Genomic DNA, 287,687 nt, shown 5'->3' on the forward strand with positions numbered 1-287,687 from the left:
TTTTTGAGATGGAGTTTTGCTCTTGTTGCTCAGGCTGGAGTGCAGTGGTGCAATCTTGGCTCACTGTAAGCGATTCTCCTGCCTCAGCCTCTCGAGCAGCTGGGATTACAGACATGTGCCACCGCACCTGGCTAATTTTGTATTTTTAGTAGAGACGGGGTTTCTCTATGTTGGTCAGGCTGGTCTTGAACTCCTGATCTCAGGTGATCTGCCTGCCTTGGCCTCCCAAAGCCCTGAGATTACAGGCATGAGTCACTGTGCCCGGCCAACATTTTCTTAAATTGAGCACTTATTAATCTTCCAGACACCACCTTTTGTCAGAACTCAGAGTTATGAATGGCCATCACCATACTAACGCTTTCTGACTGAGCTCCTCTCTACCCTGAATAAAAGAGACCCTAATAGTTAGGCAGAAATATCACCACCCCTATTCAGCCCAAAGAAGTTACTGATGATGGATCTTCATCCCTCTACAACACTTCATCCCCTTGTAAAAGGCAGGGGGAAGTGTGTCAGAGGTGTTAGAACCAGACCGACTCCATCTTGAACAGGGGCTGGGTAAGATAAGGTTGAGACCTGCTGGGCTGCATTCTCAGGAGGTTGTGGATTTTTAGTCACAGGATGAGATAGGAGGTTGACACAAGATACAGGTCACAAAGAACCCACTGATAAAACAGGATGCAGTAAAGAAACCAGCCCAAACCCATTAAATCCAAGATGGCAACAAAAGTGACCTCTGACCATCTTCACTGCTCATTATGCTAATATAATGCATTAGCATGCTAAAAGACACTCCCACCAGCACCATGACAGTATACAAATGCCATGGCAACATCCAGAAGTTACCCTATGTGGTCTAAAATGGGGAGGAACCATTAGTTCTGGGAACTCCTCGCCCCTTTCCCAGAAAATTTAGGAGTAATCAAACCCTTGTTTAGCATATGATCAAGAAATAACCTTAAAAATAGCCAACCAGCAGCCCTTAGGGCTGCTCTGCCTATGGAGTAGCCATTCTTTTGCTTCTTTACTTCTCTAATAAACTTGTGCTCACTCTACTCTGTGGACGCACCCTGAATTCTTTCTTGTGTGAGATCCAAGAACCCTTTCTTGGGGTCTGGATCAGAACCCCTTTCTGGAAACACTGTAGATAACATCACTATTGTAAAACCTACAATTGGTGTTTTGGAGATCTTTCGGACTGACCCCACCTGGACCCATGACTCATGAGTCAGCTGATCCTGTGGCTCCACGCAGAGGTGGACTCAGCTCAAGAAGACTGTTTTCTACACCCCTGTGATTTCATCCTCAACCAATCAGTAACACCCATTCCCGAGTCCCCTGCCCACCAAATTTTCCACAAAACCCTTAACATCATAGCCTTCAGGGACATTGATGAGAGTAATAAATTTCATTCCCCATGTGGTGTGGCTGATTGCATGCCAAGTAAACTCTCTTTTTGCAATGCTGTCATCTCAGTGAATTGATTTTTGTTTGTGCAGCAGGCAAGAAGAACTCATCAGGCAATTACACCTTCACCAGATGGTATTTATTAAAGTTTTATGGAAGAATAAAGTTAAACCAATGAATTAGATAATTTTTGTTATTGAGAACTATTAAATATATATATAAATAATATATAAAAATATCTATAAACATATAAAATCTCTATCTATATTATATATATATGGTGTATTAGTCCATTTTCACACTGCTATAAAGGACTACCTAAGACTGGGTAATATATAAAGAAAAGAGGTTTAGACTGGGCATGGTGGCTCACACTTGTAATCCCAGCACTTTGGGAGGCCAAGGTGGGGGGATCACCTGAGGTCAGGAGTTCAAGACCAGCCTCAGCCACATGATGAAACCCCATCACTACTAAAAATACAAAAATTAGCTGGGCATGGTGATGGGCACCTGTAATCCCAGCTGCTCAGGAGGCTGAGGCAGGAGAGTCACTTGAACCTGGGAGGTGGAGGTTGCAGTGAGCCAAGATCATGCCATTGCACTCCAGCCTGGGCAACAAGAGTGAAATTCTGTTTCAAAAAAAAAATACAAAAATTAGCTGGGCATTATGGTTGGCACCTGTAATCCCAGCTACTTGGGAGGCTGAGGCAGGAGAATTACTTGAACCTGAGAGGTAGAAGCTGCAGTGAGCCGAGATTGTGCCACTGTACTCAAGCCTGAGTGACAGAACAAGATTCCATCTCAAAAAAAAAAAAGACCCTGTTGTTGCAAGCCTGTGGGTTGCCTGAGCGCAAGTATGGGCTCCAGGTGGGTCTTTTGAGGAAAGGATCTTGTTTTTACCTTCCATGTAAAAGTTACTTTATGTTTCCCAATACCTCAGTGGTTTTGAACCCAAGCCTCTGGGAAATGTCCCAACCTCCTGTCCTCACTCAGTGCACCGTGCTGTCAGGCTTAGAGGAGGCTCTTTCTCCTTATGGAGGAAAAAGGAAACGTGTCAAGGTCTGCCATTATCCCATCTTTCCTCCTTCTCCATAATAAGAATATTAATGTGGAAAGAAATAATTGAAAGAGGAGCGGCCGGGCGCGGTGGCTCATGACTGTAATCCCAGCACTTTGGGAGGCCGAGGGCGGATCACCTGAGGTTAGGAGTTCGAGACCAGCCTGGCCAATGTGGTGACACCCCGTCTCTACTAAAAATACAAAATTTAGCCAGGCGTGGTGGCAGGCACCTGTAGTTACAGCTACTTGGGAAGCTGAGGCAGGAGAATTGCTTGAACCCGGGAGGTGGAGGTTGCAGTGAGCCAAGATCGTGCCATTGCACTCTAGCTTGGGGGACAAGAGCGAGACGTCGTCTCAAAAAAAAAAAAAAAAAAAAAAAGAAAGAGGAGCTAGAATAAGAAAATAAAAGCTGGTAAATTAGTTCAACCATTGTGGAAGACAGTGTGGCGATTCCTCAAAGATCTAGAACTAGAAATACCATTTGACCCAGCAATCCCATTACTGGGTATATACCCAAAGGATTATAAATCATGCTACTATAAAGATACATGCACATGTGTGTTTATTGTGGCACTATTCACAATAGCAAAGACTTGGAACCAACCCAAATGCCCATCAATCATAGACTGGATTAAGAAAATGTGGCACACACACACCATGGAATACTATGCAGTCATTAAAAAGGATGAGTCACGTCCTTTGCAGGGACATGGATGAAGCTGGAAACCACCATTCTCAGCAAACTATCACAAGGACAGAAAACCAAACACCGCATACCAAACACCACATGTTCTCACTCATCGGTGGGAATTGAACAATGAGATCACTTGGATACAGGGAGGGGAACATCACACACCAGGGCCTGTCAGGGGGTGGGGGGTTAGGGGAGGGATAGCATTAGGAGAAATACCTAATGTAGATGATGAGTTGATGGGTGCAGCAAACCAACAAGGCACGTGTATACCTATGTATCAAACCTGCACGTTGTGCACATGTACCCTAGAACTTAAAGTATAATAAAAAAAAAAGAAAATAAAAATATTCTACTCTCCAGATATAGCTATTGTTAACATTTTGAGAAAATATCCTTCCAGATAGTTTTTCTCTTTCTTTCTTCCTTTCCTTTCTTTTCCTTTTCTTTTTTAATTTAGAGACAAGGTCTCATTACATTGCTCAGGCTGGTCTCAAACGATCCACCTATCTTAGTCTCCCAAAGTGCTGGGAATACAGGCATGAGCCACTGTGCCTGGACTCCAGAGAGTTTTTCTATGAATATAAATCATGCACTTTCTTATTTAGAAAAATGATTTATGTTATTACAACTGTTAATAATAGCTTTTCTCTTTTCTTAAGTGTATTGTGGTTCTCTTACCACATCATGAAATGTTCTTCTATATCATCATTAAAAAAAAAATCTTTTCTTTTCTTTTTTGAGACGGAGTCTCGCTCTGTCGCCCAGGCTGGAGTGCAGTGGCACTCCCAAAGTGCTGGGATTACCAGTGAGCCACCACCCCTGGCTCCACATTTTAGTATAGACCCATGGAAATGGTTTCTCTATCAGATCCAGTACAAATTGCAGACACGTCTGGCAACGAAAAAAATATATATGTATATATTGGCAACTTCTAGTATTTTTAGACTTGAGTAATAGCTGCAGTAGCACGATCTCAGGCCACTGCAACCTCCGGTTCCCAGGTTCCCAAGTGGCTGAGATTACAGGCACTTGCCACCACACTCAGCTAATTTTTTAAATTTTTACTAGAGACAAGGTTTCGCCGTGTTGACCAGGCTGGTCTCAAATTCTTGATCTCAAGTGATCCACCCACCTCAGTCTCCCAAAGTGCTGGGATTACAGGCATGAGCCACTGCACTCGGCCTCACACATTCTATTTCAAAGGCTGATCTAAGTTTACTCCTACCTCAGTTCTCCTGGCACTGCAGAGCTCACCATAATAGCAAGACCCCAAGGCTCCCTTGATTCAGAACTGCACTTTTGAAAGACCCCATCTCAGAAAATAAATAAATAAATAAAAAGGGCCAGGCGCCGTGGCTCACACCTGTAATCCCAGCACTTTGGGAGGCCGAGGCGGGTGGATCATGAGGTTGGGAAATCGAGACCATCCTGGCTAACATGGTGAAACCCTGTCTCTACTAAAAATACAAAAAATTGGCCGGGCGTGGTGACACACACTTGTAATCCCAGTTACTTGGAAGGCCGAGGCAGGAGAATCCCTTGAACCCAGGAGGTGGAGGTTGCAGTGAGCCAAGATAGGGCCACTGCACTCCAGCCTGGGCAACAGAGAGAGACTCCATCTCAAAAAAAAAAAGAGAGAAAGAAAATGTGGATGCAGGGAATGATCCTATGGTTGTCTGCTCTTTTCCAGCTGGCCAGCAGTGGTAGCTGAAAAGTGACAGGATGCTGATGAAAAACATTGCAGATGTGAAGAAAAGAAAAAGTTGATGGAATTTTGCACATGTGTCTGACAGTTCACCCATGGAAACTTTTACAAAGTGCAGTAAAGCTGTTGTAGTAAGGGTTGGACATGGTGGCTCATGCCTGTAATCCCAGCATTTTGGGAGGCCACACGCACGAGGATCGCTTGAGCCCAGGAGTTCAAAACCAGCCTGGGCAATATAGTGAGACTTCGTCTCTACAAAAAAGTTAAAAACTTAGTAGTGTATGGTGGTTTGTGCCTGTGGTCCCACCTACTAGAGAGGCTGAGGTGGAAGGATAGTTTGATTCTGGGAAGTGGAGGTTGCAGTGAGCCAAGATGGTACCACTGCACTCCAGCTTGGGAGACAGAGCAAGACTCTGTCAAACCCCCTAGCTAGGTGACCCTAAGTCAATAAGGAGGGATTTGGTTACACCTTGGGAACTAAGGCACAGAGATGAATGTTCCAGCTCAAGGCCACCCCTGCCATTCAGCTCCTTGCTTCCTTTCTTGGTGGACCTGTCAATTCTTGCATGTGTCGACCAGCTGTCTTGCCCACCTAGCCCCATAGTCATACCTTTCTATCCTCTTGGTGATCTCCACTCCATCAAGAGTGGCTCTGCACATCCTATTTCAATTGACATTTTTTTTTTTTTGAGATGGAGTTTCACTCTATCACCCAGGCTGGAGTGCAGTGGTGCAATCTCGGCTCACTGCAACCTCCACCTCCTGGGTTCAAGCGATTCTCCTGCCTCAGCCCCCCAGGTAGCTGGGATTATAGGCACACGCCACCATGCCCAGCTAATTTTTTTGTATTTTTACTAGAGATGGGGTTTTGCGGTGTTGGCCAGGCTGGTCTCAAATTCCTAATCTCAGGTGATCCGTCCTCCTCGGCCTCCCGAAGTGCTAGGATTATAGGCATGAGCCACTGCACCTGGCCTGCATGTTTTATTTTAAAGGCTGATCTAAGTTAACTCCTACCTTAGATCTCCTGACACTGAAGGGCTCGCCGTAATAACAAGTCCCCAAGGCTCCCTTGATTCAGAAATCACTGAGGCAGCAGCATCTTGTACAAATATTTCTCAGACTTCACTGTGTGTAAGAATTGCTTGGGACCCTTGTTTTAAAAAAAAAAAAAAATCAGAGTCCCAGACTTCAAACCCGTTCAGTCTGGAGTGGGGTCTAGGAATCAATAGTTAATGAAAGCAGGCATTTTTGGCTAGGCACAGTAGCTCACACCTGTAATCCCAGCACTTCGGGAGGCAGAGGTGGGAGGATCACTTGAGCTCAGGAGTTTAACACCAGCCTGGGCAACTAGACCCCTGTCTCTACAAATAAAAATGATTAGCCAGGCATGGTGGTGCACACCTGTGGGCCCAGCTACTCAGGAGGCTGAAGTGGGAGGATCACCTGAGCCCAGGAGTTTGAAGCTGCAATGAGCTATGATCACAGCACTCCACTCCAATCTGGGTGACGGAGTGAGGCCAGTCTCAAAAAAAAAAAAAAAAAAGCAGGCATTTTTGATACAATATTTGTATTATCTGCTTAAGACAGTCAGTTTGCTTCCAAAGACTAAACCGAACTTCCACTAAACTCCTTTCGGCATAGACTGAGTCCAGAGCAAGGAGATCAGGTGGGTTTACATAGACAATGTAACAGTCAGATTTACCTCCTTTTCTCTTTCCCAGCCAGGGTGGGAATGGGTGGCAGGGGGTGTGGGGGGCGGGTGACAGTCTACCAAATATCTCTCTTCTTACGGGAACTCATAGAGGAAAACAGATTGGTCGAACGAACCAGTCATATTATGCAAAGCTCGTCCAAACCCTCTGATTTCCTTAACTTGGCCAAGAAAAAGAGGAAGTTCTCCGAGTGACTCACTACTGTGGTGCTACTATGCCTTCTGACCCCGTCTTGGACTTCATCTGGGAGAATGTGGAGACATTTGAACAGGCTCCTTCTCTGGAGCGTATTTGCTTCTGTCACATGTAAGCTCCCCTTATTATTTTGAGGCTCGAACCTCTAAGCCAACGCGTCATGTGGAAAGTGAGCTTAATCGTGTTCCTTTTCTCTCTTTCAGGTAGAAAAGCTGTATTGGATTGTGAGGCAATGAACACAAATGGTAAGTTTCACTTCTTTCTTACTGAAACCATTTTCGTTGAAGTGGTGAGACAGTCTGATTGCAACATGAGCGTCCATTCGAAAGTGTTTCTGAACTTTTATGAACAACCAAAGAATGGTCTTTTCAATTATCTATTACTTAAAATAAAATGATTTTAGGGAGGGGATTGCAGCGTTTTTTCCTGAGGCTCAGTGACAAAATATTGAAATCGTTTTCACAATGAAAGTTTTCTAACTTTCCTTGTTATTGTTTTATGGTTGTTGTGTTTTAACTAGAAAGCCAACACACAGACTGGGCGTGGTGCCTCAGGCCTGTAATCCCAGCACTTTGGGAGGCTAATGGGGTAGGATTGCTTGAGCTCAGGAGTTCGAAGCCAGCCTGAACAACATAGTGAGACCTCATTTCTTTTTTTTTTTTTTTTGAGACGGAGTGTCGCTCTGCCGCCCAGGCTGGAGTGCAGTGGCCGGATCTCAGCTCACTGCAAGCTCCGCCTCCTGGGTTCACGCCGTTCTCCTGTCTCAGCCTCCCGAGTAGCTGGTAGCTGGGACTACAGGCGCCCGCCACCTTGCCCGGCTAGTTTTCTGTATTTTTTTAGTAGAGACGGGGTTTCACCGTGTCGGCCAGGATGGTCTCGATCTCCTGACCTCGTGATCCGCCCGTCTCGGCCTCCCAAAGTGCTGGGATTACAGGCTTGAGCCACCGCGCCCGGCCGAGACCTCATTTCTTAAAAAAAAACAAAAAAACACAAAACCCACAGAATTATTGTGAAATAATTCAAGCAACACTAGAAATATACATTGGGAAGTGGTCTAACTCTGGTTCTACTAGTTACTAGCCAGCAGCCTGAGCTCATGACATACCGACTTTGACCTTAATTTCTATTTTTTTTTTTTTTTTTAGACGGAGTCTTGCTCTGTCGCCCAGGCTGGAGGCAGTGGCGCGATCTCAGCTCACTGCAACCTCTGCCTCCTGGGTTCAAGCGATTCTCCTGCCTCAGCCTCCCGAGTAGCTGGGACTATAGGCATATGTCACCAAGCCCGGCTACTTTTTTATATTTTTAGTAGAGATGGGGTTTCACCTTGTTAGCCAGGATGGTCTCGATCTCCTGACCTCATGATCTATCCTCCTCGGACTCCCAAAGTGCTAGGATTACAGGCGTGAGACACCGTAATTTCTTTCATCTGTGAAGTGGGCTAATAAAAGCACCTACCTGGTAGGCTAGTGTGCAGATCAAATGAGACAATCCTTGCTCCTCATCACAGTGCCAGACATATGGTAAACCATCCATAAGTGATAGTCAAAGTGGTTGTTGTTACTGTATAAAATGTAAAAGTTCCATTACAATCCTCCTCCAATCCTTCTCCCCCTCCTACTTCCAGAAGCAACTGCTATCAACAGTCATTTTGTATTCGGTATCATAGTAAATAAACTCGTCTGTGACTTTCTTTTAACTTAATATATTATAGACATCTTTTCTAAGTAGTAGATATCGATTTAGCTCATCTTTTTCTTTCTTTTTTTTTTTTTTTTTTGTTTGTTTGTTTGAGACAGAGTTTCATCTTGTTGCCCAGGCTGGAGTACAGTGGCGCCATCTCAGCTCACTGTGACCTCTGCCTCCTGGTTTCAAGGGATCCTCCTGCCTCAGCCTCTCGAGTAGCTGGGATTACAGGTGCCACCATGCCTGACTAATTTTTGTATTGTTTTTTTGGTAGAGGCGGGGTTTCACCATGTTGGCAAAGCTGTTCTTGAACTCTTGACCTCGTGATCCTCCCGCCTCGGCCTCCCAAAGTGCTGGGGTTACAGGCATGAGCTACTACACCCGGCCTCAGTTCCTCTTTTTCAACAGCTGCATGGTGTTTTAAGACTCAGCCATGATTCTTTCAGCCATCCTTATTTATTGTTCCACTTTTTGGGGGCAATATAAACAATGCTACAGTAAACATCCTTGTACAAAACATTCTTTATGGATGCTTGAGAGCTTGAAAGCATCTCTGTAGAATGAAATTCTAGAATTGAAATTGCGAGGTCAGAGGGCATACACATTTAAATTGTTACAGACCCTGCTAAGTTGCCCTCCCAACAAGGCTGATCGTATCCTATCTGTCACCAACGGTGACACCCACTCCCCAACGGTGGATATAATCACTTTTACTTTTTAATTTTATTTAGGGTTTTTTTTTTTTTCTTTCTTTCTCTGAGACAGAGTCTCTGCTCTGTCGCCCAGATTGGAGTGCAGTGGTGAGATCTCAGCTTTCTGCAGCCTTGAGCTTCCAAGCTCAATTGATCCTCCCGCTTTCGCTGCCTCCCAAGTAGTGCCATACAGGTGTGCGCCATCATGCCCAGCTAATTTTTGTATTTTTAGTAGAGGCAGGGTTTCACCATTTACCCAGGCTGGTCTCGAACTCCTGGACTCAAGAGATCTGCCTGCCTCGGCCTCCCAGATTGCTGGGATTACAGGCGTGAGCCACCGTGCCTGGCCAATCATTTTTAAAATTTATGCCAATCTGATGAGTGAAAAATGATATCTCAGTGTTGTTTTAATTTGTAGTTGCCTCATCACTTGTGAAGTTGAACATCTTTTTTCATGTTTACTGGCCACAAACACTGTAGCATTCCTATATTAGAAAAAACTTAGGGTTGGCTATTTGGTTGGAAAGGTAGTTTAAGTCTTGTCTTAAAGTTGAGTTTATATGGCGGGGCACAGTGACTCACACCTATAATCCCGGCACTGTGGGAGGCTGAGGCAGGCAGTCACTTGAGGTCAGGAGTTCAAGACCAGCCTGGCCAACATGGTGAAACACTGTCTCTACCAAAACTACAAAACTTAGCTGGGCATGATGACGTGTGCCTATCGTCCCAGCTGCTCAGGAGGCTGAGGCAGGAGGATCAGTTGAGCCTGAAAGTTCAAGGCTGTGGTAAGTCAAGATCATGCCACTGCACTGCAGCCTGGGCAACGGAGTGAGACTCTGTCTCCAAAAAAAAAAAAAGGTTGAGTTTATGTAAGACTGAGAAAATGTTAATTGTCCAGATCAAAGAGTGGGAGAAGAGTTTATTGCATTTTTAAAAGCATTTTTGAAGAGTCTAAATCTGTCTTCCACCCAAGCCATCCACTGGTCCCAGCTATGTTTTGTTTGTTCTGTTTTGCTTTCTAAAAATTAGAGATGAGGGCTCTCTATGTTGCCCAGGCTGTTCTCGAACTCCTGACCTCAAGCGATCCTCCCACCACAGCCTTCCAAAGTGCTAGGATTATAGGCGTGAACCACCACACCCAGCTTCAATAACTTTTTGTTTATTTTTTATTTTTATTTTTTGAAATAGTATTACTCTGTCGCCCAGGCTGGAGTGCAGTGGCATGATCTTGGCTCACTGCAACCTCCACCTTCCGGGTTTAAGCAATTCTCCTGCCTTGGCCTCCTGAGTAGCTGGGATTACAGGTGCCCGCCACCGTGCTGGCTAATTTTTGTATTTTTAGTAGAGACAGGGTTTTGCCATGTTGCCCAGGCTGGTCTCGAACTCATGGCCTCAAGTGATCCACCTGCCTTGGCCTCCCAAAGTGCTGGGATTACAGGCGTGAGCCACCTTGACCAGCCAGGATCTTAACAAGGACTTTTTCTTGTGTCATTTTGTTTTTCAGAATTCCCTTCTCCATGTTTGGACTCGAAGACTAATGTGGTTATGAAGGGTCAAAATGTATCTATGTTTTGCTCCCATAAGAACAAATCACTGCAGATCACCTATTCATTGTTTCGACATAAGACACACCTGGGAACCCAGAATGGAAAAGGTGAACCTGCAATTTTTAACCTAAGCATCACAGAAGCCCATGAATCAGGCCCCTACAAATGCAAAGCCCAAGTTTACAGCTGTTCAAAATACAGCCGTGACTTCAACTTCACAATTGTCGGTAAGTAGAGCACCTGTTCCTTGGAGCCCTATAATTTATAGGGTCTTTTCTGGTTCTATGAGGGGCTCTCCATGACCCTTGCGAACACTCAACAAACTGGAAAGTATGTTACTGCGATCTTTATTCTTTTTTTATTTTTTATTTATTTTTAGACCTGGTCAACAGGAAGTATTTTTAATTTTTTAATTTTTGAGATCTGTATTCTTTTTTTTTTTTTTGAAACAGAGTCTCACTCTGTTGCCCAGGCTGGAGTACAGTGGTACAATCTTGGTCCACTGCAAACTCCGCCTCCCGGGTTTAAGGCATTCTCCTGCCTCAGCCTCTCAAGTAGCTGGGATTATAGGCACCCATCACCACACCTGGCTAATTTTTGTATTTTTACTTGAGACGAGGTTTCACCGTGTTGGTCAGGCTGATCTCGAACTCCTGACATCAGGTGATCCGCCTGCCTCAGCCTCCCAAAGTGCTGGGATTACAGGGGTGAGCCACTGCGCCCAGTGAGTTCTCTATTCTTAATAATTCCATTTCACCTTCTCTTTCAAAGACTTTCGACCATGTCAGGTAATAGTCTTATATCTTTAGGCAAAAGTCTTATATCTCAACAATAATTGTTGAGGTCTTTTCTAGGAACTTTATTCTGTGATTCCCATTGTGTGGGCAAAAATCACTTTTTTTTTTTTTTTTCTGAAGCCTTGGGCCCCATGGAGAGGGTCTTCAAAGCCCCAGGCCTTTCCCACCGCTTCCTTAGTGTCCGGGGCCCCTCTGCTAGCACTCACTGCTATGTTTTTCTGTCCCATTTTCCCATCCCAAGCTTGTTACTGCCTAGCATTAAGGGCCTCATCTGTGAAGGTGACCTTGATAATGGACTCCTGGGAGAGGAGAAAGTCTTCTAGGAAACACATGTATGTTACACCTGGAGTCTTCAAAGCACAGGGACCCTGACTTCCTGAGAACTCTTGAGTGGTCCTCTATGTCTATGCTATCCAGTATGATACTGTTTAAATTTGTTTATTTTGTTTTATTTTCTTTCTTTCTTTCTTTCTTTTTTTTTTGAGATGGAATCTCGCCCTGTCACCCAGGCTGGAGTGCAGTGGCATGATCTCAGCTCACTGCAACCTCTGCCTTTCAGTTCAAGTAATTCTCCCACCTCAGCCTCCCAAGTGGCTGGGATTACAGGCACGTACCACCACGTCCAGCTAATTTTTGTATTTTTAATAGAGATGGGGTTTCACCATGTTGACCAGGCTGGTCTTGAACTCCTGACCTTAGGTGATTCACCCACCTCAGCCTCCCAAAGTGCTGGGATTACAGGCGTGTGCCACCGCTCCTGGCCAAAATTTATTAATTTAATAGCCTATGTCACCCAGGCTGGAGTGCAGAGGCTACTCACAGGAAATCAAAGTCCACCGCAGTCTCAAACTCCTGTTCTTAAGAGATCCTCCCACCTCAGCATCCTGAATAGCTGGGATTACAAGCACATGTCATAATTGAAATCAAGTTAATGAAAATTAGATGAAATAAAAAATTTCACTCCACAGTCTCATTAGTTACATTTCAAGGCTTTGGTAGCCACACCTGTAGCTGGTGGCCACCACATTGGACAACACAGATGTAGACCATTCCCATCATCACAGAAAGTTCTACTGGGTGACATTGCTGTAGCTCAGTGATTCTTAGTTTTTTAGGTTATAACTGTCTTAATAATCTAATGATAGCAATGAATACCTTCTCCAGAGAAATATTCATAAAGCTGCAGATACAAATTTCTGCATAAGGTTTTAGAGGATGCTACAGACTCCAGGTTAGAACCCATTATCTTGGCCAGGTGCAGTGGCTCACAGGTGTAATCTCAGCACTTTGGGAGACTGAGGCAGGAGGATCACCCGAGCCCAGGAGTTTGAGACCAGCCTGAGCATTATATGGAGACCATGTGTCTACAAAAAGTTAAAAAATATATATATATGTAGCTGAGCATGGTGGCGTGCCTATAGTGCCAACTACTCAGGAGGCTGAGTTGGGAGGATTGCCTCAGCTCAGGAGTTGAAGGCTGCAGTGAGCTGTGATTGCACCACCGCACACCAGCCTGGGTGACAGAGAGAGACCCTGTCTCAAGAAAAAAAAAAATCCCAATGATCTTTGGACATAAACTGAGTATATTCCTTGTGAAAGGAAAAGGAAGAAGGAGGGGGAAAATCCCTGCAAACATGGTACTGGAACACGATGGATTTGTGAGGGCAGGAACATAGCTGATGATATTCTCTAGAGGTCAGACTCCTGCTGCACTGGGCGATAAGCCCATCGGTTCATATGTTTTCTGTGCACGAGCTTCCTGCAATTTGTTAGGGTAATTACACAGTCCGGTAATAAAACTATCTTGGTAGATTATAAAACTGTATTATCTTCAGTTAGGGCAGATCAACAGGCACTACTGAGTACCTACTCTGTGCAAGCAATTGTGCTACTGGGTTTTTAATGAGGCCTAAAACACAGTGTTGTCCCCAACCCAGTCAAGGTTGAAACTATGAGCCATAAACACAAATTCATTAACCACTGATTCACTCATCAATTTTTTATTTTTATTTTTTTTTGAGACAGAGTCTTGCTCTGTCGCCCAGGCTGGAGTGCAGTGGCGCCATCTCAGCTCACTGCAAGCTCTGCCTCCCGAGTTCACGCCATTCTCCTGCCTCAGCCTCCCTAGTAGCTGGGACTATAGGCACCCGCTACCACGCCCGGCTAATTTTTTTTTTTTTGTATTTTTACTGGAGACGGGGTTTCACCATGTTAGCCAGGATGGTCTCAATCTCCTGACCTCATGAACCGCCCGCCTCGGCCTCCCAAAGTGCTCACTCATCAAATGTTTAAAGAGAACACAGGGCCGGCTGCGGTGGCTCACGCCTGTAATCCCAGCACTTTGGGAGGTTGAGTGGGGGCAGATCACTTGAGGTCAGTAGTTCAAGACCAGTCTGGCCAACATGGTGAAACCCTGTCTGTACTAAAAATACAAAAGTTAGCCAGGCATGGTGGTGGGCACCTGTAATCTCCAGCTACTTGGGAGGCTGAGGCAGGAGAGTTGCTTGAACCTGGGAGGTAGAGGTTGCAATGAGCCAAGATCGTGCCACTGCACTCCAGCCTGGACAACAGACTGAGACTGCGTCTCAAAAAAGAAAGTATATCTGGCCGGGCGCGGTGGCTCAAGCCTGTAATCCCAGCACTTTGGGAGGCCGAGGCGGGTGGATCACGAGGTCAGGAGATCGAGACCATCCTGGCTAACATGGTGAAACCCCGCCTCTACTAAAATACAAAAACTAGTCGGGCGGGTGGCGGGATGCCTGTAGTCCCAGCTACCGGAGGCTGAGGCAGGAGAATGGCGTGAACCTGAGAGGTGGAGCTTGCAGTGAGCCGAGATCGCCACTGCACTCCAGCCTGGGTGACAGATGAGACCTTGGTCTCAAAAAAAAAAAAAAAAAAAAAAGAACATTTTTTAAAAAAAATTGTTTTTAAGTATGGACTCTTGAAGTCAGTGCTGACTGAGCCATTTACTAGCTGTGTGACGTTGGGCAAATTTCTCAATCTCTCTGAAGCACAGTTGGTTCATCTGTGGAATGGGTATGATACTATCCACACTGCAGGACTGTCGTGAAGGTCAAATGAGATCATGTGAATGGCATGCCTGGCACACGATAGATACTTAACAACTTTTCTTCCTTTCCTATAATACTGTCTTATTAATACATATATAATAAAATGTATAGCTGGGTTTTTCTGTTAGGTTATAGAATAGGCTGTGATCTAACAGAGTGTAGCAGACCCATTTCCTGTTGAGAGTTTCTCTTGAATCTAGCTAGCAGGGTTACTCCTGCTCTTCGGAGGAAGTGAAAGATAATTGTGCAGCTGAGTTCTATAAATAAAAGTACCGTTAGAGAAAACGATATTTTTGGGGCTGGGCGTGGTGGCTCACACCTGAAATCCCAGCACTTTGGGAGGCTGAGGTGGGAAAATCACTTGAAGCCAAGAGTTTGAGACCAGCCCGGGCAACATAGCGAGACCCTGTCTCCACAAAACATTTAAAAATTAGCCAGCAGTGTGCACCTGTAGTCCCAGCTCCAGGGGAGGCTGAGGCAGGAGGATCACTTGAGCCCGGGAGTTTGAGGTTACAGTGAGCTATAATTGTGCCACTTCACTCCAGCATGGTTGACAGAGCAAGACCCTGTCTCCGAATAAATAAATACATTGAAAAGAAAATGATATTTTTGGATTAAAAAATCCCACTGTAAATTTACAAGGAATGAGAATAAAAGCACATCTTGGGCCGAGTGTGGTGGCTTCTGCCTATAACCCCAGCACTTTGGGAATTCAAGGTGGGAGGATCACTTGAGGCCAGGAGTTCAAGACCGACCTGGCCAACATGGTAAGACCCTATGTCTATGAAAAATAAACATAAAAAACCACTTCTCAACTTCATACTTAGAACTGGATCATTGACAAAATTATATTCATTATTAACAATAAATAGATTGTGAATTCTAGGAAGGGCAACCTTGTACCCCAGTTCCTCAAAGCAGAGAGATACCCTCCACTCTCTGGCTTTCTCAGCACTGGGCTGAGAACCTCGGCTAACCCCACACTGCACGGGGTTGGCCACATGCCCATTGGCCTTTCCCAGTGGGCCGTGAGCTTCTTGACTTCTTAGGAAGGGGATCATTCATCTTGGTTCCACAGCCTGGAATGGAGTAAGGGTTCCACCCATATTTGTGGTCTGAGTGAGCGTGCCCAGTCTGTTTATCCTTTTCATGTTCACTTTCATTCTTCCAGACCCGGTGACTGCCCCAGTGCTGAACATTATGGTCATTCAAACAGAAACACACCGACATATAACATTACATTGCCTCTCAGTCAATGGCTCGCTGCCCATCAATTACACTTTCTTTGAAAAGCATATTGCCATATCACCAGCTATTTCCAAGTACGACAGGGAGTCTGCTGAATTTAAGTTAACCAGGAAGAATCCTGGAGAAGAGGAAGAGTATAGGTGTGAAGCTAAAAACAGATTGCCTGACTATGCAGCCTACAGTCAAACTGTCACCATGCCCTCAACAGGTAAGAGCAACCTGAGTTCTTTCAGCCAGGTCTGAACTCGCTTCCAGAAACTGCAGCTGCTCCTCTGCCCGCCCATTTCCCACCGTGGTCACCTGCTTCCGCATGGAGGGTCCCTATGATAGAGTCCATGCAAACTCTCATGGGGTTGCTTTCTGCCATAAAGGAACCATAGAAAAGCCTAGAAGCTGGAGCAGGAGGGGGACTTGTGGTGAAACTTTCTGCCCTCCTCTTCCAATTTGCACCTCTCTTGGAACTGCCAGGTCGGTTTTCTTTTTTTTTTTTTTTTTGTCATGTTGTATGCATTTCCTTCCTCCCTTCCTCTCCTTCTCTCTCCCTTCCTCCCTTCCTCCCTTCCTCCCCCCTTCCTCCCTTCCTCCCCCCTTCCTCCCTCTCTCTCCCTTCCTCCCTTCCTCCTTTCTCTCTTTCTCCCTTTCTCTCTTTCTCTCTTTCTCTCTTTCTCCCTTTCTCTCTTTCTCTCTTTCTCTCTTTCTCTCTCTCTCTCTTCCTTCCTTCCTTCCTTCCTTCCTTCCTTTCTTTCTTTCTTTCTTTCTTTCTTTCTTTCTTTCTTTCTTTCTTTCTTTCTTTCTTTCTTTCTTTCTGTCTTGTCTTGTCTTGTCTTGTCTTGTCTTGTCTTGTCTTGTCTTGTCTTGACAGAGTGTCACTCTGTTGCCCAGGCTGGAGTGCAGTGCTGCAATCTCGGCTCATTGCAACCTCTGCCTCGCAGATTCTAGAGATTCTCGTGCCTCAGCCTCCTGAGTAGCTGGGACTACAGGCACCCGCCACCACGCTTGGTTAATTTCTGTATTTTCAGTAGAGATGGGTTTTCACCATGTTGGCCAGGCTGGTCTCAAACTCCTGGCCTCAAGTGATCTGCCCACCTCGGCCTCCCAAAGTGCTGGGATAACAGGCGTGAGCCACTGCGCCTGGCCGTCTTGTACTGATTTCTAATACCCATGCCTTCCTGCTTGGCTGTTTGTTGCTCCACTGCTAACAATGGTGAGTCCAGAGTCCTGCACCACCCTTGGCTCAGGGCTAGAGGCGCCCCTGGCCAAGCTCTGTGGAGGGCTCTGGTCTGGTACCTCCGGGCTATGTACCTTCCCCTAGGCTGAGAGGTTCAGGGAGCCATGGGGATGCGCCCACCTGGACCCTATACTCCCACTTTTCTGCTCCACACTCTGGATACCTGGACCTAGATCCCCTGCCCAATCAGATCAGAACCCATTTCCAGGGCCTGTACCAGTCTCTCCCCCAGCTCATCCTCCTGAGGGTGGCCCACAGTGAAGGTATGAGCATTCCTGGACCTGAGCCAAGGGAGCTGTTTATGGGAGGTGTGGATGGTGTTTGCACATGTGGGCTGGGGCGTCCACGCGCATGCAAAGCCCCTTAGGGTGCAGGTCAGAGCCCAGGTGGGAAGTGGGGCAGCCCGGGACTTCCGTGGGTTCGGTCCATGCTGCCACGTCCTGATGCCAAACTCTGGAAAGTCTGAGAATTCCAGATTCAAACCTGACCTTCCAGGTCCTTCTGAGGGTGCATTTGTCAAGGTAGAAGGATAGAAGGAAAACTAGATCGTGTGCAGTGACTCACACCTGTAATCCCAGCACTTTGGAAGGTTGTGACTGGCAGATCACTTGAGCCCAGGAGTTTGAGACCAGCCTGGGCAACATGGCAAAACCCCTGTCTCTACAGAAAATAAAAAAAATTAGCCGGGTGTGGTGGTGCATGCCTGTGGTCTCAGCTACTCAGAGGATGAGGTAGGAGGATTGCTTGAGCCTGAGAAGTGGAGGCTGCAGTGAGCTATGATCATTGTGCCCTGCACTCCAGCCTGCACAACAGAGCGAGACCCTGTCTGAAAGAAAAAAGAAAAAGAAAGAAAAGAAAAACTAGGTTAGCAAAGGCACAAGGCATGCTTGGACATTGACCACTCCAGCCAGCCACATCCTCAGAACAGAACCTACGCCCTGGTATTCAGTGAGGGTGGTCTAACAAGTGAGGCAGCCTGCTGGAGTCAGGCATTTGGCTATGAGTCACAGCCCTTCCATTCACTGGCTGTGTGACATTAGGAAAGTCATTTCACCTCCCTAAGCCTTACTTCATCTATAAAATGCGAATGATGCCAAGAGGATAAGTCAGACAACACAGGCTAAGTGCCTAACACAGTGCCTGGCCTGCAGCTAAAACTCAAAAACTGGCAGCTGTTTGGATGACACGAAACGTGCTGCCAGGGCTCAGGGCCTCGCCTAGTAAACACCCAGGCTTTTCTGGTGCTTATGACCCCAGAAACGTTGCTTTTCTTTTCTTTGGATGACCACTGTGGAAGATGTGCTTGCTCATGACTTTTTAAACTTTATTATTTTTACTTATTTTATTATGTATTTATTTATTTATTTTGAGATGGAGTCGCACCCAGTCTGGAGTGCAATGGCACGATCTCGGCTCACTGCAACCTCTGCCTCCCGGGTTCAAGTGATTCTCATGCCTCAGTCTCCCAAGTAGCTGGAACTACAGGCACATGCCACCAGGCCCAGCTAATTTTTGTATTTTGGGTAGAGACGGGGTTTCACCATGTTGGCCAGGCTGGTCTCAAACTCCTGACCTCGGGTGATCTACCCGCCTTGGCCTCCCAAAGTGCTAGGATTACAGGTGTGAGCCACTGCGCCCGGGCTATTTTTATTTATTTATTAACTTATTTATTTATTGAGACAGGGTCTGGTTTTGTCACTCAGGCTGGAGTACAGTGGCACAGTCGTAGCTCACCGCAGCCTCCACCTCCTGGGGTCAAGCGATTCCCCCTGCCTCAGCCTCCTGAGTAGCTGGGATCATAGGCACATGCCATCACACCTGGCTAATTTTTATGTATTTATTTATTTTGTAGAAACAAGGGCCTCACTATGTTGCCCAGGCTGGTCTCAAACTCCTGGACTCAGGCGATCCTCCGTCCTTGATCTCCGAAAGTGCTGGGATTACAGGTGTGAGCCACCACGCCCAGTCAATAACTTTATTGACTAGTAAGTCCCATAAGTGGCAGATGTCATGACCATTTGGGAACCTGGGTGCATAGTACATTGGTTAAATTGGGAGACATCACCTTTTCTAAAACACTTGCTGGCTTAACGTCATTGGCAAAGAAAATGCTATGGTCACCAGTGGATGCTGTCTTCTTCCAGGCGGAGACAGCTGTCCTTTCTGTCTGAAGCTACTGCTTCCGGGGTTATTACTGCTGCTGCTGGTGATAATCCTAATTCTGGCTTTTTGGATACTGCCCAAATACAAAGCAAGTAAGTTCTTTTAGTCGCTTTACCACCGTTTTCCCATGGGTTTGGGTTACAGACAGCAGGGCAGAGGGTGAGGAGAAAGAGAAAAGGGGATTGGAAATAGAATAGGGAGAAAATGAAAACAGGAGGAAAAGATGAGAAAGGGGAGTGGGAATGGAACAGACTTCCTGAACGGTTCATGCAGAGGGTAATTCTTTCTCCAGGGAAAGCCTTTTCTGATTGAGGGCGAGCAGAGCTGGCTTCACAGACGTGCAGCCTGTGCAGTCACACAGGGCCCTGTGCCGAGAAGAACTCCACATTTGGTATTTATTTATTTATTTGTTTGTTTGTTTATTTATTTTTGAGACAGAGTTTTGCTCTTGTTGCCCAGGCTGGAGTGCAGTGGTGCGATCTCAGCTCACTGCAGCTTCCGCCTCCTGGGTTCAAGCAATTCTCCTGCCTCAGCCTCCCAAGAAGCTGGGATTACAGGTATCTGCCACCACACCCAGCTAATTTTTTGTTTTTTTAGCAGAGACAGGGTTTCACCATGTGAGCCAGGCTGGTCTCGAGCTCCCGGCCTCAGGTGACCCGCCCGCCTCAGCTTCCCAAAGTGCTGGGATTACAGTCATGAGCCACTGCTCCCGGCCGCGTCTTGAAATTCTTAATGATTTTTTTGTACTCTTTTAAAAATTGTTAATGGTGGTAAAATATACATAACACTAAATTGGCCACTTTAAACCATGTTTAAATGTATAGTTCGGTGGCATTAAGCACGTTCCCATTGTCATGCACCCTTCTCCACCATCCACGCCCAGAACTTTTTCATCTTCCCAAACTGAAACTCTGTGCCCATTACGCACTAGCTCCCTATCCCTTCTTCCCCCAGGCTCTGACAACCACTATTCTGCTTTCTATCTCTATTAGTTTGACTCTTCCAGGCACCTCATAGAAGTGGAAGCATTTGTCCTTTCATAACTGGCTTATTTCACTTCGATTAATGTCCTCAAGGTTCATCCATGTTGTCGTATGTGTCAGAATTTCCTTCCTTGATAAGGCTGAAGAATGCCCCATTGTACATAAGTACGCCACACCTTGTTTATCCATTTATCCCTCATGGGTGCCCGTGTTGCTTCCACCTTTTGTCTATTGTTTAATAATGCTAGGAACGTGGGTGTGCAATTATTAATGTTTTTAAACAAGAGGCCCTTTTCTCTTCTTTGTATGACTTCTTGTGAAAGACGTACTTGGTCATGACTTTAAGAACTTGTGTTCCTTTCTCTCTCTCTCTCTCTCTCTCTCTCTCTTATTTTTTTATTCTATATTAAATAGAGACGGGGCCTCACTATGTTGCTCAGGCTGGTCTCGAACTCTTGGGCTCAAGCAATCCTCCCCCCTCGGCCTCCCAAAGTGTTGGGATTACAGGCGTCAGCCACTGTGCCGGGCCAAGAACTTGTGTTCTTAATTAAACACAAGTTTTAGGCATGTGAACAATGTTTGTTTCGCCCTGGGCGCTGCGAGTGGTGCGGCTGCTCCTGACTGCAAGTACCTCAAGCAAGAGCTTTGCCTCGTGCGACTCTAGATCTGCCACATACGTAGGGGAGGCTCAGTGCATGAGGACAAGCAAGCGTCATCCCACTAGCACAAAAGACACCTTCAAAAGGTTTACAATTGTTTGGGGCAGGAAGTATTAAAAATATTAGGTTGGTGCATAAGTAATTGCAATTTTTGCCATTACATTTATGGCAAAACCCGTAATTACTTTTTTTTCTTTTTTTTTTCAAATGGAGTCTTGCTCTGTTGCCCAGGCTGGAGTGCAGTGGTGCAGTCTCGGCTCACAGCAGCCTCTATCTCCCTGGTTCAAGCGATTCTCCTGCCTCAGCCTCCTGAGTAGCTGGGATTACAGGCGCCCATCACCATGTATTTTTAGTAAAGACGGGGTTTCACCATGTTGATCAGGTTGGTCTTGAACTCCTGACCTCAGGTGATCTGCCTGCCTCAGCCTCCCAGAGTGCTGGGATTACAGACGTGAGCCATTAGGCCCGGCCCATAATTACTTTTGCACCAACCTAATATATATATATATGTTTTCTTTCTACATTTCCATGCTTTCTAGATTTTCAATGTAAAAGTATAATCTATTCTACTATAAGATTTGTTTTTTTTTTTTTTAAAAAAAACCTTATTAAACACACCAGACTCAAAAAAAATAAAAACAGAAACAAAAAAGCATCATTTCTCTCTTCCCCACCTTAAGTGCTTCATCCAGCAGAAAACTTGTCAATGTTATTAGAAGAATCAGTTATAGCTTTTTTTTAAAAAAAATGTTTTTTAGAGACGGGGGTCTCACTGTGTTGCCTAGGCTGGTCTTGAACTCCTGGACTCAGGCGATCCTCCCACCTCAGCCTCCCAAAGTGCTGGGATTACAGGCATGAGCCACTGTACTCAGCCCACTTACTGCTTTTCATTCCTCACGTCTTATGGCCACCGCTGGTTAAGACTTCAAAGTGGTTTTTTCATTTGGCACATGAGTGCGGAAGAATATGAAGATTTACACAAAAGACAGTTTGTGTCTCAGCACTGGTGCCCATCAGCAAGCTGAGGGCTATTGGACAAGCCCCTCAGGCTGTTGCTTCTGAGCCTTGCTGTTCTGACTTGTGGAATGGGCCATGGAGATATTGTCAGAACTGGCAAGAGAACCAACTGGGAACCATCTCCAGAGAGTCACAACTCAGAGAAGTCAGGGACTCAGCTGACATAAAACTTGACCACAGAGGTCACGAGTTATACATCTGATGCATCTTTAAGATTTTATTTTATTTCATTTCATTTTTTAAGAGATGGGGCTTCACTCTGTTGCCCAGGCTAAAGTGCAGTGGCACAATCTCCGCTCACTGCAACCTCCACCTCCCGGGTTCAAGCGATTCTCCTGCCTCAGCATCCCAAGTAGCTGGGATTACAGGTGCCCACCACCATGCTCGGCTAATTTTTGTATTTTTAGTAGAGACGGGGTTTCACTATGTTGGCCAGGCTGGTCTTGAACTCCTGACCTCGTGATCTGCCTATCTCGGCCACCCAAAGTGCTGGAGCTGTATTACAGCCCCAGCTGTAATCCCATACATGTGTATATATATATGTATATGTGTATATATATGTGTGTGTATATGTGTGTGTGTGTTTATCTATCTATCTATCTATCTATCTATCTATATATATATATATATTTTTTGAGATAGGATCTCACTTCTATCACCCAAGGCTGGAGTGCAGTGGTGCAATCATGGCTCACTGCAACCTCGACCTCCCAGGCCCCCTCCTGCCTCAGCTACCTGAGTAGCTGGGACCACAGGCGCGCACCATTCCCGGCTAATTTTTTTTTTTTTTTTTTTTTTGTAGGTTTCACCATGTTGCCCAGGCTAGTCTTGAACTCCTGGACTCAAATCATCCTCCTGCCTCAGCCTCCCAAAGTGCTGGGATTACAGTATTTTTTTTTTTTTAAATTACAAAATTCTTTTTAGAGACAATGTCTCACTATGTTCCCCAGGCTGGTCTTAAATTCCTGGCCTCAAGTGATCCTTCCACCTCAGCTTCCCAAAGCACTGGAATTACAGGCGTGAGCCACTGCACCCTGGCCCACATCTCATATGTCTTAAAAACATGTTTCTCCTTCCTATAAAAAGTCCAGGTTATTGCAAAAGTGGCATTAATATTTTTGATTACTGGCTGGAGCTAACAATAGAATTCAGCGAGGCTGGCCGGGCACAGTGGCTCATGCCTATAATCCCAGCATTTTGATCACCTGAAGTCAGGAGTTTGAGACCAGCCTGGGCAACACAGTGAAGCCCCACCTCTACTAAAAATACAAAAAATTAGCTGGGCATGGTGGCACATGCCCGTAATCCCAGCTACTCGGGAGGCTGAGGCAGGAGAATTGCTCGAAACCAGAAGGCGGAGGTTGTGGTGAGTGGAGATTGCACCATGACACTCCAGCCTGGGCCACAAAGCGAGACTCTGTCTTAAAAAAAAAAAAAAAAGAATTCGGTAGGCCATTTACACTCTCTTGAAGATATTACAAAGCTTCCACAGAATATTCTCTTCAGCGAAGGAAAGAAAATAAGTCTGGCTAGTTCAGGCATAATCTGATAGGTAAAGCATGTTCCTCTGAAAGCCAGGAAAATAAATCAGAACAGCCCCTGGCTTGGTGAAGCCGTGTCTAGACTCCCTGCTGAGTCTATAGTATTCCTTTGTTAGACAACAGTTTGGGCCGTTGGAACAAGTCACTCCTTGTTTCAGAACTTTGGGGAGTTCTGCTCCTTGGCTGAGGAGATGAGAGAAATGTGGCTGAATTGGTTTAATTTAATGATTCTGTACTGATTTATGTAGGAAAAGCTATGAGAAATAATGTGCCCAGGGACTGTGGAGACACAGCTGTGGAAGTTGGAATCTATGCAAATATCCATGGAAAACAAGCAAGTAAGAGAACTTTGTTGTGTGTTTTGGGTGGTTTCAGGTTTTTGTCTTTTGATTTTGTTAAGGTTGACAGACATATGGGAGTGGGGGGTGGAGCAAAAGGGAGAGAGTTCAATGTCTATTGATGCCCAGTCCCACTTTCTTTTTTTTTTTTTTTTTGAGACGGAGTCTCGCTTTGTCGCCCAGGTTGGAGTGCAGTGGCGGGATCTCAGCTCACTGCAAGCTCCGCCTCCTGGGTTTACGCCATTCTCCTGCCTCAGCCTCCCGAGTAGCTGGGACTACAGGCGCCCGCCACCTCGCCCGGCTAGTTTTTTGTATTTTTTAGTAGAGACGGGGTTTCACTGTGTTAGCCAGGATGATCTCGATCTCCTGACCTCGTGATCCGCCCGTCTCGGCCTCCCAAAGTGCTGGGATTACAGGCTTGAGCCACCGCGCCCGGCCGCCCAGTCCCACTTTCTAGGGGTAAAAACTAGTTTTTTAAAAATCCTTCCACAGATATTCTATGTGTATAATAAACAAATGGTAGCAATTGTAGCATATTGTAGGTATGACTTTCTACACCGTGATTTTTTTTTTCCATGTAACAACATATCTTGAAGATTTTTCACATCTGTTCAGAATGATCCGCACTGTGTTTCACAGTCTTTCATGGTCACCTCTCAAAGCAGGCACTGCACATTGCTTTGCAGTAAACAAGACCCAACGCCTTGGCTGATGTATTAGTCCATTCTCTTGCTATTATAAGGACATACCTGAGATGGGGTAATTTATAAAGGAAAGAGGTTTAATTGACTCTCAGTTCTACAGGGCTTGGGAGGCCTCAGGAAACTTACAATCATGGTAGAAGGGGAAGCAAACACATCCTTCTTCACAAGGCAGCAGGAGAGAGAAGAATGAGAGCCAAGGGAAGGGGGAAAAACCTTATAAAACCATCAGATCTTGTGAGAACTAACTCACTATCACTAGAACAGTATGACAGAAACCACCCCCATGATTTAATTATCTCCACCTGGTCCCTCCCATGACACGTGGGGTTTGTGGGGACTACAATTCAAGATGTGATTTGGGTGAGGACACAGCCAAACCCTATCATCAGCTGACAATGGAACAATCTCAGCCAACATGACCACATTCCAGATGCAGTGCTGAGTAATTTACCCACCTTTTCTAACACAAATACTACCAACCCCCAATTTATGTCATTCTCATTTTACAGAGGAGGGATCTGTCCCAGAAGTGGGATCCAGACCATGTGTTTCCACAGCCCAAGATGGTGAGCATGTTCTGCAGAGTCTATCCCACTGCCCTCATGTGCTTAGAAATTCAGATAATTGGCCCAATAACTCCTATTTCTTATCTTTTGCCCAGAGGCCGAACATTCCCAGGAGCTACAGTATGCCACCCCCGTGTTCCAGGAGGTGGCACCAAGAGAGCAAGGTGAGCCACAGCTTGGGATAAGAGATAAGAGGTGCTGGTGACTAGAGACAGGTAGTCCCTGTGATATCACAATACTCAGGGGCTTCAGGAGCCTGAGAATGGGGTGGATGCGAGCAATGCAGGCACACCATAAGGAACCAATGGCAACCAGCACCCTAGCTCCTAAAAAATCTCATCAGCGGATGGAGGGTGGGGAAGAGGGAAAGATGTGGTGGGGGAATGTCATAGAAAAAATCCAGAGAAAAGGATACAGGATCATTACTCAAACATTTCCTTCCTTTCCTCCCTCCTTCCCTCCCCACTTCTTTCCTCCCTCCCTCCCTCCCTCCCTCCTTCCCTCCTTCCTTCCTTCCTTCCTGTCTTTCTTTTTCCTTCCTTTCTTCCTTCCTTCATTCCTTCCTTCCTGTCTTTCTTTTACCTCCCCTCCCCTCCCCTCCCTTTCCTTTCCTTTCCTTTCCTTTCCTCTCTCTCTCTTTCTTTCTTTCTTTCTTTCCTTTTTCTTTCTTTTCTTTCTTTCTTTCCTGCCTTTCTTCTTTTTTTTTGAGACTCTCACTCTGTCACCCAGGCCAGAGTTCAGTGGCACAATTTCAGCTCACTGCACCCTCTACCTCTTGGGCTGAAGCAATCAACCCACCTCAAGCTCCTGAGTAGTGGGACTACAGGTGTGCACCATCATGTCTGACTAATTTTTTTTTTTTTGGTAGAGACAGGTATCTTGCTATATTGCCCAAGCTGGTCTGGAACTCCTGGGCTTGACCAATCTTCCTGCTTCAGCCTCCCAAAGTGTTGGGATTACAAGCATGAGGCATTATGCCCAGCTAACATTTTCAAAAATAAATTATTTAACACAGTCCAGGAAAAAATTAGTTAATACCTGGTTCTGTCAGGCCACCCAGCTACTAGAAATAGGATTTTTAAAAACAGCCTCGCCTGTCACATATCCTAAGGAAATTATTTTCCCTCTTAAATTTCAGAAGCCTGTGATTCTTATAAACCTGGATATGTCTATTCCGAACTCAACTTCTGAAATTTACAGAAACAAACTACATCTCAGGGTAAGATGGTTTTTATGAAGCTGATTTCCATGAACAAAAAGCAAACTTGAGGCTGAGGCAGGTGGATTACTTGAGGTCAGGAGTTCGAGACGAGCCTGGCCAACATGGCAAAAACCTGGTCTCTACTAAAAATACAAAAATTAGTCAGGTGTGGTGGTGCGTGTGTGTAGTCCCAGCTACTCAGGAGGTTGAGGCAGGAGAATCACTTGAGCCTGGGAGGCAGAGGTTGCAGTGAGCCAAGATCGTGCCACTGCACTACAGCCTGGGCGACAAGATGAGACTCCATCTCAAAAAAAAAAAAAAATGATGTTCATTAATGTTCATGATTTAGCTCACCCTCCCGATTTAACTAATGCCAAAGGTGTGCCTTGATGTGCCTTTCCCGGTCACGTTCCAGGGAGAGAGTCCACGTTGTTGAGTTGTGGGGAGGGAGAATGTTTTAGTCCCCTAGGGCTGCTGCCACAAATGACCACAGATTGGTGGCTTAGAGCAACCATTTCACAGTTCTGGAGGCTAGAAGTCCAAAACCAAGGTGTCTGTAGAGCTGTGCTCCATCCAAAATTTCTCGGGGGGAGCCTCCTTGCCTCTTCCAGCTTCTGGGGCTCCGGACATTGCTTGTGGTTGGCTCACTTCAACTTCTGCCTCTGTCTTCACATGGCCTTTTATGTTCTCTCTTGTCTCTCTCTCTCTCTTCTTCTTCCTTTTTTTTTTTTTTTTTGAGAAGGATTCTCACTCTGTTGCCCAGGCTGGAGTTCAGTGGCACCATCTCAGCTCAATTCAATCTCCACTTTCCTGATTCAAGTGATTCTCATGCCTCGGCCTCCCAAGTAGCTGGGATTACAGGCACCCACCACCACACCTGGCTAATTTTTGTGTTTTTAGTAGAGATGGGGTTTCACCATAGTGGCCAGGCTGGTCTCGAACTCCTGACCTCAGATGATCCGCCTACCTCAGCCTCCCAAAGTGCTGGAATTACAAGTGTGAGCCAATGTGCCCGGCCCTGAATTGCTTTAGTAAAGAAAGGGTCTCCCAGAATAAATTCATCTGAACATGCATCCTTCTCTGAGCCTTCTGACTCTTCAGTATTCTCACACCTGTCTGGCATCTCCATGATATTTTCCACTGGTCACCACTGTCCAATAGAAATATAATGTCAGCCACATGGGCATACTTTTCACTCTTTCTAGTAGACACAATAAAAAAATGAAAAGATGGCCGGGCATGGTGGCTCACGCCTATAATCCCAGCACTTTGGGAGGCTGAGGTGGGTGGATCACTTGAGGTCAGGAGTTCAAGAGCAGCTTGGCCATCATGGTGAAACCCCGTCTCTACTAAAAATACAAAAAAATTAGCTGGGCATAGTGGTGGGTGCTTGTAATTCCATCTACTTAGGAGGCTGAAGCACAAGAATTGCTCAAACCTGGGAGGCGGAGGTTGCAGTGAGCCGAGATTGCACCACAGCACTCCAGCCTGGGCAACAGAGTGAGACCTATGTTAAAAAAAGAAATGAAAGAAAAGAAGAAAAAAAAAAAAAAAAAAGAAAGAAAAGGAAGGAAGGAAGGAAGAAAACGAGAAAAGAAGAGAAACAGGCAAAATGAATTGGAATAATATATTTTATTTAACCCAGCATATCCAAAAATCCTGTCATTTTAACAAGTACAACTACCCTATTTCCCTCAGAATGTAGTATTGCCTCTGGTTTGCTGTGGATCTTGTATTAAACCACTCAGCTGTGGAGTCCTGTGGGATCCAAGCTTCAAGGAGACCCATCATGCATGTTTAGGACCAGTTCCAGGTGTCCTTGACATGACGCTAAACCTCCATTTCCTTTTTCTTTTTTGGAGACGGAGTCTGACTCTGTCGCCCAGGCTGGAGTGCAATGGTGCGATCTTGGCTCACTGCGACCTCCGCCTCCCAGGTTCAAGCGATTCTCCTGCCTCAGCCTCTCAAGTAGCTGGCATTACAAGCATGTGCCACCGTCCCCGGCTAATTTTTTTTTTTTTTTTTGAGACGGAGTCTCGCTGTGTCGCCCAGGCTGGAGTGCAGTGGCGCGATCTCGGCTCACTGCAAGCTCCGCCTCCCGGGTTCACGCCATTCTCCCGCCTCAGCCTCCGAGTAGCTGGGACTACAGGCGCCCGCCACCACGCCCGGCTAGTTTTTTGTATTTTTAGTAGAGACGGGGTTTCACCATGTTAGCCAGGATGGTCTCGATCTCCTGACCTCGTGATCCACCCGCCTCGGCCTCCCAAAGTGCTGGGATTACAGGCTTGAGCCACCGCGCCCGGCCTAATTTTTATATTTTTAGTAGAGACAGGGTTTTGCCATGTTGGCCAGGCTGGTCTTCAACTCCTGACCTCAAGTGATCCGCCCACCTCGGCCTCCCAAAGTGCTGGGATTACAGGCGTGAGCCACCTTGCCTGGCCCTCCATTTCCTGATGTAGTCTTAAATCCACATTCACCGCCTTAGCGCGCTCAGACCCACGCTGCTGTAGGCTCCCCTGGCTCCTGGAGGAGTGCACCCGCAGACGCTGCAGTCTTTGTGTGGCCCAGCATCAGGAACTGCCCTTCCCCCGTCAGGCTCCGCTGAGACCTGACCCTGGTTATTAAGCTATAAGGGAGACAGGGGTGGATCTTAAAGAAGACAAGCAAAATATAGTGAAGCAAATAAAATGGTGGTTCCCAGGGGCTGGGGTCCGGGGACAATTAGGAGTGACTGGCTAACGGGTACAGCGTTTCAGTTTGGGAAGACAAAAAAGTTCTGGAAAAAAGATGGAAAGTGGTGATGGTTGCACAATAATATGAGTTTTGTTTTTGTTGTTTTTTGAGACAGAGTCTCTCTCTGTCCCCCAGGCTGGAGTGCAGTGGTATGACCTAGGCTCACTGCAACCTCTGCCTTCCAGGTTCAAGCGATTCTTGTGCCTCAGCCTCCCGAGTAGCTGGGATTACAGGCACCACCACCACACCCAGTTAATTTTTGTATTTTTAGTAGAAATGAGGTTTCACCATGTTGGCCAGGCTGGTCTCAAACTGCTGACCTCAAGTGATTTGCCTGCCTCGGTCTTCCAAAGTGCTGGGATTACAGGTGTGAGCCATTGTGCCGGTCAATATGAATGAATGTTTTTAATCCCATTGAATTACACACCTAAAATTGGTTAAAATGGTAAATTTTATGTTAGGTATAACTTACCACAATAATTTAAAAAATATTGTGAGGCGCCTGCCTCACGTGAGGTCTTCTAAGAAGAGGGGCTGTTCTCCTTCTCAAGAGAGCTTGCGGGCTTTGGGAGTTTCATATTCTCAAATGTCCACATCCCAAGGCCTACCCAGCCCCTGTCAGTGTCAGAAGTTAGCAGAACACAACTGCTAGACGTGCTCATTCCATCTCCTCCTTGGTTGCCCCACCATTTTGATCAGATCCTGGAACTGGCTTTCAGCACAGTCTTCCAGCTGGCTGTGATAAATGAGGGTGGCTTAAACCCTATCCTTGGGGTTTCACAGCTTGCCCTGAACTGGTAGCCTCTCATTTTCTCCTTGCAAAGCTTCTAAGGCAGCTAAGAGACGCCAACTAGCTTCACAATCCACATAATTAGCATTGCCCCAAACTTTTCAAGTGCTGGAATGCTGGCATTCACTGCCTCTTTTCTTTCTAAACCTCATTCCACATGGCAAGGGAAGGTCTTAGGAACTGTGGAGCTGTGGTGTGCTAAGGGTTCTCACTGCCTACCTATCACCAGCAAGGGAGTCCTTGTTGCCATCCATTTCTAGGGGTTCATTTGTTCCCTGAGGCTGCTTTCTAGGGCCTTCTGGTCCTGTCTTTTATCCTGGACTAGACCTGAAAGCAGAGCCTGAAATAAGGCCTTCTGTGCAAATCATTTACGTAGGAGGTGGCCCTAGGAAGCAGGCCCAGTGCGCCACAGGAAAAGCCAGTACAGGGTGTTTTGCTGAGTTGCGCACTGTGGTGGGCAGCTGGATGTGAGTCCACTGGAATCTTCTGAAGAGTCCAAGAGCCTCTTCTCAGTATTGTCCACTTGAGGATTGATAGTGAGAGGTATTTATCCATTGGTGTCCAGCCCTCATTGGTTGAGGATCATCCCAGGAAGTGACACCTCCCCCACTTCTAGACTAGCATGTGGGTATTCCAAGCAGGCTTCCCTCAGTGTCTCACCCCAGGCACTGCAAACACCCCAGGACAGAAAGTGAACATGTGTATTATGCAGTTGAAGCAAGAAGCTATCAGTGCGAAGTGAGTAGACACTCAGATGCAGCTGGGTCAGAGGGAAGGCCCAGGGATATGACGCAGGACACAGAGGTGGCTGATACACCACCTCCCAACATTTCCTCTATCACAACAACTACAACAATGGCAACAATAGGGCTGGGTGTGGTGGCTCACGCCTATAATCCCAATACCCTGGGAGGCCAAGGCAGAAGGATTGCTTGAGCCCAGGAATTCAAGACTAGCCTGGGCAATGTGGCAAAATCCTGTCTCTACAAACAATACAAAAATTAGCCAGGCATCACTGCCACTAAAATTAGCATGTCTGTAGGCCCAGCTACTCAGGAGGCTGAGCTGGGAGGACTGCTTGAGACTGGGAGGTCAAGGCTTCAGTGTACCACTGCACTCCAGCCTAGGCAAGAGAGTGAGGCCCTGTCTCAGTAGGTAAATAAATACATTAATTAATTAAAAATGACAACAATAATATATGTATTGAGCTTATAGCATGTTCCAGGTACTATTACTAAGTGCTTTGTGTGCCTGTCCTCGTATAGTCCCACAATACCTCTTTGGGGCAGGTACTTTTTTTCTTTTTCTTTTTTTTTTTGAGACGGAGTTTTGCTCTTGTTCCCCAGGCTGGAGTGAAATGGCGCAATCTTGGCTCACTGCAACCTCTGCCTCCCGAGTTCAAGTGATTCTCTTGCCTCAGCCTCCTGAGCAGCTGGGACATGACACCACACCTGGCTAATTTTGTATTTTTAGTAGAGATGGGGTTTCACCATGTTGGCCAGGCTGGTCTCGAACTCCTGATCTCAGGAGATCCACCTGCCTCAGCCTACCAAAGTGCTGGGATTACAGGTGTGAGCCACCGTGCCTGGCCTGGGGCAGGTACTCTTATTTCCCTCTTTTCATACAAAAAGAAACTGACTCACAAGTTCATTCAGCTAACACCTGTTGGAAACAGGAAAGGAACTCAGATCTGAGTGACACCAGAGCCCACACTTCTTTTCTTCTTCTTCTTCTTTTTTTTTTTGGTGGGGGGACAGGGGCTCACTCTCTTGCCCAGGCTGCAGTACAATGATGGGATCACAGCTCACTGCAGTCTTGACCTTCCTGGCTCAAGTAATTCTCCCACCTCAGCCTCCTGGGTACCGGGGGCCACAGATGCATGCCACTACGCCTGGCTAATTTTTGTATTTTTTTAGAGACGGGGTTTTGCCACGTTGGCCAGGCTGGGCTCAAGCAATCCTCCCACCTCAGCCTTAAGCCCAGGCTTAAGCTACTGGGCTCAAGTAATCCTCCCATCTCAGCCTCCCAAAGTGTTGAGATTATAGGTATGAGCCACCACACCGGGCCAAGCCCACACTTCCAACCACTACCTTGTTAACATTCCAGGGTGGACAACTGGATATTGAGGGCTTATCGGATCAGAAAAGTCATCAGATCAGAATTATCAAGATCAGCAAGGATGCAGGGACCTGGGGCCCACACATGCTCCCTGAAGATGCCCCTTTGTCAAGTGGCAAAGCCAATGGGAGGAAAGTGGGAGAGATCACCCAAACAGGCAGAAGGAAGCACCGTCATGCGTTGCTTAATGACAGAGATAGGTTCTGACAAATGCGTGTCATTAGGCAATTCCACTGTGTGCACACCAGTGTATTTACACAAACCCAGATGGTATCCACTACTCCACACCTGGCTATACGGTAACCTATTGCTTCTAGTCTACACACCTGAAGCCATGTTACTGTACTGAATACTGGAGGCAATTGCAGCACAATGGTATTTTTGTATCTAAACATAGAAAAGCTGCAGTAAAAATATGGTATGATTTTAGGGGCCACTGTCACATACGTGGTTCGTGGTTGACTGAAACGTTGCTAGGCAGTACGTGACTGCATCTGAAAAATGCATGCAGAGGAGGGCTGGGCATGGGCAATGGTTATGGACAAGGAGGTAGGTTGTGTGAGTGTTCAGGCCTGTGGGCAGGATTCATGATTGTGTGAGGCCAGGGGACATCCAGGTAGGCACAAGAACGCATGTTGGCACACACAGGCCCTGGCCAAGTGGTAGAATCTTTTTTTTTTTTTTGAGACAGAGTCTCGCTCTGTCGCCCAGGTTGGAGAGTGCAGTGGCGTGATCTCAGCTCACTGCAACCTCTGCCTCCCAGGTTCAAGCGATTCCCCTACGTCAGCCTCCCGAATAGCTGGGATTACAGGCATGCACCACCACACCCGGCTAATTTTTGTGTTTTTGATAGAGATGAGCTTTCACCATGTTGGCCAGACTGGTCTTGAAATCTTGACCTCAAGTGATCCACTCACCTTGGCCTCCCAAAGTGCTGGGATTACAGGTGTGAGCCACCGCACCCGGCCAGGTGGCAGAATCTTGACTCCAAGAGAGTTCTGACAAAAGAAATAAAATATCATAGCCTTGAAATAATATTTAACATTTTAAAGGTAAGCTTTCTCCATTCGCACTTCTGACACCAAATGTGTGGGTTTTTTTCCACACCGAAAACCAATTCTCCAACTCTCTGGACACCAATAATTCAATCCTGACATTAACTATCAGGAGTACTATCAGACCCCATAGGTTAAGGGCTCAGTCCTACAAGACTGCCCCCCAACTCAGATGCCAATCACAAGTCGAGAAGGCTGAGGTATGAGGATCACTTGAGCCTAGGAAGCAGAGGCTGCAGTGAGCCGAGACTGCACCACTGCAGTCCAGCTGGGGTGACAGAGCAAGACCCTGTGTCAAAAAAAAAAAAAAAAAAAAAAGCATAGTATTGGTATATGAGGTATTGGTACATAATTGAACAAGTAGAACAATGGAACAAAAAGTCCGGATGTAGTTCTAAATATATACAGTAACTTAGTATAGGATAAATATGGCATCTTAAATCAATGGGGAAAAGATGGATTATTCAATATATTGTAAAAACTTGAGAACCACATTAAAAAAATTGGTCCCCTACCTCATTCTTTACAACAAAATTAATTCAGATAGATGTGGTCACAGAAGTGCTAGAAGAATATGTGGGGGATTTAAAAATAATCTTGAGGTGGGGAAGACTTCTATGGGTATGACTCACAACCCAGAAGACATAAAAGATTGTTAAATTTAATTAGATAAAACATTTAATTAGATGAGACATTTAAAAATTACATTTAGAAATCATAAACTAAATCCAAAGAATAACTAGGGACCGGCCGCAGTGGCTTCCATCTGTAATCCCACGAGGCAGGTGATCACCTGAGGTCGGGAGTTTGAGACCAGCCTGGCCAACACGGTGAAATCCTGTCTCTACTAAAAATACAAAAATTAGCTGGGTGTGGTGGTGCACACCTGTAGTCCCTGCTACCGGGGAGACTGAAGCATGAGAATTGCTTGAACCTGGGAGGTGGAGGTTGCGGTGCGGCAAGATAGTGCCACTGCATTCCATCCTGGGCGACAGAGCAAGACTCCATCTCAAAAAAAAAAAAAAAGAAAGAATAGGGAGAAAACACATGATGTGTTGCATAATAACATTTCAGTCATTCATGGACCAAATATAAAACAGGGGTTCCATAAAACTATAATACCATGTTTTTACTGTACCTTTTCTATGTTTAGACACATTTAGATACACAAATATTTACCATTGTGCTACAATTGCCTAGTGTTCAGTAGCATGCTGTACAGGTTTATCCCTAGGAGGAACAGACTATCCCATACACCCTAGGCATGTAGCAGACTATGCCATCTAAGTTTGTGTGAGTACACGCTATGATGTTCAAACAGTGACCTCCACCGTTAAGCGATGCATGACTGTATTTTGAGCCCAGGTCTCAGATACTGTATGAAGTTTCATAATATTATGAGCTTTTACAAATCATTAAGAGAAAGACCAATAAACCAGTAGAAAACTGGGAAAAGGTGGCATCTGCAGGGTAACACCAGGGCAGCACAGAAATCTTGCTGGGATGAGGAGTTGCAAACATGTGTGGTCGACCTTTTGGCTTTCTGCCTCTTCTACTCTCAGGGATGGTGAATCATGACCTAAAGTAGTTGTCTTTTCTCAGTGTTGCTTCTTCCCAAGGGGAGACCTGACCAGAGGAATGATCAACAGTGGATTTGTGATGCCTGGAGCTCATTTCCTTCTTTCTCCTTAACTATCCTGGAAGGAAACGGACTAGTGCCTTATCTCTGACTCTTCCACAGCACACACCCGCCACCAGAGACAGTAACTGAGATCTGCAGTAGCACAGAAACTTAGAGGTTAGAAAAATTAGACACCTAAGGATTTCATGACTCCAGACCTGTTTCCTTAGCATAATACCACACCAGTAAGTGAAATACAACTTATGAAATTTTGTAAATAAATTCTATAAAATTTTTGGTAAAAATTTATCATTAAAAAATTATTAAAAGCAATTGGGTTGGAAGGAAGTTCTGTCAAAATACAATCCAGGTGTGCAGTTCTCTGCTAAATTTAGAAGTGGTTACCACTGAGGCAGTCTCAAAAAAAGCATAGGAGGACTTTATTGGGTGATGCAAATTTTCTACATTGCCTTTGTAGAGATGGTTATACATTTGTCAATACTCATTAATTTGTACATTTAAAAGAGGTAAATTTATTGTATGTAAATTGTATCTTAATGAAACTGATTAAAACACACATACAAACCCCAGACCCTCTGCAGTCCTGAATTTGAATGGAAAATATTGGTGTGAACTCATGATGAATTTTTTATTTTATTTATTATTATTTTGGAGATGGAGTCTCACTCTGTTGCCCAGGCTGGAGTGCAGTGGCGTGATCTCGGCTCACTGCAACCTCCGCCTCCCAGGTTCAAGCAATTCTCCTGCTTCAGCCTCCCAAGTAGCTGGGATTACAGGCACCTGCCACCACGCCTGGCTAATTTTTGCATTTGTAGTAGAAACGGGGTTTCACCATGTTGGCCAGGCTGGTCTCGAACTCCTGACCTCAAATGATCCACCTGCCTTGGTCTCCCAAAATGCTGGGATTACAGGCGTGAGCCACTGCGACTGGCCTTATTTTTTATTTTCTTTTGAGACAGGGTCTTGCTCTGTTGCCCAGGCAGGAGTACAGTGGAATGATCCAGGCTCCCTGCAGCTTCGATCCCCCGGGCTCAAGCCATCCACCCCCATCAGCTCCCCAAGTAGCTGGGACTACAGGCCTGAGCCACTATGCCTGGCTAATTTTCAAAGTTTTTTTTTAGAGATGTGGTCTATGTTGCCCAGGCTGGTCTCGAACTCTAGGGCTCAAGTGATCCTCCTGCCTCAGCCTCCCAAAGTATTGGGATTACAGGTATGAGCCACCACATCTGGCCAATTTTTTTTTTTTTTTTTTTTTTCAGGGAAGAAATACACACTCTCCTATATTTGCTAGCTGTTAATACTGGAAAGGCCTAGAAACAAAGATTGTCTTCTATCAATGAGCATTCCTAGTACCCAAAGTATGGTGTCCACTTTTTTCCAATTAAAAAAAACCCAGAGCTCCTTGGAATAACATGGAAATATACAATCTCTACAGTAGTTATTAGATAGCGAGGAAATTATCAAAGACTAGTAAGGTGTGTCAAAAAGACTTGAGGCTGGCCAGGCACAGTGGCTCACACTTGTAATCCCAGCACTTTCGGAGGCTGAGGTGGGCACATCACCCTGAGGTCAGGAGTTCGAGACCAGCATGGCCAATATGGTGAAACTTTACTAAAAATACAAAAAATTAACCGGGTGTGGTAGCGGGTGCCTGTAATCCCAGCTACTCAGGAGGCTGAGGCAAGGAGGCTTGAACCCGGGAGGCAGAGGTTGCAGTAGGCCAAGATCGCACCATTGCACTCCAGACCGTGTGACAGAGCAAGACTGTTTCCAAAAAAAAAAAAAAAAGACTTGAGGCCAACTTGAAGAGGCTCCCATTGGCCAAAGATGGGACAATCTGAGCATCAAAAGGAATAACTTTAAATAATCCAGCATTTATCCTACCTTTCCCATATCTCTACGTAAGCAAATACTCGGTGAGAAGCTTTTCTTCATAGAAGTACTCTAGCAAATGGCTGGGTGCGGTGACTCACGCCTGTAATCCCAGCACTTTGGGAGGCCGAGGCAGGCGGATCACCTGATGTTGGGAGTTTGAGACCAGCCTGACCAACATGAAGAAACCCTGTCTCTACAAAAAATACAAAATTAGCCAGGCATGGTGGTGCATGCCTGTAATCCCAGCTACTCAGAAGGCTGAGGCAGGAAAATCACTTGAACCTGGGAGGCGGAGGTTGCAATGAGCCGAGATCGCGCCATTGTACTCCAGCCTGGGCAACAAGAGCGAAACTCCATCTCAAAAAACAAAAAAACAAAAAAAACCCCAAAAAAGTACTCTAGCAAACAAGGAAGAGAGAAAATCACCATTTTGCAAGCTTTAATGAACTCACCACTTGAGGTATTATTAATCAGTGGTTGCTGGCAACTCCAAAAAAGAAATAACCACTCACTACTACCACTTCCTTTTTTTTTTTTTTTTTTTTTTTGAGACGGCGTCCCACTCTGTCACCCAGACTGGAGTACAATGGCGCAATCTCGGTTCACTGCAACCTCTGCCTCCTGGGTTGAAGCGATTCTCCTGCCTCAGCCTCCCAAGTAGCTGGGATTACAGGCGCCCACCACTACACCCAGCTAATTTTTTGTATTTTTAGTAGAGACAGCGTTTCACGGTGTTGGCCAGGCTGGTCTCGAACTCCTGACCTCAGGTAATCCACCTGCCTTAGCCTCCCAAAGGGCTGGGATTACAAGTGTGAGCCACCACGCCTGGCCAACTCAGTGCTATTATTTCATCTCTTACCACTTAAAGTTTTTTCTAAACAGGAGAATTATAAACCAAGTCTCAGATGCCATAAACTTATGTATCTGTCAGAGAAGGATTTTTTTAAAAAGAAAAATATAAACACCATTATCACACCCAAGAAAATTGTAAGTAACTCCTTGATATCATGTAGTGCTATTTTTTTAATGTGATAATGGTGTGGTTATTAACAAAAGATCCTTAAATATTTCCAGATTAAATGGTATCTGCTCTCTGCCTTGCAATAATATTCAAGGAGGCCAGGTGAGGTGGTTCATGCCTATAATCCCCATATTTTGGGAGGCTGAGACAGGAGGACCACTTGAGCCTGGGAGTTTGAGAGCAGCCTGGGCCACATAGTGAGACCCTGTCTCATATATTAATATATCAATTTAAATAAATAACTGAAATAATATGGAAGGGCAGTATTGGTGGATGAGGTGGGACTGGCCAAATTGTTGGTGCTAGATAATCAGTACACGGGATTAGTACTATTAATTATATGTCTGTTTTAAAAATTCTCCATAAAAAAAAAAAAAAAGGCATAAAATAACCAAAACGAGGCTGGGTGCAGTGGCTCACGATTGTTATCCTACCACTTTAGGAGGTCAAGGCGGGAGGACTGCTTGAGGCTTGGAGCGCAAGACCAGCTTAGCCAACATGGTGAGACTGTGTCTCTACAAAAAAATTAAAATTAAAGTTAAAAATAAAAAAGAGAAAAACCTACCAAGTAAAATCAATTAAGATAAGTTAGCCAAACTTTTGAAATATTTTACAGACACTGTCAGTTGGAATTTTTGTCAAGTTGGTAACAATGGGATATTTTACACAATCATATCAACACAGAAAAGATTTCTTATAAACATAGATATTAGACAGGAAACAAACCGCAATAGATGACATCTAACATATATTTTAGTTTGCTTTTCAAAAATCCATAAATACTCTAAGTTTTAAAAGTTTATTTTTAGGTTAATTTTTGATACCTGACAGTATAGATGTGGCAGATTCCATAAAGACCTTTTCCTTCCTGGTAACAAAGCCCATTTCTGAGAGAGGAAGATACTATCGCAGCCTCAAGGAATAAATTGTTTGATCTAAATCATTTTCATTCCCTTGGAGAGTAATTTGTCTAGAAATCATCATTTGACTTAGTTCTGACCAAAGAGATGTAAAGACATCTTCCAACTGGGATGTCTGGAAAAGTTTTTACTTTCCTAATTTAAAAAGGAAGAGTCTTGGCTGACTAGCTCTTGTCTCTTTAACTTTTCTCCTAACTAGATACACAGCCACCTATGATCCTGAAGCGACAATTCTAAAGATAAACACCAGCGTACGAAAAGATGGCAGAACAGAAAGTGCGTCCCTGGGTCCCTAACTATAGGAACAGTAATACTCGCTTTGGACAGTCTACCCTGTAGCGTTCTTGTATATGAGAAAAACAAACCCCAATTTGCTTAATCCAGTATAGATTTTTGTTTCTTGTAGCTGAACATATTCCTGATACAATGAAAGACATCAAAAATATAAACACTGAATGAAAGCAAGCACCACAAATGTCCACTTCATAAGTGCAAAGGGGCTAGAAATAAATCTGAGTGAACATAAGACAACCAAATTAGGAAAGAAGAATATTTATTATACAAATATAAAAATCTATACATTCTTAGCTGATGATATATACTTAATCAAAAAGTCTTTTAATTTGGATATATGCATCATTTCCTTCATTGTCGTGTCTCTGCTTCTCAGATGTATTAATCCATTCTCCAAAGTAGTTTCAGTGATCAAAACTGTGAAGAGGATACTCATTTCATCATACCTAAGAACAAAGTAGTTAAATAGACACATGAGCACAAATGTAAATGATAAATTCCTCCATGTTGCCAGCTGTCATGCCAGTGTCCATGCACTCTCAAGAGTCACAAACTCAGTCAGGGCTTGAGGGTGATCAAAAAAACCCAACATTTGTAAAGTTCTGAATCGTATTTAAAGTAAACTTTTCAGACAGTTTCTAACTTATTGCTAGAGCTGAAAAGTCATAAAATAAAATCAAATCTGAGAATAAACACTGGTACCTCAACACATCATTTGGGCATTTGGGGTGATATCACAGATGAACCTCATAATCTCCGCCTTTTGGTTCTTGGACGCAATCTGAGAACAATTATTTTAGATGGAAGTCTCTTACAATAAACAATATTATAATAAAGATGCAATTTGGTATAACAAATTATACGGAAGTCTCTTACAATAAACAATATTATAATAAAGATGCAATTTGGTATAACAAATTATACCAAAATCATGTTTCATTTATTACTGAGTATGTTAGCTTATAGCTTCTAGTTCAGTAATAACCAAACAGACAGACGCACAGCTGACCTTCTGTATGCTTACCAAGTCACACTATCTCATTACTGTTTCTTTCTTTTGTAGGACTCCATCAGAAACTTTTTATTTCTCTGTTTATTGTCTATTTTGTCCTCCTAGAACATAAGCCATAGTATGGCCAGGCGTGGTGGCTCATGCCTGTAATCTCAGCACTTTGGGAGGCCGAGGTGGGCGGATCACGAGGTCAGGAGTTCGAGACCAGCCTGGCCAACATAGTGAAACCCCATCTCTATTAAAACTACAAAAAATTAGCTGGGCATGGGGTGCCTGTAATCTCAGCTACTAGGGAGGCTGAGGCAGGAGAATCACTTGAACCCGGGAGGCAGAGGTTGCAGTGAGCCGAGATCACACCATTGCACTCCAACCCGGGAGACAGTGTGAGACTCTGTCTAAAAAAAAAAAAAAAAGAATAGTAAATTTTTCTATCTTGTTCACTACTATATCAAAGTGCATAAAATATAGTAGGTACCTAATAATATTTTCATAAAAATATCCTGGGACAACAAAACCTTTACCATATAAAGAACAACTGCAACTTGATAATGTCCACATGGCTCAAAGTATAAGATTTTAGAACCTGAGAGGACAAGAAAGTTCAAGTGCTGCCCCTTCATTTTATATGTAATAAAACCATTAGATGCTCTAATTATAGAAAACTACTTTTCTTTGGACATCATCTGAAAGGTGTATTTTTTTTTTTTTTTGAGAAGGAGTCTTGCTCTGTTGCATAGGATGGAGTGCAGTGGCTTGATCTCAGCTCACTGCAACCTCTGCCTCCTGGGTTCAAGCAATTCTCCTGCCTCAGCCTCCCAAATAGCTAGGACTACAGGCACAAGCCACCATTGTTGGGTAATTTTTTGTATTTTTAGTAGAGACGGTGTTTCGCTATGTTGGCCAGGTTGGTCTTGAACTCCTGACCTCAGGTGATCCGCCCACCTTGACCTCCCAAAGTGCTGGGATTACAGGTGTGAGCCACTATGCCTGGCCTGGAAGGTGTATTTTAACAAATTTTCAGAGAACTGAAGATCAAAACACAATGCTTCACAACTTTTCACCCAAAAGATACGCATTCAACGCAAAAAGTTTTAAAAAAATAACAAGAATGGATTATTTAAAAACAACAATTAATGAAATAGCATGGGGTGAGACTAGACACAGACAGCTCAATTAGGAGATGATTTCAATAATCCAGGCAAGAGATATTGTTGACTCTAGCTTGGGTAGTGGCAGCGAAGACAGAGATGGATTTGAGATACATTTAGAAGGCAAGCTTACAGCATTTGGTGATGGACTAGATATAGAGTATAAGGAAAAGGGAGGAGTTAAGGATGACAGCCAGTTTCTCTGTCTTGAGCAATTGGGTGAACAGAGGTGCCAATCCCTTAGAAGACTAGAATAGACTATCCCTCCAGAATAGAATTCCTTTCCACTCAGTCTCGGAATGGACCACAATGCCAGCAAAGACAGGCATTCCACTCATATTCCTTCAGTCTTGATTCAACACATGCTGTCTACATACATACTTTCATCCATAAGTGGATAAGCTGAGGTATACAAACTTCATGCCATTAAGTCTTGGAACTGCACATGGCATGTGCTCAAACACACTTTGCTGAATCCTGTTCCCTGCTGTAGCAATGAACTAAGTATACATAGTTCTGTAAAAGGGGAAGTGAGGAATAATTTAAAATTATATTTTATATATAAATTTAGAAAAGATTTGTTTCTGTAATTCATAAGGAGACATAATCAAAAACTGTTGAAGAAATACACTCTTTAATGATAATACAAGTCTTACTTTGAATAAAGTTGTTCCAATGAGGACTGCATAGTTTCCAAATAACCAGGCCACACAGAAATTCCATTTTCTAGTAACTCATTAAATAGCCCTTGACAAACCTAGAAAGAAATAGAAAAACTTCAAATATGAAAGAAATAATGATAGTTAAGAGTGATTATCCTATTTTTGTGAAGCCACAGATCACCCTCTTCAATCTCTAAAATGGGTATGTTTCTTTATGTGATGTTAATGTTTATAACTTCCATATCATATACTTCATAAATTGTATACTTCTGAAAATGAAGTAAGCATTGCAAAGCTGAGTACTAAATGCCAATCTTCTGAGAAATCTGTATGCCAAATAAGAATTTTTATTATCATCATTCAAAACACAAAATCAAAACAGATTCTGTCAGAAAAAAAACCAGGAGATGCAAAGGGCTGTATGAACTCAGAGCCCTCATCTGAGAGGTGAGACCTGAGCCCTAGGTTATACCACCAAGTCAGGAAGAGGAAGAAGAGCCAGGAAAGAAAAAGGATGAGGAAAAGGAGAGGAGTACTCCAGAAGCCAACCATGGAAATTGTTTCGAGACTGATCAACCAATTTCACTGGAATGCTGGAGACAAAAGCTTGACTGGAAATACAGAAGTAATGATGAATAAATGACATAGTAAACTTTACTGTTTTCTTAACAAGCAATAGGGAAACAAAACAAAGCATAATTTAAAACCCCCTTAACAGTCTAGCACCAACAGTCCAGAGCAGGGTTCCTTACCCTGGCACTGCTGACCCAGGGTGTTTAGCAGCATTCCTGGCCTCCAGGAGAGGCCCGCAGCACCCTCCCACTCTTAGGACAACCACAAATCTCTCCAGACGTTACTAAATGGTGACTGAGCTACATCACCCTAGGAGTTTCCTAGCTGTAAGTGTATTAGGGAGGCTGCCATACCCTCGGAGAAAATGTGGGACATAAGCCAGTATCTTCTTTGAGTTCACTATCTCCCATCTTCCCAGACCTCTCCACAGAAGCCAGGGTCAGAAAGCTGGGGGACTCTCAAAGTCTTTAAATCTTTTTAGTGTCCACGTTCACGTCTGGACTGGGTCTCAATTACCCAGACAGAAATGATGACTGCTGAAGGAGTCTCTGGAACGAAATGAAAGCCATCCCCCATGGCTTTTCTTAAGAGTATTTAATCATCAGAACAAATTAGAAAAATCAAATCATATATCTAGAATATTTGAATATAGTCAGTTATCAAAAGTGTTAAGTTCAAAGGGGAAAGGCTAGGCACGGTGGCTCACGCCTGTAATCCCAGCACATTGGGAGGCCGAGGTGGGTGGATCACTTGAAGTCAGGAGTTAGAGACCAGCTTGGCCAACATGATGAAACCCTGTCTCTACTAAAAATACTAAAAAATTAGCCAGGTGTGGTCACCTGTAATCCTATCTACTAGGGAGGCTGAGGCAGGAGAATTGCTTGAACCTGGGAGGCAGAGTTTGCAGTGAGCCGAGATCGTGCCACTGCACCCTGATTAGGGATGTTAGGTTGAGCATCCCTAATCAGAAAACCCAAAATCCAAAATGCTCCAAAACCTGAAACCTTGAGTTCAAAGGAAATGCTCATCAGAACATTTAAGATTTTGGATTTTTGGATTAGAGATGCAAATATACCAAAAAAATCCGAGATCCAAAACAGTCCTGGTCCAAAGTGTTTTGGACAATACTCAACCTGTAATTAAAATCATGACATTTAAACTCATTTAACTCACCTGTCTTAGTTCCAATGTGGGGCCTCTTCCTACATCCAAAGCAACCTTAATAGGGGCTAAACAAGGGTGAAGTTTAAGTACCTAAGGCAATTAAATGGGGGAAGGAGAAGACAGGAAAGGGGGAAAAAAGCATAGTTTGTTTAAATATAACAAAAGTTTAAATATAACACAAGTATTAACAAACACAGTTTCTTAACAGTTACAATTTTCTGTGTGAAAACAGAAGTTAGCTGAGGTCATAAAAACACCATGTAATAACATACTCAGCTGCCTCCAGATCTCTCCACTTAGATGTTTGACAGAAAGAAATTAAATTGGCCAGGCATGGTGGTGCATGCCTGTAATGCCAGCACTTTGGGAGGCTGAGGCAGGTGCATTCCTTGAGCTCAGGAGTTTGAGACCAGCCTGGGCAACACGGTGAAAACTTCTATCAAAAAAACAACAACAAAAAATTAGCTGGGTGTGGCACACACCAGTAGTCCCAGCAACTCAGGTGGCTAAGGTGGGAAGAATGCTTGACCTGGGAGGTCAAGGCTGCAGTGAGCCCAAGATCATGCCACTGCATTCCAGTCTGGGGGACAGAGTGAGATCCTGTCTCAAAAAAAAAAAAAAAAAAAAAAAAAAACAACAACAACAAAAAACAAATTAACCTGAGACCTTCCCATTTTCTGACAACTCCCTCAGTCAAAATGCTTCTTCCAAGCATCACTTTGGACCCTACCAGCCAGGGCCACGTGGCTTAGCATTTCAACTTTCTCTCTCTTGTCAAAAACTACTGTTCCTCTCTTTATATATATATATTTTTTAATTAAAAAATTAATTTTTTTTTTTTTTTTCCAGACAGGGTCTGGCTCTGTTGCCCAGGCTAGAATGCTCCACTCACTGCCTCACTGCAACCCCCGTCTCTGGGCTCAAGCCATCCTCCCCCTTCAGCCTCCTAAGTAGCAGGGACTACAGGTGCCCACCACCATGCCCAGCTAGTTTTTAGTATTTTTTTTTGTAAAGACAAAGTTTTGCCATGTTGCCCAGACAGACTGGTCTCCAACTCCTGACCTGAATGATCCACCCACCTTGGCTTCCCAAAGTGCTGGGATTACAGGCGTGAGCCATTCAGCCCAGCCTGCTCTTCTCATTCATTAATTCATCCAACAAACATTTTAATGCCTCTGATACCAGGAATAGTTCCAGGTGCTAGGGGCAAAAATCTCTGTCTCTCGTGGCAGGGAGAAACAGACAATAAAAATAAGTAAATAATATATGTGAAGGTGGTAGGTGCTAAAAAAGGAAGAAGATGGAACATGCTGGCAAGGGGCAGGCTGGGCGAGGTTTTCAGCAACTTTAAGGTGGTCAGAGAAGGTCCTTTCCCTATGGTGACACTTGAGAGGACACTTGAAAGGACACTTGAAAGGAGGTGGGGGGACAAGACGTGGATGATGGAGAAAGAGCACTCTAGGCAATGGGGAATACAAATGACGGCTCTGAGCTGGCAGCATCTCCGGCATGTTCTAGAAATAGCAAGGTCAGTGCTGTTGGAGCAGACTGAGTGAGGTGGAGAATAGCAGATCAAAAAGAGGGCTTCGGTTTTTCCTGAGTGAGATGAGCAGCTTTCCCGGAAGGCTCTGAGCAGAGGAGCAACACAACATGCACCTTTGAACAGAGCCACTCTATCGGGGGAGGAGGGGTGGCGGTGGCTTATAGCAGGGTGGTAGCAGGGGACAGGCTAGGAAGTGGTCAGACTCAGGATATGTTTTGAAGTTAGAGTCAAACAGGATTTGCTGACGGTTTGGAAGTGGAGTATAAGAAAAATAAAGGATTCCTTTCTTTATTAGCTACATACCATTTATAACCCCCATCCCCCAGAACAATTTCTATAATCAGACTTCTCCATGGCTATAGCAGGCTAAATGAACACTGTATAAATTACTTAACTAAGCAGAGTGGTTTCCTACAAACTCATGGTTTCCAATCCCAGCTGAACACTCAACTCAACATTACTTGTTAAAACTTTTGATTTGGGGCAGCTTCCTTTTATCTTCAAAGGGTATATGACTATTCCCCACTCGTGCCATTTAAACCCCCACTCTTCCACCTTTAAACTAATAGTGCCTCCTAAATCCCTGAGAAAACAGAGGGTATCAGTAAAATGTCCTTCAAAGGCCAAAAAGCCCAGTAGCCTTTTTATTATCTCACTATCCTTTTTTTCTTCCCTGCTGTTTCAAATAACTCCTTTTCAAGACACATTCCTCTACTTGGGCTCTTGATCCCATCCTGACCCCTCCTGTTTCCTTCATCTTGCCCCATTAGTCATTTATTTTCTCTCCTATAACTTCAACTTCTCCTCTCAATTTTCTTTGATCCATAAAAATAATCCAAGTGCACGTTCATGCACTAAAATCAGCCTTTCCAGGCCCACATCTAGCTCCTCTGATCCAGCGACCAGCCATGTGGCACGAGACCAGAAGCCAGATACCCGGGGGCAGAGAGGTCAACAGCACTGGTGTCCCTGATCCGGTCTTTCTTCCTCCTGTGTACCAATGCTTCAGCTTCTGATACAAATGGAAGCCACCAATGGAAAGGTTCAGGGGCTAGGAGTCACAGAGACAGCTGTCTGTTCACAATTAAACAGAAATGCCTTTGGGAATACTTATTAGGGATGCCTTGTTCTATTCTGTGAGAACCTGATTCTTATTCCTGTGGCCAGATTCTAAAAAAACTAAAAAATATTTAGACTACATGCACTAAATTTATTATTCACAGTTTATGTTAGAAACCAAGCACACTAACATTAAGAAAAAAATAACAACAACCCATATTTTTAGTTTCCCAAGCCTATCTCTAAAACACCAACAGCACCTTTCTATGAAGATTTTTCTTTCTTGTAAAGGAGTTCTCCGTCAGCTGAAGAGCATCATAGAGGTAGGCCAGCATGCCTCGGTCTAGATCCCCATTTACAGACAGAACACAAGGAACCACATTTTTTCGTCCATCTCGGCCCTTCACAGAAAAACAGAAGAAAAATAAAGAATCATTTCACGGAACTGTTTTTTTTTTTTTTTTTTTCCCCTGAGACGGAGTCTCACTCTGTTGCCTGGCCAGGCTGGAGTGCAGTGGTGTGATCTCAGCTCACTGCAACGTCCACCTCCCAGGTTCAAGTGATTTCTCCTGCCTCAGCCTCCCGAGTACATATTTTAGACTTACACAATCGGAATATAAAAGTAAAGTTTCATTTTACAAAGCACCCACTCTGTACCAGGCCCGTGGTAGGCACTGGGCCCAAGAAGACGATAAAGATGCATTCTCTGCTCTCAGTGAGTCCAGTGTTTCATCAGCGAGGCCCAAATGTGAATTTTAAAACTATGGTGCTTGGTTGGGCTCTATCCCAGAGATTCTGAACGAACTCAACTGAAGTGGGACCTAGGCATCAATTTTTTCAACAGCCCTACAAACTATTTATTTAATGCTTCTGAGCTAAGAGTTAGTATTCAGAAAGGTAACCCTTTTTTTTTTTTTTTTTTTTTTAAATACAGCCAGAGTCTCGCTCTGTCACCCAGGCTGGAGTGCAATGGCGTGATCTCACCTCACTGCCAACCTCCACCACCCGGGTTCAAGTGATTCTCTTGCCTCAGTCTCCTGAGTAGCTAGGACTACAGGCGCAAACCACCATGTCCGGCTAATTTTTTTTCTATTTTTAGTAGAGACAGGGTTTCACCATATTGGCCAGGTTGTTCTCAAACTCCTCAGCTCAGGTGATCCACCCACCTCAGCCTCCCAAAGTGCTGGGATTACAGGCGTGAACCACTGTGCCCGGCCTAGAAAGGTAACACTTTAAGTAAAAATTGTTCCCTGATTATTCATAAAGTTCAGAAGAGGCCTTAGGGAAAAAAATGGTGTGCTTTAGGGAAAGGGATTTGGAGTATGATTTTCTGAAATGTAAAGTTATTTTCATAAAAAAAAATCTTTTAAAAACTTACTTTTTGCATTAAAGCCATAATTATGAAAATAAACTACATCATAGTACATGATATGAATTAAGTATTGATAAACAGACTTACTTCTCTAAATTGAAGAGGAATCATTTCAAATTTCTTAAAAATTTCAATCCTAGAAATTTTTTAAGTTTTGGATAAAAACAGTTGCACTTTCATCTTTCTTTTTTTGTAAATCATTATTCACCTGGATATTCATGTAATTTTTAAAAATACTTAAATAACCACCTTTGGCTAGAGTCACAGAACAAAAAAAAAAAGAAAAAGAGAAAAGCCCACAAATTTAAATCCTCAGCTTCTGTTAATTATTCATGATCAACTAGTCTTCATTAATACATATATATACTGACATTTTAAACCTATTTGAATTGCATATGATACTTTAAAGATTCACAAGAATTTGCCCTCAAAGGCAATAAACTTTCTGATACCTGGGACTCTATTCTACCAGTTATATTTCACACAGTTACAGAACTGATAGTTAATAAGATAAACTGGGCTGGGAGCAGTGGCTCATGTCTGTAATCCCAGCACTTTGGGAGGCCACGGTGGACGAATCACTTGAGTTCAGGAGTTCGAGACCAGCCTGGCCAACATGGTGAAACCCTATCTCTACTAAAAAGACAAAAATTAGCTGGGCGTGGTGGTGCATGCTTGTAGTCCCAGCTACTCGGCAGGCTGAGGCATGAGAATCACTTGAACCCAGGAGGTAGAGGTTGCAGTGAGCAGATATTGTGCCACTATACTCCAGCCTGGGTGACAGAGTGAGACTCCATCTCAAAAAAAAAAAAAAAAAAAAAAAAGGACAAACTCAAGTATTGACAGATTCTGTGGTGTGATATGAATCAAACAAAATCTAAATCTGAATCTTTAAGTATGAAGAATGCTTTAGGCTGGGCACAGTGACTCACTCCTATAATCCCAGCACTTTGGGAGGCCAGGGCAGGAGGATCACTTGAGTCCAGGAGTTTGAGACCAGCCTGGGCAACATGGCAAGATCCCATCTCTATTTAAAACAAACAAACAAAAAACTGTTTAATGTTTTCTAATTTTTTGAAAATTGGATATCCAACAATGTCAGGATATCTGGTGGCAACTCTTCTAACAATATCTGATTTTTCACACCATCCAGAACAAATTATTTTCTATCCTAACTGTTTTTCAGCCTTTATTGGTCTGCTTCACTGTTCTCTAAAAAATATATTTGGACATTAACTATAAAATCAACTAAAAACATATACAAAACGGCCTAAGAGGCTGGGTGCAGTGGTTCACGCCTATAATCTCAGCACTTTGGGAGGCTGAGGCAGGAGGATCGCTTGAGCCCAGGAGTTCAAGACCAGCCTGAGCAACACAGTGAGACCCCGTCTCTATTAAATAATTTTTAGAAAGAAATGGCCTGAGAAACATTTCAAGAAAGCATACTAAATGACAGAAATTCTACTTAATATTTTATAACATGGTCAACTAATGATGAATAATTTTGTGAACTTTGGAAACAGAAAAGGAACAGTGTCATGGAAGAAAAAATTTCTGCAATAGGAAAACTCTTCATTAGTGAAAATGATACCAATAAAAGAACAAAATAATCTGGGCTTGGTGGCTACACATGTAATCTTAGCACTTAGAAAGGCAGAGGCAGGAGGACAGCTTGAGCCCAGGAGTTCAAGACCAGACTGGGTAACATAGTGAGACCCCATTCTTCATACAAAAGAAAGAAAAAAAAAAAGAACAAAATAAGAGACTAATAGTGACAATACAAAAATCATCTTTAAATCCCTAGGCACAAGGTTGAGCTGTTCTTTAACTATGATAATTAACCAATAAGTTTCATTTGAGAGCTGAATACCCCAAAATGAAGTGTGATGGTGGTGGAGTTAAAGGAAAATGTTCACCAGTTAAGCCTTCTAGTTTTTCATTAGTTATTCATATTTAAAAACTCCAGCCTGGTCAATATGGTGAAACCCTGTCTCTACTAAACATACAAAAATTACCCGGGCGTGGTGGCGCGTGCCTGTAGTCCCAGCTACTCAGGAGGCTGAGGCAGAAGAACCACTTGAACCTGGGAATTGCGACACTGCACTCTGGCCTGGGCAACAGAGTGAGACGCCGTCTCAAAAAACAAAAAAATTAAAATTAATCTACTTTCTACTCATTATATATAAACTCCTATGTTTTTGCTATGTATTTTTTCTTTTTTTTGTTGAGACATAGTCTCATCCTATTGTACAGGCTGGAGTGCAGTAGGCACAGTCTTGGCTCACTGATGATCCTGGAACAATATATTGCTACAAAAGGTAAGGAAGTGCTCGTCAAGACAATGATGGAGATATGTCAAAAGGACACTGGCCAAGTCTAGGACAATTTGACCATCAAAATAAATAATGACAGTAACACACTGTAACCTACTGAGAAAGTAATCTGTGAATCCATACCAATATAAAAAAAAATGGGGGAGAAGGAAAAGCTCTACTCTACAGTATATTGCTGACCAGTAAATCTAGAAGGAATGATGGAATTTGGTTTAAAAAAACAAAAAAAAAAAAACAAAAAAAAAAGGAAAGGGGAAAAAAACACCATTGGCAAATCTCATAGTACTAACTGATTTCAGCAAGAATCATCAAGGGATGCTGCAATCAGTAAGGCAAAATTTGGTGACATGGCCAAACATGGTGACTCATTCCTATAATCCAAGCATTTTGGGAGGCTGAGGCAGGAGGATTGCTTCATCCCAGGAGTTTGAGACCAGCCCAGGAAACAAAGTTAGACCCCGTCTCTACAAATATTAAACAATTAGTCAGGTGCGGTGATACATGCTTGTAGTCCTAGCTACTTGGGAGGCTGAGACAGGATTGCTTGAGCTCAAGAGTTTGAGGTTGCAGTGAGCTATCACCACACCACTGTGTTTCAGCCTGAGCGATAGAGTGAAATCCTGTCTCAAAAAAAACCCTTTAAAGAAAAAAAAAAAAAAAAATCACCATTTGGCAAACCTCACAGTAATAACTGATCTGGGCAAGAATCATCAATGGATGCTGCAACCAGTAAGGCAAAATTTGGTGACAAAGAAATTATCTGCATCATCTTAAAGTATCTGCCCACGACACTTAATTAATTACTAATTTTTTTTTTTTTTTAGATGGAGTCTCACTCTGTCGCCAGGCTGGAGTACAGTGGCACGATCTTGGCTCACTACAACCTCCACCTCCCGGGTTCAAGCGATTCTCCTATCTCAGCCTCCCAAGTAGCTGGGACTATAAGGGCATGCCACCACACCCAGCTAATTTTTGTATTTTCAGTAGAGACAGGGTTTCACCATGTTGGCCAGGATGGTCTCAATCTCTTGACCTTGTGATCCTCCCACTTCAGCCTCCCAAAGTGCTGGGATTACAGGCATGAGCCACCGCGCCTGGCCATTAGTTAATTCATAAGTACAAAATATTTATTAACTTTACATTGGAGAAATCTGGTAGACACAATCTTAACTAAATGATAAAAGTTAACATCACCAGTAACACTCCTCATGACACACTGAGAAGAGAGCAGCACCACTTCTGTAGTACTCCCGACAAAAATATATAAATCACGTGGAAACAGCAGACAGATCCCAGTCAAGGCATATTCTACAGACTAACTAGACTGTACTCTTCAAAAATGTCAAGGTCACGCAGGACAAGAGGAACTGTTCATTTGAAGGAGAGTAAAGGCATATGACAACTACATGAAAGATAAGATCTTGGACCTACAAAGGCCATTATTGAGATAATCAGTTCAATTTGTAGGGCTCGGTGGCAATAGTGGATTACTGTTAATTTCCTGATTTTGATGGTTGGATTGTAGTTATGTAGGTGAGTGTCTCTGCATCTGAAAAATACACAATGAAGTATTAAGGGGTCATGGAACACCATGTTTGCACCTTATTCTCAAATGGTTCAGAAATGATTATAGAGAATCTGGGTAAAAAATACATAGGAGCTCGAGGTAAAACATACATGCAATTTAGATACGTTGCCAGGATACATGTGTAAAAGTTCTTGATCTCCTAGGTTCCACAGGGTTTCTATTGGCTCCTTTCCCCAGGGAAAACTGTAGTAAAGTTTGTTTCCTTTCCTGCCTTCTTCATCCTGACAGTCACTGCTGCTGAAGTTAGATGGACTCATGGCAAACTGGAAAAGAAAATTTAAGTTTGTCTTAACATATAAATACATGCTAATTTAACTCTACTCCCATAATTATCTGTAAGAATTTAAATTGATACTTTTTAATTCAGCAAATGTGTGAAACTAGTCAAGTCCTGAAAACAAATTTTAAAATATATTCTAATTTAGTTTTTTTTTTTTTTTTTTGAGATGTGTCTCATTCTGTTGCCCAGGTTAGAGAGTGCAGTGGCTATTCACAGGTGCAATCATAGCTCACTGCTGCCTCCTACTGCTGGCCTCAAGCAATCCTCCTGCCTTAGGATTCAGAGTAGCTGGGACCACAGGTTGCTGAAATTTAATTTTTAAAAAGTGAAAATACTGGCTGGGCGCAGTGGCTCATGCCTGTTATCCCAGCTCTTTGGGAGGCCGAGGCAGGGGGATCACTTGAGCTTAGGACTTCGAGACCAGCCTGGGCAACAGAGCAAGACTTCATCTCTACAAATAATAAAAGAAGTTGCAGTGAGTTGTGACTGTGCAACTGCACTCCAGCCTGGGCCAAAGAGTGAGATTATGTCTCTAAAAAAACGAAGATGGCGTCAGTTGTACCAGTGAAGGACGAGACACTTCTGGAGGTCAAACTAGGGGAGCTGCCAAGGTGGATCTTGATGTGGGACTTCAGCCCTAGTGGCACTGCTAGAGCGTTTCGAAGAGGTTACTACTGGTACTACAACAAGTACATCAACATGAAGAAGGGGAGCATCTCAGGGTTTACCATGGTGCTGGCGGCCTACATGCTCTTCATCTACTGCCTTTCCTACAATGAGCTCAAGCACGAGTGGCTACGCAAGTACCCTGAAGAATACACACTCTGTACTCCCCCAACAACCTTCTTGGCCAGAGCCCCTCCATAAGGAACACAATCTCGATTGTTGCTGAATCCTTTCATATCCTAATGGGAATTAACCTCCAAATATAAGATGACTGGTACTTGTGGAAAAAAAAAACAATAACAAAAACAGACAACAAAAATAAAAGTGAAAATACTGAGTATATTGCTTAAAGTATTGTTTTTTAGTAGGAAAGAACTACAGAGAAAAAACTGTTGATGTTATCCAGCCTTTTCATGGCCAGTGAGGAAGAGGGGATGTTAACCATGAACTAAACTGGGATAAAGAAGAAAGTAACAGATAGTCCAGTCCTCATTCTTACCCTTCTGTGAAGTTCTTGATGACTCGTGATTATTCCATACAGTTTAAATGGGTATTTGGGGATGTCTGAGTCGGGAAATGGTAACATAACACATGGCGAGACAAAAATGCTTACTTCAACTCTTTTCTTCAGTGAGTACTAAAACTTGATTATCAATTACAGAGCCATTTTGACTAATATGGAAAGTTCATGGAGGTAGGTAGGAAAAGCTGAAGCTGTGACAATGGTCAAGGGTCAAACTCTACATCAGCCAGAAATGCTAGGTGAGGGCTTTGAATTTCACCTTATACAGAAAGGCTAATCAACAAACACATCTGAGTCCAACAAATGTTTTTACCAAAGTAACTTTGTAATCTGGAACAATGAAAACCATTACAAAGAGGTTATTTGTATAACATATTAATAGCTACATACATCAAATAAAATTTCATGTATGTCAGAAGAATTACCACTGATACATTATGACAGTTTATTAACTATTAAAGTTTATTGTTGCAGTACCTTTCTCCACCACTGGAGTCGATGACGTAACCAGAAATCAAGCCATTGGTTTGAAGTTCTCGCAGGAGTAAACCATACTAATGAAGCTTCAGTCTTCTCACCAATTCTTTAGATATAAAAAATATCACGAAGTTAGCTTATCTGAAAATTATATAATCTATCCCAAGTGGAAATGACTGGTTTTTGACTATTTAAATACAAGGCCAAGTTATTTGCCACTTTTTATACCTTTTAACACCATTTGGTATCTGCTTAGTGTCAAAAACAGGATGAAAACACACTCCAATCTGAGCAAGGCCATAAGGTAGCCTCTTGTTTACCAGATTCAGGCAATTAACATAGTGTTCCAAGGCACCTGTCAAAACATAAATCATTGTATACATCTAGTCCACAAACCCAAATCACTTTTGTCAATAGACACATCAATAGTAGTAATAATGTTAACACAGCAGTACAAGTATCATGGAGCTATAAAGACAGATCTTGGCCGGGCTCGGTGGCTCATGCCTATAATCCCAGCACTCTGGGAGGTCGAGGTGGGCAGATTGCTTGAGCTCAGGAGTTCTGAGACCAGACTGGGCAACACAGCAAAACCTCACCTCTAAAAATATACAAAAATAAGCCAGGCATGATGGTGTGTGCCTTGTAGTTCCAGCTACTTGGAAAGCTGGTAGGTGGATCACTTTAGCCTGGGAGGCCAAGGTTGCCGTGAGCTGGGATGGTGCCACTGTGCTCCAGCCTGAGTAACAGAGTGAGACCCTGTCGATCACCACTTAATTCTAGGTAGTTTCACCCCGACTTTTTAGTTTGAAGTTTTCTTTTCTTTTTTCTGAGATGGAGTCTCGCTCTGTCGCCCAGGCTGGAGTGCAGTGGCGTGGTCTCGGCTCATTGCAGCCTCCGCCTTCCGGGTTCATGCCATTCTCCTGCCTCAGCCTCCCTAGTAGCTGGGACTACAGGCGCCCGCCACCATGCCCAGCTAATTTTTTTTGTATTTTTAGTAGAGACGGGGTTTCACCGTGTTAGCCAGGATGGGCTCCATCTCCTGACCTCGTGATCTGCCCACCTCAGCCTCCCAAACTGTTGGGATTACAGGCATGAGCCACCTTGCCCAGCAAAGATTTTCAAATCTACAAGAAAGTTTAAAAAATAATAAACATCCATATAGAGTGAACACTTGTATACCCTTTACCTAGATTCATCAATTATCAATATTTTGCTACATTTTTTTTCTTGTTCACTCCCAAATACTGCAGCATGCATCTTCTAAAAATAAAAATATTTCCTATATACCATTATACCACCATAAAAAGTGAACCATAATACCACAATATAATCTAACATATGGCAGATATTTTATTTGTTCCAATTTTCACCCCAAATATCTTTCACTGTTCTCTTTCTTTCCAATTAAGATTCATGTATGGCATTCTGAGTAGGTTTCTTTCATCTCTTTGAATCTAGAACATTTCCCCTGACTCCTTTCCCCCTTAATTTTGCTATTAATGACACTAACTTTTGAGTCCAGTTTAGTCACAGATTATCCCACATTTGGAATTTGTCTGATTGTTTCCTTATGATTTAATTTCGGCTAATCATTTTTAGCAAAATACTACATAGTAGATGTGTGTATCTTATTGCATAATAACAGGAGGAACATGTTATCAAGTTATTCCACTACTGATGACACCAAATTTGATTACTTGGTTAAGGTAGTAAATATCCACTCCCCAATAATATCCTGCTCCCCAACAGTATTTCACCCAATATTTTAGAATCCATTGATGACTGTTGCTTGAATCAATTGTATCAGGGATTGCAATATTAAGAAATGGTGAATTTTCTTTTTTTTTTTTTTTTTTTTTTTTTTTTTTTTGAGACGGAGTCTGGCTCTGTCACCCGGGCTGGAGTGCAGTGGCCGGATCTCAGCTCACTGCAAGCTCCGCCTCCCGGGTTTACGCCATTCTCCTGCCTCAGCCTCCCGAGTAGCTGGGACTACAGGCGCCCGCCGCCTCGCCCGGCTAGTTTTTTGTATTTTTTTAGTAGAGACGGGGTTTCACCGTGTTCGCCAGGATGGTCTCGATCTCCTGACCTCGTGATCCGCCCGTCTCGGCCTCCCAAAGTGCTGGGATTACAGGCTTGAGCCACCGCGCCCGGCCGTGAATTTTCTAATGTATCTTTCCTTCTACATTTATTCCATAGATTCTGTAAAAACATAAGCTTTCTCTACCTCTTCCCCACACTCCCGACCTCTAGGCTCAATTATTTGTTTTTGATTAATACTATGGACTCTCAGATTTTATTTTTTTATTTTTTTTATTTTTTTAAATTTTTTTTATTTTTTTATTTTTTATTTTTTATTTTTTTTTTATTATTATACTTTAAGTTGTAGGGTACATGTGCATAATGTGCGGGTTTGTTACATATGTATACTTGTGCCATGTTGGTGTGCTGCACCCATCAACTCGTCATTTACATCAGGTATAACTCCCAATGCAATCCCTCCCCCCTGGACTCTTAGATTTTAATCAATGTGTTATGATCCATTATCATTAATATGTATCTTAATGTTCAATTTGTCCTAGACGTAGCCAGTGACAACCCTTCTCAAGTCAGCATCTGTGACCTTTTGATATGACCCATTAGTCTTCAAGCAATTCTTTGCTTTTTAGCACCATAAAGTGTTTCAAACTCACCTTGTACTTCCCCTAACCCCAGAACTGGAATCAGCCATTTCTCCCAGTACTGGTTCACCTTAGACAAGATCTGGGCACTAGGTGTGCTCATTGCTACGGAGGGACATTGCTTCTAGGAACATTCAATGAAGAAAGTTAGGAAATATATTTTTAAAAACCATAAGGTTAGGCAGTGTGGCTCACACTTGTAATCCCAGCACTTTGGGAGGCCAAGACGGGCAGATTGCTTGAGCTCAGGAGTTCAAGACCAGCCTGGACAACATGGCAAAACCTCATCTCTACGAAAAACACAAAAATTAGCTGGGTGTGGTGGCATGCGCCTGTAGTCCCAGCTACTTGGGAGGCTGAGGTGGGAGGTTCACCTGAGCCTCAGAGGTTGAGGCTGCAGTGAGCCATGATCACACCACTGCACTACTGCACTCAAGTCTGGGTGACAGAGTGAGACCCATATTCGATTTTAATTTACTCATATTCAATTTTAATTTACCAATTCATATTTAACATTAGTTTATACGTACCTTCTTTTACATATTATCTCTTTTTTTACAATGAAAATCTTGGTTCCTAATAACAACTAACCCAACTATTTGATTTTTTTTTTTGAGAGGGAGTTTTGCTCTTGTCACCCAAGCTGGAGTGCAGTGGTGTGATCTCGGCTCACTGCAACCTCTGCCTCCTGGGTTCAAGCGATTCTCCTGCCTCAGCTTCCCAAGTAGCTTGTTCACTCCCAATACTGCAGCATGCATCTTCTAAAAATAAAAATATTTTTATTTTTATTTAGTTCGCCATCACGGCCGGCTAATTTTTGTCTTTTTAGTAGAGATGGGGTTTCACCATGTTGGCCAGGCTGGTCTCCAACTCCTGACCTCAGGTGATCCACTCGGCTCAGCCTTCCAAAATGCTGGGATTACAGGCGTGAGCCACTGCGCCCGGCCTGGATTTATCCTGTGATACACATGAAATAGTTTCAGAATTATAATTTCAACATTTCTACTTGGAATAAATCTAAGAAAAGTTCAAAATGTCTTTGTAGTTCCTTATGCACTTAGACTACACTGCACTAAATGACAGCACTGTGTTCAAAAGTTGCCCCGTGAAATTGAGAGCGTTTCCAGGTCCTTCGGACAGATTCTTTAAGGAACAGCAATGATTCCAAGGACCAGTTTTCTCCAGGGTAGAGCACTGTTAATATACTTGATTACTTCAAAAAGATGAGAACTAGCTAACTTCTTTTGCATGGGAATAAAGGGCCAGTTGCAATCCCCAAAATCCAGCAAGACTGCCTCGCCTTTCCACCCCACACCTGTTTTGAAGCATGAAATCGTGAAGCATACCGTGAAGAAGGTTCTCCCGTAGTTTCCCAGAAGTTTTTAATACGTTCTCAAGAAATGCTACTAGCTGTTCCTTACTCAGCTCTTTGTCTTGCAAGATTTCGCGTAGAGTTTCTGCAGAAACTAACCTGAAGGCACTGTCCCCGGGTAGCAAAGGGCCTGGTTCGTGGTGGAGAGCGTCCACCGGGAATACCTGCTCCCTGAACACCACCACCGAGGTCCACCATTCTGCGGCGAGGTTCTTCCGCAACTCTACGCCCAAGGGTCCAAAGCCGGGGTGGCACCCACTCAGAAGAGAATCCCGGCTAAGCTGCTGCTTGCTTCCACTTAGGAAATGCCTTCTCTGACAGATCTCTAACAGCGCCTCGCTTCCCTCTCCAGACCCGGGGGCTTCTGGGTGCTCGCCGTTCCCCTCGAGCTCCGCGTGCGACCTCAGGTGTCCTCCTTGGGGGCTACTCCTTTGCGTCAACAGCTCCGGCTGCCCCGCATCTACTCGACCCCCAAATCCAGACAACAGGCACCTGCAGACCTTATTGCAGGCCCTGACGGCAACACGAGAGCGCATCTCCCTCCGAAGTTAAAGAGCACGCTCTCCCATCACTCAGCGTATCCCAACAAGCCGCCACCACCGTTAACAGAATCCGGGCAGGCCAGGGCGCAGGCGCAACGGAGGTGAGCGTGCTTGCGGGCGGCAGGCCCCACCCCGGAAGCGCATCTCTGCGTTCCGGCGGCTGCCTTCCCCCGCACACCATGGCGGACGCCGGCTAGGATGGTTCTTTACTAGCTTGCCGTTCGTCTCGCGCCCCTCCCCTCACATCCATCTTTTTCTTTTCTCGTAAGCACCTATAAAGATTATTCCCACCTATTTATAACCGTGCTATAGCCACTTGAGTCACTTCTTTCTGCCACTGTTTGGCAGCCCAGAAAATTAAAATACTTAAGTATTATCCAAATCACCTTCTATATACACCTCAAACACTTTTAGACTGAGGTGTAAATAGATGGTGATTTGGATAACACCAGATTTGTCATTTGGTTCCCATTTAAAGAGTTTTAGTCCTTTACGGTAGTTAAGCCCAGGCCTTAACTGTAGGCAAATGCTGCCGCCAGGTGGTCTAGGCCTAACCCCAGAGCCGTTGTCTTGACGCTTAAGCTCCCGGGGGTGCGATGGGACTTTGTGACTCAAGTAGTGGTACAGTCATTTTAAATATTGCAGTGGCTTCCAAAGGGCAGTCCTCAGCCAGTAGCATCTGCCTCACCTGGTAATGCCCTGACACGTCTTAAACCCTCCTGGTGAGACAGAAAACTACGTATGTGCGATTTCTTCTAGGGAACCCTTCTATGGGTTCATCAAAACGAGACTTGTGACTGTTTTAAGAGACTCATGTTCACATCGCAGGTTTCTGATTTTATAATTTCTATTTAAATAGGTCGACACCTTAAGAACCTCCCAGAAAGTGGAAAAGTGGTATACCCAGACTGAGGAAGTCTGATTCCAAAGTCCATGATTTCTTACACCAGCTTCACTCAGTTGAACAATCTGCATTTCACTGTGATACTACCAAACTACCACCTGATTAAGCGTGGGTAACAGCTTAGCAATTGAGTTAATGTAACTTAGAACTTTTTTTTATCATTAATAAAAGTGCTGTACCAGGTTCAGGAAATAGTTCTTTACAAGTGTGTACAAGTGTTTAAAAAAAGGCCAGCTAGAAGGTGCAACAGTATTGCTGAAAAGCAAATCTAGTCATTAACTGCAAAGCTGGGTATTACTACTGCCAGGTGTTTTCCACATTCAGGAATTCACACCAGGTAAGAGGCCTATACGCAAATAAATAAATAGAGAGAATGGGGAGAAAAATCACATTTATTAGTTAAAGACAACCACAGGCTGGACACAACACACATGCTAAAAAGTGGACTGTCTTTTAAAACTTCCAAGGTAAATAGGTAAATGTTTTCCACAGCCCCACAATCATTTCATTAAGTACAAATTAAAAGGCCCACGGTTAAGACATTAAACAGTAAAATACGTAATAAATGCTCCAACCTACCCTCTCCCCCGAAAGCTGCTTCTAAGTTTAAAACCATGAATTTGACTAACCATGCCACTGAAAACCATCCAGGTTACTAGAGGCTGAATGCGTTTTCAGTGTCTGAGTCCTAGAAATATCACTCCCTATCCCAGCCCTAGCAAATTCTAACTTTACATTTGACATAAGGCATTAACATTGATTAAAGCCTCAGTTTAATAATCAGAATTTAAATGAAGTCTCCTGAAGACTTTTCTGGCAAAATCATGTATCAAACTCTGGGAAAACATTCAGACCCACTTCTAGCTATTACTGAAATAAATGATTAGAAAGTTAGGTTGGTGAGCCAAAGTTAAACCTAAAGCCATCCCCTGGATCTTTCTAAGCAATAAACCCATGTTGAACCTACCATGAAAACTTTTATTCACTGTGCTTTTGGTTATGTTGCCTCCTGATTAGTCATTAATTTTAATGAGGTTTTTTCCTTGTGTTGAGTATGAATAGACCTTACAGTTTGAAGATCTCTAGAATTCCCTGAATTATTGGAAAGACATTCATGACTCCCAGCGTGACTACAGTTAAGAGCCCCAGGGAGCCTGCGAAGACTAGAATCTACAAGTAACCTGTACTGAGAACGTTGTGCAAATTCAATCAGTTAAGGAGACTCAAGTTTAGCTCCTGGCCATCTTAAAGAGCGAATGTATGTCTTTCACAGGTTTGTTCAACATTTCAGTAATTCACAGTATAGCCAAGAGCATGAGAATAAATCTCTTGAAAAAAACAGTTATTTGGAGCTTTTTAAATTATAAATTTTGCCAAAGTCATCCACATTCTCACATTACATAGATGACTTTGTATCTATTTTACTATTCTCTCATTTAACCATACTAGCAAATAAGGAAAAGGCTATTAAATGACTCCCCTGATGTTGGGAGCTGACAAAGCTTTTATGCAATGTAGCCTATAACTAAAAATTCACCTAAATCAGTTCATTGACTCCTGCAATATAATAGTTCATTGTAAAGGGCCTTCTGATTCCCCCTGCCTCCCAAATTAAATAAAAAGAAGCAGTCATTTGTTTTCATGATTAAAAACAAAACAAAACAAAAAAAACCCAGACCATCTAAGCAAAGTTTTACATGACATTATATATATAAAATAAAGTACAATTTCCACTTAATTCAGTCTTCAAATATTTTTTATTGGAAGGCCATGCATTGCCTTCATTTATTGTATTTCAAATCACTGTACATTTACTTTTGTGAAAACACTGCCTGCATTTTCTAGTACAAAAAAAACCTAAAAATTGTTTCAGGAATGTAGAGAAATATCCAACTTAAATAGCGAAAAAGTGCACCATAATTACTGCTGCACTGCAGTCATTTCTGCAATTCCCATGTTTCTTAAATAACTATCTTGTCAGATAACACACAATATAAAGAGCAATTATGAAAAACAGACATTTACATATACTTCTAAAGTCTTATTGAGAATATCCTGTTGGCATTGGATAACCAATCATAGGTGCGGCTGCAGTAGCAGGATACGCATATGCCTGTTGGTTCATACCATTGTGCATATTTGGAACATTACTTCCGTATTGCTGAGTGCTATCATAACCATTCTGGTAAGTCCCTGTTGGATTACCAGTCCTAAAACTGGTCTGTATACCAGCAGACACAAAATTACTTCCAAAGCTCCCATTAGTGTAATTTGCAGCACTGTAAACACCATTCTGAGTTTTTGCCCCAAAATCTCTTTTTAGCAGGCTAGAGTAACCTCTGTCATAATTTTCCCTGTCTCTAAAGGTATTAAATCCACCCCTTTTGCCCGCAGAGTATCTGTCCCGACGGTCATCCTTCATGCCTCCTCTACCCCTGGAACGACCTGTTAAAAAAAAAAAAAAAATTGCAAATTGATCAATTATGTCTATGACACAAATCATTGTGGACAGAAAGAATTAGATCTATTCATTGCAGGCGTGAAATGGTTTTACAGTTTTTCAACGTAAGTTTTCCGTTCAAGGTTTTACTCACCCTCCAATACCATTTAAATGGATTTGTAGACAACGATGTGACTCACAACTACCAACATTTCCTATCAGTCATCCTTACCTGAACCTCTGTCTTCGACCAACTGAAGCAACTTGGGATTAATTGCTTGATTAGCTTCACGAAGCACAGAGATAAGGTCGCTCACTTGCTTTATGTTATTAGGTGTAAAGAAAGTGTATGCTGTGCCTGTTTTGGTACTGCGAGCAGTTCTTCCAATTCGATGAATATAATCCTCTGAGGAGTTAGGGTAGTCATAATTGATGACAAATTTCACATCTTCCACATCTGTAAGGTGTTGCAGTGTGGCAAAATAGCAATGTACGGAGTTTTGCACACCACAACAGCCAGACCAAAAATAAAAAGTTAGACAATTGTATTCCCAAGAAGGTACGGGCTGCAAAAAATACAGTTAAAATGGTTATCCATTCCCTGTAGGAATACCATTGAGGTTGAAAAAAGAAAAAAAAGCACATGTCATCTGTATAAGTTATCACCCACCCAGTGACAGACCCTGTCAAAAGGAATGTGTATTCCCTAGCACATTCCCAAATCAGCAAGTTCCCTTACAGATCATCAAGTGACATCTGAATGCTTCTGCGCAGTAGGGCCACTTAAAGTTTCACAGCAACCTCTTCATGTGCTCATTTTGAGGACCTTGAAACAAAAAAATGTACAAGGTCCTTTGCATTACACATTCATCAGAAGTTCAAACTTCTGGCCACACTGCTTGTCTTGCCAAGACCTTACAACCGCAGCTGCAAGAAAACATACCTGTCCCCCAAAAGTTGTTTTTATGCACTGTGTCTCGTCTAGGCAAGCGCTTCCAAGAAGCCAGGATTCACTTGAGAATGTGTCTCTCTCTGGCAGGTCTCGACATGACGACTACTGTGTAGGTGAGGGAGGAACTTTCAAAGCACTTTCTTTTCCCACTGACTATGTGTGAGAAGTTGCTCCTGCTCTAGATCTCATGTGCCAGTACTCACCAATTTGTAAAAGGCTTAGTACCTTTTAAAGCTGCTCTCTCCATTTCAAACTTGAACAAAAATTTCATTGAACATTGAAGTTTGGAAATATTTCTTCGACATTTCAGCAAACTCACTGAAACTCAAAGACCCACAGATCACAGTGAACAGTTTGAAACAAGGCTGTACCATGGCAGTCATGCAAAGCATGGGACAGAAGAAATACCACGGCAGTGAACTGTGAGGATAACTTCCATTTTTTCCCTCGGAGAGAACAGTTTACGGGGCAGAGGTGATATGTTCTGCCTTTTGAAGATTACTGGCACACGTTCAGCTTTTTCACCTCTCTAATCGACTGGAAGCAGCCAGCCGATCACTAGTCCTCCATCCCCCTCGAGTCCTCCGATTGTCATGCCTAGGCCTTGCCACAAAGACAGCACCTTTATGTGAAAAAAACTTAGAAAAAATGCAGAGGTTAAAGAAAGCAATAAACTTTCTTTAAAAAAGTTAAATGGAGATCTTCTGGGAAACCAAGCCATGAATGCGAGTTTGTACTAACCTAGCCCTCTGGAGGCCACATCTGTAGCAATCAGAATAGGAGCTTTTCCATGTTTGAATTCTACAAAGGAAGGCATATACATGATCAATTATCTGAGCAGAATTCTAGCTAAGTAAGGGGGGGAAAAAACTTCATTTGAAATATTTACCATTTAGAACCCAGTCACGCTCTTGTTGACTCTTGTCACCATGGATACCCATGGCAGGCCACCTAAAAGACAAGTTGTATCATAAAACTCACATTGAAAACCTCAGACTCCAGTGCTTAACCACGTCTTGTCACAGATCTCTTTAATTTCACCAGAAATTAAAAAGAATTAAATTCACTTATATTATCAGATATCCACTGCTCCTGATCCAAGTTTGCCCTTTCCTAAGCTCAGTTACAAAAAAATCTGCTTCAATGGAGGAGCCCACACATACCCATCTCTCCTCATTTTTCTGGTAAGCTCATCACATCTTCTTTTGGTTTCCACAAAAACAATGGTTTTATTCTCCTTCTCACTCATGATCTCTTCCATTAAACGAATAAGTCTAATAATGGGAGAAAGAAAGGAAAAATCCTGAGTTTTAAAAGACCATTGGTAGGGCCCCACATTTATGGTCAGCAAAACATTAAGTTCAATTTACATGGCTGGAAGTCAAAGAGGAAACACCTGCCAACCCACTTATGTAGTAGTTCGACCCTTGGTCCTTAAGTCAACCAGGGGACACATGAATTCCTTCTATAGGAAAACTATAAACGGTGATAATCATTATTTGAAGAATTCAAGATATTTTCAGAAGGATTAATAGGCTAACTAAACGAAATCACACCAACTGAAATAACAATGATCCCTCAATTTTAGCAAGGTTAGGAAGCGAATATAACAGAGTTAATAAAACTTACTTTTCATCCTTTTCTACGTCATGACACACATCCACAATCTGAAGAATGTTGTGGTTTGCACTCAGTTCAAGTGCACCAATGTTTATATGGATATAGTCTTTCAAGAAATCTTCAGCAAGCTGTCTTACTTCTTTTGGCCAAGTTGCACTCCACATTAGAGTTTGCCTATCAGGCTAATGGATTTTGGGGGGAAAAATTAGTGTCAGACTAAAAGTGAAAATAGAATTGAATTTGATCACATATTTCAAAGGACACTTACTCTTATTTGATCCACAATCTTCCTTATTTGGGGTTCAAAACCCATATCAAGCATTCTGTCTGCTTCATCAAGGACAAGATAGGTTGTTCTTCTCAGATTGGTTTTCCCACACTCTAAAAAGTCAATCAGTCTTCCAGGAGTTGCAATACAGATTTCCACACCTTTAATTAAACACGTAAGTGTAACTATAATACCTAAAATATTTAGTACCAATAACAAATAAAACTCTCTTCATTACAGACCTCTCTCCAAATCACGTATTTGTGGTCCCTTGGGAGCACCACCATAGATACAAGTAGACTTCAAGCGACATGCTCTACAATATTCAGCAGCTACTTGCTGCACCTGTTGGGCCAGTTCCCGAGTTGGTGCCAGCACCAAACACTAAGGAAAGAGAAACAGCTTTCAGCACAAACCTGGATACAAGTTTTAAACTGTTAACTTATTAGTTATGATGGCAGATCCTTTCTTCATGTGTTGTCCAATACCCAAAGCAACTCCAGCTGAATAGAGCGAGCTAACCTCTGTATAAAACCACCACAAATGATTACATCTTTTGCTATGTAGTCTAAAAATCTATATATTACACTTCTAATAAAAAGTTAAAAATATATACTTACAATGGGCCCATCGCCTCTCTCTAGGAATGGCTGATGATTGATGTGGACAATGGCAGGAAGCAAATACTATTTGGGGTGAAGACGGGGACAAACAGAAATCACATTAAAATACTCTTGTTTTTAAATTACCATTCCGTTTTCTTGCATATATTACATCAAGAGTTCTCTCAAACTTACAGACAATGTTTTCCCAGATCCAGTCTGTGCCACTCCAACCATATCCAATCCACTTAGAGCAACTGGCCATCCCTGAGCTTGAATAGCAGTGGGTTCAGTGAAATTCTGTCTTGCAATGACATCCATGACATTTGCTATCATTAGTGACAGATATTTAACAAAAATTAGTGATGCCAAGGAAAGGAGGAGGTAGGTGGAAACAAAAACACAGGGGTAGGGTAGAACTGAAAAGTAGCACTCACCAGGGAAATTAGCTTCATAAAAATTTAGAACTGGCTTCGGGCAGTTGTGACCTCTAACTGTAATTTCCTTGCTTCTTCTGTATGTTTCCACCTCTTGCTGCAAAACAAATTATAACAGTCTTAAACCTCATGACAACCACCCCTAACTAAATACGTAATTGGCAAGCCCCTAACTTCATAATTTAGTAACTACTTTAAAGTAGCTTCATTTTAATCTGGAACCGCGTATGAAAACCCTATATGACAAAAAAACCGTTTATTCTGCTATACTCAACCTAAAAAAAAAAATTCCCAAAGCCACCTATTTGCAAAAGTGAGTCACACCTTTCCCAATTATGAAGTCAGAAAACGTAACTCTACCAAAATTGAGTTATTTGCAAAACACCTGTCAGAATTTCATTTACTAGACTCCATTGAGTTACAGCCTGATGAAGCCACATGAATTTACTCACTGCTGTCCGCCTAGCCAAATCAGGGTGCTCTTGATAGAAATTCTTCTCAAACTTGGGCAGCTCATCAAGATTCCACTTCTTTTTAACTAGTTTCTCCCCAGGGTTTCCAAACTTCTTTCCAGATAAGGGCCCCGCCCTACTTCCTCCAAATCGAGGTGCACCAAACCTGGAATGAAGAAAAAAAGTTATTTACATTTTCAAATGGCTACACCTAGGTTTCTGGACAGATTTGTTTACCATCCCTTGGCACAAGCTAAAGATCACTGAAAGCCGACTTCGAGAGGTAAACCTAGCACTGTCCTTAGTGATAATCTCTCTCAACAGCCACAGTTAACGTTTCCCGTAGTCCCAAGTACACACAACTTAGGCCACGTAAACAGCCTGGGATTTACTATATCGAAAACTTGCCACCCAGATGCCAGAATTTAGGATTACGCACCACTTCTTGTGGCTACTATTATCTTTCTCACCAGTCTAGCAATTCATTATCAGTGATAACAAGCCTACATGAACCGAAGAGCATCACAACGATGTTACTCATATGGCCGTTTTCAAGCCAAAGAGCTTTGATGTCAACAATCTAGACAGCACAGACAACGAAAACGAAACAAGGGTTTAGAAACACTTCTGCTAGCAAACCGAGCTGGGGGGACGCCGCGGTAGAGCTCCGGATCAACGAATCAAAATTATATAACGCAGGAAAAAAGAAAAGGAGGAGCCGGCGACTACCGGGGGAGGAGTCCCGGCCCGGGCGGAGCCGGCCGGGCGGCGTTCCCGCTGGGGCGGCGCTTCCCCCTTTGTCTCGCATTTCTCTCTGCGCCACATTTTCTCGATGCTGCCATTTTGAGCTCCTCCGCCGGGCGGAGTAACAAAGGCGCCGCCGCCATGTCCGAGGCCGGCATTTTATACCCGCGACTCAGCCACATGGCTGATGCCGGCCGCCCTCCTACCCCCACAGCACCAGTGGCTTTGAAGGTGGTCCCTTCGCTCCCACAGAATGCCCGACCACCCCAAAAACACCTCCCGAAAGGCCGCACCTAACAGCTGTTCCTTCGTCTGCCTCGAAGCGTCGCGCTTTCATCCGAACAATGCGCTCCCTCTGAATTCCCTCAACAGCTACCAAATGGCAGCCGCCCCGACGGCTCCCCGACCCCCACACAGAAAGCGAGAATGAAGACACTAAACCGTCAAATCTCTCCCACTCACTGTTACGTGAATATCAAAATGGCGCAAGCCTTCGGGAAAAGAGGCCCCAAGATAGCCCGGAAAGGCCGAGTCCAAGCCGCAAAGCCCCCGCCCGCCGCCACCCTGACCCGCCCTCCCATCCCCCACCCGCCAGCCCTGACAACTCGGCTTCCACACTCACCCTCGATCCCGGCCGCGGTCTCGGTCACTCGAATAACCCGACATAGCGTCAATGGTTGCGGTTGGCGGGGAACGAAGTAGATTGAAAAGGGTGCGACGAGTCAGTCGCTGGAAATGGCTTCGGCGACGGCGAAGCCTTGCGGGGGCGGCAGCGGAGGAGTGACGGCGATGACACCAGTCAAAGCTGCACAACTAGAGACCGGTGGAAATGAATGAGGTGCCGGCCGCTTTCCGGCAGCCGCTTTTATAGTCTGGACCTCCTCCTACGCCGCAAGGCACGCTGGGAGCCGCTCTATGACCTAATCGCCCCGCCCCTCGCGCAGAGGCCGCAACGCCCGACGGCGTTCCGCGATCGCCGCGCTTCCACCCCACCCCGTGCCGCTCTCTCAGGTCAGGGCCCACCCACCATTGAAATGCCTCATTCTCCACTCTCTTGACCTCACCTTCTTCTCGTCTTTCCACACCTCAAGAAAGCCACCCTGCCCTTTCCCAAGCCCAGCCAGACGATAAAACAGCCAGCCCAAGCCCGCCCACCCTCCCCACTCGGAGGTGTTTACGTCTCCAAAGAGCCCTCACGCCCGTAACCAAATGAGAGGAAAGGCAGGGGGCCTGGCGTTGTCACGTGACTTTACCCCCCCCACCGCCCACCGGGACAGGGGGCCGCACTACTTCCCCGTTGACGTCGGCGGAGGGATACATAACGAAATAGCTCACCGGAAGTGCTCTGCCGACACCCGGGACCCGCCCCCAGCTGCCGGCTCACTTGGACCGTCCGACCCACGGGTCTGACAATCCTGTGACGGGTTTTGGCCGGCGGAGAATGGTCTCTAAACTTCCCAAACCGCTTCCGTGGCACGTGCTGTGAAAGGAAGTGCTCCTCTGATGACCAATCAGCGGCAAGAAGTTCTTTTAACGTCCCTCCCTCTTTCACGCCTTCTTCCCCGCGCTTTAGTTCGTGCGCCCGCCCCCCAGCGTCTGGTCTGCGTTCGGTCCTTGCAGGACACCGTCGCCGGTCTGGCCGCGTCGGAGTCCGGCGGCGACCTGCTTCCGAGGCATGGCCGGCTCGGAGGCTGGTGAGTGTTTCCCTGGGGTCGCGGTGTGTGTTTACTGAAACTGTCCACCTTCAGGGAGGCCTCGGGCTAGCCCGGACTGGGTCTGGGATGTCGGCGGGGCTCGTTACTGTCAGACGCTGCGTCGCGGTGGCGGGTTCTCTGGATAGGGTCTCTCAGCTTCATCCCCTCTTCGCTTTGAGGCCGTGGAACAGCAGTATGAGGTGAGAGAGAGGCACTGGGGCGAGGCCGGTAGGACGCTCGGGTCCTGGCTGCAAAAAGAGCAGTCAGAAGGGTCGTCCTCGGACTTGTCTTTCTGTGGGGGCGTCTAGCCGCTGTCCGTGTGCCCTCCTCCCTTGCACTGTGGGCCCTGAGGTCGTACCTCCTTTTGTAGTGGTCTTTAAAGGAACGGCACTCTTAAGGTTTATTCATGCCCCTGCCACAGAAGAATAGTGGTGCTTTTTTCTCTTCAGTGCCCTCTAGAGTCATGGGCTTTGTCTAGCACCGCTTTTGAAGAGCGAATTAATTTGGTTGTCTAGGACGCTTTCATCCTTTTCACAAGGACTGCGTACAAACCAGTTGTCATGGTTTGGCCAGTTGTGAGAAATGGGCTTGGAGAGGGGGATTATGTGCCTGGAAGATACACTCTCATTCGTTTCCAGAACGTCATGTGTTCAGAACATAGTGGAGATGTTTGTTTCTAATATCGATTGCAAGTGCTTTCCTACCAATCGTCAGGCATTTCAAGGAACAAGTATTTTAAGCTAAGTTGCTTTTGGTAGAGAAACTGTTAAACTTCGCAAATCCCAGCAATATCTAGGGGAGAAGAGAATGTGGTATGCAGGAAACGTCAACAGTATTGATAATTCTGAGCTTCATGTACTTCCAATACTTTGTTTCATGTAGATCAATATAATAAAAAAGAAAAACTAACAAATGCATTAGTGTTGATGTTGTCATTATGCCAGTTCTTAACAGCCTAAGTTTAATCACCACTTATTTGGGCACCAGAGAAATCCTGACTTGCACAAGATAATTGGGTAAACACATGACCAATACTGTTGGGAGTTTGAAGCAACATATTTTATTAATGACTGTCTAGTAACTTCAGATTATTATTAAACTGTTGCTTATGACATAATATTCCTGTTTACTTGTAAATATGTTTTAACTAAAAACACCCACGTAAGGCTTATATAAGTAACTTAAGATTTTAGGCTGCAACAGTAACAGTTGAATTTGCAGTATAGTTTTGACTGTATAGAAATTACAGCACTCTGGAAATCATCCCAAGAAATTAAATACATCTTTTTAAAAATCATGCCTAACGGGTCTTTGAAATTCTATAACAATCAAATTCCCTATCTTCTACAAAGTTCAGTGTCTTTTTTTTTTTCTGGGTGGGGAGGTTGTTGGATTTTTTGAATGGGTGTGTGATTTTTTTCCGGTGGTATTTAAGACTGATCTTTCCCCCTTTTTCCCAACAGAGTGGGTAACCATTGCCAATAGCCTTCTTTTTAAGTGTCATATACATCTGAGAATACATGAACTTCAAGATTGTGATGCTAATGTTTTTATTGCCCTTTATCAGTCTATTTTGGGAGAAAAGGTACCAGGTAAGACCACTAAAAGCAGGAGTAATTTTGCCTATATCTTAGGTCAGAAGTTTTTGGTCCTTTAGTTAGATGCTTTGGTATTTATAACATTTCATTTTCTCTTTGCCTATATATTTTTTAATATTGCATATTAAGTTATATATTAATATACAATATTTAAATATCGTATATTAAATGGTATTTAATATTGCGTATTGTCTAATTATAATACTATATTCCTTAAGGAATACCCTGTGGAATCCACTCAATAATGGCCTTGAGCAGATCAGTTTGAGGGCTCCTGATAATCACTGGTTAATCCAATCATGGCTAATGCCTTGTGAAAGTTGCATCCTTTCTGAAAATGTACCTTCAAAGGTTGTAAAATTGAGTGGAACTTGGGAATTTATTGGATCCTGTTACTTAACCAGTGTTAGGGGTAAGAATTGATATTTGTACTTGATGAACCTAATTTACCAAGACAGTTAATAAGCACATATGTCCTTTCATCTTGCTCCCCATCTCACTATGTTCAAGAACAGGGTGGTACCAACTCAGCTTAAGTGATTCTCCCCTGTCTGCCTCCCAAAGTGATAGGATTACAGGCATGAGCCACCATGCCCAGCCTGTACTGACATTTTAAATCTTTATACCAATAATTCCAGTTGGCTACTCAGAAGGACATATAAGGGCCGGGCGTGGTGGCTCACGCCTGTAATCCCAGCACTTTGGGAGGCTGATCATTTGAGGCAGGTGGATCACCTGAGGCTAGGAGTTCAAGACCAGCCTGGCCAACATGGCAAAACCCCGTCTCTGCTAAAAATACAAAGATTAGCCAGGCATAGTGGTGCACACCTATAATCCCAGCTACTTGGGAGGCTGAGGCAAGAGAATTGCTTGAGCCAGGGAGGTGGAGGTTGTAGTGGGCCAAGATCACGCCACTGCATTCCAGCCTGGGCAACAGAGCGAGACCCTGTCTCAATAAATAAATAAACAAACATACATATATATAAAATAATCTTCCAATGCCTGCTGTGTTGTTTTTTTTTTTCCTCTCGTAGAAAGCAGCCCATAGTTATGGGTTAAAGTATCATGTCTTGGCTCCCTTACTAGACTATTAGCTCTCTTTGAATGTAGGGACCACTTTATCTTCCTTAACATGGTGCTTCTTGTAAAGCATGTTCATATATATATGTATATATAAATGGTGTAATAAATATTCAGTCAATATCCAAAATTGATAAATCGGTTCAATCAATAAATAACCAATAAAGATTCTGCTGTGTAGAGTTCAGGATTCATTAATTTTAATCTGTACTTTACAGCATGTTCTGTTTGGGCAGAGCTTTCATAGCAGTTGAGCATATTCAGTAGCCTAGTGAGAGACAATGAGATGAAAACTTGGCCTCTCATGGATACAAAATTATGTGATTTTTTTTTCCCCCACAGACCTCATAGCTATTCCTAGGAGTCAAGAGGATGATGCACACAATGTACAAGCAGTAATTGATTCGCTGGCCTTGGATTACTTACAGGTCAGCTTGTCTCACATAACAGGTTGGTATATATTTAACTATCACATAATTATGCATTTTAGTAAAATAATTGTTAGAACCGTAGACATTGTTTACTTAACCAAATGATTGAGCTTATGGAGTAGACCAAATTGTAAGATTGAGCTAAGGCAGTCAACTGATTAGAGGTCAGGCCCATGCATGAGAACTTTTCCAGGAGAGCTGAACATCGATTTTGCGATTGATCTGGGTCTGAAACGTGAGTATCCTAGCTGGTAATTTGAGGTATGTTTTTTGTTTTTATGTTATGTTGTTTTGTTTATTTTTATTTTTTTTGATTCAGAGTCTCACTCTGTTGCCCAGGCTGGAGTGCAGTGGTGCAGTCACAGCTCACTGTAGCCTCAACCTCCTAAGCTCAGCTGATCCTCTCACTTCAGCCTCCCAGGTAGCTGGGACTACAGCTGTGCACCACCATGCCTGGCTAATTTTTTCTATTTTTTGTAAAGACAGAGTTTCGCCATTTGCCCAGGCTGATTTGGAATTCCTAGGCTCAGGCAATCCACCTGGCTCCACTTGTGAAATTGCTGGGATTACAGGCCTGAACCACTGTGCCTGGCCGTGTTGTTTTATTTTAAAGCATACTAATGCTTCTTGTTTGTGATAGCTAAAAATTAGAAACACCTAAATGTCCGTTAGTAGGGACTGGTTAAATAAATCATGATAGTTGCATACAGTGGACTGCTCTGTGGCTATAAAAGATGATTGAATATACTCTGTGCACAATGTTCTAGGTTAGGGGAACAATCTGTAGCATCTGTGATGTGAGAAAAATGTAGTACAATTATAATGGTAATGTGCAGAGTAGTATGCTAGTGTTTGTAAAAACAAAGGTGTGGAGAAGATATTTGCAGTTGTTTGCAATCAGAAGGACTGTCTAGAAGCATATACAAGAAACTCGTAATACTGATTGCCTCCAACAAAGGGAACCGTAGGGTTGCAGGAGAAAGGGACAAGAACTCTCACTGTATACTTTTTGCACTTTCTGAATTTTGAACCATATTATCTATTCAAAAATTTTTTACTGTAATTAAATCTCCAAAATAAAGTATATTATGCTGTATTCTAAAACCAAGCATACAAAATATATTTACAGATCACTATATTATGTATATTTCATTTATGTTTAGAAATGAAAGATTATTCCAGTAAGTTATTTCAAGCTTATGAATAGAGGGAATATTGACGATGTGAAACTATAATCACAAAAAGAGGATTTATACTGTTGATTTATTCTTTGATAGTTGTAAAAGGAGATAAATGTTAATCAGGATAAGTCCCGATTTACATCTCTTAATTTGGTACTGACAAGAACAAATTTTTTGCAAAGAGAATAAAATACTTCTCTGTCTTAAGTTTTTTAATGCACTTCTAGGTGAGTCAATGGGTAAATCAGTTTGGAGATAATTTGAGAGATAGTCCCATAGTTTCCTTCTTTTTTTGCTATTTGTAATTGCTTTATCACCCAAGTAGGACAAGTTCTGGTATTTGTGCTTGTTAAACATACTATAGCAGGGTTGTTAACATACGTGTTTGTAAAACTTTTTAATGCAGAGCTGTCTTTGACAGATTACACCCACCCCATGAAAAATTGTAAAACAGTTTCTCCTGCAGCATGAAGCACTGCATTCTGGCTGGCAGTCTTAGTTGCTAGGTTGTCAGTATACTCCCCATCCTAGAAACTGAAAAGTTTTGAGGATACTCTTGGGATATACTTAGGTATTTTTAAGCCAGAAAAACACATCCAAAACCAAGATTTCTGGTTCATTGTTTTAAACGAAAAAACTATCAAATATTGTCGTTACTAGTAGTAGTATAAAACGTCACATTTCTGGTTAAGGTTTGTTGTGCATCATGGCTGAGGTTACGATTGGCTAGATTCTCCCAAATATCAAGTTTCTACACTGCTTCTCCCATATTGGTGTGAACTCATGAGAATGCCAGGCACGATCTCCCAAAGGACAGAGTATCACAAGAGTTAAGTTCCATCTATACCTGAGGTTGACTTGGAGTCCATTTCAGGTGACATTAAATATGTCAGGTTTTCATGCTTTTTGCCAACCCATTTCTAGTCAACATTTCAACCTAAACATTCATGTTAAAAATCTGTTATGGAGCAGGTACTGTGCTAGGGACTGTGTTATAATCTGAGTGTGAAGTGGATATGGCAGGAGATGTAGCTGGAGATGCTGAAGATGGGGTGAGATTTTAAAAGGTTTTATATGCAGTGCTTATATTTCAGAAGGGAGTCAGGGAAAGGAATTTAATCAGAAAAGTAGTATGATATACACAAAATGAGGAGTTAACAAATATGGGGGGTTATGGTGGAGAACTCAGGAATTCACGATGAAAGTATCCCAACAAGTTTATTGTTTTTGTTGTTGTTGTTGTTTTGATGTTACTCTGCTGCTGTAATCTTCTGAACAAACCACCATTTAGAATAGGATACCACAGTCTGAAAGTGTTCTCTCCTGCCATTTTTTTCCACCAATCTGGTAAAGTCCTGTTTTGCTGCATTATATTTTGGTATAAATCTTACTAGAGATGTTTTCTTAAGTCCAATTATTTTGCTTCTCCAAAAAAGGAAGGAATATGCCAGTGAATTATTAGATACCATATTTAAATCTTCCCCCTTTTTTTCTTCAAACATAATCAGGCAGCAGGAAATTGGTGTTTTTAATATTTGTAATATAATTGTTTCGTGTGTATTTTTTTTATTTAATCTCCAAGGAACTGTAAGTTGCTATATCGCCTGTATTCTTAAGTGGCATTTTCACAATGTTATATCCAAGTTTCAAGATTATGAAGCTTTCAGATTTCATGGTTAAATTTTTTAATGGCTCTATATTCTGTCTCCAGGAGAAAATATAGTGAAAGGAGATAAAGAATCTATTAAGAATCTCCTGGAAATATTTGATGGTTTGTTGGAGTATCTTACAGAACGCATCAGTGAAACATCTCATGAGAAAAGTAAGTTGAAGAATGGAAATTTGGTTTGGTTTACCTTTTATGATATGTCCCTTTTGCCTTTTATCTTTTTGTATATTTTTCTTCATAGGAAGCAGATTCACTAATACAGTATACCTGATAACTTTAGTTGTAAATTTCAAATTCTTACTGTTCTAGCTGGTTGGAAACTCTCTTAGACTGTCATCATGTTCTTTATCAACTTGCATGTTGCTTATAAATTACTTTAAAACTAATTTATACTAGAAAGGTAAATTTCTGGCTAAATTATTTATTGTCCTATGATTGCATAAAATGTCCTACTCCAAAATTTTGTGTTTCTGAACTGCCATTTATGCTAAACATTTGGATGTTACTGAGGCATCAACAGGAAGAACTGGTGCATTTCTGTCTTTAGCTTGCACTTACATTTGTGACAGCCTAAATATTTCAAATGTTTATCATTGCAAAAAGTAAAAGAACTGTCTTAATAATTTGAGATTAAGTAAATAATGCTGTTGGTCATGAATGGAGTAATATATTACCTGTTCTTATATTGAAAAGTTACCCAAAATAAATTTTCAGCAGCAATCACAATTTACATAAATTCGAATACAAATTAAGACAAAAAATTGGGGTAGGCTCATCCTTCATTCTCACTTCATTCTCACTTAGTGAGACCTTTGATTATAACATTTGAAATTAATCTTAAAGTCTTTGGTTAGAGATAGTTTCCTACCTTTAATCATTGTTGCTAAACTATTTAAAAGCTGGGAGGGAAAATTGAAAAGTCTGCCACACTGGACCTTTCTTTGTTTCAAAAATTGAGTGTTTTATATGCGCCTGAGTACTCTGGGAGGATTCCAAGCTGCGTGTCATGTTGATGCTCTCAAACCTGTACTTGAGTCAGGGAGACAGCCATAAATACGTACATTAAAAGCATAAAGGGGGAATTAGAACTAGGGGAGAGTATTGACAGGTGGAACTCACCTAATTCAAGGCTACCAGTAGGTATTTGTATGGTGTTGTACCTTTTTAGTCTTTTTAGCAATAGGGTTAAGAGGTAGAAAATTATCTCTAAGTAAAGAGATAGAGATTAATTTGAAATGTAAAGAGAGCAGCAGTTTTTTACAGTTTAGTGCTTGCTCGCAGGAAGGGGAGGGATGGTAGTGTCTGGCTAATGATACGGCAGTGGGGATGAATAGAGGAGGGCACAGCTGAGGGATACTTTTATGTGAATCTGGTGGTGATGAAAGACTGAAGGATATTTCCAGGGGAGATCGGCAGTTATGTGGTGAGCTACTGGGGAAGTTGCTCAGATAGGCTTCCCTATATGACAGTACCTTAGCTGGACAGCATTTTCTTAGTCTGCTTCTCATCTTTGGAGGTCTAAAATATACTTACCTGGCAGTATTACCTAGAGCTGATTAGATTCTTCAAAATGCCTGTTAACAGTAATGGGGAACAAATCTTTATTATCACTAATCGTATCAGCTGTGCAGGGCAGCTTCTACCTGGGACCTGAGCTAGCATTATCATTTACCACTGAAGAAGGAGGGGTTGAAAGGAAGACCGTGGGTTCAGTGCTGGGTTCTGCCTCTCACTATATGACGGCAGCTCTCTAAGCCTGTTTTCTCAGCTGAAATTCTTTCATAGTAGTTGTGAAAGTTAAGTAAGTAGATATGTGTAAACAGTTGAGCACACAGCCTAGCTCAGAGTAAATGCATAATAAATGTTAATTGATGTTATGGAAATGTTGCTTGGTGAATATGGAAATAGAAAAAAAAGGTGGGTGTTTGAATAGTGAATCTCTAGACATGGACATGAAAATATCCAAAGGGGTAAATCTGAATCATGGGAGGTTTCACCTACCTATATTTTGAAATCATTTCCCTAGTGAGTTATAGCCACTGGTGAAAGTATGTATTCTTCAAGTATGGTGGGATGGAAAAAAGGACTGATTGTCTTAAGAAAAATTTCATCCAAGCCCTGATGCAGCCTGACTCAGCCTAAGGCATGATTATCTTGGAGCTTGCATTACGTTGACGCAATCATGTTTTGTGTTATCTTGATATACCTCAGGCATACCTTACAGATGGAGAGGTATAAGAATATTAAATGGACGTGCTACCAACTTAAGAAATAAAACATTGTTCATACAACTCTATGCCCTATTTTTAAAGCAACATTCTTGTTTCTTTGTTACTCGAATAATACATGCTCATTATAGGCGAAGATTTGGTTCTTTCTGATTGTACTTTCACAAGAACCCTATTTACCATGGCAAATTAGGGGTGCCTCACTGTCCTTACCTCTCCCTGCCTCTTACATAGAAAAAGTAGTATTCACTTAGGGGTTTTTTGGTATTGTTTTTATCTATTCTGAACAGGTGAAACTCAACAATATTTTAAAGAATCCGATCGAGGAGAACGTTTGGAAGAGCCAGAAAGTACTAAAGAATCTAAATCATCATGGAAAAGAGTTTCTTTTGGGAGGTAGCACTCAGTGTCTCTGAATTTAATGAATACAAGTTACACTTTTTGGACTAAGAATTTAAATTGCACATAATATACCAAGATGGCACGAAAAAAAGCTAATGTGAAACTTCTACTAGCTTCTCATATTTTAAACCTTCCTGAGGGAGTTTTAAGAACCTTGAGTTATATATAATACCTAAATCTCAGTATTAACTACCTACTCATTTTTAAATTTTTTTTTTTTTTTTTTTGAGACGGAGTCTCATTCTGTCTCCCAGGCTGGAGTGCAGTGGCATGATCTCGATTCACTGTAAACTCTGCTTCCCAGGTTCAAGCGATTCTCCTGCCTTAGCCTCCTGAGTAGCTGGGACTACAGGCATGCGCCACTATGCCTGGCTAATTTTTATGTTTTTAGTAGAGTTGGGGTTTCACCATGTTGGTCAGGCTGGTCTTGAACTCCTGACCTCAGGTGATCCACCTGCTTTGGCCTCCCAAGGTGTTGGGATTACAGGCGTGAGCCACTGCGCCCGGGCCCTGTTTTTCTCTTAATCGTCAAAGTAGGTCATCATCTTTGCAAAAAACTTGCAAAATAGAAAAAGCAGGAAAAAAAAATCTATTCCGAACTAAATAACTGCTGTTGACATTTTGTTAAATTTTTTAGTCCTTTTTACTATGTTTTTTTCTTTTTTGGATTTAGTCATATGTCTATATAATTTTGTTGCCTGCCCCTCACCCCTGCTTTTTTAATAAAGAGACAGAGTCTTGCTCTGACACCCAGGGTGGAGTACAGTGGCGTGGTCAGAGTTCACTGTAGCCTTGAACTCCTGGGCTTAAGCCCAAGTAGCTGGGACCACAGGTGTGCACCACCACACCTGGCTAATTTTTCTCATTTTTTTTTTAAAACAGAAATGGCGTCTTGCTATGTTGACCAGGCTGGTCTTGAATTCCTGGCCTCAAGCAATCCTCCTGCTGCAGCCTCCCAAAGTGCTGGGATTATAGGCATGACCCACCTCACCAGGCTCGTTTCCTGCATTTTTAAACTTCACATTAAGTGTTCTCAAATTGTTAAGTTCTTTTTTTTTTTTTTTTTGAGACAGAGTCTTGCTGTGTCACACAGGCTGGAGTGTGCTGTGGCGCGATCTCAGCTCACTGCAACCTCTGCCTACCGGTTTCAGGTGATTCTTGTGCCTCAGCCTCCTGAGTAGCTGGGACTACAGGCACATGCTGCCACAGCTGGCTAATGTTTGTATCTTTAGTAAAGACGAGGTTTCACCATGTTGGCAAGGCCGGTCTTGAACGCCTAACGTCAAGTGATGCGCCCGCCTCAGTCTCCCAAAGTGGGATTACAGGCATGAGCCGCTGCGCCTGGCCTCAAGTTGTTAAATTCTTTTTTTTTTTTTTGAGACAGAGTCTTGCTCAGTCGCCCAGGCTGGAGTGCAGTGGCGTGATCTCGGCTCACTGCAAGCTCTGCCTCCCGGATTCATGCCATTCTCCTGCCTCAGCCTCGCGAGTAGCTGGGACTACAGGCATCTGCCACTACGCCCGGCTAGTTTTTTTGTATTTTTAGTAGAGATGGGGTTTCACCATGTTAGCCAGGATGGTCTCGATCTCCTGACCTCGTGATCCGCCTGTCTCAGCCTCCCAAAGTGCTGGGATTACAGGCATGAGCCATCGCGCCCAGTCTAAATTCTGTATAATAATTTTTAATCACTGTATAACGTCATTCGTGTGGATACGTCATAAATTACTAAACCATTCTTCTGAAGTACAGGGTTTTTAAAAATATTATCAAAAACGTGATACTTAATGTTTATTCCTTTTTTCTCCTTATATTTTGAGGCTAGATTCAGAGTAAAACAGTATAGATGTTTTAAGGCTAATAACTAGTTGCCAGATTGTTTTCCAAAAAGGCCATGACTGTACATTTACCAACAGTATAGAAATGCTGGGTTACAGGACCCTCATGAGCCAATATCATTGATCATTTTCACAGTTTTTAAGCTTGTGCTTATTTCATAGACAAAAATATATTGTCATGACAGGTTTGATTGCACTTCTTGTTAATTAGAGGTTTAACATAATGCTATGTCTTTCTTTTAAATAACTGATTCTCATTTTTTTTTTTTTTTAATAGAGTTTGTCATGGTTCGAAGAGCACAGGCAATGCCTTCTTTTTTAGGTCTCGTACATTGTAAAAAACATGTCTCAAAGGAGACCATCATAAGATGAACATCTTTTCTTTTCTTTTTTTTTGAGACAGAGTTTCGCTCTAGTTGCCCAGGCTGGAGTGCAGTGGTGCAGTCTTGGCTCACTGCAACCTCTGCCTCCCAGGTTCAAGCAATTTCCTGCCTCAGTCTCCAGAGTAGCTGGGATTACTGGCGCCTACCGCCACGTCCAGCTAATTTTTTGTATTTTTAGTAGAGGTGGGGTTTCACTATGTTGGCTGGGCTGGTCGTGAACTCCTGACCTCAGGCGATCCACCTATGCCTGCCTCCCAAAGTGCTGGGATTACAGGTGTGAGCCACCACACCCGGCCTGATGAACTTTCCATAAGATTTTTAAAATAATAAAATAAGCGCAAAAGTGAAACAATTGAAGCATATTTAACGCAAAATTAGCATCCCACCCCCTTCACTCCCGCACCCTAGAGTCACCAGTATTTGCTGTTCTCCTATACATTTAATCATTGACACTTTATATACAGCTATTTCCATCATTCATGTATCAGTCAAAACAAAACATAAGCAGCAAGACATGCTAAGCAGCAAAAGGGAGAGTCTTTTCCTTTTTCTGCACCCAGCAGCTGTCCAGGTCCTCAGGGGAAGGGCCCTCTGGTCAGACTGGGCCCTGAGTGAAGGAGGGAACTTTTTCAGGTGCTCCTTGTCTTCTGAGACGTTGGGCCCCTCTTGGGATGGAGATGAAGCAGAATCCACTGGTGAAATCATTAGACTTGGAGACACAGCGCACACCTTTTCTCTAAGAAGTAATGGTGAGTAGTTAAACCTTGAGTATCAGTTATTATTCAACATACAACTATAAAAATGTAAATGGGGTTCGCACGCTCCTGCTCCTGACTCACCGCTGTTCGCTCTCGCCGAGGAACAAGTCGGTCAGGAAGCCGCGCAGCAGGCATGGCTTTTAAGGATACCGGAAAAACACCCGTGGAGCCGGAGGTGGCAATTCACCGAATTCGAATCACCCTAACGAGCCGCAATGTTAAATCCCTGGAAAAGGTGTGTGCTGACTTGATCAGAGGTGCAAAGGAAAAGAACCTGAAAGTGAAAGGACCAGTTCGAATGCCTACCAAGACTTTGAGAATCACTACAAGAAAAACTGCTTGTGGTGAAGGTTCTAAGACATGGGATCGTTTCCAGATGAGAATCCACAAGCGACTCATTGACTTGCACAGTCCTTCTGAGATTGTTAAGCAGATTACTTCCATCAGTATTGAGCCAGGAGTTGAGGTGGAAGTCACCATTGCAGATGCTTAAGTCAACTATTTTAATAAATTGATTACCAGTTTAAAAAAAAAAAAAAAATGTAAATGGTATGTAGGAGTGTTTAAAATTGAGAAGAATAGAGAGAGCCCTAACTGAGCATGGGATTTGAAATTCCAAATATCCCACTACCTATTAAATATGAACACTTATCTGAAGTCACAGGCATATGGGCAGATAAGTCCGAGGCAAGTAAGTGTATGCAAGGTTATCAGGCAATTTGTGGTTCCTGATAGCCTAGGAAGAGAATTATGGATACATCTTATAGTCTGGTCACGCTTTCAGGGTATTCCTTAATTGTAGTTTCCTGAACTGGTGGTTGATTCACTTTTTTCATTGTTTCAACCAAGAAGTTCGTACACACAGTGGCAGTTTTTTTTCTAGGCTTCAGGCAAGGTTTCCAATAGCCTATTGCTTGCACACAGTAGACCTGGATATCTTTCAAGCCCCAATTTTGAGCCTCCAACCTTTCCCTCCTCCAATCATCCTACTCCATCCTGCCCACCTTGGCTTCATAAATTACTAAACCAGTATATGGACCATAAGTCTTGGAATATTCTCCCTTCCTTTTGGTTCCTGGCAAACTCACCCTCCAGTAGACCAAAAAGCTATGCTTGCCATTGGGATAGGCACAGTAACAGAAGGACCAGAGTCAAGCGTGGATATTGCAAGAATGCTTCTTGAAGGAAGAGAATCAGATGGATTGACTGGGAGTGGAAGGGATGGTGATTGCAGAAGCAGGTTCTGTGATGTCAAGTGCTGTGTCAAAAAGATGTTACTATAAAATGAATTACTTATTTTAACATTATAAGTAGAGAGGGGAATTGTGTTTAAGAATAATGCAGTTAAGGCAAAGGAAAAAAGATTGAGAGAGATGCCTGGCCAAGGTGTTTGGGTTTGATGTGATAAAAGGACTTATGGCAGCTTCCTTTCATATTTAGATTTAAAGTGATGGCTATCATATACATTCACAGGCATCTAATTTAGGCTTCAATATATGGACCATAGTCTTTTTTTTTGACACCGCGTCTTGCTCTGTCACCCAGGGTGGAGTGCAGTGGTGCAGTCTCGGCCCCCTGCAACCTCTGCCTCAGCCTCCCAAGCAGCTGGGATTACAAGTATGTGCCACATGCCTGACTGATTTTTGAATTTTTAGTAGAGATGGGGTTTTGCCTTGTTGGCTAGGCTGGTCTTGAACTTCTAACCTCAAGTGATCTGCCTGCCTTGGCCTCCCAAAGTACTGAGATTACAGGTGTGAGCCACTGCGCCTGGCCTGGACCATGAGTCATTGTTTGTGGTACTAGCTAAGACCCTAACTGGTATCTGTTCATACCAAGACGTGCCCATAAAACAGCCAGCATTTCCATAACCCTGGCACCTATTTTTGTAAAGCAAAATAATAAAACATTATATAAAACTTTGCTTTTAAATTGCATAAATATTTCTGGACTACAAAAGGGCATCTTTCTGATAGCAATTAAAAATAATTGATATTATGGCCGGTCACAGTGGCTCATGCCTGTAATCCCAGTACTTTGGGAGGCTGAGGCGGGCGGATCACCTGAGGTCAGGAGTTCGAGACCAGCCTGGCCAACATAGTGAAACCCTATCACTACTAACAATACAAAAAAATAGGCAGGCATGGTAGCAGGTGCCTGTAGTCCCAGCTACTCCGGAGGCTGAGGCAGGAGAATTGCTTGAACCTGGAAGGCGGAGGTTGCAGTACGCCGAGATGGTGCCATTGTACTCCAGCCTGGCAACAAGAGGGAAACTCTGGTCTGAAGAAAATAATAACAATTGGTATTTTGAGCAATTGGACCAACATTACTTCTTTCAGCATTATTTAATATTTCTATTTCCTGAATACAAAACTCTTGGCTTTTAGTATAATGTTCAGTAAACTATTTTGATAGTTAAACATTTTACCTTTAATATTTTATTTCCTAGGTGCTCAATGTCCTAATGAAATGCTGTCTAAAAAAACCTCAGCCTCACCAAGTTTTAAATCACGTGAAGATGTGTTGTACTCTCCTAGTGTTTTGTCCAAAAATAGGACATCCTTTGTTGAAGACAGTGAGTTGTAATGGATGTTAGTTCTTTACTGCTGATGATCATTCTTGGGGCAGTTGTTGCTATTGACCTTTTTACTTTTATTGCTGCATGTGAGATCCTTTTTGGTCTTACATGATCTTACTTGTAAATGTTTGCTATTTATTATGATCTCTGAATTCTGCTTAAGATGGTCTTTGGTTGCATATTTTTGCATCCACTATTTTATTATCTAAATTCTCGACACTCACCTTTTCTTTTTTTTTTTTAAATGAGACAGAGTCTCTGATACATTAGTACATCTATTGGTGGTCTTCATATTATTGGTAAATAACAAAGTATAGTAACTGGAAAAACATTCTTTTTGTTGTTGTTGTTTTGAGACAGAGTCTAACTCTCTTGCCCAGGCTGGAGTGCAGTGGTACGATCTCGGCTCACTGCAACCTCCGCCTCCTGGGTTCAAGGGATTCCCCTGTCTCAGCCTCCCGAGTAGCTGGGATTATAGGCGCTTGCCACCACGCCCGGCTAATTTTTGTATTTTTAGTAGAGACAGGGTTTCGCCATGTTGGCCAGACTGGTCTCGAACTCTTGACCCTGTGTTCTGCCTGCCTCAGCCTCCCAAAGTGCTGGGATTACAAGCGTGAGCTACCGCACCTGGCCTGGAAAAATCATTCTTGTTTCTTATTGTCATCTCCAGGATTTTCATGTGGTAGTAATACATAAAAATATTACTGCCTAACGAGTTTTGTAACATGTGAATGAACCATAATTCACATAACATAACATTCTTCAAGCCACTTAAGTTGCTTCCAGTTTTTTATTATTTTAAAGTAACTTTCAGGAAACAGTTTTATGATAATAACATTAAAATTACATCCGGGGTCAGGCATGGTAGCTCACACTTGTAATACCAGCACTTTGGGAGTCTGAGGCAGGAGGATCACTTGAGCCCAGGAGTTCGAGACCAGCCTGGACAACATAGTGAGACCTCCTCTCTACTTCTTTTAAAACTAAAGCAATTACAAAAGAAAATTACATTCTAATTTAGTTAGATCCCTGTGTGCTGAGGCTACGTCTCTGGTTTAATTATTTTTTTATGTTCTTTGTCTTAAGTTTAAAAAATATTTCTAATGTGTTTGAACATGTTTATATACGTATGTATGTATTTATATAAAATGGTTTATTTCTTAGAATTGCATCGTAATATCCACTTTAATTTGTCTTACTAGCAGAAACCCTTTCTGTGAGTAGGATTCCAAATGCGAGGAAGCTAGGGGAGCCTATCCGAGCAGCTATTCCTTTACATCCACCCTACCACCCTTCAGAGCCTCGAGCACCCTGCCCCATAGGAAAAGAATACTTGCATTCAAGTCACTGCCCCCCAGCTGTAAATTCTACTCAAGAGCATATGGAATTTTCTGGGGTAAGTGGAAAAGCTTACTTTCAGTTGGCTAGAAGTACACGTGTATGTGTATCTCTGTGTTGGTAATTGATTAGAAGCCCGTGTGTGTGTGTGTGTATTGGTGAAGTCTTTATTCTTTGTCAGGGAAGCCCCTATATTTAAAGAAGTCTCTGCTAGAATTGTCAAGCATATTGCACTAGTCAAAGCATTGTACTCCTTAAAATTTGCCTCTGTATACACCTGCACATTCTTGTTCTAGGAAGATAGGAGAAAGATGAATGTATATAAAGGGAAATAATAAGAGCCAACACACAGTGAATGTTTATTTTGTGGCAGGCGCAGTTCTGGATACTTTAGGGGTGTTGAATAATTTACTGCCCATAACAACTCTGGAGTAGCTACGATATTTATTGTGGGGAAGCTGATATAGACAGGGTAAGGTTACACAGCAGTTACAGAGTCAGGATTTGAACTTGGGCATTCTGGCTTCAGAGTCCATATTGTGTCCATAATTTAATAATTTCAAATTTAGAAAACACAGAGTGGAAAAGAAAATAACCATCCATGCATATTCCCATTATCCAGCATGAACCACTGTTCATACCATACTGGCTTATTTGCTTCAATTGCAGTGAGCTGAGATTGTGCCACTGCACTCCAGCCAGGGTGACAGAGTGAGACTTCATCTCAAAGAAAGAAAGAAATAAAACCCTTTTTATTTAGTCATCCTGTCCCTATCTTTTTAAAAAGAACAGGACTGGGTTCGGTAGCTCACACCCGTAATCCCAGCACTTTGGGAGGCTCACGTGAGCACCAGAGTTTGAGACCATCCTGGGAAACATAGTGAGACCTTGTCTCTACTAAAAATAGAAAATTAGCCTGGAGTGGTGGTGCATGCCTGTGATTTTAGCTACTTGGTAGGCTGAGGCAGGAATTCCTTGAGCCCAGGAACTGCAGTGAGCTGTGACCACACCACTGCATTCTAGCCTGGGCAGCAGAGCAAGACGCTGTCTCAAAAAGAAAAAAATAAAATAAGAAAACAACAGGCAGGTATATACACAAGGTAGATATATAAACAGTGATACGTTCTCATTATTTAAACATTGAAGCAATGCATTAAAAGTGCAGAGATGAAATAAGCATTATTAACATTAGGTGACCACATTCTCAACATTCTATGCATCTAAAAAGCAGAGTGGATAAAAAGATGGGTTAAAATGGAGTCATAAGATAATGTTTACTTTTCGGAGAATCATAGTGGGAGTTTTGGAGATGGTTCTGAGCTGGTAATATTCTGTTTCTTGACCTGGGTGGCAGTTAAATAGGAGTATTTATTTTGAAATAATTAAGCTAGAAATACTTTATTTTAAAAGTTTCATAAAAATAAGATTATGTTGTTTGTTTTATTTTTTTTTGAGACAGAGTGTCGCTCTGTCGCCCAGGCTGGAGTGTAGTGGTGTAATCTGCACCCACTGCAACCTCTACTTCCCAGGTTCAAGCAATTCTCCTGCCTCAGCCTCCCGAGTAGCTGGGACTACAGGTGCACATGCCACCACACCTGGCTGATTTTTTTTTTTTTTTTTTTTTTTAAGTAGAGACAGGGTTTTGCCATGTTGGCCAGGCTGGTCTCAAACTCCTGGCCTCATCCGCCTGCCTGTGCCTCCCAGAGTGCTGAGATTATAGGCATGAACCACCACACCCAGCCTACTAAAAGGTATTTAATTTTACTCTAATAGAAAAAGATAATGAAGTGAAATTAAAGATATCATTAAACATTAAATAAGTGGCCAGGTGCAGTGGCTCACGCCTGTAATCCCAGCACTTTGGGAGGCTGAGGTGGGTGGATCACGAGGTCAGGAGTTCAAGACCAGCCTGGCCAAGATGGTGAAACCCTATCTCTACTGAAAATACAAAAATTAGCCAAGTACAGTGGCCGGCGCCTGTAATGCCAGCTACTGTGGAGGCTGAGGCAGGAGAATCGCTTGAACCCAGGAGGTGGAGGTTGCAGCGAGCCGAGATCGCACCACTGCACTCCAGCCTGGGTGACAGAGTGAGACTTCATCTCAAAAACAAACAAACCAAAAAAACATTAAATAAATGTTTCTTCATCACAAGAAGTATCTTCTAAAAGATGATCTCTAAGACTAAGAAATAAATTTAGCTGGACACGGTAGCTCATGCATGTAATCCCAGCACTTTGGAAGGCTGAGGCAGGTGGATCACCTGAGGTCGGGAGTTCGAGACCAGCCTGGCCAATATGCGAAACACTGTCTTTACTAAAAGTAAAAAAAAAATTAGCCGGGTGTTGTGGCACATGCCTGTAATCCCAGCTACTAGGGAGGCTGAGGCAGGAGAATCACTTGAACCTGGGAGGCAGATCGAGCCTTTGCACTCCAGCCTAGGCAACAGAACAAAACTCAAAAAAAAAAAAAAAAAAAAAAAAAAAAAAAGAAATTTAAAATGTTAAGGGTTTATATTCATATTTTGGGAGGTATTGTCTTTGTTTTAACTGTTTCAATTTTGGACAGCCTTTATTGACGTCAATACAAAAGATAACCACTTGAATACTCTGTACTAGTGGTAATTTTTTTGTTGCCCAGGCATAGTGGTAATCCCTGAAATTTCTTATTTAGAGAGCACCTGGCCTGTCTCTTTATTTGAATGGCATCCTGAGCCACACTTTTTCTCTGAGCCCAGATTTCTAGACATTGCTCCAGTTCTTTGGTGCATTGAGTGTCAATAGGGTCTTTTGACAAATGCACTTCAAAATGGAGGTTGAAGGCACGTAGCTTTGTGCCACAGTTCCTCCCTTCCTCACCCCCAGAAAGTTCATGTTTCTTATTTGTAGCTTTTTCAAATCAACTTTTTTTCTGTTTTTAATAGGATCTAGATGACAGAGTTTTCTTAACTTCCAAGTTGCCGAAAGACAGCAAAGAGGAAGTGTACCCAGCTCAGGTCCAAGGGCCTAGGACAAGGAAGCCTCCCAAAGGAAAAAGGTAACATTACTGCAGACTTAAGTGTTTACAGTCTGTTTGCAAAGAAATTTGAAAATGCAGGGGCATAATCTCCAAATTTAGCTGTGAAGACCAGAATGAAATATTTGTTAAAGTATGTATTATAGTTATTTTAAACTAAATAATAGACACCTAGCTATTTTAACTGTCAGATGGTCACTTAATTACAGAAATGAAAACAGAGCTACAGCCTCATCCTGTAATTCACCTTTTCCCCAGAGGCCAAGAAAGAGATTAACAGAACAAGAATTACATGATGTGTCAGAGAAACTCTCTCAGCGGCTCTCTGAACTAGATTGGGCAAGTCTTGTTTTTTCATCTATATTGAGATTCCCATGGCTTAAGTGAACATTTAAATAATCTCTCAGTTGAAAGTGAGGTATTAGAAATACAGTTGTGTCTTATTAATAGTTACTGTGAAAATGTTCTGTAAATCAAGCAGACGGAACAGGAAGTGATCTCTCAGCCTTTCATGATCTAACTAAATTTGGTGCAGATTTATCCAAATTTTACTGAATTTTGATGAAAACTAAATCATTTAACATAAATGATTGTGTTAAGCCATTTTTCTTTAGATATATCTATATAGTTCCCCTTTGCTGCAAAAGACAGATCTGGTATGAAATTGGATGGATCACTGATTCTCACAAAATACAATATTACAGTTTTAAGGTATCATTGAATGAATGTTTTAAATCCCTATGTGACTTAGTCAAAAGTTTATTGAAACTTGGTGATCCATAGCACTGATCTACACCTTTTTAAAACTAAACATGTATGCCAGGTGCGGTGGCTCACACCTGTAATTCCAGCACTTTGAGAGGCTGAGCAGGCGGATCGCTTAAGCCCAGGAGTTTGAGACCAGCCCGGGCAACATGGTGAAACCCTATCTCTACAAAAAGTAAAAAATTAGCTGGGCTTGGTGGCATATGCCTGTAATCCCAGCTACTCAAGTGGCTGAGATGGGGGATCACTTGAACCCAGCAGGCGGAGGTTGCAGTGAGCCCAGCTAGCACCACTGCACTCCAGCCTGGGTGACAGAACGGGATCCTGTCTCAAAAGTAAATAATTAAACATGCATAAGCGTCTGAAAACTTGTTATTAGTGACTGTCAAAGGAAGCTTTTTTAAAGGTCTGCCTACTCCTGCGAATTTACATTCTGGTGAAGTCAGTGAAAGATGTTGAAAAAAGTTTTCTCAATAGATGTTAAAAAGTGCCCTGGGTGATCGGATTAAAGAAAAGACTGACCATAAAGAAGAAGATACTGGAAATGAAGAGGTAGAGGATGGAACTGAGGAGACACTGTCTCAGCACAGTGATGGCATCGTGGAGTATGGGCCAAAGAAGACAAGGCCAGGTACCCCAGAGAGACTGAGAAAGGGGGACAGCCATGTGAACTACTTAGGCAGTTCCATCTGTTCTTAATAACTTAGATTCTAATTTTAAATAGTTGAGAAATATATAAAAGGATCAGAAGTAATATCAAACACCTGGATCTTCCCCGGCTAAAAGTAGCAGGTGTTAACAGTTATATTTGCTTTAGCCCCTTTGTGTTTAAGAAATAAAACAGTAGAAACCCCCTCTGCTCTCCCCACAGATCTCTTTTCCCCACCCTCAGTGCAACCACTATCTTAAAGTTGGCATCTTTTCTTCTGATCCTTGTTTTTATACTTTAACAGCTCTTACATTACTTGTCTAAACATACTATTGTTTTATGTCGTTTAGAAATTTACATACTGTATATATTATTCTGCAACTTGCATTTTTTTCTGACATTGTCTTAGAAATCTATTGCTGTTGATACTTATAGATCCAGCTCATTCATTTTAACTGCAGTGTAACTGAGTTCTTACAGTGTGTCACTTTTGTGAGTTCTTACAGTGTGTCACTTTTGTGTGGGTATGTGTGTATACATATATATGTATAGCACTATACATTTCCCCTATTGCTGGACATGTTGATTGTTTCCAGTTTTCATTACTATAAAAAATCTGCAATGAACAGCCTAGAATATGTGCAAGAGTTTCTGTGATATCTCCATCTAGTAGGATTGCTGGATCGTAAGGCCTACATTTCTTCACCACTGCCAGCTTGCCCACCAAAGTGATTGCACTGCTTTACACTCATACCAGCAGTTTCTGGTTTGCCACATCTTTGCAGACACTTCCTACTGTTTGATATGCCATTGTTCAAATCCAATTATCCTGTCTTCCACCAACTAAAATCCTGCATATTTTATATTTAGTTTTATCTACTTTGGTCATCCATTGTTTCTTTAGAAATAGCCTTTTTCTGACCCAACTTCCTTAACTTTTTCAGTTGTTTTTTACTCCTTCAAGAATGCTCTTTCCTTCTCTTGATTGTTTAATCTCTCTTCCCTTTAAAAGGACTCAGCCAATTTCTAGGCACCCTCATCCAGGAACCTCTTCCTTTCCCTTATTATGTACATACACATGGTATCCTGTTGTGAAAACAGGTTATAAATTAAAATATTATTTCAGGTGCGTCTTCAGTTTCTGGAGAAGAATACATCATGCATCATGAGCAGCTATCATTCAAAATAGATTATGCAAGTCAGTTTTTAAAAATACATCTTAGAATTTGAAATGTGAAAGATTTGAATTAAAAGCATGTGAAAAAAATAACAAGCTCAGGGAAAATTTATTTATAAAGGTACCAAAACTAGCTTCCTTGGTCTTAAGGCTCTCTTGAAGTGCTTTTCCCACTGGAGTCACCCTCTTCACAACTAGCAGATGCCCAGACACACCTATAGACAATGGGATAAAAAGGTTTGTAGAAAGAAATGGTTTGTTAGATCTCTTTGGCAGTGTGCAATTAGGAGGGCTAGATTGCTAAGTAGGGAAAAATTGGGACCGCTTAGACAATGCTTAACATGTTAACTTTGCCTGTAAGCATATATAATAAGATAGATATGTATGCTTACATCCCACCTCCTCAGGACCCAGACAGGTAAAAGGATAGCAGATGCGCAGCTCAGATAATTTACCTTTTCTCTTTTCCCATCTCCCCATCACCAAGAGCACTCTCCATAGTCCTTTGTGCATAGGAGGCATTCCACATGTTGAATATCCAAAGCTGAATATAGAAGCTAAGTGTTTGAGACAGTACACATTCGTATGCATTTGTCTGTTACTTGGTGTTACCATACCAATACAAGTTAGTTACAGAAGACAGTCCCTTTAGCACATTTCACTCATCAGTCTCTCTGGATTTAGTAAAAACCAACTTTGGTTTCCAGCATAACATTCTGGCTATCAGGAACTAATGTTGTGTGTCTTTTCTCTGTTGCAGGACTTTCCATGCATAGAAAGCCACCCTACAGATCCCATTCGCTCTCTCCATCTCCAGCTAACAAATGCAAACAGTTCCACACGGAGAGAAAAAGGCAGCGCAAACGAAGAGAAACAGATACCCACCAATTCCGAGCACAGGTGCTTCCCCATCTCTTGACTACCATTAAGCAGCAGCCAATACCATTTCCCCTCAGCCAGATGCTACCATGAACATGCTGTTGATTTAAGGCTTAAAATGCATTTAATATTCTTGAGCGGAATGGATGATAGAGAGCGACGTGGCATAGCTTATGTCCCCATTAGCATAAAATTATACTCAGGAAACTTAAGAAAAATAACCTGGTGTTCCAGTAGATTAAGAAGGAGGAGATCAGCGTGAGTGGTTATTTTCAGAGTGAGTGAGCTTCAGAGATGAGGGGAATTTGAGGTGGATTAAAGTGACAGGCCACTTGAGTTATAGAGAAGATGAGATCAAGTACCCAAGACAGGAATGAGAGGAGGTGGTTGGGATTCAACAACAACGAGACTGGTATGATTACCTAGGAAGACTTTCCCCTGTGGAATGTGGATTTTGAAATGTAGCATGGATTTAGAACACTTAAGTTGTTTACAGTAGTAGGTTTTATAATGCAGTAGGATTTATGATGGTGAAAAACTAAAACTAATTCAGACGTCTCACACTCATTTGTAACTCAGCATGTAACTTCCACTCAGGAGAGTATCAAAATAATTGCAAAAACTTGAGAACAGAAAAAATGCGTGATGTAAAATTTCATTTTATGTCCCCATTATATATGTTAAAGTAATGTAGATTTGTGAGCCAGGTGCAGTGGCCCAGCACATTGGGAGGCTGAGACAGGTGGATCACCTGAGGTCGGGAGTTTGAGACCAGCCCGGCCAACATGGTGAAACCCCATCTCTACTAAAAATACAAAAATTAGCTGGGCATGGCAGTGCACGCCTGTAGTCCCAGCTACTCGGGAGGCTGAGGCAGGAGAATCACTTGAACTCGGGAAGTGGAAGTTGCAGTGAGCCGAGTTTGTGCCACTGACTCCCGCCTAGGCAAGAGTGAGACTCTGCCTCATAAAACAAAACAAAAAAACCCATAGATTTTGTGATACAGAGTCTGAAAGGAATTTTTTAAAAAGTGAATGAGCGGCCGGGCACGGTGGCTCATGCCTGTAATCCCAACCCTTTGGGAGGCCAAGGTGGGCAGATCACAAGGTCAGGAGATTGAGATCACAGTGAAACACCGTCTCTACTAAAAATACAAAAAAAAAAGTTAGCTGGGCGCGGTGGCAGGATTTTTTTTTTTTTTTTTTTTTCTCAAGGCGGAGTTTCACTCTTGTTGCCCAGGCTGGAGTGCAGTGGCGTGATCTCGGCTTACCTCAACCTCTGCTTCTCGGGTACAAGCGATTCTCCTGCCTCAGCTTCCTGAGTAGCTGAGATTACAGGCATGCACCACCACGCCCAGCTAATTTTGTATTTTTAGTAGAGATGGGGTTTCTCCATGTTGGTCAGGCTGGTCTTGAACTCCCGACCTCAGGTGATCCACCTGGCTCAGCCTCACTGCATGCGACTAAGCTTGGATGCTCAGTTGAGGCACCGCTGGGATTCAAACCCTGGATCTCCTGTTTACTAGACGGGTGCTTTACCCAACTAAGCCATGGTGCTGCCCGTTATGTATGTTTTTAACAACTGTACTATCATATGACCTTTTCCCCTATAGGCATTTACTGAAGCATTTGAAAGGGAACTAAGAAGACATAAAGTTCAAGAGAATATTGGACCTCTAAGAATACATGAGAAGGAGGAGGAAACAGTGGGTAAAAGTCTACATTGTAATAAATGCCATTTGATCAGATGAGGGGGAAGTACAAAGATGATCTTTTTAAAAGAAGAAGGGGCCAACAGGGCCTTAATCATGAGCTCTTTAGGAAAGGGCAGGATTTCATGTCATGATACAGGACTTTTACTTCTTAATAAGGCATTCAGGTTGCTAAAATATGACAAGACGTGGTACCAAAGAAAACTAGCGTTTTTTTCCCCTACTTAAAACTTACCATCAGTTTTTATAAGGGTATTTGACTTAGCAGTTCAGGGTCTTAAAAACTAGTCTAGGCTGACAAAATTAAAGAAGAGTAAGAGAAGACAGAACATCCTAGTTGCTCTAGACCTGGTTGTAAGAAACCCAAAACTGAAGTTTTCATTGCCTTTCAAAAGAATGGTTACAGAAACAAAATGAAATCATGGGGAAAATGCTTATGCTAAAATATTAGTGAACAAAACAGGATATAAAGTTCAGTATGGTTACAACTAAGCATACTGCATAGTTGCTTGAGAATTTTTTTAAATCTACATGGAAAAAGAGGAGTACATCGAAACATTAATAGGTTAAAAAAAAAAAAGATTAATAGTGGTTGTATTTAGGGTGTGGGACTATGGTGACTGAAACTTGAAAAAGATTCAGTGCTTTTTCAAATTCCAAGGGATGCCAGAGGCCAAAAGATGCCTTTAGTTTAGAGTGAGTGAATTATTAACCAGATTTTACAAATTTGAAGTAAGGTGGGAAGTAGTTAGCTATTTTTGTCAATATGTAATATTTAAGATGATGCATGAAAGAACTATTAGACCTTTTATTTTTATTGTTTTGTATCTGCTTCTAAGGAAAAAATATACAGAGGAGAAGCTGTTCTTAAAGAAACTCCAGAATGTAGTCAGCCCTGGAAGATTTACTCTAGAAAAACCACAACTCAAAGTCCAAGAGGTGGCCTCCCAAAGCCAAACAAAGCAGTTCCAAGTAAGAACCACAGAATTGTACTTTATGGAAAACTGGCAGCCTTTGAAAGCGAGTGCAGCATTCCAGGGACACAGCACTGAAAGCTAACATCCACCAGTTAGCTGAAGAAAGTTGTTTTTTTTTTTTTCCACTGCCATGTGGCTGGTTTTCTGTAGAGGGCTAAAACTCTTCAATAAGGAAGTACCTTAGGGAGGCCTATATATTGGCACCCAAGGAATGCCAGGACTGCCACCTGCTGCGCCACCATTAGCCTCACTCCTGTGCTTACTCACTTTGGATGCCTTTTTGTCTGTTTCTGGGAAGTTGGTAGAATGAAGGGGATGCTCCAAGGCAAGCAGATGACCTGTCCACCTCCTGTATATTGACAGTGCCAATGAGTGTAGAGTCTTGTTACAAGGAAACAAAGCCATGAGAAATGCCAGGCTTCCTGTTATACCCCAAAGATTGCTGGCCCTCCTACTATATCCTTTAGACCAGAAACTTTTCTTCTAAGCACTTGCCTACCAGGAGGGTTGAGGAGTCTTCTATTTTACCATACGTAGAGAATCTACCCGCAGGCACTGAAGCAGCTGAGCAATTAGGATGGACTTCCCAGGACCAGCATGGCATCAGTCAGAACGTATTTTTATCCTTATCAGTAGTTGGCTTACTCCAATCAGAGGAGGAATGCAAATTATTATAAGTACATTTAGAATTGTTCTTTACAGAATCAAAACCACATCACTTACATAAGCTTTGATCTACCAGGGATGTTAGATGACAGTTCTTGTCCACAAGTCTCAGATTAAGAACATCTTCTTTTACCTTGCAGTGAAAGTAAGTGAACACAGTCTCCTGCCCCTTATGCTGGAGCAGTTTCCATTTCTCTATGTTTCTGGCCCAACACTAAGCAAAATGTGGAAACAGCAAATTGCACAGGTTGAACAGCTTAAGAAAGAGGCATGTAGAGAAAATCGATCAAAGAAGAAACTGCAAGATGAAGTAAGTTACTGTCAGTCTTAAGCATAGAAATTTAAATGAGAGAAGAGCTTATCCTTGAGAATTGAGTGAACAGCATTATTAACCTACTTGATTTTGTGTCCCCCTTCAAGATAGAAGAAGCCCTAAGAAGGCATGACCTCCTTACTACCCTTGTCAGGAAAGAGTATGAACATAACAAGAGACTGGTATGTCAAGAGCAAGTTGGATATTATAATTTTGAATTTGTTATATTCATTCCCTTTATGTGTGCTAGCTGGGCAACAGTCCCACAGACCCTTCACCTCTAACACCTGCATGTGGAAGTGTTGCTTAGGTCTTTAACCAAAATTGATAGCCCATGCCTGTAATCCCAGCACTTTGGGAGGCTGAGGTGAGAGGATCACTTGAGACCAGCCTCAGCAACATAGTGGGACCCTGTCTTAAAAAATATATATATGGGTATGGAAAAAATGAGCCTGGCATGGTGGCATTTGCCTGTGGTCCCAGCTACTTGGGAGGCAGAAGTGGGAAGCGTGGGAGGGCAAGGCTGCAGTGAGCTGTGATCTTGCCATTGCACTCCAGCCTGCGTGCCAAAGTGAGACCCTGTCTCAACAACAATAAAACAAACCCAGAATGGGCAGGGGAAGAGCTAGGTACTTTATGTACACAGTTGCAGTTAGTCTTTATAGTAATATGTTAGAGATGTTTTCTATGAAATGAAAACCCTGAAGCTTTGAGATATTAAGTAACTTGCCCTGGGTCTCACTGATAAGCAAGGGACACAGCTGAGATTTTAATCCAGTTCTGTCTGTGGACCTCCATGGATCCGTCTAGGTGCCAAGTGGCTGAACTTAGTGCTCTTTGCCGTCTCCCATCCTCAGGTCCCAAGTAGAGAGCTCCGGGATTTATCAGCCTCCGTTACAATTTTGATGAGAAATTGTACTTAGAGAATTATGAAGGGAGAGGATGGAGGTCAGAAACAATCTGCCAAAGGAAGAGATTTGAAAATCTTTGCCTGAGTGTGGAGTAGAGATAAGCCATGAGAACTATAATACTAAACAGTTCCAGAAAGATCTCAGGAACTGCAGATGGTACTTTCCTATGGGGGGGGGGGGAAACACTAATATCTGACACACCTACATAAGAGTCTGTAGGTGACCCCATTTCATCTTCACTCCTTTGTCAGATATTGTCTAATTTCCTTAGTTTTTGCCTCATTAAATACTCCTGGCAGCCCAGGCTCTGCTTGAAAGTCTGGATGTGCCATTTTCCTACTCCTTGTGAGCTGGCATATGGGCCAGCCTTGTTAGCAGCCTCCTGGTGGCATGGGAAGTGAGCCCTCAGTTCCGCAGGAGTGCCCAGGATCACTGCTGCCCTCTGATGCGGCAGGGGGTCGTTGGAGCTGCTCTTCAGATTGAGGTGATGAAGCTGCCAAAGGCTGAAGGGCTTCTGGGGCCACTGGCCCCCCACACCTGGCATACTGCCTGAAGACATCGTGATGGGGAGTGGGGCAGATGAGAACGCTGGAGTCTGCATTCCTCTTGTCCTTACTCTTCTCTTCCCTCCCCTTTCCCTTTCTTAGCAAGACTTCAAGGACTGCATTCGTAGGCAAAGGTTGACCCAATCAAAGATAAAAGAAAATCGACAGCAAATCGTTCGTGCTCGAAAATATTATGATGATTATAGAGTTCAGTTGCATGCAAAAATGATGAGAATGAGGACCCGGGAAGAAATGGTAAGTCTGGCTTTTCTGTCCAGCCCTGTTAAGAAGGTGAACTTTGTTACCTTTCAGGACCACCTTCTTTGTTCGTGAGTCTTGTCCAAATTTGAATCTAAAATCTAAATCAAAGTCCTATAGTGCTGGCCCTGAGTTCTGCTTGGCCGCACTTCATTTTCTTACTCCATTGTGCATTCCCGTCCATTCTCAGTCTCTGTGTCTCTCATCTTAATGTGAAGTCTTACTTCCTTCCTGCTTCTTACACATAATAGGTACGTCTCCAGTATAACTACTTTAGAGGTTTTGGGAACATGTTGTGAGAGACAGGAATTTAAGGTGTGATAACATGACCTTGTATTCCACATAAAATCAGGGATAGTGTCAAAACAGCTGTACTGTGAGAGGTTTTCCACAAGGTATTTGCTATGTCATCCTTATCAGGCTGAAATGATTAACCTTTTGAGATCCCAGGCTAGCAAGAAATTTCATCTGTAAAATATTTTAGTAATTGTAGTTAACTACAATGGTAAAATGTAAAATGGTGCAGCTGCTTTGGAGAACAATCTAGCAGTTCTTCAGAAGGTTACCGAAAGGTCATATAGAGCTATCCTATGACCCAGCAATTTCACCCCTAGCTATATAATCACACAAAAAACACAAATGTTCATAGCTTTACTTGTAATAGCCTAAAAGGAGAAACAACCCAAAGTGCCCATCAGTTAATGAATGGATAAACAGTGTGCATTTTATTCATACAGTAGGATGTTACTTGGCAATAAAAATGAATGAAGAATTCATATATACTGCAGTATAGATGAACCTTGAAAACATGCGGAGTGAAAGAAACCAAATATGAAAGGCCACAAATTACATGATTCCATTTTTAGGAAGTGTCCAGAATATGCAAATCCATGGAGATAGAAAGTAGACTGGTGACTGTCAGGGGCTAAGGATGGGACGGGGGAATGAGCACTAATCAGTATAGGGTTTCTTTTTGGGGTGGTAAAAATGTTCTGTAGTGGTGATGGTTGCACAACTAAGTATAATAAGGCATACTGAGTTATTTACTTTAAAAGGGTAAGGCTGGGCTCAGTGGCTCACACCTGTAATCCCAGCACTTTGGGAAGCTAAGGTGCAAGGATTGCTTGGGACCAGCCTGGGCAACATAGTGAGACCTCATTTCTCCAAAAAATTAAAAATTTAGCCAGGTGTGGTGGCACATGCCTGTAGTCCCAGCTACTCAGGCAGCCAAGGTGGGAGAATTGCTTGAGCCTGGGAGGTCAAGGCTGCAGTGAGCTGTGACTGCACCACTACACTCCAGCCTGGGTGACAGAGCGATAACCTGTCTCAAAGAAAAGGAGGTAAATTTTTATGGTATGTCAGAATATCTGAATGAAACTAGTATTTCAAAAAAAAAAAAAAAACCTTTGTGAAATATAATCAGTATATACCTCTAGTTGGCCAAAATGATTATATTCCTCAGTGACTTTATTTTTATGATTAAATGACAGATATTTAAGAAACTGTTTGAAGAAGGTTTAAACATTCAAAAGCAAAGATTACGAGACCTAAGAAACTATGCCAAAGAAAAGCGAGATGAACAAAGGAGACGCCACCAGGATGAACTGGACTCCATGGAGAACTACTATAAGGACCAGGTGGGCTCCTGGCACTTGATTATGCTGTTGTGCTTAGTCCTGACCACTTGCCCTTGTGGAAAATTTGCTTAGTGTGTTGACAATAAACCTCCTTGTGTTAACTAAAGTTTGCACTCTACAGATTAGAGGACCCCATTTTCAAGATTGAAATTTAAGATCAAATAATACTTGACCATAGTACAGTATATTGTCCTATTTCCCTTAAAATTAAGTCTATGAACATTAAGAAATGTTACATTTGGACTACAAACATTAAATATAATATTTGGTTTTTTCTTCCTATAAACAGTTTTCATTGCTGGCAGAAGCCATATCACAGGAACATCAAGAACTTAAAGCCAGAGAGAAATCTCAGGCCCAGGTAATAATTAACAAGATAGAAGCAAAGTCATGCACTGCATGGCAACGTTTCCTTCAGCAAGGGACCTCGTACATTGGTGGTTGGAGCAATAGGCTATACCATATAGCCCCAGTGTGCAGTAGACAGTACCATGTGGGTTTGTGTAAGTACACTGACATTTTGCACAATAACAAAACACTTGCTGCATTTCTTGGAACATATCTCCATCATTAAGTGACACATTTATTTACATTTTATTTACATTTATTTACAGTTTAGGAAGTAGAAAACAAACGTAAAGGGAATGGAGAGAAGACTAATAAGGCACTCCATCTATGACCCAAGACATTTTTATCCTATGATTTTAACTTTAGTTAGGTCTCTGTAAGAGCTGCTGCTAGATTATTAAAAATTTTGGAGGAGTTTGATTAGCTGGAAGATGAAGAGGGAACAATAGATGAGGGCCTGGATAAATGCTGTGAACAGCAGGATGACATGCCTTCTTTTTTCAGACATTACATAAGGTGAAGAGGGAGCTGAGATCTAAGATGGAGAAGGAAATTCAACAGCTGCAGGACATGATAACACAGAATGATGATGATGTTTTCTTCCGGGAACTGGAAGCTGAGCGCTTCAGATCTCGGCTTCAGCTGGCTTCCTTTCAGTACAGTAAAAGTCCCTCCCTGTGAGGCCAGACTTGATCATAGGTGAAGGTTCTGGAGGCCTTTACCAGGACAGAGCTAGAATTGAGCCAGTAAACAGATAAGCCAGAAAAATCATTTTCAAATGCTTTACCTATATTTCCAGTACTTTTTATGAATTTTAAAATAAAAATTGTTTTCTAAAAGCTTATTACTTTTGAATTTATGACCTAACATCTGAAAAGGGGGGATCTTCATTAGTCGTATTTGTGCTAAAGCAATTAACAAGCCTTGTTTGAGCAGCCAGCTCCTGAAGTTTGTTGCTTTAAGTCAATAAAAATAATTAAGAATTAGCACTTAACGACAAAAAAATACATACGTTAGAGAAGAAAGGTGGGTGGTTATCAGAGGTGGGCCTTGGAGAACCTTGACAGTACCGTGTATGTGTAGACTTTTCATAACGTGGCTGGAAGATGAGGGAATATGCATCATGGCAGTTGGGCGCAGTGGCTCACGCCTGTAATCCCAGCACTTTGGGAGGCTGAGGCAGGTGGATCACTTGAGGTCAGGAGTTCGAGACCAGCCTGGCCAGCATGGTGAAACGCCATCTGTACTAAAAGTACAAAAATTAGCTAGGCATGGTGGCACCTGGCTGAGGCACAAGAATCGCTTGAACTTGGGAGGTGGAAGTTGCCGTGAGCTGAGATCGCACCACTGCACTCCAGCCTGGGCAACAAAAGTGAAACTCTTTCTCAAAAAAATAAAAAATAGGCCGGGCGCGGTAGCTCAAGCTTGTAATCCCAGCACTTGGGGAGGCCGAGACGGGCGGATCACGAGGTCAGGAGATCGAGACCATCCCAACATGGGCTAACATGAAACCCCGTCTCCACTAAAAAATACAAAAACTAGCCGGGCGTAGGTGGCGGGCTTCTGTAGTCCCAGCTACTCAGGAGGCTGAGGCAGGAGGATGGCGGACTCCAGGAGGCGGAGCTTGCGGTGAGCTGAGATCCCGCCACTGCACTCGCAGCCCAAGCATGAGCCGAGACCTCCCCAAAAAAAAAAAAAAAAAAAAAAAAAAAAAAAAAGGAAAACAAAAATAAAATGCATTATGGTTTCTGTTGGTTGGCAGAAGATAGCAGTGAGAAGAGATAAAGGGTGGAAATCCAGGCTGTCATTCAAAGATGCATTAGTGACTGCAGGTGGGAAGAAGGCATGATGGGCTTCAAGTGGGCAAGAGTGTACCAGCCTCATCTCTGGTATGGAGGAATATGAGGAAAAAAAACCACTTGGGGATGGTGTTTTCAATGGAGAAGAAAAGCTACACTTAAGCTAGAGGAAGCTTCAGAGCAGTTGAGGATATGGGGACTTGGATGGAAGCCCAGGAGTGGCAGAGAGAGTGCTGTGGGGATGAGTGTATGCATGATGAGAGGCCAGGAGGCATGAAGCAGTGAAACCTGACCTAGAGAGAAAAGACATCTGATCAACTGCTGTGGTTCTAAGTGCTGAGCTCTTGGAATGGAAACTGTCAGAAGGATGGGCCACCAGGCAGGCGAGAGCTTCCAGCAGGGAAAGGCTTAATGGACTGGGTGTGTTTGGAGCATGGTAAGTGACATGCGGACACCTGTGATGGGTTGTGACAATTCAGCAAGCACAGGTGAATGGAAAGGACAGGAAATGCACAAGATGAGGTGAAGGGGTGGCCTGCCCCTCCGCACCTGTGGGCTTTTCTAGTCAGGTGGGACGAGAGACTGGGAAAAGAAAGAAGACACAGAGACAAAGCAGCACTCAGCATATGGAGGACGTGCGCTGGCACTGGTCCCTGAGTTCCCTCACTATTGATCACTATCTCTACCATCTCGGAGAGGGGGATGTGGCAGGACTATAGGGTAATGGTGGGGAGAGGGTCAGCGGGAAAATGTGAGCAAAGATCTCTCATAAATAAGTTAAAGGAAAGGTGCTGTGCCTTAATGTGCACGTAGGCCAGATTTATGTTTGACTTTACACAAACATCTCGGTGCATTAAGGAGCAGTATTGCCACCAGCATGTCTCACCTCCAGCCATGAGGCAGTTTTCTCCTATCAGTAAATAGAACATACGATCGCGTTTTACACCGAGACATTCCATTCCCAGGGACGAGCAAGAGACAGAGGCCTTCCCCTTTTACTAATCCTCAGCACAGACCCTTTACGGGTGTCAGGCTGGGGGACGGTCAGGTCTTTCCCTTCCTACGAGGCCTTATCTTAGGCTATCACTGCGGAGAAACCTTGGACAATACCTGGCTTTCCTAGGCAGAGGTCCCTGCTGCCTTCCGCAGTGCATTGTGTCCCTGGGTACTCGAGATTAGAGAATGGTGATGACTTCTACCAAGCATACTGCCTTCAAGCACTTTTTTTTTTTAACAAAGCACATCTTGCACAGCCCTAAGTCTATTAAACCTTGAGTCAACACAGCACATGTCTCTGCAAGCACAGCGTTGGGGCTAGGGTTACAGATTAACAGCATCTCAAGGCAGAAGAATTTTTCTTAGTATAGAACAAAATGGAGTCTCATGTCTTCTACTTTCTACATAGACACAGTAACAGTTGATCTCTCTTTTCCCCACAATAAGGCTAGATATGCAAGAGCTGGAACGTAAGTTCTAAAAAGTGTTAGAGGATAAAGTAGATCTAGATAGCCATAAAATATTGAGTAAAAAAAATTTAGACTACAAAATATGCAGTTTTATAGAAAAAACCACGGTGTGAACGGGTATTATACATATGATGCAATATAATGTAAATACAATACAGAAAAGATCTAGAAGCATAGCACCCAGAAAAGATCCAGAAGCATAGCAGGTGTGACTCTGAGCGGTAGATTATGTAATACCATTAGATCTGTTAGCACAAGCCTAACAACGCTTTTATTATACTTTTTTTTAAAATGTAAAATATTTTAGGAAGATTAAGTTGCTAGTTCTGGTGATTGGTGGGAACTGGTGCTCTTTACCAAGCTAAAAAGTAACTAGGAATAACCAAAAAAAAAAAAAAAATTTATGAGAGAATTGGTCAGGGAAGGAATAGGATTGCTCAGCAAAGGTCAGAAAATAGGAGACAACATATTTTTGAAAAATGAAAAGCAAATAAAGATCACTTCACCAGACTAGCTTAACAAGCAGAGGACGGTGCGATTCAAGTGCTGTGGATCGTGTGCATCAAGCCAGTCAGCCTGGAGCAGCCCAGGAAAGGTTCATCACAATCGTGCATTTGGAAAGTCCTGTGGGGGATGTTACAGAGTGAGGTGCTTCATATTAGAACTAAATGCCTCATCTATCATAAGGGACTAACCAGACAATATTTACAGTTAATGAAAAGCCCAGCCTGGCCAACATAGTGAAACCCCATCTCTACTAAAAATACAAAAATTACCTGGGCATGGTGGTGCACACCCTGTAATCCCAGCTACTTGGGAGGCTGAGGTACGAGAATTGCTTGAACCTGAAGGTGGAGGTTGCAGTGAGCTATTCTACCACTGCACTCCAGCCTGGGCAACGGAGCAAGACTCTTACCAAAAAAAAAAAAAAAAAAAAGCATTAAGAATACTTAAGTGGGCAGGAGAAACATCTTAGGTTCCCCCGCCCATCCCATAGACTGCACCATGGCATGGTGGTACCCACCTGTAGTCCCAGCTACTTGGGAGACCAGTAGTTTGAGGCTACAGTGCACCATGACTGTGCCAGTGAAATAGCTACTGCACTCCAGCCTGGGCAACACAGTGAGACCACAAACAAATAGCCAAGTCTGGGATTCAGGGCCTTGCTGAGGTAGGCTATTGATTCATGTGCTCCCGTCATGACTGACTGCTTTGCTGTACATAAATTGAGTTTTGAACGCTTAAGTTTGAACTTAGCCTACAGTGAGACACAGGCTAGCATTACTTTGGAAGTTCATGCAAAGCTATATGGCTATCAGCTAGTACAGAGCCTGGCACATAGTAGGAGCACGGTAAATATTTGTTGAATGAGCAGCAGACAAGTCACATTTAGGGCAGATACCTTTTAAGTAAAATTTAAAATCTGGTCTGTCTAGTTTGCTACGAATGTTAACATAGGAATGTAAAGTAACACTTTTCCTGTGTAATTACCTTCTCTAACCTGTTACTAGGCTCTTGTTCTATTGCATATATCCTATTGTATATACATGTATTGTAAGCATGTGGTATGTGAAGTACAAATCAATAGTGGGTAACATGGTTAACCTTCATTACAATGAAGGGACAAACTTTTCAGGTTAAACTTCTGATCATTAGTCAAATCAAACTTTTGGATGATTTGTAGACTATTATAATACAAAAATAAATAAGTTGTTTTTGAGTCAGGGTCTCAAGTCTGTTGCCCAGGTTGGAGTACAGTGGCTCAATCACGGCTCACTGCAGCCTTGGCCTCCAGGGCTCAAACGATCCCCCCATCTCAGCCCCACCTCCAGCAGCTGGGACTATCAGGCATGTGCCCCTATGCCCAGCCGGTTTTTGTATTGTTTGTAGAGATGGGGTTTCGCCATGTTGCCCAGACTGGTCTCAAGCTAGGCTCAAGAGATTCACCTGCTTTGGCTTCCCAAAGTGCTGGGATTACAAGTGCAAGCCACAGCACCCGGCCTGAATTGTTTTTTTTCTGAGACGGAGTCTTGCTGTTGTCCAGGCTGGCGTGCAGTGGTGCAATTTCAGCTCACTGCAACCTCTGCCTCCTGGGTTCAAGCAATTCTCCTGCCTCAGCCTCCTGAGTAGCTGGGATTACAGGCGTCTGCTACCACACCTGGCTAATTTTTGTGTTTTTAGTAAAGAGGCGGGGTTTCACCATGTTGGCCAGGCTAGTCTCGAACTCCTGACCTCGTGATCTGCCCACCTCGGCCTCCCAGAGTGCTGGGATTATGGGTGTGAGCCACTGTGCCCAGCCAAAAATCTTTAATATACTAAAACTTTACAAATTTTAGATAAAACCAGTAAACACAGCAATGAGGGACAAAGCAAAATAAAAATATTCAAAAGAATATAAAAGTATATAAACAAAAGCATGCTCACCCTTTGAACTTTAATACACTGCTACTACTTACATGTTGCCCAGGTTTTCCCTTCTGTTGTACCCTATGCTGTGTAGACTTACACAGACCATATTCATTCCTTTTCTATCCATGGAGTTAGCTGGACTTTAGTCCACTATCATTATTAAAATCCACGGCTTCTAGAAAAAATACAATTGATTTCTCCTTTTCATTTTGAGAATTTTACTGCTCAACATACCAAGGTAGAGCTGGCAAATGTGAGTCCCTATCACAGGCCTGCCCTCCGGAGCAGAGATGTATTACAGCAAAGATGGATGCAGACTGGTGACAGGACCAAGATGCTCTTCCCCACTAACCCCTGACCCCCTCAGAAATCCACCTACGTGTAGACCCCAATAGGTACTGCCAACCGGGCAGTCACCACGGCCGGAGAAAATGGGCGCCTCCTCCGCTCTGCCGGGAGACAGAAAGGAGGCCTGAGCTCTGCAACATGACAGAGGCACCAACCCAGGATGGCATGTGTTCTTGAACTTTTCATTTTGTGACTCATGTTGTCACCCTCCATAGAGCCAATCATAAATGTTTTCAAAACAATTACAAACTCAATATTCTTTAAAAACGTTGATGCTGTGACAGTGCAAACAGCATTGATTTTATTGCTCGACTTCGGCATGGGCACATACATAGTTAATTTTTAAAAACCATTTATACAGATGTTATTGATAAAGCTCATGTAACAAATGAGTGAAAATACAAAGAATATCAAAGCTAAAACACTCTGTAATAAATACAAATACAATGAAAATGATAAAACTTTGTTTTTAAAGTCAGTTTTGAGAGAAGAATATTACATAAAGTGAACTAATTACATCTAGAAATAAAACAACTCAGCATTTGGAACAATCATCCTAACATGTTAAATACCACAAATGGCACCCGTTGACTGTACGCTTAGAAAACAAGCAGAAGGCGCTGCTCTACCAAACTAAGGATGGCTGGAACAGCCTCTAACTCCCAACAATGCAATCAGTCCTATGCGCTGGAAGTTCAAAGCCCAGATTAGTGTTGTAAAGCGAATTACACTGTATTTGAAAGAAGAGCATCTTGTGCTCCGGACTGTAAATACATGAAAGAAAAAAAGGCTTGGTAAAAAACCCATTCGGGGCAACAAACTATGTGCAAAACAAAATGTACACTATACACAGCACTATTTAAAAAGTACACCAAGATACAAGGCCCTCTGAGACAAGACTCACCTCTCTGTACTGCCTGTGAGCTCTACGAAGGAATCTCTGTTCATAACTAAGCATTCATGATGGAAAGGCAAGAGTATGAAAACAGGTATCACATATCTGAAATAACAATACAGCCAGGGGGAAGACAAGAAGAAACCAGTTAAGAGGGACACGGAAATAAAGATTCACATTAAACATGAGGTGCGAGTCCATGGTTCAGTAACACATTGGGGGTTTCTGCTTAGCACCTATTTGGAAGTAATTGGGTAATGTAACTTTGAAATGGAAATCTAAATCGTGTTTTTATAGATGATGGTGATAGCATAGACTCTTACAGAGAGTAATTTATTTATTTTTGGAGGGAGTAGGGGGGATGGAGTCTCACTCTTGTCGCCCAGGCTGGAGTGCAGTGGTGTGATCTTGGCTCACTGCAGTCTCTGCCTCCCAGATTCAAGCAATTCTCCTGCCTCAGCCTCCCAAGTAGCTGAGATTACAGGAGTGTGCCACCACGCCTGGCTAATTTTGTATTTTCAGTAGAGATGAGGTTTCACCATCTTGGCCAGGCTGCTCTTGAACTCCCGACCTCAGGTGATCCGCCTGCCTTGGCCTCCCAAAGTGCTGGGATTACAGGCGTGAGCTATGGTGCCCTGCCAATTTCTTTCTTTTAAAGCTCTATTAAGTCATTAGCATAAAGTTAAAAAGGCACTCAAAAAACAATGGTATTTGCCTGCTTTATATTGTATATTAAAATAAGTGATAGTAGCATTTCATTATTACTGCATCCCTGTCAGTTATGATTTATATATTCATTATGTACTTATTTTTTACTGAAAGTTTTTAAAAGTAGGCACAATTATAAACTGCACTAGTGCTTTAATATAAAAGAGAGATGGGCCTGCAACCAATAGGGTACTACCATGACAGCTGAACATTACTGATTATCAAATAGCATAGAAACCACCTTCCATACATTTCAAGATGCTCTTCAGTACTCAGAATGCAATGTAAAAAAACAAATTGTTTGAGAGGAAAAAGGCAGACATAAGCATATTACCACTGCACAGTTACAACTATGACTAGCTTACTTGTGGCAGTTGAATGTGGCCAAATGAAATACACTGAAGTACTTAAAAACTACACAAGTAGTTCTCAACTTTTTTCGAGCAGCAAAATCTCCACTTCTTTTATCCCATCCATTCCTCCCCGCCCCGCTGCACCCCATGAAAGCTTACTTGAAATTCCAATATACATAAGAGAAAAACAGGCTGTTCTGGGTAAAGGGGGTGGGGGTATGAAGCCTGAGGCCCCTGCTAAATACCAACTAGGCCTTCCCCCTCGCTCCCTCTCTTTGCCCCTCTTCTCTTAAACCATTACTCCTGAAGCACCTCTGAGGAACTCTTTGGCGCCAAGAACACAGACTGAAACCCACTCCATCACATGAAACAGAACAGAGGACCTATTTACTTCATAACTTTAAATTCTGCAGCTTAATTATCTCATGAAAATTTGCTTATTTCACATCAATGTAAAAAAAACCCTGAATAGTGCATATTTCTGATGGTTGAATTTAAAAATCCAATTGCGATTTCAGATTTTTTCAATCCCTCACCCCAGAGTTTTCATTGCTTCTGGATCATACAACACGCCACACACCTTGAAAGCTAAATCTGGACGTTTCAAAATCAAATGCAAATCTTCAACACGAAGGGAAGTGGGATTCCCTTACTTCCAAAATGAACTCTTTAGTTTCAAAGTAATTTATGCCATAGAGTTAGAATCACTGTTCATACTGCTGCCCCTCAACCCCACTTCATTCTGTTAGGTAAAAGCAGGATTTTCTAAGCTTATTAATAATCTTTAAGCAAAATTCTTCCTTTTTCATAATTTTACCCAATTAAAATTATGAGCAGTTAACACTTTAGGATAGTTTTGTTAATGGAAACTTATACTGTAGTCAAAATACAATATAAATTAGGTGCAGTTGTCAGAGACTTTGGTTTATAGGAATAGTACATATATTAAAGATAAGCTGACCCAGCAAAATAATGAAAATCCCATCCCATCCACATGCTGTGAGAAGCTATAAAAATGCAGTATTTTAAGATTAAAAGTAAATCCAAAATACTAATCTCATTGATTCAAGATAAAAACATTAGTTTTTTTTGTTTGTTTGTTTGTTTTTAAAGAGTCTCTTAAAAACAGGGAGCCCCTGAACACATTGTCGCAAATAAATGACTAAGTTTAGACTAAACGTTTGCATTAGGAATTTGACAACCAAAATTATATAGCTGTATTCCAGGAAATTCGTTCTTGAAAAATGTAAAAAAGACCCACTTAGACTAAGCTGAAACATATAATGCAAAATATAATGCTCTGCCATAGAAAAACACAAACATGTAAATGGCTTAATTTCTTAAAGATGATTCTTTTAGCCAATTGTTTACAAAGGTAGAATAATTCAAAATAATTTTTTATTTTTATTTTTTTACAAAGAGCAAGTACAGGAGCTGTTCAAAATTATGTATTGAATCAAAATGAAATGTGACTTGTACCGACTGCTGAAGTTGTCTTGATGTCTGAGAGACTTAAAATCTGTGAAGCAATTTGAATAGATTACCTTTTATAAAAATAGTAGTAGTCTTTAAGTGTAGAATACTGCCTAACTCTGGAAATGCAGGAAAAGTCAGCATTCTTTAGGTTCAAGATATTAAGTTTAAATAGCAGCTGAATGTGGCCTCATGGCAAAGCATAAAGACCTTTTTTTCCTTGAAAAGGAATTTCAAAATTGTCCTTTCCCCTCACAGTGTCCTAAAATGTAAAAAAAAAAAAAAAAAAAGGGGGGGGGGCTGTTTTCCTGTATTTCAGCATTCTTTGAAACTCTGCTGAAAGGAGACTGTCAGTCAGGGTTGTATAAATAGAGTCCTGGGCAAATCCTTGAAGCTCGTCATTCCACAGCAAATCCACATGTTTCTTCAATGGCTGTTAGCAGCTTTTCATATAGCTTTTCATAGCTTTCATAGGGCGGAATGTCTATTCGATTGAAGCTGTGAATAAGCAAATCAAATTTTACACAGTTCATTCATAATAAGTAAACTGGCCCAGCAAGTGTATACCAATATAGCCACAACACTCTGTCACACAGAAAACTAAAAGGTATTTCTCTAAAACAGAGGTGACCACTTTTGAGTTTTCCTACCAGTTTTCGAATAATCTTAACTTTAAATCGCTTAAGCTGCTTATCATTCCCTTTAAAGGCTCATTCAACACTAGTAAGTACAATAAAGAAAAAGTCCAATCTGTTCGGAACTAACACCTATGTACATGGAATGGGGAATAAAGCTACAAAAATACCTTACCAAGTGTGGGCTTTCGGCAGGTTGTTTGTGCAGGCATCAATCTGGTGTATGGTAAAGAGTCTCGGGCCTGCAGCACCTGCAAATGAAGGAAATGTGGGTGAAATCACTGCAGGTGCGTGCATTCGTCGCCAAAATCTTCTTAGAATAAAACTGGCACGTAAACCACAGGATCTGGGGATAGAGGAATGCTAATGAATCCGCACATACTACCAAAGGGCAGCAGGAAAAGCATCTGGGTTTTGAGAGCCAGAATTAACCTTGGATAAGGCTTAGATTCCATAATACCTTTGTATTTCCATTTGAGAAAAAACTCGAGATTGAAATCTCTTTCCCAATTTCTATATTTTAGAGAAAATCAATATCCCAAAAGCATGAGAAGAAAAGTAATCAGGAAAATCCAAGGTAAAATACATAGGCACACATTCAAAAAGATGACCTAATGCAAATTTAGATTTCATGACTCAAACTGGGCTGAGCGCAAAAGAGCCGTCTATAGAATCCATTTCAGTTCGCACAGACACCCCATATAAATACATGTAGCAGAAATACAACCTCACTTTATGCATCTGGGCAGTGTGATGCTGAGGAGCTCTCCTTACAGAGAAGGGCAGCACAACAGCTGAAAGCAGGTTCGCCCCAGGGATTTCAGAGCATGCGCTGTGGGCAGCACTGCCGAATTATGTACCAGTCTCGCTCTGTATGTCCTTAGTCATCACCAGCAGCTTTGACAATGAAGTGCTTAAGAGGTAAAGGAAGCAACTGCCACCCAGTGAAGCGCCACAATCATTAGCAATATTACAAGCTCATCCCAAAATTAACCAGCTGATTCCACGGAAAACCATTTTTAAAAAAGGAATATGGTTGTAAACAAATGGTCTGATGCCATGCAGTAATTAAAATGTTCTGACCGAACAGATGGTTTCCATGACCCATGCTGCTTCTGTCTAATAAAGAACTGAAAAGTAAGGGGAGAGGCATCCCAGGCAGGTAAACATTTTCACCAGGTCGAGATGTGAACATGAAAGTGAATGACTTCCCTTACAGGAATGTGCAAGAGAATTAAAAGTAAGGTGACCAGAAAACAAAAGGCAGAGCATCACTATGTACAGTCTCTAGCATGCGGCACTCACTACAATCAGAGAAGCCCACAGAAAAGGCTCTTGGGAGGGGAACAAGAGAGAGGAAGGAGAAGAAGGTATCACAATGTGAGAGTCACAGGTAAGAAGTGAAAAGAGAATCTCTAAGCACACGGTTTATAAAATATCTACACAGACCCCATACTGACAGACCTGGCCCCCACCCCTGGTCCACCTGCCGCCCAGCTTGCCTGCCCCTCAGGCTGTTACCTTGCAATGCTTTGAAGCCCTGCAGAGGCACTCGAGAGGACCCTGTCACAAACTGAAGCAATCGTGCTCGTCGCTCTTCATCAAAAAACTCCACAGCTTTCCAGAACCATTTGACAATGTTGCTGTCTGGTGTACAGTGTTTTAACCGGGTGTTTACCTTCCAGTCACTAACATCTATCTTTCCAAGTCCACAAATAATAAGCTGTGAAAATAGTACACAGTAATGAACCTGTGGAAACCATAGCCAGGTCAAAAATTCCTCAAAAGAGAACTTCAGATTTGTACTGCTGGCTCTCATTTGGTGGTTCCTAATCGAAGTTGCACATCAGAATCATCTGAAAAGCTTTTCAAATTGACATACCAGGTTCTAGGCTCAGAGATTTTAATTCTGTGCATCTGGGGTGACAGTTGGGATCTATATTTTTAAAAGTTCCAAAGGTATCTACTCATTGCAAACTCCCTCCCCAGGGTCTGAGAACCACAGCTGTGATAGACTTGACCAGGTAAAAAATTGTGACTGTTTTATAAGTTCATAATAAAATTATAAAACTTTAAGAAAATGGACAGCAATTGAGATCCAAAGAGTAAATACAGTTGATATGTGCCTTCTTTGGACCTGTATCATCTACTAGTTTCAATATCTATTAGCTTTGTTGATGGAGAGCAATTCAATCAATGTCCTCTGCTGTAATATGGCAGTAACATCCATTTCACTACATCCTGTGGAAGCAACCGATAATGCACAGAAACTTTAGAAATGGGTGTTGAATAAGTGATTCATACAATTTGCTTCATTTTTTTTTTTTTTTTAAAAGACAGAGTTTCACTCTGTCTCCTAGGCTGGTGTGCAATGGCATGATCTAGGCTCACTGCAACCTCTGCCTCCTGGGTTCAAGTGATTCTCCTGCCTCAACCTCCTGAGTAGCTGGGATTACAGGCATGCGCCACAATGCCCAGCTAATTTTTGTATTTTTCAGTAGAGACAGGATTCTGCCATGTTGGCCAGGCTGGTCTCCAACTCCTGGCCTCAAGTGATCCACCTGCCTCAGCCTCCCAAAGTGTTAGGATTACAGGCGTGAGCCACCACGCCTGGCCTACATTTGCTTAATAATCTTAAATTGATATTAAAGCACAAAATACATGAGCACATTGATACAGACCTCTGCTAAACACATCCTGATGGGAGGGTCACACAGATGAACTATATCCAAATCATTTTGATATTACTAATACATCTCCCTAGGGTCCAAGACTAACTCACCATACTAATCTAACATGTTTATAATAGCGAATTCCATGTGTACTATAAAACATAACTTGCAAATCCTAGATTTTATAGAATTAATTAAACCCAGGATTAATGTATACACCGCTAAAATAAATGTTATACATATCGTCTTTAAAAATGGGTAGGGTGTGGTGGCTCACGCCTGTAAGCCCAGCACTTTGGGGGGACAAGGCATGCAGATCACTTGAGGTCAGCAGTTCAAGACCAGCCTGGCCAACATGGTGAAACCCTGTATCTACTAAAAATACAAAAAGGTAGCCGGGCGTGGTGGTGAGCACCTGTAATCCCAAGGCATGAGAATCACTTGAACCTGGGAAGTGGAGGTTGTAGGGAGCTGAGATCCTGTCAGCCTGGGGGACAAAGTAAGACTGTCTCTCCAAAAAAAAAAAAAAAAAAAAAAAAACCCCAAAAAACTGTTAGCCAGGTGTGGTGGTGCACACCTGTAGTCCCAGTTACCGGGGAGGCTGAGGTGGGAGGATCACTTCAGCATAGGAGTTAACCGTGAGCTAGGATCATGCTACCGCACTCCAGCCTGGGCAACAGAGTGAGACTCTATCTCACAAATAAAAATACACAGTTTAATGATTCAGGCCCGGTGCGATGGCTCATGCCTGTAATCCTAACACTTTGGGAGGCAGAGGCAGGTGGACTGCCTGAGCTCAGGAGTTTGAGACCGGCCTGGGCAACATGGTGAAACCCCCTCTCTACTAAAACTACAAAAATTAGCCAGGCATGGTGGTGCACACCTGAAGTTCCAGTTACTCGGGAGACTGAGGCAGGAGAATCGCTTGAACCCGGGAGGCGGAGGTTGCGGTAAGCAGAGATTGCGCCACTGCACTCCAGCCTGGGCGACAGAGTGAGATTCTGTCTCCACAAAAAAAAAAAAAAAAAAAAAGAAAAAGAAAAAGTATAATGACTCATTAGCAGTAGAAACTATATTCAAAATCCTAACCCTACCAAATAAAGTCTCCAGTAAGGCTTCCATAGGGTTCTGAAATAAAATCTCCAACAAAGCTTCTACAGGGTTCACTGAGTTAACACCACACTGAACAGGGAGGAGGTTATCCAAAAAGGATTATGGGTGTGTTTAATGACATAAAAGACTCCTCCTAAATTCTTTTCCTCAGAGGAATGGCAGTTAGAAGGCCAAATCCTCGTTTATTGTGTAAAGAGATGAAAATGCATTATATTGCAACCTTATCGGCATTCCTGCTACGTTCTCCTCCAACTACTTCCTTCTGGCTATTTTACTATGAACAATTCAGTCACAAAAGGAATGGGGAGAGTATTAAGAAAGACCAACCTTTTTAGATTTGTTTGCTAACAGATCTATTAACAGATTTAGTTAGAAAGGACATTGAAGGCAGTGAATAAAATCATGTTTCAAATTATTAGTAGACTTCAAATATTTGTGTTATCCCTAACTACTAAATAAATGCGGGAGCCTGAATAGAATTAAACCTCATGTTTCTTAGTAGTTCAGTAGGAAATTCAGATGTATTTGTCAAAGGTCTTAATTACAAAACCAGACCTGAGGTGTTTAAGGGACAGCTTAGGAAACAAAAAACTATTAACTGTTTTGTATGGCTGTTAATCTAAAGACATTTAGAGGCCAGGTACGGTGGCTTACACCTGTAATCTGAGCACTTTGGAAGGCCAGGGTGGGTGGATCATTTGAGGTCAGGAGTCCCAGACCAGCCTGGCCAATGTGGTGAAACCCTGTTTCTACTAAAAATATAAAACTCAGCCAGGCGTGGTTGTGGGTGCCTGTAGTCCCAGCTACTTGGGAGGCTGAGGCAGGAGAATCACTTGAACCCAGGAGGTGGAGGTTGCAGTGAGCCTAGATCATGCCACTGCTCTCCAGCCTGGGCGATTCTGTCTCAAAAAAAAAAAAAAAAAAAAAAAAAAAGATACAATTTCTCCTAGGTGTTTTAGTTATTTTCTCAATGATCTTGTCTATCAAATGCTTTCTTGCAAGCTTAGTGTAAAACCAACTGAGAGTAGGCTCTTACCCAAATTAATTTCAATATGGTAGATTAATGAGGTTTTACTTAACTAAATCAGTAACTACTAAGTTAAGGAATAAATATATATTGGAAGAATGTACATATAAGTCATGAAATCTGTTTAAAATAAGAAAGTACAGGATAGAAAAATAAATTTTAAATGTTCACAATATAAGAGAGATTGCTCACAGCCGGGCATGGTGGCTCAAGCCTATAATCCTAGCACTTTGGGAGGCCAAGGCAGGCAGATCACTTGAGCTCAGGAGTTTGAGACCAGCCTGGGAAACACGGCAAAACCTTGTCTCTACCAAAAAAAAAAAAAACAAGAAAATTAGCCAGGCGTGCTGGTGCATGCTTGTAGTCCCAGCTACTTGGGGGGCTGAGGTGGAAGGATCATTTGAGCCCACAAGGCCAAGGCTGCAGTGAGCCATGACTGCACCACTGCACCCCAGCCTGGGTGACGGAGTGAGACCCTGTCTCAGAAAAAATGAGAGAGAGAGAGATTGTTCACTCACAGAAATTCCAAAGGATGAAAGGCCTTCAAAAGCATGAAAGACTTTTCCTGTGAATAAGAATTCTCAAGCATAGAACCATGAAACTTAGAAAGTACCAGAAATATGACTTTCCTATAAAATTAAGTAACAAAATAATTCCCAATCCTTTCTTGTTATACTAGTGATGTTATAATACTAATGCACTAACCTCTAACTCCTTCTCATCAAATGTCTTCAGCAAATGTTGTGGAATTACTTCATTAAATCCTTTCTGCAGAGCCAGGAATTGAGCCTCAATGCCTCGTAAAAATCTCCAGTTCACATAGAGCCTGTAAACATTAGGCAGGATTGTGTATAATCACATATATTTTCAGATCTGGTAATTATTATAAATCTCTACTTTAGCAACATTGCATTTTACAAGCATCTAACATTAACAATTTAGCCTAAAGTCTAAAAATAAATCTCAGACTAATGGGGATAAATGATCCCTGAGGTGTGACACAGTTCAGTGTTGATGAAAAGTGGTAAACTTCTACTAACAGCAGCAGCATCAGCAGAGCAACCCTTCAAATCAGAGAAGCTCCCAGGAAACAGGACGTCTACTTAAGTCTTGATGAAATTTCTTTCTAAACTTACAGCATACATGCCAATAACTAGAATAAAGAGCTCTTTCACTCAAAAATGACTATTTTTTCTGATTTTACTTGTAAATGTAATTTGAATGTGTTGGGTGTTTTGTTTCTATTTGAGGGAGGTCTGTGGGAGAAGAGGAGGTAGATAATCCTCAAACCAAAAATGAGAAGAAACAGTAAAAGCCAATAGCAAGTGCTTTTTGATTAATCATTGTTCTCTAGAGGATATAAAAATTCTGGAAGATGTAATTTTACCAATAAAAAATGCACTAAACTACATCTACTGTGTGACTGTATGATTTATAAGTGAATTGCTTTTATTTATCTACCTACCCAAGAAGACCTCTCCATCTCACACATCACAGAACTTACTCATCTGTCAAATTTGTTAACATTTCCAAATTTGGAGAAATGGTTCTCCACTTCAAGAAATAAGTTACTTAACAATACATCCTTTGGAGGACCATATTTTTGTTTGCTGGGCTAAGGGGACAGAAAAACTGTACAACTGTAAAAATTTTTCTTTGTAATTTTTAATCGCAAAACTGTAGCTGGCAAGAGATTAGTACCGTGTGCTGTAAACACGACTGAACCTTGGAGAGTGGGATCCAGGGACTGAGTAGGACACACGAGGTCTTGAAAAGGAGATACTGCTAAGACTTAGGAAATTCTCATTTGTTCTTTCTTTTTTTATTATTTTAAATTTATATTAGATAGAGTTTCGCTCTGTCGCCCAGGCTGGAGTGCAGTGGTGTGATCTCAGCTCACTGCAACCTCCACCTCCCAGGTTCAAGTGGTTCTCCTGCCTCAGCCTTCAAAGCAGCTAGGATTACAGGTGCCTGCCAACACACTTGGCTAATTTTTGTATTTTTAGTAGAGACAAGGTTTCACCATGTTAGCTAGGCTGGTCTCAAACTCTTGACCTCAGGTGATCCACCCACTCTGGCCTCCCAAAATGCTGGGATTACAGGCATGAGCCACCACACCCAGCCTGTTCTTTCATTTTTTAAAGTAGAAATATAATACATACTTTTTATGTATGTAACAAAAAAACAAACATTAACTATGGAGACAGTAAAATATGAAAGTCCATTCTTTTACCCTCTTTCTCCTCCCTATTTCCAGTCCCATCACCTCCACTCCCTCATCCTAGGCAAAAACTTTATTTGACTGCAGCCTCCTGAACATCTTCAGTATAATTATAAAAAAAAAAAAAACAGCCAGGCACGGTGGCTCACGCTGTAATCCCAACACTTTGGGAGGCCAAGGCAAGCAGATCATGAGGTCAGGAGTTTGAGAACAGCACGGTCAATATGGTGAAACCCCATCTCTGCCAATAATACAAAAATTCGCCGGGTGTGGTGGTGCGCACCTGTACTCCCAGCTACTCGGGAGGCTGAGGCAGGAGAATCACTTGAACCTGGGAGGCAGAGGTTGCAGTGAGCCAAGATTGTGCCGCTGCACTCCAGCCTGGGCAACAGAGTGAGACTCTGTCTCAAAGAAAAACAAAAGAAAACAAAAAACAAAACAACAAAAAAAACATAGACTTTGTTCCTACATAATTCTTGTAAGATTTAGTTTTAAAATTTGACAGCTTATGCAGTCTTTCTTTTAAATATCCACATAATATTCTGTTGAATGTATAATATAATCATTCTTCTCTAAAAAGATTTTAGTAGTGTAATTTTTACAAGTAGTATTTAATTGACCATCCTTTCCTGTACTTCTTCAATTACATGTGTGTTTCTGCAGAAGAGTCCTAAACACAGAGCTGCTAAAGGGCACGTACTGCTGGTATCAAACCGCTTTCCAGAAAAGCTATGCCAGTGTTCACTCCAATCAAGTGGACCTCATTTTTAAACTAGGAACAATGTTAGTAAGATTTGAGAACATGATCTATACAAAAAAAGTATAGCATGCAAGTTTCTGTGTACATACAGTAAAGTTCAAGTTCAAACTTCCAAAGCTGATTACCACAGTTTTGTTTGGTAGACTTTTTATTTCTCATAAGCCAAATTAGCCCAATACATAAAAATTCCTCAAATTTACTTTATGAAATCTGAAAAACATTTATTTACATTTATCCCTAAACTCACAATGTGCTTGTTTATAAACAGGCTAAATGTTAGTAATATACAGCACAAAAGCCCTTCTGAATTGCCACCTGTGATAGCTACACCACACATGGCCCCATTGCCCACATCTCCTGGTATTCACACCTTTGTACAGCTCCTCTTCCATGATGAAACTGGGCTGGCTGTCTCAGTTTAACCAGAAGTAGACAGCAGAAGTCATGTTGGCCAGGACCAGGCTTAGGCCTTAAAAAGATCTAGCAGCTTCTGCTTTTGAGCTTTGGAAAGCTGGCCACCCCATAAGAAGTCTATCAATACAGTGGGTAACATGATTAACCTTCATTACAATGAAGGGACAAACTTTTCAGGGAGAAAGAGTGGCTATGGGGAGAGGGAGTGGTCATGGAGAGAGGGAATGGCCTTTGATATCACAGAGGGAGAACCAAGGAACTCAGCCAACAATGAGAACTAGGACACAGCCAGTGACCCCAGTCGACAGCCATGCCAGCTAGCCCTCGGCCATTTGAGTTATCCTAGTTATGAGTGAAGAGGCCATCTTGGTGTTGCAGGCCTAGCTGACATCTTGTGGAACAGCAGTGTGGAACCATGTTGTTCTTTTGCCCAATTTCCTGACCCTTGGAATTGTGAGAAATAATAAAATGGCTGTTCTTAATAAGCCACTAAACTCTGCTGAAGCGGATTTTGTAACACTAAGTAATACTATCTAAATATTTAAGTTTGTTCATACTAACATCCTAGAACATTTAAAAAAAATTCAGCCTTGAGAACACAGGAGTGTTTACCTGACATATTCTTTTTTATTTTCTTCATTAACAGGGATACTTTTGCCATTTGGTTTAAGTTCATGCTGAATAATTTCACCATATGCATTATGTTCAACACAGAAGGTATGGTCCAAAACACCTGTAATATCATTCTCACTGGAAAGGAAAGAGGAAGAGATAGGTAACTGGGAAACCTAAAATACAGACCCTATAGATGTATTAACTGGTGAGATAAAACTAAGATCATTTTATAATATGACAAATGTGAGGTCAGATTCAGCTTATGAACTCTTAAACTACCACACTACCTAGTTCTTTCTGGACAGAAAAGTCAAAGAGCTTTAACCTTCATAAAAACAGGAAACATTTAACTTCCTGAGTGATGAGAAAGAGCCCTGGTCAAAGCTGGGACTTGCTAGAACCACCAATATAGGACAATTTCAGTTATATTTGGCATTCTGAAGAGCCCTACTCGGTACTGTACTCCAAGGGGCCAAGTGCCTGTGTATCCCTAGTTGAGAAAGCCACTGTATACTTTATAAAAAATAAACATTTCCAGTGTATCTTCATAAAAATAACGACCTCTTGCAAAACAGAATCAGTTCTTAGCTTAAATTCAACAATTAGTTCTTATCTAAAAGTATGGTTCCAACAATCGCCACTTCATTAAAAGCAATGGCAGCAAGAATTTGCTATTCTAACACATGCAGGTTTGGAACAGAATTTACATCACATTGAGGAAATAATCATATAAAGTACTTTTAAAAATAGAATATACTAGTTTTTTTTTTCTTTTTAAAGTAGTAACACTTGCTAAGTTTAAGGAATTTGAAATATATAAAGAAGCTACAGAAAGGGGGAAATCATATGAGATCCTATCACTCAACCACTCAATATTTTCTGTGTAATTTTTTTTAAGTACATCGGTTTTGAAACTTTTTTTTAAAAAGCTCAAGAGTTTAACTATAATGAAGAGACAGAAGACTCAATACATACAGTATCCACACTAAACTGTTATGAAGATCTGGATCTACTAACTCCATGTCATCCAAAGTAATCGACTTCCCAAGCAATTGCTTATAAAAAGGCAAAGTGAAACCACCATCAATATAATGTCCATGAAACACAGCCATTCCCATTATTCGTCCAACAAAGTGGAAATAGGATAAATGTTCCTGAAATTGAAAAGAGTGTATATACTCAAGTTAGAAACTACCCAGGAAAATTTTAATAAAAATGAAATATTTCAGCAGCATTAATTTTTTTGAGAATAAGCATAAAATTTGTACTCTTCAATATAGTCAGGAGGGAGTATTTCTCTAGGGCATGCTCAGGAGTCTCTAGATCACTCCGGAACAGCATATTACACAGGGTAATATGCCCTTCTCACAGGGGTCAGTCATTCTGTAAATTTTATCTTTTAGAAATTAAGTCCAAACTATAGTCCCAGAGCTTCATTCAACTACTTGCAGATTCTTTTCTCTTCCTTCTCTCACTTCCGTGCTGAGCCCTTTGTCATGAAAAAAAATCTTTCAATTCTAAATCTCCCCGCCTCCTTGACCTAACCAGAAATTAAACATCAAAACACCATAGATTTAAGAGCACAGACTTGGTGTCAGGCTTGAATTAGAATCATGATTCTGCTAGTCACTGGCGTATGGACAAATTAACCCCTGTAGGACTAACTGTCCACATCTGGAAATATGAGGATAATAACAGTATCTAAAAAGCATCTCTATGAGGAGTAAAATGAGGTGATGTTTGAAACCCATGGAACTGGACCTGGCATGCTGTAAGCCCTCAATGAATGTGGGCTATTGTTACTACAGGGGCAGCAGTGCGCCCTCCAAAAAGAACCTTTACCTCAAAATCCTCCCTAAATAATTTCCTGAAACAAATCTAACATTTCTACCCTTTTATATATATTTGGTCTTTCGTCACAGATTATTTTGTTAGATGTTTGTATTTTTAAATTCTTTTTTTTTTTTTTTGAGACAGAGTCTCGCTCTGTCACCCAGGCTGGAGTGCAGTGGTGCGATCTCGGCTCACTGCAAGCTCCGCCTCCCGGGTTCACGCCATTCTCCTGCCTCAGCCTCCCAAGTAGCTGGGACTACAGGCGCCCGCCACCATGCCCGGCTAATATTTTTTTGTATTTTTTTTTTTTTAAGTAGAGAAGGGGTTTCACTGTGTTAGCCAGGATGGTCTCAACCTCCTGACCTCGTGATCTGCCCGTCTCGGCCTCCCAAAGTGCTGGGATTATAGGCTTGAGCCACCGCGCCCAGCCAAAACTAAGTAATCTTTTAAGTTCGTCTTTAAACCTCTTTGTTTCTTTTTTAAAAGTAATAAAACACACACACACACACACACACGCACACACACATATATATTTACCAAAGTTGCATTATACTATTTGATAACCTTCTTTTCCCTTAACACATCATAAACACCAAATTTCCAAATCATTACCTATTATCCCACATGATCATTTTAGTGGCTGTATAGTATGCCCTTCTATGGAAAGACAATATAAGAATACATTAGTAATAACTGCTGACTTCTGTTGAGTGCTTAATAATGTAATTGATAAGAGTTGTACAGTTAATAACATACAGCACTGTGCTAAATGCTTAATGTGCCAGTCCCCATTTAATTCTCATAACCCCTCTTTGAGGTACACATTTATTTATTAGCAATGACAAAACTGAAGCTTAAGTCCATGAACTTGCCCTGAAAGGTCACAAAGCTAGAAAGTGATGAGACCACGACATGTCTTTCTAATTCCAGAACCTATGCCTTTAATCATTTGTGTGATTCTGCTTCATGTCATAATTTAATCAGTCCCCACTCTTGAAGACAACTATATTGTTCTCAGTTGAGTGCTACTATAAACAATAAACATCCCTGTTTCCAAATTGGTGCATGTATCTGTAATCATCTGCTTGGGAAAATTTTGTAGAAGAGGAATTGCTGAGTCAAAGGGTACAACTAAGACAAGGACAAATAATTTCTATATAATAAACTACATTAATATGTAAACATGAAAAGCATTACAGGTCACAATTCACATCATAACTTCAAATCATACCGGATTAACTGCAGAATCAGGATTGATCTGCAATGTATAGATATCATCTCTTGAATATTGGAAGAGGCCATAGTATGGATTCAGCATTTCATGTGACAAGAGATACAACCATTCCCTAGAAAACAGATATGACCAAGGAATTTTTTTGTTAATGTATACATTTTTATTAAGATATGCCATTAATTCATCATTTTAGCAAATAATTTTTTAAATTAATAAAAGGCAAAAAAGCATTAACTGTAGTTATATAAGATCACATTGGAAAAATCTACCATGCCCAAATAGCAAATAAAAATTCTCTTATATTGAAGTAACATCTCACTCAAAATTTAGGAAATTTTATTGTATTTTAGCATCAAAGAGTATAAAAGTATTATCCAACCGCTCAGCTACTCACGAGATGACATAGTCCAGTGGTCTGTTACTTTTAATTGCCAAATAAATTTGTAATCCATAATAAACATAAAACAAAAGGAAGAATACGGTTTTATTTCAAAATGTCCATGTGAGGCTGGGGACGGTGGCTCACACCTGTAATCCCAGCACTTTGGGAGGCCAAGACAGGTGGTTCGCTTGAGCTCAGGAGTTTGTGACCGGCCTGGGCAACAAGACAAAACCCCATCTCTACAAAAAATACAAAAATCAGCCAGGTTGATAGCACGTGCCCACAGTCCCAGCTACTTGGGAGGCAGAAGTGGGAGGACTGCTTGAGCCCCGGAGGTCGAGGCTGCAGTGAGCTGAGATCACACCACTGCACCCCAGCCTGGGTGACAGAGTGAGACCCTGTCTCAAAGGAGGAAAAAAAAAAAAAAGTCCACGTTATCTATACTATCCTGGTCTACTATCACGGCAGATTTATACCAGTTTATACAGACATATAATATAGTATTGATTTACTCTTCATTTTGGACAAGGGTATATTTTGTTGTAGTATTAGTAAGGACACTTCATTATCCATTTCATTATCTTTCACTGTATAAACCCTAAAACATACCATGATAAAAATATAAGTGGGCAAAGATTGAAGGCATTTGGTGTAGGTATGGACTCAAGGGCAAACCTGCATTCTTTGGGTATGTTCCATACCACTTCTTGACTTCAAATGTAAATCAATGTTTTTAAAACCTGGAATAAAAAGTACTACCACCTTGAATTTATTAAATCCTTCACATTTTTCAAAGTATAAAAGATAATTTGTTACTCACTTTGGAAATTCACTAGTCTAGGACTTAAGAGATGTAGTTCTAGTCTTAATTATTGTCATTCCTCGGCTAGGGAAGGTTACTTAAATGATATATTTTGGTATTATGGATTAAACAGATTGAATAATATTTTTGAGCAAATGCAGAATAGTATTAAAACTAGTTAAGGGAAAATGTTTCCAAAGTCTATGTGATGGAGTCTAAATCAAATTACTACCATTATGTAACATTTGAAAAACTACTCTAGAGATTAAAAAAAGAAGTGACATCTCCACATAAGCAGCCTTCCCAACATAACACTCATCTGATGTGTCTTGTGGTTTTGGTGTGTGTATGCTTTTTAAAAAGAAAATCTGAATTTTTGTTTTGTTTTACCAAGTATTTAGAACACAAATAAGAGCAGAACTCAACTACTTTGAGATTCTACTATGGAATAAATTTCAGAAAAACCAGATCACTGTCACATTCCATTTATTCTGCTCAAACCCTGACAGTAGTAAGGTTAAAAAACAAAAAACTGGGCTGGGTGCAGTGGCTCATGCCCATAATCCCAGCACTTTGGGAGGCCAAAGAGGGCAGATCACGAGGTCAGGAGATAGAGACTAGCACGGCCAACATGGTGAAACCCCGTCTCTATTAAAAATACAAAAATTAGCTGGGCGTGGTTGTACGCGCCTGTAGTCCCAGCTACTCGGGAGGCTGAGGTTGGAGAATCGCTTGAACCCGCGAGGCAGAGGTCGCAGGGAGCCAAGACTGTGCTGATTCCATCTCAAAAACAACAACAACAAAAACTGACTACTAGGCAGGCATGGTGGCTCACGCCTGTGATTCCAGCACTTGGGGAGGCTGAAGCAGGAGGATCACTTGAGGCCAGGAGTTTGAGACCAGCCTGGGCAACATAGATGCTGTTTCTACCAAAAAAAAAAAAAAGTTTGAGATGGAGTCACGCTCTGTCGCCAGGCTGGAGTGCAGTGGCATAATCTTGGCTCACTGCAACCTCTACCTTGTGGGTTCAAGTGATTCCCCTGCCTCAGCCTCCTAAATAGCTGGGACTACAGGTGTGCGCCACCACACCCAGCTAATTTTTTTTTTTTTTTTAAATTTTTAGTAGAGACGGGGTTTCATCATGTTGTCCAGGATGGTCTCGATCTCTTGACTTTGTGATCTGCCCACCTCGGCCTCCCAAAGTGCTGGGATTACAAGCATGAGCCACTGTACTTGGCCAAAAAAATTTTTTTTTTATTAGGCATGGAAGCATGTGCCTATAGTCCCAGCTCTTTAGGAGGCTGAGGCAGGAAGATCACTTGCACCTAGGAGTTCGAGGCTGCAGTGAGCCATGATCACACCACTGCAATCCATGGAGCCTGGGTGACAGAGCGAGACCTTGTCTCTAAAAAACTAACTAAATAAAATAAACTACTTAATTGATCTACACATATAATTACAGTACTCAGATGCCACCACTAGATGATGACGATGAAGTTTTCCCAATAAACGTTCACTCGAGTTATGAGTAAGCAATACAAATTCCACAGAAACTATCAAGTCCTAAGTATGATGTGGAAGGGATTATTTTTTAAAATCCACACTAAAGAAACTATCCATCCATAAGTTTAAGAGGTGACGAATGAAAATAAGTCTATAAATACATGTAATGCTAAATAACAACGGGAATTATTGAAAACATAATTTTGGTTGGATTTAAGATTAAGGAAAGCAGAATTATCATAATGATCCTTAGAACATTTCAATACAGAGCTACAGTGTTTCTCCTGTATTTATATAAAACAAATTTTCACACTTAGTAAAGAATTCTTGTAGTAAATATAGTATCAGAAACAAATCACTGGCTGGGTGTGGTGGCTCACACCTGTAATCCCAGCACTTTGGGAGGCTGGGGCAGACAGATTGCTTGAGCTCAGGAGTTCGAGACCAGACTGGGCAACATGGCAAAACCCCATCTCTACAAAAAAAATACAAAAATTAGCCGGGTGTGGTGGCTTGTACCTGTAGTCCTAGCTATTCAGGAGGCTGAGGTGGGAGGATCTCATGAGCCCAGGATGGGGAGGTTGCAGTGAGCCGAGATCGTGCCACTACACTCCAGCCTGGGTGACAGAGAGAGACCCTGTCTCCAAAAAACAAAAAGAAAATCAATTTGACTTGACCTGTGAGTTACAAATGTAGCAGAAGCATTATACTTTCTGTACTGAAGCATGCTGAGGACCATCATGATACGTACATGTGTATAAACACATGCATGCATACACATTCATTTAACAAGGTAAAAAGGCATATCAATGGAAGCAAAGAGAACCAGTATTCAGTTCAGGTTATATATCATTTAAATCTCAAAACTGTTCCTGACAATGTAAAGCAGAGGCAATAACATGCTGAAGGAGAGAGATAGAGAAAACACAGGGCCTGTAGTCTCACTGGACTCAGATGATCTATTGGGGAGTTGTAAAATACTTCTCCGGTAGCAGTACTACCCTAACCTCATTATGAATATATCTGTTAGGATATCCTCAGTAATACAAACATTAGGGAATATAATACCAAAAAATAAATGTCAATGAGAAAGTTACACCACAGGAAGTATCTTAAATTGGTAAGTACAAAGATCCATATGTCATAAGCTGGCAAGCAAGTCCTTACCTGGCAACCCCTCCATAGTCAAGGCCTTCTTCTCCACGAAATTTTATCATTAATCGCTTCCAGAGATCTTTTGGTCTCATTTTCATGACCTGTCGATATGATTCCTGAAAAAAAAAATTTTTTAATACAATATTACTATTAGGTCCTTTTAGCCTATTACTTAATCTCTCCCTGCCAATCCACTCAAAAAACTCAAGTCTAAATAAGGTGAAATTTGGCCAGGTGCAGTAGCTCATACCTGTAATCCCAACACTGTGGGAGGCTGAGGCAGGAGGATCACCTGAGGCTAGGAATTCTAGACCAGCCTGGGCAATACAGTGAAACTGTCTGCACACAAAAAAATTTTCTTAAATAGCTGGGCATGGTGGCACGCGCCTGTAGTCCTAGCTACTTGGGAGGCTAAGGTGGGAGGACTGCTTGAGCCCAGGAGTTCAAGGCTACAGTGAACTATGATCATGCCACTGCACTCCAGCCTGGGTGACAGAGCAAGACCTTGTCTCTTTTAAAAAAAGAAAAAGAGGCGGCCTGGCGCAGTGGCTCATGCCTGTAATCCCAGCACTTTGGGAGGCTGAGGCGGGCAGATTGCGAGCTCAACAGATTGAGACCATCCTGACCAACACGGTGAAACCCCATCTCTACTAAAAATACAAAAATTAGCTGGGCACAGTAAGCATGTGCCTGTAGTCCCAGCTACTCAGGAAGCTGAGGCAGGAGAATCGCTTGAACCTGGGAGGTGGAAGCTGCAGTGAGCTGAGATTGTGTCATTGCACTCCAGCCTGGCAACAGACTCTGTCTCAAAAAGAGAAAGAGAAATGAGAGAAAGAGAGAGAGAGAGAGAGGGGAGGAAAAGGGAGGAAAGGGAGGGAAGGAAGCGAACGGATGAACGTGATTTATGACGTGATGATGAATGGATGATGATGAACAAAGATGAACGGATGATGACGTGACGATGATGAACGATGGATGGAGGAATGACGACGTGATGATGCGAACGATGATTTATGATGATGCGGATGATGATGTGATTATCGCATTTGTCGATGAACGATTTGCAACGATGACGATGATGCGATGACAAAGATTTGATGATTTGATTTACCGTGATTTGATGATTGACGGATTTGATCGATGGCAACGCGATTGATTTTGCAACGATTTAACGCAAAGACGATTTTGAACGATTTGACGTGACGACGCGACGATGATTGATTTTGACGTGAGGAGGAGGAGAGGAGGAGGGAGGTGATGATGGTGATGATGATGTGGCCGGAGAGGAGTGGTAGCTGTGGCGAGTGATGTGGAAGATGATGGGTGATGGAGGACAAAGGAGGGATGACGGGGAGGGATGACGGGGAGGAGGATAACGGAGGAGGAGGGATGGGACGGGGAGGAGATGGGGCCGGAAGGAAGGGAAGGGAAGGGAAGGGAAGGGTAATTTCAGTATTCTTGGAAGAGCATAAAATAAATTTAATTTATTTGAGACGGAATTTATTCCCCAGCCTGTGGCTGGAGGATACAATGGAGACCCCGGAATCCTGGCCCCAGGAACTAGCTGGATGGACATAAAACTCCAGCTATTTCATTTTTAGTAGAGACGGGTTTTCCATGTCAGGCTGGTCTCAAACTCGAAAATTCAGGTGATCCACCCAACTCGGCCTCCCAAAGTGCTGGGATTACAGGCGTGAGCCACTGCGCCCGGACAATTTCTCTCTAATTTAAAATAAGGTTTGTATTAGCAAACAATGGGTTTCTGGAAAAAAAATAATAAAACAAAATAAGGCTGTAAATTTACCTCAAAAATCTCTTCCCTGGAAACCTCGATGCGGCAGTGACCTGCCTGAGGCTGTTGCTGGGAAAGTTCTTGCCGTAAAATTTTTAGTTTCTGAACCAGGTCTCGCTTGTACCTTGGGACTGTCAGGCATTCTGTGTCATCAGGACATAACGATACCACTTGCTGTTGCTGTTGGTCTTTCAATTGGTTCTGCCGACTAGAAGTAAACACAGATGTTACTATTAAAGTATTTCAAATTTTAAACATTGCAATTATAGATTTAAAATAGCATCATATTATAAAGCAAGTCTAGCTATACCATTTTCCAAGCCTTAGTAGAACATATACTTGGCTTGACATTTTTTGGCAGCAATAAACCAGCTACAAAGTTTATTTCTCATAGTCCACATAAACTGATAGAATTGGATAATGGAATTTTATCCATAAAGCTTTATATAGCTTCTGAAGACAAATTTTTCCAATATAGCTTCCATTTTCCCCTACAGAGTTAACCATCACCCACTTTAAAACTCAGGCATGTGCCAAACACGGCTTGTTATCTGGAAGCTGTCTTTCCGGAAGAGCCAAACAGAAGTCTGAATGGCAACTTGGCAGGGATCCCTTCTTTTTTATACACCAGGCCAAATATTATACCTAAAACATATGACCATACAGAGAAAATATAGCTTTGTTAAAAATGCCAAGTCAATATTACCTACCGTTACAAATACTATAATAAAGATTTTTAAAATATACACACAAAAGCAAAATAGATTATGTACATAAATGCATTCCATAAACTGTATAATCTTATTTTTTAAAATGAACTTGGGTATATTTCACATCGGATTCAAAAAGTAACTCAAAATGGATTGCAGACATCAATGTAAAATCTAAAGCCATAAAACTTCTAAACACAGGAGAAAATTTATTATGACATACATTAGTCAATTAATGATTTCTTAGAGATAACACCAAAAGCACAATCCATGAAAGAACAAATGGATAAACAGAACATCCATTTTTAATTTTTTTTTTTTTAAAGAGGCAGGGTCTTGCTATATTGCCTAGGCTGGCCCTGAACTCCTGGCTCAAGTGATCCTCCTGTCTCAGCCTCCTGGTAGCCAGAACTACAGGCACACAACACCACCCCTGGCTTAAAGAAAATTGCTGCTCTTCAAAAGACACTGTTTAGGAAAACTAAAAGACTAGTCAAGTCACAGACTAGGAGAAGACTTTTGGAAGCATACATCTGATATGTAAATACCTAAAGAAACTCAAAACTCAACAAAAATCTGAGCTGCTCGATTTGGGAGGGCTGGGGACATGGCAAAAGATTCCACCAAAGAAGCCATTCTACTCCTAGGTTATTTATTTAACCAAGAGAAATGACAGCATATGTCCACACAAAGACTTGCACATACGTGTTCATAATACTTTTATCTGTCAAAGTGAAACACTGGAAAACAACCCAAATGTCCATCAGTAGAGAAATGAATAAACTGTGGAATACCCATACAATGGAATACCAGCACCAATAAAAAGAAATGAACTATACATGCAACGACAGCGATGAATCTCAAGATTGTGTGCTGCACGATTCCATTTATCTAGAAAATGCAAACTAATACACTGACAGAAAGCAGGGCAGTAGTTGGCTGGAGATGGGGTGTTATGGGTTGAGCTGTGTGTCTCCCAAAAAGATATGCTGAAGTCTCAACATCTGGTCAACCTGTGGATTTGACCTTATTTGGAAATAAGGTCTCTGCAGATATAATCAAGGTAAGGTAAGATCATACTGGATTAGGATGGCCTTAAATCCAAAAACTGATGCCTTTATATAAGAAGAGGGAAATTAGGATACATACATACAGGAAAGAAGACTATGGGAAGACAGAAAACAAAGATTGGAGCAATTTGTCTATAAGCCAAGTAACACCAAAGTTTCCAGAAACCACTGGAAGTTAGGAGAGAGGCATGGAACAGATTCTCTCTCAAAGCCTCCGGAAGGAACTCATTATCACTTACTACAGAGTCAGCCCCTTACCCTGTAGTTCTGCCTCCAGAATTGTGAGAGAATGAATTTCTGTCGTTTTAAGCCACCCAGTTCATGGTATTTTGTTACAGCAGCCCTGGGAAACTAACACAGGGTGGAAGTCCCACAGGGGAGGACAGAAAAAGGAATCACAAAAGGGCAGGAGAAAACTTCTGGGGGTGGTGAGTATGTTCACCATCTTCACTGTGGTCATGGTTTCATGGTGTATGTCAAAACTTAAACTGTACACTTTAAATATTCAGTTTATTGTATGTCAATATATTTCAATGAGGCTGGTTTTCAAAAATCCAGTGGACATCAAGCCTCTTCACAAAGCCTCCTGTGAAAGACTAAGCCATGTAAATGGAAAGGTGGCTTAGAGCTGAAGGATAAAACTGACACAGAAGAAAATCCTTTTGGGATGAGGGCAGCTAGCCTGGAACTATTGTTCCTGATGCACTCAGGAAAAAAAAATTTAACTACTCAATAAAGCAGCCTGTCTCTTCAGGTGTACTAGGGTGCAAGGGCTGATGCGAGAGTGCAGGCCAGGAAACAGTGGGGGTGCTGGTCTGCTATCCTTTTGGGCCTCTGCCAATGTCTAAAGACTTTATCAAACAAGCAAATGATTTTCTTGAAATCAAGTAAATCTGATAAGCAGGGAAAAGACTCAAATTGTAATCCCCTTGCCCATAAGCCATCTTTTTCTTTAAAAAGAAAAGCTTCCTTTAAGGGTATAGGGCAGAATATCTTCATGCAATGCCAGTCAAAGGAAGGGAAATAAGTAATTAGTGTTACAGGAATCAAAATAGGAAGGGAAAAAAAAAACCCTCCATAGTCAGACTGGGTGATTCAAATCCCAGCTCCAGCACCTTTTATGCACCTCTGGACAAGTTTTATAACTGCTTGACACTCCATTTTTCTCACTGGTGAGAAGGAAGTAGCCCAGGATTGCAATGCAGATGACGTGGGCACTCAGAGCATGGTAGTGCAAAAAAAATGTCAGTTACTATAGCTACTATTAAGGCAGTTACTGAGTTAGAAAAACATGCTTTTCAAGCAATGAAAAAAAAAAAAAAAAAAAAACGGACTAAAATGCTTTCTAAGAAGAATATGCTTCCTTGGCAAAGTTATTTACTAAACTCCAATGACAATGTTTTGCAATAGTTTAACACCACTGTATCCTGTCACTGACAGATTAGATACTGAGGTTTCACAGAAACTACGCAATCTTTAGAACATGTAAAATGACCCCCTTGGAAGAGAATGATGGCAGTAATATTGCAGGAGGGATTTGTAAAAAAAAGGGGCTAAGGAAGATTAATGCGTCTGTATAAGAAAGGCTTTAAGTCAAACCAGATATCCTAAAAACGTACATTTATATATAATAGGACCAGGATACACTTCGAAGAGGTAACTTCTTTTGTTGCTTCCTCCTAAAATATTAATTCTCAATTCTTCTCAGCTTAAATACCACGTTCCTCTCTAAAACACGATTTGTCCCACAACATTTTTATCTGGCTCAGATAAGCAGGGTCACAATCTGTTGCCTAGGATGAAGTGAAGTGCAGTGTCACGATCATAGCTCACTGTAACTTCCAACTCTTGGGCTCAAAGGATCCTCCTACCCAGCCTCCCAAAGCACTGGGATTACAGGCGTGAGCAACTGTGCCCAGTTCCTCCTGATTATAATGCAGTACTGCCTTTCTCATTTCCTAAATGCTGAAACAGTAAAAACAAAACAAAACAAAACAAAACAAAAAACTAGCTAAAAAAAGTCATCTAAAAATATTTTAGGTTATATAACAATATAATCCAAACATCATAGCACCCTAAAATCCAAAATAAGGGTTAAACTAATTTAATCACTTCAGAATTAGCCTAATAACAATAATCTATATTCTAATGACATTTTTGCCAAAAAATTTCCAAGAGAGAAGAACAATAAAAACCATAATAGATCTACCAAATGAGGTAATAATATATTTGATGGCTCAGAGACCTAGATTCAAAACTCCGTTAACACTCATTTAAACAAAAACCCCAAAATTTAAAAATGTTTAAAAAATAGAAATAAAACATTAATAGAAAAAATGTTCTAACATATCCTGATATGTAAAGATTAATAAATTAACAGTTAGAATTTAAAATTAGCACCTTATGAATCTTTTTTTTTTTTTTTTTTGAGACGGAGTCTCGCTCTGTTGCCCAGGCTAGAGTGCAGTGGCGCGATCTCGGCTCACTGCAAGCTCCGCCTCCCAGGTTCACGCCATTCTCCTGCCTCAGCCTCCTGAGTAGCTGGGACTACAGGCGCCCACCACCGCACCCGGCTAATTTTTTGTATTTTTAGTAGAGATGGGGTTTCACTGTGTTAGCCAGGGTGGTCTTGATCTCCTGACCTTGTGATCCACCCGCCTCAGACTCCCAAAGTGCTGGGATTACAGGCGTGGGTCACTGCGCTTGGCCTAATTTTTGTATTTTTAGTAGAGATGCGGTTTCACCATGTTGGCCAGGCTGGTCTCGAACTCCTGACCTTAGGCAATCCGCCTGCCTCAGCCTACCAAAGTGCTGGGATTACAGGTGTTGAGCCACCACACCCAGCCCACATAATGGTTTTTAAGAAAGTTTACCAGTTTGTGTTGGGCTGCATTGAAAGCCGTCCTGGACCCAGCCTAAGGGCCGTGGGTTGGACAAGCTTGACCTAAAGGGATGATCTTGGAGGCAGGAGGTAAATAAAGCACAACCATCTCTTGGAGCTTTCCTGGGCCTCTGAGAGAGCCATACTGGCTCTTCATTATCATTGTATATTTGTCAAGTACTTTGGGTATGTTACATACTAAAGCAGCAAAAATAAATGGGATACGGGTCTTCTTAAGGAATTCAAAGTCCAGTAGGGGAAGCAGAAAGGTAACAAACAATTATGATACAAAAGTAAAACAAAAGCCCTCTGCAGAGTGCTCCAACATCTTTTATTCCTTATCATCTCCCCAAAATCCAATTTGTTGTCCCTATATGCCCTTTAAAAAAACCTAGGCCGGGCACGGAGGCTCACACCTGTAATCCCAGCACTTTGGGAGGCCGAGGCAGGAGGATCACTTAAGGTCAAGAGTTGGAGACCACACAGTGAAACCTCGTCTCTACTAAAAATACAAAAATTAGCCAGGTGTGGTGGTGGGTGCCTGTAAACCCAGCTACTTGGGAGGCTGAGGCAGAAGAATTGCTTGAACTCAGGACGTGAAGGGTGCAGTGAGTTGAGATCGTGCCATCGCACTCCAGCCTGGGTGTCAACAGGGAAACTCCATCTCAAAAAAAAAAAAAAATTCCATACACAAAAGTAAAGTCCACATGGATTAATGACTGTCACTGTAAAAGACAAAACTATAAATGTATTAAAAACATTTACTTATAGTTCAAATTTTAAAAGATAAAGATTACATTAGAAACATGGGCAAAAAGATACAAATTCACAAAACAGTTGATGCAGCTGGTCAACAGGTCAAAGAAAAACTGTCCAAGCTCAACAGACAATGGCAAAAAATTGTGAAGAGGACCTTCACAAAAACAGGAAATCCAAATAGTCAATAAACCTATAAAAAGGTGCGCAACCTCATCAGCAATTAGGCAAACTCAAGTTAAAGTTACAATGGGAAACCATTAAACATCATCAGAACGGCAAAAATTTCGAAGTCCAACAACAGTAAGTACCAGCAAGCTTCTGCAGCAACAGGAACTCACATATTGCTGGTAAAAGACTAAACTGGCATAGCCACTTTAGAAAAGTTGCCTTTATATATTAACGTTGAAGACAGAAATATTCTATGACATAGCAATTCCACCACCAGGCAAGCACCCTAGAGCAGTGTTACTCAAAGGGTGGACCGCAGATGACACTTATTTTGCTCTCTAGGCTATATAGATCCTAATGCACAAAAACAGTGCATACTTCTCTATTTCTTCAGATACTTTTACATTAGGGCTTTCAAATACCTGCGACCTTCATTTGTAAGCAAGGTTTTAGAATCTTCTATCTACAGTAAGGTAAGATCTACTGACATAATGAGACTGCCAGGATAATTATACATATTTCAAAGGAGGAACCAAAGATACACATTTTAAATGTTTTCTCCTATTATCCTAAAAAAATTGGTAGCCAGTTCTCGTTTAAATTTTTTGCTTTATTAACCTAACTCCAAAAATTAATGAAACAAGGACATTTTCGAAGTCATTTTAAAGAATATTATTGTTTTGTTGTGTTTTTAACATTTTAACACACATAATAAGAACTTTACAAAAGGTGAATGAGGAAGACCAACCAGGTAACGAACGTCACCATTCATTTAGAGAAGCTAAAATGAAGTATTCTTAGCCTAAAATCCTTGTTGCTATACCACTCTCAGTGTTTTTGCCAGAAGCGTTAAAAAAGACACTTTGCTACTTTGCTTAGTAATGAAGTTTCCTCTTCTCTCTTTTCCTCCTCTTGCCCCCATTCTTCAGAAAGAAGGCAATGCTAATAAACAGAATTAGAAGAAATGAGGCAGCTAGAGAGAAAAGAAAAGCAAAGGATGCAAATACACACACAATGTTCAGGAGAGTGCCTCACAGGCAGCTGAAGCCAGAGCATCTGGGTTTGACCCCAGACTTCACCACTGGCAACATATGTAGTCATGTAACCTCTATGCCTCAGTTTCCTCATCTGTAAAAACGGCAGTAGCTAACTCACGGAGTTTTTCTGAGGATGAAATTACTAATTTGTGGAGTTTTTTTGTTTGTTTGTTTGCTTTTTAAAGACAGAGTCTCACTCTGTTGCCCAAGCTGGAATGACTGGCGCAATCACAGCTCACTGCAGCCATGACCTCCTGAGCTCAAGAGATCCTCCCACCTAGGTGTCCTGAGTAGCTGGGACCACAGGTGCACACCATCATGACCAGCTAATTTTTAAATTTTCTTTTGAAAGAAGAGGACTCACTATGTTGCCCAGGTTGGTCTTGAACCCCTAGGCTCAAGTGATCCTCCAACCTCAGCCTCTCAAAGTGCCGGGATTACAACATGATCGACATGCCTGGCCTTACTAACACATGTAAAGTATAAAAAACAATGCTTGGCACACAATAAGTGCTACTGAAGTGTCAGCCATTAATATAAATTATTAATAATTTTGTTTTACAATGGCAACACAGAATTAGCCTGTTCAACCCCTACTTCTGCTGTCAAGATACTGCCTCTGTAAAAGACCACCTTGAGCACCTCTGATAACCCTTTTCCTAACATTCCAAGATAGGTTCCTACTTAAAAGCATAGTAGGTTTAAAATACTCATATCAGAGTAAACCTTGTCACACTCTTACATAAATTTTGCTCAACAAAAGTAATTTACAATTGATGAAAGAAGATGTTCTTTCTTTCTTTTTTTTTTTTTTTTTTAAAGAGACAGGGTCTCCATCTGTCACCCAGGCTGGAGTTGGAGTGGTGTGATCATAGTTCACTGCAGCCTCAAACTCCTGGGCTCAGGAGATTCTCCTGCCTCAGTTTCCCAAATAGCTAGGACTGCAGGCATGTACCACCACATCCAGCTAATTTTTTAATTTAAAAAACTTTTTTTTTTTTTTTTAATAGAGACGAGGTCTCACTATGTTGACCAGGCTAGTCTCAAACCCCTGGCCTCAAGTGGTCCTGCTGCCTCGGACTCCCAAAGCACTGGGATTAAAAGCATGAGCTACTGCACCCAGCCTCACATTTATTATTGAAAGCATCTATCTGTTTGATCTTCCCATTTTAACATGTATTGTTTCAAAAACTTACTTTAAAACTAAATGCAAGTTAGCAGAGAGCCGAGGATCTGTAAATTGTGTTGTTCTGTTGTTATGGTCAACGAAATAAACTCTGCCTGTTGCCGTATTACGGATCTCCCATCCAGGAGGCAATGGACCAAGCTCTTCACAATTGATGTTGCTAAGATCCCTGTAAAAACAAATATAAAATAAAAAATACCTCATTGCTGGCCCTCCTCAACCAAGCAAGTGTAAATGACACAGAACAATTCCACAAAGTCTGAGAAAATGTATTGTTTCAGAAACTTGAGATGCTCAACTGGAATCTTTAATTCCCAATGGTTTAACAAACTCGCATCTTCAAAGCCCAATCCATAAATGGCTCAGAAAAACTTATCACATAGCCTACATTTTTTAGTAAGTTCCTAGGCTTTAATGTAATACAGATTTAAACTAATATAAAATCAATCACAATATTTGCCAACATAAGCTGTATTTCAATACGTGTTTGACAGGAAATAATTTTACAAGTGTCAGTGATATCAAGAATTAAATGCTCTCTAAAATTTCCCTTCATTTCTTTACTATACCATAAAATTTGCATAAAATGTCCATCCCATGATTAATTTTAAGCTCTCCAACAAAGCAAAACTGGAAATGTTACTGAAATTATGATCCTGAAAAAAATCAAAGCATATTTTTAAAGAATAAGCTGCAATTCTAAAATCTGTAGTTAGTCAACGAAGAACCTGTTTAAGACACATTACCAAGAGTGCTCTAAGGGTTACCACTGCAATAAGAAAAGCTAAGATTTTTAATGGACCAAAGACTATTGTTATTATATTACACATTCTTAAAATACTAGTATATATAGACAAGGATTTATAGCGTCTTAAAGAATGAGTTAAACAGCTTCCAGGTTGGTGAACACACTGAGGTACCGGGGTGGTGGTCTGACCAGAGAGGGCATGGTAGCTCCTTGCCCTCCCCGCATACTGTGCCCTAAGCATTGCTTCCATTTGGCTGTTCCAGAGTTGTATTCTCTATAATAAACTGGCAATAGTACTGCAAATTCTTATCCTCTACACTGTTAGAAAAAAAATCTTTCAGTGAAGCTTCCAAAGTGTTGAAATTGCTGTTTGTCATCCACCAGAAAAGTCACTGCCTTTGGTGACATAACTGAGATTGCATGTAACAATGTAGGATATGCTCAGGTCATTTCCAGCCTTAAATGAATACTTTAGGCTACCAGAGCCATCTGTAAATACCAAAGAAATGACATACTCTAAAAGTGACCAAGCAAACTCAAGCATCTAGACAGCAAAACTGTTCCTGTGGTCCTCTTTTTATTATTAAAAAAAAAAAGAAGAAGAAAAAAGCAGCATGTTTAATGTAAATTGAAATTGTAACAGATAATTATAAGTAATGACAAATTTCATCAAAATCACATTTTAAAAGTTAAACTAGAAAAATGTTTTTCCTGAGATGACCTCTCCTTAGTCAGGGTGAAACCAGTGATGGGCACACAGGGACCTAGGTTTGCCGAAGCAATGATTCTGACTTCTACTATAGGTGCTCCAAGAGACTCTTGCTACAGAACAGCTAAAGTGTAGGAAAAAACACTATTTGAAACACTGCTAGTCTCAAAAGAGGCAAGGGAAAGTTCCAAGAATCCTCCTCAAATTAAAAAAAAAGGGGGGGAGTTTGGGGGACTGAGTGAAGCTGGTACCTGAGTGGCAGGTAGGCAGAGGGGCAGGCCAGCAGCAAGACTGCGATAGGAAACCTGAAGCTTCCTCCCCAAGCTGAGAATTCAAAGAGGGAGTTCAGCCTCCCAAATTCAGCCTCCCAAAGTGCTGGGATTATAGGCGTGAGCCACTGTGCCGGTCCCAGATAGATTTTTTAATAGTTTAGAAATGAAAAACAGGAGCTGGAGGCCATTATCCTTAGCAAACTAAAGCAGGAATAGAAAACCAAATACTGCATGTTCTCACTTATAAGTAGGAGCTAAATGAGGAGAACACACGGACACATAGAGAGGAACAACAGGTACTGTGGCCTACCATAAGGGAGAGGATCAGCAAAAATAACTAATGGGTACTACGCTTAGTATCTGGGTGACAAAATCATCTGTACAACAAACCCCCATGACACAAGTTTACCTATAACAAACCTGCACATGTACCCCTGAACTTAAAAGTTAAAAAAATAAAAAAATTTTAAAAATGAACAATTCTACTGATAAAATGCAGAATTTCATTTCATGTCATTTTATTTAGAATTTTATAAATCTACAGTCATACACGAGAGAGCGCTAAAGCACTGATTAAACGAGCAAAAAACTAGAAATAATCTTTGTGTCTCATTGGGAGCTGGTTAAAGAAAAATGGAATGTTACACAGTCATACAAAGTAATACAGATCTGTATTTCAGGACTACAGTCAGTCTGTATGCAATATAACAAATAACAAGGCATTAGTCATTGTTTTAAAGAGAAATGCAAAACATGATGAAACGAGATTTCTTGGATAAATCTAGGTATCCTGGATATCTTTAAATAAAGTTTGTTTTAAAGAGTCTGACTTTGTAATTTTATAAATATCTTTGAATAGTGATATTCTAATAGAATCTAAATATTTATAGTATACTTTCATAAAAGATCCTCCATACAAAAGGCATGTTTGCTAAAGGATCCTCCAAAACAAAAGACACAAGTTTTTAAGGCAATTTGGGGGATACAAAATAAGAAAAATAATCCCAAGTGTTATTTCATAAAATCATCATTCAAACTACATGTCGATACTGAACATGAGATATTCTTAAAGCTTTGCTGAAATCCTTTACTCATTAATAAAAAACTGACATGTTTCCTCTGAAATAAGAGCCTATTACCAACAGTAGTGCTGAAATCTGTCTCAATTTCAATTTCTGTTGCCAGATTACATACTATTCTTTCAACATATAACTCAAGGTCAACTTTCTCACTATTGTACATCATTTAGTTAAAAAAAAACATAATCGGCCAGGGGCGGTGGCTCACACCTGTAATCCCAGCACTTTGGGAGGCTGAGGCAGGTGGATCATGAGGTCAGGAGATTGAGACCATCCTGGCTAACAGAGTGAAACCCCGTCTCTACTAAAAATACATTAAAAAAAAAAAAAAAAAAGATTATTTTTATTCTATACATTTCCTACAAATAATTTCTAATTATTTTAAAGAAAAGCTTATTATTGACCTTCAACTAGATAAACCGAATCCAAAAAGCTTTTCATAATTTATATAATAAAACTGATTTTGAAAAGTTAGGCCCTTGGATTTTTTTTTTTAGTAAGCTTAAAAAAAAAAAAAAAAAAGTAAAATTTCCTCCCCACTACTTTTTATTTATTTAGATATGGAGTCTTGCTCTGTTGCCCAGGCTGGAGTGCCATCATGCGATCTCGGCTCACCACAACCTCCACCTCCCAGGTTCAAGCAATTCTTCTGTCTCAGCCTCCTGAGTAGCTGGGATTACAGGCACATGCCACCATGCCTGTCTAATTTTGTATTTTTAGTAGAGACAGGTTTTCACCATGTTGGCCAGGCTGGTCTTGAACTCCTGACCTCAAGTGATCCTCCCGCCTCAGCGTCCCAAAGTGCTGGGATTACAGGTGTGAGCCACCGTGCTCAGCCCCCACTACTTTTTAAAAACTAACAGCTTATATTGTCAAGACATGGAAATGGCAACCTTGATAAAGTAATGAGTAATAGCACATTCCCTTGGTTGCCACCCTCAAAGGATTCTGAGCTCTATAACACAAAGTAAGACATTTTCATAATTGTAGTTTTATTTATAAATAGAGAGCATCAAAGCAACTCAAGACAAGCTAGTCACATCTGTTTTTTTTTTTTCCTTTTTTTTTCTTTTGAGACGGAGTCTCGCTCTGTTGCCCAGGCTGGAATACAGTGGCGTGATCTCGGCTCACTGCAAGCTCTGCCTCCCGGGTTCGCACCATTCTCCTGCCTCAGCCTCCTGAGTAGCTGGGACTACAGGTGCCTGCCACCTCGCCGGGCTAGTTTTTTTGTATTTTTTTAGTACAGACGGGGTTTCATCGTGTTTGCCAGGATGGTCTCGATCTCCTGACCTCGTGATCCGCCCGTCTCGGCCTCCCAAAGTGCTGGGATTACAGGATTGAGCCACCGCACCCGGCCGTCACATCTGTTTTTGATTCAAATACACAATAGAGTCCTGAGTATAAGCTTTAGGCAGAAAAAAACCCTCTGTGGGTTGTTTTGGGAGGTTTGTTTTGTTTTGGAGGAGGGGGGCTGCTGTGCTTAACATAAAATACCCACAACCTACAAATCCTTTGTATGTGCAACATACAGAGTTGATTTCGAATTTAATTTAGAATTCAAGCTTTTTTCCAGTTTCAACTGGACTACTTGGTACTTTGCATCTATTCATTAAAAAACAACTCAAAATAGGGCCAAGTATGGTGGCTTATGCCTGTAATCCCAGCACTCTGGGAGGCTGAGGTGTGCAGATTGCTTGAGCTCAGGAGTTTTAGACTAGCCTGGGCAACATGGCGTAACCCCATTTCTAATAAAAATACAAAAATTAGTGGGGTATTGTGGCACATGCCTGTAGTCCCAGTTACTCAAGAGGCTGACGTGGGAGGATGGCTTGAACCCAGGAGGCAGAGGTTGCAGTGAGCCAGGACTGCACTACGGCTCTCCAGCCTGGACAGCAGAGCCAGATCCTGTCTCAAAAAAAGGGAGGGAAGAAGGGAGGGAGGAAGAAAACAATGTTCCAAAAATTATGGTAAATCACTAAATTTACTTGTGTGTCATTTCATCTTTTTGAAGTTAAAAGTAATTGACATTTTGGTTAGTAAATGCAGTATCTGCAGCTGAAATACAAAAGTCTGGATATTTAAATTAAATTAGGACCAGGCAGAGTGGCTCGTGCCTATAATCCCAGCACTTTGATAGGTCAAAGCGAGAGAATCACCTGAGGTCAGGTGTTCATGACAAGCCTGGACAACATGGCAAAACCCCATCTCTACTAAAAATACAAAAATTAGCTGGGTGTGGTGGCAGGTGTCTGTAATCCCAGCTACTCAGGAGGCTGAGGCAGGAGAATCACTTGAACCCGGGAGGCGGAGGTTGCAGTGAGCCAACATTGCACCACTGCACTCCAGCCTGGGCAACAGAATGAGACTCCGTCTCAAAAACATTAATTAAATTGTTTTCTAAAAATGAAATTTTAATAAGGAACACATAAAGGAACATTGAATACATTTATGAGGTTAAATTTTTTAAAGGTTTTTTTTTTTTTTTTAAGCTGAACCATATTAAGAGTATCAACCTACTATGCTTTTTTAAAGGGTATGTGTTCTATGTTTCTCCCCAGGTCAATTTTCTTTTTCTATCCGTTTTGTTTGTTTGTTTGTTTGTTTTTTTGAGAAAGGTCTCGCTCTGTCACCCAGACTAGAGTGCAGTGGTGTGATCTCGGCTCACTGCAACCTCCGCCTCCCACCTTAGCTTCGCAAGCAGCTGGGACTACACAAATTTTCTTTCTCTTTTTTTGAAATGGGGTCTTGCTCTGTCACCCAGGCTGGAGTACTATAGTGCGACCAAGGCTCACTGTCACTTCAACATCCACGGCTCAAGCAATCCTCTTGCCTCAGCCTCCCAAGCAACTGGGACCACAGATGTGCTCCACCACATATGGCTGATTTTTAATTTTTGGTAGAGACCGGGTGTATGTTGCTAGGACTGGTCTCAAACTCCTGGGGCTCAAGTGATCCTTATGCCTCAGCCTCCTGAAGTGTTGGGAATATAGGTGAGAGCCACTCTGCTCTGCTTGGTGCCCTAGGACAAGTTTCAAACTCCTAAAAGATCCATGTTTTTATTCCATTCTTTTTTTTTTTTGAGACAGAGTCTCGCTCTGTGACCAGGCTGGAGAGCTGTGACATGATCTCAGCTCGCTGCAACCTCCACCTCCCTGGGTTCAAGCAATTCTCCTGCCTCAGCCACCTGAGTAGCTGGGACTATAGGCACGCGCCACCATGCCCACCTAAGTTTTGTAGTTTTAGTAGAGATGGGGTTTCACCATGTTGGCCAGGATGGTTTCGATCTCTTGACCTCGTGATTTGCCCACCTCGGCCTCCCAGTGCTGGGATTACAGGTGTGAGCCACCACGCCTAGCCTATTCCACTTTTTTTAAGGGGAAGCAGGGGAGGATGGCTAGGAACTGGTGAGGGAGGGGAGAACTGAGGTGGGATTGCAGAGAAGTAGGCGAGACTTTCTGCTAAATGTCGAAACTGCAATAACTATCAGAAGAGTCAAACTTTTACATAAACTATTTTTAAAAGGTAAAAATTTCTTAAAAATCAAAGAAATCCTAGGTGAAATGGCTCTTTGATAGTCTAAAGAGTACTTAAAATATGTACTTACCTGGGCACTCTTGGATCATGCCATGTGCTCACACCAGTCTGCGTATGTAAGAAATACACCTGACCTTGTTGCGTTGTCCTCTGTTCTGTAAAATTAATAAACACTAATAACAAAAACATTCAGAATGTCCGGATCAAAGACAGTTATATACACTAAGATGATACACTACTAGGAAAAAATCTCCAAATTACCAATCTATTTTATTTATTATCAAAAAAGGGCTTTACAAATCATTTGTCCTGTTTCTTGGAAACAATTTTACAAATGATAAGGGCCATGGGTCAGCTATCTAAAAGCAAACTAAACTTAAAACGTGGCTCAAATACTAAATATGTTGCAATGGAAAACAAATCAAGATTGTCACAATACTAATAATTAAAAGATTTTAAATGAGGTATAAAAGGCTCTGAGAAAGAGGCTGGCCAACATTGGGAAGATCTGAGGAAGAACTTACGGAAATTTTCAAAGAGTCTGGAGGTTGATAATGCTTACTATGCCTAATTTTATACCAAAACTTACGTTTTCTCTTTGCTAGACAAAGGTGTATTCTCAAGATTACATTTGAGCTCAAAGAGAAGCAAAACAGTGAGATACTGGGAAGACATTCTATGTCATAAACAGATAGAGATGGAAAAATAGCCAAATTAGAAAGAGCAAGCATGCACACTGGGGAGAAAAAAGTCAAGGACAAAATGAACTCAAAGCCCTTGGAAAGACAGAGGAAAGGCCAGGGTGAAGAGAACAACCTATAAAAGCATTTCTTTATGGTGGGTTTTGTTTTGTCTTTTTTTTTAAAACAACAGAACCACTTTTCTTTAAATAAAATCTAATGAGAAACTTCAATACATAAAACAATAAAACTATTACTAATATTAGTATAAATCTAATTTGTTTATAAACATATAAAGTCAATAAACTTTAAACTTTCACAAATTATAAACAAAATCATATTATTATAGAGGACAGCCATAATAATTTCAGCCTTGGTATCTATTTTATTTTTATGTTGTGGTTGTACAATTTTTAAAATTCAAATCACAGAAATATTGTAAAAGTATAACCACTCCCACTCTAAAGAGCTTGCCTTCTAATCTCCAAGAGAAATGGCAGGAGAAAATTTCTTCTCAGGTCTGAACACTGATAATTACAGTTAAAATTTACCGTGCCAAACACTGTGCCAGTGTTTCACATGAGATTAGGTATCATTGATTTCTTGCAACAAACTTAGATGGTTGATGCTATTATTTTCCCCTATAGAGGATAAAACTGAGGCTCAAAGAGGTTAAATGATGTGTTCAGTGTTACATGGCAACACCAGGATATGAACCTAGGTCCTAGGTCTCTCAAGCCTGTAATTTAATGATTGTGCTAAAAGTTAACCTCTGAGTCATAGCACAGTTAATGGACAAATTTTTTCAAATTAAAGAGCTAAAATACATTTGAAACTAAAATGAGAATCATGCATTTGCAGAAGAGTTTTTAAAAATATCCTTGAGTAAAATAAAACTTAGGTGTGGCAATTCGCAATGTTGGTTATTAGGTGTCAACATCAATCCAAAGTGGTTTATCTACAGTCTGTTAAGAGGGCAAGGATGTAAGTAACCTTGGTGAGCTTTTGGCAAGCAAGGAGAGGAAGTCAAGTTCAGACTATATACAAGTATTCACAAGATGGTATTAATTTAGAAACTTCTGTATTCTATTAGGAGAAGACTCATGTTATCTTCCACATGAAATTTTATAATCTAGGATTTTATATAAGATTGTAATCATTTTATACAAACATAGAAGTGACTCAATCATTTATAACAATCCACTCAGATAATCCAAAATTATAGACAATACAAATATATGATCAGAAATATGCCTTTGAAATTATTTCTAAATATATGTCTAAAAAATTACATCGTAGGTTGAACTTCAGATTACTGTTATCAGTAACAATACCATCTTACCTTTCTATTCAGTGCCTATTTACAAAATAGTCTCACTTCATCTCGTATGCTTCTCACACTACTTTTGTTATAAACTAGTCATCTCACTTCATGATAAAAGAGCACAAACGCTGAGGCTGAATGACGAGTGCAAGGTCAAACTGTTGGCTGGGTAGTCATCTACCACTTCAAAGACTTTTCAAAGTTGGGAGGTTTTATATTTATTTTCATGCAGAATCCCTAAGCCCAGATTAATAACTTTTTCAAAATACATTTTCTGACTTCCTCAGCAAGCTGAAATCAGTAAACCACATTTTATTTTTCCTTTGCTAGTTGTCATACCATAGCCTTCTGGTAGGTCTGGAGGAGTATGTAAATGTGTCCTGCTCATGTAATTTCTATGTCGTTGTGACCTGACTCTCCTCTCTGCCAGCCTGGGATCTGAAGACTGTCCACACGTTGCACCATTTGTTCCACTAATTGGAGTGTTCTCATCAACAAAGCAGCTAAGAGGTCTGCCAGGGCTAGAATATTCGGATGCCGGTCTATTGAAAATTAACAAGGAAAAGACATTATCAATTTAGATATCGAAAGTAGAGTTCTCTAGACAATATATATACTGCAGTAACAATCACTTATCATATCTGAAAACACAATGACTAATACAAGTGTAACGACTTCAAGAACTGAGTAAAAGCAAATCTGAAGTCTCTAAGCACCAAAGAAACACAAATGATAAGCACGTCAACTATGTATTTAAATGACTTTATTTTAATGACATTTGATATAAAATCCACATATATCTGTGGATGTGAGACTGGTTTACAAACTACTGCTAGATCTAGCTACAGCCTCTCTCTCAGATCTGACTTCCCACCATTCTCCCTCCCACTCTGCTTCTGCCACACTCATATCGTTCTGTTCCTTGAACTTGCCGAGGTCATTCCACCTGAGAGCAGTTGCTCTTCCTTCCACCTGGCATATTCTTTTCTCCCACTCTCCCCAGGCCTGGCTCTTTTTTGTCATTCAAATCAGTTTATTATTGCCTCCTAAGAGGTCCCTCGGACCTCCCAATCTAAAAAAGTCACCCAGTCCTTTGACAACACATCACAAAAGGGAAGAAGACAGTTTGTCTCTTTAAGGAGCTTCCAGTCTACTACTGCAGATCTTCCAAAATAAAAAATAATCAAGAGTTCATTCTTAAATTAACATGAACGGGTATGGTGGCTCACACGTGTAATCCCAGCACTTTGGGAGACCGAGGCGAGCGGATCACTTGGGGTCAGGAGTTTGAGACCAGCCTGGCCAACATAGTGAAACCCCATCTCTGCTAAAAATACAAAAATTAGCCAGGCGTGGGGACGGGCGCCTGTAGTCCCAGCTACTTGGGAGGCTGAGGCACGAGAACTGCTTGAACCTGGGAGGCAGAGGTTGCAGTGGACAGAGGTTGCAGTAAGCTGAGATCACACCACTGCACTCCAGCCTAGGCAACAGAGCAGGACTGTCTCAAAAAAAAAAAAAAAAAAAAAAATTAGCATTTAAAACAACAATCATCCTTACATACACGTAGAAATTAAAGTTAATTTTACTGGTTAAATGAGTCGGAAGGAAATGGGTGTTCAAGTGAAACCCTGAACACTGACACAAGTACATACTCATTTGTGCTCACATATAATAAAAATGGGTACTTCAATAAATTCCTTGGCAGTTTAATACTAGAAATGCAGCTTGGCAACATGAGTTGGCTTTTACCTGAGAATCATAATGTTAACGAGAAAATTTTGTGATCCAATGAGTTAAGCAATTAGTTGTGTATAAATAAAAGTAGGTGCAGCTAATGAAAAGAATTTGGTATTTTATGTCTCGTGCCAGTCCTGCTCAAGAGGGGGAAAAACAGGCAAAACAAAACATTGCACAAGATGGCAAATTTTGTTCTCACTTAAAAGAGTGGGGAGAAGGGGATTCAGCCAAGTAGACTATTTGTTTTTGGTTACTTCAAAAGCATCTCTTTGCAGTTTCCAAAATTATCTTGCATCCCAATGTCTTTATACAGTAAGCTCCATGAAGTGACTATACTTGACATTCTTCAAGATTTAGTTCAGAGATTCCTCTGCTTATCAATTTAATTCATTCAATAATTTTATTTTATTTTATATTTTTGAGACTGAGTCTCGCTCTATTGCCCAGGCTGGAGTACAGTGGTACAATCTCGGCTCACTGCAACCTCCACCTCCTGGGTTCAAGCAATTCTCCTGCCTCAGCCTCCTGAGTAGCTGGGATTACAGGCGCCCACCAACACGCCCAGCTAATTTTTGTATTTTTAGTAGAGACAGGGTTTCTCCATGTTGGCCAGGCTGGTCTCAAACTCCTGACCTCAAGTGATCCGCCCACCCTGGACTCCCAAAGTGTTGGGATTACAGGCGTGAGCCACCATGCCCAGGCAATTTTTTTTTTTTTCTTTTTGAGATGGAGTCTCATTCTGTCACTCAGGCTACAGTACACTGGCACAGTCTTGGCTCACTGCAACCTCCACTACTTGTGTTCAAAAAATCCTCCCATCTCAACATCCCAAGTAGCTGGGACCACAAGTACATGCCACATGCCCAGCAAATTTTTTTTTTTTTTTTGAGACCAGAGTCTCGCTCTGTTGCTCAGCTCACTGCAAGCTCTGCCTCCTGGGTTCACGCCATTCTCCTGTCTCAGCCTCCCGAGTAGCTGGGACAAAAGGCGCCCACCACCACACCCGGCTAATTTCTTTTTTGTATTTTTTTTTTTTAGTAGAGATGGGGTTTCACCGTGTTGGCCAGGATGGTCTCGATCTCCTGACCTCAAGATCTGCCCACCTTGGCCTCCCAAATTGCTGGGATCACAGGTGTGAGCCACTGCACCCGGCCATGCCTGGCTAATTTTTTTGGTAGAGAGCGTCCCCCTTGCGGTCTCCCGCAGCTGGCCCCTTGGAGGTTCCTGGATGTCGTACGGCTTCCTCCTTTCCGGGACCCCTCTCCTTTCCTGAGTGGCCACGCTCCATCTCTTGAAGGGGTACCCACACTTTTAAGTGAGAACAAAATTTGCCATCTTGTGCAATGTTTTGTTTTGCCTGTTTTTCTCCCTCTTGAGTAGGTAGGTCTCAAATTCCTGAACTCAAGTGATCTGCTCGTCTCGGCCTCCCAAAGTGCAGGGATTACAGGCTTGAGCCACCACACCCAGCCTCATTCAATAAATATTTATTGAGTACCACTGCAGGCTCTGGAGCTACAATGACAGCATGACCTGTCAAACAAGCTGTTGAAGATCACTTTAAAAAAATAACAATGGCACCTGTTGTAAGATGTACTGATCTACAACAGCATAAACCGACAAAAAAAAATCTAGTAAAGCTGACAGATAAATAGAAAGGACTTCAGGAGGGTGGCCAGCATAGACTATGGGAAAATATTTGTACGTACTTACCGTGTTGGGCGCTCCCATTGTGTAGTTCTTGTTATATGGTTTAGATACTGGATTCTTCCAGAGGCGGTTCTCCTTTCTTCCCAGCTTAAATAAAAATATTGAGTGATAAGGCATTAACAGGAAACTTGGACACAGAATGTTTTCAGTGCAACAAGCAAGCCAGTAAGATATCTGTTACAAATCAGGAATGCCAACCTGAAGTATCAATTCACAGAATACAGAATTTTTTCAACTTATTTTAGAACTACATAATATATTTTATGGGATTCTGAAGCTTCTAAAGTATTTACGCTGAGGTGTATCAAATATTTTCCATCAGCCAAACTCTGAGAATTTTTAATGTCAACAATGCACAATTAAATTCATACTAATTACTCTAGAATATGGAAAATGGCTATACTAAAAATATATTTAGTCATAAAATCACGAGGTCTCTTGACTTCGTGATCCACCTGCCTGGCCTCCCAAAGTGCTAGGATTACAGGCATGAGTCAAAGCGCCCAGCCAAAAGCTTTTCAAAGCATTTAGCCTGCCCAAACTAATTTTTTAATAGTCGAGACTAAGACTGTTGGCCGGCACGGTGTCTCATGCCTGTAATTCCAGCATTTTGGGAGGCTAGCGTTTTGGGAGACCAAGGTAGGCGGATCACCTGAGGTTAGGAGTTCCAAACCAGCCTGGCCAACATGGTGAAACCCCGTCTCTATTAAAAATACAAAAATTAGCTGGGCGTGGTGGCGCGCGCCTGTAATCCCAGCTACTAGGGAGGCTGAGGCAGGAGAATTGCTTGAACCCGGGAGGCAGAGGTTGCAGTGAGCCAAGATGGTGCCACTTCACTCCAGCCAGGGTGACAAAAGCGAAACTCCTTCTCAAAAAAAAAAAAAAAAAAAAAAAAAAAAAATCAAAACAGCCTTTTTTTTTTTTTTTGAGATGGAGTGTTGCTCCTTCACCTGGCTGGAATGCAGTGGTGTGATCTCAGCTCACTGCAACCTCTGCCTCCCGGGTTCAAGCAATTCTCCTGCCTCAGCCTCCTGAGTAGCTGGGACTACAGGTGCACGCCACCACACCTGGCTACTTTTTGTATTTTTAGCAGAGATGGGGTTTCACCATGTTGGCCAGGATGGTCTCGATCTCTTCACCTCGTGATCCTCCCTCCTCAGCCTCCCGAAGTGCTGGGATTATAGGTGTAGCCACCATGCCCGGCCAAGACTGCTACTTTCTATCAACTCTTTATCATAATTCATTTAATGAAAAAGAGCCAAATGGCTATAGAAATGTGATAATTCTAATATTTCTACAAAGATATTGGCAGAGGTTGAAGGGCTCTAAAAGACAGAAAATGAAGAGATGCTAGGGTATTTTTCCCCCTCTGATTACAATTATAGTACATTAATGTAGGGCAACTTTAGAACAATAAGCCTTATTACTGCTGGTACTCTCTCAATACTGATTAGTTATTTCATCCTAAATTTCCTTTTCAAAAATATCATAATCTACCTCATATCTACAAAAGAGCTAACAGACATATCTGGAAGCTAAAGTGATCTATGAACAGTTAAGTATAGTGATTTTTAACAGTTTAAAAAATGAGCAAATACCGTAACCTGGGTATAAAATTTTGTATAAAACGTAATTGGAGTTAAAATTTAACCATTTATATACTTAAATGGATGCAATTTATTACATGTAAGTTATATCTCATTGAAGTTAATTAAAAATACTTTGAATGTTAAAAATAAAATCAGAAAAGAGTCAGAACTAGTATTAAAGAGACCAATGATAAAAATCATGACTTTAGAATCAAGACAGGTTTGTGTGTTTTGGCTCTGCCACTTACTATGTGGCCTTAAACAAATTACTTACCTAACTCTTAGTTTTTGAGGGTAACAACAGTAATAGCAATAGAAATAATAGTAGCTAATTATTTACTAAGCACTTATTTTATGCAAGACACTGTGCTAAAGTGCTTTACCTGAATTATTTCATTTAATCCTCTCAACATTTTATGGAGTATGCTATTATCACTCATACTCTTTTGTAAATAAATACAAACCAAAGCGCATGGAAGTTAAATAAAGTAAGGTCATAAAGCCAGTACACAGAAGAGTAAGGATTAGAATTCAGGTGGTCTGATTTCAGAAGCATGGCTATATACTACCTTCCAAGATGCTATGAGAATTAAATGATATGTACATAAAGCGCTTGTAACAGTATCTGACATATACATGCTCAAATAAATGTTACTATGTTATTTTAATTACTATCACACAAATTATCCATCCCATCCCTCTTAAATACAGCAATGTTTCTAATTTAGCACTTGCAGGGCCTGTTTTGAATAATTTAATCAAGTAACTTTTTTTAACTAGATAATATTTACAAGAGACTTATATTTGTCAATAAATTTCATTTGTCTCCTAGTCAAAACTCTCAATAACCAAATTTAACACATCTAATTTGTGGCTTATTTTATAAATTTGTTGTGACAAGATCTTCCATTAATTTTACCATTACAAGGAAAATCTACATTCAATATACAATAAACACTATTTAATATCAAATAAACACCAACTTATTTATATTCTTTTAAGAATATTATCTATATATTTCTCTAATGATTTCAGTGATGTTAGCTTACCCGTCTGGTAAATCATTATCAAATAAACGACTGCAGTCCACAACTTGTCCTCCTGTGCCTATTCGGTCTCTGGACTGAAGACTTACTATTAAATGACAGAAATATTACTAAGATTTGTACAACTAGAAAGAATTATTATAATCAAAAATTTCTATCTTTAGAAGACATCTGGCTTAGCTTATTTTAATACTTTAGAATGAATTCTTTGGTTTCTACTAAAATTTACAATTTCTTTTCCCATAGATTTTTCTCTTTAGGAGTAATATTAGACTTCTAAAGTTTTCTACACTTTAACATGTTCATGGAAGAAGCCTAATTCCTTTTTCACCATAGTAATGGTGCATAGCAGAGTTACTGCTGTACTTAAGAAGAGGCATAACATATTAAGGGTATATTCATGTACAAATGAGTTTGAAAAGTCCACATTAATGTGACTTTAATACTTGATCATCTGACCATCTAAAAAATACACTGGGCTGGGCAGAGTGGCTTACATCTGTAATCCCAGCACTTTGGGAGGCCAAGGCAGGTGGATCATGAGGTCAGGAGATCGAGACCAGCCTGGAAAACATGGTGAAACCCCGTCTCTACTAAAATACAAAAAATTAGCCAGGTGAGGAACTATGGGTATGGTGTGCACACCTGTAGTCCCAGCTGCTGGGGAGGCTGAGGCAGAGGAATCACGAACCTGGGAGGCAGAGGTTGCAGTGAGCCGTGATTGCACCACTGCACTCCAGTCTGGCGACAGAGTGAGACTCCGTTTCAAAAAAAAAAAAATACACTGTATTCTAGCAAGAGGGCCATCCTGGTATTCCAGTAAGAGAGCAATCCTTGGATTCCATGAGTTTTAACAGGACACCATTATCCAGTGTAGTATAAAACCATCACAAAAAACAAAGAAGCAAGAGCTGTGAATTCTAGAGCAGGCTCTAGTAACCAGTTTAGCACTGTAACCTAGAACAAAACACTTAATATACTTAAGGTTTAGATAATCCCCGTCTGAATAATGAAAAAGTTAGGTTAAATAATATCCCTGAAGTCCTTCTGTGCTACTCCAGTATTGTTCAATTCTAATTCTGGTAACTCTCCCAAAAGACAGAAGGCAATACGGTCAAACTTGACTATAATCCAACTTCTTAAATAATCGGTGAGCACAACAAGTATTACATCTAAGGACCCTTCATTCAAAGAAGGGTCTCAAAATTCTGAAATATTCCAGCTCTGTGAACATTTTGAAAGATCAGTGCAACACAGAGCTCCTTGATATGAAGTCCCATTTAGAGGAGAGAACACTATGAACACCTACTTGGCAAATGTAAATAAAACATTATATGAAAACTGTACTAGACAACTATATCAATCAGTTTTTAAATAGATAAAATAAGTGAAATGCTTACCAAAATACAATCACAGTAGAAACAATGTATTTTCTCATTAGTATTGTTTAGAATAATAGTAAGATTTAAAGTTAAAGAGTTTCATGGGCTTCAACTTACATCTCCAGAATGCTATGTTAATAGCACAGCTATTAACTGGTTAAATGAATTACATACCCACCATAGACTATCATACAACATTAAAAATGCTACAGATTTTGCAAGCCTTAATGCAAAGTAGGAAAAAAAAACAAAAAACAAAAAACAACAAGTAACAATGCTATAGAAATGTGTTTATGGTCCAAAAAAAAAAAAAAAAAGGTTTATGATAAATTTAAACTGGTTTTTAAAAATTCAGTATTATCTCATTTAAAGAAAAACATAAAAAAGGTATACATTCAAGTGATAACAATAATGATTCATTAGACTTTCCATGCTCAAACAATCCTCCCACCTCAGCCTCCCAATGTAGCTGGGGCATAACAGTTTCAAACAAGGAAAAAGGTTTGTACCCCTTGAATCAATTATCTAAATTTGGGAGATTCTTTTCTAAAAAAAATAAATCAAAGTGTACAAAAATGCTTGCAAGTTTCAATGTTATAATAGCAAAAAAATTAATTTTAATTAAGTTGTGATATATCTATATATTTCATCCTTTAAAAATCATTAATTACAAAGATTATAAATACTAGAAATGATTATCGTTAAGTGAAAGAAAGCAAAGTAAAAATTTAATGTTCACTGGAATTAAAGACATAAATATATACATTTTATATACATATTCACGTATATAAAAATACTAGAGGGGAATATAGTTTTTTTGTTTGTTTGTTTTTGTTTTTTTGAGATGGAGTCTCGCTCTGTTGCCCAGGCTGGAGTGCAGTGGTGAGATCTTGGCTCACGCCACCATGCCCAGCTAATTTTTGTATTTTTTTTAGTAGAGATGGGGTTTCACCATCTCTACAAAATTCACCAGGCTGATTTCGAACTCCTGACCTTATGATCTGCCCACCTTGGCCTCCCAAAGTACTGGGATTACAGGCATGAGCCACCGTGCCTGACCCGGGAATACAGTTTTTAAAGTTAGTCTTCTAGTGCCCTTTTCTCCATTTTCCAAAAAGTATATATACCTACTTACAATTATTTGTTAGAGGGCTCATTCTGAAAGAACTGGAACTCATTCTGTTTTTGAATGACAGAACTAAACAATCATAATGTCTGAGTCCAGCCTGCCTCTCTCTTTACTAATGGTCCTGTTATGAACACCAGATTCACACAAGAGCTTTAAATAAATACATATATACATGCATACACATATTTAAGAGTAAAACATTTGTTTTTTATGTGGTGTACCCCAGTAGGTATATTTCTAATGTCTAACAAAGTCTGCTATTTATACAAACGCAAATTCACACCTAGTAAAACTATTCTGTTACTACTAGACAGTAGTTAACGAGCATTATGTAACATATCAAATACAGAAGAAACACTTTTATGTGAAAATATTGTATGACTGAATTTATTTTTGAGATTTTTTTTTTTTGCTCCCTTCTCAATCTAAGAATGACAGGAATTATCAGTAATGCTGTAGTGCAGATCAGGAATCCCCAACCCCCAAGCCATGGATGGGTGGGGTATTGGTCCAGGGTCTGTTAGGAACCAGGCCGCACAGCAGGAGTGAGTAGCGCGTGAGTGAGCATTACCCCTGAGCTCTGCCTCCTGTCAGATCAGTGGCAACATCAGATTCTCATAGAAGCACAAACCCTATTGTGAACCACATACACAAGGCCCACTCCTTATGAGACTCTAATGCCTGATGATCTGTCACTGTCTCCCATCACCCACAGATGGAACCACCTAGTTGCAGGAAAACGAGCTCAGGGCTCCCACTGATTCTACCTGATGGTGAGTTGTAGAATTAGTTCATTATGTATTACAATGTAATAATAATAAAGTCCACAATAAAAGTAATGCACTTGAATCATCCTGAAATCACCCCAACCCCCAACCTGGTCTATGGAAAAACTGTATTCCATGAAACCGGTTCCTGGTGCCAAAAATGGTGGGGTGCACTGGTGTAGATACTTCCCTGGGATAACCACAATAGGGCTTTGCTATGTGGCTACTCTGGTGGTTCTCTAACTATGAACCCAATTCACTGCCTTGTAAAATGAAGTACCTTCAAGTACCTTGAGTAACTAAAACCTCTCTGATGGGTTCATAACAAAATAATCTAAGTTCTGCTCTATCATGAAGTGTGACATTCCTATTGGATTTTTCTTTTCTTTTCTTTTTTTTAAGACAGGGTCTTGCTCTTGTCACCCAGCTGGAGTGCAATGGTGTGATCTTGGCTCACTGAAACCTCCGCCTGCCAGGTTCAAGCGAGTCTCCTGCCTCAGTTTCCCGAGTAGCTGGGATTACAGGCACCCGCCACCATGCCCGGCTAATTTTTTGTATTTTTAGTACAGATAGGGCTTCACCATGTTTGCCAGGCTGGTCTCGAACTCCTGACCTCAGGTGATCCACCTGCCTCAGCCTCCTAAAGTGCTGGGATTACAGGTGTGAGCCACTGCGCCTGGCCACATTTTTCTTCTTTAATTTAAGAAGCCTCTAAGATGAACAGTGTCCTTCCATACTATGCATCTTGAGCAAATATCAATTCTGAAGAAAGGTCTCAGCAAATTTTGTATCAAGCCCTTCCCTCCAGGTCAATTCAAGACACCCTAAATACCATGTAAGACTACTAAGTACCTCATGAGTAAGGTAACAATTTCTCCCTTTTTCCAGTGCTACACTACCATCACTCATTTTTTTTTTCAATTAGCATAGATTTTAAAGCTGTAAAGCATTAAACATTAAAACAAGTTCAATAGAATGTTCTCTTCTTACTAAAAAAACTAATTTGAGAATTATTTTCAGTAAACTTCAATAACATCTATAAAGTCTGAACTTAGTGATCTACTATATTAGGATACTTTGAAAGAATTATTTCCTAAAGGATCAACGGTTCTTCACAAAACTTTTTTTTTACAATAAGTTTTTTAAATTAAGTTAACCTGGATCCTAGATTCACTGTAACATTTTACCTGGCTCATTTAATTCAGGCCAACACAATGAAGCTACAGTTATTATACTTTGATTTAAAAGGTATTTTACATTTTAAGGTCAGTTTGAATGAAACTAAAATTCATGTAACTTTAAATTCCACACTTACCTACTATCTGTCCTCTAACTGTATCATTGTCATTTGGCCCAAGTTTGCATAAATCCAACCTCTGATCTATTTGAAGTCAACAAAGAAAGCAATGAAAAAATTAGTTGATATCAGAGATTCTAATATCTATAGAGTGACAATAAATTTCCACAATCCATTAGAAATCAAACCTATCATTTAAAGAGTTCAGATTTCAAAAACCATGAAACACTGGTGTATTACATTGCCAACATGCAGTCACATTCTCTCCAAAACTTTTAGACCACTTTAGTCTGAGTCTTAATAGTTGTTGGTCTTAAGGAATTTATCCCTGAGCCTTGGTTTTCTCAAATATGATAATATGTGAATCTTCATATTTTTTGAGGATTAAATCAGATAATTATGCAAAACTCTCAGCATAGTGCCTAGAACATAAGTGGCCAACAAATGTTAGTTGTCATTATCATTTTTTACCTAACCATTTCAAATGACATGGACACAAAAACGTATTAAGAAGAAGCCAAGAATAAAGTAAAATCTGGGTTTGCATCAGTTCTGTCATTCATTTAGGAGTAACTCATTTATTCTCTCAGATGCCTCATCTGTAAACGAGAAATAACACTGGCCTGACCCTGAAAGTTACAGTAAGGAACAAGGTCACTTAAAGGATGCTGGTTTTACTTTGATTACCGCACTTATAGCTGAATGCTTTTACAACTGTATGCCATCTGTCTACTCATCTGTGAATTGATAAAAGGAGGAGACCATATCTTAGTCTTTGCATTTTCCACTCCAATCTGGCAGAACATTGCATCAGGTAGGTGCTCAATAAATATTTGATAAATTCAATACTACTGCACATCAAAAAGGTCAAATTAATACAAGGAAACAGTCACAAGAAACACAAAGAAAAATCCATGCCCCTAAACTACAGTCCCTAGTTATCCAACCAAAAATACAGAGACTTTTCTCTTTGCAAAATAAATGGGTGCTACTAAGTTGGCTATATAGTGGATTCTGCAGAGCAACTCCTCCTCTCCTATTCAGTCTTTCCAATGTAGCATGCTCCCTTTGCCAGGAGGCCTTTGCCCTTGCTTATCAGAGGACAGGATTCATGCCTTTTTCTCCTTTATACAGCCAGGGTTTAGAAGAGTAGCACATTAGGTGTTCAATAAAAGTTGGGTAAATTGAACATGGGATAATGTCAGACATTTGATCTATAACTTTTCAGTTTGCTGAGTAAAAAAACAGTTCATTTTTATATGCAATTCGTTTTTTCCAATCCCAATGTCTTTTCCCTACTGTTGTCACTGTCAGCCCAGAAATATAAGAATTTCTTAGATGCCTTTAAATACCTTGGACTAAGAACTTCTAGCTCAATTTTCTGCCTTTTTCTTTTTCACAAAGTCAATAGATACCTATGCTGTGGTATCATACTACACTAAAAGAGACAATCTCTTAATATATTTAACATTCAATGCTAAATTTACTCTGTTTTTTATTAGTTTCCTTAGATCTTATGTGAGTTTGTTTAGCACATGCATCTGGGCTAAAATCCCATGACAATGACTAACAGTATTTTTTACATTATATAAAAAAGAATTCTATAGAAACAAACACACAAAAAAACCTGTTGAAAAAGGAATTCTCATTTATGTTCCAATGGAAAGATCCATCCAAAAGATTCACCTGGTTATGCTAAGTCAACTTATAAATCCATTATGAAAACCACTTCTAATGTCTTGATCTTGGTCTAATCTTCTAAATCCCCAGGCTGGTGATAAACTGAGCTACAGTTAAGTCATTAATATAGCTGTCGTACACTCAAAATAACGTTTAATCTTTAACTTTTAATTTTGTCACAGCAGTTCTTATCCTTTTGTAATTGCCCTTTAACTGCCAGCTTAAACACTCCAATCACCTCAATAAAAACATTTCATCCACAAATCCACCAAAACCAGAAAAGGGTACTAGAAATTTTAAAAGGCATATACATCCTGACATCTTTCTTTCTGCCATTCTGGATATCAATCATTTCTTAATACTTGTAAATTAGCTGGAAATGAAGCATCAGCTCTGATTTGGCTGTAAGTTTCACATATTTAAAACTTTTTTTTTTTTTTTTTTTGAGACAGTCTTGCTCTGTCGCCCAGGCTGGAGTGCAGTGGTGCGATCTGGGCTCACTGCAAGCTCCGCCTCCCGGATTCACGTCATCCTCCTGCCTCAGCCTCCCGAGTAGCTGGGACTACAGGCGCACACCACCATGCCTGGCTAATTTTTTGTATTTTTAGTAGAGACGGGGTTTCACCGTGTTCGCCAGAATTGTCTCGATCTCCCGACCCTTGTGATCTGCCCACCTCGGCCTCCCAAAGTGCTGGGATTACAGGTGAGCCACTGCGCGCCCAGCCTCATTTTTTTTTTTTTTAAGTCTACAAAATAAATTTAGATCAGGAATTTTTTTTTTTTTTTTTTTTTGAGACGGAGTCTTGCTCTGTCGCCCAGGCTGGGGTGCAGTGGCCGGATCTCAGCTCACTGTAAGCTCCGCCTCCCGGGTTTACGCCATTCTCCTGCCTCAGCCTCCTGAGTAGCTGGGACTACAGGCACCCGCCACCTTGCCTGGCTAGTTTTTTGTATTTTTTAGTAGAGACGGGGTTTCACCGTGTTAGCCAGGATGGTCTCGATCTCCTGACCTTGTGATCCGCCTGTCTCGGCCTCCCAAAGTGCTGGGATTACAGGCTTGAGCCACCGCGTCCGGCCTAGATCAGGAATTTTCACCAGTGTTTCAGATGTACATAGGAAGTTGTGTTTGAAGCCCTACCAACATACTCAAATATATATATTTTTAAATATATATTTGAGAATACATATACAGTGCATGTATATATGTATATGCACACATACATATACACATACACACATATATATTTTTTAATTTGAAAAGCACTCGTATCTACTCACAACCAGTGTCTTTGAGGCGGTTGATGGCATTGGAAAGAAGACGAACACAACCAAGAAATCCAGCACCTTGTTTCTTATGGATCTTCTTGTGATTCCATACACTGATCGTAACTGAATCAGACTTTCCAATATACCTAAAAAACAAAACAGCTGCATGAGTAACTTGGTAGTTACAGGCAGTTGGCGTAAAATTTTTCTTTTGTTCTTTTTATACTCTAAAGTTACATACACACTTCAGAGTCTGGCTGGATTATGCAAAATACATCTTGAGTTAATCCACAGGATTGAATTTAAATTTCTAATAATCTTGAAAGTAAAATCTAAAAAGAAATTTTAGTATATTTTTATCACATCTGCCACTCTCAAGCTGGGCTATAATTCTAGTCAGTAAGAAGGCTGTTTTAGTAGCTAGTGTCTAATAACACTAAGGGAGTTTATTAAATAACTTCTTTCCAAGAAAAAGAATATTAAAAACTTTTATCACAGTCACATTTTAAATACATTTCGATGACATGACCTACTTTTCAAGCGATAGTGTCAAGGCTGACAGACCAAAAATCTGACCTACCTGTTATATTTTAAAATGCTGTAGAACAAAAGCTGTTTGTAACGCTTTTCCCCTGCTTCTTTCCTGTATGCAGGCCTTGAGCGAGCAGGACTCTTGCAGATTTCACTTCACTGCCTGCAGACAAGCAGAGCAGGGAAAAGCGTTACTGTACTTGTCTGTGCATACACCTGCAAGTATGTAAAAGCTCTACCACAGCCAATAGTTAACATGGCGTCAACCCATGCAAAAAGATAATAAAATAACATATCAGTAGAATCCTAGCTCTATTTCAATGACAATAAGAGGTCAAATTTTTGGTCCAGCAACCTTGATCTTAAAGTATCATTCAATAAATTAGCAATATCAGAAAAATTCACCTAGTATAGAGAAAAGCCTAAACCATTTAAATAAGGACTAAAGCTTTTAAATAAGTGACATGGAAGGTACACTTGAGCCCCGGGATCCAGCTGTGCCTAAAAAATGCCCACCCCTGGGCTTTTAATTACGCAAATCAGTACATTCCCTTTTAAAAAATTAAGACAACTTGAATTTGGTCTCTGTTACTTGCAAATGAAAAAATTTGAACTAAAATATTGTTCAGTATGCATGTACCAATTTTCAAATACACCTACCAGATCTGTCTTGGCATGTATCTACCGGCATGTAATTCCAGAGCCAGAATCAAGTACTAAGTAGCTGAATTACCCAAACTAAACATTTTTTTTTAAAAGTTACATTAGGCCGGGCGTGGTGGCTCACACCTGTAATTCCAGCACTTTGGGAGGCTGAGGCAGGCAGATCACCTGAGGCTGGGAGTTTGAGACCAGCCTGACCAACATGGAGAAACTTTGTCTCTACTAAAAATACAAAAAACTTAGCCGGGCATGGTGGCGTGCACCTGTAATCCCAGCCACTCGGGAGGCTGAGGCAGGAGAGTCGCTTGAACCCGGGAGGCAGACGTTGTGGTGAGCCGAGATCGCGTCATTGCACTCCAGCCCAGGCAACAAGAGCGAAACTCCGTCTCAAAAAAAGGAAAAAAAAAAAAAAAAGTTACATTAAACCAGTTGTCCAACTAGTAAGCCTGGTTTACAGGTATGCTGAAATACATATATTGATTACCTCAGTCCTCAGGGCAATGCATCACTGGCTTAAGCAACTTCATCTGTGTAGTCCAATGTGCCATATTTTTTATGTGCACCATGATTTGAAAAGGTTGGTAAATTCTACATTAAACCATAATAAGAAATTCCTAATTATAGACCTTCTGGAAGACAGCCTAACTCTGAATTACTAAAAATTATGAAATATATTGTATTACTTAAGGGTGTATGTCACAAACATTCTGTCCAAATTCCTGGGCCAGAAATGAATCTGAAATATTACCTTTTCTTATACACTGAGAAGTACATGCTCTCACTTTAATGAAACCTCATGTAATACACATGGCAACATACACAGTAAATCCTTTTACAATTGAAAGTTAGGGGGCTCTATTAGCTTCTATTAAAATTTTGACTAACACATGATTTATAAACAAGTTTCAGGATGTTTTGTTGAGAGGGGGAGAGGGACACCTCTATAGGTGAATATAATGTTACCATACAGACCAAAATATATACTCAGGATTTTGGGCTAAAATTTAATTATTAGACTTTTGTTTGTATAGTTAGCTAATTAAAGGCAAGGGTTTTGCAAAATGACTTTAGAAACAATCATGAGAGAAGCCTCTGGTAGCCAATTAATATTAATTGTAAGATAAACCCTAATAAGCACATGAAAAGCATGAAAAGATGTTCAACATCATCAGTCATGACAGAAATGCACCTCAAAACCATGACCGGATACAACTTCATACCCACTAGGGTGGCTACAATTTTTTTTTAAAGAAAATAACAAGTGACAGAGGAATAAAGAAACTTCCAGTGGAAAACAACAGTCAAGACAGATCAAAATCAGGATGCCATCAGCAATACTCTGAACCTACACTGTCCAAAATGGTACCCATCAACCACACGGGACCCTTGAGTACTTCAAACGTGGCTAGTCCACACTGAGGCAAGCAGCCAAAGAAACCACTGATTTTTTTTCTTAACATAAAATGAGAAAACTGCTGATTTTTTAAAGACATAGTAAATATGTATATATACATATATGTAAGTAGCTCAATATTTTTATATTGACATGTTTAAAGTATTTTTGATATATTGAATTTAAATAAATTATTATGCTTCATTTTAAGAAACAGGGTCTCGTTATGTTGTAGCTGGATTATAGGTGCAAGCCACCACGCCCAGTTTATCGGCTTAATGTCATCTGTTTCTTTTTACTTATCTTAATGTAGATGCTAGGAAATTTGAAATTATAGATGAGCTCCCATTTGTGCCTTGCATTATATTTCTACTCAACAGTACAGATCTAAACCTAGAAGATAATGGAGCAATGTATTCAACATTTGGAGGTAAAGTGATATTTCACCTAGAAGCCTATACTCAAACCATATCAAAAGAAGTCAAAATATATCTTCTGCTAAGATCTCAACTTTCTTCCCATCTTTGTATTATTTCTCAAAATGACAATGGAAGATAAAGTTCACCACAACAGGAGAGTAAACAATCAAACAAAAAAAAGAAGTCACTAAACCTAGAAGAGACAAAGGAAACTGCCAGGCAAGTCCCAGGAAAACTGCACAGCAGGTCTTAGAGAACCATCACACCAGACTGAAGAAAGAGAACAGAGACTCCCAGGAGAGGTATCTCCAAGAAGAAACAAAGCCAATGGAATACTGACAGAACTGAATATATGGAGAAAAGATCTTTAGTTCTGTAGGAGAGTTTGAGAATCATGACATATAATTTCGCATTTCTAGCTAGGAGATAAATAGAAAACTAAACAAAAGGGGAAAGTAGCTCCTAACTTCAGAAAAAAACAAAAGCTGTCAAGAAAGAAAATATAATTCTTCTACCCATGTGACCCAACTATGGATATTTACATAATCCTAATAATGTAAACATGGAACAATGGTTTAACCAAAAAGGTTCATACAACATATTGGAAGACTAAAAAAAGGAGGAGCTTGTGAGTGGCATGAGAATGGGGATGATGAATAACAATTTTAAAAGCTGAACCACTGGGCTGGGCGTCGCAGCCAATGCCTGTAACCCAAATACTTTGGGAGGCCGAGGAGGGAGAATCTCTTGAGCCCAGGAATTCAAGACCAGACTGGGCAATATAGCAAGACTCCATCTTTACAAAAAATTACAAAAAAAAAAAAAAAAAAAAATTAGTTGGGCATGGTGGCATGCACCTGTAGTTCCAGCTACTCAGGAGGGTGAGGTGGGAGGATCAGCTGAGTCCAGGAGTTTGAGGCTGCAGTGAGCTATGATTATGCCACTGCACTCTGGCCTGAGCAACAGAGTGGGACTGTCTCTAATTTTAAAAGAATTTTTAATAATAAAAAATAAAGCTGAATCATCTTCTAGGTAGGAAATTCAAAAATACCGAAAACTAGGCTTGGCGTGGTGGCTCATATCTGTTATCCTGGCACTTTGGGAGGCTGAGGCAGGCGTATCACTTGAGGTCAGGAGTTCGAGACCAGCCTGGCCAACATGGTGAAACCCCATCTCTAATAAAAATAAAAAATTTAGCTGGGTGTGGTGGCGGGCACCTGGAGTCCCAGTTACTCAGGAGGCTGAGACAGGAGAAATGCTTGAACCCAGGAGGCAGAGGTTGCAGTGAGCCGAGATGGTGCCACTGCACTCTAGCCTGGGTGACAGAGCAAGACTCTGTCTCCAAAAAAAAAAAAAAATTACCTAAAACTAAAAAAAGAAAACTGTGAGGCTATAAAATAAAAAGCATATCTAGAAACAGATGAAAATACCAGAACAAACAGCCAAAGTTATTAAAGCAGTTACCTTGAGGATGGGAATCAGGAATGAGAATGGAGCAGGGAACTTGTTGTTTTCCAGTAAAAGCTTTATAGTATCATTTGCCTTTTTAAAAAGGTGCATATGTTCCTATGGTTAAAATAAAATTTAAAAGAAAGAAACCATCCATATAAAGGCAGAGAGAATGCCTATTCAGTGCAACCCAAATTCTTATTTCTGGTTTTATAATTGGTCTAAAGTGGTGAATTAATACCTTTATTTAATTGAAAAAAGAGGTGGGGGACTGCTCTACTGTGAGCCAGTTTCATTTTGTTCTTCATAGAATTTAAGGGATACTTCATCTTTCAGAACCTGTCTATAAGCCGAAGCACATTCCCACTGGGCTTTTCTTTACGCCTTTTGTGAAGACCAAATTATACCACAGATGAAACTCAGATCATTTCCCATGATTCTTTTCAAAGACTACATTAAGTAACATTAAGTATATGTTTCATTTCAAACTAATTGTTTAAACCTACAGGTCATAATGCTGATTCCACTTTGGATCGAGTGTATTCTTCACAGTATCTGTAGAATGGCATTGCCCAGATCCATCAACCACCACCTTAGCAAATGGATCAGGAAGTCCTGTGAAAAAAAGATTTTTAAAAATTAATAATTTGACATTTAAGATAGAAGACTAATTATACAAACATTCCATTTGCTACAAAAGATTATTCCTTTCTTTTAAAAAAAAGCTTAACATTCAGCTATAAATGAAGAGTCCATTTTTTAAAAAAAAGACTAAAGTTACTTCTACATAAAACCCAAAACTATATTTTCCTCGTTTCTGTCTCAAAATATTCCCAGTTTAAACTAAAATCTAGAGGTTACCTCATAATGTGGAAGTTGTTATAGGTTGTTACCAGCCCTCTGACCCCAGGAAGGTGAATTCTTGTAACTATTCATGGATTTTTCTTTCCAAATGTCTCCCTCAGTAGCTCATTCAAAGAAAGAGCTTATTAAAGGTTTTTATACAGGAACGCAGGCTACAGAGAAATCAAATTAGCAAATGGGTTTTGCTGAATAACTACCAGGAAAAATGAGACTGAAACAAAAGATGTTAACACTCTGCCTTAAAAGAGCTTACTATCTAATTGGAAAAATAAAAATACTATACATGAAAAACAAAAAAAACAAAAATACCTGAGAATAAACAAGTGCTTAGTGATACTGATTATAATGCAAACACTTATATCATTACGTTAGGTACTACTCTAAATACACTCATCCTTAATCCTTACAGTAACCCTATGAGGTAGATACGGTTATTATCCCTATTTTACTGATGAGGAAACTAAGGCACAAGGCGGTCAATTAACTAGGCCAAGGTCACAGAGTAGTAAATGGCAGAGCCAGAATCTAAAAGTGTAGATTCTAAACCCATGTCTGGTTCTCGACTTCATGCTCTGAACCACTATGCTGTATTTTACCTCTTATTTACCACATGGTCCAACAGTGAGTACAAGTAAGAGCTCAGAAAAACAGGAGAACAATTTGAATCTGAACAGTAAAGAAAGGGCTTTGAGGAGAGGGGAACTCATCTGGGTTTTAAGGCAGGGGTCTCCAATCTCTGGGCCATGGGCCAGTACAGGTTCGTGGCCTGTTACAGCCGGAGGTGAGCAGCAAGAGAGCAAGCATCATGGCCTGAGCTCCACCTTCTGTCAGATCAGCGGCAGCATTAGATGCTCACAGGAGCTCGAACCCTATTGTGAACTGTGCGTGCAAGGGATCTAGATTGTGTGCTCCTTATGAGAATCTAATGCTTGATGATCTGAGATGGAATAGTTTCTACCCAACACATCCCCTGCTCCCCATGTACTTGGAAAAATTGTCTAGAACAAAACATGTCTCTGTGCCAAAGGTTGGGGGCTGCTGCTTTAAAGGACATACAGGAGAAGGAGGACTTTCCTAGCAATAAGAAGAGTGCCAAGGAGGGTATGACAATACAATATTTAAAAGACTTTGAAGAATCTAACCAAAGAGCTTGTGCTAAGGTGTAAAAGTAAGTACTGTTGGAAATATGACTGATCAAGTTAAGAGAGGCTTAAAAAGGCTGGCGCGGTGGCTCACGCTTGTAATCCCAGCACTTTGGGAGGCCGAGGCAGGTGGATCACCTGAGGTCGGGAGTTCAAGACCAGCCTGACCAACATGGAGAAACCCCGTCTCTACTAAAAATACAAAATTAGCCAGGGTGGTGGCGCATGCCTGTAATCCCAGCTACTCGGGAGGCTGAGGCAGGAGAATCGCTTGAACCCGGGAGGCAGAGGTTGCGGTGAGCCGAGATTGCGCCATTGCACTCTAGCCTGGGCAAAAAGAGCAAAACTCTGTCTCCAAAAAAAAAAAAAAAAAGAGGCTTAAAAGTTAGACAACAGGGCTTGGACTGACTGAGGTAGATAACAGGGAGTCATTTCAGATTCTTGAGCATGGCTGGAACTACAGTCGTATTTTTCTTTCAGTGGTATTCAGGGTCCACTAGAAGAAGGAAAGACTAGAGGCAGACCATACATGAAGCAGTTGTAATTATCCAACAGTAGGATGAAAAGACCCTGAATGAGGGAAGTCATATGGAAAGGGAAAGGAAATGACAATTAAGATAGCTATTTTGAAATATCTAATACAAATTAATAAGAAACTTGTATCAAAGATGACAATACAGTTTTCGGCCCAAAGCAATAACGGAAATGATTCTTTTGACAAAAATTTAAAAGGTGGAACTAAAAATGCTAGAGAGACAAAAATGACACTTCACGTGTTAGACATATTGGGATAGAGTAGATTTCCTGTGGACAGCTGAAAATACTAGAACAAAACAGCGTTAACTGTTGGTGACTGGAGAAATTTTGCATGTTGGTATCAATGCTAATTTTTTTAAGATACTAATCTGCCAAGTTTCAAGGACAGACAAATCACCTATCAGTTTCCCAATTCTATGACACTGTGATCTATCGCCTTCAAATATTAAAGGAGGACCAAAACCTAAGGGTTAAGTTTCAAAGAAACTGGGTAAGTTAGGGTATTAAATCTATTTAACTATATCATTCTTGAAGCTGAGTACTATGCACAATATTTCAATAACACCTAACCATTTATAAATGTGTTCAATGGAAGAAAGTTTTTACCTCCACCCTCAATACATGAAGTATTTCCTCCTAGGAAGAATTCACTCTATCTTGTTATTTTCACTCTACTATTTAAATAAATAAACATATAAATGTATGTTTATAAGCAAAAACAAAAAAAATCACATTTCTAAACTTTCCCTTTGAGTGTTATTAAACTAGTTGAAGAATTAAGTCTCTCTGCTGGTTTCTTGCTTTTTTAAAAAAATAAAATTAAAAAGAATTAAGGATTGGCCAGGCACAGTGGCTCACGCCTGTAATTCCAGCACTTTGGGAGGCTGAGGCAAAAGGATCACTTGAGCCCAGGAGTTTCCGAGACCAGCCTGGGCAACATAGTAAGACCGCCCCCGACGCTCCCCACAAAGTAATTTAAAACTTAGCCAAGCATGGTGGCATACATCTGTAGCCTCAGCTACTCAGGAGACTAAGGTGGGAGGATCACTTGAGCCTGGGAGGCCGAGGCTGCAGTGAGCCATGATCATGCCACTGCACTCCACCCTGGTTGACAGAGCAAGACCCTATCTCAGGGGAAAAAAAAAAATTAAGGATTAAGAAAAACAACATCTGACAAAGGACTAATATCCAGAATCTACAAAGTACTCAAACAAAGCAGCAAGAAAAAAACAATCCCATCAAAAAGTGGGTTAAGGACATGAATAGACAATTCTCAAAAAAAGATATACCAACAAGATAGGCCAACAAGCAGATCGAAAAATGCTCAACATCACTAAATATCAAGGAAATGCAAATCAAAACTACAATGCGATGCCACCTCACTCTTGCAAGAATGGCCATAATCAAAAAATTTAAAAATAACAGATGTTGGCATGGATGCAGTGAAAAGGGAACACTTTTACACTACTGGTGGCAATGTAAACTAGTACAACCACTACGGAAAACAGTATGGAGATTCCTTAAAGAACTAAAAGTAGATCTACCGTTTGATCCAGCAATCCCACTACTAGGTATTAACCCAGAAGAAAAGAAGTCATTATACGAAAAAGATACTTGCACACACGTTTGTAGCAGCACAATTCACAACTGCAAAAATATTGAAGCAGCTCAAATACCTATCAACTAATGAGTGGATAAAGATAATGTGGTGTGTGTATGTATATATACATATACACACACAAACACACATATACATATATACACCATGGAATACTACTTAGTCATTAAAAAGAAATAATTACATTCACAGCAACCTGGATAAAACTGGAGACTATTATTCTAAGTGAAGTAACTCAAGAATGGAAAACCTAACACCGTATGTTCTCAGTCACATGTGGGAGCTAAGCTATGAGAATGCAAAGGCATAAGAATGATACACTGGACTATGGGGACTGGGGGAAAGGGTTGGGGGTAGCGAGGGATAAAAGACTACACACTGGGTACAGTGTACACTGCTTGGGTGATGGGTCAACCAAAATTTCAGAAATCACCACTAAAGTCCTTATTCATGTAATCAAACACCATCTGTTCCCCCAAAACCTATTCAAATTAAAAAAATAATAAAAGAAAAACTTTTTCCATACAAAATGTGGCTTCCAGATCCTTAATTCAGTAGGAAAGTCACAGCTTTTTATGTTCTCTTTCTGTTAAATAAAACAATAAACAAAAATACAAGTTCAATACCTTAATTAAAAAATACATAGGTTTCAACTTAACCTGATTATATTATTCTACAAAAATTTAACTTGAGAGCCAAGTTACTCTAACATGGTCAAAAGCTATCAGGTTTTCTGAAGTTAGTGAGACATCTAGTGGTAAATACAAAGTGGCTAGAGAACTTTCTGCATTTTAAAAAATTTCTCGGCCAGGCCTGTAATGCCAGCACTTTGGGAGGCTGAAGTGGGCGGATCATGAGGTCAGGAGATCGAGACCATCCTGGCTAACACGCTGAAATCCCATCTCTACTTAAAATACAAAAAAATTAGCCGGGTGTGGTAGCACATGCCTGTATTCCCAGCTACTTGGGAGGCTGAGGCAGGAGAATCGCTTGAACATGGGAGGCGGAGGTTGCAGTGAGCCGAGATCGCGCCACTACACTCCAGCCTGGGTGTCAGAGACAGACTCTGTCTCAAGGGAAAAAAAATTTTTTTTCTCAATTCTCCATTATTTCTGAGGCATATAAAACAGCTAAAGCTCAAAAACCTCCTTACTACACAAATGCACTTGAAAAGCTGCAAATAATAATAAAATAACATTTTTAAGTCAAAAGTGTGTTACCTTCCAAAGAAAACAGCTTTATTTTCAATTGGGCCAAGAAAAAAAAAAAAAAAAAAATTTAGCCAACCCATCTTGGTTCTAAATGACTTCAATTTGGCCCCCTATAAAATACCTTAATACATTACCTTACACAGAAATCTTTTTTAAAATGTTGCAGAAGAACCAATCTGACAGTAATGAAAACACTCCTTTTCATATAAAAAGCACACGTAAAACAGATAACAAAGGCAGGGCACAGTGGCTCACGCCTGTAATCCCAACACTTTGGGGGGCTGAGGCAGGCGGATCACGAGGTCAGGAGTTTGAGACCAGCCTGGCCAACATGGTGAAACCCCGTCTCTATTAAAAATACAAAAATTACCTGGGTGTGGTGGCACATGCCTATAATCCCAGCTACTCAGGAGGCTGAGGCAGGAGACTTGCTTGAACCCAGGAGGCAGAGGCTGCAGTGAACCAAGATCGCCACTGCACTCCAGCCTGGGAACAGAGCAAGACTCCATCAGAAAAACAAAAAAACCAAAAAAACAAAAAACAGATAATGAATAAATGGGTAAATACGTGATAAAGTTAATGGTAGAATCTAGATGGTGGATCTTTACTATAAAATTCTTTTATCTGTTGCTTTATGTTTGAAATTTTTCCTGCTGAAATTCTGGGGGAAAGGGGAAGTGACTTATTTTTAAAAGCCAATAAGCTTGAAAACAGTTCAAAAACATGAGTTAATAAAACTTTTCTCAACAAGGATAGCACCCAATAAACAGTATTATCTCACATACAAATTACAAAAGACAACACATGGCAGTGTATTTTTTCCTGCAATGAAAAGTATATATCTATTTCATCACCCTATAGTCATACTTGGTATTAAAATTTGCTTTTCTCATTCAATACAATTTTAATTGAATCACAAGCAAAAATTTAACTATATTTTACTATTAATAACTGCACTGATCAACAAACGCACATTCATTTATATTTAATTGAAGAATTTAGGAATTACTGTCTCTGAAATTAACGTGGGCCACCCTTAACAGGTCAAAAATCTCTATAAGTATACATGTGAATCTACCACAGAATGGACCTGGGACCTTGGCCAGTGTGAACCTGGGAGGTAACTTCCATCCCTGGCTAACTCCCCTCTGAAGCCCTAAGGATTACCGTTCCTGTTTCCCTTTCCAGGCCATCAGGAGTCTCCCATTCTAAGTTTTAAAGATAATCACACTGTTTCCCCTAATCTTATCCCTAAAGCAAGTTCACACTCTTAGAATTTTTATCAATTTTTACTGCCTACACCAATGAAAACGAGAAAAGATTTCCTTCTTTCTTTCACTTACAATTTAAGGACAAAGATCACATAAAGGGTAACAATCAGCTCTCTAAGGTTTATAAAACATTAAAATATGATTCCTCTAGATTTCCTAGGAAAAATTAGGTAAGGATATCTGGATATTTTATTAGAGAAGCTGTGTCCTGGGACTCTAGAGGAAGGAAATTTGAAAAGGAAAGCTGGGAGACAAAACTGAAGATTTTATCTTCAAAACCGGAGCAGATGTCTTAGAGGCTACAGAAGCAGCTGTAAGAGTGCTCCTCTCAGCCGGGTGCGGTGGCTCACACCTATAATCCCAGCACTTTGGGAGGCCAAGGCAGGAGGATCACAAGGTCAGGAGTTCGAGACCAGCCTGACCAACATGGTGAAATCCCATCTCTACTAAAAATACAAAAATTAGCCAGGCGTGTTGGCGTGCACCTGTAATCCCAGCTACTCAGGAGGCTGAGGCAGGAGAATCGCTTGAATCTGAGAGGTGGAGTTTGCAGTGAGCCGAGATCACGCTACTGCACTCCAGCCTGGGTGACAGAGTGAGACTCCATCTTTAAAAAAAAAAAAAAAAAGTGCTCCTCTTACTTCCCTCCCTTTTCTCCTTGTCTAACCCTATGTGCCACTTTTCAGGCCCACTAGGACAAATCCTACCTTAGATTAACCTTATAGAAGGTTTAAAAAAAAAAAAAGTACACCTCAGTTAGTAGCAACAGGGATGAGGTAGGAAGTGAGCAGAAGCCTCAGAGACAACAGTGATTGGCGGCAACAGGGAGAGATGGGGAGTTCTGTGGCCACTGGGACCTTCTACTGTGACAAGCTGCTGGGGACAAGGCACATGGTACACAAATTTAAACTGCTTATAATTTTCATCCTATGTTCCAAATTATCCTATTTGCTTTCTTATGTAAGCAGAAAGATAACCATAAATATTCATAAATATATAGTTTTATAAGATGTTATTTTATAAACTTTAAGTTCTGCTCTAGAAAAACTCAAAATAATAAAATTTCAAGTGGAATGAATTAAGTGTAATTTTAAAATATACTGGCCGGGCACAGTGGCTTACACCTGTAATCCCAGCACTTTGTGAGGCTGAGGTAGGAGGAGGATCACTTGAGGCCAGGAGTTTGAGACCAGCCTGTGCAACACAGCAAGACCCTGTCTCTACAAAGAATAGTAAATAAATAAATAAATTAGCTGGGCGTGGTGAAGTGTGCCTGCAGTCCACCTACTCAGGAGGGTGAAGTAGGAGGATCCCTTGAGCCTAGGAGTTTGAGGCTGCAGTGAGCAATGACTATGCCACTGTACTATACCCTGGCTGACAGGGCAAGATTCTGTCTCTAAAAAGAAAAAATATATATATATAGCTCATTTCTTTTAATCAAACCCCCAAAAATCATCTACTATCACATGAAATCAAACAGTACAGATAGCCTGTGACTTGAATTTAAAAATTTAATGAATCGTCTCTATTCTAATTTCAAATATTTTACATACAAAGCGTTGTTGGCTGAAGTTGTGTTTTTTTGTTATTATTATTATTTTTTTTTTTACTAAAAATTGTATCATTTTTAACCAATAATTTAGATAACAGAACAATAACAGAATAAAGATTGTTAATATACATGCTGGGTACTTCCCAATCCCCTCTCACAAAACTTAGTACTAAATAAAGCCAGAAAAAAAAAAAATCACAACAGACTGGTAAATATAATGCACATATGGGAACCAAACATCTGCTTTGGAATCTGAGACGTAAGAGCATCTAGGATCAAGTGTGGCAGAGATTTCTTTACTACACTCTGGAAATTCCAAGCAGGCTCAACGACTTTTCCACCTTCCAATGAATCCTGAATGAATACAGCTTCCTATGAAATTTTCAAAAGGAAAAAAGTGTTCACAAAATAATCTCTTAAACCTTTCCTAGGATTCTAGTAGTATGCACACCTTCAATATACATTACACACATCTGCATCTACATACCTGCATATACACGCATTCTCATAAATACATGGGAGAGGTTAAAAGGCTAAGGCTAAAAAGCACAAAACCTTCTAAAAAAAAATATGATGCCAAATGTCTCTGAACCAAAGCATTCATAATAAAATAACACTGACGATATTTCTGAATAGAGAAACCCCTAACCAGAGAATTCTGAAAATCCTGTTCCCAAAGATCTACATACAATACACAAGATTTAAAGTTAATTTACTTACGGAAAAAATCCTTTTTCACCAGGTTTTTTGCACAGAGTACTGTAAAAAAAAAAAACAAAAAATACATGGGAAAAATTAAAATGTTAAGAGTTTACTGTTACATTTTAAAACACTGAAAACAGCAGTGAATAGTTAAACCCTAACTATAGCAAGGTATGAAACATGATCACAAACTTTCAAACTAGCAAACAAAGGACAGTTGAACCAGTGGTTGCAACTTTAGCAATGATCACCAGTAATAACTGAGAGCAAGAAAGTTTACAAATCTGATATTCTAATAATAAGACAGAAATTCAATTCCTATCTTCCATCAAGATCTATTCTCTGAGAAACTCAGTGGCAATGGGAAAAATAGTTCAAAGGAGATATGTAAAGTCAGGTTGTTATATCTATTTTAAGGATGAAATAATTGTATACTGAAGAGGAACATAAATAAAGATAAAGCTTTCCTGATATAGATGATTTTTTTTTAAAATAACATTCTGTTCTCCACCTAAATGCCACAGAAACTTCATAGGAGAAATCAAATTACCTTATCCTAAATAGTCAGTTAAATGACAAGATATGTCTACTATATCTTTGAAGAATTTAAAGTTAATATATTAAAACTAGATATCCCAAATCCACATTTTCCAAGTTACTATACATTAAATTACTTACATGGATGGATGCACAACCTTGTGAACATACTAAAAAATACTGAATTGCCCACTTTAAAAAGGATAAATTTTGGCCGGGCGCAGTGACTCACACCTGTAATCCCAGCACTTTGGGAGGCTGAGGTCAGCGGATCATGAGGTCAGGAGTTCAAGACTAGCCTAGCTAACATGGTGAAACTGTGTCTCTAGTAAAAATACAAAAATTAGCTGGGTGTGGTGGCGCACACTTGTAATCCCAGCTACTCAGGAGGCTGAGGTGCGAGAATCACTTGAACCTGGGAGGTGGAGGTTGCAGTGAGCCAAGATTGCACCACTGTACTCCAGCCTGGACGACAGAATAAGACTCTGTCTCAAATAAATAAATAAATAAATAAGCAAGCAAGCAAGCTTATAGAGTCATAAACTTAAAACTTCTTTAACTCAAACTTGATACAAGAGAAAGAAAAACACCAATTTTCATATATGTAAATTTTAGTTTATAAAATACCTATGAATGTAATGTTTGGTATTTCTATCCACTTCTACTAACAGTTTAAATGAATTACAGTTACTGGAAGTTTAGTGTATAAAAGCTCATTTGACATAAACTTGGGAATGAGTCTAAATAAATATAACTAATCACTGTAAGGGTTCACATAAAAAAACCTTTTGAAGACAGATGTCATCAGTAAATAAATAAAATTATTAAGTAAGCACAAGATACTGATATACTAGGCAGAGTCCCTTAGGCCTTGTCTTAGAGTTTTGTTTTTAAAAACATAAAAACTCAATTGATCATGAAAACTAGGGCCATAACTAAGAATAACAAATCACAAACTGGATTTAGAAGAACTCCTCCCAAACTTTTGTCATAATATAAATTGAATAGAATATTTAGGATCAATACACATGTAACACAAAAAAAATCTAAATTACAATCTTCCGTTTTAATGAGGTAATGATGATGTTTTTAAACAAACCACTATCCTATGATTCATGAAGTGAAATGATTTCACATCCGACTTCAGAGAAAGAGAAAACATGAGATCTCCTCCAACACACTGCCACCAAACCTACATTTTCATTCTTTTTTTCCTTCCTTCCACTGACAATGTCTACTCTCCTAAGACTATCCTCTATCTCATATCCAAAACACCATTTTCTTGGGGATCTTCAGAGCTGCTATACATATCCTCTATCTTGCCCCCTTTTCTAACTACTTTGTCAGCATTTAAACATACTCAAGTCTTACCCAAGCCTCCCTTCAGCCATCATCTACCTCTTCCCCCTCATAATGAAACTTCTTCAAAGAAAATAAATTTGCAAAAATCACAAGCTTTCCTATCCACCAATAACAGACAAACAGAGCCAATTGCTACAGAGACAATAAAATACCTAGGAATACAACTTACAAGAGATGTGAAGGACCTCTTCAAGGAGAACTACAAACCACTGCTCAAGGAAATAAAAGAGGACACAAATAAATGGAAAAACATTCCATGCTCATGGAGGCGAAGAATGAATATCGTGAAAATGGCCATATTGCCCAAAGTAATTTATAGATTCAGTGCCATCCCCATCAAGCTACCACTGACTCTCTTCACAGAATTGGGAAAAAACTACTTTAAATTTCATATGGAACCAAAAAAGAGCCCTCATAGCCAATACAATCCTAAGCAAAAAGAACAAAGCTGGAGGCATCACACCACCTGACTTCAAACTATACTACAAGGCTACAGTAACAAAAACACCATGGTACTGTATATATATATATATATAGACCAATGGAAAACAAATATATAGACCAATGGAACAGAACAGAGGCCTAAGAAATAACACCACACATCTACAACCATCTGATCTTTGACAAACCTGACAAAAACAAGCAATGGGGGAAAGATTCCCTATGTAATAAATGGTGTTGGTAAAACTGGCTAGCCATATGCAGAAAACTGAAACTGGACTCCTTCCTTACACCTTACACAAAAATTAACTCAAGATGGATTAAAGACTTAAATGTTAAGACCTAAAACCATAAAAACCCTAGAAGAAAACCTAGGCAATACCATTCAGGACATAGGCATGGGCAAAGACTTCATGACTAAAACAAAAGCAATGGCAACAAAAGCCAAAATAGACAAATGGGATCTAACTAAACTAAAGAGCTTCTGCACAGCAAAAGAAACTCATCAGAGTGAACAGGCAACCTACAGAATGGGAGAAAAAAAATTGCAATCTATCCATCTGACGAAGGGCTAATATCCAAAATCTACAAAGAACTTAAATTTACAAAAAAACAAACAAACAAAACAAACAAACAACCCCATCAAAAAGTGGGCAAAGGATATGAACAGACACATCTCAAAAGAAGACATTCATGCAGCCAACAAACATGAAAAAAAGCTCATCATCACTGGTCATTAGAGAAATGCAAATCAAAACCACAATGAGATACCATCTCACGCCAGTGAGAATGGCGATCATTAAAAAGTCAGGAAACAACAGATGCTGGAGAGGATGGGGAGAAACAGGAACACTTTTAGACTGTTGGTGAGAGTGTAAATTAGTTCAACCATTGTGGAAGACAGTGTGGTGATTCCTCAAGGATCTAGAACCAGAAATACCATTTGACCCAGTAATTCCATTACTGGGTATATACCCAAAGGATTATAAATCATTCTACTATAAAGACATACGCACACGTATGTTTACTATGGCACTATTCACAATAGCAAAGACTTGGAACCAACCCAAATGTCTATCAATGATAGACTGGATAAAGAAAATGTGGCACATATACACCATGGAATACTATGCAGCCATAAAAAAGGATGAGTTCATGTCCTTTGCAGGGACATGGATTAGGCTGGAAACCATCATTCTCAGCAAACTAACACAAGAACAGAAAACCAAACACTGCATGTTCTCACTCATAAGTGGGAGTTGAACAATGAGAACACATGGACACAGGGAGGGGAACATCACACACTGGGGCCTGTTGGCGGGTGGGGGGTTAGGGGAGGGATAGCATTAGGAGAAATACCTAATGTAGATGGCGGGTTGATGGGTGCAGCAAACCACCATGGTACGTGTATACCTATGTAACAAAACTGCACGTTCTGCACATGTACCCCAGAACTTAAAAGTATAATTTTAAAAAATTTTTAAAAAGAACTGCCTATACTTTTTGACTCTACTTCTTTACCTCCCACTAATGCCTTGATCCACTGCAATCTGGCTTCCTCCCTCACCACTGCCTCTGAATCGCTGCTATAAAGCCCTGGAGACCTAATTAACAAGTCCATACAATGGATATTTTTCCTTCTTTATGGCACTTGACCCCCTCATGGGCATTTGCCACTATTGATTATTCCCTCTTCCAGAATCTCTCTCTTCCAGTTCTGTTTAACACCACATTCACCAGGTTCTACATGGCATAAAACTCATTCTAAGTTCTCTTTGCCAGATCTTGCTATGCTAAAAACTTGAAGTTCTTCAGGGTTTTGCCCTAGGTTCTCTTATTTTACTCTGTAATCTGAGGATCATAGTGTCCATTTTTGTAAACCTTGCAATTATATGTAAACTATTACATATATGTTTATTTTCTGGGGAGAGAATCCACATTTTTCCTGGGAGAGAGTTCACAGCTTAACAGATTGACAGAACTCTTCCTCTCTCTCAAAAAATAAAATTCGAAGAGCCACTTTTCCATATATTCTCTCTGGTCTTTACCATTTACTCTATGGTTATCATGATACCTAAATTCATAAAACCTGATCCTTAGGTCTCTCCTAAACTCCAGGTCCACAAACCAAACAAGCGTTCCCCCCAAAAAATCATGTCTTCCCCGCAAATCTGCTCCTCCCTCCAGTTGACTTTCTTTCCAATAAATAGCCTTCCTTTCCACTCCACTACCCAAGTCAGAAATCTCCATAGCAACCTTCACTGTCTTCCCTCCCGAAAACCTGACAATTACAATTCTCGGCAATTCTACCCCGGAAATACCCTTCATCTGTCCACTTCTGTCTATTACCGATGCCAACACCTTAGTCCACCATCCACTATCTAGGTAATTACAACATTCCCCTGCCTCAAAACCTCACTTCCCTCCAGTTCTCCACGCTGGACCTGAAGTGATCTAAAAATCTAATTAAGTCTTTCCATCCACTTCCCCTTCTAAGATCCTTATAACATTTCAAAGGTCTTCTGGCCCAAACTTACATTGCCTTCAACGCCCTTCAAGCCCTGGCTCCTGCTCACCTCTCTGACCTCATTTTCATCACCACAGCTCCCTTCCAGGCCCTCAAGTCTAAGATCCGGCCATACTAACCTTTACTTTCTCAAATGTTTATCTCTCACCCACAGCCTTCATGTGCCATTCTCTCTGCCTGAAACATTCTTCCTAGGCTTCTTCACCTACTCATCTTCTGGTCTCAAAAGGGAAAGATGCCTTTTAGAACATGTTTCTCTCAAGTCTTCCCCACTTGTATTTTCACAGAAGCTCATACTTATCATAAACACTTATCACATTTTATTGTTCTCGTTTAAGTTTGGAATGTTGCCTATAATTGTGGAGGTGATAAACTCCATACAGCATGAATCATGCCTGCCTCATCTCTTCATATCCCCTGCACCAAACACATACTATGCCCGGCACTTGATAGGTACTCAATAAATATCTGTTGAATGAATGAAACAGACTCTAAAATAAATAACTTCATTGAAAAGAGGGCTTTTTACACTATGTAACAATGGCCAATCCTCACATAATCATAATTTTGATTTAAGAAATCTTATTTTAGGCCAGGTACTGCGGCTTATGCTGTAATTCCAGCACTTTGGGAGGCCAAGGTGGGCAGATCACTTGAGGCAGGAATTTGAGACTTGGGCAACATGGCAAAACCCCATCTCTACTAAAAATACAAAAAAAAAAAAAAAAAAAGCCAGGTGTGGTGGCACACACATGTAGTCTCAGCTACTCAGGAGGTTGAGGCATGAGAATCACTTGAGCCTGGGAGGCAGAGGTTGCAGTGAGCTGAGATCACGCCACTGCACTCCAGCCTGGGCAACAGAGTGAGACATTGGACCCCTCCACCCCTCAAAAAAATCTTATTTTTATCATTTCTCTTTACTTAAAACATACTTATCCGGTTGTGTTTAACCAATTCTTTAAAAAAATCACAAAATGTGTAACATTCAGTTTCAAAGAACAATTGAAAAATCAAAAGAACAAAGAACTTTAAAATCAGGTCCAAAGTTTATGAAGAGAAATTGCATTTTAGTAATCAAGAGATTAAGGAAAATAATATTAGCATTCTAGAAGAAACAAGATTAACTTAAAACAAAGAAATAATATCAGGATTAGTCAGACCGCTATGCTTCATGCTGGATCTAAGCAGTTTCAGCAAGTTCTTGTCTAAATGACTTTCTGCCCTGGAAGCAAAAACTCTCATCTGTAACTTTTAAAAGGAAGATTGTCAAAACACGACCTAAGAACTGGTAATGTTATTTATCTGTAAAAATAAATTATTTTCACATCCTGGAGCCTTTACTGCACTGTTCTTGTTTCTTAGGAATGTACCTTGGGGACTAGAACCACAGCCCATTGCTCTTTTCATTCTCTGTTCTAATCACAGAAGATTGGTAAATGCTCAAAGAATCCATGAATTTCAGTATGACAAACCCCTGATTTTGTCACCACAGCAAATTCTCAACTAAGGAGGTATCAGAATCTCCTGGAAAATGTATATACAATATTATAATTTTATGTTAGAAGAAAATCTCTCATCTTTTGTAATAGAAACTATGGAAAGTAGAGCTAAGATTAGGACTCATGGGACTAGGGAAGGGTGGCAATGTGGGAGAAGTTTCATTTTTGTTTTCTAAATGTTTCTTAAAGAAAATAGGTAAAAATAATGTTGAGAAATGCTGGGCAGGAAGGGAATAACAGGAGAGAAATCTTATTAGGTGGGTGAGGACAAAACAAAGGCTATGGGGTACAGACTTTCTCCTAGACCAGCAGTCCCCAACCTTTTTGGTACCAGGGACTGGTTTCATGGAAGACAAGTTTTCCATGAACCAGTGTGGGGGTTGGGGGGGTGGCAAAGGAGTTTTGGGAATGATTCAATCTCATTACATTTATTGTGCACTTATTTCTATTATTATTACATCGTAATATATATAGAATAATTATACAACTCATCATAATGTAACATGAGTGGGAGCCCTGAGTTTGTTTTCCTGCAACTAGACAGTCCCATCTGGGAGTGAAGAAAGACAGTGACAGATCATCAGGCATTAGATTCTCATAAGGAGGAGCAACCTAGATCCCTCGCATGCGCAGTTCACAGCAGGGTTAACACTCCTATGAGAATCTATTGCCACTGCTGATCTGAGAGGAGGCAGAGCTCAGGTGGTAATACACAATGGGAAGTGGTTGTAAATACAGATGATGCTTCATTGGCTCATCTCCTGCCGTGTGGGCCATGGCCCAGGGTTGAGGGCCCCTGTCCTAGACAGCTATCAATATTTCAATATCTTTAATGTTTACTAACCTTATATATATGGAATTGAAATTATATAGAGAAAGGCACAAAAATCTGAAGTATTTGAATTAATTCAATTACTTTTCACTAATTTTTGTGTTAAAACAAAACATTATACTAGACTACAGATATTTAGCAGGCAGAAGTCAATTTTTATTAATGCTAACTACAAATGTAGCATTATACCACCACAGTACCATGCTACAGAATCCACTAGGGACAATGTCTCAAACAGCCCATATATTTGTACTAGATTAAGTCTGCTTATAAAACTTTATCATGTTACTACCCTTCTCAAATTCCTTCAAAGCATTTCTCATTCTTAAGTCTATACTCCCAGAACCTAGCTTGTTCTAGCTATTGTATTCACTCCTTTTTCAGACAGATGGTTTGAAATGATTAGCAAAGATGATCAAAACAAGCTGACGTCAGTCATACTGGATAAAGCTTCTGTATTTCACATGGATGCAGGTGTGATCATCTTGAGATACTTATGGAGAAGGGAATACTTCTACATCATTCATTCTCTCATTCAACATTTCCTGAACACTCACTTTGTGCCAAGTGCTATGACAGTTTCTGCAGATACAAAGATAAACAAGACATGATCCTTTGCTCTCAGAGCTCACAGGTCAGGTAAAATTCAAATACCATGTCATAAATGCCTTTCATTGTTGTTTTCTCAAGATATGGTTTAAGCTTCATGGAAATCTTGTATTTCATTTGAGGCAGCGATTAGAGAAAACCATTTGCAGAAGTACAGATGGCAATAAATACTACCATTTTCATTTAGGTCAATAATTTATTTTTCTGATAGGAGAGGAGTTATCTATATGCAACAAACCAGGTAATAGTATCAGAGTAAATCTCAGTTGTAGAAAGAGAATGCTATGCTTGTTCTTACTAAGTTGTATTCATAATGAATGGCTATCTATGCTTAATGTGAATAAAGCTCCCAACTACTTAGTATATCCTTGCCAAAAATTCCCCTTCCTCCTCCAGATTAGAGTTGCATTCCAATTACACTGCTGATTGGAATGAGACTGCTTGAAAGAAAGAAAAAAAAAAATACTCAGACATCCCATCTTCCTTCACCCCACAAAAAGATTTTGTAATACTGTTTCTGCAACTCAAAAGTAGTGTAAATGCTTTTGAACACAGATTTCTCTGCATGTTCTTTAAACTTATGTTATCATTGTAAAATAAAACTGAAGTTCAGAATAACATTCCTATACAAATCCCAGCAGATGGCCCAGTGCTTCAGAAGTATCAACTGATGGACACCATTCCTGACCAGTGGCACATGACATCTTTCTGCTCCGAGAAACAGCCTCCATCTCAACCCCTAAACATGAGATGAAAATGAAATTTAAGTTCTACAGAAAACTTCTACACAATTTTTGTATGTGTTTTAGTTATTGTTGCTTGAAACAAGAGTATCACACAAAGATTCACATTCTAGGTGTTATTACAAAATGTTAAAATGAGCCAATATATCACATATAATTCTATATGCATAAAAAGGATCAGTTAAGCAAATGATACCAAACAGCATGTTGAAACATTACGCAGTCATTAAAGATCATGTAAATGTATTTATTGATGGATAAGAAAATATTTTCTTTTTCTTTTGAAAGTCTCGCTCTGTTGCCCAGGCTGGAGTGCAATGGCACGATCTCAGCTCACTGCAATCTCCGCCTTCCAGGTTCAAGCGATTCTCGTGCCTCAGCCTCTCAAGTAGCTGGGATTACAGGCATGCGCCACCACACCCAGCTAATTGTTGTATTTTTAGTATAGACAGGGTTTCATCATGTTGGCCAGGCTGGTCTCAAATTCCTGACCTCAAGTGATCCACCTGCCTCGGCCTCCCAAAGTGCTGGGATTACAGGCATCAGCCACCACATCCAGCTTAGAAAATATTTTCTTAATATACTTTTAAGAGTAAAAGTCCTTTTACATGTAGTACATTTAATAAAATATGTTTTTAGTAAAGAATATAAACATATTGGATAACATTTATCAAATATTTACTATGTGCAAGTATACACCAACCACCCTGTGAAATAAGTAGTAGTACTACCGTCATTTTAGAGATGAGGAAACTAAGATTCAGGCATAGAGACTTATCAATGATTATGCTTTTAAGAACTAGAGTTGGTTAGGCACGGTGGCTCACGCCTGTAATCCCAGCACTTTGGGAGGCTGAGGTGGGCTCATCATGAGGTCAGGAGTTTGAGACCTGCCTGGCCAACATAGTGAAACTCTGTCTCTTCTAAAAATACAAAAAATCAGCTGCATATGGTGGCAGGTGCCTGTAGTCCCAGCTACTCAGGAGGCTGAGACAGAAAAATCACTTGAACCCGGGAGGTGGAAGTTGCAGTGAGCTGAGATTGTGCCACTGTACTCCAGCCCAGACAACAGTGCGAGACTCTGTCTCAAAAAAAAAAAAAAAAGAACTAGGGCTGAGATTCCAACTCAAGTAGATTAATTCTAGAACCCAAACTCAACTACCACATAGAGTGAAACATACTCTCTCAGGCTAGTACTTCTTTTCAAAGAATCTTACTCTAGGCTGGCACAGTGGCTCATGCCTATAATCCCAACAGTTTGGGAGGTCTAGGTGGGCTGACGGTTTGAGCCTAGGAGTTCAAGACCAGTCTCAGCAACATGGCAAAACCCCATCTCTACAAAAAAAGAAAAAAAAAAATAGCCGGGCATGGTGGTATGTGCCTGTAGTCCCAGCTACCCAGTAGGCTAAGGTGGGAGAATCACCTGAGCCTGTGAGGCTGCAGTGAGCCATGTTCACACTACTGCACTCCAGCCTGGGAAACAGCGTGAGAGCTTATCTAAAAAAAATAAAATAAAAATAAAATCTTAGTCCAGTTAAAGCAGTTATTGGTGACACAGGTTCACAGAACGGTTAACTGAAAACTAGGTTACAGAAGGGTGTTCTACAAAAGATTAAGAATTCTCCTCTTTCAATAGATATAGTAATTTACCTCAACAATCATATTAGCCCTGCTTTTAACTAAATATCTTGTCTTTTAATCAAGGAATTTTAGGTAATTCATTTCATTCATGCTGCAAAACAAACTAGGCCCTTAAGTTTAACTTAATATATTCAGTATCTGGCAAGTAGTTAATCTAATTAGTATGTTTGATGATGTATTAAAAGATACAGGTTCTGAGGTAATTATCCTTACTAAGCACAGTATCAGCATTTAAACATTTCAACAAGGCAAAATTGGTTCTCAGTTAGAAAATTTATTATATTTTATTTTTTTGAGATGATCTCACTCTGTCACTTAGGCTGGAATAGAGTGAAGCAAACATGGCTCACTGCAGACTCTAGTTAAATTTTCTGGGCTCAAGTGATCCTCCCACCTCAACCTCTGAGTAGCTGGGACTACAGACGCACACCACCATGCTTGCTAATGTCTAAAATTTTTTTGCAGAGATGGCGTCTTGCCATGGTGCCCAGGCTCAAGCAATCCTCCTGCCTCAGTCTCCCAGACTGTTAGAATTACAGGCATGAGCCACCACGCCCAGCTTCAGTTAACAAATTTAAAATGATCTTTCTAGTCCACTCATATCAAACAACTTTTAAGTAACTACTTAAAAATTTTTTTCAACAAAGATGAAGATTTTGGTAAAAAAGTTCTCACAAACATGCGTGCTTTTTAAATTACTAAAACAAGATGAGCGTATACAAATAAGCTTTTTAGACACTGAGTGCAAGTTTATCAATAACAGATCTACTTTGATATAATAAATGCAGATTTTAAAGAAATCTAGTCAGAATTATAAATTTTATTCTAGTCACAATTATAATTTTTTTACTTATAGTGATCAGAGGTAATTTTAAAGTAAAGTTTATCTTAACAAGCATAATAATCAAGTTCTGGTGTAAGTTCACATGTTAAAAATAAAAAAGGGCTGGGTGCGGTGGCGTACGCCAATAATCCTAGCACTTTGGGAGGCTGAGGTGAGAGAATCACTTGAGCCCAAGAGTTAGAGACCAGTCTGGGCAATATAGTGAGACCACGCCTCTAAAATAAATAAATAAATAAATAATTTAAAAGCTCAGCTAAAGCCAAGCAGCACATTCAGTACGAGATAAAAGAAAAGCACTTGGTCTCGGTATCTGGTACACGGCAGGCACTCTGTGAAGGCTATTATTTTGAGAAACTATCTGAAAGGATTTCAGCTATATATCTTAAACCAGTATTTCTCTGAATTCTTTACTCCTATTTAAGGATGAAAATACATAAAAGTACCATTCTCCATTCAAAAATTCACCATGACTTAAAGACCTATGCTGTGTGCAGACCAAACATTATCCTGTCTGTTGCTGCTGGAGACTCAGTCTCCACCTTCTCTACTGGACTCCTTCATTCAAACAGACCCACTCACAACTGATGGCTGATCAAGAGATGAATATTGTATATTTAAATTAAACCACACATTTACTTTCTTCATAAGGATGCCGAGAGAAGGAGACCTTATTGTAAAGTTCAAGTACATACTTGCAATGAAGCCTGAACATTATTTTATATGTAGAAAAAGATTTGTATCACTTTTTGGCCACTCCCAAGTTTCCCTCCTTTACCTTCTTTTTCTAGAGACACTCATAGAGGCAGTGTAATACAGTGTGTTAAGCTATAAGCACTATAAAAGAGCTAAATAATTAGGGTCAGAATGCATGCGTGTGAACCTGGTGCTATCCCTTACGAACTTGTGACCCTAAAAACTACTTAACTTCTCTTTGCTTCAGATACCTCATCTGTAAAAATGAGGACAGGAGGATACTAAGAGCCACCTCATAGTGTTGTTTTAAAGATTAAACAAATTGAAACACAGAGAACACAAGAATAGTACCTGGTATACAGCAAGTGCTCAATAAACAATTGGCTATTATTACTCAATTCTAAAAACTCTAATAAAATTAACCAACCGGTTGCAAACACATTAAAAAAGAATACGGCTGGGCATGGTGGCTCACGCCTGTAATACTAGCACTTTGGGAGGCCGAGGCGGGTGGATCATGAGGTCAGCAGACTGAGACCATCCTGACTAACATGGTGAAACCCCATCTCTACTAAAAACACAAAAAATTAGCCGGGCGTCATGGTGGGCACCTGTAGTCCCAGCTAGTCGGAAGGCTGAGGCAGGAGAATTGCCTGAACCCAGCAGGCAGAGGTTGCAGTGAGCCGAGATCATGCCACTGCACTCCAGCCTGGGCAACACAGTGAGACTCTGTCTCAAAAAAAAAAAAGAGGAAGAATATAATTTGGCAAGACGTTTGCCTTAACCAAAACCAATACCATAGATTAGGTGGTTGAAATAGCAAACATTTGTTTCTCACAAATCAATGGAGGCTAAGTCCAAGATCAAGTTGCCAGCAGAGTCAATGTCTGGTGAGGGCCCTCTTCCTGGTTTGCATACTCCCACCTTCTCCCTGTATGCTTGCATGACCCCCATCATCTCTCCCATGTCTCTTGTTATAGGGGCACTAATCCTATTCATGAAGGCTCCACCCTCATGACCTCATTACCTCCCGAATGCCTCACCTTCAAATACCATCACATTGCGGGTTAGGCTTCAACATATGAATATTGGGGGGCACATTCCACTCATAGCAAACCTTATGTAACTAGCAAGCTTTCAGTAAATGCTGTTAAATGAGTCCCAATCTGTTTCTCTAGCCTCATTCCTTTCCCAAGCTCCAAACCCACATACCCGTTTAGATTCCTCACCAGCACTTCAAATTATATTTATTCAAAATGGAATTCATCATATTCCCTAGTGAACCTGCTCTTCTTCCTTTTGACCTCCCTAGTGCTGTGAACTGCACTCCAACCATTCAGAAAGCAAAGTCTTTATCTCTCTTCCTCTCTCTGACCACCTCACATATCTAAAGCAGTTGCCAGATTATATCAGGTTGTCACATACCTCTGCTTATCTCCATTTCCAGTGTTCACACTTAAATAATACATCTAGAGTACTTTACAATGTGCCAAAAACTTCTACACAGATTATTTTCTTTAATCCCTAAAGCTTGTGAGTTATCTAACATCCACAGAAAAACTGTAAGTGAATGTTGTGGCTCACCCCTAAGCACCACCTAGGAAGTGAGTTTAGGCATTGTGAATTCAGGCTCCATCCTATTTTTCTATAAATCCTTCACTCAGACAGTGCCAATGATTCCTGTTTTCTCACTCATTAACCCCTGGACTGACAAGCTCATCCTCTTCCCTCAAATAAGTCCAGGACTTTTCTGCCTTTGCCTTTATTCATAATGTTCTTCCCACCTTAAATGCTGTTATCCCAATCACTGGCCCTTAAAATCTTATCCATTCATCAAATGTCTGTGAAGCCTTTTCTGACTCTCTTTTTGAGTCTGATTTTGATCTCTTCCTTCCCGTGAACCTCCAACAACACTTGGATTCTGCTTGTTTTATTATAGTGCTTTCTCATTTTGCTTGTTATTCATGTGATGTCTTACCTCTGTCCCATTAAGCTATAAAGCTCTCCTACAGTTTATTATATAATATCTTAAACATAATATGCAAATACTTGTTGAATCAAAGAAAATTCTCAGAAAACCACTGATGAGTTATAAGGATAAGCAAACTAAAAGGTAAAGGATACATGCAGCTCACTCCTTGCTTCCCCTCACCTAGTAAGTCTTTATGTTCAAATCAGGATGGCTTCCTTCACTATTCATAAGTACTCTGCTTATCCATTCCTTAGTGCCCAACTACTCACCTAATAACAGATCTCACTGAGCCTTCTCTCTCATTCACAATAGAAAAGTACATTGTCCCACAATGTTCTAAAATTATATTTGCTTTGTTTCTGCAACAGTGTAAACAAAGATAAGTTTCCATATCTTCTGCATTCTTCCAGACTCTAAAACTGTAGTCAAATACCTGACGGTCTACTAAGAGAACAAAGTGCAAAGGTATTTAGCTTTCCAAATAGGCTCAATTTGAAAACACAGGCCACAAACACAAATAGGAAAGAAAACTGCAACTATAAAAAAGCACTGTAGGCTGGGAGCGGTGGCTCACGCCTGTAATTCCAGCACTTTCGGAGGCTGAGGTGGGTGGATCACCTGAGGTTAGGAGTTCGAGACCAGTCTGGCCAACACGGCAAAACCCTATCTCTACTAAAAATACAAAAATTAGCCAGGTGTGGTGGCATGCACCTGTAGTCCCAGCTACTTGAGAGGTTGAGGCAGGAGAATCGCTTGAATCTGGGAGTCAGAGGTTACAGTGAGCCGAGATCACACCACTGCACTCCAGCCTGGGTGAGAGAGCGAGACTCCATCTCAAAAAATAATAATAGGCTAGGCGTGGTGGCTCATGCCTGTAATCCCAGCACTTTGGGAGGCCGAGGTGGGTGGATCACAAGGTCAGGAGTTCAAGACCAGTCTGGCCAATATGGTGAAACCCCGTCTCTACTAAAAATACAAAAATTAGCTGGGCATAGTGGCGCATGCCTATAATCCCAGCTACTCGGTAGGCTGAGGCAGGAGAATTGCTTGAACCGGGACCTAGGAGGCAGAGGTAGCAGTGAGCGAGATCGCGCCACTACATTCCAGCCTGGGCTATAGAGTAAGACTCTCTCTCAAAAAATAAAAATAAATAATAATAATAATAATAAAAGGCACTGTAGTGAGCCATCATCACATCACTGCACTCCAGCCTGGGTGGCAGAGTGAGACCTTGTCCCCAAAATAAGTGATAAATAAAATATTATAATAATAAATTTTAAAAAATAAAAAGCACTGTAATGTATAAGAAAATACTTCTATATAACTACATATTTTTGAAATAATTCCTGGGTTAATATGGAATTCATAAATGTAATAAACTTTTTATTTTAGAATAGTTTCAGATTTACAGAAAAGTTACAAAGTAAGTACAGTGTTCCCATATATCCAAACTCATTTATTCTATTATGAACATCTAACATTAATATGGGACATTTGTCACAATTAAAGAACGAATACATTATTATACATTAATATTATACATTATTAAACAAAATTGATGTTTTATTCAGATTTCCTTACTTTTTACATACTGTAGAACACTGTAATACATTTAGTCACATCTCCTAAGGCTCCCTGTGGCTGTAACAGTTTCTCTGGCTTTCTTATTGTTTCTCAGACTTGTTATTTATGGCCTTGACGGTTTTGAGGAATAACATTGGTAAGGTATTTTGTGGAATGCTCCTCAACTGGGATTTGTCTAACTTCTTATGATTAGACGGGGTTTAGGAGTTGTTGGGAGGAAGACTACAAAGGTAAAGGTATCATTCTCATAACATCATATCAAGGGTACATACTATCAACATGATTTATCGCTGTTGATATTAACCTTGACCTAGCTAAAGTAGTGTTTGTCAAGTTTTTCCACTGTAAAATTCCTCTTTTTTCCCCCTTTCTATACTGTACTCTTTGGAAGGAAGTCACTATGCAAAACCCACACGTAAGGACTAGAGAGTTATACTATACCTCCTTAAGAGTGGGATAACTACATAAATTGTTTGGACTTATTCTGCATGGGAGATTTGTCTATTCTCTATCTAATAATTTATATCAGTATGGACTCATAAATATTTGTTTTGTACTTTGGGTTAAAATCCAATACTACTTTATTTTATTGCTCACATTTTTCCGGTTTTGGCCACTGGGAGCTCTTTCAATTGGTTCGTGTGCTCCTTTGACATACTTCCATCACTTAGGGGAAAGGGAGAGCTCTTTCTAACTTTCTAATATTGGAAAATGCTCTAGGATCATTTAAGTTCCCTACCCTGACCTCAGAATTAGTCATTTCTCCAAGCAACCCTAGGAATTATCAAATTTAAACATCCATAAAGACCCAAAATTTTCAAATATAAACAGTTAAGCCAGTGAACCCTTCAGTTCCTAAGGTCTTCCTTCACTAGATCATTATGTTCCATGACATCAAGAATATAACTTTGATCTCCACTGTATCCCCAGAGTCTAGAAAAAAATGCACAGTAGGTATTCAATAACTACTACAAACACTGAAACTATAAGACTCCAGAAGGTGGCTCCAGATTGAGTCATAACATAACTCACCATTCCAATGGAATCTGCCTAGATTTCTCATGTTTAGACTCCTGTTCTAACACCACTGTGTCTAATTCACTGCATTGTTTTACAGTAAACAAAAAGCTTCCTTTTTCCACTGCTCCTCCCTTTTACTCTATTGCAAGCCAGAAATTTTGTTAAGTATTCCCCGGTAAAATTTCCAGTGCAAAGGAATATACATCACATTTCCTAGGTTCTTTCTATAATGGCATATTGCCATTTACATCATCCTTTTCCGAGTTCTATTGAAATTACCATTTTTAACTTGCTATGAAGAGTTTAAATGAAAGGCATAATGCCAAATCCTTATCAACATTAGCAGCAGAAGAAAAATTATACTGACAAAAATCTACTGATACCAAATTGGACATAATGCCCTCAAAACACCTAGTTAGTATGTATGTAAAACAAAGCATCTAAAACCTACCAAAATCCTTGACAAATCTATATGTAGATAAGAAAAAGCTTAAGTTAAACATAAATTGTCTTGTCTCTATATATTTGATAATGTGAAGACATGGTTCCCTCCATAGTTTATCCATATATATGCAAAATAAACTAAAATTATAATGGGGTGGTTCTACTAAACAACTTTATGATACAATATTCACTAATTTGTGAAGGCTTGCTTTTCAGAGAAAGTTACCACATGCAAAAAGAAAGCTACAACAAATGACTCACTACTGACTAAAAAGCAAGTCTGATAATCCTACAATAGAGTTCTACTTCAATCTTAATAGGATATCAAAGTGCTATAAATTATACTGCCTTAGGTGAGGCGCAGAGGCCAATGCCTGTAATCCCAGCACTTTGGGAAGCTGAGGCGGGAGGACTGCTTGAGCCCAGGAGTTCAAGACCAGCCTGGGCAACATGGTGAGATCTCATCTGTACAAAAAAAAAATTTTTTTTTTTTGAGATGGAGTCTTGCTCTGTCATCCAAACTGGAGTGGAGTAGCGCAATCTCAGGTCACTGCAGCCTCCAGCCCCCAGGTCCCAGTCATTCTCCTGCCTCAGCCTCCCAAGTAGCTGGGATTACAGGCGCATGCCACCACACCAGGCCTCTACAAAAAAAAAAAAAAATTAAAAACTAGCAAAGTTTGGTGGCAAATGTCTGTAGTCCCAGCTACTCAAGAGGCTGAGGCTGGAGGACTGCTTGAGCCCAGGAGTTCAAGACCAGCCTGGGCAACATAGTGAGACCTCATCTCTACAAAAAACTTTCTAAAATTAGCAAGGTATGGTGGCAAATGCCTGTAGTCCCAGGCACTCAGGAGGCTGAGGTGGGAGGATCGTTTGAACACAGGCGGTTAAGGCTGCAGTGAGCTGTGTGTTCGTGCCACTGCACTCCAGCCAGGGCAAGGCAAGAAAGAAAGAAAAGGAAAGGAAACGAAGAAAGAAAATAATAATTGCCTCAATAAAATAGCATTTATAGAGAGTATGAGCCATAGAGGATAAGTGATCTGTGGCCACATGTGTAGTATGTGATCCTGACCCACTGGCCACTGCTAATTGGATAATAATAATATAAGCAGCTGCCACATCCAGTATGAGCCAGTCAGATCTTCTCTCTTGGCTAGCATTGACAGCCAGTGCCTCCACACAGAAGGAAGCATAAGCATTTAGAAAGAGGATGGTTCTCCTGACTCTAGGGGGCCACTGGAAATAATCTCAGTTCCTGAGGCTTTCCAGTTTCTGGATCCTGTCTCTCCAAAGCCAGGCCACACACCTTCCCCTTTGGGTACCAAAACTATATCCTCCCAATAATTTCTCTTTTTGCTTAAGTTAGTCTGAATGGGTCACTTTCCTGTTACTCGCAACCAAAAATGTCTGAAGATAAAGGGAATCCGCAGTGCTTACCAAAGCACTGTCATACGCCAAAAAGCACACTTAAGCAAAAATGCAAATGTGTTAAATCCCCAAATCATTAACATTTTACAAGTTAAAATGTTTTCAAATGTTAGTCCTAATCTTAAATATTAACAAAAATGACATGTGTTCAAAAAATTGCTATGCAGAGAAGAACACATGAACATGCTTCTAATATACAATTTTGTATTCAACAGAGATCTCTGTTTTATGACACCAGCAAATTACCACAGTGTAAATTATGGGCCCACATATGTAGAACTGGTATTCGTTGGTGTATATCTACTGTAGCACCTTAAAGTCATGTTTCTCAGGGTTCTCAAATTTTAGCATGTATCCTATCTCTTCCTAGAGGGCCTGTTAAAACACACTGCTGAGTCCTAACTCAAGTTCCTAATTCAGTAGGTCTAGAGGGGGGCCCCATGACTAAATTCCCAGTGATGCCAATGCTGCTGGTCTCAGCACCAGACTTTGAAAACCACAGCCTTAAATAATGGCTGTTTACTTTTAGGGGGATGAGTTTTTACTCAAAGGAGTGCTTTACCATCACCGTGATGGTAAAGCGCTCCTTTGAAAATCTAAGAAAAACTATGTACTTATACAATACACATACTTTAAAGGGTTTACAGAAACTCAAAAGCTCATCGACATACGCTTCCAAATTCATACATATGTTTAATAAATACTATGGCAAAATTATACCAAGGATAGTTTGTAAATTATGTAAATTAGTGGCCACCTTGGGGAACTTGCAATTTCAACGAGGGCTTACACCCCCACAATGCCTTAGAACCAAAGGAGGTAAAACCCCCAAAGCAATAGTCTACATTCTTGAACTCTCACACTAAGACAACTAATGGCTCAATAACTCTTAACTTCCTTGAAGAATTCCCTAGCAAGAGGTAAAGAAAGGGTAGCTCTTTCTCTGTGACTTCCTGCCTTGAAAGCTCAGCCTTTATCTTATCTGCTAGAATCCCAGTGTACTGACTCTTCAGATGAAGACCTCACACTACTCTCACAATTGATCATCACAAGGCTCCCTCACATCTTCCTGCCTTAGATATCATGGTCCTATCTCCTCCCCTGTTACTGAGCACCCATGCAGTATGGGACAGATAATCCCACAATTTCCATTAAGGACTTACCCCACCCTTCAAAAGAAAGCCAGGCTGCTGTTTTTAAACTCTAGCCTCAGGCAAAATCCCTACGCCCACTAAAAAGTTTTCTGAGGAGTTTAGAAAACTTTTACATATCTAATACTCCCATGCCCACCAGAACCTCACAAACTTACAGACTACTAGTTTCCCTAAGAAGGTCAAAGATGGTTCCAAAAAACAGGTTGGAACCCTAATGCAGATCAGGTATCACTAATCAGAGGGAAGTTTAAGAAAAGTGTCTGTACACCTATAATCCCAGCACTTTGGGAGGTCAGGGTGGGAGGATCCCTTGAACCCAGGAGTTTGAGACCAGCTTGAACAACATAGTGAGACCCTGTCTCTATAAAAACATTTTTTTTAATTAGCCAGGCGTGGTGGTGTGTGTCTGTAGTCCGAGCTACTGGAAGGCTAAGGCAAAAGGATAGCTTGAGCCCAGAAGTTTGAGGCTGCAGGGAGCTGCGATCACACCACTGCACTCCACCCTGGCAACAGACAGACCCTGTCTCTAAAACAAAACAAGTAGAAGGAAAAGTATCTGCTTCACACCATCCCCAAAGTCTTTCTTACCAAAGTAGATTACACCAAAATTCTAAATTGCAAGCAAAGTCATTTATAATCAGAAGATTTTAGAAACTTTTAGGCAATATTTTTATAGACCTAGAGGCAGACCTAAATGGCCTTTTCAGCCTCCTTTAATGGATTAAAACCAGAAATAGATTAGTGGGAAGAATGTCAGTGGACTGGCAAATAGATTATTTACATGAATTACAACAGAATATTGTACAAGAACTCTTAACAAATTTTTAAAAAATCATATGTCTCTTCAAATTAAACAACTCATTCGAAGTCTAACAATACCTCCTATGACTGGTAGAGAAAAGAACTGTCCTGGGGGGATGTGGAATCCATAAATCATTCAGGTACTAGAAAAGTAACCATCCTTTAAGAACTAAGAAAGGAGGCCAGGAGCAGTGGCTTACGCCTGTAATCCCAGTACTTCGGAGGTCAAGGTGGCAGATCACGAGGTCAGGAGTTCAAGACCAGCCTGGTCAACATAGTGAAACTCCACCTCTACTAAAAATACAAAAATTAGCCGGGCATGGTGGTGCACTCCTGTAGTCCCAGCTACTTGGCAGGCTGAGGCAGGAGAATCGTTTGAACCTGAGAGGCACAGGTTGTGGTGAGCTGAGATCGCACCACTGCACTCCAGCCTGGGCAACAGAGCAAGACTCCGTCTCAGAAAAAACGTTAATACAAATTAAGTGGCTAGCAAAAATCCTAGAAGAGATTTATTTATAAGAGGCTTCTGATTTTTAAAAATCTTCATGCCCTAATCAAGTAAAAAAACCACTTCATTTGAGATATTACCAGCTAACTGGGAATTTCTAAAAATATAAGGTCCTACTCAAATTAAATGCTACAAAAGAAAAAGAGCCTGTTACTCTACAAGCGTGCAGACAGCTAACTGGCCAAAACACAAGAAAGTAGTTCCTGCCATCACATCCAAACGGGTGCAACAGGTTAGGGGTAAGCAGTAAGGCAGAACTATAATATTGTGAAACCTAAAATTTAAAGGCTCTACTGGGGACAACTACTGGGGGCAAGGGGACAAATGACAGTGCACCCAGAGTTGAAACAAATTTGGCAGAAAAAGGTTTTAAAACTATCCTTAGAAAATTATAAGAATTTTGCCTCTCAGAATTTGCCTCTCATTAGTTGAACTGATAAGGATAAGAACAAGTTGCTATACAAACTTCTTGAAGGCTCCAGCTAAGCGCTGTCTTTTATATGACTGGGGAGCACTATACGATTGGGGAGAACTTAAAACATATCCTTGAAGGCCCTACTTTCAACCAGCACTCAATTATCTCTAAAGAGTCCTTAAAATGCAACTATTAGTCAAATGCAGTGGTGAGGTCAAGTCAGAAAAGTCTCCATTTCATCAGTTAGAGCACTGGTATCCTCCCTAAGAGCAGCTTCATAAGAGTACTGTGCAAAGGCTGGGTTAGTGCACAAATGAAAGGCGAAGGCCATGTGGAGTGGCTCATGCTGTAATCCCAGCACTCTGGGAGACCAATGCAGGAGGATCACTTGAGCCCAGGAGTTCAAGACCAGCCTGGGCAACATGGCAAGACCCCATCTCTACAAAAAATTTTAAAATTAGCTGGTGGCTCATGCCTGTAGCCCCGGCTACTTGGGTCAAAAAAAAAGGAGGGAGGGCCGGGGGTGGGAGGGTGGAGAGGGGCAAGGGGCAGTGGGGAGGGGGGTTTGGGGGGAGAGGGGGAGAGAGAGAGAGGGAGAGAGAGAGAGGAAAACAAGGATACACATGAGAGTAGGCTACTGTTTGTAAAAGTCAGACCTGAAATGAAGAAATGCATGGGTTAAAGAAAATGGGCTAAGGAAGGCCTTTAAAGATGAGAGACGCGTGTGGATTCTTTAAATTCTGAAAGAAGATAAAAAGAGTACTTAATAGGACAAAGTTCCAGAGTCCACAGAGGAAAATTAACTAACCTTCACAGATGAGGAACACATCTTGACTGGTCATCTTTGAAAACCAGCCCAGCTCCTAAAATCTCCTCTCTCAGAACACAAAATGCACTTAGACATGCCCTCCCAAAAAACAAAACACCATGAAACAAACAAAACACCATGAAACAAACAAAAACCGGAAATTTGACATGACCCTAATTCCACCTCTGCCCTCATTTTCACACTTTTTATTGGATGTAAGAAATATTTACACAATAATTAATATTCATTAAGCGTTTACTACTTCTCAGACGTAGTGCTTATGCACGTTATATAGATTAGCTCATTAAACACCAGAGAGGATCAGCAACACAGGGTCAGCAAAGCTGTACGTGGCTATCATATCTGCCTCTCAACATCTATTAACCACCCATCACCCTAGTATTATTCTAAAGACTGTCTTTTTTGTGTGTGGGGGGGTGGTGGGACAGAGGCTCACTCACCCAGGCTGGAGTACAATGTTGCAATCTCGCAATCTCGGCTCACTGCAACCTCTGCCTCCCAGGTTCAAGCGATTCTCCTGCCTCAGTCTCCCAAGTAGCTGGGATTACAGACGCCCACCACCACGCCCAGCTAATTTTCTTATTTTTAGTAGAGACGGGGTTTCACTATGTTGACCAGGCTGGTCTCGAACCCCTGACCTCAAATGATCTGCCCATTTCGGCCTCCCAAAGTGCTGGAATTACAGGCATAAGCCACCGCCTCTCTTTAAAAAGGGGTGGGTGGGAGGAAGCAAAGCTAAATTTTAATCTCCAGAAGTTTTGACTTGGCACATCAATCACTAATTTATCCATTAGCTCAGATGTCCAAAGCTAGACTGGCCAAAGTGTCGTGCAATCCACACCACATGGTTAATAACTGACCATGCCCCTACATACTCCTAATAGCAGCCCTCCCAGGAAATGTGTGCCGATTAAACCAAATCCATTTCCAATTGACTTATGTTCAGGGCAGCTGTGGGAAAGAGCGATTGGGGGGACTTCTCTTAATTCAAAACACATACTCAGCCTATTTGACATAAAACTTGGTCTTAAAGGAAGTTACAAATGCTTTCTATATCCTTTTTTCAGCTGAAGGGGAAAATGAGACAAGTAACCACTTGGGCAAAAAAAAAAAACTTGTTCAAAGGCCTCCAGACTTCTGTCAAGAGACCTAAACAATTTAGGAAGACCATGTAACACAGAGCTTAGAGACAGGAATAAAACACATCTGGCTTCAAATTCCAGCTTCCCACACTTAAGAGAAGGGCTGTGAGCCCTTGGACAAACGATTTAACCTCTCTGAGATCAGTGTTTTCTGATGACAATATAATATTTGTACTCGCCTACTTCAGAGTATTATTTTGAGGATTAAGTGAGATGACTTAGGTAAAGAGTTTCTTAAAACTTTGCAAATAGGGATACACAGTATTTATTGTTACAACAGAAGGTAGAGGCCGGGTATGGTGGCTCAAGTCTGTAAGCCTAGCACTTTGGGACGCCAAGGCAGGCAGATAGCTTGGGCCCAGAAGTTCAAGACCAACCTGGACAACCTGGGGAGACCCTGTCTCTACAAAAACACAAAAATTAGCCAGGCGTGGTGGCACGCACCTGTAGTCCCAGCTACTTGGGAGGCTGAAGTGGGAGGCTTGAGCCCAGGAGGCCGAGGCTGCAGGGAGCCATGATCATATCATTGTACTCCATCCTGGGTGACAAAGCAAGACCCTGTTTCAAAAACAAAACAAAACAAAAAAAAACCAGATAGATTCCTCTCTATATAAAAACCTATAGATTCCTCTATATCCAGGTACTGGGAGTCAATCAGGGTCCCTCAAAACCGAATAGAGGAAAGAACAACTTCAAAGAGAAAGCAAAATATAAAAACAAAAACAGAGAAAGAACACTCCCTTTCCACTAAACCCTCCCTACCCACCCCAGTATCATTCCATCCCAGGTGAAAATGTTTATTAGCTGGGTAAAAATAAATATTTACATAAATTCCTTTACCATATATTTACAATACAATATAGTAAGAATAACCATTAAATGTGTCATATTCACTTGGTTGCAAGTTTAAACTCCAGGATTCAACTAGCATCACTGGTTTGCTTTTCACATAACATGAATTATCTTACAGTAACTTCAGTTGATTAGAGGCACTAGAGACTCAGTAAAATTCTGGTCCCTATAATTCTGAGCCTTCAATAATATGCTGAAAACACCAAACAACTTTCAATTCTAAACTTTATTTAGAGGTAACTTATAAACACAGGCAACTACGATGAGATTAGCCTCCCACCCAAAAAAAAAAATGTTGTGAAGAGTTTTACACTCTCCATACGAAGTTACCGTAAAAACATAAAATTTAAATAGGCCGGGTGTGGTGGCTCATGCCTGTAATCCCAGTACTTTGGGAAGCCGAGGTGGGCAGATCACCTGAGGTCAGGAGCTTGAGACCAGCCTGGCCAACATGGCAAAACCCTGTCTCTACAAAAACTCAAAAATACAAAAATTCACCAGGTGTGGTGGTGCATGCCTGTAATCCCAGCTACTTGGGAGGCTGAGGCACGAAAATCACTTGAACCTGGAAGCTGGAGGGTGCAGCGAGCCGAGATTCCACCACTGCACTCCAGCCTGGGTGACAGTGAGACTCTTGTCTCAAAACAAAAAACAAAAACAAAACAAAAAAAGAATAACTGGCTGCTAGCGTTCTGGGAGCTAAGTAATACAAAGGGGCTGAGAGCTTCACCATTTAAAGATGTAGCCAATCCCCTCATTTTCAGGTGGGCATTTCTTTACCACCTTCCACAGCACCAGGTATTCCTGGGTCTGCAGGCAGTCTGGCTTTCTCCACAAGATAAATCTTTGACTTTTTGTGAGGTTGGGGAAGAATACTCATCTGCCTGCCTAGGATGAGGCATGCATAGAACTTTCCACTGACTTTAAACCATTTCCTGCTTTCAGCTTCACATCTTGCTTGCACCCTCAGAGATACCTGGTACCTTCAATTCCTGAGTCTTTCTAGAGATATGTGATATGAACTGGCTAGAATCATGCAAGGAATTGGTATCCGCCTCTGCAAATATTTTATATTCCACTTTCTCAGCTAATTAATCTACTCCAACTACTTTCCATTTCCCTGAAGTTTTTTTATACCACTTATTTGCTGTCTCCTGTTCTTTCTGCTCTTATAAATTTATGCTGTTTTTATTCCCTTACCCGCTGTGAACGGGGCTTGGGGACAGAGCAGAAATAAACATGTTTGTTCAATTCAAGCTTAAATTTTCATGCTTAAAAAGAAGACACAGTCCTTGAATGATTTTTATCTGATGCTAATATATATCCTGGGTGCATTCAGATTTCATGAAGCCTGGAGTTTACAGAGTCTGGAGGCTCCACTTTAAGAGCACAGAATTGGGTATTGACAGCCAATATTCAATTTAGAATGAGAAAATAAAATCATAAATTTTAACAAACTGCCAAAAGCTACAAATGTCATAACCTAATAATAATAATATTTGTTATGACAAGTTTTTTTCCAATTTGTTTCCAGATAAAAGTCACATAAGGCCAGGCATGGTGGCTCACACCTGTAATCTCAGCACTCTGGGACGCCAGGATGAGTGGATCGTTTGAGGCCAGAAGTCCAAGACCCACCGGGCCAACATGGTAAAATTCTCTCTCTATTAAAGATACAAAAATTAGCCAGGCGTGGTGGTGCACAGCTGTAATCCCAGGTATTAGGGAGGCTGAGGCACAAGAATCGCTTGAACCAGGGAGGCGGAGGTTGCGGTGAGCCGAGATCACACCACTGCACTCTGGCCTGGGCGACAGAGTGAGACTAGGTCTCAAAATAAATAAATAAAAAATAGAAGTCATATAACAGGAAAATCACTTTAAACTGTATAATTCAATAATTTTTAGCATAGTCACAGTGCTGTACAACCATCACCAATATCTAATTTCAGAACATTTCCATCACCCCAAAACAATGCCCATACCACCTGTTAGCAGTCACTCCCCATCTTCCCTTCCCGGTCTCCTAGCAACCTGAAAATCTACCTTTTGTCTCTCTATGGATTTGCAGAGTGGAATTATACAATATGGCTTTTTGTGTCTGGCTTCTTTCAATCAACCTAATTTTTTGAGCTTATCCATACTATAGCATACATCATCAGCACTTTATTCCCTTTTATGGCTGAATAATATTCCATTGTATAGATACGCCATATTTTGTTTATCCATTCAGTTGACAGACATCTGAGTTGTTCCCACCCAACTATTTTGGCTGTTACGAATAATGCTGCTATGTACAAGATTTTTTGTGAACATATATTTTCAGTTCTCTTATGTATGTACCTAGGAATGGAATTGCCAAGTCATACAGTAACTATGTTTAACTTTTTGAAAAACTGCCAAACTATTTAGCAGAGTGGTTGAACTACTTTACATTCCCACCAACAATGTATGAGGGTTCCAATTTCTCCACATCCTTGCTAACATCTGTCATCTTTCCATTATTACAGCCCTTCTAGTGGGCGTGAAGTAGTATCCCACTGTGGTTTTCATTTTCATTTCCCCAATGATTCATGATATTGGGCATCTTTTCATGAGTTTTTTGGCCACGCATTATGTCTTCTCTGGAGAACCGTCTATTCAAACCCTTTGCCCTTTTTTTTGAGATGTGGTCTCACTATGCTGCCCAGGCTGTTCTCAAGGGATCCTCCCACCTCAGCCTCTCAAGTAGCTCAGAGTACAGGCATGTGTCAACACACCTGGCTAGTTACCCATTTTTTAACTGGATTGTTTCTCCTTTTACTGTTGAGTTTTAAGAGTTCCTTATGGCTGGGTGTGGTGGCTCACACCTGTAATCCCAGTACTTTGGGAGGCCAAGGTTGGTGGATCACCTGAGATCAGGAGTTCGAGACCAGCCTGGCCAACATGGCGAAACTCCATCTCTACTAAAAATATAAACAGTAGCCGGACGTGGTGGCACACACCCGTAATCCCGGCTACTCGAGAGGCTGAGGCAGGAGAATTGCTTGAACCCAGGAGGTGGAGGTTGCAGTGAGACGAGACTGCATGCCACTGCACTCAGCCTGGACATCAGGGCCAGACTCCGCCTCAAAAAAAAAAAAATTAGCTGCGCATGGTGGCATGCGCCTGTTGTAGTCCCAGCTACTCGGGAGGCTGAGGCAGAAGAATCACTTGAACCCAGGAGGTGGAGGTTGCAGTGAGCTGAGATCACGCTGCCGCAGCACTCCTGCCTGGGCAATAGAGCAAGGCTCCATCTCAAACAAGAGAAAAAAAAAAAAGTTCTTTATATATTCTGTATACTAGACCCTTATCAGGTATAACTTACAAATATTTTCTCCCATTCTATGAGTTATCTTTTAGCTTTCTTGTTAGTGTCCTTTTAGACACAAACGTTTTTAATTTTGATAGAGTCTAGGCTAGGTGCAGCGACTAATACCTGAAATCCTGGCACTTTGGCAGGCTAAGACAGGAGGATCTCTTGAGCCCAAGAGTTCGAGACCAGTCTGGACAATAGAGTGAGACCTCATTTTTACAAAAATAAATAAATAAGATTTTTGTTTAAATTGACAGAATCCAATCCAAAGTCTTGTGTTTCTACCTTTTTTTTTTTTGAGACAGAGTCTTGCTCTGTCACCCAGGCTGGAGTGCAGTGGTACGATCTTGGCTCATAAAATCTCTGCCTTCCAAGTTCAAGAGATTCTCCTGCCTCAGCCCCCCAAGTAAGTGAAAGTACAGGTGCCCGCCACCATTCCTGCCTAGTTTTTGTATTTTTAGTAGAGACGGGGCTTTCATTCATGTTGGACAGACTGGTCTCAAATTCCTGGCCTCAAACAATCCACTCATCTCGACCTCCCAAAGTGCTGGGATTACAGGCGTTAGCCACCCAGTCATCCATCTAAGAGTCTTATGGCTTTCTTTCATTGTTACATTAGTCTTTAATCCATTTTGAGTTAATTTTTATATATGGTATGAGATAGAGGTTCAACTTCATTCTTTTGCATGTGGAAATCCAGTTGGTCCAACACCATTATTATTTTTTTCTTGAGATGGAGTCTCATTCTGTTGCCCAGGCTGGACTGCAATAGTGCGATCCTGGCTCACTGTAACCGCAGCCTCCCAGGTTGGCGATTCTCCTGCCTCTGCCTCCCTAGTAGCTGAGACTACAGGCACATGCCACCATGCCTAATTTTTGTATTTTTAGTAGTCAGAGTTTCGCCATGTTGGCCATGCTGGTCTCAAACTACTGACTTCAAATGATCCACCCACCTTGGCCTTCCAAAGTGCTGGGATTACAGGTGTGAGCCACAGCACTCGGCCCCAACACCATTTTTTAAAAAGACTAATCTTTCTCCATTTAATGGTTTTGGCGCCCTTGTCAAAAAAAAAAAAAAAAAAAAAATCAACTGACCACAAATCTGTAAGTTTCTTTCTGGACTTTCAATTCTATTCCATTGATCTATATATCTCAATCTTTATACCAGTACCACACTTTCCCATGAGTTTTTTTTCTTTATCTTTTTTTTGAGACGGAGTCTCATTCTGTTGCCCAGGCTGGAGTGCAATGGCATGATCTCAGCTCACTGCAACCTCCACCTCCTGGTTTCAAGTGATTGTCCTGCCTCCACCTCCCAAGTAGCTAGGATTACAGGAACACGCCACCATGTATTTTTATACTTTTAATAGAGATGGGGTTTTGCCATGCTGGCCAGGCTGGTCTCTAATTCCTGACCTCAAGTGATCTACCCACCTCGGCTTCTCAAAGTGTTGGGATTACAGGTGTGAGCCACTGCGCCTGACCAATTTTTGTATTTTTATTGGAGACAGGGTTTCATCATGTTGGGCAGGCTGGACTCAAACTCCTGACCTCAAGGGATCGCCCTGCTTCAGCCTCCCAAAGTGCTGGGATTACAGGCGTAAGCTACCATGCCCAGCCTGTTGTTGTTATTGATGGCTTAGAAGAGTTTTCTTTTAGCACAGGACCATTATCAATACTGTTATATAAACTTTTAGGACTACGGTCAAACCTGGGAAAATTCTTAACAAATCTCTTTCATATAAAGCTATAATAAAATCTTAAAGAATTTTCCCCAGACTGGCTTTTGACATCAAACCTTGTTTTTCCTCTATTAACCACACACTTTGGGTGCCAGATGCCACAGGGACACATTCATATTGCTAGACAACCTCTAGCTATGCAGGTTTATGTCACAATGCCCCATGAGTTAGCACAACAGAGTATTCCTAGAAACCATTCCCATACTGGGATGGCTAGTAATACCTCGACTATACACAAAGAGGCTGTGAATCAATAAACATATCTTGCAAAAATCCAACTAAATATATCTGCGAGTCAATTTCCCCATAGCCAGACCACAAAAGTGCCCACAGCCATTCCAACGCCACTCAACATAAGGAAAAGTATAACAAAGGGGAAGTCAGGTAAAAAGACAGCAATCTTAGCTGACTGTGGTTTAGACGACTTACATTTGCAAATTCTTCAAAGATATGTGACCACCTACTGGCAATATTCTGTTTCTTGATCTGGATGCTGGTTATATATGTGTGTTCAGTTTCTGAAAAAATCTTAAACTACACACTTATAAAATTTATGAATTTTCTCATTCATATGTTATATACCAATAAAACTTTTTAAAAATTAACCAAGTAAATAAATACATTGCTAAGGTCCCTTCCAGACCCTCAGATTGGGTCTTGAAAATTAAGCTTCAGGCTGGGCGTGGTGAGTCACACCTGTAATCCCAGCACTTTGGGAGGCCGAGGCAGGTGGATCACCTGAGGTCAAGAGTTAGAGACCAGCCTGACCAACATGGCAAAACCCCGTCTACTAAAAATACAAAAATGAGCCAGGCCTGGTGGTGCACATCTGTAATCCCAGCTACTTGGGAGGCTGAGGCAGGAGAATCACTTGAATCTGGAAGTGGAGGTTGCAGTAAGTTGAGATCGCACCATTGCACTCCAATCTGAGTGACAGAGTGAGACTCCGTCTCAAAAAAAAAAAAGAAAAGAAAAAATTAAGGTTCATTAGTTTCAAAGAGATAATAGCAACTAGATATCATAAGATGTGGTGTCTAATACGAGCTATTCCTTGAACTACCCATGGGAGTCCAAGAAGACACATATGCCTCCCTAAGCAATTTTCTCACCTAAAATGGGGAAGTTTAAGCTAGACTATAAACTCTAAGACCTCTTTCCAGCAGTCATTCAAGAAATACTTCCCAAGTACCCGTTAGTGTTTGGCATTACATTAGGTAAATGAAACATGCACACAATCCCTGCCTGCCCTGCGGGCGCTCCCCATCTAACAGGGATTAAAACACAATGAGCAGCATTAGGTAAAAACTAATCTGAATAAATATGGATTTCAGTTAATAAAAGTGTAACAATATTGGTTCATTAATTATAACAAATATACCATACTAACGTAAGATTAGTTAATAGGGAAAACTGGTCGCGGAAATACAGGAACTCTATACTATCTTCAGATTTACAGATCTTTAGATTTACAGGTTTTTCTATACATCTAAAACTATTCTAAAATCAAAAGCTTATTTTTAAAAAGACAATAAACAGGTAAATGAATATTAAAAGAAATTGTGTTCGGTTCTCAGAAGTTAACATGATATTATGGATGTAGAGACTACTTTAGAAAGACTAGTTATGAACACTGAGATAATACAACTGACACAGAAAAATAAGAAGAAACAAGAGAAAGAAAATCCCTTCAAAAGAAAGTATATATATGAAGACCCTGAGGTGGAAAAGAAATTGGCCTTTTCAAGAAATTAAAAGAAAATCCACGTGACCAAAGCATAATGAGCAAAGGAAAGCCCAGTCAACGGGGCTGATTATATAAGGTCTTGGGTAAATAGTGTCTACTTCATTCAAAGTATAATGGAAAGACACTGGAGGGTTAAAGCAAGGAAGTAAAATCATCCAGTTTACTTTTTTTTTTTTAATGCATGAAGCTACACTGTGGAGAATGGATTGTAGACGGGTTAAAGAAAAACAATGAGGCCGGACACAGTGGCTCACACCCGTAATCCCAGCACTTTGGGAGGCCAAGGCAGGCAGATCACAAGGTCAGGAGACCGAGACTATCTTGGCCAACATGGTGAAACCCCATCTGTACTAAAAATACAAAAATTAGCTGGGCATGGTGGCAGGTGCCTGTAATCCCAGCTACTCAGGAGGCTGAGGCAGGAGAATCATCTGAACCAGGGAGTCGGAGGTTGCAGTGAGCCGAGATCGTGCCACAGCACTCCAGCCTGGCAAAAGAGCGAGACTCCATCTCAAAAAAAAAAAAAAGAAAAAAGAAAAATAATGCAGACCCTACAGGGAAGCACTAACATCCTTTTATTCTTAACCTTGAATTATAATATTTTTTCAATACAAAAATCATTCCAAAAATAATTCCAGAAAATTAAAGAATCAAGTTCTATAAATTATTTTATTCAGATAGTGTCTGCTTTCTTTTTACCAATCTGCTTCTCTATGACCTTTCTAATCCTTTACAAAAATAATTTATGGAGTTTACACTTTAATAAGCTATCGTAACTCTTCTAGAGGCTGTTGAAAAGTTTTATGCCATTTGTTAAGGGCTCTGTAATAAAATTCCTGGAAATTCAAAGGTAGAACACAAAATAAATTATGAAAGCTGAAAATTTTTATCCATTAGATTAATATATCAAAGAATAAATAGTCCAACCTCCCCAAAAAAGACAAAAAGTAGCAGCACCTGCTGCCACTGCCAACACCTGTGACAATTTTTTAAATGACTGCAAATTCTTTGAAACTTCTTCTATCAAGATATGGGAGTTTATGTTCCCTCTCCTTGAATCTAGAATAGCCTGTAACTACCTTGTTTTGTAACCAATAGAATGCAGGTAGGACTTCCTAGGCTAAGTCAGAAAAGGACATGTAACTTTCACTTAGTTCCTTGGACAAGTCCTGTTGGTGCCCTGAGTCAGTCATGTTAGCAGTGTAGTTGCCCTAAAGCTGCCATAAACCAGTCCATGTAGAGACCACATGGAGGCTCTGACATGACCTGAAGCGAGAGATATGCCAAGTCACCCCCCAGCTATTCCAGTTCTAGCCACCATCTGAATAAACACACAACAGACTCTGGGCCAAAATGACCCAATTAAGCCCCTTGCCAAATCCCTGACCCACAGAAACCAGGAGATAATAAAACTATTAGAGTCTCACCCCAGCTGGAATGCAATAGCACAATCTCCGATCTCGGCTCACTGCAACCTCCACCTACCGGATTCAAGCAATTCTCCTGCCTCAGCCTCCTGAGTAGCTGGAATTATAGGTGCATGCCGCCACACCCGGCTAATTTTTTGTATTTTAGTAGAGACAGGGTTTCACCGTGCTGCACAGGCTGGTCTCGAACTCCTGAGCTCAGGCAATCCACCCGCCTCAGCCTCCCAAAGTGCTGCGATTGCAGGTGTGAGCCACCACACCCGGCCCTGGGGTCATTTTTTATGCAGCAATTCTAATAAGCCTTTTCTAGCAAATATATGATAATTCATGTAAATAATTGGGAGGAGGAGAAGAATTTGTTTGGTTAGCAATACAGGTCAATTTTCTAGCTTCCACGTACCTAAGGGATCTGGAAAAGCCATGTAATATAATAACTCACAGAAAGCAAACTACATTCTCCCTAAAGTCAACATAATTGGCCTTATAATCTCTACAGATTCTTTACCTGCATCATGATTCCTCTATAGCAAAAGAGAATGGATAAATATATTTATCAGGCCACTGAGTAGTCAAACCTGCATCATGATTCTTCCATAGCAAAAGAGAATGGATAAATACATTTATCAGGCCACTGAGTAGTCAACTGAGAGCCTTATACCATATAATCCCACTAAATACAGTAGTTATTTATTATGGCCTAAATTAATCCCTGGCTTCTCCTGAAACAAAATGAGCGAGTCATTTATTGCAGAAGCATCAAAACTACCAAACAAAGCAAAAATTAAGTTTATTCTCTTTTGAATCAAGAGTTATCACACATTACCACTAAGAAGGACAGACCTTTTAAATTATGTTTATCAGCCATCCCTTTCTAAAACTTTTATTCATTTAATTAACAGATCTATTAAGCACTGTGTGTATACAAATATTAGTATGAATGAGTCTACAGCTATAAAGAAGTTCACAGTGCTATGGGGAAAACCTTAACCAACCAATTTTAAGTTGAATTTTACTTATTTATTTATTTATTTATTGAGACAGGGCCTTCCTCTGTCGCCCTAGTTGGAGTACAGTGGCACACTCAGGACTTACTGCAGCTTCGCCTCCCAGGCTTAAGAGATCCTCCCACCTCAGCCTCCCTGGTGGCTGGGACTACAGGCATGCACCACCACGCCTGGCTAATTTTTTTGTATGTTTTGTAGAGATGGAGTTTCACCATGTTATCCAGGCTTAAGTTGAATTTTACCCTTTATTTTTTACTTTGAGATAGGTTCTCACTCTATCACCTGGGCTGGAGTACAGTGGCACCATCACAGTTCACTGCAGCCTCAACTTCCTGGGCTCCAGTGATCCTCCCATCTCAGCTTCCCAAGTAGCTGGGATCACAGGCACACCACCATGCCCAGCTAATTTTTGTTTTTTTGGTAGAGTCAGAGTTTCGCCAGGCTGGTCTCGAACTCCTGAGTTCAAGCAATCCACCTATGCTGGCCTCCCAAAGTGCTGAGATTACAGGCATGAGCCACTGCACCTGGCCTTAAATTGAATTTTAAATCGATATATTAAGTAATACAATGAGAAGTATGCTAAAGTAATATAGGAGAATAAATAAGGGTGTGCTAGATGTTTTGTTTTCTATTTACTCCTCCAGATCTATTCTCCATCCTTTACCCTATGCCCTAGGAGGCTGCTGTCATGTACTACATAAACTGGGCTCCTTTGTTCTCTGGCTTTAAATTGGGTTCAATAAATGAGAAGCAACAACCAGGGTCTCTCTGGACTCCTACAACTACCCTCTTACTTTGCCCTTGCTGGGCCAAATACGGTGCAACTTCCTAGCATTGCTAGTCCCTAGGTGCTGCACTATTCCTTGCTGGATTCCTGTAACCCTTCCCATACCATTGTAAATACTCCCTTCATTACACTCTTTGACCTAAAGTAAGAGTGTTACTTGTTTCCTATCAGGATACTAATAGAGAGGAACACCTAACTCAGCCTGGGGAAGCCCGGGAAGAATTCTCAGAGGAGATAATGCTTCAGCTACGTTTTTTGTTTGTTTGTTTTTTGAGACTGAATCTCAATCTGTGGCCCAGGCTGCAGTGCAGTGGTGTGATCTCAGCTCACTGCAGCCTCTGCCTCCTGGGTTCAGGCGATTCTCCTGCCTCAGCCTCCTGAGTTGCTGGATTATAGGGGCGCACCACCAAGCCTGGCTAATGTTTATATTTTTAGTGGAGATGGGGTTTCACCATATTGCCCAGGCTGGTCTCAAACTCCTGGAGTGCAGTGGTACAATCTCGGCACACTGCAACCTCTGCCTGCTGGGCTCAAGCCATCCTTCCGCCTCAGCCTCCCAAGTAGTTGGGACTACAAGTACGCACCACACACCAGGCTAATTTTTGTAGTTTTTGTAGAGATGGAGTTTCGCCACGTTGCTCAGGCAACCCACCTGCCTCAGCCTCCAAAGTGCTCGGATTTCAGGCATGAGCCACTGTGCCCAGTCTCAGCTATGTCTTAAAAGTGGAGGACCAAGCATGGTGGCTCACACCTGTACTCCCAACAATTTGGGAAGCTAAGGCAGGAAGATCAATTGAGCTCAGGATTTTGAGACCAGCCTTGGCAACACATCAGAACCTCATCTCTACTAAAAATAAAAATTAAAAAAAATTAGCCAAGTATGGTGGCACGTATCTATAGTCCCAACTACTCAGGAGGTTGAGGCAGGAGTAGTACTTGAGCCTGGGTGGTCCAGGCTGCAGTAAGCCCTGATCAAACCACTGCACTCTAGCCTGGGTGACAAGAGCAAGACTCTGTCTCAAAAAAAAGGAAAAAAAAAATGCTGAGTAGCCGGGCACGGTGGCTCACGCCTGTAATCACAGCACTTTGGGAGGCTGAGACAGATGGATCACCTGAGGTCAGGAGTTTGAGACCAGCCTGGCCAACGTGGTGAAACCCTGTCTCTACTGAAAATATATATACACACAAAAATTAGCCAGGCATGGTGGCAGGCGCCTGTAATCCCAGCTACTCAAGAGGCTGAGGCAGAAGAATTGCTTGAACCCAGGAGGCAGAGGTTGCAGTGAGCCAAGATCATGCCACTGCACTGCAGCCTGGACGGCAAGAGCAAGACTGTCTCATTTAAAAAAAAAAAAAAAAAAAAAAAAAGAGCTGAGTAGATTAGGCAGGAAAACTAGGTGGAGAAGGAGGAAGGAGGGTAACAGCATCTGAGGCCACAGCACTGTCAAAAACTTGGAGATACAAGAGATTATGAGATTTAAGAAAAGACAAGTTCAGAATGGTAGAACACAGCGGTATGATAGGAAGGCTAGGGCCAAACGATAAAGAGTTTTGAGATGCTGAGGTATTTAATAAATCTGTTTTCTATAATAAATAAATTTGAAGAAAAAGAAAATTCAGAGGAAGAAAAGAGGAGAAAGCTATAGTTTAAAAGATAATTAAGAGACACACCAACCCAATATAATGCGTAGACCTCTTCTGGATTCTGATTAAACAAATTATTCAAAAAGGGAGAGGGGAATCAGGTACAGTGGTATACAGCTGTAGTCCTAGCTCCTCTGGAGGTTGAAGCAGGAGGATAGGTTGAGGCAGGAGGACTGCTTGAGGCTGCAGTATGCTATGTTCACACCTGTGAACAGCTAGTACACATTAGTCTGGGCAACATAGTGAGACCTTGTCCCTAAAAAAATTATAATTAAGAAAAATAGAAAAGTGGTGAGGAAGACGAGGAAGAGAATAATTGGACATGCATGTCTTTTTTTGTTTTTATTTTTTTTAATTCAAGACAGGGCATCACTATGTTGCCAGGCTGGTCTCAAACTCCTAGGGTTAAACAATCCTCCTGCCTCAGCCTTCTGACTAGCTCGGATTACAGACATATGCCACCATACCCAGTTGGAAATGCATCTCTTAATGAGATGGATGGGGTTTTCTTACTTTCAATTACTTCGTGTGTTTATTAATGACTATTACTTATTGCTGGAATGAGGGTACAACATAAATTCGAATCCCATTTTTCATTTTATAAATATAAATGCTAAGAAAACCTATTCAAATAAGTAAGTAGATAAGAATGAAATAAATTTTGTTATAGTAATGCCATTAAATTTTCTGAGTTAAATGCCAAAAAAATTACCAAAATCTATGATTTTTAAAAATTTTCTGGGAAATGGCATTTGACTTCACTATTCCTTTTTTTTTTTTGAGATGGAGTCCCGCTCTGCTGCCTAGGCTGGAGTGCAGCAGCACGATCTCGGCTCACTGCAACCTCTGTCTCCAGGTTCAAGCAATTCTCATGTCTCAGCCTCCCGAGTAGCTGGGATTACAGGCACGCACCACCATGCCCAACTAATTTTTGTATTTTTAGTAGAGACAGGGTTTCACCATGTTGGCCAGGCTGGTATTGAACTCCTGACCTCAAGTGATCTGCCCGCCTCAGCCTCCCAAAGTGCTGGGATTACAGGCATGAGTCATTGAAATTTTTCTTTTTTTTTTTTTATTTTTTTAATTTTTATTTATTTATTTTTAATTGAGACAAGGTCTGGCTCTAACGCCCAGGCTGGAGTGCAGTGGCACAATCTTGGCTTACTGCAACCTCTGCCTGGTGGGCTCAAGCCATCCTCCCGCCTCAGCCTCCCAAGTAGTTGGGACTACAGGTATGCACCACACACCAGGCTAATTTTTGTAGTTTTTGTAGAGATGGAGTTTCACCATGTTGCCCAGGCTGGTCTCGAATTCATGAGCTCAAGCAATCCACTCCTTTAGCCTCCCAAAGTGCTGGGATTACAGGCATGAGCCACCACTCCTGGCCCTATAAAAATTATTTTTAATGATTAGCTAAAACTTGATCAAGTCCTTCAATTTTGTTGAAAACTAATGAAATATGACTTATGAAAAGATGCTACCCAGTCATTGATATTACCGCCTTCTCACCAACATTCTGATTTGTCTCTCTAGTGGTGTGGAAGGCCTCGCACCACAATGTACTATTTAGGATGTCTCGCCAATGTGCCTTTCTTTGTAAAGTGGAAAGTAGAAAATATGAAAGATTAATTGTAGAATCTAGAAAGCCCCCTTAGAAATACCTACAGGCTTTCATTATTTTATTTCAGCCTCATTGCATACCCATTAACTCTAGCACTGACTGTGGTTATTTCATCCATCAAGTCCTATCTGTTTGGTCACCTGCAAGTTCCCTGAAAGCAAGATAAAGGTCTTAACCTCTTCTTAAAATCCTAGAACCTACATCTCAGTGTTAGGTGCAGGTAAGACTCCCAGCAAATGTTTACTGAATGAATATGTAAATATAAGCATATTTCATCATTATTCTTAGTCTTCTTTCTTGCTAGAAAAAAACATAATTTTGGGTTAACTAAGCTAGAAATCAGAAGAAACTAAAAAAAAAAAAAAATCAGAAGAAACTGGGAAAGAGAAAACTAAAATACATGAACCTTCAAATTTTATCACAATGAACTTTCGGTACATCCATCCTCATTTTCAAAGAACTAGAATAGAGGTCGGGTGCGGTGGCTCACACCTATAATCCCAGCACTCAGGGAGGCTGAAGCAGGCAGATCACCTGAGGTCAGGAGTTTGAGAGCAGCCTGGCCAACATGGTGAAACTCTGTCTCTGCTAAAAATACAACAATTAGTCAAGCGTGATGGTGGCAGACACCTGTAATCCCAGTTACTCGGGAGGCTGATGAAGGCGAATCGCTTGAACCCAGGAAGGGGAGGTTGCGGTGAGCCAAGATCACGCCATTGCACTCCAGCCCAGATGAGAGTAAGACTCCATCTAAAAAAAAAAAAAAAGATTCAGGGAACAAATTTTGTCAGATAAAAGGTGCTCATTTCACTTTCACTGGTTCAGATTACCTACAAAGATACCTTGGCAGACACAGTGGCTCATGTCTGTAATTCCAGCTACCAGGGAGGCTGAAGTGAGACGACTGCTTGAAACCCAGAGTTCAAGACCATCCTGGGCAACAGTGAGACCCAGTCCTTAACAACTTTTTTTCTTAATTAGCCGGGCACAGTGGTGAGCGCCTGTTGTCCTAGCTACTCAGGAGGCTGAAGCAGGAAGACTGCTTGAGCCTAGGAGTTCCAGGCTGTAAGTGAGCTACGATCATGCCACTGTACTCCAGCCTGGGCAACACAGTGAGACCCTATCTCTCAAAAAAAAAAAAAAAAAAAACAGGATCTCATTAGTAATTAAATGACACAATAAATGAGAGTATCTTAAAACCACAGAGCTCTGGAAAAAAATGTTAAATTATCTTCCTAACATTGACAGACTACTTACATGTGACTTTCCTTAGATGATAATCCAGAAACAGATTTTATTCCAGTGAATGTTAGTGATCTTCATTTTGTTAAGAAGCAAAATTTGCAGAGCGTAGTAAAATAGTTCTATCCATCAAGTCAAATATTGACAAATGATACTTCAGTTCTATATCTTTATAACTTAATGTTGTTGAACTTACTAAGGTATAAATGTTAGTTAATTCAATAATGACATCACAAAGAGAGATCTTATTTGTTTCAACTGAGGTCCCTGGGATCACGAAAGCCTATTTTCAATTTCATCATTCTTTAATTCACAAGTGGCTCACACATGTAACTCCAGCATTCTAGGAGGTCAAGATGGGAGGACTGTTTGAAGCCAGGAATCTGAGACCAGCCTGGGCAACATAATGAGACTCCATTTCTACAAAAAATTTAAAAATTACACCAGCATGGTGCCACATACCTATAATATCAGCTACTCAGGAGGCTGAGGCAGGAGGATCACTTGAGCCCAGGTAGTCAAGGCTGTAGTGAGCCATAAGCCTGAACGACAGAGTGAGACCCTGTTTCAAACAAAAACAAAAACAAAAAACAAAAAACACACCCACACAATTTATTGAAGTACTACGTATCCAGTACTATGTTAGAGATGGTATTTTGAATGTATCAAATGCCGTTTTACTTTTAAGTTTTTTTTCCATCCTTCTTTCCTTACAAAAATTCCCCACGTTCAACTGTAAAAAATCTCTATCAACCTTATTTATGGTATTAGATTCACATAATTCTGAATACTCTTACCAACCAATCAGAAAAGAAGAACTTTTCTTCTTCACTGAAGGAAGAAAGTTACATGTAAAGCCTGATGACACAAAAATCACGAAAATAAAAACAGAACTAATTACTAATGTTTGCAGCTCTACTATCTACTCCTACAACATGTAGCATTTAAAGAGTTTACATAAGAAAGCTCACACTAAAGTATGATTTTTCATTAGACACTGGAGTCAAATTTTCAGTTTCTAACTCTTCAACACCATTTATTCCAAGTACACTCATTTAAACTTTGGGTTTCAGTTTTACAGGTTTTTACATACCCTGACATCTATCAGTGCAAAAATACCCCCATCTACTGGCAAGAGGTGACGCTACAGGCTACTTTTGAAAGTGCCAGCATGCTACAGGGGAATTTATCGAGTCATAAAGACTTCATCCAAACAGCTCCCCCATCTACAACCCAACTCCCAAAATCCTGGGCCATCCAAACGATTCCCCAAAGCTCTTCTACTTCTTACCAAACACTGGGGAATGGAAGGAACAGAGAAGTACAGTTAATCGGTTAAATGTCTGCCATATTAAGATAAAAATTGTTTATAAAAATATATTTTTAAATATTTAAAATATTGAGGCCAGGTGCAGTGGCTCATGCCTGTAATCCCAGCACTTCGGGAGGCTGGAACGGGCATATCACTTAAGATCAGGAGTTTGAGAAAACAACCTGGCCAACATGGTGAAACCCTGTCTCTACTAAAAATACAAAAAATTAGCCAAGCATGGTGGTGCATGCCTGTAGTCCCAGCTACTGGGAAGGCTGAGGCGGGAGAATTGCTTAAACCAGAGTGGCAGAAGTTGCCGTGAGCTGAGATTGCACCACTGCACTCCAGCCTGAGTGACAGAGCGAGACTCCGTCTCAAAAATAAAATATTGAAAACATTTGATTAAAATACTGAAATATAAATACCTAATTATATTTCATTATATGAATACTTCATGATATGCTGATATTCCAAGGTATACAAGACATTTATGCCTTTTTTTTTTCTTGCCTAGCTAGGATTTCAATCCAAAATGCTTACTTTAAAAGACATGTATCATTTAAACAAATACATATTAATCATTATTAATGCTGTACCTGCTCTTATAAAATATAATTGGTTTTGACCAATTTCTTTAAAACAAAATCTGTGGTCAAAAATGACAAAGTATGTCTACAAAAAACTTTACACCTTTAACAGTATCTTTCATGTACATTCTTCCATCATATTGCTAAAATAAATAAGACTTGCCTTTTTTTTTTTAAGACCATGTCTAGCTATGTTGCCCAGGCTGGTCTTGAATTCCTGGGCTCAAGCGATCCTCCAGTCTCAGCCTTCTAGATAGCTGGGATTACAGGCACACACCGTCACACTTGGGTTTTTGTTTTTTGGGTTTTTTGGGGGTATTTTCACACCTGGTTTTAACACTGTCATTTTAAGCATGCATTTATAACTAAAGGGACAAGCACAGAGAAAATAAGTGATTTGTTTAGACGCAAAAAGCTTATACGTGGCATAACTAGGATATGAACCCACATTTTCTGCCTCCAATTCTATACTCTCTACAACATTCTGACTACCTCTCATAAAACTACCTGTCATAAAATGACCAGGTACGGTGGCTCATGCCTGTAATCCCAGCACTTTGGGAGGCCAAGGTGGGTGGATCACTTGAGGTCAGGAGTTCGTGACCAGCCTGACCAACATGGTGAAACCTCGTCTCTACTCAAAATAAAAAATTAGCTGGGTGGAGTGACAGGCCCCTATAATCCCAGCTACTGGGGAGACTGAGACAGGAGAACTGCTTGAACCCGGGAGGCTGAGGTTGCAGTGAGCAGAGATCACGCCACAGAACTCCAGCGTGGGCAATAGAGTGAGACTGTGTCTCAAAAAAAAAAAAAATTACTAAGTATATCTTACATAGAAAATAAGAGCTACATTATGGATTTCTGCTTTGTGACGGTGTCCAGGAATGCATGGTGGTTAAAAAAAAAAAAAAAAAAATCTGCTGACTGGGCGCGGTGGCTCTTGCTTGTAATCCCAGCACTTTGGGAGGCCAACATGAGCTGATCACCTGAGGTCAGGAGTTCAAGAACAGCCTGGCCAACATAGCGAAACCCCGTCCCTACTAAAAATACAAAAATTAGCTGGGCGTAGTGGTGGGCACCTGTAATCCCAGCTACTTGGGAGGGTGAAGCAGGAGAATCACTTGAACCTGGGAAGTGAAGCAGGAAAATCGCTTGAACCTGGGAAGTGGAGGTTGCAGTGAGCTGAGATCGTACCATTGCACTCCAGCCTGGGTGACAGAGCAAGGCTCTGTCTCAGAAATATATATATTTTTGTGTGTGTATATATATATACACACACACACATATGCTTACATTTCAATAAAATTAAGTTTCTTCCTTTCTTTTGCCTTGTAGAAAAAAAATATACACATAAAGCTGGGTGTGGTGGCTCACGCCTGTAATCCCAGCACTTTGGGAGGCTGAGGCAGGTGGATCATTTGAGGTCAGGAGTTCAAGACCAGCCTGGCCAACATGGTGAAACCCTATCTCTACTAAAAATATAAAAATTACATGGGCATGGTGGCATGTGCCTGTAGTCCCAGCTACTTGCGGGGCTGAGGCAGGAGAACTGCTTGAACCTGGGAGGTGGAGGTTGCAGTGAGCCAAGATCTTGCTACTGCATTCCAGCCTGGGCGACGGCAAGACTCCATCTCAAAAAAAAAAAAAAAAAAAAAAAAAAAGAAAGAAAAGAAAAGAAAAGAAAAGAAAAGAAAAGATACACAAATAAAATAATGCAAGTAAAAACAGGCCAGGTGCAGCAATGACTCAGGCCTGTAATCCCAGCACTTTGGAAGGCCAAGGCAGGGGATCACTTGAGGCCAGGAGTTCAAGACCAGCCTGGACAACACAGTGAGGCCCCATGTCTACAAAAAAATTTTAAAAATAAAAAAATTAGTTGGGCGCAGTGGTGCATGTTTACAGACCCAGCTATTCAGAATGCTGAGGCAGGAGGATCATCTGAGCCCAGTTCAAGATTGCAGTGAGCTCTGATTATGCCACTACACTGCAGGCTGGGTGACAGAGACCCTGTCACAAAAATACTAATACAAGCAAAAATGATAAATACTCATAACCCAACCCACACTAACACACCAATCACCTCCCTTCTTTTCTGTGGCCACATTTTAGATATGTTTATTCTTTATATCCTACCTTTTCCAAAAATGATTTGAGGGGACTGCTGGTAAACAGGTAAATTTTGTTAAGTCCTGGTTGTTGCAATCCTCTTTCATCACATCAGTAAGAGATGAAAAAGACTAATAATTAAGAAATGTAAGGTTCATAACAGAAATTCTGAAAGGAAAACTACAGGGCCCAATCTAGGCTTTTTCTGATTTCTTGTATCTCCATTCATGGTACCACATAATAAAAATAATATCTGTCACAGATCAAAATTGATAAATACTTATTGGTTGAACAAATTAAACAATGGCTCCAAAGTATTACAAGATCCTAAATCAAAGACTCAATTTGTTTGAAAGCTACTTTATTTTAAAGCTATAGTAATCAAGACAGCATAGTGTTAAAAATAAACTTAAAGGGTAGAATCATAAAGAAAACAGAAGAGAGTCCAGAAATAGAATTCTATGTATACTGTTAACTGACTGTTTGTTTGTTTTGAGACAGAGTCATGCTCTGTCGCCCAGGCTGGAGTGCAGTGGCGTGATCTCGGCTCACTGCAACCTCCACATCCCGGGTTCAAGTGATTCTCTTGCCTCAGTCTCTCGAGTAGCTGGGATTACAGGCGACTGCCACATACCTGGCTAATTTTTTATTTTTAGTAGAGACGAGGTTTCACCATGTTGGCCCGGCTGGTCTAGAACTCCTGACCTCATGTGATCCTCCTGCCTCGGCTTCCCAAAGAATAGGCATGAGCGACTGCACCTGGCCTGTCAACTGATTTTCTACCAAGGTGCTAAGACAATTCAATGGAGGAAACAAAAGTATTTTCAACAAATAGTGCTACAAAAATGGAATATCCATATGAAAATCATGACCCTTACTTTTCACAGCATATTAAAAAATTAACTTGAAAATAAGTTTAAATGTATGAGTTAAAATTATAAATAATGCGGAAGAAAACACAGTTCTAAAATCTTTAGAACTCTGGGTTAGAAAAAGACTTAGGACTCAAAAAACATGAACCACAAAAGAAAAAAATTGATAAACAGGTTTCATCAGCATTCAAAACTTCTTCTCTTTGGGACATCTTTTAGGGGAGCAGGGGGAGCAATGGTCTAGGAGAAAATATTGCAAAGTATACATCTCATAAAAGGCTTACAACCAGAATTAAATAATTCTCAAAACTCAACAAGAAAACAATCCAATTTTAAAACATGAACAAAAGATTTGGATATTCACCCACGATTACATGGACAATAAATAAGTTAATTAAAATATGCTTAAAACTGTAGGTTATAAAGGAAGTAAAAATTAAAGTACAATGAAATATCTGTACCTACCAATTAGAATGGCTAAAATCAAAGACAGACAATACCAAGTGCTGACTAGGATGGGGTACTACTAAAACTCATACAAAGCTGGTTGGGGAACTACTGAAACTTATACAATGCTGGTAGAAATGCAAAATGGTACAACTTTGAAAAAAAAAATTTTTTTTTTTTTTTTTTTTGAGACAGGGTCACCCACGCTAGAATGCAGTGGTGTGAGCACAGGTCACTGCAGCCTTAACTTCCCAGGCCCAATCAGTCCTCCATCAGCTTCTCGGGTAGCTGATACTACAGGCACAGGCCACCACACCTGACCAATTTCTATATTTTTTGTAGAGACAGAGTTCTGCCATGTTGCCCAGGCTGGTCTCAAACTCCTGGGCTCAAGCAATCTGCCCAGAATTTTTAAAAGTTAAAATGCATACTTTCCGTATGATGCAACAATTCCACTCATTTACCCAAGGGCAAGAAAAACATGTTCACAAAGAGCCATGTACTCAAATGTTTATTAGTAATGGCCAAAAACTGGAAACAACAAATGTCTGCAGATATTTACAAACGGATAAACAAATTGATGTACAATGCAATATTCCTTAGGAATGAAAAGGAATGAAGTACTGATATTCAGCATGGATGGATCTCAAAAGCATCATGCTAAAAGAAGCCTCACCCAAAAGACTGCAGACAGTACGATTCCATTTACACAAAATCCTAGAAAAGGCAAAATTATAGTGACCGAAAACAGATCAGTGGTTGACAAGTTCCGGGTACTGAAGAAGACAACTGGAGATGAAGAGGTAAGAGAAAATTTTTGGGAAGAAATGGAAAGAGCACTGCATGATTGCAATCATGCATGCGGTAATTCCTCCCTAAAAATGAATCATCAAGGTTTATTTAAAAATTTAAACTTTATGTCTGCTATCAATTTTCGTGTAAAACCAAACCAAACTGCCAATCAAACTTAAGATTATCTTTTGACACATTTTAACATAATATCAAATGTGGTTTTAAAAAAAGGTAGTCAACGCCATCAGAAGCTATTCTGAAACAGTTGGTCTGAAACTAATCTTATCCAGAAGATTGCTCATATTTAAAAAAATTTTAATGAAATAAAATTGCTCACTTTCTTCAACTACTTATATGTTAGATAGAAATCCAAGAGAAAAGAAAAATTTTAAGTGTTAACATTCAACTGTAACAAGTACCAAACACTGATACCTAAAAAACTAGCCATCGGCTGGGCGCGGTGGCTCATGCCTGTAATCCCAGCACTTTGGGACGCCGAGGCAGGCGGGTCACCTAAGGTCAGGAGTTCGAGACCAGCCTGACCAACATGGAGAAACCCTGTCTCTACTAAAAATACAAAATTAGCTGGGTGTAGTGGCACATGTCTGTAATCCCAGGTGCTCGGGAGGCTGAGGCAGGAGAATCGCTTGAACCCAGGAGGTGGAGGTTACAGTGAGCCGAGATGGTGCCATTGCACTCCAGCCTAGGCAACAAAAGCAAAACTCAGTATCAAAAAATAATAATAATAAATTAATAAATATAGAGATGAGGTCTCACTATGTTGCCCTGGCTGGTCTCGAACTCCTGGGCTCAAGTGATTCTCCCACCCTGGCCTCCCAAAATGCTGGAATAACAGGCATGAGCCACCACGCCCAGCCATAATTGTTCTAATCAAGCAAAAATACATATAACTGCATTCCTAAATACAAGCAATAACAAGGATTAGAAAACACAATGTAAATCACACAAATATAAATTATCTGAAATTAAATTCAAACACAGGAAGAAAATTATAAAACTATCCTGAGCAATATGGGCCAAAGCTTAAATAAATGTAAAAACATAGCATGCTCCTGGGTGAGAAAACTACACAAACTTAGATATCTCTTTTTCCCAAAGTATAGCAATTCTAATGATAATCCCCATGAAATGTCTTTTTTTTTGAGAGACAGTTTCACTGTCGCCCAGGCTGGAGCGTAGTGGCATGCTCTCGCCTGCAACCTCCACCTCCTGGGTTCAAGCGATTCTCATGACTCAGCCCCCCCAGTAGCTGGGATTACAAATATGTGCCACCACGCCCAACTAATTTTTGTATTATTAGTAGAGACAGGGTTTCACCATGTTGGCCAGGCTGGTCTTGAACTCCTGACCTCAGATGATCCACCTTCCTCAGCCTCCCCAAAGTCCAAGGATTACAAGCGTGAGCCACCACGCCTGGCTCCAATGAAATTTCTTATTAAGCTTAACAAGTTTAATATTTATGTGGAAGAAAAAATAAAAATAGCAAAAAAAAAAAAAAAAAAAAAAAAAAACTGGGAGGCCAAGGCAGGCAGATCACTTGAGGTCAGGAGTTTGAGACCAATCTGATCAACATGGTGTAAGTCTGTCTCCACCCAAAAAAAAACCCAAAAAAAATTTAGCTGGGAGTGGTGGCATACACCTGTAATCCCAGCTACTAGGGAGGTTAAGGCAAGAGAATCACTTGGACCCAGGGGTCAGAGGCTCCAGTTAGCCAAGATCACACCAATATGCTCTAGGCTGAGTGACAGAACAAGATTCCATCTCTTAAAAAAACTGGCCTAGTGAGAATATTAAACGAAATTATAAAGCTACAATAATGAAAACAGTATGGCACTGAACAAGAGCTATATCTGACAATCATAATTAACATAACTGAAAAGATACTACATCACTGTGGTAAGGAAGAATTGGTTAATAAATAATGACAAGATGGCGAAATAGCAATTGAAGGGGAAATAGTTTATTAAACCATTTTTAAAAAACATTAAATATAAAGTACTTATTTATCAAACTTCTTGAAAAATAAGGCCTTCCAAGTATACAACAGGAAAAACAAAACAAAAGTTGGACAGATTTTGAATCCTAAGATAACACATTTCTACATATCCAAACAATGACCAAAATTAAAAGACAAATAATTCACCATGGAAATGTTTGCAGCAAATATGACAACAGATTAATATATTTGTAAGTCTCAGGTAGATCAATAAGAAAAGCACTAAGGCTCTAACATAACTAAGACAAGGCCAAACAAGTCAATGAAAATAAATATGATTAGTAAATAGGAAAATATTCTGCTTCATGAATGTTTAAATGGCACATGCCATAAAATTAGCAAAAAATTTAAAACGCAATTAGCTAATGCTTATAACAGAATAGTAAAAAGGGACATCTTTATTTACTGCTGCTCTAAATAGGCCCAACTCTTTTAAGAAGCAGTCTGAAGGAAAAATTAAACACGAAACCTTAAAAATATCCACACACTTGACCTCAGTAATACTATTTTTATGGAAGCATCCTAAAAAAAAAAAAAATCCTTTTAAAAAAATCAAAGTTACCTACACCAAGATGTTTACAGTAATTATTTGTAATTAAAAATATGGAAATAAATGTTCAAACAAGAAAAAAATCTGAACGACTGTTGCTGTTGAATCTTCTTAACCAGTTATCCTAAAACCAGTCTTCACGGCTCCCATTCCAGTCCAGCCTCCATACTGCTCCCAGATTGTGTCTAAACAGCATATATATCAAAGCTTAAAATCCTGCAATGGTTCCCACCACCTTAAAAAAAATAAACATCTTGGCAAACTACAATAAGGTCCTAACTAGGTTGGTCCCTGTCTAGAGCCTCACCTCTTGCCACTCACACCCAATGCATTAGCCATAAAGAACACATGCAGAACTATTCTGAACTCTTTATAAGCTCTCCAGCATTCATTAAATAAAATGCCAAAAAGGTCTTAATCCATGCTCACACAAGGATCCTAACTTCATGGCACTTAAGGCATAGGAACAATAAACGCCCATCAGTGGGTTAGGTCTGATACTAGAAGAAGAGTTTCTTAGAGTCACAGAGGACAGTTCAACTCAGGTAAGGGAAGGTTCTAGGGATAACAGTAATCTTTGAGTTGAGCCTTAAAAGATGGGCAAGTATTGCTAGGGGCAAGGGCGATTCCAAGTGAACAGAATGTGTCAATTTTATTTTTCCACACAAATTCTAATAAACTTGTAATAAGCTTTCTAGACAACTTTGGTTGTGACATGTACTTCTCCAACTTTCAGTTTCTCCTACTACTTAGAGCTACTATGAAAATTAAAAGTGGTAATAGATATGAACTTAACACAGCATCTGGCACTTAAACTTTCAATACATGTCAACCACACAGAAACATGTACAATGCTGATTACAATGGTGTATTTCAAGGGTTCAGCATTCTTAGACAAAGAAAGTATCAGTAAACAAAAGTGAAGACAAAGAGAAAAACTAGTAAGAACAAAGTTAAACAAACGACCTATCACCATTTAGCCAGGGTGAAATACTTCTCTCTACAAGCCCTAATGAGATCCTCACGTTACATATTACAACAAAACAATAATTTATATTCATTTTATATTGAATCATGAATAAAACATTAAGTTCTACTAAGTATGGTCTATTTGAAAAGAGGAGGACATACTACATCTTTAAGACTCTCACCAAAAAAGGCTAAAATAGGCCGGGCGTGGTGGCTCAAGCCTGTAATCCCAGCACTTTGGGAGGCCATCCTGGCTAACACAGTGAAACCCCGTCTCTACTAAAAAAAAAAAATACAAAAAACTAGCCGGGCGAGGGGGCGGGCGCCTGTAGTCCCAGCTACTTGGAAGGCTGAGGCAGAAGAATGGCGTAAACCCGGGAGGCGGAGCTTGCAGTGAGCTGAGATCCGGCCACTGCACTCCAGCCTGGGCAACAGAGCGAGACTCCCTCTCAACAACAACAACAAAAAAGGCTTAAAATAGGCCAGGCATGGTGGCTCACACCTGTAATCCCAGCCAGTTGGGAAGCCAAGGTGGGAAAATCACCAGAGCTGGGTGGTCAAGGCTGCAGTGAGCCAGGATCGCTCACCACACGCTGTTGCCACTCCACTCCAGCATGGGCAACAGAATGAGACTCTGCCTCAAAAAAAAAAGAAAAGGTGAAAATAAAAATCTTGTATGCCTAAGTATGACCCTTCATTAATCTTTAAAACTAAGTTATGTTAAATGAGATGTCAGTATGTTATGATAGTAATAGCTCAACCAACAAGAAAAAAGTGAAAGTGATGACTAAAATACACAGATTTTATTACGAATACCAAACTACAAAAAGGACCTTAGCATGTTCTACTGCCTGCCTGAAGAGGGTTAGACTAGAAGACAGAATTTAAGAGAAAAGGAAGGAGCTGAACTACATGGGCTCCCTCCTCAGAAACCAAGAAAATAAAATGAATTGGGGACATTCAAATCACTAACACCTGTAGTATATAAAAGTCATCATGGGCCGGGTGCAGTGCCTCACGCCTGTAATCCCAGCACTTTGGAAGGCCAAGACGGGTGGATCACCTGAGGTCAGGCATTTGAGACCAGCCTGGCCAACGTCGCAAAACCCTGTCTCTACTAAAACTACAAAAAAAATTAGCCGGGTGCGGTGGTGGGCGCCTGTAATCCCAGCTACTCGGGAGGCTGCGGCAGGATAATCATTTGAACCCAGGAGGTGGAGGTTGCAGTGAGCCGAGATCGAGCCACTGAACTCCAGTCAAGAGTGAAACTCCATCTCAAAAAATATGGTCATGGTGTATAGGCATCATGGTGTACAGGCACACTTAAAAACTTGTGAAACAGAACAAAGCTATAATTTTTAAAGCCTTGAATCGATCAAATATGTAGTGAAACAGGATTAAGATGCTAGCATATCTAAAGGGAAATTTTTAAAGTTAAATTTCCTTACATTATAGACAAGATTAACCTCCTTATTGCCAAGGACTTTGAAATTAATAACATGAGAAGCAGCATACAAAAACATTAAATGCATAAAAAGGTCTGAAATAAATGTTCTGGAGGAGTAATGTTATTCTACTTCTCCATACCCAAGAATTTAAAATACTAGAAATTACACTAAACTGCTTTTTCTAGCCTTTGGTTTTCAGAAACAATAATGGTGTAAAAAATTATCCCAAAGTTTTTACTGTAAAGAATATTTTTCTATCCAAACCATTGTAAGAAAAGCCTGTATCAGATAGTCATATAAGTATGATACAGAAATTATACATTTTGTAATAAATTTGTTATAGAAATAGTAGTTGAAGTTGACAGTGTTACCATACAGCCCATTTCAATGATCGTATGTTAATGTGTCATAAAGAACAGAAGTAGCTTGATGGATGAAATCGGATTCTAACCCCCAGTTGCCTGAGGAATCTAAAATTTGGGATCAAATTATTAAATTAGCCCCACCTTCTTAGCATTGACAAATACCAAACAGTTCACTGATTGTGGTTTTAAGAATAATATGTGGAAAGGTCTAATATCAATTGTGGGCAGAGATCTCATGGTTCAAATATTTCCTCTTGTTCAGAAAGAGAGTGTATGAGTGAGTGTGTGAGTGTGTGTATGTGTGAGTGTATGTGAGTGTGTGCGCGCGTCACCATGTAAGAAATGTTTATACCTTTCAGTAAAGGGGCAATTCCACAATAAGGTTATTATCAACTAACTAAAGTTTATACAACATCTTGAAATCAAAGGTACTCTATAAATTTAAAATACTAATATGGTATTAACTTAAAGCAAAGAATAATAATTTTAAAACACCTTATAGCCCAAGGGTATTGTAAACCAAATATAAATTCACTGTGAGATCTGTCTTTTTTTAAGTGATTTTTTTTCCTCTATTAGGGAACCCAGATCTAAATGAACTGTTAAACACTTAGTCTAAAGGTACGCCAAACATTTCTTAAGGTCTTAACAAAGAATCAACTTTTTTTTTAAACAAAATGAGGCCTAGGTTAAATATTTTATTTGGCTTCTCAAGATGGACTGAGAAGTTGGGCACCAGCTCCAGACCAATTCCTGGACGCACATCAAACACAGCCCCGTCATTTATCCAGTCAGTCAAAACAATCTTTTCCATCTAACCCTTTAATGTTTATGTCCTAAAAAGCTGCTAATTGAATCCAGCTCTTGAGATCTATTTGCTAAAATCTATACCATCTAATTTGTAAATGATGAACAAAAATGGAAAAAAAAAAATGTTAACTTTCCTGGCAAAACAGAAGAGACTCCACTGTAACCAAAGAAGGAAGGACAATGTTTTTAATATTTGTCAAATTTTGAGAGAAAACGATTCAGAGACAAACAGTTGTAAGAAACTCAGAGTACCTCAAACTGTTTTTACTATTAAGAGGACACAGGGTATTTAAAACTCCTCAGAAAAACCTGAAACAAAATCACTATAAATGTAGTTCAATATTCCCTCTTCCCCTAAAATATAAGCATAATCTTTCCTCTTAACAAACTTTAATTATAAATTTTTATAACGTATCATAGGTAGTACGGAAACCACAGATAAACACTTTAAGATCTACTGAGTCATACTAAAAACCTCAACTAACTTTATTTGAAGAAAATCAAAATCCCTATTTTTTCCCTCATCTATATAGCCCAGAGGAAAGTAAATGGAAACAGCCAATTTCTGATGCTTTCTGCACACCTGGGATCACATGTTCTTTCCACGATCACTGACTCCAGATAGCAACAGCAACAGATAAACTCGAAAGCAACAAAGATCCCCTATAAAGGTTTCCATTGTCTCCTCCCAATATAAGGACACTGAATGGGGGGGAGCGGGGGAGAAGGGAGAATACAAGTATCCTGCAATCCAGGTTTTCCATTAAGAACCACTCAGTTAATGATTCCTTGCAATTTTCCCTAGGGAAAGGAAAACTGTCATGAAGGTAATATATTATTTAAATTGCAGCCAACATACATTCAAGCTAAATTCTCAAATACCAAATTCACTGCAAGTTTTCACCCAGCAAGTTCAGCCAGTGGACTGAGATGTGACACACAAGCATTCAACTACAAAATTAGTCCAAATAAATCTCAAAGTCTAGTGTGGGCAAACATAATTACAGTTTATTCGTACACGTGCACGCACACACAAATCCTCTACGGAAAATTATCTTTCTCACCACTCACCCGAATATAAACGTGGACAATTTATCAGGGGTAAATGGTGAAGGTAGAATAACGACGTGATTTCAATTCCTTTTCAAACCAAATACAAGTGCTCCTAAAATGGGGGTGGCATGTCCATGTAAGAATACCAAAAATGGCACTGTAAGTAAAACGTACCTGTAATATTAAAGATTTCATGCACCTGGAATCATAAACACTTTGTAAGTGTAGTCTTCTATCTGACAACCCCTCCGGACATTCTTTTCCATTTAGAAAAAGGAAGGGGCAGGGTGGGGAGAGTAACAGAAAGTTTGCTCTAAAGTTTGTATGAGGACATACTTAGAAATGTACCCCCTCCCTCCCCCCAAAAAAGTGTGTTTTTAAAGCAGGTCGGGAGTTAGAAGTGAGACACGAGTTCTGCGGCCTACAAGGAACAACCCCAAACATGCCACCCTACAATCAGACACTTCCAAACCACAGTGTACAATGAGCCCGAGCCGTCGAATCAGACAGGCACACCGGAAAAGTCAACCTGTCTCCTCTCCTCAGAGAGACGTGAGTTCAAGGTGTGTGGCCCCGGCAGCGGTGGCCGGCGGCGGGGAGTAAAGGTTTTTCATGCGGGCATAAGTGGGTGTGCAAGGTAACAACCCGGGAACACACACGCACACCCTCCCGTTAAGCGCTCCATCTTTAAGGAGTGTTTACTGCGCGCAGCCAGCAACCGGATTCAATAATCCTCGCCACGGGAGCTCTTCATCCCCTTCACGATCCCACCTGGGCGGTAGCCCAGGGGCTGCTCCCCGAGACCCGGGAGGCAGCGTCGGGCTCCTTGACCAAGACTTTCCGACCTGAAATCCGCCTGCGATGCGAACCGGTGTATCCTCCCCTCCACAAAAGACCACCCCCACCCCCCGCCCCGAGTCATCCTCGGCTTTTTAAAGAATGTCCAAGCCGGAGCAAGTGGTTTTCCAATTACTCTCCCTGAACTAGGCCTTCCCACTCCTCCGACCCCCAACTCACCATTGATCGCGACCCTGGCCCTTCCTAAGGCCACAGGCACCCCCCGCCAGCTCGCCCACCCCGCGGCTGCCCAGCCCGGCCCGCCGCCCCTCCTCACCTGTCAGGCGCAGCTTGACGGGCCCGTTCCTCCGGCCTCCGGGGTTAGACATGTCCCCGGCGGCGGGGGCGGCGGGCGGGACGGGGACGGGGGCGACGGCGAGGCGCGGCGGAGTCACCACAGCGGCCGGGGCTGGGGCCCGAGCAGCCGGCGCCGCGGCCGCCACGGCCGGAGGGTCCCGGATGTGCCAAGCGTCGTCGCCATGAGCCGCGGAGGGAGCGGGACGCCGAGCTCCCCCCTCCTCCCACTTCTCCTTCCTCGGCCCGGGCCGCACAACAAAGCGGCAGCCGCGGCCGCCCGCGCCGCCTCCGCCCGCACCCCCGCCGCCTCCTCGCGGGCGCAGCGGCCTTTCCTTCCTCTCGTCTCGGCGAGGCCCAGTAGCCGACGGGGCTGGTCGGCTGAGGCGGGCGGTGCTCGGCGACGCCGGAGCAGGACTCTGGGCTCGGCCGCTTCCTCCTCCACCCGCCCTCTTGTCTGAGGGACCCGGGACCTCGGGCCGCCGCCGCCACTCGTCTGCTCCGGGGGGCGGGGAGGAGACGGGAGGCGGGGCCGGCAGGCGGGGCGGGGCCAGCGGGGCGGGGGGCGGGGCCAGGGCGGGGTCGGCGGGCGCGCGCAGGGTGCCCCGGGCGGGCACCGGCTGTCAGAAAGGGTGCGAGTTGCCACGGAGGGTCCCACGAGGAACACGGGGAGGGAGCAGGCAGGGAGCAAAGTGGCGGCGGGCGCGGCAGCTCTGTGACACCTGGAGGAATTTAGTGTCCGGTCCACTTAAGGGAGAGCTTTTGTCCCAACAGGGCCGACTGCATTTATTAGACGCCCACTGCGTGCAGGGCGCTCCTAGAGACTGGGGCGAGGAAGGTTAGAACCGAGTCCGCTGCCTCCCGGGAACTTAGCGTCTTTCGGACGAGGGAAGAGACCGCATTCCCACGCCGATGGTTTCAGCAAAACCCCAGGAGTGCTCCGCTCCTAGTCTTGTAGTTGACACCTCCATCCGGAACTCACCTGGTGGAGGAGATAGGGTTACCTGCCGACTCCCGCTCTTTTCAGGTGCAGCCAAGGATAGGGAGATGATACGTCTTAAAGGATTAACAAGGTAAACCTTGGAGAGTAATGTGTGAAGAGTTGTTAATACACTACTGTATTTCGTTATCTCAGGAGGAGAAATAAATTTTTTTTTAAAAATGTGTGCCTTATCCTTTGACCTTGTAACTGTACTGCTAGAAATATTTTTTCTTTTTTTGGACAGGGTCTCCCTCTGTCATCCAGGCTGGACTACAGTGATGCGATCACGGCTCCCCGCAGTCTCAACTTCCCGGGTTCAGGTGATCCTCCCACCTGAGCCTCTGGACTAGCTGGGACCAAAAGTGTGCACCGCTACGCCCCACTAATTTTTGTATTTTTAGTAGAGACATGTTTAGTAGAGACATTTAGGTTTTCCCATGTTGCCCAGGCTGGTCACGAACTCCTGACGTCAAGCGATCCGCCCGCCTCGGCCTCCCAAAGTGCTGGGATTACAGACCTGAGCCACCTCACTGGCCCTATTCTTGACAAATAATCGTACAGAAGATGTTCTTTGTTATATTCCATTAATACCAAAAGGGGAATGAGGGAACAGCATAATGGTCCAGCAACCGCATGATTTTTTATGCAGCCATATAACTATTTTTATGAAGATCATATACTATGGAAGAATGTATATGTAATGCAAAGTTTAAAAGCAGAATAGAAGTTGTATGCATATACATGTGAAAGTATCTAGCACAATGTAAACTACTGACAACAGCGTGGGGGATTTTTTATGTGATTCCTTAGTTTTGCTTTAGGCTATTATAACATTAATGCAATTTTAAATGTTTTGGATTAATATATTTTAATCCTTATTCCATGCCGGTTATTTCTTTTTGTTTTTTTTTTTTTTTTTTTTTTGAGACGGAGTCTTGCTCTGTCGCCCAGGCTGGAGTGCTGTGGCCGGATCTCAGCTCACTGCAAGCTCCGCCTCCCGGGTTCCCGCCATTCTCCTGCCTCAGCCTCCCGAGTAGCTGGGACTACAGGCGCCCGCCACCTCGCCCGGCTAGTTTTTTTTTGTATTTTTTAGTAGAGACGGGGTTTCACCGTGTTAGCCAGGATGGTCTCGATCTCCTGACCTCGTGATCCGCCCGTCTCGGCCTCCCAAAGTGCTGGGATTACAGGCTTGAGCCACCGCGCCCGGCCCGGTTATTTCTTTTAATGCATCAGTGAAGTCACTTCTCCAGATAGTTACCTCTAAGAGCATTTCATCAGTTTGGATACAGATATACAATTAAAAGTAATCCAAAAAAGTATATGAAGTTCTAGATATCACACTAAAAATACCACAGATAGACGGGTCACAGTGGCTCACGCCTGTAATTCCAACACTTTGGGAGGCCCAGGAGGGCGGATCATTTGAGGTCAGGAGTTCGAGACCAGCCTGGCCAACATGGTGAAACCCTGTCTGTACTAAAAAATATATATATATAAAATTAGCCAGGCGTGGTGGTGCATGCCTGTGGTCTCAGCAATTAGGAAGTCTGAGGCACAAGAATCGCTTGAACATGGGAGGTTGCAGTGAGCCGAGATCACACCACTGCACTTCAGCCTGGGTGACAGAGCGAGACTCCATATCAAAAATAAATACATAAATAAATAAAAATAAAAATACCAGAGATAGTGCCAGCAAATCATTCAACAAATATTAAGTGGTCATTTTGTGCAAAGCAATGAACAAGGTCCTTTAGAAATGCTTCCTTGTACTACAAACATATAGAAATCAACGTGAACAATAGCTGCTACCACAATTTAAGAGGCCAGTGACAAAAAACTTAGCAAACTGATGTACACATTCACATTTGCCTTATTTTTATGGCACACGCTTTGTTCCCAACCACCCAACGAACATAATTTGTAGCCTTGTATTAGGTAATAGAAGTTAGGATTTCAGAATGTGATGGGAGACCTGGGGAAGACTGCTTGTTTTGAAGTTGAAAGCAGTACATTCAAATATGTGACAGCATAGAAAAATGTGTATAGGGTTAATGTGCAGAGGTTTGTATTTAAGCTTTCCTGTATGGTTAAATCCTGTTGTTTACAACAAATATTCAGATAACAATAACACTGTAAAATCATTCAAGGCCTGGGCATGGTGACTCATGCCTGTAATCCTAGCACTTTGGGAGGCCAAGGCAGAGGAGTCACTTGAGCCCAGGAGTTTGAAACCAGCCAGGGCAATATGGCAACACCCCACATCTACAAAAATTAGCCAGGAGTGGTGGCATGCACCTATAGGCCCAGCTACTTGGAAGGCTGAGATAGGAGGATCACCTGAGTCCACGGAGGTCAAGGTTGCAGTGAGCTGTGATCACGCCACTGTTTTCCAGTGCCACTGCATTCCACCCTGGGCAGCAGACTGAGACTATCACAAAAATACAAAGAAAATCAATATACTGATAATGATTTTTTTAAGCAGGTACATGGATGTTCATTTTATTGTTTTCCTTGCCATGTTAAACATTGACATTGACTGTAAACATTTATTTTTTTAAAAGTAAACGTTTAAAATGAAGTAAAATAACTGAAAAAATAAAACGGAATAGGGGCTGAGCATGCTGGCTAACGCCTATAATCCCCACACTTTGGGACACCAAGGTGGGAGGATCACTGGAGCTCAGGAGGTCGAGACTGCAATGAGCCATGATTATGCCATTGCACTCCAGCCTGGGCAACAGAGTAAGACCCTACCTCAAAAAAACAAACACACACAAAAACAGAATACTCCTAATAGGAAAGTCATTTTGAAGGCCTCTCTTAAGTGAGTGGCCTTATCTAGTCCAGGCTCAGATTTCAGAGATGACTGGGTTAGAAAGCTTTAAAAAAAAGAAAAAAAAAGTTTATGTGTTTCTGTTCCCTTGGGGATATGTTTATGTCCCCAAAGGGGTATATATGTAAGTTATAATGACAACATGTAGGGAATCACCAAATTAATAGATGGAACTTGGGAAAGATAAGGCAGAACATTAAGGGATGGGAATCTTATGTAAAATCAGTTATATACATTCAGGTATAAAAGTATTTGAGGAAAATAGCACTGGACATGAAAACAGGACTTTTTTTTTTAGACGGAGTCTCACTCTGTTGCCCAGGCTGGAGTGCAGTGGTGCAATCTTGGCTCACTGCAACCTCCGCCCCCTGGGTTCAAGTGATTCCTGCCTCAGCCTTCTGAGTAGCTGAGATTACAGGCAGCCACCACCATACCTGGCTAATTTTTGTATTATTATTATTTTTTTTTTTTAGTAGAGATGGGGGTTTCACCATGTTGGTCAGGCTGGTCTCGAACTCCTGAGCTTGTGATCCACCCGCCTCAGCCTCCCAAAGTGGTGGGATTACAGGCATGAGCCACCATGCCCAGCAGTACCATTCTTTACACATCAAAGTATTACTATGAGATTCATTCAACCACCATTTTATGTTATGTTATGTTATGTTATGTTATGTTATGTTATGTTATGTTATTTTTTTGAGTTGGAGTCTCACTCTGTCACCCAGGCTGGAGTGCAGTGGTGCGATCTTGTCTCACTGCAACCTCTTCCTTCCAAGTTCACGTGATTCTCCTGCCTCAGCCTCTCGAGTAGCTGGGAGTATAGGCACCCACCACTACCCCCAGCTAATGTTTGTATTTTTAGTAGAGGCGAGGTTTCACCACGTTAGCCAGGCTGGTCTCAAACTCTTGACCTCACGTGATCCGCCCGCTTAGGCCTCCCAAAGTGCTAGGATAACAGACGTGAGCCACCATGCCCGGCCCTATTCTTGAAAAATAAATAATAGTACAGAAGATGTTCTTTGCTAAATTCCATTAATAACAAAAAAGAAATGAGGGAACAGCATAATGATCCATAAACTGCATGGTTTTTTGGGTTTGTTGTTGTTGTTTGTTTTTTGAAATGGCGTCTCCCTCTGTTGCCAGGCTGGAGTGCAGTGGCGTGTTCTCGGCTCACTGCAACCTCCGCCTCCCAGGTTCAAGTGATTCTCCTGCCTCAGCCTCTAAGCAGCTGGGACTACAGGCGCGTGCCACAAAGCCCAGCTAATTTTTTATATTTTTAGTAGAGGCAGGGTTTCACCATGTTGGCCAAGATGGTCTCAGTCTCTTGACCTCATGACCCGCCCGCCTCGGCCTCCCAAAGTGCTGGGATTACAGGCATGAGCCCCTGCACCCGGCCAACTGCATAGTTTTTTATGCAGCCATTTAACCAACAATTTTTATGAGGATCATATAATATGAAAGAATTTATATGTAATGCAAAGTTTAAAAACAGAAGAAAAATTGTGTGCATATTCATGCAAAAGTATGTAGCACAATGTAAACTACTAAGGAAAATAGTGTGAGAATTTTTTTATGTGATTTATTAGTTTTGCTTTAGTTTGTTAAAACATTAATGCAATTTTACATGTTTTGGATTAATATACTTTAATCCTTATTTCGTGCCAGTCACTGCTTTTACATCAGTGAAGTCGCTTCTCAGGATAGTTACCTCCAAGAGCATTTCATCAGTCTGGATACAACCTTACAATTAAAGTGATCCAAAAAATATATGAAGTTCTTGACACCATACTAAAAATACCAGATAGGCCAGGCACGGTGGCTCCTACCTGTAATTCCAGCACTTTTGGGAGGCTGAGGCGGGTGGATCATTTGAGGTCAGAGTTCGAGACCAGCCTGACCAACATGGTGAAACCATGTCTGTACTAAAAAATATATAAAAAAGTTAGCCAGGCGTGGTGGCGCATGCCTGTATCCCCAGCTACTCAGGAGGCTGAGGCAGGAGAATCTCTTGAACCCAGGAGGTAGAGGTTGAATGAGCCAAGATGGCGCCACTGCACTCCAGCCTGGGTGACAGAGTGAGACTCCATATCAAAAATAAATACATAAATAAATAAAAATTAAAACACCAGAGATAGTGCCAGCAATTCATTCAACAAATATTAAGTGGCTATTTTGTGCAAAGCAATGAACAAGGTCCTTTAGAAATGCTTCCTTGTACTAGAAATATATACGATATGAACAATATCAATATCAGTGTAATATATCAATGTGAACAATAGCTGCTACCACAATTTAAGAGGCCAGACAGTGGCAAAAAACTTAGCAAACTGATGTACACATTCACATTTACCTTATTTTTATGGGACACTCTTTGTTCTCAACCACCCAACGAACATAATTTGTAGCCTTTTATTAGGTAATAGAAGTTAGGATTTCAGAACATGATGGGAGACCTGGGGGAGACTGCTTCTTTTTTTTTTTTTTTTCAGACGGAGTCTTGCTCTGTTTCCCAGACTGGAGTGCAGTGGTGAAATCTCAGCTGACTATAACCTCCACCTTCCGGGTTCAAGCAATTCCCTGCCTTAGCCTCCCAAGTAGCTGGGATTACAGGCATCTACCACCATGCCCAACTAATTTTTGTATTTTTAGTAGAGACAGGGTTTCACCATCTTGGCCAGGCTGGTCTTGAACTCCTGACCTCATGATCCACCTGCCTCGTTCTCCCAAAGTGCTAGGATTACAGGCGTGAGCCAGCGCACCCAGACAGAGATTGCTTGTTTGGAAGTTTAAAGCAGTGCATTAAAAAATGTCAGTGACAGCATAGAAAAATGTATATAGGGTTAACATGCAGATGTTTGTATTTAGGCTTTCCTGTGAGTTTAAATCCTGTTGTTTAAAACAAATATTCAGATAAGAATAACACTGTAAAACCATTCAAGGCCTGGGCATGGTGACTCATCCTAGCACTTTGGGAGGCTGAGGCAGAGGAATCACTTGAGCCCAGGAGTTTGAAACCTGCCTGGGCAACATGGCAAAACCCCTATCTACAAAAAATTAGCCAGGAGTGGTGGCATGCACCTATAGGCCCAGCTACTCAGAAAGCTGAGATAGGAGGATCACCTGAGCCCACGGAGGTCAAGGTTTCAGTGAGCCGTGATCACGCCACTGCATTCCAATGCCACTGCAGTCCAGGGCAGCAGACTGAGACTGTCTCGAAAACCAAAAAAAAAAAAAAAAAAAAAAAAGAAAGAAGGCCAGGTGCAGTGGCTCACACCTGTAATCCCAGCACTTTATAGTTTTAACTATAATTTTTTGGCAGTTTTTTTAAATCAAATTGAGGAAATTCTCTCCATATGCCTATTTTATCTGAATTTTATTATGAATTGGTGTTGAATTTTGTCAAATGCTGTTTTTCTGCAATTAATTGACATGATTCTTTTTTTTTCTTTTTAGCCTCTTAGTATGGTAGACTACATTGATTAATTTTCAAATATCAATCAGCTATGCATCCTTGGAATAAACCCCACTTTGTCATTTGTGTAATTCTTATATATTGATTAATTATATTTGCTAATATTTTGTTAAGGATTTTGCATCTTTATGATGTGTATTGGTTGGCAGTTTTCTTCTGTTTTGTGTGTGTTTTCTTTGGTTTTGGTGTCATAGTAAATACTACTTAAAATAATTGAGCAATGTTCTTTTTTTTTTTTTTTTTTTGCCTTTGTGTGCGGTATTTATTTCAAATGTTTGTTAAAACAGCACTGTTATTTCTCAGGACAAGAGCAAAGATCACCCCCATCACCCCCTGCAGAAGTTTGGGAACTATGTACAGAACTTTATAGAACAGAGGCAACACTTTAGCTTAAGCCTGTCTCCTGACCAGAGAATGGAACTCTGCGTGGACTCAAGGACCAAAAGGAAACTAGGCAGGGAGAGGGAAGAAAAGTGCCCATCTGAATCAAACTTCAGCTGCCATCAGGGCACATCTTGTGGTGGTCACAGATTGTAGGCTGTTTTTTGGAAGATTCGGGTTCAGCACTGGATTCCATTTGTCTACTTGGCTACACCCCTGGCTGAGGTGCCATGAGGTCAATGTCACTCAAGTTCCTGGCCAGCCAAACTCCTGCAGCAAAGAGTCCCAAACTTAGTATCAAGTTCCTCCGGAAGTCATTCCTATCAGTGGCAAAGCGGTAGATGCCCCGAAGCCAATCTCCCACGTTGTCCAGTATTTCCAGAGTTTCATTAGCCCAGCCAGCAGCACTCACCGGGACCCCGCTGGAAGCCATAGCAGGCAGCTTCGCATGGGCCTGGGTGGAGGAACCCGAGCAATGTTCTCTTCTATTTTCTGAAAGAGTTTAGGTAGAATTGGTGTCAACAATAATAATTATTATTATTTTTTTAGATGGAGTCTCACTCTGTCGCCCAGGCTAGAGTGCAGTGGCATGATCTCAGCTCACTGAAACCTCTGCCTCCCAGGTTCAAGCCATTCTCCTGCCTCAGCCTCCCCTGCCTCAGCCTCCCAAGTAGCTGGGATTATAGGCGCGTGCCAGCATGCTCAGCTAATTTTTGTATTTTTAGTAGAGACGGGGTTTAACCATGTTGGCCAGGATGGTCTCGATCTGACCTTGTGATCCACCCGCCTTTGCCTCCCAAAGTTCTGGAATTACAGGCGTGAGCCACCATGCCCAGCAGTTTTAATTATTTTTATTTATTTATTTTTTTTGAGACAGAGTCTTACTCTGTCTCCAGGCTGGAGTACAGTGGCGCGATCTCAGGTCACTGCAACCTCCACCTCCCAGGTTCAAGCGATTCCCCTGCCTCAGCCTACCAAGTAGCTGGGATTACAGGCAAGTGTCACCACGCCCAGCTAATTTTTTGTATTTTAGTAGAGATGGGGTTTCACCATGTTAGCCGAGATAGTCTCGATCCCCTGACCTCATGATCCGCCCGCCTCGGACTCCCAAAGTGCTGGGATTACAGGCATAAGCCACTGTGCTCGGCTGGTGTTAATTATTTTGTAACTGGTAGAATTCTCTAGTGAAATCATCTGGGTCTGGAAACTTCTTGTTTGTGAATTTTTAAGTACAAATTTAATTTTCTTAATAGGCATAGGGCTGTTCTTATTATTCACTATATTTTGGATGAATCGTGGTAGGTTATTTTCATTTTTTTGAGGAATTGGTCCATTTCATCTAAGTTGTTGAATTTATGTAGAATTAGTTTTAGTATTTCCTAATTATCTCTTTAATGTCTGTAGAATATATATCTCCCATTTCTTCTTCTTCTTTTTTTTCTTTTGAGACGGTGTCTCACTCTCACCAGGGCTGGAGTATAGTGGCATAATCTCGGCTCACTGCAACCTCCACCTCCCAGGTTCAAGCGATTCTCCTGCCTTGGCCTCCTGAGTAGCTGGGATTACTGGTGCCCGCCACCATGCCCGGCTAATTTTTGTATTTTTAGTAGAGACAGGGTTTCACTCTGTTGACTAGGCTGGTTTCAAACTCCTAACCTCAAGTGATCCGCCCGCCTCACTCTCCCAAAGTTCTGGGATTACAGGCGTGAGCCACCGCACCAGTCCATTTCATTTTATTTTGTAACATTAGTAATTTGTGTCTTTTTTTCTCCCTGTGAGAGGTTTGCCAATTATTTTATCCTTTTAAAAAAATCAAATTTTTGTATTGATTTTATGAATTAGGTTCTATATTCAGTTTATTTGGTATATTCACTTGTCTTTACCATATTCTTTTTTCTTTTCCCCTTGAATTTATTTTTTTCTTCTTTTTCTAGGTTCTCAAGGCAGGAGCTTAGATTATTTATTATTAGATTATTTATTTCTAATATATACCTTAATGGCTATAAATTTCCCTCTCAGCTCCCCTTCAGCCATGTTCCACAAATTCTGTATTTTTGCTCTTCTTTGAAACTTCCTCCTTGACCATTGGATTATTTAGAAGTGTGTTGTTTAATTTCCAAGTGTTTTGATATTTTCCTATCTTTCTGTTACTGATTTCTAGTTTGATTCCATTGTGATCAGACAACACAGTCTGCATGATTTCAAATATTAAGCGGCTATTTTATGCAAAGCAATTAACAAGGTCCCTTAGAAATGCTTCCTTGTACTACAAATATATACGTGAGTGAGGGGTGCAGCCTCGGTTAGAAGCTCCCAGCTTCCTTCTGGGGGCAATAGGACTCACCTCTCTCCTGCCTCCTGGGCACTCACGCGCTCTCTGACTCTTTCTCTCTCTCTGTCTCTTTCTCCCTTTGCCTCCCTTTCTCTCTCTCCCAGACCCATACGATGTGAACAATATCAATATCAATGTACTATATCAATGTGAACGATAGCTGCTACCACAATTTAAGAGGCCAGACAGTGGCACAAAACTTAGCAAACGTACACATTCACATTTGCCTTATTTTTATGGCACACGCTTTGTTCCCAACCACCCAACGAACATAATTTGTAGCCTTGTATTAGGTAATAGAAGTTAGGATTTCAGAACGTGATGGGAGACCTGGGGGAGACTGCTTGTTTTGAAGTTGAAAGCAGTACATTCAAATATGTAAGTGACAGCATTGAAAAATGTATATAGGGTTAACGTGCAGAGGTTTATATTTAGGCTTTCCTGTAAGTTTAAATCCTGTTGTTTACAACAAATATTCAGATAAGAATAACACTTTAAAACCATTCAAGGGCCGGGCATGGTGACTCATGCCTGTAATCCTAGCAATTTGGGAGGCCGAGGCAGAGGAGTCACTTGAGCCCAGGAGTTTGAAACCAGCCTGGGCAACATGGCAAAACCCCATATCTACAAAAAATTAGCCAGGAGTGGTGGCATGCACCTATAGGCCCAGCTACTTGGAAAGCTGAGATAGGAGGATCACCTGAGTCCATGGAGGTCAAGGTTGCAGTGAGCCGTGATCATGCCACTGCATTCCATCCTAGGCAGCAGACTGAGACTCTGTCTCAAAACCAGAAAAAAAGAAAGAAGGGTGTAGTGGCTCACACCTGGAATCCCAGCACTTTGGAAAGCCGAGGCGGGCAGATCACTTGAGGTCAGGAGTTCAAGACCAGCCTGGCCAACATGGTGAAACCCTGTCTCTATTTTAAAAAATACAAAAATTAGCCAGGCATGGTGGCGTGCGCCTATAATCCCAGTTACTCCAGAGGCTGAGGCAGGAGAATTGCTTGAACCTGGGAGTCAGAGGTTGCAGTGAGCCGAGATCACACCAGTGCACCTCCAGCCTGGGCGACAGAGCAAGACTCCGTCTCAAAAAAAAAAAAAAAAGTAAGTTACTAAGATGCTACGCTGCTGACTTTGAAGGTGAAATAAGGGGCCATGAGTCAAGGAATGTAGGTGGCCTCTACACACTGGAAAAGGCAGAAAACAGATTGTACCCTAGAACCTCCAGAAGGAAGGCAGCCCTGCTGACACCTTGATGTTAGCCCATTGAAGCCCATTTTCAAACTTCTGACCTCCAGAACTGCAAAGGGAATAAAAGTGTGTTGTTCTAAGCCAACAACAACAACAACAAAATGAACTACACTCTTCTAAATTACAGTATTAAGGAAAGCTAAACTTTCAGCATTAAATGCACCCAATTGCTTTATCACAGCAACACTTGTAGATATATTTTTGAGAAAAAAAAAAAATGGGAGAGACACAATTCTTAGGGAATTCACCCTCTACTCTCCTCCTAAAATGGAAATCTACTTCGAAAGTAAATTGTGCATGCGCATGCCTTTGATGGGTATAAAAATTGCAGAAAATCTTTTCAAATCCTTTTTATTCCCTTATGACTTCTAATTTGTTTTCAGGAGACTTGTTCATGTTTTATCAAATCATTGTTTTAGGTATCTGTCTCAAATATGACACCACCTATTTTATATCAATACAATTAATCCTTTGCCATAAATGAAATGTAATAGAACTGTCCATTGAAATGCTATAACAGCAACTCATTCAATAGCATTTTCTAAGATAATAGTTTTTGTTTGGTTTTTGTTTTGTTTGTTGCCCAGGCTGGAGTGCAGTGGCGTGCTCATGGGTCACTGCAGCCTCAACCTCCCAGGCTCAAGCAATCCTACCTCCTCAGTTTCCTGAGTAGCTGACACTACAGGCATATGGCAACATACTCTGTTGATTTTTTTTTTTTTTTTTTTTTAGAGACAGAGCCTCACTATGTTGCCCAGGCTGGTCTCAAACTCCTGGGCTGAAGCAATCCTCCCGCCTTGGCCTCCCACAGTGCTGGGATTATAGGCATGAGCTACTGCACCCAGCCTACCAAAAAAACTTTTTCATTAATATATTTTACTAATCACTTAATGTTGTATTCTTTATGACAGTGTCAGAGACCATAAGTGAAAATCTACACATGGTTATCAGAATATGTCAAAGCTTTTGTTTAAAACATTTTTCTGTTTTCCAGGGCTAATGTCAAAATGTGATGTGACTCTGCAAGAAAATGCTTACCATCTGTGGTTGGTATTTTTTCTTCTGCTCCAGCCATTAATATATATTTTTACATACAAGAGTTGTCTCCAGTAATAATAAATCTATCTGAGGTAAGGTTATGTTAATAATTGAACTCCTGCAAAGCTATTTTTGTAGTGTAAATTTCAAATTTAATACAGCTTATCCACCATGGAAGAGGCTAACATCAAGTGCTCAGCAATTTATACCACTGCTTAAAAGTTAACTTTCTTTCATTTTGAAAATATCACTAATTTGGCCAGGCATGGTGGTGTGCGCCTGTAATCCCAGCATTTTGGGAGGCCGAGGTGGGTAGATTGCTTGAGGCCAGGAGTTCGAGACCAGCCTGGCCAACATGGTGAAATCCCATCTCTACTAAAAATACAAAAATTAGCCAGGTGTGGTGGCAGACACCTGTAATCCCAGCTACTCTGGAAACTGAGGCAGGAGAATCGCTTGAACCTGGGAGGCAGAAGTTGCAGTGAGCCAAGACTGTACCACTGCACTCCAGCCTGGGTGACAGATTGAGACTCCCAAAAAAAAAAAAAAGAAAGAAATGAAAAGACCTTATTGTAGTCTTTTTGTTTTTTTGTTTGTTTGTTTGTTTTGTTCTGTTTGAGACAGTCTCGGTATGTCGCCCAGGCTGGAGTGCAGGGGCGAGATCTCAGCTCCCTGCAACTTCTGACTCCCAGGTTCAAGCGATTCTCCTGCCTCAGCCTCCCAAGTAGCTGGGACTACAGGTGCCCGCCACCACACCGGCTAATTTTTTGTGTTTTTAGTAGAGATGGGGTTTCACTATGTTGGCCAGGCTGGTCTTGAATTCCTGGCCTCATGATCCACCCACCTCAGCCTCCCAAAGTGCTGGGATTACAGGCGTGAGCCACCACACCTGGCCTGTAGTCTTAAAGTGGCTTTCTCAGCTGCCAACTCTAGGACCTCTCAACTCAGCTCCTCGTGTCTAGTTCAGTCTCCCAGTGTCCCCATCTCATGTTTCAAGGAGAGAAAATTTCACTGGCTTCTTGGTCAGCCACACACCTTTGGCTCAGTCAGCGGAGGCCAAGCTCCCTTAGTACAAACACAGCTACCTGGGCTTATCCCTGCTGTAAGGCAGCGGTTCTCAAAGTGGGTTCTCTGCACCAGTGGCATTAGAAATGCACATTCATGGGCCCCACCCCAACCTATGGAATCAGCATCTCTAGGGATGGAGCCCGGGACACCGTATTAGAGCTATAAGCAAGGGCAGATTTCCTCAGGAAGGGATGTGTGTAGGGACTACCTGCTTTTTTTTTTTTTAGAGACTGTGTAAAAAAAAAAAAAAAAAAACAACAACAACAAAAAAAACAAAAAACAAAAAACAGCACCCTGAGAAGGCTGAAGGCAACTGGCAACTGGCACGGGGGAGCCCAGATCTGCAGAGACACAGGTAGTAAATGTGACCCTAGCTTCTGTGATTGGGTGATTGGATGATTTCATCATCTTGATTTTGGACTTCAACCCTTCACCGCACCTGGCCCAGGTCTTTCCAAGTAGATAAATAAATGATGAACTGAAGGCCAGGCATGGTGACTCACGCCTGTAATCCCAGCACTTTGGCAGGCCGAGGTGGGAAGATCACTTGACACCAGGAGTTCGACACCAGTCAGGGCAACATCACAGGAGCCTGTCTCCAAAAAAAAAAAAAAAAAAAGGAAATGAGTTCGTAGGAGACTGACAAAGCAGACAAACAGAGAGAAGCTAAGAGACTTCTCAAGAGGGAGACAAAGAGAGTGACTAACAGATTCCCTGCCAGTTCTCCTGGCTCAGGCATACTTCTCACACTCCATTTCCGAGAGGGCCCCCAGTGAATAACCATTCTGTCCCTTACTTAAGCAAGTTTAAGTGGACCCCTGTTCTTTGCATTTATTTTGTCTCCACTTGAAACCCCTTTTCCTTTTCAGATCTGTCCTAAGCTCATCCCCGAAGATCCTTGATTGTCTGTCTTGCTCCTGCCCATGTTCTTCCCCAGAACTGGACTGTCACCTGCAACCCAGCCCATGGCTTGGATCCCACCACCAAGGTGCGGCGCTTCTACAATCTAGAGCAGCCTAATACATATGACTAGTGTGCACTTGAAACCTGGCTAGTGATGGGCTGCAAGTGTAAAATACACAGTGGATTTCGAAGACTCAGTATGGAGAAAAAAGCAAAACATCTTATTAATATTTTTATATTGATGACACATTAAAATGATAATATTTTTGATATACCTGTATTGGGCTGAATAAAATACAATATTGGCCAGGCGCAGTGGCTCACACCTGTAATCTCAGCACTTTGGGAGGCCCAGGGTGGATCACCTGACGTCGGGAGTTTGAGACTAGCCTGGCCAACATGGTAAAATCCTGTCTCTACTAAAAATATAAAAAATTAGCCAGGTGTGGTGGCGAATGCCTGTCGTCCCAGCTACTCGGGAGGCTGAGGCATGAGAATCACTTGAACCTGAGAGGCAGAAGTTGCAGTGACCCAAGATCTCGCCACTGCACTCCAGCCTGGGCAACAGAGTACAGCGTGAGACTCCGTCTCAAAAAAAAAAAATATATATATATATATGTATATACACACACACACACACATATATACACACATATACATATAGTAATTAAAGCTCATTTCATCTATTTCTTTTACTTTTTTCAATATGGCTACAAAAAAATTTGAAATTACAAATGCGACTCTCATTATATGTCTTTTGGACTGTGGTGACCTAGAGGTAATGACCATTCACTTATGTACCTTCAGAATGTTTGACACAAGCTAGATTTGCCACTGGCGGGCTCTGCACTCTGCCCAACATCAGACTTTGCCTACCTCACCCCTCAGGCCTTACCTTACCCACCCAGCTCTCTAATTATTTTCTATGGCGAGGTCAGTTCAACAGCAACTATCTCACCCTGGTGAGAATGAAACGATCTAGTGTTAAGATTTTCTTTCAGCCCCTACCACACCTGCCTGGTTTTGCCTTACATTGACCATCATGTCCTGTGCCTAAGTCTTAAAACTAGACAGAGCTTGTACAGCAGATTCATGTGTGCAGTAGAGAGGTGGGCTAGATGACCTCTGTTATGGGTTAAATTGTGACCTCCAAAAAGATATGTGGAAGTCTTAATCCCTGGTACTTGTGAATGTGACATTATTTGGAAATGGGCCCTTTGGAGTTATAATCAAGTTAAGATGAGGCTTTTAGAGTGAGTCCTAATTCAATATGACTGTATTCTTTTTTTTTTTTGACAGAGTCTCACCCTGTTGCCCAGGCTGGAGTGCAATTGTGAGATCTTGGCTCATTGCAACCTCTGCCTCCCGGGTTCAAGCAATTCTCCTGCCACAGCCTCCCAAGTAGCGGGGATTACAAGTGCCCACCACCATGCCCAGCTCATTTTTGTATTTTTGGTAGAGATAGGGTTTCACCATGTTGGCCAGACTGGTCTCAAACTCTTGGCCTCAAGCAATCTGCCTGCCTTGGCCTCCCAAAGTGTTGGGATGACAGGCGTGAGCCACCGTGCCTGGCCCTGTGTCCTTTTAAGAAGAGAAAAATTCCATGTGAAGACAGAGAGACACAGAAGGAATGCCATATGATGACAGAGGCAGAGACTGGAGTGAAGCAGCTGCAAACTGAATATTAAGGATTGCCAGCCACCACCAGAAGCGAGGAAGAGTCAACCTAAGATTCTACTCAAAGTCTCAGAGGGAGCATGGCCTGGCCAACACCTTGATTTTGGACTTTTGTCCTTCAGAACCGTATTGTTTTATGTTTTAAACCACCCAATTTGTGGCGCTTTGTCTCAGGAGCCCTGGGAAATGAATACTTCTAAGTCTCTTCCAACTTTATTACATACGATACAGGTAACAAAACACATTGTGCAACTGGTTTTCATTTTTTGTTGCACTTACAATGCTGTACTTTTTTAAAAAAATAGAAAATCATGTAACTCTAGGCCATTTTATGCACCCATTTTAAGTATACACACCAGCCTGTTATATTGTGAATTCTGAGATAAAAGAGAATGTAATTTGAAGAGATTACATATTTTCCAAAGCCAATTTGATGATTTAAGCATGGAAGTATTACAATTAAATATTTGAAAAGTTATCTATGCATGTTTTGCTGTAAGACGATAGCATGAAGCAACACATCTTTTCAGGATGAGGTAGCAGCCCCGGCCCCGGGGGAAGGGAGCTCGGGCATCACTCGACTGCAACTACTTTGGACGACTGAGCAACATGAGCAGGCTCAAAAAAAAAAGTCATATCCAATCATCCTCAAAATACACACTGTAGTAGCTACAACACAATTCTCTAAGGGCGAGATGGGAGGAGAAGTGGAAATATTTGTACGATGCAGTCTTTATGGGTAATGCAGAGAATATGGGCCAGAATGAGATCAACATGACTCGTAAGCCCGTGGGTCAATGTCAAACCATTGCTTAAAATTCCTCAGTGGCTGCTCATTGCCCTCAGGACCCAGTCCAAAGAGCTTTGTGTGGCATTTCCAGCACTGCCGGGCCCCTGCCCACCTCCAGCCTTATTTCCTCCTTCTCCTCTGCTCTGCCTGTACCAAAGAACTCAAGACTCTCATCTTTCAGGTTCCTTTTGTCTCATCGAGGTCAGTTTCTCCTCTCACCCTCAGACAGTAAGTAGGCACCTGCTTTCCCATCTGTCTGGCCTATCCAAACAGGAAAGCATATAATATGAGTATTTTACATCATGTAATTGACTACTTAATTGATTCATAAATTATATTGTAGTGTGAATGTGTCTGATAATATATTACTTAGAGTTTTGTCATTTTTGTTAATTTAATTTTATTTTTTTTTGAGACAGAGTCTCACTGTGTTGCCCAGGATGGAGTGCAGTAGTGTGATCTTGGCTCACTGCAACCTCTGCTTCCTGGGCTCAAGGGATTCTCCTGCCTCAGCCTCCCAAGTAGCTGGGATTACAGGTACCTGCTGCCATGCCTGGCCGATTTTTGTGTTTTTTGTTTTGTTTTGCTTTTTCCAGTTGAGTCAGGGTTTCACCATATTGGCCAGGCTGGTCAAACTCTTGACCTCAGGTGATCCGCCTACCTCAGCCTCCCAAAGTGCTGTGATTACAGGCGTGAGCCACCGTGCCTGGCCTCATTCATTTTAATTAATGATAGCATTTTAAATGGGAGAACCATCAGAGATCATCTACCATGTTCACCTCCCTCTAGATGAAGAAAATTAGGCTTATTTTTTTTTTTTTTTACATCTTAAAAGACAGGACTGGAGCCGGGCGTGGTGGCAGGCGCCTGTAGTCCCAGCTACTTGGGAGGCTGAGGCAGGAGAATGGCGTGAACCCGGGAGGTGGAGCTTGCAGTGAGCCGAGATCGCGCCACTGCACTCCAGCCTGGGTGACAGAAGGAGACTCTGTCTCAAAAAAAAAAAAAAAAAAGACAGGGCCAGGCATGGTGGCTCACGCCTGTAATCCCAGCACTTTGGGAAGCTGAGGCGGCGGTCAGGAGTTTGAGACCAGCCTGGCTGAAATAGTGAAACCCCATCTCTACTAAAAGTACAAAAATTAGCTGGGCATGTTGGTGGGCACCTGTAATCCCAACTACTCTGGAGGCCGAGACATGAGAATCACTTGAACCTTGGAGGTGAAGGTTCCAGTGAGCAGAGATCGTGCCACTGCACTCCAGCCTGGGCAACAGAGTGAGACTCTGTCTCAAGAGAAAGAAAAAAGAAAAAAGAAAAGACACTCAGATGCCTCTTATAGTGTGTATAATTGTGATCACAGACTCTGACAATAAAGTCAATTATTGGAATACATCCTCTTCGTTAGTAGGGTCTTTAAGGTAGCACCCCACCAAATTCCAGATAAAAACTTCAGGCCTCCCCTGAGGTAGGGCTGGACTTCCCCGGGGCCTCTATCATGGGAGGCTTATCCCGGTAAGACCTACAGCATGGAGGAAGTAAAGAAAAGACAAAGAGCTCTGTAAGCAACTGGGTACCAAGAGAAACTCTAAAATCCACAGTGGGGAAAGTTGTTCTATCTTTCCAAGGCCTGAGTGAACTAAGGGGCAGTGAGAGGTCAGAAGTATTCCATTAACTAATATCCTTCCACATGTCAGGAAACTTCCAGAATTGAGTAAGAAGCAAACTCCCCCTGCTATTCACTAACAGCTGAGTCGATGAATGTCAAGATCATTAGAAAGCAATGTCATTTCATATTTTCCAAATGACAGAGGAGAATATTTAATTGCATCCATTATCTGGGAAAGCTGATACTGTAACTGTGGAGATATTTATGAAGCAAGAAGGGCCCTTTACCTACAGAGGTGCATAAACACACTCGGACTAGAATTTCTAGATTTCTAAGTAGTCGTTTTTGGTATTCGACCCCCAGTGGCCATTGCTTTATTAAAACTTGTCCTTGTGTGTTTAAAATCCTATCCACTGAGTTAGTTTCAACCTTACTGGAAAGGAATTTGTAAATAAATATCAAAGCACATGGTAAAGTTACATTCCTAGGAATCTATTCTAAGGAAATAATCAGAGATCTACACAAAGACATTGGTATGGTTTGGCTCTGTGTCCTCAACCAAATCTCATCTCCAATCATGATCCCCACATGTGGAGGGAGAGAGGTGATTGGATCATGGGAGCTGTTTCCCTCATGCTGTTCTCGTGATAGTGAGTGAATTCTCACGAGATCTGATGGTTTTATAAATGGCATTTTCACTCTCTCCTACCATCTTGTGAAGAAGGTGCCTGCTTCCCCTTCCACCATAACTGTAACTTTCCTGAGGCCTCCGCAGCCATGCAGACCTGTGAGTCAGTTAAAGTTCCTTTGTTTATAAACTACCCACTCTCGGATACTATCTTTATAGCAGTGTGAGAACAGACTAATACAGACATATATAAGGATATTCATCCAACACTGTTTATAAGCACAACAAAGTGAAAGCAATTTAGATGCACAAAAGGAGATTGGTTTTAAAATACATGGTATACTTGTATAAAAAATTATTTTTGTTTGTTTGTTTGTTTGTTTTTGAGATGGAGTTTCGCTGTTGTTGCTCAGGCTGGAGTGCAATGGTGTGATCTTGGCTGACTGCAACCTCCGCGCCCCGGGTTCAAGTGATTCTCCTGCCTCAGCCTCCTGAGTAGCTGGGATTATAGGTGCGTGCTGACACATCCAGCTAATTTTTGTATATTTAATAGAGACAGATTTTCACCATGTTGGCGAGGGTGGTCTTGAACTCTTGACTTCAGGTGATCTGCCCGCCTCGGCCTCCCAAAGTGCTAGGATGACAGGGGTGAGTCACTGCGCCCGGCCTGAAAAACTATTATGTAATCATTGAAAATAATGTTCCCAAAGACATTTTTTCTTCGTGTGTGTGTGTGAGATATATATATATGTGTTAATATATATGTATATGTATATAATTTGTATATGTATATAATTTATTTGTTTGTTTTTTAATAGAGACAAGATCTCACTCCATCACCCAGGCTGGACAACACTGGCATGGTCACAGGTCACTGTAACCTCGAACTCCTGGGCTCACGGAATCCTCCCGCCTGAGCCTCCCAAGTAGCTAGGACTCCCAGCATGTGCCACCAGGCCCAGCTAATTTTATTACTTTTCAAATGTTCTTTCTCACTATGTTGCCCAGGCTGGTCTCAGACTCCTGGCTGGAAGTGATCCTCCCACCTCAACCTCCCAAAGTGCTAGGATTACAGGCATGAGCCACTGCACCCGGCCTCTCAGATATTTTTATATTAAAAAAAGAAGAAGAGAATTCCCCTCCCTCTCTCTCTTCCTAGACTTCCTAGAGAAAAGAACCAACACAAATTTGGCATGTATTCTTTCTGCACAGGTTTTCATACTTCATTTATTTAGTGACATAAGGGAATGTTAATAATATACATATATAATTTTTTAAAAAGCAAAAAACTAAAATATATGTGAGGAATTACCCCAACTCCAATTTTAAAATAAATATACCTATACATTTATTCATTCAAAAATGATGTTTATTAAGGATGTACTAGGGGCGCTGGACTCCCACGGTGGGATTTCCAAGCCCCGCCATGGGAGACGCATGGGGACTGATGGGTTCCCAGATGCATATCGTGGCAGATGTCTCTGGCTCAGTATCTCTCATCGGCTGCCTGTCACCTTCAAGGGAGCTCTGGGATGGAAGCCCCCTCTCACATCCCACCACCCTCCCCAGGCTGGCCTTTTAGAGGTGACCCCAGGGGAACCGCGTTGAAGCTGCTTTCAAATCCTTCAGTGAGAGTTCCACCAGATGGCCTGGGTGGACCAGATGGGATGAGACTGGACCACCCCAGACAGTGATGTTCTTGCTGGGGGTGGGTCAGGTGTGGGTTGATGTACAGGGTAGACAGGCAGCCCCAGCATTATAAAACTGAGATGCAGCCGGCTGCAGTGGCTCACGCTTGTAATCCCAGCACTTTGGGAGGCCCAGGCAGGCAGATCACAAGGTGAAGAGATCGAGATCATCCTGGCCAACATGGTGAAACCCCGTCTCTACTAAAAATACAAAAACTAGGGGGTGTGGTGGTGGGCACCTGTAATCCTAGCTACTTGTGAGGCTGAGGCAGGAGAATCGCTTGAACCAGGAGGCAGAGGTTGCAGTGAGCTGAGATCGCACCACTGCACGCCAGCCTGGCGACAGAGTGAGACTCTGTCTAAAAAAAACTGAGATGCATTCCTAGGGTGCCAGGGTATGGGAGTGTCACACAGAAGGCCCTTCTTCCAGTCGGCCTGCCTTCAGCTTCCTCAGGCATGATGACAACTTCCCATCAGAGCCTCTTTTTCCCTTTTTCCACCACAGAGATAAGAAACATTAGAGGGAGAAAGAGCTCAATTAATACTGCTTATCCTCATTTGTGTAATCATCAGTGATCTACATACAGACAGATGACTAGACAGGGATGCAAATCAGAAAAAAAAAAAAAAGGAATATACTAGGGGCTGGGAACAGTGGCTCATGCCTGTAATCGAGCACTTTGGGAGACCAAGGTGGGTGGATCACCTGAGGTCAGCAGTTTGAGACTAGCCTGGACAACATGGCAAAACCCCATCTCTACTAAAAATACAAAAAAAATTAGCCAGATGTGGTGGGAGGTGCCTGTAATCCCAGGTGGGAGGCTGAGGCATGAGAATCACTTGAACCAGGAGGTGGAGGTTGCAGTGAACCAAGATTGCGCCATTGCACTCCAGCCTGGCTGGTCCAGAGTGAGACTCCATCTAAAAAAAAAAAAAAAAGGAATATACTAGTTGCTGAGCGCTGTTCTTAGAGCTTGAATTTAGTGGAGGAAGACAGATAACCAACAAAGAGACGATGCATAAAATACGAAAGGTAAGAGAATTTTCCATTGCTTTCTAGGATGCATTTTCAGTGCTGAGGTTGACAATCACAGTGATTCTCCAGCTTTACTGAAAATGTTGAAACAAAAAGAATTAAAAACAAAAAGAATATGTTGAGACAAAAATTATACCCCTTTCCTATTGGACATGGAAGAAGGAGGACAGACACTACTGGATCATTGCACTCAGTGGCGGACACTGTTTGAGATTGGCATCAACACAGACCAAGAGGGTCCAAGAGATAGAGTGAAATCTGATCTTGATTTTCCCATGGGAGGCCCTGTAGGAAGTCATTCATAAAACCTCCACCTAGTTTGGGTCAGGTTTTCAGTCACCAGCCCATAAGAGTTTCAACTAGGCTGGGCACAGCAGCTCACGCCTGTAATTGCCGTACTTTGGGAGGCCAAGACAGGAGGATCACTTAAGCCCGGGAGTTCAAGACCAGCCTGGGTAACATAGCAAGACCCTGTCTCTACAGGAAATAGAAAAAATTAGCCAGGCATGGTAGCACGTGTTTGTAGTCCCAGCTACTTGGGAGGCTGAGGCAAGAGGATCCCTTGAGGATGGGAAGTTGAAGCTGCAGTGAGCCTGATAGCACTGCTGCACTCCAGCCTGGGTGACAGAGCGAGACCCTGTCTAAAAAGAGAGAGAGAGAGAAGAACTAATTAATATATCCAGTGAAGCAGAATCTCTAGGTGGAAGCTGCAATCTGCATTGTTAACTAGATCCCCATGTGAATCTTTTTTTTTTTTTTTTTTTTTTTTTTTTTTTGAGACAGAGTCTCACTTTGTCACCCAGGCTGGAGTATAATGGTGCAATCTCAGCTCACTGCAAACTCCGCCTCCTGGGTTCAAGTGATTCTCCTGCCTCAGCCTCCCAAGTAGCTGGGATTACAGGCGCACACCACCACGCCCTGCTAATTTTTGTATTTTTAGTAGAGACAAGGTTTCACCATGTTGACTAGGCTGGTCTCAAACTCCTGACCTCAAGTGACCAGCCCACCTCGGCCTCCCAAAGTACTGGGATTACAGCCACGAGCCACTGTGCCCGGCCTCCCATGTGAATCTGCATTGAAGAGGTAAAGAATTTGCTCCAGAACGGGGGCAGCCAAAAAGCAAACTTTTTCTGTAAAGGGCCAGATAATAAATATTTTAGGCTTTGTATGCCATAGTCTCTGTGGCAACTACTCAACTCTGGTACTGAAATGCAGATGCAGCCATATATGAATGGGTGTGGCTGAGTTCTAGTAAAACTTTGTTTACAAAAGCAGGCAGTGGGCTAGATTTGGTTCACTGGCATGGTGCCTGCCCCTGCTCTAGAACTACAGCCATAAGCAAAGAGAAAACTACCAAATCTGGAAGGCTCAGTAAGATTCAATAAGTATTTTTCCAAAATCTATAAAATCTGAAACCATTTAATAGTTGAAAGAAAGAAGCCAATAAAATTATAAGAAGTGCTCGTATTTCTTGAGGGCTTACTATGTGCCGGAGGCTATGCCAAGGGATGTATCATTTAGAATGCTTTCATCTCATAGAACATCTCATATACCAAGTAGTTGGGTTTGTTTTTGTTTTTGTTTGTTTGTTTTTGTTTTTGTTTTGAGACAGAGTCTCATTCTGTCGCCCAGACCGGAGTGCAGTGGCCCGATCTTGGCTCACTGCAAGCTCTGCCTACTGGGTTCACGCCATTCTCCTGCCTCGGCCTCCCAAGTAACTGGGACTACAGGCACCTGCCACCACGCCCAGCTAACTTTTTTGCATTTTTAGTAAACATGGGGTTTCACCAGGTTGGCCAGGCTGGTCTCGAACTCCTGACCTCAGTTGATCCACCTGCTTTGGCCTCCCACAGTACTGGGATTACAGGCATGAGCCACCGTGCCCAGACCCAAGTAGTTTTAAGATAGGGTTGATTCCGTGGTTGAAGTGGCAGTGCTTTCCTGATTTGTTCAAGGACACAGGTTCTTTCCACCTCATGCCTCTTCCTTTCTTGGGGGGAGCTTTGCCCTCAATTCACTCCCCTCATGACCACAAAATGGTGACTACAATTCCAAGTCACACATCCAGACCAAACACTCTTCAGAGGAAACAGATCATCTCTTCCTCTGTCTTTTTAAGATGAAGAGATCATTCCCAGAAGCTCCTCCATACCACAATGTTTCCTTTCTGTTTTTTATTTTTTGAGACAGGGTCTCACTCTGTCACCTAGGCTGGAGTGCAGTGGCATAATCATAGCTCACTGCAGCCCTGATCTCCTGGGCTCAAGAGATCCTCTTTCCTCAGCCTCCCAAGTAGCTGGAACTACAGGCACGTGCCACCGTGCTCACCTAATTTTTTAAAATTGTTTTTAGAGACAGGGTTTCACTATGTTGACCAGGCTGGTCTTGAACTTTTGGGCTCAAATGATCCTTCCACCTCGGTTTCCCAAAGTGCTGGGATTACAGGCATGAGGCACCACACCCACCCACCTTTCATGTCTTAATGGTCAGAATTTGATCATGGGCTCACTCTCAATTATTAGAAAGGGGAATGGAATTTCCAAGATTAGTTGAGTAATCAGGAATCCTCTACTGATCTTGGCTATGTATAGGATGTGGGGGATGGAAGGGTGTGCCTGTAGAGGCTGTATGAATATCTGAAGAAAATCAGGGCTCTGGTAGGAAGAAAATATGGGGGTCAGAAATGGATATTGAATAAGCAACCAAGTGATATGACCATAACACAAGTACCATGACCAGGTGATACTAGTTTCCATGTTTTAGAGATAAGAAAATAAGTCAGAGAGGGGAAAGTGACTAGGTCAAGGTTACAAAGCTACTAAATGGAAGAGACTAGATTCAGGCAGGCCCAGGTCTGTGACTATAGCACCCACTCCCTCAACCGATGCACTAAAGTACTATGGTGGGAAAGCTGAGGTCAGGAAAGAAAAAAATAGCTCCAAAGCTTGCTCAAACTCAGCTAAACTTGAGCCACTTATAAAACCTGTGATGTTGCGGGACGTGGTGGCTTGCACCTGTAGTCCTAGCTACTCAGGAGACTGAGGAGGGAGGATCACATGAGCCCAGGAGTTTGAGGCTGCAGTGAGCTATGATCACACCACTACACTCTAGCTTGGGCAGCAGAGCCAAACCCCATCTCTAAAAACAGATAAGCAGGGCACAGTGGCTGACGCCTGTAATACCAGTACTTCTGCAGGCCAAGGCGCAAGGATGGCTTGAGCTCAAAAGTTAGAGACCAGCCCGGGCAACATAGTGAGACCTCGTCTCTATTAAAAATTAGCCAGATATAGTGATCTGCATCTGTAATCCCAGCTACTCAGGAGGCTGAAGCAGGAGGATTGCTTGAGCCAAGGAGGCCAAGTCTGCAGTGAGCTATAATCACCACTGCACTCCAGCCTGAGTGACAGGGTGAAACCCTGTCTCAAACAAATAAAAATAAAAGCAAACAAACAAACAAAAACCCTGTGATGTCACCAAGCCTCCCTAGAACAAGCAACCCCATAATGGAGCAAGTAAAAGCACAATAATTTATTTAGCTCACAATTATATGGGTCAGCAATTTGGGCTGGGCTTCTGGTCTCAGCTGGACTCACTCATGCATCTTTGGTCAGCTGGGGACTGGCTGGTCTAAGGTAGCCCCTGGTGGACACATGGGCTGGTTCCACATGGTCCCTCACCCTCCAGCAGGTTAGGCTGGGCTTGTGTGTGTGGAGGCTGGACAGAGTGCCAAGAGTGGAGGGAAATAACGAAGGTGGCCAGACATGGTGGTTCACACCTGTAATCCCAACACATTGGGAGGCCGAGGCAGGAGGATCATCTGAGGTCAGATGCTTGAGACCAGCCTGACCAACATGGTGAAACCCCATCTCTACCAAAAATACAAAAAATAGCCAGGCATGGTGGTGCGGGCCTGTAATCCCAGCTACTCAGAAGGCTGAGGCAGGAGAATCGCTTGAACCCGGGAGGCGGAGGTTGCAGTGAGCCGAGATCATGCCACTGCACTCCAGCCTGGGCGACAGAGCCAGACTCCACCTCAAAAGTGAAAAAAAAGAAGTGCTTAAGGCCTCTTAAGGCCTTGTTTGGATCTAGCAAAAATTACTTTTCGAATGAGGACTGAACTAAAAAGGAATTTTATTTTCTCATTCCACGGACAGATGCAACAACGTTAAATGCCCTGTTCCCATGTTTGCAGTTCAGGGAGGTATTCAATAGGTTGGTCTGTTTCCAGCCAACATCACCTAGGCTCCTAAGGGACAAGTACTCTTTTTTTTTTTTTTGAGACGGAGTCCGGCTCTGTAGCCCAGGCTGGAGTGCAGTGGCCGGATCTCAGCTCACTGCAAGCTCCGCCTCCCGGGTTCACGCCATTCTCCGGCCTCAGCCTCCCGAGTAGCTGGGACTATAGGCGCCCGCCACCTCGCCTGGCTAGTTTTTTGTATTTCTTAGTAGAGATGGGGTTTCACCGTGTTAGCCAGGATGGTCTCGATCTCCTGACCTCGTGATCTGCCCATCTCGGCCTCCCAAAGTGCTGGGATTACAGGCTTGAGCCACCACACCCGGCCGGGACAAGTACTCTTAACCAGAGCTAGAAGATGAGGCTAAGAGATAGGACATGGATCCAGTACAGAGAGGTAGAAAGCAGCACCATGGTCAATGGATTGAGACTGGGATAGGGCTGCACAAAGAGGGCATCTGAAAGCCAAATATTTAAACCCTAAGACAAGATTCCAACAAGTCTATTTGTGCCTGCCCCAAAACCAAAAAACACATTCCATATGGCAATCAAGAGACCAAAGCATATATATACAAACATATACATATATCATATATACATATATATATGTGTGTGTGTGTGTTTTGTTTTGTTTTGAGGTGGAGACTTACTCTGTTGCCCAGGCTGGAGTGCAGTGACACGATCTCGGCTCACTGCAACTTCTGCCTCCTGATTCAAGTGATTCTCATGCCTCAGCCTCCTGAGTAGCTAGGATTACAGGCCCACGCCACCACGCCTGGCTAATTTTTGTATTTTTAGTAGAGAGGGCGTTTCGTCATGTTGCCCAGGCTGGTCTTGAACTCTTGACCTCAGGTGATCCACCCGCCTCAGCTTCCCAAAGTGCTGAGATCACAGGCGTGAGCCACCGCTTCTGGCCAGCGCCATATTTTCTACTATCCTGGTAAAGTAAATATTTGTACCAAACCCCATCAAACTTGAAACGAATAGAATGTTCTTAATTTTCAAGGTGCTATCTTTAAAGATCTTCTCCGGAATGACTTGTGATATCTTTATAGGGGCCAGGGGGTTTCCCCTCAGTATAAGCATTTCTTTACTTACAAGATTATAATCTCGTAAGATTATAATCTTACAATTACTTACAAGATTCCATAATTACTTAAAAGATTAGCATCTTGTAAGTAAAGAAAGTACCAGGATAGTAGAAAATATAGCACTGACGGGACGCGGTGGCTCACTTTTGTGATCTCAGCACCTTGGGAGGCCAAGGCGGACAGATCATGAGGTCAGGAGCTCGAGACCAGCCTGGCCAAGATGGTGAAACCCCATCTTTACTAAAAATACAAAAATTAGCCAGGCGTGGTGGTGGGGGCCTGTAATTCCAGCTACTCAGGAGGCTGAGGCAGAGACTTGCTTGAACCCAGGAGGCAGAGGTTGCAGTAAGCTGAGATTGCGGTCACTGCACTCCAGCCTGGGCGACAGAGTCAGACTCCGTCTCAAAACAAAAACAAAAACACTGTGGTCTAATCTACATGTCATTTTTCTGAATTCATTTGAACTCATTCACTGCTATCACTAACAGTTTAAAGACTGGGTGTGGTGACTCACGCCTATAATGCTAGCACTTTGGGAGGCCGAGGCAACATGGCGAAATCCCATCTCTACAAAAAATACAAAAAATTAGCCGAGTGTGGTGGTGCACACCTGTGGTCCCAGCTACTCCAGGAGGCGGAGGTGGGAGATCACCAGAGCTCAGGAAGTGGAGCCTGCAGTGAGCTGAGATTGGGCCACCAGGAGTACGACCCTGTCTCAAAAAATCAAAACAAAATAAAACACAGTTTAAATACTGTATGTAGGCATTTAAAACACTTTGGAGTTAATTTCTTTTCTTTTCTTTTTTTTTTCATTCGGAGTTTAGCTTAGTCGCCCAGGCTGGAATGAAGTGTCACCATCTTGGCTCGCTGAAACCTCTGCCTCCCAGGTTCAAGCAATTCTCCTGCCTCAGCCTCCTGAGTAGCTGTGATTACAGGCACGCACTACCATGCCAGGCTAATTTTTGTATTTTTAGTAGAGATGGAGTGTTACCATGTTGGCCAGGCTGGTCTCGAACTCCTGACCTCAGGTGATCCACCCGCCTCAGCCTCCCAAAGTGCTGGGATTACAGGCATGAGCCACCGCGCCTGGCCTTTGGAGTTAATTTCTAAGAAAAGGCAGTGGACACAAGCAAGTTGTATTTCATCTTATGAACTTAATCAGAAATTTACAGCATTTAAAAAAAATAGAGAGTGGGGCCTTGCTCTATTGCCAAGGCTGAGGTGCAATTACACAATCATAGGTCACTGCAGCCTCGATCTCCTGGGTTCAAGCCGTCCTCCCCACCTCACGCTTCCTAGTAGCTAGGATTACAGGCACATGCCACCACCGTAATTTATTTATTTATTTATTTTTAGAAGAGAAGACGGAGGGAATCTAGCTGTGCTACCCAGGCTGGTCTCTAATTCCTAGCCTCAAATGATCCTCCTTCCTCAGCCTCCTGAGTAGCTATTATTGGCATGAGCCATTGCCCCCGGCTGAAATTTATGGTCTTTATGTATGAATTCATGAACAGCAGGAAGCTTGGCCCATAGCATTTCTGAAAGTGGAACTTGGCTCATGTGAATACTTATAACAAAAGAGAGATTGCCAAAACAAGGAACTTTCTCTAAATAGAGGCGAAATAATAGTCTTATAGAGTAAATCTTCACAATATAAAAACATATAGAGTCAGTTCACTAAACGTTCTCTAAAACATGCTTCCAACATGCTGTTAAGTGGAAAAAAACCTTCATGATATAGTATTACTGTATAAATTCATCTCTTAACAGAAAAATATACTATATATGCAGATTTAAACTCTTTTTTTGGAGACGGAGTCTCACTCTGTCGCCCAGGCTAGAGTACAGTGGTGTGATCTTGGCTCCCTGCAACCTCTGTCTCCCAGGTTCAAGCGATTCTCCTGCCTCAGGCTCTCCTAAGTAACTGGGATTACAAGCGCCCACCACCATGCCCTAATTTTTGTATTTTTAGTAGAAACAGGATTTCACCATATTGGTCAGACTGGTCTCCTGACCTCAGGTGATCCACCTGCCTTGGCCTCCCGAAGTGCTGGGATTACAGGCGTGAGCCACTGCACCCAGCCGATTTAAACATCTTAAAGGAAACACATCAAAATTTAATTAGAAGTTGTTTCTAGATAATGGGACCATGGGGATTTCTATTTCTTCGTTGGCATATTTGTATTTTCCACTTTTTTCTATAATGAACATCTATTGTTAAAACAGGTAAGATACTGAGTTTTAGCAAGATAAAATATGCAAATATAAAATAAATAAAAGAAATGTACCAAATGTCAACAGTGGTTACCACTAGATGATAGCATCATATGAGATTTTCCTTTTCAACTTTCTTTTGTTGTTGTTGTTGTTTGTTTGTTTGTTTGTTTTTTTGAGACAGAGTCTCGCCCTGTCGACCAGGCTGGAGTGCAATGGCATAATCTTGGTTCATTGCAACCTCCGCCTCCTGGGTTCAAGTGATTCTCCTGACTCAGCCTTCCAAGTAGCTGGGACTACAGGTGTGCACCACCACGCCAGGCTAAGTTTTGTATTTTTAGTAGAGATGGGATTTTGCCATGTTGGCCAGGCTGGTCTCAAACTCCTGGCCTCAAGTGATCTGCCTGCCTTGGCCTCCAAAGTGCTGGAATTACAGAGGTGAGCCACCTTCCCTGGCAAATTTTCACGTTTAGCTTTGATGTTTTCTGAATTTTCCACAAAAAGCATATATTAGAATTATATTGATAATATCACATATTATATCACCCCATATTAGATGAATAGGAAGAGGAAGATAAGTGATTACAGAGTTAGAAGGGTCACTTCAATAAACTAAGACTAAAAACTTCTGCGTTATCATCAACTGCTAGAGAGTCTTTCTTTTTAAGATGTCTAATTGTCGGCTGGGCATGGTGGCTCATGCCTGTAATCCCAGCACTTTGGGAGGCTGAGGTGGGTAGATCATGATGTCAGGAGTTCAAGACCAGCCTGGCCAAGAAGGTGAAATCTCGTCTCTACTGAAAATACAAAAATTAGCTGGGTGTGGTGGTGGGTGCCTGTAATCCCAGCTACTCGGGAGGCTGAGACAGGAGAATTGCTTGAACCCTAGGGGCGGAGGTTGCGGTGAGCCGAGACTGTGCCACTGCACTCCAGCCTGGGCAACAGAGCAAGACTCCATCTCAAAAAATAAAACAAAACAACAAACAAACAAACAAACAAAAAAGATGTCTAATTGTCAATAGCAGGATCCCTAAATGAAGCAGATAAAGATGTGATTTGCAAGTAGCAATGACACCTTCATACCGGTCCTAATGGTAGAGGGGTTCCTTAACTCAACACTGCCCCCTTCCTGTGGTCAGAGCACCTCTCTCCGATGTCGTCAGGAACAACCCCAGGCCAAATTCAAGTGAGAAAACTGGAGTTTAACAGAGTTTCCTAGGGTTACTTGGATCCAAAGAATCAGTTGCTGAAGTAGAAGTTGAGGGAGGTCTGAGTCAAGAACAGCCTCTGTGGAAACGACTTCAGGCTTTTAGTTGACAATGGGCTTGGTATGAGTCATTCTAGTGACATGCGCTCTTGGCCAAAGAATTGCACTGAGGATGAAGGACATGATGGTGACCTGCTGCCAGCAGCCCAGCAGCCCACGCCACAAGCAATACTTTCAGTTCTGGGTGCTTTACTGTAAATGGGACAAGGAGGAGAGGAATCAAAGCGTTTAGGGACTTCGAGTCATGCACCACAAGGAATGTTTGGAGAAGCTGAGAAAGAAAACTCGGGGGCGGGGAGCGGTGGCTCACGCTTGTAATCCCAGCACTTTGGGAGGCTTTGGTGGGCAGATCACTTGAGGTTGGGAGTTTGAGACCACCCTGGCCAACATCCAAAACCCCATCTCTACTAAAAAATACAAAAATTAGCCAGCCGTGGTGGCACGCACCTGTAATCCCAGTTACTGGGGAGACTGAGGCATTAGAATCGCTTGAACCTGGCAGCCAAAATTGTGCCACTGCACTCCTGCCTGGGTGACAGAGCGAGACACTGTCAAAAAAAGAAAGAAAAAGAAAAGAAAACTCGGGGACCCTAACAGCTAGCTGCCTTAACATACCTGGTAGGCTATCAAGTTCCGGTCAATTAAATTTGTTCCATGTGGTTCTATAGGAAGTAGCCAGGACCAGTGTGGTCGAGCTGTAATTGGAATTATACTGAGACAGACCTTGAGGTAGGAGAAAGGATTTTTGAGTAGTTTGAAATGGCAGAAGATACATTGGTCTTGAACCTGCTCCTCAGAGTGTGGTGCAGAATTGCAGCCTGGCGTCAGAGGAAGCCCATTAGACAAGTGCTAGGTCTTAGCCCCCAGCTCAGACCTACTGAATCAGTGCCTGCAGTTTAAAAAGATGCCCAGGGCCAGGCGTGGTGGCTCACACCTGTAATCCCAGCACTGTGGGAGGCTGAGGCAGGCAGATCACTTGAGGTCCAGAGTTCAAGACCAACCTGGCCAACATTGTGAAACCCCACCTCTACTAAAAGTACAAAAATTAGCTGACATGGTGGCAGGTACCTGCAATCCCAGCTACTAGGGAAGCTGAGGCAGGAGAACTGCTTGAACCTGGGAAAGCAGAGGTTGCAGTGTGCTGAGGTCACATCATTGCACTCCAGCCTGGTCAACAAGAGAAAGACTCTGTCTTTAAAAAAAAAAAAAAAAAAATTAATTTAATTAAAAAAAAAGATTTTAGATAATTTTTTGTGCCTATTCTGCTTATGTAGATAAAAACATTTTTGAGACATGATCTCACTTTGTCATCCAGGCTGGTGTGCAGTGATGCCATCTCAAGTGATTCTCCAACCTCAGCCTCCCGAGTAGCTGGGATTACAGGGGCCTGTGACCATGCCTGGCTAATTTTTGTCTTTTTAGTAGAGACAGGGTTTCACCAAGTTGGCCAGGCTGGTCTTGAATTCCTGACCTCAAGTGATACACTTGCCTCAGCCTCCCAAAGTGCTGGGATTACAGATGTGAGTCACTGCATCTGGCCTCATGTACAAGTTTTCATATGGAAGAACTCATCATCTTTTACATTTCTGAAAATATATTAATGTTATGCAACTCTTTGGAAAAGTCACACATAAAATTTCTTAAAATTTTTTAAATTTTTATTTTTTTGAGATGGAATCTTGCTCTGTCGCCAGGCTGGAGTGCAATGGCACCATCTTGGCTCACTGCAACCTCCGCCTCCTGGGTTTAAGCAATCCTCCTGCCGCAGCCTCCCGAGTAGCTGGGACTACAGGCATGTGCCACCACACACAGCTAATTTTTCACCATGTTGGCCAGGATGGTCTCCATCTCTTGACCTCATGATCCACCCACCTCAGCCTCCCAAAGTGCTGGGATGACCGGCATGAGCCACTGCGCCCAGCCTAAAATGTCTATATTTTTAAGTTCCACTATCCCATTTCTCAGAACCTGACTCAAATAAATAACATACACGTAGAAGGTACTAGGTAGGAAGTTTCTAAGCACGATATTATTTAAGCATCACTGTTTTTTCCTTCTTCTCCAGTAAAAGGTACAAAAATCAGGGCCCATCTCCTTAATAACTGAAATATGACTCAGGGGACGTCTTCCTTTTATCCCAAGAGGCTTCTCCAAAAAGAAAATTGGTCCATCTCCAAAGGGGCCTGACTAGTGGGTGTTGCTGGGTTGCTCTCCCACAGGGTCACAGTTGAGAAGAGGCTGTCAGTGACTTGGGCACAGGACGGCACCCCTGCTCATTTCCACACAATGGCAAGTCCCAGGAGTTGCAGCCTCAGTCCCTCCCAGGTGCACCCTGATGAGTCTCCCCTCCAGGCCCCTATGTCCTTCAGATGACCTCAGTGAGGATCAGCTCAGTCTACCAGAGAGACTCTAATACCATTAAGCCTCATAAGGGCAGATTTTCCCACCCCCTCCCCAACAACTTTTGTGTGGTATGCTCCAAGGACAATGGGTGGTGTAGCCTCACCCTTCTCCACAACATGGGGTAACCCTTGCCTTGCGTCTACCTAACCACAAAGAACCACTCAAGGGCATCTTCTCAAAGATCAGTACCACTGTTGGCAGTCTCTATTTTGAATTTGCAAAACATAAATATGATTTGCTTTTTTATGCATAGGCAATATATTTCACTGAATAATCAAAAAAATGCAAAGGAGTAACAGTGAAAAGACATCCTCTCAATCCTGTCTCAGTTTCCTGCTTAGAGACAATTTTAGCAACTAGCCAGTATTACTGCATGGAAACCCTTTTTTGCATGTTGCTTTCTTATTCCATTTCTGTGCACAATCAGCTTCTGCAAATTGTTTGGATGCATCATAACTTGCTTAACCAATCCCTTAGTAGGTTGTTTCCAGTCTTTTGCTAACCAATCAACAATGCAACAAATACCCTTAATAGGCATCGCTGCGCATGACAAAATGAATTAAATGTATCTGTAGTATACTTTGAATTTGCGTAGATAACACCAGTTAATTTGGTCTCCATAGAGATTTAGTAACTCACCTAACTCATAGCAGGTGGAGCTGGGATTCAGACTCACATTCTCTATGCCAGAGTTCAGGCTAATAACCACCAAGGTAAACTGCCTTTTTGATGTTTTTTTTTGTTTGTTTGTTTTGAGACAGGGTCTTACTCTGTTGCCCAGGCTAGAGTACAGTGGTGTGATCATAGCTCACTGCAGCCTCAAACTCCTGGGCTCAAGCAATCCTCCCACCTCAGCCTCCCAAGTGGCTGGAACTACAGGCATGCTACCATGCCCCACTAATTTTTTTTTTTTTTTTTTTTTTTACAGACAAAGGTCTTACTATATTTCCCAGGCTGGTCTTGAACTCCTGAGCTCAAGTATCTACCCACCTTGGCCCCCCAAAGTGCTGGGATTGCAGGTGTGAGTCACTGCACCCGGCCACCTTTTTGAAATTTGCCAATCTGAGATCTAAAGACTGGTACTTTTCCGTCATTTTAATGTGAATTTCTCTTTCTATGAAAGAGGGTAAACGCTGTATCATAGCTTAGTTTGTTTCTTTTTCTGTGAATTGTCTATACCTAGTATTTGCCCATTTTTCCATTACATTATTGGCTTGTTTCCATATCAATTTGTAAGAATTCTTTATATACTAGGGAAATTAGTCCTTTCTGTATTCAGAATTGAAAATACTGTTCCCAGGACGGGTGCGGTGTCTCATGCCTGTAATCCCAGCACTTTGGGAGGCCGAGTCCGGAAGATCACTTGAGGTCAGGAGTTCGAGACCAGCCTGGCCAACATGGTGAAACCCCATCTCTACTAAAAATACAAAAATTAGCTGGGCGTGGTGGCACGCACCTATAATCCTAGCTATTCAGGAGGCTGAGGCAGGAGAATCGCTTGAACCCGGGAGGCGGGGGGTTGCAGTGAGCCGAGATGGTGCCATTGCACTCCAGCCTAGGCAACAAGAGCTAAACTCCGTCTTAAAAAAAAAAAAAAAAAGAAAATACTGTTCCCAGTTTGTCTTTTGACTTATAGTGGTTACTGCCATGAAGAAAATAGATTTTTATATAATCATATTTATCCATTTTTTATTTTATGGATTCTGAACTTAGTTTTATAGTTGAACAAAATTTTCATTTATGAGATAATGAAAAAAACTCTCCAATGAATTTTTCAAGTATTTTCACAGGTTTTCTTTTTCTTTTTTTGACATCTAAATATTGGGTACATTTGGAATTTGTCCCAGTGAAATATATGTATCCAGTTTTCCCCCCAGATGGCCACTCAGTTGTCTCCACACTGTTTTTTAATTACCTATCAGTTCCATTGATTTATACCACCCTTATCATACATTAAATCCCACTGGCAATATTCAAGTGATAGCTTCTTTCAAAAAATGAACAAAACGTCCTGGGCGTAGGCACCCTATTTCACTCCCTTTCTCCACTACATTTATCAATCCATATCAGGAATACCTTAAATATTTGATAACAGAGCCCAACCATAGAATTTTGGTTGAAGTATATTCTTTTACATCTCCCTGATGGAATACTATGCAACTTTTAAAGCAAATATTATAAAGATTATGTTAAAACATGAGGGAAATACTTCTGATGAAAATGTCAAGTGAAAAAGAAAGAATATGAACATTATGCAAACCAAGAATATGACCACATTGTGAAAAAATGCACAGAAAAGAATCACATGAGCAAAATACCAGAAGGATGATAGCGATGTTATTGGGATATGAGATGAGAGATTTTCCCCCACCTTTTTCTCTTCAAATCTTTTGTAAAGTGATGATATCAGCATAAATTTTCAAATTTTCACTTTTTTTTTTTTTTTTTTTTGAGATGGAGTCTTGCTCTGTTGTCCAGGCTAGAATGCAGTGGCATGATCTCGGCTCACTGCAACCTCCACCTCCCAGGTTCAAGCGATTCTGTTGCCTCAGCCTCCCAAGTAGCTGGGACTATAGGTGCGTGCCACCACACCTGACTAATTTTTTGTACTTTTAGTAGAGACAGGTTTTCGCTGTGTTAGCCAGGATGGTCTCGATCTCCTGACCTCGTGATCCGCGCACCTTGGCTTCCCAAAGTACTGGAATTACAGGCATGAGCCACCGCGCACCTTGGCTTCCCAAAGTACTGGAATTACAGGCATGAGCCACCGCGCCCAGCCTATTTTTGCTTTTTAATAATGGCATTTTGTCCATTTGTGTTTTTCTCCTTTGCCTCAAGAGACTTCATGAAAATGATGATAAAGAAATAAAAAGATGGCCAGGTGCAGTGGCTCATGCCTGTAATCCCAGCACTTTGGGAGGCTGAGGCAGGTGAATCACGAGGTCAGGAGTTTGAGACCAGCCTGGCCAATATGGTGAAACCCTGTGTCTACTAAAAATACAAAAATTAGCCTGGTGTGGTGGCAGGCGCCTGTAGTCCCAGCTACTCGGGAGGCTGAGGCAGGAGAATCGCTTGAATCTGGGAGGCGGAGGTTGTAGTGAGCCGAGATCGCTCCACTGTACTCCAGCCTGGGCAACAGAGCGAGACTCCGTCCACCCCTGAAAAAAAGAAATAAATAAAAAGATTACAAATTCACAAGTCCAAAAAAGAATAAAAGAGGAAGAGAAGATTTCATGGTTGGAAAATCCCAGCATGTTTTTTGGGAAAGAGCAAGCTGATGATAGAGTGGTAACAGACAGCACAGAGCTGTGAAGGAAGCAACCAAAAGGCCTGGGTGGGGCGTGAATAAAGTAAAACATGTCACCTGTGGATGGGACTCCAGACTTCCCTTCGGGGAGACATCACTGACTCATGGTGTGTGCCCTTGGGCCAAGACACCGAGAAATGCTCACGCCTCTTTTCTCCCAACTGAACAAGGGACGCTGTGTTTAACATCTCTGGCTTCCACTTGGAGCCGCGGGGAGAGTTAATTGCTGTTTGAGAAAAGGTATATGAGCTGGTGGGATAAAAGACTTGACAAGAGGAGGGTTATTACCAGTCAAGTAACCCTTTTTTCTTTTTTTTTGAGATGGAGTACTTCTCTTGTTGCCTAGGCTGCAGTGCAATGGCACAATCCCAGCTCACTGCAACCTCCGTCTCGCGGGTTCAAGCAATTCTCCTGCCTTAGCCTCCTGAGTAGCCGGGATTATAGGCGCCCGCCATCATGCCTGGATAATTTTTTGTATTTTTAGTAGAGGCGGGGTTTCACTGTGTTAGCCAGGCTGGTTTTGAACTCCTGGATCTCAGGTGATCCACCCGCCTTGGCCTCCCAAAGTGCTGGGATTATAGGCATGAGCTACCTCACCCGGCCCAAGTAACCCTTTAAACCCTCTGTTCCTCTCATGCTCACAGAGGACCAGCACTCAGGTGTATAGCTAGGCAGCTGCAGGTGCAGCCTAATGCAGGCTTTGGCCAAATGCTCATCCCTGTAAAAACAGAGCAGGGATGGCCAACTGCGAAGGCATGAGTGCATATGACAGTCAAGACACCAGCCCCTATGCTTCCTGGGCAGCTACCTCCCCTAGAGCTAGTGACATGTCCTCCTTGGTCCCTTCATTCAGTAACCTTGTTCCTCCCCAGATCTGGAGCCCTGTCTTAAACTCTCACCTAGTGTCCCTTGTTGCCCTGTCTTGCTCCTACTCATCAAGACAAATCCGGCTTCCACACACTGGGAGACCCAATGGCCTAGAGGTGCTGCTTAGATTATAACAGTCTTGCCAAGATGTAGGAACGTGGTAAAAATTTAGTTAACTCCAATCAATTGATGGTGTTGGCGGAAGCATCTGCTCAGAAGGGACACACACACACACACACACACACACCCCATGACCTAGTGGGCTTGGATCCAGTCTCTTTTCTATGGCTGAGAAACCAGATGGGGCTACAAATATTCATTCAATTGATTGTTTTTAATCCTTTGTTTGAGAGAATGAATTTCTAAGCCCAGAAATGTAGCTTTGAAGACCACAATAATCATTTATTTAAAATCCACTCTAGGCCAGGCACAGTGGCTCATGCCTGTAATCCCAACACTTTGGGAGGCCGAGGTGGGTGATATGCTAAGGTCAGGAGTTTGAGACCAGCCTGGCCAACATGGTGAAACCCCGTCTGTGCTAAAAATACGAAAAATCAGCTGGTGTGGTGGTGGGGCCCGGTAATCCCAGCTACTCAGGAGGCCGAGGCAGGAGAATCGCTTAAACCCAGGAGGCAGAGGTTGCAGTGAGCTGAGATCATGCCACTGTACTCCAGCCTGGGTGACAAAGCAAGACTCTGTCTCAAAAAAAAAAAAAAAGAAAAAGAAAAGAAAAGGGAAGAAAATCCATTTTAGGCTGGGCACAGTGGCTCATGCCTATAATCCTAGCACTTTGGGAGGCCAAGGCAGTAGGATTGCCTGAACTCATGAGTTCAAGAACAGCCTGGGCAACACGATGAAAACCCATCTCTACTAAAATACAAAAGATTCACTGGGTGTGGTGGCGCATGCTTGTAGTCCCAGCTGGTCAGGAGGCTGAGGCACGAGAATTGCTTGAACCCAGGAAGCAGAGGTTGCAATGAGCCGAGATTGTACCACTGCACTCCAGCCTAGGTGACAGACTGAGACTCTATCTCCAAAAAAAGGAAAGAAAATCCACTCTATAAGTCAGAACCTGTCCCAGACCCTATGAAAATACAAAGGAATATGATCCCCACCTCAGAGTTACCTAGACTATTTATACTTCTCTTAAAGACCTAAGTATACTTTTCTTTGTGAGAGAAGGAACCATCTCTGTATCTGTGTCATATTTACTGCTTCATATTTCTTTTCTTTCTTTTTTTTTTTTTTTTGAGATGGAGTCTCCCTCTGTCGCCCAGGCTGGAGTGCAAGTGGCACAATCTTGGCTCACTGCAGCTTCCATCTCCTGGGTTCAAGAGATTTTCCTGCCTCAGCCTCCCGTGTAGTTGGGACTACAGGTGTGTTCCACTACACTCGGCTAATTTTTGTATTTTTAGTAGAGACAGGGTTTCACCATGTTGGCCAGGCTAATCTTGAACACCTGACCTCAAGTAATCCACCCGCCTCGGCCTCCCAAAGTGCTGGGATTACAGGCGTGAGCCACTGCACCCAGCCTGCTGCTTCACATTTCATTTCATTCATCCAGGAAATATTTTTAAACATCTACCATGTGCCAGGCCACTGGGATAAAACAGTGAACAAAAACAAAGTATCTATTCTCATGGAGCTTAGATTCTAGTGAGACAAATAGACAATGAATACATGAACAAATAAACCCATAACATGCAAAGTGATGATAAAGGCTTAGGAAAAATAAAGAAAGGTCCTTCAGCCATGTGAGTATGCAGCCAAAAGCACCCTCTATGAAGTAGAGAACAAGCCCTCCCCAGGTACCAAATCCTCTGATGCTTTGATTTTGGACTTTCCAGCCTCTAGAACCAGGCACAATAAATTCTATTGTTTTTACATTTTCTAGAAAAGAAAAATAAAGGAGGGTAAGGGAACAAGAGTGGCAGAGGACATTATTTCACATAGATTAGTTGGGGAGACTTCTCTGATAAGGCTAAGTTTAAACTGAGACTTGAATTAGGCAAGGGAGTAGTCTATGTGGATACCTGGGAGACGATGGAGCTATAAATGCAAGATCCTAGAGGAGGAAACAGCCAACAGAGTTCTGTTGGAGAACAGCAATGAGAAAAGGGTCGCAAGAATGGAGTGAACAAATGAGCCACACATGGTGGCACGCACATGTGGCCACAGCCACTTGGGAGGCTGAGGTGTGAGAATCGCTTGAACCTGGGAGGCAGAGGTTGCAGTCAGCCAAGATTGTGCCACTGCACTTCAGCCTGAGCAACAGAGCGAGACTCTACCTTAAATAAATAAAACTAAATTTAAAAATACAGAATGGAGTGAACAAATTTGTAATTCAACCAGAAATATGGTTAGGGAGAGGGAGTGGTATTATCATGTGGGGCCTGTTAGACAAGGACTTTGTGTAAGTTTTTCATGGACTATAGCACACGTAGAGAAAAGTAAACAAATTGTTAAGTGTACCACTTAGTGAATTTTTTTTTTTTTTTTTTTTTTTTTGAGACAGGGTTTTACTCTTGTCACCCAGGCTGGAACGCAGTGGTGGGATCTCGGCTCACTGCAGCCTCTGCCTCCAGGGCTCAAGTGATCCTCCCACCTCAGCTTCCTGAGTACCTGAGACTACAGGCACAAACCACTGCACCTGGCTAGTTTTTGTGTTTTTTGTAGAGAGAGTGTTTTACCATGATGCCAGGCTGGTCTCAAACTCCTGGGCTCAAGCACTCATCCTGCCTTGGCCTCCCAAAGTGCTGGGATTACAGGGGTGAGCCACTGCACCCGGCCTGAATTTTCACCAACCCACCCATTTAAACCATCATCCAAACCAAGTTATGGAACACTAACAGCAGCTGGCTGGGTGCAGGGGCTCACCCCTGTAATCCTAGCACTTTGGGAGGCCAAGGCAGGTGGATCACCTGAGGTCAGAAGTTTGAGACAGCCTGGCCAATGTGGTGAAACCTCGTCACTAATAAAATTACAAAAATTGGCTGGGCATGGTGGCGTGCACCTGTAACCCCAACTACTCATGAGGCTGACGCGGGAGAATCACTTGAACCTGGGAGGCAGAGTTTGCAGTGAGCCGAGAGTGAAAAAAAAAAAAAGAAAAAGAAAACACTACTAGCAACCCTGACTGGGTGCGGTGGCTCACACCTGCAATCCTTGACCCTTGGAGGGCCGAGGCGGGCGGATCACCTGAGGTCAGGAGTTTGAGACCAGCCTGGCCAACGTGGTGAAACCCCATCTCTATTAAAAATACAAACATTAGCCAGGCGTGGTGGCAGGCGCCTATAATCCCAGCTACTTGGAGGCTGAGGCAGGTGAATCGTTTGAACCCAGGGGATGGAGGTTGCAGTGAGCCGAGATCATGCTACTTCACTCCAGCCTGGGCAAAAGAGCAAAACTCCATCTTAAAAACAAAGAAAGAAAGAACACTACCTCAGCCTCCTGAGTAGCTGGAATTACAGGCACCCACCATTATGCCCTATTTTTAGTAGAGATGAGATTTTGCCATTTTGGCCAGGCTGGCCTCAAACTCCTGACCTCAAATGATCTGCCCATCTCGGCCTCCCACAGTGCTGGGATTACAGGTGTGAGCCACCACGCCTGGCCATCTAGGTTTTACTTTGATAGACGCTACCAAACTATCTTCAGACTTTGCTTTTCAAACTGAATGAAAAGGGAAATAACTTGAAGGTTCAAAGTAGAAAAATCACATAATCTGACTTACATCTTTAAAGGGTCACATACTATAAATTTTTAAAGATTGCATTTTTAAAATATTCACCATATGAAACAAAATCCAACCTGACCAGTCCCAGCACTAAAAGCATGACTCCAGGTTTGTACCTCTAGCCAGAACCTGTCCTCTGAACTATAGACCCTTATCTCCAAAGTCTGCTTGAAAGCTGCACATGGATGTCCAATGGGCGTCTCCACCTTTCAATGGCCAAGAACTTCTGATATTCTGCCCTGAGCCAATTCTTCCTATGGGTTTCCCATATTTACTAACAGCAACTCTGTTCTTCCATTTATTTAGGCTGGAAACATGGGTATATCTTTTTCTCTATTTTATCATGCTCCACATCTGGTCTATCAGCAGATCCTGTGAGCTCTGTCTTCAGAATATTCTGGAATCACTGCTTGCCACTCCTTACCACTACCTGTCCAAGCCACCATTCTGTCTCTCTTAGCCTACTGCAGTACCCTCCTATTTTCTTCTCTTTATTTATTTTATTTATTTATTTATATATTTATTTATTTATTTTTTTGATATGTAGTCTCCTTCTGTTGCCCAGACTGGAGTGCACTGGAGTGATCTCAGCTCACTGCAACCTCTGCTGTCCAGGTTCAAGCAATTCTCCTGCCTCAGCCTCCCCAGTAACTGGGATTACAGGTGCACACCACCACGCACGGCTAATTTTTGTATTTTTAGTAGAGACAGGGTTTCGCCATGTTGCCCAGCCTGCTCTTGAACTCCTGACCTCAAGTGATCCACCCACCTCGGCCTCCCAAAGTGCTGGGATTACAGGCGTGAGCCACCGTGCGCAGCCTGCAGTGCCCTAAGTGGTTTTGCTGCTCCCACATCCTGTTCTCACCCTTATTAGTGCAGCTTCCCAAAAGATCCTGTTCAAACATAAATCAGATCCTATCACTTCTCCATTAAAACCCTCCAGTGACTTCCTGTATCATGCTGGGTGCAAACCGAAGTCCATACTACCACCCACAAATTGTGGCAAGATATTGCTCCTTTTAACCTCCCTGACTTTAACCCCTGTGATGCTCCCATCCTCACTCCATTCCAGCCACACTGTTCATCAAACTGGCCTTTCCCCTGTTCATCAAACTGCCCAGGTGAGCTCTCAATCTCCGGAACTTTACGCTTTCTCTTCCCACTGCCTAGAATGCTCTTGCCCCAGCTAACTGCCAGCTTGCTCCCTTGCCTCCTCCAAGTCTCTACTCAAAATTTCCTTTCTCAGCAAGGACTTCCCCAGCCCCTTGGTCTGACATTTCACACTTCCCCAATGCCTGACGTTTCGTATTGCTTTCCCAGCTTTTTTTCTTTGCTCAGCCTTTATCACTATCTCACATGCTATAACTTTTATATCTTTTATCTTGTTTATCAGCTGTCCCTCCCAGCAGAACATAATTGCTATGAGGACATTGATTTCTATGTTTTGTTTACAACCGTAGCCCGGCATCCAGAACAGGGCTTGGCACATAGTAGGCACTTAATAAATATTTACTGAGTGAAAGAATAGATGGATCCTTGCCCTAGATCTTCTCCTGATTACCTGTGCTTGAGAAGCTGGTGAGACATCAGCAGTGGTTTCTAAGCACCTCCAATAAGTTGGAGTTGCCAATAGAAATATGTTCCTTCCCCACTCTCCCTCCCTGGCGTGCAGGGACCTGGGAAAAGCAGAGATGCTGATCGATATCTCTGACTGGGAAGGAAGATGGGATTAGGTACTAGAAATAAGAGGAAGGATGTCTCCGCCCGTCTGCTCAGAGGCTGCAATCTGCTTGGCATGACGCCTGCTCCCAGAAACAGGATGTGTCCAGAGAGGAAGTGACTGCAGACGTGGAGTGGGGGAAAATGCCCCGTGCCTGAGACAGAACACTTGAAGCTAGTCATTCTGGAGCCTTCCAAGGGTCCATTCCTGGGGGATGAGTAAAATCCGCTCTGCAGTCCCACAGTGACTCATCCTGAATGGCGGAGAATCCAAAACCCTTCCCTAAGTTAGGGCAAAAACAGGTGCTTCCTCCTCTGGGGCTCCCAGCTTGGGTGACTGGATGCTGAAGGAGAGAGGATGCCCACGCACCTTGTTGGAGGCTCTGCAGGAATTGACAAAGGAAGTAGCATGGTAGAAAGTCGTTTTAACCAATCTTCTCTTCCTTGATTTGAGGTCAGAAGTAGACAAGTCTAGAAGGCCATTGCCCGGGGGTCTCTTAGGAAACCCACTTTCTGCACCTTCCCCAGTAGTGGTAAAGAGGCAAGCTTGGCCTGACCGAGCCCTGGGACCTCAAGCTCAGGCAACCTGGCAGAGGGAACCCCCTACTTCATCGAGCTGGTCCAGTCCCAAGGCCACAGAGGTTTTTTTTTTTTGTTTTTTGTTTTTGTTTTTTTTTGAGACAGAGTCTTGCTCTGTCGCCCAGGCTGAAGTGCAGCAACATGATCTCAGCTCACTGCAACCTCCACCTCCTGGGTTCAAGCAATTCTCCTGCCGCAGCCTCCCGAGTAGTTGGCACTACAGGTGCCCACCACCACACCCAGCTAATTTTTGTATTTTTAGTAGAGTCAGGGTTTCACCATGTTGGTCAGGCTGGTCTCAAACTCCTGACCTTAGGTGATCCACCTGCCTCAGCCTCCCAAAGTGCTGGGATTACAGGCGTGAGCCACCACGCCTGGTATTTTTGTTTGAGACAGAGTCTCACTCTGTCGCCCAGGCGGGAATGCAGTGGCACCCTTTGCCTCCCGGGTTCAAGCGATTCTTCTGCCTCAGCCTTCTGAGTAGCTGAGATTACAGGTGCCTGCCACCACGCCTGGCTAATTTTTGTATTCTTAGTAGAGATGGGGTTTCACTATGTTGGCCAGTCTGGTCTCAAACTCCTGACCTCAGGTGATCCGTCCACCTCAGCCTCCCAAAGTGCTGGGATTATAGGCGTGAGCCACTGCACCTGGCCTGGCCCAGTCATAAGTCTTATTTTGCAGCCCAAAGAGAGAAAAACAGTCCCAACAGGCACTCCCTAGGAGCTCTGCCTTGGTGGGCTCTCAAATCTGGACTCTGCTTGTAGGCCAAAGGGCACTAATATCATAAAACCCATACCAGGAAGCTTGTGAAGAAAAGCAACTTGGCTGTTTAAGAAAAGACCCACAAACACATTGCCGAACATGGAAATGGACAGAGGCATCGACGCAAGTTTCCAGAAGGTCAGAAAAAGCTAGAAAACTCTCCCAACACTCTGAGTAACTGCAGCAATCTCTAGACAGGCTCTGTGCCCTATGTTTATGATGAAATACAGGGAGCAGCTCGAAGCCTAGAATGTTATGGTGAGCATTAATATTATGTTCATAAAAGCTGTGGTATATTTTTGTCTTCTTCCCCGAAAGCCAAAGCAAGCATCTCTAAACTTGTCCTTGATAAGAGGTTAAATATAGCAGGAGGTGTCATGCCAGTATGCTGCTTCTAACTTATTAATTTACAGAAAAGAGCTCCTATGGTGCAAGACATTCTGCAAGCTGCTTTTTTGTTTGTTTAAGCAGTTGATCATGAGCATCTTTTCATGTCAGTATGTATACATCTACACAGTTCTATGTGCTTTCTGTAAACTAAGAAACTAAGGGGTCTTCCTCAGTGAAAGAGGCAGAGCTTTTGTAGGAAATAGCCTGGAAGTGGCGTGGCCATAGAGGCCCCTGGGCCCCAGTCAGGCATCCATTCTTCCTCCTGGCTGCGGTGAACATTCTTGTGACCAGGAACTCACACTTCAGCCCTTTCTCATATTCAGCAGAAACTGGTGCATCTCAAGTCTGAGCCCCGCTTCTGTTACAGCCAGAAAGTTGGAGAAGCACCACCCCTTGGCTGTCTTGAGCTCCCCAATCCCTGCAATTTCTCCTCACCTTGCCCCAAGCTCACGTCTTCCTTTCTAGAAGCTGGAGATGAAGGCAAAGCAACCATTCTTCCTGGGAGAGTCACCAACCATCCCTGTTTGCCTGGGACCAGAGGGTCTCCTGAGATGTGAGACTTTGGGTTTTAAAGCCAGGACAGCCCCAAGAAAACCAAGAGAGTTGGTCAACCCACTCTCAGAACTGAAGGCATGGCCAGTCCTGACAGAGCTGCTGGAGGTCCCCTTTCCACAGTTCCAGCAAGGATCAGGTTGGAATTTTCCAGAAGGCATACCCACAGAGATTCTCCAGCTGGGCCTGCTTGAGTCCCATGCCCACCCCAGAGATAATCGCCAGGACAAAGAGTGGATGCAGAGGAGGCAGATGAGAACTGCCCACCAGGAAACAGGCATGTTCCATTCTACAAAGCCTTCACATGTCTGAAGCCAGCCTGACCTCTCCCCAGTTTCTCCATTTGTCCTCAAATGCAGGGCTTCCCAGGCCCTTCCCCATCTGTGGGATTAGGGAGGAGACCACCCTGGAAGGAGACCCAAGGCTTTCCCTCCCACCTGAGTGTCAGTATCCCCAGAGGAGCCCATCTGGAAATGAGATCTCAGGAGGTCTGAGGGGAGCTGTGGCCAATGGGCAGGCCTGCTAGGGCAGAAGACACCGACTCTACTGCTTGCCTGTGGGAGACCCTCCGGGCCAGCAAAGTCAGGCAACCAGGATAGACTCATGTTTAAGCAAAATGTCAGGAACATTTTCAAATAATCAGCTCCATTTGCTCCAATTCAGCCTTCCAACACTGCTTCAGGTGAAATGCCTCTTTCTACATTTCAACCGATGGGTCTTATTATTAATCTGGAAAATGCACAATAAATGCATTACTTTCCCTGTATTTCCAGGCTTTCTAGACACTCTCTTTGGCACATGTGTAGTACTTTTTTAGTTTAACAATTAGACCCACTAATTTCAATGTAAAGGTACTTTGCAGGCAGATGCCTATAATCCCAGTACTTTGGGAGGTTGAGGCGGGCAGATCACCTGAGATCAGGAGTTCAGACCAACCTGGCCAACATGGTGAAACTCCATCTCTACTAAAAATGCAAAAATTAGCCAGGCATGGTGGTGGGTGCCTGTAATCCCAGCTATTTGGGAGGCTGAGGCAGGAGAATAGCTTGAACCTGGGAGGTGGAGGTTGCAGTGAGCTGAGATCATGCCATTGCACTCTAGCCTGGGTGACAGAGCAAAACTCCATCTAAAAAAAAATACAAGTCTGGGCAAGGTGGCTCACATCTGTAATCTCAGCACTTTGGGAGGCCAAGGCGGTTGGATCACCTGAGGTCAGGAGTTTGAGACCAGTCTGGCCAACATGGTGAAACCCCAGCTCTACTAAAAATACAAAATTAGCTGGGTGTAGTGGCGCATGCCTGTAATCCCCCCTACTCGGGAGGCTGAGGCAGGAGAATTGCTTGAACCCGGGAGACAGAGGTTGCAGTGAGCCAGGACTGCATCATTGCACTCCAGCCTGGGCAACAAGAGTGAAACTCTGTCTCAAAACTAAAACAAAACAAAACAAAAATCTCAATGTAAAGGTACTTTGCCCACTAGGCACCATGGCTCATGTCTGTAATCCTAGCACTTTAGGAGGCTGAGGCAGGCAGATTGCCTGAGGTCAGGAGTTCACGACCAGCTTGACCAACATGGTGAAACCCCTGTCTTTACTAAACACATAACCATTAGTCAGACATGGTGATGGGTACCTGTAATCCCAGATACTCAGGAGGCTGAGGCAGGAGAATCACTTGAACCTGGGAGGCAGAGGTTGCGGTGAGCCAGGATTGTGCCACTGCACTCCAGCCTGGGAGACAGTGAAACTCCATCTCAAAAAAAAAAAAAAAAAACACAAACATACTCTGCCTGAAAACATAATGAGCATATTATTTGAAAATGTCAGTAGCATACACTTTAAAAAATAAATGTAAATAAATAAGTAAATAGAGACAAAAGACAAATCTCCCATGTAGTGTTCCAGATAATTTCGGTAGATACTCCACCTCCTAACTCCCACTCTTTAAACGTGGGTTGTACATGGTGAATGACCAAAGAGGATGGTATGGAAAACAGGAAGAAAAGACTAACTTTACAGTGGAGAAACTGACAAACACTACTTCAGCCAGGTAATTCATAGCGGAGAGAGAGAAAGCATGTATGTCCTGTGTTTCTCAACTTTGCTGACACCCTGTAGTCCTGTGGGGAGTATTCTGGTGAAGCATAAAGATCTTGGATCTGGAGTCAGCCAGCTCTGAGCTCCAATGCTACCTCTGTGTGCTGTTGGAGCAGTCACTCAATCTCATTGAGCCTCAGTTTCCCCATCTGTGAGAAGAGGATTAGAATGTAGTGATGAGGCCAGGTGCAATGGTTCCTACCTGTGATCTCAGTACTTTGGGAGATCAAGGCAGGAGAATCACTTGAGCCCAGGAGTTCAAGATCAGCCTGGGCAACATAGAGAGACCTCTGTCTCTACAAAAATTAAAAAATTAGCTGGGTATGGTGGTGCATACCTGTAATCTCAGCTATTTGGGAGGCTGAGACGGGAGGATCACTTGAGCCTGGGAGGTTGAGGCTACAGTGAGCCATGATGGTGCCACTGTACTGCAGCCTGGGTGTCAGAGTGAGACCCTGTCTCAAAAAAACAATTAAATTAAAAAACGAAAAGAATGCAGCGATGTCTGTCTTGCCCTTAGCAACTGTGAGTGCTGGAGGAATCATGTTACATTTGAAGGCAGCCTGGCCAACATGGTAAAACCCTATCTTTATTTAAAAAAAAAAAAAAAAAAATTAGCCAGGCATGGTGGCATGCACCTATAATCCCAGCTACTCCAGAGGCTGAGGCACGAGAATCGCTTGAACCCGGGAGGCAGAGGTTGCAGTGAACCGAGATCGCGCCACTGCACTCCAGCCTGGGCAACAGGGTGAGAGGGTCTCAAAAAAATTTTTAAAAAAGGCTCCAAGGTCAAGGGCTTTTCAGACCCTCTTGGTCCATTTGGTTAGGGGGTGTTTTCACAAAGCTTTGCCTGTTAACTTTATGGGACCCGGAGGGCATACTTTATAGAAAAAAGTCTTCATACCAGTGTCTCTAACCACAAACCCCAAGAGTCTGAACGTTGAGACACTCAGGAAGTCGAAAGGGACCTCTCCTCTTCAGAGGCCCGGCCCAGCTCACGGGAAGGGCATGCATCAAAAGGCAGGAAGTCCCTGACAAGTCTGTCCTATCAAGCCACCAGACACTGGTTACCTTTATGTGGCTGCACAAGAGGCTGAGTTCTCAGGGAGGGGTGAGGTGGTCTGGGGCCTTCAAGCCGTGATGGAACCCACGCCTGAGAAGCGAAGCCCGCCGCTCCCACGACAGGAAGCCTGGCCCCCGCCAGCAACAGAGAGACTCAGAGCCCGGGCCTCAGTGCCCTCATGGGATAAGTGGCATTTTGGTTCCTGTTTCCTTCCCTCTCTGTTTTTCTTTTTCTTTTCATAGATTATCCAAGCAAATATTAAACATGTCCTGCAAATCTCAGGAACCAGCCCACAGAGAAACAGAGAAGAGTGAGTGGCCTTCTTCCAAGACCTGGTTTATCAAAGGTCTGAGACAGTCCTGATCCGCTGCTCTCCTCCTGCTGGCTGAGCCTTGCCCGTGGCTCAGTGGCCCAGGGTGCCAACTCCCTTTCCTGGGCCTCCCAGGGAAGGGGAGGGAGAAGGTAGAGGGAATGAGAGGGTCCCAGGGCTGCCTCCCAGGGCTGGCCTGGCAAGTTGCAGATCTGCCCCTGGGGATTTCCCTGCAGCCAATGGCCGTGGAAGAGGAAAGGAGAGGACCTTTTGATGTGGTGGAGAAGCATCTTTGTAGAAGGAGAGCAATAAGTAAAAGGTTGGCCAGGGAGCCATGGCGGGGCATGGTGGCTCCTGCCTGTATTCCCAGCACTTTGGAAAGCCAAGGTGGGCAGATCACTTGAGGCCAGGAGTTCAAGACCAGCCTGGCCAACATGGTGAAACCCCTTCTCTACTAAAAATACAAAAATTAGCCGGGTGTGGTGGTGAGCACCTGTAGTCCCAGCTACTTGGGAGGCTGAGACAGGAGAATCACTTGAACCTGGGAAGCAGAGGTTGCAGTGAGCCAAGATCGCACCACTGCACTCCAGCCTGGGTGACAGAGTGAGTGACACTCCGTCTCAAAAAAAAAAAAGGTAAAAGGTTGGCCAGGGAGCCTTGCTGGCCTCCTTAAGGCAACCAAACATTAAGCACACCTGTGGTCACAGAGTCCAGCTTAAGACAGAGGCAGACCAGAAAGTGAAAGTGAAGAAAGTATGGGAGAAGAGACATGGGTGAGGGCATAAATCAAGGCAGAAATGGGAGGCAAAAGGCAACGCTCCTAGGGACAGAGAGTGGTGACATGCTAGCTTCTGTTCGTTAAAACCCTGCTCTGGACCATGAACACTGCTAGGCAATTTTGCTATGACAGCTCCTTGCGTCCTCCCAGCATTTTACAGCTAAGGAAACTGAAGACCGTGAGGTTAAATTCTTCACCCGAGGTCCACAGCTAGGGATTAGCAGAATCAACGTTTGAACCCAAGGCTGCCTGACTCCAATGTCACACCCAAACTGTTCCTATCTCTCTGTTAGCAGTTCTTAGTTGCTGGGGATTCAGACTCTATTTTGTTGCTTGTGTAGTTCAATACAGTTCCCCCCACTGTGGCCACATTGTGGCCTGCAGATGTAATAAAAAGGAGGGGGAGGCATGCATTTCCTTTAAGGGCACAGCTGAGGTCAGGAGTTCGAGACCAGCCTGACCAACATGGAGAAACCCAACTCTACTAAAAATACAAAATTAGCTGGGCATTGTGGTGCATGCCTGTAATCCCAGCTAGCCGGGAGGCCAAGGCAGGAGAAACGCTTGAACCCAGGAGGCGGAGGTTGTGGTGAGCCGAGATCACACCATTATACTCCAGCCTGGGCAACAAGAGCAAAACTCTATCTCAAAACAACAACAACAACAACAACAACAACAAAAAAGCTGTGAATGTTGAACAGAGAATGCAATAGACAGCAAGAAAGGTACGGTGGCATCTTTGAAGGAGCCTTCGTCTCCTATACTTTCAGGGTGGACATGATGGAAGACTCAGCCCGGGGCCTCATTGTGCATGTAGGAGCTCCAAGTAAATGCTTAGGAGTGGGGATGTAGTGGGACCCTGAGACTTAGAATAGGAGCATCTAAGTGGTCACAGACAAGGCTGAGACTTCGGCACTTTTGAATTCTCAGATCCTTCAAAACTCCCTTGTCTGTTCAGGCAGGTCCTCCTGTGTAGAGGTAACTGTTATCCCTGCCTAAGGGACCTTCTGTGACTGCACCTAAGACAGTTGCTTCACTAAAAAGGGACGCCAGATCTTCTCTTCATTTCTCCAGCATCAAAAGGAAAGTTAGATCCCAACATAGTCCACTTGGGCAGTACAAGGCCTGCTCCAGAAAGAGAATGTCTATACACTAAAGAATTTGCAGGACCTTGCCAATTCAAATCCAGAAGGGTCTTGGGAGCACGTGTGGGAGTGGATTCTAAGCATCGTGTTAGCCCAAAGATGGTAAATTCAAGGCTTGACTGGTCACACAGTCTCAGGCTTGTAATCCCAGCACTTTGGGAGGCTGAGGCGGGCGGATCACCTGAGATCAGGAGTTTGAGACCAGCCTGGCCAACATGGTGAAACCCTGTTTCTACTAAAAATACAAAAAATTAGTTGGGCATGGTGGTGGGCACCTGTAGTCTCAGCTACTTGGGAAGCTGAGGCAGGAGAATCGCTTGAATCCAGGAGGTGGAGGTTGCAGTGAGCTGAGATCACACCACTGCACTCCAGCCTGGGCGAAAGAATGAGACTCTGTCTGTCTCAAAAAAAATAAAAAATAAAATAAAATAAAAATATAAATAAATAAATAAATAAATAAATGAAGGGCTTGATTGGAGCTGAATTCACTGATATACTTACCCAGGTTTGGGTTTTGGAGTTGGCATGAATAGTCTACAATGACTAACTCAGACTTGACTTAATAGAGACGTAAAGTTAAAGTTCCACCACCCAGTAGCAGCTGGCTTAGAGGGCAGTGAAATGGCTGCTGAAAGTTCACTTACAGGGTTAGCCTGGAGACGACACCCTGTCGGCTTCAAGTGTTGGCCTGCAGGATGCACTTATATCTTTTAAAAGCTGCTAACATTTGGAGTTGTCTCCTTCAAAACTAGAAAGTGTACATCTAGATGCCGGGCGCGGTGGCTCACAACTGTAATCCCTGCACTTTGGGAGGCTGAGGCGGGTACATCAGGAGGTCAGGAGTTTGAGACCAGCCTGGCCAAGATGGTGACACCCCATCTCTACTAAAAATACAAAAATTAGCTGGGCATGGTGGTGGGTGCCTGTAATCCCAGCTACTTGGGAGGCTGAGGCAGGAGAATCATGTGAACCTGGGAGGCAGAGGTTGTGGTACACCGAGATCACGCCACTGCGCTCTAGCCTGTGCAAGAGAGCAAGACTCCGTCTCAAACAAAAAAAAGAAAGAAAAAAGAAAGTGTACATCTAGGAAACAGAGGGTGAAGTAAAAGAAAAAAGAAAGTGTACATCTAGGAAACAGAGGGTGAAGTAGTAGCTACTCTCACTCTTACATCTAAGAACACACTTGAAGAACTCTTGCTGCCAATCCCCATGACCTTGGATTTGGGAGTCTGAATATTCTAGTGCCTAAGGTGGGGACTGTTTCTACCAGGGGATTGTACTACCCTGGTCATGGTTCTGATAAATTGGAAGCTAAGGCTTCCCTCAGGCCATCTGAGGATCCTCATGTCACTGATCCAGCAGGCAGGGCAAGAAAGATGTGTGTCTTTCCTTTTGGCCACCCAATACCTGAACCTTCTTCCTATGTATCTAGGGTATAAGCAGATGACCTGGGCTCAGTCATATAAAAACACTCAGCCCCTTGTCAGGCATGGTGGCTTATGCCTGTAATTCTAGCACTTTGGGAGGCTGAGGCAGGAGAATTGCTTGAACCTGTGAGGTGGAGGTTGCAATGAGCTGAGACAGCACCAGTGCACTCCAGCCTGGGCGATAGAGCAAGACTCAGTCTCAAAAATAAAAATTAAAAAGTTAAAAATAAAAACACTCAGCCCTAAGTCAAATGGAACATGAGTAGCCCCACCTCCAGTGGCATAGGATAGAGTTCCTGGAGCAGGTGCAGCAGTGCTTACTGGCAGTCTCTAGGATTCAGTACTGGAAAGGCGGGAGGAGCAAGCAGCAGCATCTACAGTTCAGAGGACCAGTCTTCCCTGTAATTCAGAAAGATGCCAGTCTCCTCCTCATGAATCATTTTACCACCTAAACCGCTAGAGTTGACTTCTATGGTGTGCGACTGACAACTCTCAGTGAAGCTGTTGTACTATTCTCTATTTCTCTACTTTTGAAGTATTTCATAATAAAAAAAAAAGAATAACTAAGGAGGAAAGATGTAGGATCATCTTAGTAAAAGTAGAAAAAGCATACAATAACATTCAACATTCATAAATAATAGTAATAGGCTGTGCGCAGTGGCTCAGACCTGTAGTCCCAGCACTTTGGGAGGTCAAGGTGGGCAGATCACAAGGTCAGGAGTTTGAGACCAGCCTGGCCAATATGGTGAAACCCCATCCCTACTAAAAATACCAAAGTGTGGCCAGGCATGGTGGCTCACACCTGTAATCCAGCACTTCAGGAGGCCGAGGAGGGCGGATCACGAGGTCAGGAGTTCGAGACCATCCTGGCCAACATGGTGAAACCCCATCTCTACTAAAAATACAAAAATTAGCCGGGCGCGGTGGCTCAAGCCTGTAATCCCAGCACTTTGGGAGGCCGAGACGGGCGGATCACGAGGTCAGGAGATCGAGACCATCCTGGCTAACACGGTGAAACCCCGTCTCTATTAAATACAAAAAAACTAGCCGGGCGAGGTGGCGGGCGCCTGTAGTCCCAGCTACTTGGGAGGCTGAGGCCAGAGAATGGCGTGAACCCGGGAGGCGGAGCTTGCAGTGAGCTGAGATCCGGCCACTGCACTCCAGCCTGGGTGACAGAGCGAGACTCCGTCTCAAAAAAAAAAAAAAAAAAATACAAAAATTAGTCGGGCATGGTGGCAGGCACCTGTAATCCCAGCTACTCAGGAGCCTGAGGCAAGAATCGCTTGAACCCGGGAGGCAGACGTTGCAGTGAGGTGAGATTGTGCCACTGCACTCCAGCCTGGGCAACAGAGCGAGACTCCATCTTAAAAATAAATACATAAATAACAGTAATAACAAATCCATAGGAAACTAGACTAGCTGCCAACTTCCTTAACATGATGAACATTTTCTATCAAAACACACAGGAGAAATAATAATGGAAATGTGGAAGCCTTATCTTTAAGAGCAGAAACAAAGAATGAAAGCCCATTGTCACTATTTCTATTTAACATTGGAGGGCCAGGCTGGGCATGGTGGCTCATGCCTGTAATCCTGGCACTTTGAGAGGCCAAGGTGGGTGGATCACTTGAGATCAGGAGTTCGAGACCAGCCTGGCCAACATGGTGAAACCCTATCTCTACTAAAAATACAAAAATTAGCCAGGTATGGTGGCGGGCGCCTGTAATCCCAGCTTCTCAGGAGGCTGAGGCAAGAGAATCGCTTGAACCCAGGAGGCAGAGGTTGCAATGAGCCGAGATTGCGCCACTGAACTCCAGCGTGGGAGACAGAGCAAGACTCTGTCTCAAAAAAAGCAAAAACCAAAAATCCAATTTACAATAGCAACAATAGTTATAAAATGCTTAAGAATAAATCCAGCTGGGTGCAGTGGCTCATGCCTGTAATCCTAGCACTTTGGGAGGCCAAAGTGAGAAAATCACTTGAGGCCAGGAGTTTGAGACCAGCCTGGCCAACATGATGAAACCCTGCCTCTACTAAAAATACAAAAATTAGCCAGGTGCGGTGGTGTGTACCTGTAATCCCAGCTACTTGGGAGGCTGAGGCTGAGGCTGAGGTGGAAGGACTGCTTAAGCCGGGAGGTCTGCAGAGGCTGCAGTGAGTCATGATGGTGCCATTGCACTCCAGCCTGAACAACAGAGCCAGACCCTGTGTCAAAAAAAGAAAAAAAAAAAAAGTGTAGTATTTGTGCAGGGAGAAACAAAGAACCCAGTGGAACAAAATATAACCAGCAAATGACCCATGCCATATGAAAACAATATGTGGCAGAGAAGACATTACAGATAGTGAAAAGAAGATACTGGTGCTGGCCTAATTAGTTACCCAAATGGGAGAAAATAGTTTTATCCTTACTTCACAGCATACACAAAAATAAATTATAGGTGCATTGAAGACGTAATTGTGGAGGCAAAACTCCAAAATGGTTAGAAAAAATATATAGGGGATTTTCTTTATAGCAGAGTAGAAAAGAGTTTCTCAAATAAGACAGAAAAAGGATATACTATAAAATTACTTTAGAAACTTCTTACCAAAAGAAAGAAAGGAAACAAGAAGGAAAATTTAAAAACCATAACAACAGTGAAAATAAAGCCACAGACTTTAAGATTCATTTTCAGAAAATATTTTTTTAAAACTCCCATAAAATCAAGAAGAAAATAACAAACAACCCAAGTGGAAAATGGGCAAAAGGATATTAACAGGAAACTCACAGAATGGTCAAGGGCATGTGAAAAGAGCCTCCAAACTCATTAACAGGGAAATGAAACTTAAAACGACCCGGAAAGACCACTTTACATCCTGCAGCTTGGCAAGAGCTTGAAGGACTGACAATGGCAAGTGTTGGCAAGGACACCAGAAATGGGAACGCACACACACTGCTGGCCAGAGTGTAAATTACTACAGTCACTTTGAAGAACAATTTGGCCATAGCTAGTAAAATCAGTGGTGAATAAATCCTTCAGTCCACCAGTTCTGCTTCCGGATATACACCACAAGCTCATACACTTGCCCGAAACAGAGTAAACAGCACTGCCCATTGTAACGCTGTCTGTAATAGCAAAAAACTGCAAACAACTCAAATATTCATCAACAGAAGGCTAGAGAAACAAATTGCATACAGTTAAAAAAAAAAGAACAAGAGCCACATATATGACTATGGATAAATTTCAAAAACAAATTTGAAAGCATGCTGAAGTGTTTTTTTTGTTTGTTTTTGTTTTTTTGTTTTTTTGTTTTTTTTTGACTGAGTCTCGCTCTGTTGTCCAGGCTGGAGTGCAGTGGCGTGGTCTCGGCTCACTGCAATCGCTGCCTCCTTGGCACAAGCAATCCTCCCACCTCAGCCTCCTGAATAGCTGGGACTACAGGCACGCACCACCACACCTTGCTACTTTTGTGGGTGTTTTTTTGTTTGTTTGTTTTGAGACAGAATTTCGCTCTTGTTGCCCAGGCTGGAGAGCAATGGCGCAATCTAGGCTCACCACAACCTCTGCCTCCAGGGTTCAAGCGATTCTCCTGCCTCAGCCTCCCGAGTAGCTGGGATTATAGGCACCTGCCACCACACCCAGATAATTTTTGTATTTTTAGTAGAGATAGGGTTTCTCCAGGTTGGTCAGGCTGGTCTCGAACTCCCAACCTCAGGTGATCTGCCTGCCTTGGCCTCCCAGAGTACTAGGATTACAGGCGTGAGCCCCACGCCCGGCCGAGTTTTGTTTTGCTTTTGTGGTGGAGACTGGGTTTCACCATGTTGATGTCTTTCTCAAAATTTTAAACAGAGTCACCCTATATCTCCTTATGACCCAGCAATTCCACTTCTGGCTATACCTCTAAGAGTTGCAAACATACGTTTACACAAAAATGTGTGCACAAATGTTCATGGCAGCATTATTCATAAAAGTCAAAAAGTGGATATAACCCAAATGCTCTTCAATTGACAAACGGATAAACAAAGTGTGGTATCTCCATACACTGGAATGTTGCTTGGCAGTAAAAAGGAATGAAGTACTGATCCACGCCACAACAGGCATAAACCTTGAAAACACGCTAAGTGAAATAAGCCAGACACAAACGACGACAGAGTGTATGATTCCATGCATATAAAATGTGCAGCGTAGGCAAGTCCACAGACACAGAGAGTAGATGAGTGGTTGCCCAGGGCTGGGGAGGAAGGGATCAATGGGGAGTGATCAAGTAATGGATACGCAGTGTTTTTAGGAGGAAGAAATCTTCTGAAATGAGTGCATAGCGACAGTCTGAATACAGTAAAAGTACTGAATTGTACACTTTACATAATAATTTATGGCACTAATTATACCTCAATTAAAAACACACACACATTGAGAATCTTATGTTAAAGTTTGGGGCCTGCTCTGCCCATTTCTATATCACTTCCACCATTTGCCCCTAGGAGGAGGTTCAGGACAGCATAATGGGAGTGTGAGCTGGACACTGTTCAAATGCTTGCCCTCCTACAAAGACCCTGAGGAAATGAAGCTGGAGCCCAGTGTCAGAAATCCAGTTTCATAGACTGCAGTGTGGTCATCAAGAATGTTTGCCACTTTCTCCTATAGCCAAGCAAATGTTTAATTGTAGGAAACAGGTCAGCTTCGGAGTGGCATGTGATGGTTTAAAATGTTACTCCATACTTTATTTTATTATTTTATTTTATTTTATTTTATTTTTTGACACAGAGTCTTGCTCTGTCACCCAGGCTGGAGGGCAGTGGCATGACCTCAGCCCACTGCAGCCTCTGCCTCCTGGGTTCAAGTGATTCACATGACTCAGCCTCTAAGTAGTTGGGACTACAGGCATGCACCGCCATTCCTGTCTAATTTTTTTTTTTTAGTAGAGACGGGATTTCACCGTGTTGGCCAGGCTGGTTTTGAACTCCTGGCCTCAAGTGATCCACCTGCCTCAGCCTCTGCAAGTGCTGGGATTACAGTCGTGAGCCACCGTGCCTAGCCTAAATGTTACTCCATATTTTAGATCTGCTTAACTACTCTGAATTTATTTATAAGACTGCTATAGTCATGTCACAAAATCATGGCAGTCTCTTGATAAGCAGTCATTTTTATACATTATGTAAGCAGATCTGAATGCTGTAGTATTTCCAATGTCTAAAATAGATGTAAATAAAAATATGAGGCCGGGTGCAGTGGCTCATACCTGTAATCCCCGCACTGCGGGAGGCTGAGGTGGGAGGATCAGGATCACTTGAGCCTGGGAAATCAAAGCTGTAGTGAGCCCTTATCATGCCAGTGCCCTCCAACCTGGGCAACAGAGTAAAACGCTGCAAGAGAAAGAAAAAGAGAGAGAGGGAGAGAGAGAGAAAGAGAGAGAAACAAAGGGAAGGAAGGAAGAAAGGAAGGAGACAGATGGGGGGCCGGGTGAGGTGGCTCACGCCTGTAATCCCAGCACTTTGGGAAGCCAAGGCAGATGGATCACCTGAGGTCAGGAGTTCAAGACCAGCCTGGCCAACATGGTAAAACCCCATCTCTACTAAAAATTAAAAAATCACCTGGGCATGGTGGCAGGTGCCTGTAATCCCAACTACTCAGGAGGCTGAGGCAGGAGAATCACTTGAACCCAGGAGGCGGAGGCTGCAGTGAGCCGAGATCAGGCCATAGCACTCCAGCCTGGGCAACAAGAGCAAAACTCCAAATTAAAAAAAAAAAAGAAAGAAAGAAAAAAATTAGCCCAGCATGGTGGCACACGCCTGCAGTCCCAGCTACCCCAGAGGCTGAAGTGGGAGGGTCATTGAACCCCCAAAAGTCAAGTTTGCAATGATTCAAGATTGTATCACTGTACTCCAGCCTGGGTATAGGAGTGAGATCCCGTCTCAAAAAAAAAAAAAAAAAAAAAAAAAAAAAAGCTCTGAATCTACAGGTTCTAGCCCTGGGAAATTCTGGATAAAATGGAGTTAACAGTTCACCTGCCTCAGGTGAGATAATGGAAAACTAGAAAGGTCCATACCATTGTGATGTCTAATTGAATCTATTTGTCAAAACAGTACCCAAATGCTGTATGTTCAAATAAACTTATACTGTTAGGTAATAATAACCATAGAAAAGATAAAAACTATGGGCTGGGTGTGGTGGCTCGCACCTGTTATCCCAGCATTTTGGGAGGCCAAGGTAGGAGGATCACTGGAGGCCCAGAGTTTGAGACCAACCTGGGCAACATAGCAAGAACTCATCTCTACAAAAATGCATATAAATACAATATAAAGATACATATTATGTATATATATTTGTACTTGTTAACTTGGGGTAAGGAGTGCAGGGAGGGCGGAAAGGAGAAAGTCGTAATATTAAGCATCAGTAAACAACTCTAGAGCCAGGCACCGTGAATCACTCCTGTGATCCCAGTTTTTTGAGAGGCTGAGGCAGGAGGATTGCTTGAGGCCAGGAGTTCAAGACCAGCCTTGGCAACGTAGTGAGACTCTCTCATCTCTAAAACAACAACAAATAATTAATTAAAAATGAAAAGAAAAGAAAACTCCATAGCCGTCTTCTCCAGGAAAACAAGTCCCAAAGCCACTTGTCACTGACACAGAGGTGCGCAGAGCCCGAGGAACACGGAGTCATAGCAGCTCTGCAAATTGATTTTATTCCAGGCTAAAAGATGCTATTTCTCAAAGAAAGGAACTTGGAGTGTCTCTGTTTATGAATTCATTTTTCAGGGGTGGGGTGATTTCAAGAGCCCAGGCCGTTTCCTGACCGTGCACACTGAGCGGGCCTGGAAGCCTCAGGCCCCAGCCAGGCTGACCACGAGCCAGACCCGGAGTAAGCTTCGTCCCACGCTTCCTGTCGGTCCAGGCAGCCTGAGTTTCCTGGTGACCCTTGCCTGCACCCAGCTGATTCAAAGGCCTGGCAAGGCCTGGTGCCAGCCAAGAAAATCTGAGGCGGCCAGGTTTGTTATTTCCAAATCTCTAAACCTTCAGACCGTGCTTGGCTTATATATGCAGCTAAAACAAGGATGTGTGTCACGTGGTGATTATAATTCAAGTAGGCAAAGATTCCTGCATGACCAGCCTTCTCAAATGTCAGCCCATGCTGAAGTTAACACATTTAACTCATAGAACAAAATAATTAAAATGAGGAGGATTGAAATGGTACTGCCATTCTAGAAAACAGTTTGGCAGTTTCTTATAAAGTTAAACATACACTTACCTCAAGACCCAAAAATCGCCCTCCTGGGTATTTATCCCAGAGAAATGAAAATTTATGTTCATATAAAATATTGTACACAAATTCATTATAACAGATTTATTTATAATAGTCATGTATCAATCTGATTCTTCAAAGGAATAGGACCAACAGAAGAGAGATATATACATAGTAAATCATATATATAAATGATATATATAAGAAGCTATATATGTACACACATACATATATCTCTCAGGGTCTCCTCCAAAGAACAGGACCAATTTTATATATATATTTTATATATATATATATATATATATATGCTGCATGTAAAAAATAAATTATGGCCAGGCGCGGGTGGCTCACACCTGTAAACCCAATACTTTAAATAAGGCAGGAGGATCACTTGAGCCCAGGAGTTTGAGACCACCTGAGCAACATAGTAAGACCCTGTCTCACAAAAAATTTTTTTAATTAGCCAGGTGTGGTTGCCCGCGGTCATGCCTGCAATCCAGCACTTTGCGGGCTGAGGGCAGCAGACTCACTTGAGCTCACAGGAGATCAAGCACCAGCCTGGGCAACGGGTGAAACTGTCTCTACAAAAATGTTGCAATTAGCCAGGCATGGTGGCACATGCCTGTGGTCCCAGCTACTCAGGAGACTAAGGTTGAGAGTTTTTTGACCAGGGAGGTGGAGGCTGCAGTGAGCCAAGACGCCACCGGCACTCCAGCCTGGGTGACAAAGTGAGACACTATCTCAAAACAAACAAAATTGTCCAGGTGTTCTGGCGCCACACCTGTGGTCCTGCCACCAGGAGACTGAGGTGGGAGCATTGCTTCAGCCCGGAGGCTGAGGCTGCAGTGAGTCATGATCACACCACTGCACGCTATTGGGTAACAGAGCAAGACCCTGCCTCAAAAAAAAAAAAAAAAAAAAAAAAAAAAAAAAAAAGGCAGGTATAAGAAATGATACATATTGATCTATATAGATAAATGATATGTATATAACTATATATATATTTATAATATATAAGATGACAATAAAAGAATTGGCTCACATGATTATGGAGGTTGACAAATCCTAAGATGCAGTCAGCCAAGCTGAAGACCAAGGAGGTTCAATGGTGGTGTTCCAGTGCCAGCAGGCTGGATACCCAGGAAGAGCAGATGTTTCGTTCCAGTCCAAAGGCAGGAAAACTGATGTCTCCAGCTCAAAGGCCAGCAGGAGGAATTTCTGTTATTCAGGGAAGATATTCTTTTGTTCTATTCAGGCCTTCAACTGATTGATGAGGCCCACCCATCTTAGAGGGCAGTCAGCTTTATTCAGCCTATTGGACTTAGATGTTAAACTCCACCAAAATCACCCTCACAGAAACACCCAGAATACTGTTTGATGAACTATCAGGGCACCCCATAGCCCAGTCAAGCTGGACACATAAAATACCATCACAAGTCAAAAATTGAAACAAGCCAAATGTCCTCAACAGGTGCAAACAGATAAACACATGATGGTATATCCATTCAATGAGGTAACTCAGCAATAAAAGGTAAGGAGCAATTGATCCAGGCAACAATGGATGAGTCTTCTAGGGCGGCGAGTGGCGCAAAGGCTAGCTCTATTCTATAATATTATTTTTTGAGATGAGTCTCGCCGCCAGTTTCCAGGATGGAGCACAGTGGCATGATTCCGCTTCACTGTAAATTTCTAAGCCCCTGCTCAAGTGATTTGTTCTCAGCCTCCTAAGTAGTTAGATAACCCAAATGCCCCAGATGGTCTTGATCTTACGGCCTCATGATCCACCCCCTTTAGCCTCTCCCAAAGTGCTGAGATTACAGGCATGAGCCGCATCGCCCAGCCAACATTCTTTTTGTTTTTGTTTTGAGATGGAGTCTTGCTCAGCCTCCAGGCTGGAGTACAGTGGCACGACCCCTCCAGCTCACTGCAACCCTGGCCTCCCTGGTTCAAGGGACTGCCTTGGCCTCCTGAATAGTTGGGATTACAGGCATGCACCACCATGCCCGGCTATTTTGTATTTTTAGTAGAGACAGGTTTGAACATCGCTGGCCAGGCTGGTCTCAACTCTGACCTCAAGTGATTCACCTGCCTTGGCCTCCCAGCGGGATTACAGGCATGAGCCACTGTACCTGGCCTTATAACATTCTGAAGTGACAAATTATAGAGTTGGAGAATAGATCAGTGGTTCCAGGGGTTATAGTAGGAGAAAGGATGTGACTGAGGAGTAACAGCAAGAAATTTTTTCTTTTTTTTTTTTTTTGAGACAGAGTCTCAACTGTCACCCACGAAGTGCTGCAGGCCATCCGCCTACCGAGACCTCCTACCAAGCTGGTGGGTTCAAGCAGTCCTCCCACACGCCTCCTCTTCATAGTTGGGACTGCAGGCGCCAAAATGGGCTCAGCTAATTTTTGTATTTTGTAGAGATGGAGTTTCATCACGCTGCCCAGGCTAGTCTCAAACTTCAGAGCTCAAGTGACTCCACCTGCTTCAGCCTCCCAAAGTGCTAGGATTATAGGCTGAGGCACCATGCCCAGCCCCAGAAGAAATTCTAGTGGTGATGGATAATTTCTGTATTTTTATTGTGGGGGATGGCTACTTGAATCTATGCATGTGATAAAGTTTCATAAAACTTGTCCAGGTTCAGTGTGGCCTATAATCCCAGCACTTTAAGAGGTCAAGTGAAAGGATCAGTGAGACCATGAGTTTGAGGTTACAGTCAGCTATGATTAAAAGCAATTTCTCCAGCCTGTCTCAAAAAATTTTTTTCATAGAATTACATACCAAAAAGAAAAAGATGAGTGTGCCTTTGTGTAGAGCTCCACATGCCCCCAACCCTGCTTTTGGACTTTACACACAGCACCGGGCTGGGTGCAGCGGCCCACCTGTAACCAAAGCACTTTGAGAGGCTAAGGCGGGGCAGATCACTTGAGTCCAGGGGTTCGAGGCCAGCCTGGGCCATAGTGAGACTCACTACAGGAAAAAAAAATAATAATGATGATGGTGTGTGCTCGTAGTCCTGTTTCTCATTCGGTGCTGAGGTGGGAAGATTGCTGAGCCTGGGAGGTCAAGGCTGCAGGAGCCAAACACAAGGCCACCACCCAGCCTGGGCTTGGCTACAGTGAGATTCTGTCTCAAAAAATAAAACAAAACAAACCTACAGACCGTCACCTTAGAATAAACACTCATATCCCCAATTTTATAGTCAAGGAACACTGAGACTGTAATCACCACCCAGTCACATAGCTGGTAAGTGGTAAACCAGATTTTAAACCAAGTGTACCTGACTCCAAGGCTTTGGCCCTTTTCTCATGTTTGCCTGCTAACACACACACAGACTCCAAGAACGGGGCCCCCAGCCTGCCCTCGGGTGGAGATCTTTTTCTAGCCCTGCTGCTGCTTCACACCACAGAAGCGAGCGCCCGCGACTGTGTTTTCCGTGACTCTGGATAAACACAGAAAGTCCTGCTCCATGAAGAGGCCGGGCCAAAACACACACAGAGATGAGGTATCATTGAGAGCAAACCCAGGACAAGTCCAGAGAGACAGATGGCTCGAAACCGAGGTCAGGGTCCTCCTTATACCTCACTTGAATTTAGACATTGAGCAGGCCGGGCATGATGGCTCATGCCCACATCCCAGCACTTTGGGAGAAACTGGAGGCAGGCTGGATCACTTGAGGTTAGGAGTTCGGGACCAGCCTGGGCACATGGCAAAACCCCTGTCTCTACCAAAAACTAGCTTCAGGTGTGGTGGCATGCACTATCCCAACTACTCAGAGCTTATAGAACTTTGAACCTGGGAGACAGAGTTTGCAGTGAGCCGATTGCTCCATTGTACCCAGCCTGGGCGACGGAGCAAGTCTCTGCCCCCAAGACAAAAAAAAAATTAGATAGCAACTAATCCTCCCAAGGGTGTGTGTCTCTGGGGTGCCTCCCATGACTCTCCAGGCTGAGCTGCAGACCCTCTTCCATGCTTCCACATCAGCAGGATTTACCTTAATCAAGGACTTAGTATGATCTAGAATCACCAATGTAAAATTTGTTGATGTGGGAGCCTCACACAGAACTTGGCCTGGTTAGAAACCCAGTAAGCTTGCTGAGGAATGAATGAACTGCAAGAATCTCATGCAAGGCTGGGACTCAAACACCTTCAGAGGTTGTGGGCAGACACCACCAATGAATGAGAGGTTGGGGATGGTGATTCCTAGGGAGTGGAGAGGACAGGGGTGGAGGGGACATGTGCCGAGCTACTGGGCAGCTGCCACCGCTGCTCCCTCATGCTGCCGCTAAATGTGGGCCATCTATTACCACATCTGGATTTTTCAAAAGAAGCCAAAAATCCAGTCTTTTATGATGAACTCCTGATTTGTTCATGTTGTAGGACTAATTTAAGCTTTTAAATTAAGTGAGGGTCAAAACGAAACACATATGCTAGTTGAATACTGCCCAGAGGACATGGTGGTTTAGAATTTCTTGCTTTGAAATTCCAGGATGTTCCAGCTTCTGATGTAGTGACAGTGATTTTCCTGGATGATCACGGTAGACAAAGGTGTCCACAGCAGGTAAAGGAAAGCCAGTGTCACCAACAGCCAGTGAGCCACAATTCCATGTGGATCGCCTCCCTGCTGGCATCCCACTGGGAGGGGCTCCAAGAGCCGAGCAAGAGCTCTGGAAGGCAGGGTTGCAGGGAGGACAGGGAGGAGGGTACAGATGACCTATGACCGCCAGCTGAGTAGTATTAGACCTCTCAGATAACTTGGAATTCTCATGAAACATGCATTTTGATGGATTATTAGATTATTTTCATCCTTGCCTAGTGGCACAAAAGACCGGACAATCCCATGTAATGGACAAAAGATAAAGTGCCAATTTTACCAGACAGAGGGAAGCTAAGACAAGGACAAGGTCCTGGGAAAGAGGCCACAGGTGGCAATCCACCTGCCTGAAGGACCTCCTATCTGCGCAGACTTCTACCTCCCACCTGGCCGCTCAATACCAGAGATCTTACCTTGTTTTCCTCACCAGACAGTTCTTTTTCTCAAACTGAGGAAATGAGCGACATCTCAGAGTGGCCCCAGTTCAAATCCTTCCTCTAACATTTTCTGACTGTGATGAACAGCTTTGGAATCCCATTTGTCCATCTTTCCAACATGACTCAGAATGTTGATATCACACCTCCCGGATGTGATAGGATGAGGCACTTCGCTTCTTAGGTATTCTTTTCCCACAACTGCAGTCCCAGTCTAATCATGAGAAGACCAGAAACTGTCACCAGTCAGCGTGGAGACTAAGGATAGATGGACACTCAACGAACACGGTGTCCTGACCAGGGTCCAGGAAGGGAAAAGAGGTCATAGGGGTACCAAACTGCTGACATCTGAAGAAAGTGTGTAGTCCAGTTGAAAATCATGGATCTACCCAGGCTGGTACCATAATCCCAGCACTTTGGGAGGCCTAGACAGGTGAAGGATTGAGGCCAGGAGTTTGAAACCAGCCTGGCCAACATGGTGAAACCCTGTCTCTACTAAAACATGTAAAGTTAAATGGGATAGTGGCATGCACCTGTAATCCCAGCTACTCAGGAGGCTGAAGCAGAAGAATCACTTGAACCTGGGAGACGGAGGTTGCAGTGAGCCAGATCACATTGAACTCCAGCCTTGGGACAGAGTGAGACTGCCTCATAACAATAATAATGATAATGATAAATAATAAATAATAAAATAAAAATAAAAAATAAAATTATGGGGCAGGGTGTGGATCATACCATAATCCCAGCAACTTTAGGAGGCTGAGACAGGGATCACCTGAGGTCAGGAGTCAATCAGCCTGCCAACATGGTGAAACCTCATCTGTAATAGAAAATGCAAAAATCACTAGCATGGTGGTGTGTGCCTGTAGTCCTGGCTACCTGGGATGCTGAGGTGGAAGGATTGCCTGAGCCTGGGAGGTGGAGGCTGGGCTATGAGCTGAGATTGCACCACTGTGCTCCAGCCTGGTGACAGAGTGAGACTCATTCAAAAATAAAAATAAAAGGTAAATACACAAAAAAGATGGCAAAATTTTATGTTATATGTATTTTAGTATTTTACCATACTTTTTTTTTGAGTACAGAGTCTCTTGTCACCCAGGCTGAGTGCAGTAATTGTGCAATCTCAAGGACTGCAACCTCCATCTCCTGAGTTCAAGCAATTCTCCTGCCTCAGCCTGCTGAGTAGCTGGGATTACAGGCACCCACCATCACACCCAGCTAATTTTGCATTTTTGCAGAGATGGGTTTCACTATGTTGACCAGGCTGGTCTTAACTTCTGACCTCAGGTGATCCTCAAATAACTCCCACCTTCCAAAGTGCTGGGATTACAGGTGTGAGCCACTGCACCAGTCCATAATACTTTCTAAAATAATAAAGAAATGAATACAAATTTGACTGTATGTGCTGTGCATGTGTACACGCTTCATTCCCAGCTATATCCACAGAGGGACAGGGAACAGCCTCAATCAGAGTGGCAGAACATGGCATCCAGATCTTTGACTTCTAAATACCATTTTTAAAAAAAGGGAACCAAGATCTTCAGAGAGCAGACTGATTCCAGGGCTGGGACAAAAAAAAAAAAAAGGCAGATGCTCCTTAAACAGCTTGTACCAAAAAGCTCAAAGAATGATGGGTCACTGCAAAAGGAAAAGCTGCGAGCTTGAGTGGCCCACTGGCAAACTTGGGAATAATTTTTTTTTTTTTTTTTTTTGACACAGAGTCTCACTCTGTCACCGCCAGGCTGGAGTGTAGAGGGCGCCAGGGATCTTAGCTTACTGCAACCTCCGCTCTCAGGTTCAAGCAATCCCAGCCTCCTCAGCCTCCCAAATAGCTGGGACTACAGGTGTGCCACCACACCTGGCTAATTTTTTGTATTTTTAGAGACGGATCTCCATGTTAGCTGTTGGTCTCGGCTCCTGATTCAAATGATCCACCTGCCTTCTCCCAAAGGGCTGATTACATGCATGAGCCACTGTGCCCGCCTGGGAATAATTTAATTATTACAATGAATAGTGAGAGTCAAGGATTATAACCTATTGCATTCACGAAGTCCATGCAGACATAAATAAATCACTTGCCCAAGATCACAGGGATAAGGTAGTACTGGGGATCTAAGGATCTTCACTCATTTTCCTTTAGCTCTTTTCCCTCCAGATACCGGGGAGTGGGAAGGACACGACACATAGAGCAAGCTGAGGCCCAGAAAATTCTAGAGAGAGCCGCCCAGGACATATGGACTTTGAGATCTGTCCAGTGTCATTTCCTGTTTCAAATCACGCTTGGGGAAGGGAAGGTGCAGGAGATGGCAGTGAGGGAGGGGCATGGGGGGCATAGAGGCTGGAGAGCAGGAGGAGGCTGGTCCATCAGCTTTTGCCAATGATGCAGGGCTGGTGGAGAAGGTATGGGTGAGGGGCCCCTGAGAGCCAGGTGCCCACATCTGGTTCACATTGAAGGGTAAAACAAACAGGTTTGTAAGCTGAAGGAGCCCAGCAGCCTGAGCCAAGCTGTGCTGCTCGACACTAGGCACAGCATCCCTCTTCCATGGGTCACTAGCCCTGGCCAGTTCCCAAGGGCTTCTGCAGAGGGGACGAGTTGGAATAAGGCCATCGCCTCTGCCAGAAACCCATTATCTGGGTCCAGCTCCTCCAATACAAACCAGCCTCATCGTAGGTCCGGAGAGGCTGGTTCTTTGATTTGTAGATGACTCCATTTCAGGCCCTTTGAATGAGACTGAGACTGCACATGTGCCAAACGCCACTCATGTCCACCCAGAGGGCTTGTTTGTGCTTCGTGTAATGTCTCCTTGGCTGGGAAGAGACAGCGCTTGCTGTGGAATCTGGAGCAACTTTTCTAACTTCTATGAGCCTCAGTTTCCAGCTATAAAATGGAAACAACGGTCCTCCTTAAGGGCCATGGTTACCTATTAGAGTTACTGAGCATCAGGCCCAGCCAGTGCCGAAAAGTTCTCAACATCCACCATTCCTACTGGTCATGCACCCTGTTTCACCTTCTATTGGCATGTGCTACTGCAGCCTGGGAGGCTGAGGTAGGAGATCACTTGAACCTCGAGGCAGAGCTTGCAGTGAGTCAAGATTTGTGCCACTGCACTCCACGCCCAGGACAGAGTGAGACTCTGTCTCAAAAA

The 287,687-nt window shown here is 42.0% G+C and overlaps 5 protein-coding genes, 1 long non-coding RNA gene and 2 pseudogenes across 24 annotated transcripts; 4 read left to right on the forward strand and 4 right to left on the reverse strand.

The window, feature by feature from the left end:
• Window positions 1-6,676: 6,676 nt before the first annotated feature.
• MILR1 (mast cell immunoglobulin like receptor 1) lies at window positions 6,677-39,518 on the forward strand. 9 transcript variants are annotated; one of them, XR_002518174.2, is made up of 11 exons: window positions 6,683-6,883; window positions 6,976-7,017; window positions 10,652-10,921; window positions 15,734-16,018; window positions 19,183-19,293; window positions 23,650-23,739; window positions 24,953-25,009; window positions 25,105-25,173; window positions 26,148-26,228; window positions 37,887-37,945; window positions 38,564-39,518. XR_002518174.2 is itself a non-coding variant. In XM_021929330.2 (10 exons), exons 1-9 carry the CDS (start codon window positions 6,829-6,831, stop codon window positions 26,198-26,200), a joined length of 1,032 nt encoding a protein of 343 aa, XP_021785022.1. In that variant the 5' UTR covers window positions 6,683-6,828; the 3' UTR covers window positions 26,201-26,228; window positions 35,203-35,226. The 9 variants fall into 9 exon arrangements, 8 of the variants coding, with proteins under 8 accessions (XP_009189293.1, XP_017806369.1, XP_009189291.1 ...); XM_021929330.2 differs by lacking the exons at window positions 37,887-37,945; window positions 38,564-39,518 and adding an exon at window positions 35,203-35,226; XM_021929329.2 differs by lacking the exons at window positions 37,887-37,945; window positions 38,564-39,518 and adding an exon at window positions 34,469-34,487.
• On the reverse strand, window positions 38,901-57,825 carry POLG2 (DNA polymerase gamma 2, accessory subunit). The gene is made up of 8 exons (XM_003913300.4): window positions 57,086-57,825; window positions 53,287-53,413; window positions 53,059-53,164; window positions 51,202-51,375; window positions 46,080-46,220; window positions 43,227-43,307; window positions 41,475-41,575; window positions 38,901-39,104 (listed from the first exon to the last, which is right to left on the reverse strand). The coding sequence occupies exons 1-8, from the start codon at window positions 57,645-57,647 to the stop codon at window positions 38,939-38,941; spliced, it is 1,458 nt and encodes a 485-aa protein (XP_003913349.3). The 5' UTR covers window positions 57,648-57,825; the 3' UTR covers window positions 38,901-38,938.
• LOC103878918 lies at window positions 51,811-52,398 on the forward strand (annotated as a pseudogene).
• Window positions 57,826-57,830: 5 nt separating the features above from the next.
• LOC103878917 lies at window positions 57,831-58,742 on the forward strand. Its single transcript, XR_639282.4, has 2 exons — window positions 57,831-57,917; window positions 58,513-58,742. It is a non-coding gene; the product is annotated as an uncharacterized LOC103878917 (long non-coding RNA).
• Window positions 58,743-60,295: 1,553 nt separating this feature from the next.
• On the reverse strand, window positions 60,296-67,519 carry DDX5 (DEAD-box helicase 5). 2 transcript variants are annotated; one of them, XM_003913296.5, is made up of 14 exons: window positions 67,408-67,519; window positions 66,695-66,885; window positions 65,329-65,494; window positions 64,877-64,973; window positions 64,635-64,768; window positions 64,458-64,523; window positions 64,080-64,221; window positions 63,838-63,998; window positions 63,579-63,751; window positions 63,113-63,223; window positions 62,839-62,900; window positions 62,691-62,750; window positions 61,230-61,454; window positions 60,296-61,002 (listed from the first exon to the last, which is right to left on the reverse strand). In XM_003913296.5, the coding sequence occupies exons 2-14, from the start codon at window positions 66,736-66,738 to the stop codon at window positions 60,599-60,601; spliced, it is 1,845 nt and encodes a 614-aa protein (XP_003913345.1). In that variant the 5' UTR covers window positions 66,739-66,885; window positions 67,408-67,519; the 3' UTR covers window positions 60,296-60,598. The 2 variants fall into 2 exon arrangements, with proteins under 2 accessions (XP_003913345.1, XP_009189284.1); XM_009191020.3 differs by lacking the exon at window positions 67,408-67,519 and adding an exon at window positions 67,137-67,384.
• Window positions 67,520-67,629: 110 nt separating this feature from the next.
• CEP95 (centrosomal protein 95) lies at window positions 67,630-97,934 on the forward strand. Of its 5 annotated transcripts, none has more exons than XM_003913295.4 (20): window positions 67,630-67,766; window positions 69,230-69,358; window positions 70,787-70,894; window positions 73,768-73,878; window positions 76,244-76,349; window positions 79,205-79,320; window positions 81,776-81,901; window positions 83,107-83,300; window positions 86,163-86,275; window positions 86,464-86,593; window positions 87,497-87,650; window positions 89,606-89,745; window positions 91,337-91,429; window positions 92,275-92,407; window positions 93,219-93,388; window positions 93,499-93,573; window positions 94,950-95,102; window positions 96,596-96,742; window positions 97,032-97,103; window positions 97,595-97,934. In XM_003913295.4, the coding sequence occupies exons 1-20, from the start codon at window positions 67,748-67,750 to the stop codon at window positions 97,769-97,771; spliced, it is 2,466 nt and encodes an 821-aa protein (XP_003913344.1). In that variant the 5' UTR covers window positions 67,630-67,747; the 3' UTR covers window positions 97,772-97,934. The 5 variants fall into 5 exon arrangements, with proteins under 5 accessions (XP_003913344.1, XP_009189281.1, XP_009189282.1 ...); XM_009191017.2 differs by having other exon boundaries at window positions 67,646-67,766; window positions 83,110-83,300; XM_009191018.2 differs by lacking the exon at window positions 81,776-81,901 and having other exon boundaries at window positions 67,651-67,766.
• Window positions 97,935-103,368: 5,434 nt separating this feature from the next.
• SMURF2 (SMAD specific E3 ubiquitin protein ligase 2) lies at window positions 103,369-221,133 on the reverse strand. 5 transcript variants are annotated; one of them, XM_031657695.1, is made up of 19 exons: window positions 220,664-221,133; window positions 167,824-167,862; window positions 159,415-159,523; window positions 154,466-154,599; window positions 151,529-151,594; window positions 146,939-147,023; window positions 144,304-144,387; window positions 141,196-141,398; window positions 138,923-139,007; window positions 132,521-132,679; window positions 124,712-124,907; window positions 122,920-123,023; window positions 119,063-119,177; window positions 116,974-117,152; window positions 115,996-116,133; window positions 112,694-112,814; window positions 108,698-108,899; window positions 107,352-107,427; window positions 103,369-107,039 (listed from the first exon to the last, which is right to left on the reverse strand). In XM_031657695.1, the coding sequence occupies exons 1-19, from the start codon at window positions 220,713-220,715 to the stop codon at window positions 106,940-106,942; spliced, it is 2,247 nt and encodes a 748-aa protein (XP_031513555.1). In that variant the 5' UTR covers window positions 220,716-221,133; the 3' UTR covers window positions 103,369-106,939. The 5 variants fall into 5 exon arrangements, with proteins under 5 accessions (XP_031513555.1, XP_031513556.1, XP_031513557.1 ...); XM_031657696.1 differs by lacking the exon at window positions 167,824-167,862 and having other exon boundaries at window positions 220,664-220,820; XM_031657697.1 differs by lacking the exon at window positions 151,529-151,594 and having other exon boundaries at window positions 220,664-220,763.
• A 7,069-nt stretch (window positions 221,134-228,202) lies between these two features.
• Window positions 228,203-228,807, reverse strand: LOC108582689 (annotated as a pseudogene). The gene has a single exon (XR_001896460.3). The product of XR_001896460.3 is annotated as a mitochondrial import receptor subunit TOM6 homolog pseudogene (transcript).
• Between the last annotated feature and the right edge of the window lie 58,880 nt (window positions 228,808-287,687).

Source organism: Papio anubis, chromosome 17, assembly GCF_008728515.1.
Source record: "Papio anubis isolate 15944 chromosome 17, Panubis1.0, whole genome shotgun sequence".
NCBI classification, from domain to species: Eukaryota; Metazoa; Chordata; class Mammalia; order Primates; family Cercopithecidae; genus Papio; species Papio anubis.

Coding starts and splice junctions, on each gene's coding strand:
- MILR1 (XM_017950879.3), top strand. CDS start 6,829: ATGTGGAGACATTTGAACAGGCTCCTTCTCTGGAGCGTATTTGCTTCT. Junction 6,884..6,975: donor CGTATTTGCTTCTGTCACAT/GTAAGCTCCCCT, acceptor TCTCTCTTTCAG/GTAGAAAAGCTGTATTGGAT. Junction 25,010..25,104: donor TGTTTCCACAGCCCAAGATG/GTGAGCATGTTC, acceptor TCTTTTGCCCAG/AGGCCGAACATTCCCAGGAG.
- POLG2 (XM_003913300.4), bottom strand. CDS start 57,647: ATGCGCTCTCGTGTTGCCGTCAGGGCCTGCAATAAGGTCTGCAGGTGC. Junction 53,414..57,085: donor ACGGGAGAACCTTCTTCACG/GTATGCTTCACG, acceptor ATGTTTTGACAG/GTGCCTTGGAACACTATGTT. Junction 53,165..53,286: donor ATACCAAATGGTGTTAAAAG/GTATAAAAAGTG, acceptor TTATATCTAAAG/AATTGGTGAGAAGACTGAAG.
- DDX5 (XM_003913296.5), bottom strand. CDS start 66,738: ATGTCGGGTTATTCGAGTGACCGAGACCGCGGCCGGGATCGAGG. Junction 62,901..63,112: donor AGAAAAATGAGGAGAGATGG/GTATGTGTGGGC, acceptor CTTGTCTTTTAG/GTGGCCTGCCATGGGTATCC. Junction 61,003..61,229: donor GGTCGAAGACAGAGGTTCAG/GTAAGGATGACT, acceptor TTTTTTTAACAG/GTCGTTCCAGGGGTAGAGGA.
- CEP95 (XM_003913295.4), top strand. Junction 70,895..73,767: donor CAGCTTGTCTCACATAACAG/GTTGGTATATAT, acceptor TTCTGTCTCCAG/GAGAAAATATAGTGAAAGGA. Junction 81,902..83,106: donor GACATCCTTTGTTGAAGACA/GTGAGTTGTAAT, acceptor TTGTCTTACTAG/CAGAAACCCTTTCTGTGAGT.
- SMURF2 (XM_031657695.1), bottom strand. CDS start 220,715: ATGTCTAACCCCGGAGGCCGGAGGAACGGGCCCGTCAAGCTGCGCCTG. Junction 139,008..141,195: donor AGACCTACCAGAAGGCTATG/GTATGACAACTA, acceptor TTAATTTTACAG/AACAGAGGACAACGCAACAA. Junction 117,153..119,062: donor CTGATTCTGCAGTTAATCCG/GTATGATTTGAA, acceptor TTTCAATTTCAG/GAACATTTATCCTATTTCCA.